This window comes from Geotrypetes seraphini, chromosome 1 (assembly GCF_902459505.1).
Source record: "Geotrypetes seraphini chromosome 1, aGeoSer1.1, whole genome shotgun sequence".
Lineage (NCBI taxonomy): Eukaryota > Metazoa > Chordata > Amphibia > Gymnophiona > Dermophiidae > Geotrypetes > Geotrypetes seraphini.
This window is the reverse complement of record NC_047084.1, coordinates 217,898,735-218,152,573: the sequence shown is the minus strand read 5'-3', so window position 1 is coordinate 218,152,573 and position 253,839 is coordinate 217,898,735. Positions and strand designations below refer to the sequence as shown.

The 253,839-nt window shown below is 41.8% G+C and overlaps 1 protein-coding gene across 2 annotated transcripts; it reads right to left on the bottom strand.

The window, feature by feature from the left end:
• Positions 1 to 80,228: 80,228 nt before the first annotated feature.
• GABRA2 (gamma-aminobutyric acid type A receptor subunit alpha2) lies at positions 80,229 to 220,918 on the bottom strand. 2 transcript variants are annotated; one of them, XM_033946165.1, is made up of 10 exons: positions 220,710 to 220,918; positions 219,944 to 220,045; positions 217,423 to 217,538; positions 156,185 to 156,252; positions 143,919 to 144,139; positions 136,721 to 136,803; positions 123,645 to 123,788; positions 122,015 to 122,167; positions 98,130 to 98,332; positions 80,229 to 81,230 (listed from the first exon to the last, which is right to left on the bottom strand). In XM_033946165.1, exons 2-10 carry the CDS (start codon positions 220,012 to 220,014, stop codon positions 80,925 to 80,927), a joined length of 1,365 nt encoding a protein of 454 aa, XP_033802056.1. In that variant the 5' UTR covers positions 220,015 to 220,045; positions 220,710 to 220,918; the 3' UTR covers positions 80,229 to 80,924. The 2 variants fall into 2 exon arrangements, with proteins under 2 accessions (XP_033802056.1, XP_033802047.1); XM_033946156.1 differs by having other exon boundaries at positions 219,944 to 220,100; positions 220,710 to 220,847.
• Between the last annotated feature and the right edge of the window lie 32,921 nt (positions 220,919 to 253,839).

Genomic DNA, 253,839 nt, shown 5'->3' with positions numbered 1-253,839 from the left:
CAATTGTATATTTTACCAAATATTCATCAATGTCTACAGAATCATCCTGGACTGGACTTCCAGGTCGCCAAAGAAAAGACGGTGGCTGGCAAGGGAGGAAATAACAGTGCCCCTGGCCCAGGGAGCTGACCCTGGTCTGGGAGAGTGCACTATTTTTACGCCAGTTGGTTTAATCTTTTTTTTTTAAACATATGTTTATTAACAGTGAAGCAGCACATACAGTCAGGCGGCAGCAACGCCAGAACCTACAAGCAAATATCACAAGAGATATAGAAACAACTGGGAAATGCAAAACAAACCAGAAATAGCAGGAATTCGGAAGGAATCCATAAACAAGAAATACAAGGAGAATCCCCGCCTTAAGGCAGTGCTAACTTCACCTATTTTTACTTACCCCCGAAAATAGCCATTCTTCCACTTTCCTTCTGTAGGCCTTTTTCTTCTTTTTCTTTATTCTTTGGCAGCTCTCCTATCTAGGACTGGGGGGAGGGGGGATGCTTGCTTTCTTGAGTGAGGGAGGGGGTGAGTTAGAATGGGGGTGTGCCTGTTGTTGCTATGTGTGCGCTTGGTGTGCATGGATTTTGAGTTGGGCTTGGGGAATGTCTACTCAGTTTGTTTAATCTTAATATGGTTCTTGTTCATGTGTGACTTCGAACATTCTGGACCCCTGAGGAAGGAGTGTTCCTTGAAACGCTGACTGTCGGGTCCTGTCTTCTTGCAAAGAAGAACCATTCTTTTGGCTCACTACAGTTTATTTACTTCAATAAAGTTCCTGTGCTTTGTACATCATTGCTGCAGTTTCTTTTTTTGTTTCTACAGATTCCTCCTGGACACCCCATTATTTCTATTTGATTTTGTACATCGCTTAGTGATTCTAATAGGCGATTTATCAAATTTATTAATAAACTTGAAACTTCTTCTAAAGGATCTTGGTTAGAATACTTATCCATATTTGTAGATGTCTTTTTGAAACCATTTGTACATTCTTCTTTACACATTAGAGATGTGGCTCATATAACCATTTTAGAACATCTACCTTTTTCATGCACTGGTTTAAACATTGGTAAAGTGTGACATTGAATCTCTATACGCATATGTACCTGAAGGATAGATAGATCATGCCACTGAGACCCAGATGCACTAAGAGGATCAGTAAGACCTTGTGGGGCTGCACTGATCTGATTTTTTGGCCGATTCAGAAAGAGCTATTGATGCACTAAAACATTTGCAATCCGATGGATCACTGTGAGAGTGCAAAGCCAGCAGGGAAAGACCGAACCACTGAGAGGCAGGGGAAAGCCTTCTGTCACTCAGCTGTTTAGGCAAGAAACCTTTTTTTTCATTTTTTTTTTTTAAATAATGGACACATGCTGTGTGTGTTTCACATGCACAATATGTATCTCATTAAAAAAATCCCCTCCCCCCACTGATGACAGCCCTCCCCAACGACCCCCAACAAATACAGCACTGGAAATCCTACCCCCCCCCCCCTTTGCTAGCAAAAATCGGCAGGAGAGATGGCCATTCTCTCCTGCCATTTGCCTACCCCCACATGAGACAAAAATTGCAGGAAGGATGCCCACTCCCTCCTGCCATGCCAACCACCTTCCTCATGCATGCGGAGGGGCCTAAGGCCCTGATTGGCTCAGATACCTAAGGGGTATTCTTTAGCACTCTCCAGACCAGTAGAGGTTAACTTTACGAATGGGTATATATCTAATCATGACCAGCAGGTGGAGACTGAAAACAAAACTTTGGGACAGTATATCCTAGCCCCTCCTCTCTATTTCCCTCAGTCTTCTTTCAGTCTCCAGCAGGTGTTGAGTGATCTGTACCCATCTCCCTTGGTAGGGCTGTTGGAATTTGTTTAGGGGGTTTATTGTCCCTGTTTTTAGCCGGACGGAGCTTGGGCGGACTCTGTTTGGGGGTTCGTCCGACCTCGGGGGTGTTAAACCCGGCGGGTCACGAGCGGGGTCCCTCCCCCCACTTCCTCCACCTCCCCACATTTTTTTAGAGGAGCCTCAGCAGTAAGCCTTGCCCCCTAAATCAAGCAAGGCATATTGCTTCGAGAGCCTGTGGAGTCTGTTCTGTAAAAAAAAAAAAAAATCCTGAGGTAGTGCTGGTCTGGAGGGTTGTATCCCTTTAAGAAAACTGTATTTTACTGTATTTTTTCAACTAACCGGCACTTTTTTGCAGCTAGGTCGCGTATGGAGCAATGAGCACTTCTAAAGGGAAAAAGTGCTCATTGTGCTCCAGACGCGAGGCACTCGCGGCCGGCCTGTGCAAGCGGTGTTCAGGCCGGTGCGGTGGAGGAGCTCCGTCGGCAGCAGCTGCAGGCGCCCAGAGCTCCCCGCCGATGGTGCCTCTCGAGTCGGCAGGGAACGGTGGGGAAGCCCGGTCTTCTCCGTCCGCCCACGGAGGGATTCCCCAAACCGCCGACGGTCGGGTGTTAGAGGATTCCCTCTCAGCTGATTTTTTAACAGCTGATGCCGGCTTGCCTGCTTTAGCGGCTGAGACTATTCAGGTTTCTCAGCCGCTTCAGGCTATGGAGGGAGCTTTTTTGGCGGGAAAACCGCCATCTTCTCTGTCTGGCCCCTCCATTTTGTCTTCCACCTCAGGTGACCTTCCCCCTGTTTTGACTATGCAGGGGCAAGGTTCTGCTGGGTCCCCTGCTGTGGCAGGGAGTCCCTTGGGACCCTCGGGGGGGTTTTCTCCTGAATTTTTCTTTTCTTTATGCAGAGCCTATTTTCAGGCGGCTGGGAGTCCCGGTTGCGCCCAGGGGGTTTCGGGGGGTGGGTTTTCCTCCGCGCTCCCTGCGGCTTTGCCTCTTTCGTCTGGCGTGACGTCCCCTCCGCCGCCTCCCTTGTCCAAGCGTCCGCGGGTGTCGTGGGACGAGAATTTGTGGTCGGAGGAATGGGTCGGTCTGGAGGAGGACCTGGACCCTTCTGAGGAGTTCCAGGACTCTCTGGAGGGGACGGAAGCTGGCGGCGGGTTGTCGGATTTCCCGTTCTCCAGTGACGAGGCGTCCGTGGTGCGCCTTTTTCAGAAAGATGAGCTGCCTGACCTTATTCAGCAGGTTTCTTCGGTTTTGCGTTTTGAGGACGCGCCGCCGGAGACTCCGCGTGTGGGGGACCCCCTGTTACGGGGGATCCGTTCCGTTTCCCGCTCTTTTCCTATGCATCAGGATATTCGGGATATTATTCTGGAGCAGTGGAAAACGCCGGAGACGCCGTTTCGGCTGGCGCGCAGCATGGCTCGCCTGTATCCCATTCCTGAAGGGGATCGGGCTACGTTAGCTTCGCCTGTCGTGGATGCGGTGGTCTCGGCAATTTCCAAGCGGCATACCGTGCCTGTTGAGGGCGGTTCGGCCTTGCGGGACCCTGAGGAGCGCAAATTGGAGAGCATCCTTAAGCAAAATTTTCAGGTCTCTGCCTTTGGGGTCCAGGCGGCTATTTGTGGGGGACTGGTCGCTCGCGCCGTGTTTCGGTGGGCGGAGCGGGTCTTGGATCGAGAGTCTGACGACTGGTCTCTGGTGGATCAGGAGGTAGCGAAGATTGAGATGGCGGCCTCATTCCTCTCAGATGCTCTATATGACTTGGTGCGGATCTCGGCTAAGTCTATGGCTTTTGGCGTGGCCGCAAGGCGTGTGTTGTGGCTGCGCGCTTGGGCGGCGGATGCTGCGTCCAAAGCTAAGCTTACTAAATTTCCCTTTCGGGGGTCGTTTTTGTTTGGAGAGGACTTGGATAAGTTGATTCAGACTCTGTCGGACTCGAAAGTTCCCCGTCTGCCGGAGGACCGTGCCCGCCCGGCGTCTCGGGGGGGTACGGCCCGGGGGCGTTTGCGGGACTTTCGCAAGTATCGCCCTGGGCGTGGGGCTGCTTCTTTCCAGTCTCCGGGATTTTCCCGGGGTCGGTTCTTCCAGCGCATGCAGCCCTTTCGGGGGGCCCGTCGGGGGGCAGGGAATCCCTCCGCCGGTTCCCCCGCTTCCCGTCCTGCACAATGACGCCTTGCCGGCGCCCCCTTTAGTTCCGGTGGGGGCCCGGCTGCGCGAATTTTTCCCCAAATGGGCCGAGATCACGTCCGATCAGTGGGTCCTGGAGGTGGTGCGGGACGGTTATGCCCTGGAGTTCGCCCGCTCTCTGCCGGATTTTTTCCTCGCTTCTCCATGTCAGACTCCGGGGAAGACGCAGGCTTTTCGCCAGACCCTTCAGCGCTTGCTAGATCTCAGGGCAGTTGTTCCGGTGCCCCCTTCGGAGTGGGGCACGGGCAGGTACTCCATTTACTTTGTGGTGCCCAAGAAGGAGGGGAGCTTTCGGCCCATCCTCGATTTGAAAGGGGTCAACAGGGCTCTCAAGATTCCCTCTTTCCGTATGGAAACTCTGCGGTCGGTCATTCTGGCGGTTCAGCCGGGGGAGTTTCTCACTTCTCTCGATCTGACGGAGGCCTACTTGCATGTTCCCATTCGGGCCTCTCATCAGCGTTTCCTGCGCTTTGCAATCTTGGGTCGGCACTTTCAGTTCTGTGCGCTTCCCTTTGGGCTGGCCACGGCTCCTCGGACGTTCACCAAGGTGATGGTGGTCGTCGCGGCGGCCTTGCGGTCGGAGGGCATCCTGGTACACCCCTACCTGGACGACTGGTTAATTCGGGCAAAGTCGTTGCAGGAAAGCTCCCGGGTTACTGCTCGGGTGGTGGAGTTTCTCCGGTCGCCGGGCTGGGTGGTCAACCTTTCCAAGAGTCGGTTGGTCCCGGCTCAGCGTCTGGAGTACCTAGGGGTGCTGTTCGACACCTCCTTGGGGAAGGTCTTCCTCCCAGAGGGCCGGGTGAGCAAATTGCAATCTCAGATTCGCCTGCTTTTGGCGTCCCGGTGTCCTCGGGCGCGAGATTTCCTCCAGGTCTTGGGGTCGATGGCGGCGTCCCTGGACGTGGTGAGGTGGGCGCGGGCCCACATGCGTCCTCTCCAGTATGCTCTGCTCCGGAGGTGGTCTCCCCAGAGGCACGGGATGGATGTTCCGGTTCCCCTGCGAGGCTTGGCGCGCTGCAGTCTGCGTTGGTGGCTCCAGACCCCTCACCTAGTTCAGGGGGTGGGTCTGGATCTCCCGCAGTGGACGGTGCTCTTGACGGAAGCGAGTCTCCTGGGTTGGGGGGCTCAGTGTTTGGGTCACTCAGCTCAGGGCACCTGGTCCGCGGAGGAGGCCGCCTGGTCGATCAACATGTTGGAGACCAGAGCGGTCCGTCTGGCGCTGTTGGCTTTCCACTCCCTGTTGCTGGGCAAGTCGGTCAGAGTGCTGTCGGACAATGCCACGGCGGTGGCTTATGTCAATCGTCAGGGGGGCACCAAGAGCACTCAGGTGGCGCAGGAGGCGGCTCTGCTCATGGTTTGGGCGGAATCCCATCTGCTGGACCTCTCGGCCTCTCATATAGCCGGAGTAGAAAATGTTCAGGCAGACTTCCTCAGTCGTCACTTCCTAGATCCAGGAGAGTGGTGTCTCGGCGCCGAGGCGTTTCAGTTGATAGTGCAGGCTTGGGGGCAGCCCCTGATGGACCTGATGGCCACGGGTGGCAACGCCAAAGTGCCCCGCTTCTTCAGTCGTCGCAGGGACGGTCTGGCCGAGGGTCTGGATGCTCTGGTCCAGCAGTGGCCAACGGAGGGGCTGTTGTATGTGTTCCCTCCTTGGCCGCTGGTGGGCAGAGTGCTTCTTCGCATTGTTCATCATCCGGGTTTGGTGGTGCTGGTGGCGCCGGATTGGCCTCGCCGTCCGTGGTATGCGGATCTGGTGAGGCACCTGGTAGCGGATCCTCTTCCTCTGCCTCTCTCGGACGACCTTCTGATGCAGGGTCCCATTCCCATGTTCGACCCGTCTCCCTTCTGTCTTACGGCGTGGCTCTTGAAAGGGGTCGCCTTAGCAAGAAGGGATATTCTGACAAGGTGATCTCTACACTGTTGGGGTCCCGGAGGCTTTCTACCTCTCGGGCTTATGTGCGGGTTTGGCGTCTCTTTGAGGAATGGTGTCGGGCGCGGGGGAGTGACCTCTTTTCGCGCTTCTCTGCCTAACATTCTGGAGTTCTTGCAGGATGGCCTGGATAGAGGCCTGGCTTGGTCTTCTCTCCGGGTTCATCTTGCGGCCCTGTCGGCTTTTCGAGGGTTGGTGTCAGGTCAGCGTTTATCGGCTCTTCCTGATGTGATTCGGTTTTTGCGGGCGGCCAAGTTGCTTAGGCCTCCCCTACGGCCCTCGGTTCCCTCTTGGGATCTTAATCTGGTTCTCTCTGTTTTGGTGCGTCCGCCTTTCGAGCCCTTGGACGACTGTTCTTTGAAGGACCTTACTTTGAAGGCGGTCTTTTTGGTGGCCATTACTTCTGCTAGGCGTGTTTCTGAGCTGCAGGCTTTCTCTTGTAGGGCTCCCTTCTTGGAGTTTTCTAGGGAGCGGGTCGTCTTGCGGCCTGTTCCTTCCTTTCTGCCGAAGGTTGTTTCTCCTTTTCATGTCAATCAATCGGTGGTTCTCCAGGTCTTGGGTGGTCGGGAGGGCTCTTCTGAGCAACGGCAGCTGCGCAAGTTGGATGTCGGTCGGGTCCTTCGCTCTTATGTGCAGCGGACCCAGGAATTCCGGAAGTCCGATCATCTCTTTGTCCTCCTAGCGGGTCCTCGTCGGGGAGCTGGCGCTTCTAAGGCTACTATTGCGCGCTGGATCAAGGAGACGATTGCTTCCGCTTATCTTCTGAAACAGCAGCCTGTTCCGGAGTTTCTCAAGGCTCATTCCACTCGGGGTCAGGCGGCTTCTTGGGCTGAGTCGTCGCTCGTGCCTCCAGTGGATATTTGTAAGGCTGCGGTTTGGTCCTCCTTGCATTCCTTTGTTCGTCATTATCGGGTTGATGTGCAGGCGCGTCGGGACGCGGTGTTCGGTGAGCGTGTACTGGTATCGGCCCTTCGGGGGTCCCCGCCCGTGAGAGGGACTGCTTTGGTACGTCCCATTCGTAAAGTTAACCTCTACTGGTCTGGAGAGTGCTAAAGAAGGAGAAATTAGGTTCTTACCTGCTAATTTACTTTCTTTTAGCTTCTCCAGACCAGTAGAGGTCCCCACCCTGTCTGTTGTTGTTGTTGTTGGGGCTGTTGCGCGGGCAGTTTTTGGTTTTTGCTGCGGGTTCTAGTATTTTTCTAGGGCCGGGGAGAATTGAAGAACAGCGGCTGTGGCTCGGCTGGCTTAGCTGGCGAGCTGTGGGGACATTCTTCCTTCGGGAATTTCTCCTCTGCATTTTCCAACAGCATTTTGGGTATGTTATTTGTTACTCCTTTCGGAGTATTGTTTTTTCTCTCTGTTGTTTTCCAGTTCTTGGTTCTGCTTGGCTATTCGGCAGACTGAGGGAAATAGAGAGGAGGGGCTAGGATATACTGTCCCAAAGTTTTGTTTTCAGTCTCCACCTGCTGGTCATGATTAGATATATACCCATTCGTAAAGTTAACCTCTACTGGTCTGGAGAAGCTAAAAGAAAGTAAATTAGCAGGTAAGAACCTAATTTCTCCTTAGGCATCTGAGCTAATCAGGGCCCTAGGCTCCTCCCTCTGTATTTCGAGATATAAGAAGGAGTCTAAGGCCCTGATTAGCTCAGTCAAGGGGCCTTAGGTGTCTGAGCCAATCAGAGCATTAGGCCCCTTCCTGTGCATCACATGATACATCGAGGAAGGAAAGGCCCGCCATTTTGATCTGGTGGGCCTATGAGCGAGACGGCCTGAACTACCCTCCCACTCAAACTTCTCTAAAAAGGTACGGGGGGTTGGGGTGTTTTTTTTGGGGGGACCTCTGGTGGTAGGATGGAGTGGGCATCCCTCTTGCCTTTTTTTGGGGAGGTGGGGAAGGGGATTGTAGGGGATGTTTAGGGGGGAGCCTGGTACGGTATTGGACCTTCGACATTTTGCTGCAGTGGGGGGGGGGAGGGGGTCGGTAGAAGGAAGCCGCCATGGCAGGAGGGAGTTTAGGGCAGTGGTTAAAGCTACAATCTCAGCACCCTGAGGTTGAGGGTTCAAACCCACTCTGCTCCTTGTGACCCTGGACAAGTTACCTAATCCCCCCATTGCCCCAGGTACATTGGATAGATTGTGAGTTTGCTGAGACAGACAGGGAAAAATGCTTGAGTACCTGAATAAATTCATAAGAACATGTAAACCGTTCTGAGCTCCCCTGGGAGAACGGGATAAAAAAATGAATAAATACCATATATGGTAGATTCTTTTTGAGCGCTCTGTTATGGCAGCTATTAAAATGTAACAATTTGTTAACATCAGTAGGTTTCCTGTGATATCAGTGATCCATGTGCCATTTTTAATAGTAATTAAAATATCTAAAAACTGTATCTTCTCCTTAAAGATATTTGAAATTGTTATCTAAATTATTAATCCATTCATAAAGGTTCACTAGTTCATCCTCTGAGCCTTTCCATAAGATAAAAATACTGTATTGTCATTATAATGTTTCCATACTATTAATTGTTTCTTAAATTGATGTTATGTCAAAAATTTCTTTTCAAATTCTGCCACATACAAATTGGCAATTGAAGATGCCATGGCTGTCCCTCTTATTTAATTAAAAAATATTTTATCAAAATAAAATTAATTTTCTTTTGAAACAATTTCAGATAATGTTAACAAAAATTCAACAGGTAAAAACTGAAAGTTATTTTTTCTTTTACAAGGCTTCCTTTATTACTCTTAAAGCATCATCTTGAGGGATGTTGGTATATAGCACCTCCACATCCAATGTGGCTAATATACATTCAGAATTGACTTGTACATTATTCAGTGACTCCCTCCCACCTATCTCAAACATGTGAAAGAAACAATATATACCTGTCTCTATAATATCAGTACCTGATATAGGAAATTCTAGTAGAGCAGCAAGCAGTTGTCTGGACTAATCCAATGGGCAATGTAGTGAACCATAGAGAGGGTGACTCAGTCCCATATCCCACCCTACACACTACATTTATGTTGGAAATTGTGACTCCACCAAAAACCTACTATACCATAAGGGCTATTGAGGTGGTAGACAGGTGAGTATAGTAGGTTTTGGAGGACTCACCATACATTATAAGGAGGTTATGGTGAGATGTGCATCTGGAATCTATGTGAAGTTCACAGCAGTGCCCCCCCTAAGGTGCCCCACTGCTCTGTTGGCATGTCTGTGTGGTCAGTGTAGTATAAATGATGGTCCCTGCTTATGTCCAAATAGCTGAGTTTTGGATGTTTTGAACTTGGACAAGCTGAAAAAGTTGGATGTTCTAAGGGCCAAGAAGTCTAGGTAGGTAATATTTGAGGGGGGGAGGGGGGAAAGATATATATCTAGCAGTTTCAAAAATGGATGTTTTTGGCTCCTGATTTATGAATGCATTTCTCAAAACTAGACATAGATGGACTATCGAAAATGGCCCTCTAACCCCCCTGTTTTATGAATCCGCGCTAGTGGTAATGGCTAGCGGTAATGGCCCCGAAGCCCATAGAGATTTAAAGGGCTTCGGGGCCGTTAACGCAGCGCAGCCGCTAGTGCGGCTTCGTAAAACAGGCCCTAAGTTATTATGTTACATTACGAATTTCTGCTTCTGTGGAAGTTTCTTTCTCAATTTTCTTTCTACCCACATTATCATTGACTGTGATCCTGTGGTTCCTTGAAGGTTTAAAGCTCTGCAACATTCTTTTACAAAAGTTGCTGACATAAGATTTATAAAACAATGTTTAAAACATTAATGAAACAAAAACTATTTTTAGAAACTTTTAAAGTGTTTAACCAAACTTTAAATTAGTTTGAATTGTTTGTTCTAAGGTTTACTAACAGTGTGATAGGATGCACTTTTAGGAGTAGCTTTTAGGGGATATTTTTCCATCTTTCCAATCGTCTCCTGAGGAGATAAACTAGATTTTCTAGCTCTGCAGGAGTTCTGCAGCAGAAACTGAAATATTGTGTTACAATTTGCTAAGAATATGACTTAATGGACTTTTATTCTATGTAACATTAGGCAATTGGTCAATTAAGTTCTAGCAAAAAGTTTTTATTGGGTAGCTTTTTTTACACCTTTTTTTTTTTCTCCTGCATTTCTCTAATGGTAAAAAGCTCTCTAACATTTTTTATGCAATATAGTTACCTTCAGTTTTATATTTAAAAAACAAACCAACAAACAAAAAGTTCTACAAATTACATTTTGAAAGTGATTGTGAAAACTACAGCTTTTGGAAGCTTTCAAAGTATTTGACAAGACTAAATGTTTCAACTGGTTGTTTTTCCCCATAATTTCTTAGTAGTTTCAGTGAGGTTTCTGTTCTTTTTAGTCTTAGCTAATTGGTCAATTAAGGCTTAGCAATAGCATTTCAAGGGTGACATTTACCCCTTTCAAATCTCTTGAAGAGAGTTTTTGTCTAGCTCTGCAGAGGGGACTGTTACTGGAATTTTGTGAGTATATAATCTCTCTCTACTACCCTGCTTCCTCTTCTTATATACTATATAGGCAGATATAATAAAATGTCATTAAAATATACTCAAATTTATATATAAAAATGTCATTAAAATATACTCAAATTTTTACTAAACTGCACTAAGAACTTGCCCCTGGATTCTATATATGACACCAAAATTTGGGCACACTTCCAAGATGTGTGTGCAATTTAATTGGCTAGCAAGCTATTAATGTTTATGTTTATTAAAAGTTTTAACTGCACTTCGATTTGTCAACAGCAAAATACAAAAAACAGGAAATGAAAAGAATGCCATAAAAATTAGGAACCACAAAAAGGCAGAATAGTCAAAAGGTTCAGGAGGGGGCCACTCAGGGACCAACTTGAACACCCCACGTAATACAACGCGACGATGGACAGGACAATACCCTATATTAGGTGCCTTCAGTGTGAGCGAGCAGCGACGGGAGACAAGCTCCAACGCTTCACAAGTCAGGTAGAGATAGCATACCCCCACCCGCACACCATCACAGGGCACCCGATGTGTGCAATAAATCAAAGGTGAAAATATCACAAATCAAATAATTAAATAAATAAATAAACTGCAGTGAAAACCAAAATTTATTTTTGTTGGGGAGTCGGCTGACTTGGTTCAGGCTGGGGCCACTCTGTGGTTTCACTTGGTTTTCACTGCAGTTTATTTATTTATTTAATTATTTGATTTGTGATATTTTTCACCTTTGATTTATTGCATACATCGGGTGCCCTGTGATGATGTGCGGGTGGGGGTATGTTATCTCTACCTGACTTGTGAAGCGTTGGAGCTTGTCTCCCGTCGCTGCTCGCTCACACTGAGGGCACCTAATATAGGGTATTGTCCTGTCCATCGTCACGTTGTATTACGTGGGGTGTTCAGGTTGGTCCCTGAGTGGCCCCCTCCTGAACCTTTTGACTATTCTGCCTTTTTGTGGTTTCTAGTTTAGGTTGTGGCAGTCCTTCACTGTTCAAACTTGTGTCTTCCAGGCCTGCTCCTGAAGAGGAAATAATGTAAGAGAGGACATGGCCAGCAACTGTGAATGTAAACAGTGTTTTTTGCATAAAAATTAGGAAAGCAAAAGAAAAAAAGTAAAGAAAGTAATAATTGTATGATAGCAATCAATTATTGTCATTAATTGGCACCAATTAGGATTTGTATGCATATCTGGTTGCACATTATACTGTAATGTTGGGCATCAAAATCCCATAGGCCTGATATTCAGCCTTGAATATCCAGTAAACTTAGCCTGCTAAGATGATATTCAGCACTGGACAGCTAAGTTTATAGCAGCCACAGATAGACTAGCTATTTAAGTGGCTTGATTTGGTCACTAAATCTAACTGGACAGCACTTTAAGGGTTCCTTTTCCTAAGCTGTGCTAGCATTTTTAGCACGCACTAAATGAAAAATACTAACACAAGCTCTATGGAGGCGTTAGCCTTTAACATGTGTGGCATTGTAGCGCGTGCTAAGCGTGAGCTAAAACCGCTAGCACACCTTAGTAAAAGGAGCCCTAAATGTCAAGGCTAGTTGTCTAATCACTAAGTGCTAATATTTAAGTACCCTCTCACAATGAATATTATGATTGATTAGACAGCAGTAGGATGCCTACCACCATATTCAATCAGGATGCCGTTTATGGAATATGGCTCTTAGTGCATAGTAAACTGTGTGTTAAGGGGGAGATCATGTTTACATCCCACCAGTGGTCATCTGGTCTGTTTTGGAACCTTTTTGGCATTTACAGTGTTTGTTATTAAAACAAGTCTAGCCTCAAACATCCAAATTGTGCCTTGGACATTTTCTGAAATGTTTGAATATAGCAGAAAAATGTCCAAGTCATAAGCCTGCACTGGTCTCACCCACACCACACCTCTAACTCGCCCTCTTGTGATTTAGGTCAGCGGACCCCAAACCAGGGACCAATTTCATACAAGATAATTTTTCCACAAACTGGAGGGGAAGAGGGGAAGGGGATTTAAGCACATAATCAATAAAGAGCATAATATATAATCTAAGACATATGCTGTGGAAGTCACTGCATTGAAGCTTTCTGAGGTGGGTATCATACCAGACAGCAGGATGCTATGGATTATTAACAAAGAAGCAAAGAAGAATTCTCCCACAGTGATTACCCTTGAAGAAGTCTGGAAAGTGTTGCAAAATTTGACATCTATTGTGACCAGATACACAGGTGAGGTAACTGCTTTGGTGAATAATGTGAATGAATTGGTTAAATCTGTGGAGATAGTTAAGCCCAATAATTAAGTAAAATTGAGCAGGTTTAGAGGGAGCTTAAAGATTTCCAGGACTTTAAGTCATATGTTGTGAAAGATCAACTTAAAAAAAATCTTTATTAATTTTTCAAAACTAATACAAAGTGCCAGGAATTATACATACATTAAAAAAACAAAATAAGCACTTAAATTCAATCAATAACAATGCAGAAGAAAAATATCCCTCCCCTCCCATCCAATACATTTAATCAAAGAATAAACCAACAAGATATCCACCCTCCACCCACCCTGTCCTGAATGTGTATGGAAATAAACAAAAATTAAAAACAAAAGATACCTATAATGAAGTTACAACGGGCCCCAAACCAATTTAAATAAATTGCTATGCCCCAACATATCAGCATTCACCTTTTCATATCTGTTTCCTAAACATAAACTGGCCCACCAAAAAGGAAAATTGAGGCGGTCACAATTTTTCCAATTGTGGGTTGCCATTTGCAGGGCTATCCCTGACATAATTAGAAAAAGCTTATATTTGTAGCGATCCATAGAGGGCTTAATATGCAGCAAAGGAATTGTTGATTCCAGTATAAGATTAATCTGTCCCCATATTGACTTCCAGAAGTTGAATATCAAAGGACAATAGAACAACAGATAGCCAGTGTCCCTATGTGAAAGATCAACTATTAATTCATAGAAAGATTGAGCAGATGGAAAATTTTAGTAGACAAATGAATTTACACTAGATATTTATTGAATTTTCTTAGATCTCCTGGGATACTTTGGATCTCTTTAAGAGATATTTGATAGAGATTTTACCTCTGATGCAATTCCCCCTTTAAACAAGCTCTACTATTTACCAGTTTCCTCAAGAAATTCCCAAGAGAATATGAAAGGAGAGCATGGTCATAATATACAATTGGATGTGAATAATATTTCAGCAATCCTGGAAGAATTCATAATAGAGTTGACTTATTTTGTATATGAACAAATGCAAATGCTATATTGAAACTATTTCTGTCTATCATAGGCTCTCTTTTGTGGACAGAAAGTTTGGGTTTACCCAGATGTGACTAAGATAACTCAAGAGACAAGATTTTTTTTTTCTTGCCATGAGACAAATATTGTAAGTGTAACAACCATTTGTATATGCCATATATATGAAATACTGAGTGGAATGTAGTGGAAAGGGTTGATGTGAATCGCTTGTTCACTCTTTCCAAAAAATACTAGGACTAGACGGCATGCAATGAATCTAGTAAGTTGTAGATTTACAACAGACTAGAGAAATATTTCTTCACACAACTTGTGATTAATTTCTTCCAATTTCCCCAATTTCTTCCAATTTCTCTGGAATTTGTTGCCTCAGAATGAGGTGAAATCAGTTAGCTTAGTGGCATTTAAAAAAGGTTTGGATACTTTCCTAAAAGAAAAGTACATAGGGCCTTATTGAGATGGCTTGGGGAAATCCTCTGCTTATTTCTATTCAGAAAAGTAAAGACGTGGAAGATTGTGAACATCTGCAACGTGACATAAACCCGCTCGAGAAATGGGCCGCGACATGGCAGAAGAGGTTCAATGTGGATATGTGTAAGGTGATGCATGTCGGTAACAAAAATCTTATACACGAATACAGGATGTCTGTGGTGGTACTTGGAGAGACCCCCCAGGAAAGAGACTTGGGAGTACTGGTCGTCAAATCGATGAAGCCATCCACGCAATGCGTGGCGGCAGTGAAAAGGGCAAACAGAATGCTAGGAATCATTAAGAAGGGGATCACGAACAGATTGGACAAGGTTATAATGCTGTTGTACCGGGCCATGGTATGCCCTCACCTGGAATACTGCATCTAGCACTGGTCGCTTTACATGAAGAAGGACACGGTACTCCTCAAAAAGGTCCAGAGAAGTGCGACTAAAATGGTTAAGGGGCTGGAGGAGTTGCCGTACAGTGAGAGATTAGAGAAATTGGGCCTCTTCTCCCTTGAAAAGAGGAGACTGAGAAGGGACATGATAGAAACATTCAAGATACTGAAGGGAATAGACTTAGTAGATAAAGACAAGGTGTCCACCACTCATTGCATGAAGCAGAACTTCCTGATATTTGTCCTGGACTTGTCCCTCCTTAGCTTCAGTCCATGTCCTCTTGTCCGTGTCACATTGGACATTGTAAATAATTTTTTTTCCTGCTCTATTTTGTCGATTCCTTTCAGTATTTTGAAAGTCTCGATCATATCCCCTCACAGTCTCCTTTTCTCAAGGGAGAACAATCCCAGTCTCTTAAGTCGTTCCTCGTATTCCAAGTTCTCCATACCTTTTATTAGCTTTGTTGCTCATCTCTGCACCCTCTCCAGCAGTTTTATATCCTTCTTTAGGTTGGGAGACCAATGTTGGACACAGTATTCCAAGTGTGGACTGACCATTGTCCTATAAAGCAGCATTATAACTTTCTCCGATCTACTCATGATTCCTTTCTTTATTATGCCTAACATTCTGTTTGCTTTCTTTGCCGCTGCCGTGCATTGTGCCAACGGTTTCAGGGTCCTATCTATCAGTACACCCAGGTCCTTTTCTTGTTTGCTCTTACCCAGAGTTGCACCTGACATTCTATACTCGTGTTCCTTGTTCTTTCTGCCTAAATGCATTACTTTGCACTTTTTCACATTAAACTTCATCTGCCATTTCTCCGTCTATTTCTCTAACTGACACAAGTCACTATGGAGTTCCTTGCTATCCTTCTGCGATCTGATTGCCTGGCACAGCTTTGTGTCGTCTGCAAACTTGATGATCTCACTGGATGTTCCTTCTTCTAAGTCAGGGGTAGGGAACTCCGGTCCTCGAGAGCCGTATTCCAGTTGGGTTTTCAGGATTTCCCCAATGAATATACATGAGATCTATTTGCATGCACTGCTTTCAATGCATATTCATTGGAGAAATCCTGAAAACCCGACTGGAATACAGTATCGAGGATGGAGTTTCCTACTCCTGTTCTAAGTCATTGATGAAAATATTAAATAAGATGGGCCCAAGTACCGAGCCCTTGGGCACACCGCTAGTCACTTTCGAACGCTTTCTGGAAGTCCAAGTATATTATGTCCACCGGTTCCCCACTATCGATTTGTTTGTTCACAGTCTCAAAAAAATTGAAGTAAATTTGTCAGACATGATTTCCCTTTCCTGAAGCCATGTTGACTGGCTCTCATCAGGTCATGTGTATCCAAGTGCCGGACTATGCTATCTTTAATCCGTGCTTCAACCATCTTTCCAGGGACAGACGTAAGACTCACAGGTCTGTAGTTACCCGGTTCTCCTCTTGATCCTTTTTTGAAAATTGGCGTGACGTTCGCTATCTTCTAATCGTCCGGTATCTGTCCAGTTCTAATTAACAGGTTGGCAAATTTTTTCAAAAGTTCTCTAATTTCAACCTTCAGTTCTTTTAAGACTCTCGGGTGAATTCCACCAGGTCCAGGGGATTTGTCGCTTTTAAGATTGTTGATCTGGTAGTATATCTGGTCCAAGTTCACTTCTACTGTGGTGAGGCTGTCCTCTATTACTCCTTTGAACACTTTCACTGCTTCTGGTATTGTTGCGGGGTCCTCCTTCGTAAAGATAGACGCAAAGAAATAATTTAGTCTGTCTGCAATTTGTTTGTCATCCTTGATGTACCCTTTTTTCCCTGGTCATCCAGCGGTCCCACCGCCTCTTTTGCAGGTTTTTTTCCTTTTACGTATCTAAAGAAAGGCTTGAAATTTTTGGCCTCTTGCGCTATTTTCTCCTCATAGTCCTTTTTGGCATCCCTCACCACCTTGTGACATTTCTTCTGATCATCTTTGTGTTTGTTCCAAGCTTCAGTTGTTTTCGTGCGTTTCCATTTTTTAAAGGAGTCCTTCTTTTTTTATGGCTTCGTTCACCTCTCTAGTAAGCCATGCCGGTTCTCCTTTGCCTTTAGTTTTCCTTTTCTTTTCTTTGGAAATCCGCGGAATGTAGAGATTTTGTGCTTCCGTGATAGTATTTTTTCAGTAGGTACCATGCCTGATCTACCATTTTAACTTTTTCCATCTTTTTCTTGAGCCATTGTTTCACCATGGCTCTCATGCTATTGTATCTTCCCTTTTAAGGTTTAAGGTCGTAGTTAAGGTTTTGGTACGTTTCCCTTTCCCGATGTCAAGTTTAAAGTTGATCATGTTGTGATCACTCGTCCCCAGCGGGACCGTGACTTCTACTTCTTTTGTTGGTCCTGTAATGCCATTTAGGACCAAGTCCAAGGTGGCGTTTCCTCTCATTGGCTCTCCCACCATTTGTTCCAGGAAGCAGTCTCCTAGCGCTTCCAGGAACTTGGCCTCCTTGCCACAGTTTGAGGTTCCCAGGTTCCAGTCTATCCCCGGGAAATTGAAGTCTCCCATGATTATTACATTACCTGTCTTACATTCTTTTTTTAATTTCCTCTATCATTTCTGAGTCTGTCTCCTCCATCTGTCCTGGGGGTCGATGGTAAAGGCCAATTTTTGTGTCTGCACCATTGCGTCTAGGAATCTTGATCCAGAGGGACTCCAGCTTCTCTGTTCTTTCTGTCGTAGCCTCTCTAACAGTTTCTACTCCATCCTGAACATATAGGGCAATACCTCCACCTTTCTGCCCTAATCTATCTCTTCTGTATAGTTTGTATCCCTCTCTTCTGTATAGTTTGTATCCCTCTAGTACTGTGTCCCATTTGTTTTCATCATTCCACAATGTTTCTGTTATGCCAATGATTTCCAGTTCATCGTGTCTTGCTATTGTCTCTAATTCTCCCATTTTGTTTCTCAGACTTCTAGCATTCATATACATACATTTGAGTTCCCTTTGTGTTACCTTCTTGGACTTTTTAAGCTTAGCAGTCTCTACTGTTTCTTTCACGGTATCCTTTTCTGCTCCTGCATTATCTCCCTTATTTGTTTTAACATTGTTTCAGATCATTAATTGAATCATGTCAATGAAAAGTGTGAAATTTTCAAGTGTGGAACTCTAAGCCATCATGAAGTTTATATTCCTGCAGAAAAATACTCCAAAGAAATCCATGAATGTATGATACAAATATTGATTGACAAATGCCCATCATACTCCACAGTGAACATAAGAACATAAGCAGTGCCTCTGCTGGGTCAGACCAGGGGTCCATCGTGCCCAGCAGTCCGCTCATGCGGCGGCCCAACAGGTCCAGGACCTGTGTAGCAATCCTTTATCTATACCCCTCTATCCCCTTTTCCTTCAGAAAATTGTCCAATCCCTTCTTGAACCCCAGTACTATACTTTGTCCTGTCATGCCCTCTGGAAGCGCATTCCAGGTGTCCATCATCTGTTGGGTGAAGAAGAACTTCCTAGCATTGGCTATTAATCTGTCCCCTTTCAACTTTTCCGAATGCCCTCTCGTTTTTGTAGTATTTGAGAGTTTGAAGAATCTGTCCCTCTCCACTTTCTCTATGCCCTTCATTATCTTATAGGTCTCAATCATATCCCCTCTAAGTCTCCTCTTCTCCAGGGAAAAGAGCCCCAGTTTCTCCAATCTTTCGGTGTATGAAAGGTTTTCCATACCTTTTATCAAACGTGTCGCTCTCTTCTGAACCCTCTCGAGTATCGCCACATCCTTTTTAAGGTATGGCGACCAATATTGGATGCAGTGAAGAAGTGGTGTGCAAACTTTCAGCATGGAGTTTTCAAGACTGAAGATGCAACAAGGTCTGGGAGACCCCAAATGGTGTCAGCTTCTGAAATTGTTGATCATGCCCATGATCTGATTTTGTCAGATTGGTGAAAATCAACTAAAACAATTGCTGAGACACTACAGATATTCATGAGCAACTCGGTTTTCCATACCTTTTATCAAACGTGTCGCTCTCTTCTGAACCCTCTCGAGTATCACCACATCCTTTTTAAGGTATGGCGACCAATATTGGATGCAGTGAAGAAGTGGTGTGCAAACTTTCAGCATGGAGTTTTCAAGACTGAAGATGCAACAAGGTCTGGGAGACCCCAAATGGTGTCAGCTTCTGAAATTGTTGATCATGCCCATGATCTGATTTTGTCAGATTGGTGAAAATCAACTAAAACAATTGCTGAGACACTACAGATATTCATGAGCAACTCGGTATGTAGAAGCTATCAGCCAAGTGGGTGCCCAAATGTTTGAATACTGATGAGAAACGACATTGAATAGACACTTCCAAGTTCATTTTGCAGCATTTTCAGTGAGATGGTGCCATCATTTTGGAAAGACTAGTTACTTCAATGGCAGCACTCAAGCTCTCCAAAGCCAAGAAAATTCAAGACCCAAAAGCTAGCAGGAAATGTCATGGCCCCAGTGTTATGGGATCAGTAAGGAGTTGTAATGACTGACTATCTTCCAAGGGTCAAATAGTTAATGCAAAATACTACTGTAACTTGTTCTGCCGATTAAAGGAGGCATTGAAAGAAAAAAAAAAAAAAAAGAGAGGGAAACTGCAGAAAGGAGTTCTCTTTTTGCAAGAAAATTTACCTGCTCACAAGACTGGCAAAATGATGGATGTTGTGATGCAGTTGAGATTTCAGTGCATAGACCATGCACTCTACTAGCCAGATCTCGTTCCATCTAATTTCTGTTTCCAGACTTTAAAAAGAGTTTGAATAGGTGACAATTTTCAAGTGATTTGGAGGTGATTGCTGCAGTGGAGCAGTACTTCAATGACCAGACAGAGTATTTTTTGGAAGGGTTACAGAAACTTCAGTCACGATGTGCCAAGTATATTAAACCTAGGAGTGAATATGTGGGATAACTTGTAAGTTTCTTGGCTCCATGTCATTCCCTTCTTGGTTGGGCTGAGAACCTTTCAGCACCCCTTGTATCTAGACCTAATTAAGGAAAAATAGAAAAATATATGTTGCCTGGGGTAGATTTATGTGCCAGAAGATAGGAGGTTTTGATGCATGAATAACGTGACCATTTATTTTTTTCATCAAAATGGGACATCTATTAATATTCAGTCCCACCCCCAATCCCACCCTAGCCCCGCCCCCAATTTCTTCCATTCATTTTTCATGTACACACAATATCTTATTATTTCATAATGGGAACCATAAAATTTAAAAAAACACAAAGCACCCTATACGCAGAGAAAATGTTAATTTTCATTTATATTTGGGGGGGTTTCAACGATGTCACCTCAGTAACTATAGAAAAATAGACAAATATAGTGCAAAATATAGGCAGCAGATACAAATTCTCAAAACTGACACATTTTTATCACTAAATTGAAAATAAAATCATTTTTCCTACCTTTGCTGTCTGGTGATTTCATGAGTCTCTGGTTGCGTTTCCTTCTGACTGTGCATCCTATCTTTCATTTCTTTCTGCACTCAGGCCCAACAATTGTCCCTTTCTAGTCCCTCCCTCCTTCCTTCCAATGTCCTTAGTGCCCCCAGTGCCTTCCTATGTCCTTAGTGTCTCCAGCGCCTCCTTCCTATGTCCTTAGTGCCCCCAGTGCCTCCTTCCTATGTCCTTAGTGCCCCCAGTGCCTCCTTCCTATGTCCTTAGTGCCCCCACATCCAGTGTCAGTTCTCCTTTGTACTTTTGTTCCAGGTCTCCCTCTCTCCCTCCTCTGCTAAGATCTTGCCTCTCTCTGCTCTTCCTCGGGGGCTCTCCCCCTCTGTCTGCATCTCCCAAAAGTCCTGCTTCTGCCTCCTGTCTTTCCCCTTTGGTCCAGGCCTTTATCTCTCTAGTCTTTCTTCTACTTACAACCCCCCCCCCTTCTCTGACGTTTTCTCTCCTTCCTTCCTATGTCCCCCTCACTGCCTTCTAGCCTTTGTCCCACCCCTTCCCCAAAAGCCTGCTGGCCTACCTCCCCCAAAGCCAGCCTGCCTGTCTCCCCCAGTCAGCCAGTCTGCCTGCCTACCTCCCCCAGAGCCAGCCTGCCTGCCTGCCTACCTCCCCCAGAGCCTGCCTGCCTCCCCCAAAGCCAGCCTGCCTGTCTCCCCCAAAGTCAGCCAGTCTGCCTGCCTACCTCTCCAAAAGCCAGCCAGCCTGCCTGCCTACCTCCACCAGAGCCTGCCTGCCTGCCTCCCCAAAGCCAGCCTGCCTGTCTCCCCCAGAGCCAGCCAGCCTGCCTGCCTATCTCCCCCAGAGCCTGCCTGCCTGCCTCCCCCAAAGTCAGCCAGCCTGCCTGTCTACCTACCCCAGAGCCAGCCAGCCAGCCTGCCTGCCTATCTCCCCCAAAGCCTGCCTACCTCCCTCCCTTCCCCAAAGCCAGCCAGCCTGCCTGCCTACCTCCTCCACCCCCCCCCCCCCCCCCGGAAAACAAAAATCTCCCTCCAGGCCCGATTTAAACTTCCTCCCCGGTCCACCGCCGCTGCTCATCTGCTGCCACTACTCGCACCTGGAAGCCTTCTTCCCGACGTCAATTCTGAACATCCTCTCCGCCATCAGAATTGACGTCAGGAAGAAGGCTTCCGGGTGCGAGTAGTGGCAGCAGAGGAGCAGTGGTGGTGGACCAGGGGAGAAGTTTAAATCGGGCCTGGAGGGAGGCTTTTTTTTTTTTTTGGTGCGGCAGGGGAGGGACAGGAAGCGATCGCCTGTCCCGTTGTCCCTGTGCACAGCTTTGGGACGCTGTCCCTGAAAATGGGACATTTTGGTGTCCCGAAGCTGTGTGTGGGGACAATGGGACAGGGGATCCGAAAACGGGACTGTCCCGTTCAAAACGGGACGTATGGTCACCTTATGCATGAATCTCCCTTGACTATGAGTCGTGTTAAAATCATATTTTGTGGGAGCATGTGTCCTTTGTCATGCTGCCTAAATTAACATCTGTGGTGCAAAGTGATTTAATGAAGCTGCAATCCCTAGGCTTAGGGCTGCCTATTAGAAAAAAAAATGTGATTGCATGAGAAAACCTGATCTGCACTAGTAATAAAGGGATGAAAGGCTAAACAAAGTGTAGCAGATGTGCAGACTGGGTTTCTCCAGCCTTTGGGTGCCAACAACTTCTGGAAGCTTGCAACGGAAGAGACCAAAGCAAGCAGTGTTTGGATATCTCTGAATGGTGGATTTCAAAAAAATGAGTGACAAAGGGTTCTTAAACTCAGGCTTTGGGCAGGAGATCTGTCTGTTGGGAAATCTCCACCATCGGATCAAGGTCCATCCAAACTGGAGGATCTTTTTCAGGAGACTGAATATTGGGAGATTTATTGGAAAAGAGACTTTAAATAATGATCAAGTTTCAAGTTTTATTTAAAATTTGATAAAAACGCTTATATAAAATATACATTTAAGACATATAAATGACAGACACACACCTCAACAAACTTGAGGAAAAAAGGTAGAACTACAATTTGTCAAGCAAAACACATGGATGGGGGGGGGGGAATTAAGAACTGCCTAAAGAAGTGTGTTATAACTAAATGTAACTGAGCAATGAATGTGAGAAGAAGAATAGGTCATGCAGAATAAACTCATTATTTTTCAAAAGCATCTATACAGAGAAAACTTTTGAGTGAACCTTTGAATCTCTATAATATAGTTTCTTCTCTGAGATGGATCGGTAAATAATTCCATAGCTGGGGAGCAGTAATCAAGAAGATTTCGGCACACATCGTGTTTATAATCTTTAGTGATGGAATAGATACATGTTCTGAAACCACATTGTCAAAGAGAGTGCCTCTGTACACATTGTAAAAGAAAAAAATAAAAGTTAAAGTTGAGTTTTCAGCTTTATCAGTCTGGCTTTATCAGTCTGGCTTTATCAGAGGCATGAAAGACAGGGTGAAGAGTGCTTGTGACAGCCTGCCAGCTTAACGCTGGTCCTGGCTCATGGCCCTACTCTAATGAAATACTTTATATGCCCCCTTCCCTACAGCCGTGTGGAGAAAGGGTTGTTACATATAAATGTAACCTAAATAAAGAAAAAGAAACACAGTGGCGTACCTAGGGTATGTGGCACCCGGGGCCCATCATTTTTTGACACCCCCCCATGTAAAAAAATATTTTTTGTAATGACCATGAAACGGAATAAATGGTCAGAATAGAAAAAGGCAGTGAAAATTTTCTTATATTCCAAACATAACATAACATAAATTATGTCTGAATTGTCATGACATCAGAAGTACATATGGAGTAGTTGCAGGTGATGCTTGGGACAGTTCTGATTGTGTTAGTTTGGCTTTATGTGTTTTTTGAATAGAAGGGTTTTTATTTCTTTTTGAAGGTTTTGCAGTCTGTGGTCGATGTCAATTGGTTGTAGAGTTGGGGGTCAAGTGTTGCAGCTCGAATGGCTAGGAGGTTGTCGAACAGTTTTTTTCTTTTGACGTTTTTGGTTGGAGGGTGTGTGAATGGTGCGTGAGTTCTCCTATGTCTGGTTGAAGTGGATTGAATTATTTAGCTGAAGAAATTAGTTACCCCCCTCATCCCACACACATTAATTCTCTTCCATTTTTGTTCCCATTATAAAAAACACTGATAAGTTCCCAGAAAAAAAATACATTAAAATAAGAAGTGAAAACAAAGGCCCCTACAGATGAGAACATAACATAAGAATAGCCTAACTGGGTCAGACCAATGGTCCATCATGCCCAGTAGCCCATTCTCATGGTAGCCAATCCAGGACACTAATACCTGGTCAAAACCCAAAGAGTAGCAACATTCCATGCTACCGATCCAAGGCAAGCAGACACTTCCCCCATGTCTTAATAACAGATTATGGACTTTTCCTCCAGGAATTTGTCCAAATCTTTCTTAAAACCAGCTACACTATCTGCTTTTACCATAACTTCTGGAGTTTTTAAGTCATTTTTAAGTTTAGATCTTTCCTTTCAAACAGAGACCTTGCTAGATGTCAAATACAGCACAAGGTAACTTCACATGGACTTAGCTGTGCAGGAAATGTGAATCTCCTCATACACCCACCATATAGTGCAAAAATGTGCAAAGGTCTGTTTTTTTTCTTTCGATCACTACATAGCCTAATGCCACACAAGCAGTGCTGTTACAAACATATTCTGTAGGTCAATGCTAAGGATAACAAAGTTTCCTTCCTTGGACAAGAAGGAGATACTGATAAACCACTGGAAGAGATCCCAAAACAACACCCAAAGACCCACTCAGTGTGTGAACCAGTTGAGTGGAGTGGACTAACTGGGGGGTGGAAATGGGCCCGGAGTTTGCTCAGCAGAATTTCCCAGACCACCTCTTCCTCTCAACACATTGACACGCTGCCACCATCACCACTAGGAACACCTCACTGGGTAGGCCAGCTATGCTATAAACTTTATAAAACACATTATTATATTTTCTTATAAAGCACATATTTTAACTGAACTCTCTGACATCCTCAGCCTTTCCAATCACAAAAATAGAAGGAAGAAAAGTTCCCATTTCCTGCTGTCTCATGTCCCCGGCCTATACAATATTTTTTTTCTGCAGACCCTTCAAAAGTCTGACCAAATCCTCGTTTCACTTGCATTATAAAGTACTAAAGATGCCATCTCTCCCCAATCCCAGGTCCTAAAGTCTAAGACAGTAGCGCAAACTAATGCTGCCAGATTCAGGAAAAAAAATTTCAATTCGATTCAGCCTATTGAATTGGTTTTTCAATTCGATTTTCCTGCCCAGTTGGGTGATTTTTTTCAAAACTCCTGGTGGGTTTTATAGCTTTTTCACCCCCTTTGGCTTCTCCTAACCACACTGGCGCTGTGGTGTAAATAAAATAAAGAAACAAAAAGGACTTTTCCTCTCTCTGTTAAATCCTAGCTCACGTTTGCAGTCCAACACCAGCTCTGGCAGGATACACATTTCAAATCTGACATATTATAATCACAAAACAGAAAATAAAATTAATTTTTCTACCTTTTGTTGTCTGGTTATATTTCAAATCTTGTTGGTCCAAGGCTCTGGTTTTCTTCTGATAACTTGCTTGCCAGGGTCTCCTTCTTTCTGCATGCTAACCATCCATCTGCCAACTCTGTCCTCCCTTTCCATTTCCCTTCCCTTCCCAGGAAGTCTGGTATCTTTCCTTTTTTTCATCTCCCTCCACAGAAACATCTTTTCTTAACTACCTTTTCATCCGGCATCTCTCCCTCCTTCCCCACCACCCCAGAGTCCACCATCTCTCCCTTTCTTTTCCTAAATACCCTCCTATCCAGTATCTCTATCCCTCCTCCACACCACCCCTTGTGTCCAATTTCTCTCCCTTTCTGTTCCTTCCCTCCCTAAATCCCATGGTCCATCATCTCTCTCTCTCTCCTCTATTTTCAGACCCATTATTTCTTCCCCCCAAAGTTTGCCATATTCACGTCTCTTTGAACACCCCCTTCCCTCCGTGTACTTCTAAACCAGGGTTCCCCCAAAGGCCTGTCCCCCCTTAAAGGTCTGCCTGTCCCCCCTTGAAGGCCTGCACCCCCCTTGAAGGCCTGTTCCCCCCTTGAAGGCCTGTCCCCCCCTTGTAGGCCTGTCCCCCCCTTGAAGGCCTGTCCCCCCCTTGAAGGCCTGCACCCCCTTGAAGGCCTGCACCCCCTTGAAGGTCTGCACCCCCCCAAAGGCCTGCACCCCCGAAGGCCTGTCCCCCCCTTGAAGATCTGCACCTCCCCGAAGGCCTGCACCCCCTCGAAGGCCTGTCCCCCCCTTGAAGGCCTGTCCCACCCCCTTGTAGCTTGTCCCTCCCTTGTAGGCCTGTCCCCCCTTGAAGGCCTGCCTGCCTGTCCCCCCTTGAAGGCCTTTCCCCCCCTTGAAGGCCTGCACCCCCTTGAAGGTCTGCACCCCCTGAAGGCCTGCACCCCCCTTGAAGGCCTGCACCCCCTTGAAGGTCGCACCCCCTGAAGGCCTGCACCCCCCCCCCCGAAGGCCTGTCCCCCCCTTGAAAGCCTGTCCCCCCTTGAAGGCCTGCACCCCTTGAAGATCTGCACCCCTCCCAAAGGCCTACACCCCCCCCGAAGGCCTGCACCCCCCCTAAGGCCTGAACCCCCCCGAAGGCCTGTCCCCCCCTTGAAGGCCTGTCCCCCCCTTGAAGGCCTGCCTGCCACCCCCCTTGAAGGCCTGCACCCCTTGAAGGTCTGCACCCCCCCCGAAGGCCTGTCCCCCCTTGAAGGCCTGTCCCCCCTTGAAGGCCTGCCTGCCTGCCTGCCTGTCACCTCCCTCCCCCTTGAAAGCCTGCCTGCCTGCCCTACCCTGAAGGCCTGATGCCCCGACCCACCCCGAAGGACAGCTCGCCCCCCTGGTCTCCCCGCACCACCTATGAAGCAGCCGCAGCAGGATCACGATGTCAGCGATCCCTGCGCTGCTTAGGCGCTGCTTCCTGCGCCGCGGTCCCGCCCCTCCTCTGACGTCAGAGGAGGGGCGGGACCGCGGCGCAGGAAGCAGCGCCCAAGCAGCTCAGGTATCACTGACGTCGCGATCCTGCTGCGGGCTGTTTCACAGGTGGTGCAAGAAGGTCAGTGGGGCGAGCGGTCCTTCGGGGGTGGGGGGGACTGAACGGCAAGGCCGGGTGCACCCCCTCAGGGCTGGCACCTGGGGCGCACCTCCCCCCCCTTGGTAGCCACTGAAGAAACATTACCTGCAAGAATATGGTGCACAGGAGTTTCTTTGTGTTAGCCTCCCAGTTCACTACTACAGTTTTCTGAGCTGTTATATTTTTTAAAGTGATGTTAGATCTTTAATCATGCTACCATTAAGCCAGTCACATTTTTTACAGAAGTATAATCAGGATTTTAAGAATTCTTACTAGAAACTGTTTTAACGATATAATGCACTTGAGGCCTAGGGAAATTTAGTGCTTTCAGTGTATTCCCTGCTGTTCTATTCACTGAACGGCATTTCCTATTCTCTTAGACATAGGTCCAATGATATCTTAAATTGCTGAAAGAGTGATTTCTTCAACTATAACAACCTGTAATGGACCATTTGGTTCCTGCTGATTCTATTTCTTTTGTCAAACATAAATGTTTTAGCAAGAAAGTAAAACTGTCTCAATTGTCTTGCAAGCAAAACTATATGAGCTTCTGTGTAGTAAAAAAAAAAATGTATTACTTGTAGAATAGCAAGTTGAATTTTCAGATATGTATTTAAATAGCATTATTGTGCTATAACATCCAAATTCAATACAATAATAACTAATAAAAATTCATTAGTAAATCTGGGTGCAACTTGTATTAAATATGAGGGTTCTTCAAAAATTTCCACACTCATATTTTTGTGAGAAATGGTTGGGGCGGGAGAAGTGGCGAGAGGGTATGTCGTAGAATGTCATTTGACTAGTCACTCACAAAACAAGGTGATTATGTGGAAACGTGATGTCATTTGTTTTTGAGATATTTAATAAATAGTGTTTAAAAAAAATAAAAGTGCGGGAACTTTTTGAAGATCCCTCTTATGTGTTGGGACTCAGTTACTGAAACCAATTCTGAAGTAGCAGAAAGAAGGCTGCATTCTTTGTGACCAGCTGTGCCTTTTAGTTTTAGAAGATTAATAATAATAATAATAATTTTATTTCTTATATACCGCTATACCCTAAGTTTGAAGCGGTTTACAGTGAAGTCGTGTCTAGAGAGAGTACAGTGTTAACAGTAGGATACAGGATAGTACAAAGTGAGCAGGTACTGGGGTGATTACAATAAGGTACGAGATATTAACACGGAAACAATTACAGGAAGTTTACAATAAGATACAGGGTACTGGGGGGTTTACAATAAGGTTCAAGATAATAACAAGAGAACAGTTACAGGATGTTTACAATAAGATACAGGATAATACAAAGTGAGCGGGTACTGGGGTGTTTACAGTAAGGTACAAGATATTAACAAGAGAACAGTTACAGGATGTTTACAATCAATATAGGATGTTATACTAAGTTATAGGATGATACAATATGAACAGTTACTGCTACCTGACTGATTGCTTCTGCTAGTAGTGTCAAATTTAGTGCACTGTACACTTCAGTGAGTGTGCGTGCGGGTGTGTGTGGGGGAGGGGGGTTATGCACCCACCAGCTGATATCTTCATAGCCATACTTTCTGTAATTCGTATTTAGAGTTCTATTCTCACAATGCAAAGCCACAAGTGCACTGATGATACAGTGCATCAAAAGGGTATGCCCTTTTTTGACAAATTGGGCGATTATTTGAGGTGACCAGGTATGGTCTATTCTGTCATTTTGTTGGATTGGTGCTGCTTGTGACAGTTGCTGTCAAATTCAGTATAAGTCAAATAAAAAGGACCTATAATCATGGTGTGTGTGTGTGTTTGTGTGTATAGTACAAATGAAGAGATAAATAAACATGATGGTTTGAAAAAAAAAAGGGAATATCTAGATTTAAGCGACTTTATTGTTTTAACAGTGTAATTTATGCAAATTTGGTTAATTTGTACCAAAATAAAGGTCAAACGATGCTGTGAATAACTGAACTCCAGAATTTGCTGCTAACTTAAGGCTGCTTTTACAAAGAAGTTTCTACCTTGGGTCGGCGAGGCAAATGCTCCGATGCTCATAGGTGTCCCACCTGAGCCTTTTATCATCACACAACTTCATACAATTTCATTTCATTTCATAGACATTGTCCCTCTTGTCTAAGGTCCTGCCAAGCTGCTATCCCCACCTCCTCTAACAACCCTACTCACACACCCAACATGCTCCTTCAAAATTCCCTGCCCAACATGAGCCATCATAGCCTCCCTCTCAGGGGGGGGGGACTTTTGGGGATATACACATTTTTAATTACCTAGCTCTATTCCCACACCCATTTTCCCCAACTCCCAAATACTCAGGATGCCTCAGCCTGCCAAAACTTCCTAACCCTATTACCTCCTTGCCACCTTCCTCCCAAGCCTTTTCTCTCCCCAGCAACACTCACTCCTAAACTCACATTAATCCTTACTTACCCTCATCTCATCTTTTTTATCCTAAACTATAACCTACCCAAACCTTTACTCTTCCACAAACCCCAAAATTTCCTTCTACGTGCAGTCTCCACCAAAGTTATCAGCCCCCCTTCTAAATCCAGGGGGCTATCAAATCGCTATTTTTGAAATCCATTTTGTAGACAGTTTTCTTTACTGTTCATCTGCAGTCCATCTAAATCTCAAGGGGACATGTTTTGGTTGTGACTAGGGTGGGCTTATGATTTGGGCATTTCTCTGCAATAATGGAACATTCTAGAAAACACCCAGGACATAATTTAGATGTTTGAGGTTAGACCTGTTTCAGTAACATATAAGTGCTAAAAAGATGTCCAAACTGACCAGATGACTACTGGAGGAGTTAAAGCATGACCCTACTTTACTCACTCAGTGGTCACTGACCCCCTTCCAACCCCCCAAAGATGTGAGAAACAGTACATACCAGCTTGTATGATAGCTTTGGATGTTATGGCCAGTCCCACTGGAGTAGCCTAGTGGTTGGTTCAGTGGTCTATAGAGACCCTATCTAGTACACTTGTGATGGAACATATGAGCCCTCCAAAAACCAAGTAAAATCTACTGTACTTACATATAGGTGACACCTGCAGACATAAGGGTTATTGTGGTATACAGTAGGTTTAGGTTGAGTTTTGTAGGCTCACCATACAAAATAAAGGGTTATGGTGAAATGTGTACCTGGAAATTTTTATGTGAAGTTCACTGCAGGGCCCTCTAGAGTGCCCCATTGCTTTGCCAATGTCATCATGCTCACATTACCCCTCTCCTTAAGCAACTTCATTGGCTCCCTATTCATTTCCACAAAGAGTTCAAACTCTTCTTATTGACTTAGAAATGCATTCACTCTGCAGTTCCTCAGTATCTCTCCTCTCTTATCTTTCCTTATACTCCTCTCCAGGAACTCCGCTCATCAGTTAAGTCTCTCTTGCCTGTTCCCTTCTCATCTACTGCCAACTCCAGACTCCCTCTCTTCTATCTTGATGTACTGTATGCCTGGAACAGATTGCTTGAGTCAGAATATCAAGCTCTGTCTCTGGCAGTATTCAAATTTAGGCTAAAAGTTCACTCTTTCATGCCTGCTTTTAACTCCTAACTCTCACTCACTTGTAAAGTACCCATGTCTGTTTTATTATTCCCTTTGAGAAATTCATTAACCCCTATTTGTCCTGTTTGTCTATTTTAATTAGATTATAAACTCAATTGAGCAGGGATTGTCTCTTACATGTTTAATAATGATAAATAGTACTGGTTGTAAGATAATAATAAGTTGTAATAATGATACGTTGTAAGATAATAATGATAAGTATTACTAGTTGTAAGAATGCTGACCCCCCCTACATCCCAACTGCTTATTTTATGTATTTGTCATTTGGACATTTCAAAAATGGTTCAAAAAGATAGATGCAGTGAGCACAAAAATGTCTAAGAAATAGCCATTTTTGAAACAAAAAGATAAGAGGTGTTCTTGTTTTGAAAATGGTCATGTTTGTTACTGGATTTTTGGATATTTTCTGGAAAATGTCCAATCAGATTTAGACATCCTATCAAGAATGCCCTCTATGTGAAACAACATACTGCTGAACTGCTGAAAAAGAATTTGACATTGGGGGGGCTTAAGCTTCTGAAAAAGACTGTTACTTAAGCATTCTTTTAATTGAAGATATGGGACTGAGACAATCAAAATTTTGTTGGAGGTGAGGAAATTCTAAGATATTCTGATTGACCGAGATATCACTCAAACACCTAATAGCTGTTTGCACCTATTCCCTCCAATAGAAGTGTTTCCCAACAATTGTATAAAACTTATGCCATAAAGATGCACTTAGCGATTCAGGAAAGGGACAAGTTAAAGAAATACAGTATCTAATTTATGTATCTCCTTCAAAGTTTCAGCAGGTATTGGAGATTGCTGAACCCATATAGAATTATTCATGCCAAAACATTCTGATACTGCAAAGGGGAAAGTCAGAGAATTCTCAATCCAATACCACACTGGAGCATCAGGAGAGTTCACATCTTGAAACCACCAACATGCACTCCTTAGTAGAGCTGCCAAAGCGTAAATGGAAAAATCTGGAACACTAACCCCTCCTGCCTCCTTTACTCACTTTAGAGTAGTCAGTGAGATCTGTGGGGGCTTGGCATTGCACAGAAATATAGATAGCAGGGAATCCAATTGTTGTAGGCCTAGATTCACTAAACTCACTGATTGTGTCCCGACCAGTTTGCGATCATTCCCCGATCCGATCCACTAACCTTCTGCCCGATCAATCTCCCACCCGATCCGATCTGCCTATGCAAATGAGGGGAAATGGCATGCATAAGTAGGAAGCCATCGATTCACTAAGCAGAAGAAGAAATACCAATTGGGTTTGCCGATCTGAAATGAAGCGACTGCTGAGGACCAGTCACTTACTGTCCTTGCCCACTCTCTTGCTCTCTGCTGCCCTGAAATCCAAGTATCGAGGTTACAACCCCAACCATCAAAATAAAAAAATATAAAACTGTAAAATATCTATACATATGCATACAAACTCCCTTTTTATATATTCTGCAAAAAGCGCAGTGCTAGCCTGTGGTTTTAACCCACGGGTTTAAAGCATGTTCTGTTCCAAAAATCTGGCTGCACAAAAATAATTCCTTAAAATGTCCACTCGTAGGGCCAGCAAGTAAACTGTAGCCACCCCTCCCACTTTATTTTGAGCTTGCTTGTGCAACGCACAAGCGCATGCGCAAATGGCATCTACAATCAACAAGGATAATCTGCGCATGCGTCTCAATCACTCTACAGTGGTCCATGGGATTGCTTGTGGGTGTGCATCCGATCAGATCATTTGCATGCTGAATCTGTAGTGAATTGGTCACTCGGCAAAACTCGGCCACAAATCGCCCAACAACGATCCAGATCGGAGAGTTTAGTGAATCTAGGTCTAAATCGGGAATGGAAATGGAATATCTGGATTACAAACAAAATCTGTGGAGTTATCATTTGTATTGTCTCTACATGTCCCCACCAAGATAGCCTTAATAGAGTCCAAGAAGTACATAAATCTTTAATTTTACCTTAGAGACTGTTTTCCCAGGTAGATCTAAATTTAATACCTAGGTGTTGAATCTCATCTGGACACCATTTGAGGGTGTAGGAGTCTACCATAGCTTTAATACAGTGAATATTAAGTACTTCTGTCTTATCCCAATTAATGCTATGCCCAGAGAGGGTCCCAAACTAAAGCAGAAGGGAAAATATATGATGTAAGGATGGTGAGGGATTTTTAATATGTAATAAGACATCATCCACAAATGTGGACACTTTAGTTTGTAAACCATTAATGTCCATCCCTTGTAGTTTGGAATCAATTCTTATGGCAAATTGCTTTGAATATTGGATATACACTAGAAAAATGGATATACACTAGTAAAATACTATTTCCTCTATTACCCTCTCATCTTTCCCTAGCTTGTCTTATATTTTTCCTCAGTTTTTGTGCCTTTTCTACACTGAAGATTTCTGAGCAAGAAAAAAATACATATTTAATTTCACCAGGAAAACCCCCCACATCAATAGTACCTTTTGAAATGAAAACATGGATAAGAACAGATTTTTTTGTTCAATAAAATAACCTCTAATTAACTGGAAAATAAACACCCACATTAACAATTTATAAACATCTAAGAATAGAAACTCTAATTATAACCTCCTACTGAATCTCTAATCCAGAGATGCCATTCCTACAGTTTGTTCTGCTATAGTATCTACTACCACTTATGTTTCTATATCCTTTATTCAAAGACATAATTCATAATAAATCATCCCTAAACAGGGAACACAGATTGAATTAAGCATCCCTCCTCGTTCCGGGGGATGGGGGGGGGGCAAGGGGGGAAGGAGGAGGGGTTTCTGGGCAGGAGGATCTGGGCATCCCTCCTGCCGCATTCGTTCGGGGGGTGGGGGGGTGGGACTGGCAGCCGCAGCTGCAGCTGCTAAACTTATCGCTGCAGGGAGATCCCTTGCCTCGATAAGCTTGGCGGCCACATCTACTTACAATGTAGGCCATCATTTTTCTGGCCTACATTGTACGCATCTCCCTCAGGCCTAGGAAGATGCGTATAGCCACCTAGGTCTGCCTAAAGCTACTTCCGGGCCAAACCACGCCTGCACCCGCGCTAAGCCTGGTTAGGCAGCAGTTGACTGCCTACAATTGGGATGCCGTTTGTAGAATCCGGGCCATCAAGTCTACAATAGTTTTGCTAGTCCTTTTCTATTATTATATATCCATTTCAACAAATACATGTACTGTTCTTTCATAAATATTAAAGCTCATCAAAATAAAATACTGTATATAAAAATTTTGATTGAACAAAGCCTGCAAGAGGATAAGGGCTGTATTTAATAAGGGCTCCTTTTACTAAATCACAATAGAGCTTCTTACTGCAGGCCAGCGAATGTGCATTCAATTTCTTTAAGTATTGGGACATTTACCTTGCAGGCCTATGATAGGAAGCTCTACTGTGGTTTAGCAAAAACTAGTGTAAGTCATAGAAACATGACGGCAAATAAAGGCCAAATGGCCCATCTAGTCTGCCCATCCATAGTAACCATTATTTCTTTCACTCTCTCTGAGAGATCCCATGTGCCTATCCCAGGCCCTCTTGAATTCAGACACAGTCTCTGTTTCCACCACCTCTCCCTGGTTTTCAAAACATGTTATAACTAGTCACCACCATATTTGGATAACTATCTAATATCTTATTCATCAATGTGTACACTTCGCTCATTACAGCAAAACCTCTTAGGGCTCCTTTTATCAAAACACACTAGCGGGGTTAATGCGCGAGACTTTTCATCATGCGTTAACCCCCGCGCTGGCTAAAAACTACTGCCCTTAGTGATTCCATCAATTAGGCAAATTGTATACTCATCCACTAGAAATCGTTCTTTCATAGTCATTGGTCCTCAACTCTGGAACACTCTCCCAAATTACATTCGAACAGAACATAATCTTGAACGCTTTAAAACACTATTAAAACCTTTCCTGTTTATAGATGTATTGAACAATGATCTGCAAAATGAAATAAGGAGCACAAAATCAGTTTTTAACTTTTTAATTCTTTATTTTCTTGTCTTAATTGTTGATATTGTAGTTCTACCTTTACTTATGTTAAATCATTTTTATTAAACAGTACTAGAATAACAACATTCACAGCAAAATGGTTTTCAAAACATACCATAAAGCCAATCCCCACCCATACCTTTACTTATATTATTTTAACTACTAGTTTTTATATGTAAACTGCATAGATGTTCTTCCGTTGCGGTGTATAAAATGTCAAATAAACTAAGAAACTTGCTACTCATGTTTGCAAACCATAGATCATGACACCATTATTTTACCATAAGAGTATAAAAACAAACTATCTGACATTGCGATCTCATCAAAGATTAATAATATATTTTTAAAAAACAGTGACATAAGTTGAAATGAAGGTCACCTAGAGCTGTTGCACTGGAGGAGGGGGGGATTTATTTATTTGATTTGATTTAGCCTTTTCTCCCAGTGGGTTACAAAGCAGGTTCTCAAGCATTTTTCCTATGTGCCCTGGCAGGCTCACAATCTACCTAATGTACCTGGAGCAGTGGAGAATTAATTGACTTGCTCAGGGTCACAAAGAGCAGTGTAGGATTTGAACCTACAACCTCAGGGTGCTGAGGCTGTAGCTCTAGCCACTACCCCACACTCTCCATCTTAGAAGATGCAGAAATGCTTACAAGCAGTCTTCTTCCTTTCCTATGAAAAAAATCCAGTTCCTAATTAATCTTTATTTTGAATTGCAAAATAGTATGCCACCTAAATGTCAGCGTACAGCATTCTAAGTTGAGCTGAATAGATTATGGGGCTCATAATCGAAACGGCAATACGTCTAAAAACCGGCCTAAATCGGCACTTGGACGATCAGTAAGACAAATCATCCAAGTGCCGATAATCAAACTGGGTTTTAGATGTAGCTAAAAACGACGTAGGCCTTTTCAGTGCTGCTGTATGACCAGAGCTAAAAGGGGTGTTTTAGGAGGAGTGGTGGCTGGATTTGGGTGGGATGTGGGCTGATCTAAACTTAGTTGTACTGCAAGTATAACCGAAAGTTTAACGAGACTGCTTGGATGGAACTTGTACGTTGTGACTTAAGCCATGTAAAACCTGGTCTAAGTGTCAAAAAGGTATCCAAACTGACCAGATAAGCATTGCAGACACAAAGTACAGACCCCCACAAACTGCCCCAGTGATCACTGACCCCCCCCCCCCATAACACCATAAAAATCAGAATAAAAACGTACATACCTGCCTCCAGAATATCAGCACCTAGCATAGCAAAACCTAGTAGAGCAGCAGAGAGGTGGCTTAAGTAGTGTGGGGGGTGGGCTAGTGAACCATAAAGAGGAGGACCCAGGCCCATAAGCCACTCTAACCACTACAATTTATGGTGGAACATGTGTACCCCCTCCAACCCTACTGTGCTGCCATTTAGGTGCCACCTGCAGCCGTGAGGACTATTGGGGTTGTAGACAGGTGGGTCTAGTAGGTTTTGAGGGTGTTATGGAGGGGCTCACCATGATCTAAAAGAGAGTTATGGTGAGATGTTTATGTGGCATCCTTTTTGTGAAGTTCACAGTAGTGCCCTGTAAGTTATCTCACTACTCTGTTGCCATGTCTAGGTGTCTAGTCCATTATGTTGCTGGCCACTCCCACGTCTAAAAGGTCCTTTTTTAGGCATTTTTGACTTGGATAAATTTTTGGATGAGAATGAGGTATAAAGATAGACGACTTAGCGGTCTGGATGATCAAACGGCTAGACGTACAGTTAGACAACTCTCGAAAACAAAATATTTTGGACGTATTTTTCGAGAATGGACTTTAGACACTGCCGACTTTGGGCAACTAGCGACTTAGGCCCAAAACGTACTTAGACGTTTCTTTTGATTATGCCCCTCCACCTGTTTTGAAGATGAATTGGTTTGTGGTCATGCTTTTATTAAATTACATATTGTTATTAGATATGTCGGTGCTTTTGTAATTTCAGTAGAAAACAACAAAATCCAATTTATGCTGTAAAAGTTATCCCCTAAGGGGCTCATTTTTCAAAACAGAAAGCCACCCAAAACACAGCATAAAGTGGCAATTTGGATGTTTTTCTTGCCAACACATCCAAGTCACCATTTTTAAAACCAACTTTCTAGACATTTTTGCTAGGCTTTGCAGTGCATCTAAATCTCAAAGGAACTTGTTGCAGGCATGTTATAAGTGGGATTTGTGCGAGTTTAGCACTTGGATGTTTTGCAGTGATAAACATTTTACAAAATGTCCAGGGCACAATTTGGACATTTGGGACTAGACCTGTTTTAAAAATGAATAAGAGTTAAAAAGTACCCACGCTGTCCAGATGACCACTGGAAGGATAAAGGCATGCCTCCCGACACTCCCCCAGTGGTCAATGACCACCTCCTACCTTCCAAAGATCTGAATGGAACAGATCATATCTGTCTCTTTGATAGCTGCAGATAGCATGGCCAGTCTTTGTACAGCAGCAAGCAGGTGTCTAGAGTAGCATTGTGGGCAGTACAGTAGACTCCAGAGAAGTAGACCCAGACCCTTATTATAATAATAATAATAATATATTTTTATTTTTATACCGCAGTACCTCTCAGTTCTATGCGGTTTACAATAATAAAAAAAGGTGGACAACACAGCGATAATACAACAGTAGCATAAAATTTAAGTGATTAATAACATTAGACAAATTTATCAAAAAGATAGGTTTTAACATTTTTCCTAACATCCTGGTAAGAATAAGAAGCTGCAATCAAACCACTTAAAGTTTTACTCCATTTATCAGCTTGGAAAGATAAAGTTCTTTCAAGAAATCTTTTATACATACATCCTTTTAAGGATGGAAAAGAGAATAAAGAACAGCCACATGTACATGTGGAGGGGCATAATCGAAAGGGACATCTATGTCCGTTTGCGTCCATCTCGCAAGTCATCCAAAGTTAAAAAGAGCGTAAGACACATTTTTGAAAGATCCGTCCAACTTTTTTTTACTTTTGAAAATTGTCTAATTATACGTCCTGCCGATCTGATCATCCAAGCTGCTAAATTGTCCATCTTTATACCACATTTCCATCCAACTTTCCGTCCAAGTCCAAAACACCTAGAACAAGCCCTGTTGGACGTGGGAGGGGTCTGCAAAGCGATGGACTGCACACCCAGACATGCCACCTAAATAGTGGGGTACCTTAGTGCTGTGAACTTCTCCTCACTACAGCTCCTTTATAGGTGACGGTGAGCCCCCCAAACCACCTCCAGAATCCCCTAGACCCATTTATCTACCACCCCAATAGCCCTTATGGCTGCAGAAGCCACTTATATGCCAGTCTAAAAGGGGTTTGGGGGTATATAGGGCAGTGCACATGTTTAAGTATCAATGCAGTGATTACAGGGGCTTATGGGCATGGGTCCTCCTCTCTTTGACTCCCTAACCCACCCCCAGACGACTTAAGTTGCCTCTGGGCTGGACGACTAGGCTTTCCTTTGCCAGGTGGCCAGGTCATGATGGTCTGGATGCTAAATTTAAAGTTGTGAATAAAATTTTTATGGGGGTTGGTGATCACTAGGGTAGTGTGTAGGGGGTCTGTGTTATGTGTTTGCAGTGCTTATCTGGTGAGTTCCGTCGATCCTGGGCTGTATAACTTTCGGTTAATCATGCTGTATGACTAAGTCTAAGCCAACTCACATCCCGCCCTCGACACACCTCCCGAAACGCCCCATTTAGCTTTGGACATTGAACGGCACTTTGAAGGCCTAGGTTGTTTAGAAATACATCCAAAACCCGTTTTTATTTTTGGCGCTTGGACGTTTTTGAGAAATGTTCGTCCAAGTGCCAATTTAGGCCGGTTTTTGGACGTTTTTCTCTTTCGATTATGAGCCCCTAAGTCTGTAATTTTTCAGCATGTAACATGATGCATTACCAAATAGCGTCATATAACTAATACAATCAAATCTGAGAAGTATTCTCGCTTCAGCTGGAAGCCAAAGCAATTTCCTAAAGTAAGGTATTATATGTTCAGATTTTTTCAAATTATAGATTAAACGAACCACCGTATTTTGAATAACTTTCATATTCCTAATGGCTTTCTTTTAGGAGCCTAGATAGATAATATTGCAATAATCAAGTAGGCCCACAACCAGAGACTGCATTAAGAGTCTAAAAGAGGTGAGATCAAAATACAATTTTATTGTACGAAGTTTCCAAAGAACAAGAAAGCTTTTTTTTTAACCAAGGCATCCACTTGAGCATCAAATGACAAAATACAGTCTAGAATGACTCCCAGTATTTTAATAGTAGGATTGATGGTATAATCCGTTCCATTTAACTTCAAAGAAGTTGCCTTAATTTTGTCCATTGGACTTCCTAAAATGATTAATCTAAATTCTTTAGCCCACTATTCTACTACTAGATGAAACAAAATATTGTGTTTCAGTTGATAAAGAGGTAATAGGAACAATTATAGTTATGTCATCGGCATAGCTATATAATCTCAGGTCTAACTTGGAGAATTTGTTAGCCAGAATAAGCCATATGATGTTAAAAAAAGAAGGGAATAGCGGGAAGCACTGTGGAACTCCACAAGCATTGTTCCATACCTGAGAGTAGACTTCCTCAAAATAAACCTGATATGTTCGAATTGTCAAAAAACCCTCAAACCACTTCAAAACATAACCTGAGATGCTGATGGCATCTAGGCATGTAAGCATAATAGTGTGATCGAGATTAAATGCACTACATAAATCAAATTGTAGAATCAGTGCACTTTTCGTCACACAGGAGAGATGGTGAAGGTTGTCGGTAATAGAAGCTAATAATGTTTCAGTACTGTGAAATGGACAAAACCTGGATTGGGATTCATGCAAGATGGAAACGTGTATGGATATTTCATTAACTCAATATTTAACAAGCCCTCCATCAATTTTTTTTTTTAATTAATATTTGCAATAGGTCTAAAGTTAGTAACAGAGGTCAAAGGTTCCTTATGGTAAAGTGTGAGCCTACCAAAATCCTACTGTACCTACATATAGGTGACACCTGCAGCCATAAGGGCTATTGGGGTGATAGACAGGTGGGTCCAGTAGGTTTTGGGGTGTTTGGGAAAGCACAGCATACAATGTAAGGAGTTTTTGGTGATATGTGTACCTGACACCCTTTATGTGAAGTTCTCAGCAGTGCCCCTTAAGGTGTTCCACTGCTCTGCTGGTATGTCTCTGTAGTCAGTCCAGGATAGATTGTGGCTCTATCCATGTCCAAATGGTTTGGTGTTGGATGTTTTGCGTTTAGACATTTTACATTTAGAAAATGGCCAAAGCATCTAGATATAAATTCCTCTACCTGATTTTTGGATGTTTTTCTCAAAAAGTCCAAAGTCGGACGTAGACATATTGAAAATGGCCCTCTAAGCATTCATTTTATGTAAAGAAAGGGAAGAATATATTCCCTTTGTAGGACTCTGAATGAAACCATTTCTTATTTCAAAGTTATACTGTAGTATTCAGTGCAGTTACATTTGTATATTAAAGGTATAATTTCTGATTTTTACCTGTGTGAGCATAGTGACAAGGCCAAGAATCAACGTGCTGAATTTTTCAGACCATCCACAGGAAATGCCATATATAGTTCTTTTCCCCATTTTCCTTTTCAGAAGGTTGTTCAACAGAAGGGTACCTTTTTTAGTCTTCTGATATATGGAGAAAATGTAAAATTCAGTCTATTAGGAAACAAAGTTGGTAATAGAGCAATTGGCCTTTTATTGTCTGAGCCACATTTGTGGCTACTTATCTTTATCTGTGTTTGATTGTATTATGTGGCTTAGATTGCAACCCATGGAATCCCCTGTAGAGACAAAGAAGTAGAATGAAGTAGCAAAGATATTAGTTGAATTAATCATGGCCATAAAACTGTGAGTATTTTAACTGAGTATTCAAAATAACTGAGTTGATGATTCCCAACACAGCTCAACTGTGGAGTATGAAGCTGAAAAAGACAAAGGGATTTTCAAAGGCTAAAAAGCAAAAGTGGAATATTTTGTTCTTGACTTTTAATAAGAGAATACTGCATTTGAACAGAGAAAAGACTCCCTACCAGAGAACATTGTATAGGATACAGAAAATGCACAGACAGGATTAATCACAGAAGAGGAAATGAAGAATAGAGGGTAAATATTTAGCTGGCTGCAGTCAGTATTTTATGGCCCCTACTAGTGTTATTCATGTGTGACCAACCCCCTTCCCCCACACACACACACACACCCTCACAGAAGATGTCTTTGTTGCGGAGCAGGAGTTGGGAGAATCTCCAGGGGTTCACTATAAGAATAAGAGCTGGATGCACGAGAGGCTAGGGGGGGAAGTTGGACACCAGCACTTCCTGACTGACCCTCTCCCCTCGTCCTCTAAAGTAGGAGTGGCAATGGCTGGCCAGCAAGAGGCAGCGTTGCCACTCCTACTTTAGGGGGCGAGGGGGGTGGGTCAGTCACCGAATCAGGAGGCCGATTTTTGTTTGTTTTAAATCGATTCACCCGAAGTGAATCGGTGAATTGATTTGAATCGTGAATCAGGCAGCATTGGGCACTGATATTGAATGTCCAGATTTGTCCAGCCATCTCTCCCTTATCTACTTAAATGTGATACTCAACCATTAAGTGAAAGCAGATAAAGATAGGACTGAGTTTTATGTGGTCCAATTTGTCTAGTTAACTTAGGTGATTAAGGGGGGAGTTCATCAAGGGGTGCTAACTGTTTTAGCATGCACTAACAATTAGCACACGCTAAATGCAAAGACATTCATAGGAATATAATAGGTATCTTAGCGTTTAGTGCACGCTAAGGTGGTTAGCGCACACTAAATCAGTTAGTACCCCTTGATGAACTCCTTCCTAAGTACTGAATATAAGCACTGCCCTCAAAATAACTGACTACAGCTTTACCAGTTAGTGCTAATATCCAGAAGCACTAATTAGTTAAGTGTCACTGAATATCAACGGATAGCCCTGCACAAGTGATTTAACTGGTCAGCAGCCTCTCCTAGCCAGTTAAGTCCCTTTGAATATTGACCACAGAAAATCAAATTAGAGGTCACAGAGCCAAGAGAACATTTTGGTAAATATTCAAAAATCTTTATGCACACAATATCAAGCATTAGCAACATAAGTACAGGCAGATTGATAGACTTAAAAATGATAAATCTCCTAGACCAGATGGCATCCATCAGAGGGCAATCAAGGAACTGAGAGGGGCTATAGCTGCACTATTTCAACTAATAGCCAATCTGTCGATCAAATCGGGGAGGATTCCAGAAGACTGGAAGGTGGCGAATGTTATGCCAATCTTCAAGAAAGGTTCGAGAAGTGGTCCGGGAAACTACACACTAGTGAGTCTGACCTCAGTACCGGGAAAGATGATAGAGGTGCTGATAAAGGACCGCATCATTGAGCACCTCAATAGACACAATCTGATGAGGACCAGCCAGCATGGCTTCAGCAAAGGAAGATCTTGCTTGATGAACTTGCTGCACTTCTTCGAGGGAGTAAACAGGTGGATAGACAAGGTTGACCCGGTCAACATTGTATATCTGGACTTTCAGAAGGCATTCGACAAGGTTCCGCATGAACGACTACTTTGAAAAATTGCGAGCCATGGAATCGAGGGTGAAATACTCACATGGATTAAAAACTGGCTGGTGGATAGGAAACAGATAGTGGGGGTAAATTGACAATACTCAGACTTGAAAAGCGTCACCAGTGGAGTGCCACAGGGTTTGGTGGTGGGACCCGTGCTCTTCAACATATTTATAAACAATCTGGAAATTGGTACGAAGAGTGAGGTGATTAAATTTGTGGACGATACAAAGTTATCCAGTGTAGTGAAGATGCAGGAGGACTGCAAAGATCTGCAACGTGACATAAACACGCTCGAGAAATGGGCCGCGACATGGCAAATGAGGTTCAAAGTGGATAAGTGTAAGGTGATGCATGTCGGTAACAAAAATCTTATACACAAATACAGGATATCTGGGGTGGTACTTGGAGAGACCCCCCAGGAAAGAGACTTGGGAGTACTAGTCGACAAGTCGATGAAGCCATCCACGCAATGTGTGGCGGCAGCGAAAAGGGCAAATAGAATGCTAGGAATGATTAAGAAGGGGATCACGAACAGATCAGAGAATGTTATTATACCACTGTACTGGGCCATGGTATGTCCTCACCTGGAATACTGCGTCCAGCACTTGTCGCCGTACATGAAGAATAACATGGTATTACTCAGAGAAGAGCAACTAAAATGGTAAAAGGGCTAGAGGAGTTGACATACAGCGAGAGATTAGAGAAATTGGGCCTCTTCTCCCTTGAAAAAAGGAGACTGAGAGGGGACATGATAGAAACATTTAAGATACTGAAATGAATAGGCTTAGTAGATAAAGACAGGTTGTTCACCCTCTCCAAGGTAGGGAGAACGAGAGGGAACTCTCTAAAATTAAAAGGGGATAGATTCCATACAAACGTAAGGAACTTCTTCTTCACCTAGACAGTGGTGGAAAACTGGAACGCTCTTCCGGAGGCTGTTATAGGGGAAAACACCCTCCAGGGATTCAAGACAAAGTTAGACAAGTTCCTGCTGAACTGGAGCGTACGCAGGTAGGACTGGTCTCAGTTAGGGCACTGGTCTTTGACCTGGGGGCTGCCGCGGGAGCGGACTGCTGGGCGCGATGGACCACTGGTCTGACCCAGCAGTGGCAATTCTTATGTTCTTATGCTTTGTTTTAAAAAAATTTCCACCCCAAAATAGGTGCTTTTTGTCTGTATAAGACGATATATGGCCAAAATGTATCAGTTTAATTTGAAGAAGAACCAGAGTTTTCTGGGGGCAGGACTAAAAGTAATTAAGATAATAGTAATATTCAACTGTTGTTCTAATAACTTTGGGCCTGATATTCAGTGCTATTTAGATGTCCAGGAACAGCTCCCAGCTGTCTAAATAGCACATCTCACGCTGGCTAGCTCACCTGAATATCCTAGTCTCCAGATTGGCTGGTGACTAGCTATGTCACATTACAAGGGGCTGCTGAAAAGTTCTCAGACCAACCAAGAAGAGAATGATGTGAAGCCATGAAACTTGCAAGTTATTCTACACTTTTCATTTCATTTCATAGTCAGTCACCGCCAATATTCAGTGACTTGCCGGCTAAGTTCAACGGCCAAAGACAACTAGCTAAAAGATTGACATATCTTTGGCTATTGAGACCTAGCTGGAGCCACTGAATATTAGCCTGTAAATTCAGTGCCATTCGTTGTATACAGCAGTGTTTTTCAACCTTTTTACACCCGTGGACCGGCAGAATTATTTTGTGGATCGGCAAACTACTAAGACTGAAATAAAAAAAACACATTTCCACCCCGTCTTCGCAAGCTCGGTCCCCACAAACCATCTGATCCCATCCGCACAAGCCTCAGTTATGATTTTATATTGAACGTATTTTATTAAAGTATAAAAAGAAACAATATTCTGTACAATTGCCATTTTATAAATATAAATATACAGAGCAAGAACCAACAAAACCCCTGTCTCCCCTCCCCTTCACATATATCCCCTCTACTATCAAGAAAACTGAACAAGCCAAATTATTACAGAATGCTATACAGAAATATCATGCTAACAGAATACTGCAGTCACACATGACAGGAATAGTGTTAGGGGAGTGCCCCCTGGTCAGAGAGAGCCCTAAGCCAGCTGGAAGCTAAAGATGCACTGCCTGGGCTTTGCAGTCCCCAATTATGTCTCTAGCAGGATATATATTTCAAATCTGATATATTCTAATGACAAAATAGAAATAAAATTATTTTTTCTACCTTTTGTGGTCTCTGCTTTCATCTTCTTTTCACTCTTTTCTTTCCAGCGTCTGCCCTGTCTCTTCAATCCAGCATCTCCCCATTCCATCCACTGTCTGCCCTCTCCCCCTTCCATATATATCTGACTTCTTTCTATGCCCCGGGCCCTCTCCCCTTTCCATCCAGCCTGTGCCTCCTCTCTCCTTTTTACATAATTCATTCCAGCTTCACTGCTTTCTTCATTTTTATCTCTCCTACACCAGATCTAGCATCTTTATCCCTCTCTCATTTCTCTGCTGACCCCCCTTTCCAGCATCAATCTCTCTCTACTTTCTCATTCCTCTTTCTCTCCCTTTTCCCTCATCTGATCTCTCCATTCCACCATAACTCCTGACCCCTTTCCCCTCCTGTAATCTCCTTGCCAGCTGTTTCCTTCTCACTTCCTCCTCCTCCCATCCAACATTAACTCTCTTCCCATTCCTTTCCCTCCTCCCTTCCCAGTAGCATCTCTCCTCGTACCTCCCTCCAGGTCCAGTAGCAGCTCTCCCTTTATCCAGCAGCTTCCCAGCCTTCAATAGTGGCTGCCTCTCCTTCCAGCAGCTCTCAGTACTTGCCTGCAGCAGTGATTTCCTTAGACCGCCTTGGGTCTGTTGCTGCCTCTGAGGAAAGGGGAAGTTGCCGAAGTGAATCACTGCCCTGGTAAGTATGAGAGTTGCTGGGAGGGGAGACAGCCACTGTCAATGGCTCCCCATGATCTTGCTCCTGCGCGCCCTGCTCATTCGTGGCCCCCCCCAAGCCAGCAAAAATAGCATTGCATTGCAGGCCCTGCCGCCCAAGACGAGCAGGAGGCCCCTACACGCCGCATCCTGCAGGTGGGCAGACTCTCAGCACAGACGCTGCCCAAGGCCCCTATCCACACGCTGACCATCTCCCTTCTACCTGCATCTTCCCCACGGTCCTCTTCGGAGACTTGGCAGGGGCAGCAATCAAGACAGGCTGCCGACGTCGGGCATTCCCTCTCTGAGTCCCGCCTATTTAGTTTCAATTCCTGTTTCCGCATAGGTGAGACTCAGAGAGGGAATGCCCGACATCGGCAGCCTATCTTAATCGCCCGAGGCTGAGAAGAACAGCAGATTTCCGCCAACACCAGCGGGGCAGGAAATTTAACGGCGTCGATCTCGCCGGCCCTGTGCGATCCGGCAGGAATTTTCTGCAGACCGACACCGGTTCGCGAACCGGCGGTTGAAGAACAGTGGTATACAGCACTGTTATTGAATTTCCAGTATTGTTAGAAACCGCAGGAGGTTGTCAATGATCTTCTATGGTCTAAATATATGCCAGTTTTTTTTATTTAAGAGGGCTACATAGCAGTCCTAACTTAAAACAGATGAGGTAGGTGTTCATCCAGTGATGGTCAGCTTCTTTTTTTTTTTTAACCACTGCTGGCTTAATCCCTGGAAATTCAATTCTACTACTACTACTATTAATTATTTCTATAGAGCTACCAGATGCACACAGCACTGCACAGAGTCACAAAGAATAAGAAAACAGTCCCTGCTCAAAAGAGTTTACAATCTAAATAGGCAAGACAGACAAACAGGATGTCATGGATACAATTAAGGGGAATGGTTAATCAGCAGGCTGGGTTGGAGGGCAGAGGAATAGGGTTAAGGATTGAAAGCTATATCAAAAAAGTGAGTTTTCAGTCTGCTTTTAAACAAGGGAAGGGAAAAGGCTTGACTTATTCCAAGCATGGGGGGCAGCTAGATGAACGGAACAAAATCTGGAATTGGCAGTGAAGGAGAAGGGTAACCCTAAGAGTGACTTAACTAAGGAACGGAGTTCACTGGAAGGAGTATAAGGAGAGAGAAGCGAGGAGAGATATTGATGGACAGCAGAATGAACACACTTGTAGGTCATCAATAAGATCTTGAACTGTATGCTATGGTAGATAGGGAGCCAGTGAAGTGACTTAAGGAGAGCGTAGCGAGGTTGGTATAAGATAAGTTGCGCGGCAGAGTTTTGCACAGATTGCAAGGGGGAGAGGCGACACTGCGGGATACCAGTTAGGAGTAGATTGCAGTAATCTAAGTGTGAGGTTACGAGAGCTTGGACAAGGGTCCGGGTAGTGTGCTTAGAGAGGAAGGGGCAAATTTTGGTGATATTGAAGAGATGAAAGCGACAGGTCTTAGCAGCTTGTTGGATATGCGTAGAAAATGAGAGGTCAGAATCGAAGACCACTTTAAGGTCTCCAGAGGAGACTAGAACAATGACGGTATTATTAACTGAGATGGAAAAAGTAGGAGGAGGAGCAGAGGGTTTAGAAGGAAAGAGGAGCAGCTCAGTCTTGGACATATTTAGTTTCAGATGACGGCAGGACATCCAGGCAGCAATGTCAGCCAAACAAGCAGAGACTTTTTCCTGAACTTTAAGTGAAATTTCAGGTGTAGAGAGGAAGATCTGGGAGTCATCAACATATAGGTGATACTGGAAACCATGGGAGGAGATCAGGGCACCAAGGGAAGAGGTGTAGAGAGAGAAGAGAAGAGGTCCTAAGACAGAACACCAAACACTAGCGAGGTAGCAGCAGAACAGGACCCACCAACACATACACTAAAGGTGCATTGGGAAAAATAGGAGGCAAACCAGGAGAGGACAGATAAATGGAATCCAAATGAGGACAGCATAACAAGGAGTAAGCTGTGATTTACAGTATCAAAGGTAGCAGACAGGTCAAGAAGGGTAAGGATAGAATAAAGGCCCTTAGATGAACAAGTTAATGCAGACCTTAGTGAGGGCAGTCTTTGTGAAGTGCTGGGGGCAAAAACCAGATTGTAGAGGATCAAGAATCTGTCGAGTTGAAAGGAAATCCAGGCAGCAATGGAGAATAGCACGCTCGAGTATCTTGGATAGGAATGGAAGAAGGGAGAGAGGGCGATAGTTGGACGGGCAGGAGGGGTTCAGCGAGGGGTTTTTTTTTTGAGAAGTGGCTTAACCACCACATGTTTGAAGGAAGCAGGGACAGTTGCAGTGGAAAGAGATAGATTGAGAATATGGCATATGGAAGGGATAACAGTATGTGAGATGGGGGTCAAGTAGAAGGGTGGGAATAGGGTCTGAGCGGCATGTAGTAGGCTTGGCTGTAGACAGAAGTTGTACAGGTACTGGAATTGAATATCTAGTCATATACGGATGGCTAGCACATATGCAGTTCAATGCAATATTCAGCACTTAACTGAATAATGTAAACTGCATAAAATTCTGACTGTGTTTTATGTGGTCCTATTTATTTAGTTGCCTTATGTGGTTAAGTGCTGTCTATTGTCATTTAACCGCAAAAGTGCCAACTTTGCCCTCAGACTGCCAACCAGTTAGGATTAGGTGCTATCGTGTATATTCAGTGGCACTCTCCAGTTAGGTGCAGGGCCACTTCTACCAATGGGCAAAAGAGGCAGCTGCCCCAGCCTTCTGCAAAAAGGGGGCCCAGCCACACAATTGCCCATTGGTGCATTTAGCCATATCTTTATTATTTTCTTTCCCTACTCCTCAGGTAGTTTCCTGCATCTTTCCCTCTCCTTTCCTCCCACTCTCTTATCTAATCTAATGAAATACAAAATTTCTGAATCATTCTAATACCATTTAGTTCAAGGCAATTTACATAAAAAAGAAGCTATCATAATTCTATGAGAAAATACAATTCCTTGGATAAAAAGATGTCCTTACAATTCTTTAACTAAAAGTACTAACTTTAACAGTCTATCATGTAAAAATGTTTTCAGCATTCTATGAAATTTCCAATACCTAACTAAGAGATAAGAACATAAGCAATGCATCCGCTGGGTCAGACCTGAGGTCCATCGCGCCCAGCAGTCCGCTCACGTGGCGGCCCAACAGGTCCAGGACCTCTGCAGTAAACCTCTATCAGTTTTCAGAAATACATATATGAAATCAAAGAAGCAAACAAAATATGCAGCCCTCCAGACGCATCCGTATCTTAAAGCTTTTCAAAACCCAGACAAAGTGTCAGGTTTTGAAATGCCGTCCGGATGCCTGGACAGTCCTCTAAAAAGGGTACTCGTATGGGTAAATCTGGACGTCTGGTAACCCTAATCTAACGTATAAACACTATCACAAATAAAAACATTCTAATAACATTTAATATGTTAGATTCAGAAACCACAATTTCCCCCATTACACACTGTCAAAGGCCTCCTGAAAATAGTAAGTGGCTCATAATCAAAACTTAAATATGTCTAAAAACCTGCCCAAGTTGGCACTTTGTTGTCCTAAAAGACAGATCGTCCAAGTGCCGGTATTCGAAACAGATTTTTGGACATATTCAGGGATATTTTAGGCCTCTGAATCCCGCTGGGCACCCAGAGCTGAAAGGGGCGTTTTTGGAAGAGTGGTTAGGGTGGGCTGTGAACCGACCTAGACTTAGTCATTCTGCAGGTTTCATGAGACTGCTTATACGACAGAACATATACGAAAGTTTGATGAGACTGCTTAGATAGAACTTATACGTTGTGAGTTAGACGATGTAAAGACACATATAAGTGCCCATAAGGTACCCAAAGTGACCAGATAACAACTTTAGGGACAAAGTAAAGACCTCCCTACACATACCCCGTATTCACTGACCCCATCGCACCCCCACAAATTCAGAATATAAACTTGCATATCTGTCTCCAGAACATTAGCATCTGCTATGAGAAAACCTAGTAGAGCTGCATACAGGTGTCTTAAGTAGCCTGGGGGGTGGGCTAGTGAACCATGGAGAGGAGGACCAAGGCCCATAAGCCACTCTAACCACTACATTCATGGTTAAACATGTGAGCCCATACTGCACCTACAGCCATAAGGGCTATTGGTGTTGTAGACAGGTAGGTATAGTGTGTTTTGGGGAGGCTCACTATAATCTACGAGGGAGTTCTGATGAGATGTTTATAGAAACATAGAAACATAGAAAAAGACGGCATATAAGGGCCACGGCCCATCTAGTCTGCCCACCCTAATGACCCTCCCCTATTTAGCTCTGTGCAGAGATCCCACGTGACGATCCCATTTCTTCTTAAAATCAGGCATGCTGCTTGCCTCGATTACCTGAAGTGGAAGTCTATTCCAGCGATCAACCACTCTTTCGGTGAAAAAGTATTTCCTGGTGTTGCAGTGCAATTTCCCGCCCCTGATTTTCCATGGATGTCCTCTTGTCGCCGTAGGACCTTTGAAAAAGAAGATATCTTCTTCTACCTCGATACGGCCCGTGAGGTATTTGAACGTCTCTATCATGTCTCCCCTCTCTCTGCGTTCCTCGAGTGAGTATAGCCGCAATTTATCCAGCCGTTCCTCGTACGGGAGATCCTTGAGTCCCGAGACCATCCGGGTGGCCATTCGCTGGACTGACTCAAGCCTCAGTACATCCTTGCGGTAATGATGCCTCCAGAATTGTACGCAGTATTCCAGATGGGACCTCACCATGGATCTATACAACGGCATAATGACTTCAGGCTTGCGGCTGACGAAACTCCTACGTATACATCCTATGATCTGCCTAGTCTTAGATGAAGCCCGCTCCACTTGATTGGCAGTCTTCATGTCTTCACTGATGATTACCCCTAAGTCCCGTTCTGCAACAGTCCTTTATGTGGCACTCTGTTTGTGAAGTTCACAGCAGTGCCCTGTAAGGTGTCCCACTGCTCTGTTGCAATATCTGGGTGGCCAGTCCATCACAATGCTGGCCCCTCCCACATCTAAAAAGACTTGTTTTGGGCGTTTGAGATTTGGATGAATTTTTGGTCGAGAATGTGATATAAAGATAGACGTAGTGGTGGTCTGTACGATGAAATGCCTGGACCTACAAATAGACAATTTTCAAAAAAATATATAGTTTGGACGTACTTTTTGAGAATGGACATTTTCTGCTGCCGACTTTGAGCAACTAGGGCCCTACATCCAAATCGGACTTAGACGTTCTTTTGATTATGCCTCTCCACATCTTCAAACACTTACAAACACATAAAAATAAAGGCATCTGATGAACATACTCAGGAAGTACATTCCAGAACCATGGGCCTGCAACCAGTGTTCCCTCTAAGCGGGCGGGTGTTGTGAGCAAACTTTTTTCACCGTGAGCCAAAAATATCGGGCGCCAGCAAGTTATGAGCCAACTCGCCCGATTCTCCTCTCGCCGCCCTGCCATCTGCCGTACGCCTCTTCCGATCGTGCGCTGTGACGAGAAACGTGTGCGCTGCGATGTAATATTTTGTGCGCCAGCGCACGCCAGCGCAGCTTAGCGGGAACACTGGTTCAAATGGTTTTATTTATTTCCCCAAATTTATTTTTGTTATACGCATTGAAAATATTTGATATTGCGTTTAAATCAAAATCTCAATAAACTTGAAACGAGTGCCCGTGAGATTGTGGGAGGGTTAAATACTCAAAACTTAGAAGTTTTTGCTACGCCAGCTTTCTGGTATCTTTACATACAGTGGCGTACCTAGCATATGTAACATCCGGGGCCCATCATTTTTTGGCACCCCCCCCCCATCTGTAAGAAAAACATGATTTTTAGTAACAAACCACACGTCACACATGAGTACCTAGGAAAAGGCAGCATCTTACATATTGCAGTGAGCAGTACATCAATACACCCATTGTAAAACTAAACAAGCCAGACCAGCACAGATCAATCCTACACCGTCAATCCTAACAGAAAACCATGTCTTTCGAACACACAGAACACAGAAAACACCTTCGCCTAGTAAGGAATATGTAATCACAAACTAACCCCTCCCTCTTTTACAAAACTGTAGTGTGGATTTTAGCTACGGAGGTAACAGCTCTGATGCTCATAAAATTCTGAGCATCAGAGCTGCTACCACCAAGGCTGGTGCTAAAAACGCTTCACAGTTTTGTAAAAGGGGGGATAAAATAAAAATACATAGACAAAGGTTAAATTGAACCAGCAAGAAGCTGGACTCTGCATACAATGCTTCACAGAAACAGTGACACATGTCTCCTAAAGCAATAAATAAATAGAAATTTTTTTCTACCTTTGTCTTCTGTGGTTTCTCCTTTCCTCATCTTCTTGTAACTCTCTTCCTTCCATCCACTGTCTGCCGTCTCTCTTCCCCTATATGGCATCTTCTCTCCTTCTATGCCCCTTCCAGAAACTGTATGCCTCCCCCTTCCATCTCTCCTTTCACCCCATTGGTCTGGCATCTCTCTCCTCGCCTTCCCTCTCCCACACCTCTCCTCATAGTCTGGTATCTCCCCTTCCCTGATTCTCTGGCATCTCTCTCCTTTCCTTTTCTTCCATCTTTCGCTCCCCCTCCATGCTCTCACATCTCCCCCTTCCTTTTCCCTTAGACTGGCATACCTTCCTCCTATGCTCCAAGCCCTGGCATCTCCTTTAATTCCCTCCCTCATCTTCCTTCTCCCTCCAGCTGGGTACCGCAACACTCTTCCCTGCAGCTCTGCACTTCCCCACAATTGCCATGCTTCGGTTCCTCTTCTTCCTTCCTTCCTCCCCCCCCCCCCCCGCGGGACCCTGCGGCACCATCAACTCTTACTCCCTCTAATGTCGGCCCTGCAGCTCCAGACTTCCTCGCACCTTCTCCCCTCCCCCTTTGGATCGCTATTATTTTAAATGTTATAGCCGCGGAGCTGTATCCATCAGTGGAGATGTCTAACCTCGGCCTGCCCCGGAACTCTTACTGCAGCAGACGCCCGTCTAGGCAGGAACAGGAAGTCACTGTTGCAGTAAGAGTTCCGGGGCAGGCCGAGGTTAGACATCTCCACTGATGGATACAGCTCCGCGGCTATAACATTTAAAATAATAGCGATCCAAAGGGGGAGGGGAGAAGGTGCGAGGAAGTCTGGAGCTGCAGGGCCGACATTAGAGGGAGTAAGAGTTGATGGTGCCGCAGGGTCCCGCGGGGGGGGGGGGGAGGAAGGAAGGAAGAAGAGGAACCGAAGCATGGCAATTGTGGGGAAGTGCAATCCCCCCAATGCGTCCCCTTACCTTACCGACGCGTGTGTGCGCTGTGAAGAGAAACTTTGCGCTGCGATGTAATATTTTGTGCGCGAGCGCAGGCCAACGCAGCTTAGCGGGAACACTGCAAGGCTGCAACACTAAAAACTCATGCAGGGGTTGTAGAAAAGGAATTGAATTAGTGTTGGAGCATTTACCTCACCAGCCCAAGGTAAAAGGTTCTACCTCTACTTGATAAAAGAAGCCCTAAAAGAAAAGTCCATAAGACATGATTATGATGGACTTGGGAAAATCCACTGTTTATTTCTAGGATAAGCAGCATAAAATCTGTTTTACTGTTTTGGATTGGCCACTGTTGAAAACAGGTTACAGGTTTGGTTCTGTCCTAGTATAGCAATACTTATGTTCTTATATTAATTTGCAAAATCAATACTTCCATATGTAAGTGCTGACACCTCCACATGGAATCTGCCAGTTTTATGCTCTTCATTTTTCCAACATACATCTTTGTAAAAGGCTGCATATCCTGGCAAATCTGCGTGCACTCTTTTCATGTACTGACAATTCCTTAATTTCTTGCAAGATTAATAAATAGGAGATTTCTGCCTCCATTTCTTCCTGTATTCCCAATGTCCCCTCCAAATAAGAGTCTACCTTCTCTTCCCAAATATTAAAATCTTTTGTTTATACTTTTAACATCAATTATTGATTGTTAACAGCTCATTTAACAAATTAGTTTGCGAGTGGATCTGGGTTCTGCACCAAAATTTGGCTGACCTAAAGAAAATTACATTACATTACATTTGTGATTTCTATTTCGCCTATGCCTTGCGGTTCTAAGCGGATTACAGTTAAAAGAGATCAGGACATTACCGAGAGAATTACATTACAACGATTTAAGTAAATTACATGTTGTGGTATAGAAATACAAGTATAAGATATCTGGATTTATCGATAGAATAGCTTGACAGGGTTCAAGTAGTTACAAGGTTCAGTGGGGAAAACAATATAGGCAACTGAAGAAAGATACCTAACTTTGAAGGAATCAGTTGAGTGCATACCTAAGGGAGATGCTTATTTAGGAGAAGGTTAAATGGATACCTAAGGGAGATGCTTATTTAGGAGTTTGGATATTTTTGGTAAATGAGGTTCAAGGGGATGACTAGTGTGTTATTTGCTGGGGAGAGTGCATGTGTGATTGAGGAGGGGGATATTAAGTAAGGACGTGTTTTTTGAAAAGAAATGTTTTGATTTCTTTCCGAAACACTTTGATGTCTGTTGTTTTGATCATCAGTTTGGTGATGGTGGGGTCAATTTTCGCTGCCTGAGTTGCTAGAAGGCTGTCGTAAAGTTTCTTACGTCGGGTACCATTATGAGGGGGGAAGGTGAAAAGATTCTGAGTTCTTCTTGATCTGGGTAGTCGGTAGCGGCAAAGACGGTTGTTCAGGTAATTGGAGGCCATACCATGGGTTACTTTGAAAAGTAAGCAGTAGAGTTTGAATTGAGTTCTTGCTTTTATCGGAAGCCAGTGAGAGTCTACATAGGCGGGTGTGACGTGGTCGAATTTGCTGGGGGTTAATGACTAGTGTACTACGCCGCAAACTTTTTGAAATGGTGGCACACTAAACAAGGGAACGTGGCCAGATGGCATCCAGAAATGTGCGGAAGAGGTGCAGAAAGGAGGAGAGGCACCGGCTGACGGCCTACTAGACGTGCCTCTCACTACGAGAGGCACATTCTTTAAGCAGTCAGCCAGCACCGGCATCTCTCCTTGCCGGCGTCTCACAGCACACTACACAGTTTGCGATACACTGGTCTAGTGCAGTGGTTCCCAATCCTCTCCTGGAGGACCACCAGGCCAGTCGGGTATTCAGGATAGCCCTAATGAATATGCATGAGAGAGATCTGCATATAATGGAGGTGCCAGGCATTCAAATCTGCTCCATGCATATTCATTAGGACTATTCTGAAAACCCGACTGGCCTAGTTTATGTCACATTAACTGTTAACCCAGAGCCATGTTAAGTATTGTTATTCCAGGTGTTAAGTGCTTTTTGTGTCAGGAAGTTTGACGTGGGCAGAGTGGATATGAAAGGCATTTGTTAGTTAATGTGCTACATTTACTGTGTGCTAACTACCTGACAGAATTAATGCAGGACCGCTTATTGATTTAGGGCCTCTTGTATGAAGCTGTTTAGTGTGGGACACTGTGATAACTCTCCCAAAGCCCATAGGGATTTAAAGGGCTTCGGGGCTATTGCCACGCAGCAGCCACTAGCACGGCTTTGTTAAGGTAGGAGTGGGGGGGCGGAGGGAATCAGGAGCTGCTACCATGTATTAATCTGCATGTTTACACACGACGTACAATTAAAAAAAAAAAAAAAATAGTGGGAACACTCCCAATAGGTGCTGCATTAAAATTTGTGACTGCTCTGTGGTGAAATTCCATGTTAAGACATGATTAACTGCTAATTATACCAAAGGACCCCCAAATTAACTTACCTAATAAAACAGCAAAGGTTGTATGAAAAGTTGTCAACCCAACCAACAAAGCTGGGGCAGTCTCCATTGAGGGCTACACAGTTAGTTCTGCAATTTTCCACTTTTTTCATTCTGTATTTTTCCAACAGAATGAAAAAAGTGGAAAATCACTGGACTAACTGCCGAATTCTCTATACAGTGATATCTGTGGCTGCCTCAAAAGTGGCCGCTAATCATGTGTCAATCACATGACGGCACCATATTGAGAATCGTGCCTTCCCAGAAAGGCACTGGAAATGTAGGCTAGGCTACATTATGCCATGAATCATATCTACGTAGGCAGTTTACAGCACCTAACGCCACTTCTGGCAGCTACACCCGTTGTGGCATTAGGCACCATAAAATGCCTTTTATGTAGGCCCCAGTAGGTGCTTTAATGTTGCTAATTCTGGCTGTTTTAAACAGCGTTTCTTAATTAACTTAGGCACCAGTAGGCCACCTACCGTCACCTAATTTTAGGTGATGTTTCTAGAATTTCCCCCTAAATGCATGGCCCTTAATGGAGGCTGCCCCAACTTTGTCGGTTAGGCTAAGAACTTTTCAGCAGTCCCTCATATAGGATGTTGTCAAAGAAAAAAAAACCAAAAGACATGGGTAGGATTCAGTATTTATTGAAACTGCCCTATTTATCTCTTTATAATCATTTGCTGAAAAGCTTCTACTTTCCGAGGCACTAATTTCCAGGCAAACTGAAAACAAAATTAGTCACAGATATGATTAAAAAAAAAAAAAAAAAAGTTTTTTTTGCACCAAAATACTTAAAAGGAAATGCAGTTGCAAGCAATAGTACTTATGGATTCATTCTGAACCTCCAAATTAATTTTTTTTAATAAAATAGGTTTTCCTGCAAAAAGCAACCTTTCCCACAGGGTACTATTACGTATATAAAATGTGATATAGGGGGCCTTTTACTACCAGGGCATAACATGGGACCTTACCATATGGTAAATATATAGGCCCTTTTAGTAAGTCCTTAACATGTGGTTAACACATGGAATAAGGCTACAATGTGACCATATTAAGGCGTTTTATGGTAGTTTGCATTTCTGCATGCAGAGTTTGCCCCCCAAGGGATGAGGTATGGGTGGAGAGTGGGCATGGAGGCAATACCAAGTCAGTGTTACACTTAGCATGTGTTAATTGGCAAACCCAGAGTTAAAGTGGGACCACTTACTGCCTCCTAAATAGGAGGTGGCAAGTTGCCCACATTAACTCAGTATGTACCACATAAATGGTTAATTTAACACATGACCTGAAACAAAGTTACTATAATAGGAGCATTCCCAAAAAGTGTTGCATAAAATTTTCAGCTACCATGTGGTAAAATCCAGCATTAAGCTGTGGTAACTGCAATTTGTAGGGCCTTTTAGTAAAAAAGGCCCCTTAATGCAACCACTGGGAGCATTCCCAACATTTGTCTTTACTAGTCCTGCGTTAAAAGTTCCATTAACATGCAGCACTCTGTCTGGAGTTAGTGCAGAAGCACTTAGGCCCTGATTAAATAAAAAAGACACCTACAGTTAAATGCCTAGATTGGCATGCCTACATTAATTTTAATTGGCTTAATTAGCGCTGATAATATTCAGCACAATTAAAAAATGATTTTAAAAAATGTAATTTGCCAGTAGACGCTTCCCTCTTCAAGATAGGCATCTACACAAGACACCTACTGATGCCTACCAGAATTTAGTTGTGGTCAGAGGCAGATTCAAGGTGGAGTTTGGGCATGGATTGAGTTAGAAGCCAGTAGGCGCTTACATTAAGCACATTCATTTAGGTTAAGAAAAACCTGGTCTAAATGACAGTGCGACCAAAGATGCAAGGAAATGTAATACAAGCGGATATGATTTGGAGCTCCTTTCATGATTTAGAATGGAATAATTATCTTAAATTATATAACAAATATGCTAAATCATATTGTGTTTTGGACTCTTGTCCACTGGAAATTATGAAATCAGCTCCATTAGATTTTAAACTGAATTTGTTGAATTATCTGACTGATAATTTAAAGAATGGAAAATTCCTCACTAATAATGGTCATATAATAATAACTCCAATCTCCCAAAACCCTAAAGAATCATTAGCATTAATCACTAATTATTTATTAGTAGCATCCATTCCAATTTTTTTGGGGTAAAAATTATGGAAGGATTGGTTCATTCTCAACTAATGGAATATCTTGATCAATTTTCTCTCTTGCATGAATCTCAATCTGGTTTTAGACCTTTATTTAGTACCAAGACAGTAATTGCGGCTATTTTGAACAATTTACGTTCTTTGTTTAGTAAAGGTCTTAATGCCTTGATCATGCAATTTGATATAATAATAATAATAATAACAGTTTATATACTGCAGTACCATGAAGTTCTATGCGGTTTACAAAAGATTAAGCAAAGGTACAAATTGATTGACTTTAAGAGGGGTGGAAGAAAGAAAATTAATAGGACAGGAAATCCATTGTTGAGGAGAAAGTGATCAATAGGACAAGTTAATTGCTATTGAGGGGAGAAAGATGAGTGGATCAGTTGTCTAGATGCTTTAGGAACAGGTGTGTTTTTAGACGTTTCCTAAATTCCTCATAAGTAGTGGGCGAAAGCAATTGTTCTAGGTCTTTACTCCACGCTGCTGCTTGGTGTGAGAGTAGGTGTTCATGGTGTTTTTTCAGTTTACAACCTCTTATTGGGGGGAAACGAAGTTGGAATGTGAGCTTCTCTTGGGTCTGTTGGCTGAGAAGGAGAAAAGGTCAGTTATGTATTTAGGGGCAAGTCCATGTAGTGCTTTAAAGCAGAAGCAGGCGAATTTAAACTTTACGCATGCCTCCATCGGCAGCCAGCAGAAATGTACCATGAGGTACTTCCAAGATTTGCAATTTGAGCTTTTACAGTCAAGTGAAGCTGAAGATATGACCATCCCAAAAAATATGGGGGGGGGGGGGAACAGTGTTCAACACGGCTATGAGTACAGGGCCATTCATAGCCCCATGGAGCGGTGAATGGCCCTGTCTCTGCAGTTAAGGGAAGGAACGCGTGCAGTCATCGATCACGCTCCCTCTTTCCTTAATAATAGCCACCGCCGCCCAAGCATCTCCCTCCCTCCCTCATTACTGATCACTGCTACCCGATTGCTGCCGCCTGAGCATCTCCCTCCCTGCCCCTCACCCTCACGGCAGGCAACCTCTCCAAATTTGCTTCCTATGAGCAGCCAGAGCATTGAAATCACATGTGGCTTCCATAAAGGTCATCACTGACGAAATTTAGAAATTGGCTGCCATGAAGGCAAGGGGCAGGGAGAGAGAACGGGAGGAAAGGTGGGGTGGAGAAGAACAGACGCCGAAGGGAACTGGGGAAGGTGGGCTGGAGAGGAACAGACGCTGAAGGGAAATGGAGAAGAGAGAGATTCCAGACTATATGGGGGAGTGGAGGGAAGAAGATGGGTGCCAGACCAAATAGGGGGGTGGAGGGAGAGATGGAAGGGAGAGGCACAGTAACAGAGCACATGGAAGAGACAGAAAAGGCAGACAGTGGAAGGAAATGAATGAGGAGAAGATGAGGAAAGCAGAAACCAGACAACAAAGGTAGAAAAAAATAAAAATTATATTGGGGTTTTTTGGATTTAGGATAAAGTAGTATATTAGCTGTGTTGATAAAAATTTATAAACAAAGCCCTGCCAGCTGAACATCTCTTTCTCCAGTTCAGCAGCCAGAACTTTAATCCATAAGGAAGGAACAAGATAAACATTGCAGTACCGAGGTCTGCATGGATGCTGTGGGGACAGTGGTCGCGGGGATGGGGCGGAGACAGTGGTGGGGACAAATTATTTCCCCATATAATTCTCTATACCCTGAGGAGCCTCACTATTTACCCATCTCCAATGAGAATATTGACCATTTAACCCTACTCTCAGTTTTCTTTTAACCAGTTCTTAATTCATGATAGGACATTATTACCTCTTATCCCATGACTTTCTAATTTTCTCACACATCTTTCATGAGCTATTTAATCAAATGCCTTTTGAAAATCCAGACACACAATATCAATCAGCTCATCTTTATTCACCCCTTCAAATAAATGTTGTAGACTGGTGAGGCAAAATTTCTCTCGATTAAATCCATGTTGGCTTTGTCTCATTAACCCATGCTTTTATATGAGAGACGGCAGCCATTTCCTATGATTGATCTGTAAGGGGCAGGTGTGTAGGAAGATCGCTCCTGCCCCGAAAACTTGCTAGACGACCAGGTAAGGCTTAAGGGATTCTGGGGGAAAGCGGGAGGGAGGTGGGGAAGGTCCAGAATGCAGCTTTAATTCCGGGGGAAAGCGGGGGTGGGTCAGAACTGGCCCGAATATTATTCGTGTTTTTTTTTTATATTCACAGGCCGGCTCTGCCTCTAACCCCCACGAATAATGAGGGAAAAGTGTACACACTGGCCACCTTCCAGTCTTCAGGTACCATGCTGGATTTTAAAGATAAATTACTAATTACTAATAGCTCTGCAAGTTCATTTTTCAATTCTATCAGTATTCTGAGATATATGCCATCCAGTCCAGGCAATTTGCTACTCTTCAATATATCAAATTGCACTGTTACATCTTCCAGTGAGAGATTTGTTTCAGTTTCTCTGACTCATCAGCATTGAAGACTATTTCTGGCACCAGTATCTCCCAGTGGGTTCATATTATTTGATCTTTTGATGAGGTTTTTAAGGAAAAAATGCCTATTTATTGGACTAACCCAATGTTGTTTATGATTAGCTTTCAAAGGCAACCCATTATTCCTCAGGGGTTACCTTCGAAAGCCAATGAAACCACACTAAGTTAGTCCAACATAAAGGCATTTTTTCCTTTATGTCTGTTTTATTTCTACATATTACCTTGAAGAGTGGACTAACATGGCCATCACACCTTTTCACTCAAGATTAAGGTTTTGAATTTATTTGCAGCAATTTTGAATTGTGGAGTTTTTTTCTGACCAATGATACAAGCTCGTATGGTATTATTACCGAGCAAGTGTATGCTTATATTGAAATATTTTTCTCCACAGCATGCTGTTGAAGGAGTTACCCAAGTCTTCTCACTTAGGGTGTTTGAGTTGGATATGTGTGAAGCATGTTCTTTTTTTTTGTTGTTTTGTACTGGAAGTTATTACCAGTACCTCTCCTACATCTTCCGCAATGAAGACCAAAGAATTCATTTAAATCTCTCTGCAATGGCCTTTTGTCTCCCCCAAGTTCCCCTTTTACCCTTTGGTCTTCTAGCAGTCTTATTTTTTTTACTGGCTTCTTGCTTCTAACACATCTAAAAAAGTTTATGGGAGGGAGGAAATGTCACCATCCAAGATGGTCGGTTGAACACGTGTTCAAACTTTAATCTAGCTCCATCATCCAAAACGTTTATAATTTGTGCTCAAAAGAAGCGTGTCTGAAAGGTGCCATGCGGTCAACAGTTTGGATAGCTTGGATGGCTTCAACCGCTTGTAAAGGGCTAAAAGATTTTGCTTTCATAATCGAGCAGTGCGGAAGCCTCCAAGATGCGCCTTCCCCAGCTTTAGAACAGCCCCGGAACTGGTGACTGCATCACCAGCCCAGCAGGAGCTGATGGCGGAGGTGAAACAGCTCCTGTATGGAATCAGAGCTGATATCAAATCTGTCCAGGCTGAGCTCTCTACCTTAGCTGATCTTCAGAGTGAGATTACGGAATTTGGCCACTGCGTTGGGGAGCTGGAACGCTGCTTAGATGAATATCAGGACCAGTTTCAAGAATTTGATATGTGTACAAAAGATATTCGTACACAACAAACTTACGTATTAGATAAGCTGGAAGGTTTGGAGAACTGGGGCCTTCACTTGAATCTTCGAGTGTGCGGTATCCCCAAAATGGCCAAATATTTGTACTGCAAGAGGGTGGTCTAACAGGTGAATAGCGTGCTACTCTCCACCGATACCTCTTCTGTTTCTCCTGATGTGATTGGCATTGAAAGGGTGATATGAGTTCTGCATTTGATTTAGTGGACCATGGGAAATTGCTGCAATGTTTGGATGCTATTGGTATTAGAGGAGAGGTGTTAAAATGGTTTTGGGGCTTTTTCATGTCTCGCACCTATCAAGTTTGTTTCAATAATGATCTTTCATTATTGATGGAATAATTCATCTGGCGTTCCGCAAGGTTCACTATTGTCCCCATTGCTCTTTAATGTTTATATGTCATCATTAGGTGCACAATTGTTCCAGCTGGAGATAAAGCTGTTTAGTTATGCAGATGATTTTACGATCATTATTCCATTTGCTATTTCTTTTTCTGAAGTTATTCCTAAAGCAACAGTATTAGGTCTAATAGAGCAATGGATGACTGAATTTAGACTGAAGCTTAACTCAGAAAAAATGAAGTTTTATGTAGCTTCACTGTGCCTGTTTGATACTAAAACATCATTGCGTATAAATAAATTCAGCTATCCTATTCAATCTACCATTAAGGTTTTGGGAATAATACAGGACCAGGGCTTGACTATGAAGAATCAGATCTTTGATCAGAAAGGGTTTCTTTACTCTTTGGAAGCTTCAGTCCGTTAGGGCATATTTTGATGTTTCATCATTTAGAGTTTTGGTAGTCTCTTATACTAAGCCAGCTTGATTACTGAAATATTGCTTATTTGGCAATTTCCCAGAAGAATATGCAACGATTGCGAATAGTACAAAATGTGGCGGTCAGGCTGAGTTTTAGGTTGAAGAAATATGATCACATAACACCCTCCTAAGCAGTACTGCATTGGCTGCCAATGGAGGCGCGGGTGAAGTTTAAGTTTGGTTTAGCTCCCAAATATATAATTGAACTTTTCTCTTTTGTAACCAACAGACATAAGAGAAACTCACATCTGAATTTTGGTTTTCTGCCTGTTAGAGGATGTAAACTTAAAAAACATCATCAAAATCTTTTTTCATATCAAGCAGCGTTATGGGGTAAGGATTTTAGAACAATTGCTTTTGCTTACTGACACTTATGGGGAATTTAGGAGACATCTAAAAACATATCTGTTTTCGAAGTATTTAGGCAGCTAATTCATAAAAATGTTATTATGCACTATTTTGATCATTTTAGTGTCTCTAATTATTGGCTTTTAACTTTTTTAGTTCTATTCAACTTCTTTTATTGTTTGTTTGTTTTTAAACTATTGTAAACTGCATAGAACTTTACGGCCTTGTGGTATATAAACTGATTATTATTATTACCTATCAATTGATTGACAACTGTGTCAAATAGCACCTAGGAGTTAGAAACATAGAAACATGATGGCAGATAAATGCCAAATGGCCCATCCATTTTGCCCATCTGCAGCATCCTCTATCTCCTCCTCTCCCTAAGAGATTCCATTTGCCTGTCCCATGCTTTCTTGAATTCAGACAGTCTTTGTCTTCACCATCTCTATTGGGAGACTATTCCATGCACCTACCACCCTTTCTATAAATAAAGCATTTCCTTAGATTATTCCTGAGTCTATCACCTCTTAACTTCATCCTATGCCTTCTCATTCCGGAGTTTCCTTTCAAATGAAAGACTCACCTCATGCAAATTTACCTAGGTATTTAAACATCTCTTTCATGTCTCCCTTCACCCTTCTTACAAATATACATATTGAGATCTTTAAGGGCTCCTTTTCCAAAGCTGCGATAGCGGTTTTAGTGTGTGCTAAATTGCCCCATGTGCTAGACGCTAATGCCAGCATTGAGCTGGCGTTAGTTCTAGCCGCATAGCGTGGGTTTAGCGCACGCTAAAATTCTCTGTGCGCTAAAAGCGCTATTGCAGCTTTGTAAAAGGAGCCCTAAGTCTATCCCCATATACCTTATGACAAAGACCACCAACCATTTTAGTAGCCTTCCCCTGGACTGACTCCATCCTATTTATATCTTTTTTAATGTGCAGTCTCCAGAATAGTATACAATATTTTAAATGAGCTCTCACTAGAGTCTTATACAGGGGCATCAAAACCTCCTTTTTTCCTATTGGCCATACCTCTCTTTATGCGCCCTAACATCCTTCTAGCTTTCACCATCACCTTTTCTACCTGTTTGGCCACCTTAAGATCATCACATACTATTACACTCAAGTGTCGCTCCTCTGTCATGCACAAAAGTTCTTCACCTCCTAAACTGTACCGTTCCCTCGGGTTTTGCAGCCCAAATGCATGACATTGCATTTCTTAGCATTAAATCATAGCTGCCAAATTTCAGAAGCTATTTATAGAATCAGGGCCTTAGCACTTCCTATTGAGCAGACAGAATATGGACTTCCGTTAACTGTGCATTAGTCAGTTAGCATATGGTATTTGCAGGATGCTAATCACAAAATATTTTACATGTCCATTTTCTGCTTAAGACATACCTTCTCACATAAAATGCACTTAATGCATAATGTTCTACATGCTAACCGTAAGAGTACTGCAATGCCCCTTATTGTGGATGGTAAACCAAACCTTAAATTTATATACCGCATCATCTCCACGGATGTTGCGGTAAACCACTCATTATATGCTTAACACAGTTTAGTAAAAAAGGGCTCCATAGAATGTAATTGTAGGTACAAATATTACTTTGTAAATGATGTAGTATTTGGAAATGTTGACTGTAATAAATGCGTAGAGCCAAGTTATAGTGCCATTTGAAATCAGGGAGCTTTTTCAGACTTTGGGGGAGAGTCAGGAAGGAAACAGATTGCTCCTCTGGTCTTTGGTGGGGCCATTTGGCTCCATCTATGATGCAATAAATTAGTGGTCTGCATGGTCTGTTTCTAGTCATTATCATGCACTAGGATTGAATGTCAGTGCCTCTGGACACTTCCAGGACTGTCATACATTGTAGCTCCAACACAAATATGACATTTTTCTAGTCATGTTGATGTCTTTTCTGCCCCCAATGCTGTCAATTGGTCAGCTGGGGAACATGAGAAAACAAGGATCCAGGGAGTTTAAAGCAGCTACAGGCTTTGGCTCATTCATTTCTTCCTGGTTAATGAAAGTAATAAAAAAATGAAAGGCAGACATAAAACCTAGTAAAGAAGAAGGTCATGTTTGGGTTTCTGTGGAATAATGACTGCAATAAATATTCACATTTTCAAACATGTAATCATAAGAAATCACATGGAAAACTTGTAAAAATCTAGAATAAATTATTTTAGCTGGTTACCTCTTTTTGTATTTCCAAACCCTTATCTTACTGTTAGATATATTAAAAGTACTGAGAGCTATAAATGTAAGCACAGAATCTTTCATGAGAAAGGGAGGAAAGCAATAAGAGATGTCTTCTGTAAATAGCAGGATTCAAAAGACACACAAATGGTGACATCTGACTGAACTTAGACAAAACTGATTTCTCAGAACTCAGAATTCTGTACGAAGGCCTGAGCATGAATGGCCAGGGTTACCATATGGCTTTAGAAAAAGGACGACGGATTGAGACATCCGAGTTTTACTTCCTTTGCTTTCAATGTAAGTAAAACCCAGATGTCTCGATCTGTCCTCCTTACTTCCATTGCATTCAGTGGAAGTAAAACCCGGAAGTCTCAATCTGTCCTCTTTTTTTTTCTGGAGCCATATGGTAATCATATGAATGGCCCTTTCCCATATGCAGTGATCTCCTGATTTCCTCTGTTACTTCTAATGTGATAGAAGGAAACAAAACTCTCAGTGAGATGGGTTAGGTTTTGTGCCTTATGAAGCCTGCTATGTAAAGAAAAAACCTGTTACATGCAAATTATATTGCTTTTTCCATCAATAAAAAGGAATGAATCGGGCACACAAGTGGGTGATTCTTAAGCATAGGGATACTTAGCTTTAAAATGTCCTAATGTAGCTCAGGTAGAGGGGCAATTTTGATATGACAAACAAATCTGAATTTGGACGTTTTGTGGAACATGCACAAAACTCTAGTAACAAACATCAACATTTTCAAAACAGAAAAATGTATTTTTTTTCCCCAAAATGACCATTTCTCAGATGTTCTTGTTCTCAGTGCATCTATCTTTTTGAGCCAATAAAAAAAAAGTCCAAAAGAAAAATGCACAAAATAAGCCATTGAGATGAAGGAGGGGCTGGCATTTTTAGTAGGCTGGCCACCCGGACATCCCAGCAGAGCAGTGGGTAACCCAAGGGGGCACCTCAGTGAACTTCACATTTCGCCATAACTCCCTTGTAGTGTATGGTGAGCTCTCCAAAACCCACCAAAAACCCACTTAGCCCAACTGTACACCACACCAATAGTTTTTATGCATGTAGATGCCATCTCACATGTAGGTACAGTGGAATTTGGGTGGATTTTGGAAGGCTCACATCTCACCATAACCTCCTTGTGTATGGTGAACCCACCCAAAACCTACTGGACCCAACAATATACCACATCAATAGCCCTTATACTTGCAGGTGTCACCTAACATGTGGTGTCACAGTGGGATTTGGGTGGATTTTGGAAGGCTCCATATTCTACCATAAGTATAGTAGTTAGACTAGGGTATGGGCCTGAGTCACTATCTCTATTTTTGACTACACCACCCACTAGGCTACTGCTTGTTGCACTAATAGGGCTACCCATAACATCTGAAGCGATCCTACAGGCAGGTATGTACTGTTTCATTCACATCTTTGGGGGGAGGAAAGGGATCAGTGACTACTGGAGGAGTGTGAGCAGGTTCATGCCTTCATCTTTCCAGTGGTCATCTAGTCAGTTTGGGTATGTTTTTGGCACTTATTTATTGTTAAAAAAGATCTAGCCCCAAATATCCAAATTGCGGCCTGGACATTTTGTAAAATTTTTGATTATTGCAGAAAAATGTCCAAATCATAAGCCTGCCCTAACCCCATCCAAACCATGCCTATGACATGCCAACTTAAGATTTAGATGCACTACATATAACTAACATAGAAATTCATCTAGAATGTGGGTTTCACAAACAGCGAATTGGAAGGGTTTGGCAAGAAGAAAATCTGTTTGCCCATTTATTTCCCTTTTTGGATGTTTTTCTTTTTTGAGAATGAGCCCCATAATCAGTTGTGACATTTGTTAATGAATAGGTACAGATTGGCCAGCATTACTAGAGTGAAATCAATGTCCTATGCTGAAGCTCGGCCCTGCAATAATATGCAATAGTATGAAGTGAAGACCACTAAATGTTTTGAAGATACGCTCAGCAAGCAAACCTTAAGAGGACTACTGTCACTGCAGTGGCCCTAATGCAAGGAACTTTGACTCTGAAGTTGAGAACAGCATCCATGTTTCATAATAGAATTGTATACAAGAAGTTTGCTGGTTTCCTGGGAGTCTTTATGATGCAGCCACTTCCCCTTAAGGATACTCCCTCACAGTGTCAGAACCACCTTAAAACCCATAGGAGTAGAGAAGTAGCCCAATGGTTAATGCCTGAGAATCAGGAAAATCAGGTGGGATGCCCACTGTAGCTTCTTGTATATCTGGACAAGCCACTTAACCCTCCATGCCCCAGATACAAGATAAGTACATCTACTGTATATAATATGTAAACCACTTTGTTTATAATCATATGGCAATCTATCAAATGCCATCCCATTTCCCTTCATAGATCCACCCAAAAGGGAAGTGACACAGGAAAGGTAGAGCCAGGAGGACATGGTCCAAAAAGTATAAAAGTTCAGGACATAGATAGGTTAAGGAGGCCCAGAGGGAAGCAGTGATGCTTGACTGCATATGTCTCCATCAATCACAACTGTTGGGTAGACCAAGTTTGATCTTTGACCAGGCTGGGTAAAGGCCAGACTGTGTAAACTGCTAATGATTGTACTGGAAGCTCTGGTAAACCAGATCAGAGCCCAGCAGTGAATGCTGAGAAACAGTAGTATATATCATGGCCCTGAAGGAGCAGGCCTTGAAGGAAACCCATATCTAAGGACTAGTTCTTGAATTTACTTTTGGGTCATTCCATATCAGAAGGACGAGGGATCTATGCTTGATTTCCTCTAAATTGTACAAAATTTTAGGTTGATGTTCCTTAGATATTCTTTGAAAAATATTGCCTTGACTATCTAAATTTGAGATAATTCGTAATCCGTCTCACTTCCAATGGAATGCTATTCCATATAACAACATATTGATATTGGAAAGCAGAAGTAAACATTTTCTTATATTTCACTCCTTTAACCGAGGGATAGTTTAACTTTAGACAATTCCTGCAAATAAAAGATGATTTCTTAAAAGACGAGACTACTAATTGAATCAAACAGGAAGGTAAAACCATGATATATCTTAAACTTTAAAATACTCACTTTAAAACTAATTCTGGCTTCTATTGGTAGCAACAGAGTGACATGATCATATTACTAGCAGAAAAGATAAGCTTTGCTGCAGTATTTTAAATAATTTGCATTTTTCTAATCAGGACCTTATTACAGCCAACATATACTGCATTGTAATAATCCAACTTGAATAAAATCAGTGCTTGTACTATCAATGATAATTTTGCAGGTTCAATATACTTTATTTGCCTCAATTTTCTATACTGTTCTCCCAAGGGAGCTCAGAACGGTTTACATTAATTTATTCAGGTACTCAAGCATTTTTCCCTGTCTGTTCCAACAGGCTCACAATCTACCTAATGTACCTGGGGCAATGGGGGATTAAGTGACTTGCCCAGGGTCACAAGGAGCAGCATGGGTTTGAACCCACAACCCCAGGGTGCTGAGGCTGTAGCTTTAACCACTGCACCACACACTCCCCATTACTATAAACAAGCTCTTAACCTCATAATTAACTTGTTGTTCCATTGTAAGTTGATTATCCAAGTAAACCCTCAATACTTTTGCAGAAGATTCAAACTGGTGTAAATTGTTCTCAACTAGGAATTTATCTATCCACGGATGATACTTTGGAGCCAACAGAAAAATCTTTGTTTTCTCCCTATTAATCTTTAATTTATGGGAGGTAATTCAATGATCAATCATATCCATACAAGGAATTATTTTATGTAAAAAAACTAAATAATTTTCTAATATTTTTCTTTCTGTTCTAAAACATTTCCTTCACACCTTTTATAAAATATTTTTTCTTCTTTTCCCTATCCTTTGCTGGTCAGAATTCTCTACATATACTTGATGTACAACTTTGCTCTGGAACCAGCATTCATCCTGGGTGTGTGCACTCTTCTTTTGTACCTGCATGCAATTTAAAAAAAAAAAAAAAATCTGGGTCTGTGGGCTCAAGGCATCTTTGAGGAAGAAGGCTTCCCTGGCCTCTCCACATTTCTTCAACCTTCCACGAGCCTTCTTTTTCTTTCTAGGCCTTCTGGCACAGCTTCTGTCCTGATGCCTCAGATAGGTTGCAGCCTCCCAACCGCCTCTATGCATGCATGCTATGATGCGGGTGATGTCCACACACTCTCGCATCATATACATACACCAGTATTAGGCCTCAACACAGCCAAGGCCTTTCTTGCTGCAGCTAGCCAGGCTCCTTACCTCCTAGTGACCTAGAATGTCCATGGATGTGCTAGAGAGAACAATGCTTAGAATGACAGCAGTGCCCCTCCCCCCCCAAGTTCAAACCAGCCTTAAACCTGGGAGTCTCAGGCATATACAAAAATAATTATTAACCCATTTGGGTTACAATAATAGAACTTAATTCATTGGGAGATCCTTGTCACATATTTGTTCCTCTGAGCTAAAGAAATAAAGCAGAGATCAGGAAACTAGGATGGGTGGGAAGGGCTGCACATTCTCAGAACTTTATACTTCATTCTGAGGTCTGTGACAGAAGTTCCATCCCGTAGGTTTCCTACATTCAACTATTTAATTATTCTAATTATAAACAACAGTGCTAGTGTTTTTAATGGATTTTATGTTTACATTATACAGTCCTATATTTATTTCCGAGAAACACTGCCATAATCAATACACAGTTCAATGCATTACTCAAAGTGACAAAATCAATATGGTTAGGGCGAACATTAAATTATGAACTTGCAGGCCTTGATCAAGAAACAAATATACAATGAAAGAGGTTTTTCAACAGAACTTGTATTTACAGTTATTTCACAAATATGTACATATATTAGAACACTTATTTACATATATATTTATAACCAAATACTTTTGTACTTAGAAAACAGTCAAAATGGAACATTTTAATGATGAAATCAAGTAAACACCATGGTAAACACTCTTTTATTGCTTACCTTTCATTATATACTATTGCACTCTCCTTTGTATCACATTGGAAGATCCAAATTAAACTAGCTGAGGTACACTTCTCACTTACTGTAAGAAAGGAAAGCTAATACTTTTCTGCTTTACTCATACTTGTGTTTTGCATATAAAGTGCTTATTCTCAGCTATGTTTACTCTGCTGAAATTGATAATTTATTTAGAGTGTATTTAGATAATTAGGCCCTCTTTTACTAAGCCGCAGTAGAGGTTTCTACTGAGGCCTGGAGCACTAAGAGGAAAATTCTATAAAGGATGCCTAAAGTTAGGTATCCACAATGTGGATGTCCAGCAAATTAGGCGGCCAAATAAATTGAATAAACACAATTAACAACTTTAATAAGCAATAATTGAAAGTTAGATGTCCAAAGGCTGTGCACAATTCACAAAATAAGCGTCCAGAATTCCATAGATGCCCATTGAAAAAAGCAGTACCTAAAGGGATAGGTGTGGATGTGGTTTTAAAATGGATATCCATTTACAGAATTGCATGCCACTCAGCATCCTAATGCAGCTACATTCTCACCTAAAACGTAGGTGTTGCAAAACCAGGTCTACTTTTGGACATGAGTTGAGTGCTAGATAGGCACGAGTTAGACGTGGGTTAGGTGTGCTGGAGGCATCTAGATGTAGTGTTATAGATTTTGATTTTTGGGGTCCACTCTTGTTTGATAATAAGATAAAAAGATATTTAATAATGCATTACTCAAGCAAAGCACATGAAAAAATATATGCATACCAAACCTCATTCACTAAAGGTTTTGTATTTTGTGGGTAAAGTGTACTCTTATTTTGATATTAAGGCAAAAAGATATTAACCCTGAGATGGCTATGATCTTCTAAGGTATCCTCTCACATGGCAGGGACCCCTACCTAAAAGGAAGCTCCTGTGGCTCATTGGTTAAAGGCAGTGCTTCCATTCTCCACAGGTCATGGATTCAAATCCACAGGAAGCTGAAATAGGGTCAAGTTCCACAGCACATAGTCCTATTTTTCTAGTGACATTCTGCCCTCTAGGTGCATATTGATGGTGTCACAATGATGTCAAGATTGTGCATCAAACATGTCCACTTGCTTTGAGCCATAGCCACTGTGAATATGATATCTCTTCTTATTTTCTTAAACTTTGGGAATGAGGTTTAGTATGCAATATATATTTTTTTCATGTGCTTTGAATGAGGAACTCAGAGGCCAAAAGGTGTGAGAGGTTTTTTTAATGGAAACAGCAGAGGAACTGTACAAATGTTGAAGGTGCATGTTTGATATGTATCCTAGAGAAATGACTCCTTGTGAATCAAGAAGATATAAGCTTGGCTTTTGAATTGACATGTGGTTTAATGCATGAGGTTGGGGTGTGGGGTGGAGGAAGGAGTGCAGGCAGGTGAACACATTTCTATTTTTCTTTTTCTTTGGGAGAATTCATTATAATATGTTCCCAATACAAATCAATTGTTGAGAGATAATTAAACATATTGAGTATTTTAGATTACTGTAATATTATATATTTAGGGGCTTATAAAAAAATACTCAAAAAAACTGAGATTGATTCAGAACACTGCGGTTCGCCTCATTTTTGGACTAAAAAAATGGGAGCACATTACCCCTTTTTATCAAAAACTTCACTGGTTGCCAGTAGAGTCCAGAGTTTTGTTCAAGTTTTCTTGTATTTGTTACAAAGCAGTCTTTGGGATGCTACCAGATTATCTTGCTTCTCGGCTTTCTTTGAACTATTCTAATAAGAGTACACGCAGAATAAATCTATTTAATTACCCTTCACTAAAATCATTCCAGGCCGCCAAATTGAATACTTGGTTTGGAAAACCTATATTAGAGCCTACTTCTTATTCTGATTTTAGAAAATCATTAAAGACACGCCTGTTTGACATGTTTACATTTTAGTTGCTGTACTGTTTAACTTCTCCTTGCTTTTTAACTTTTTATTGATGCACTTTTCACCGTTTTAATATATTTTATACATATTGATTGTATGTGTTTTTTACTTTTTGTGAACTGCTTTGAACTTCTGGTATAGCGGTATACAAAAAAATAAATTATTATTATTATTATTATATTGGTGGCACTAAACAATCTCCTTAACTTGCACCTCTATAGTGCAAGTGAGCAGTGGTTCAGTATTAAAGATGTAAGATCAAATCCAAGTAGTGCTTCGTGGGCAAGTGTTTATAAAAAGGATATCTGTGAACTATTTTATACACGTTTAAACAAGAAGGTATTTTAAACATTATTATTTGTAGCAGAAGAGCTACACTGATACTTACAGCATGAGGAAAGGAGGCATGACTGTTGTACCGCCTTGTAAGTCTCTCCCAGGCCATTCTGTACTGAATATATGTTCTCTGGCCTGGGAGGACAAATAAGTGATGTTCTTTGGGGAGGAAGAGCCTGGCCAGCAGCCTAGAGTCTGCCTCAGTGAAGTTAGGCTGGTGTTTGCATGCCATTTTGCAGGGAATGCAGAACATAAAATCACCATCATGATGCTAAAACGCGATTAAATCCTTAAATGCCATTAAATGCCATGCAACGCCTAAAGAGCGATTCTACAAAGCACGCCTAAATAGCACATAAAAACACTTGATACTGTAAAAGACGTCTAACAATATAGACACGCTTAAATTAACTGAGTGCCGCTGAGCGCGATTCTCTATTGTGCATCTATGCTTAATAGAATCATGCTGAGCATTGTGCTGCTGGACGTCTATGGGATGCCTAATTTTAGACATCCTTTATAGAATTTGCCCCTAAATGCTCTGACGCTGCTCCAACACTCATATGAATTCTATGAGCGTCAGAGCAGCATCGGAACATTTAGTGCTCTGGGCCATAGTAGAAACCTCTACCGCTGCTTAGTAAAAAAGGGGGGGAGGTTAATTCTTCCTTATTTGCTTTTATAGTGAACAATGCTTCAGTGTGTGTTTTGTTTGCCGCATACTCAAGTCTGTTTTTATAGTAAATTCTAATCAAATTAAAACATGTTGATCTATACTGTCATGCATAGCCCAAAAGAGAGCTATATTAGAACCTGCTAGGGCAGATATACTAAGGGGGGACAGGGAATTATTAATGTGAGCTACCATTATGATATGTTATTTTACCCAATTCATACTATTTTAGCACAGGTTAACAATAAAATAACTCCCTCCTTACTTGCACTATTTTAGCACAGATCCCAATTTTGTGCAATAAGATATACATTGATAATATCTCCCTAGGAGGCCTATTTATTAAAGAAAGGTAAGAGCCTTCAATTAATAACCTAATTTAAAACACATTGACAGATTTTAGATGGTATGTAGAAATGTGCCAAATATAGAGTCACTTATGAGATAGGTGGAGGTGTGTTAAAGTTCTTCCATGTATGGCAGGAGTACTAATTTCAAAAAGTTTGCATGTGGGAATAACAAATGTAGAAATTGCCACCCACATAGATGTAGGTGACAATTTCTAAACTTTACTGCTACCTCTGTAAAGATCTCTGATGCCAGTATCAATGGCCCCTCAAGGCATCCAATCCTCCTCCTCCCCCACCATTGCTACACTACCCTGATGCTGCAACTTCCTATTCCACCCCCCATCCCCCCCCACTCAGATTCAGAAAACTACTCACCTCAGTTACTTTCTCTGAAAAGCTAAAATCCCCTCATACGGAGGGTCTACAGTACTAAAATGATGTTTACCCCACCACCACCCCAATCCACTCCCAGAGATGCCAAGCGTGAACCATGCAAAAGAGTGAGATTGAAGGCCAAAGAGTGAGAATTTTCAGATGGTATATTCAGGGTATATATCTAGCAGGTTTAAAGTGCTTTGTAAATGAATCAAGACAATATTAAATGATACTGGGTTTTCTTTGGAGTCTCTGGAAGAATATAGACAAAGTGGGCAGCAATTTGTGTAAATTTTATGAGCTGAAAACTGTCTTCCACCCAGTAGTTAAAAGTGCATTGGTTTCAGAGTACATGTTCTTGAAGGAAAAGGAAAAGGGACAGGGCTTGGAGAAGCAGTAGGCAGGAAGATGTTCAGATTTCTTCCTACTGGTTGGACCACTCGGTTTACTTTTCCAAGACTTTCCGCTTGTGAAAACAGTGATCAAGATCAGTGCACTCAGGGCAGGATTAACCAATAGGCCAAGTAGGCACGTGCCTAGGGCCCGAAATGGTCAGGGGGGCCTGATGAAGGAGGGCATCAACATTGTTTTTTCCAAATGGCGATGGGCCCCTCCAGCATCGATTGGCAACGTGGGCCCCCTCCCCGATTGGCAACATGGGCCCCACCCCGATCGGCAATGCGGCCCCCCCCCATCGACGGAAAGTAAGACAAGCAAGCAATGCGGGTAAGAAAGGCAACGAGAACTGTAATTGTGTAAGTGGTGCTGCTTGCCCAAAGCTTCCCTCTGATGCAGCTTCCTGTTTCTGCCTGGGCGCATGGTGGGGTGAGGCGGGGCAGGGGACCCAGTGTACTTGTGTGCCTAGGGGCCCTCGATGAATTAATCCTGTCCTGAGTGCACTAGTACTGAAGAGGCTCAAAGAGTGTGAGTGAGAATGTTTTCAAATGAGTGTGACCCTCCCCCCCCCAATGGGTAAGACTTGACATCTCTGCACCTCACAAATTTATTGGGGGGGTTCCTGAAGTCTAGTGAGGCAGATGTGGTGCCCACCCATTCACACCTTGATGATTAGGTTTCTCAAAATGATCCTTGACACCTCTAGTGGGTAATATTGTGGTATTAGCACTAGATGTCATTTTGAGAAATCACTGATGTTGGAATGGATGGGCTTCAGTTCTGCCCCACTAGACCCTAGGAGCCCTATAACTCCAGGGAGCAGATCAGGAGTATCTGCAGGGGGGCTGCATCTTTGCTCTTTAGACTCATGGATGGTGTAGATCTCAGGGGGAGGGTGGCATATGATGAATGGCTGCCGACATATGGAGAGGGGGTTGCCGCAGGGAAGATGTGAATTGGTGACTGCTGTATTAGGAAGATTGTAGTTGCACAGAGGTTGTTGCTATGGGAGGTACTATGGATGTCTTGAGGGGAGCAGGAGAAATTGGATATCATAGGGTAATTGGGATACATAAATTGGGATTTACAACTGCTCTTTATAGCAGGCATTTAAATATGTGCTTCAGTGCAGCTGTAAATATTGTCTATCTTTTTCAGTTCAGACATGGATTCTATATTTCAAATGGGGAGTCCATATCTACGTATTTTGTAAGCTCCCCTTGACATCTATATATAGTTAGGATTCCCCTTTTGTGAATGACTCCTGCTTAGAAATGGCATTTATACACCTGGGTCTCTTTAGATGTTTAAATGTTGTCATTTACTTGTGGGGATCCATCTAAAATACAGGCTTTAACCTCAAAACCTTATTCCCAACATTTTTATATTTAGGGAATAATATTCAGCATGGTTTAAATGGGCAGGAAAGGCTGGATATTATAACATAAGAGCAAGTGGCCGTCATATGTCCAGTTATGTCTCACTCCTCTTAATTAGATGGCGGCAGTCGGTGTTTAAAAACATTTTGACTTCCATTGGCTGAATATTGACTGGTTAGTTAATACAGAGTATTGACATGCATTAACCAAATTGGAGATAACATGATGCAGTTAATGTCAGCTCTTGAGTTGGCGTTAACTGCTCCACATCTTCTCCATGTTAACAAGTAATAGCTACTTACATTCAAACTATAAGGTGTATTATATACCCATACCTTGCCCCCTTCCATGTTTTAGATCTTTAAAGCAGAAATGAATTGCATTCTCCTTTATTGTGCAGTAAATCTCACACTAACCCCCCCTTTTACGAAGTCACGATAGGATTTTTTTATCGCCACCTGCGGCAGCATTAGCTCCGATGCTCATAGGAATTCTATGAGCATCAGAGCTACCACCACCACGTCCGGCAATAAAAAAGTCTAATGTGGCTTTGTAAAGGGGGGGGGGGAATAAGTAAGACAGTTTAGGTCTCCTTTTATCAAGCAGCGGTAGAGTGTATTACTGCAGGCCGGTGAGGTAAATGCTCCTATAAGCATTGCAACACTTACTTCATTGAACCACAGTAAAACGCTCTACCGCTGCTTGATAAAAGGAGCCAAAAGTAGTTTCTCTTTCCCACTGGAAAAATGCTTAGTATGCCATGATTCAAATATAAAATAAACCAGAAAATGAAAGCTATATCTATATATTTTTTTTTTTGCTTGAGTCCACATATGAAGATATGTTTTCTTTCTTTATATTTTTTTAAAGATTTATACACCTTTCTTATATGTTTAATATACCTATTTAATGCATTATATTGAAATACTGTATAAAATTGTCATAAATAACATTATGCAACAACAAGTTTCTTTACAGTAATGACCATATGGTAAGGAAGCATTGCTAATAGAAAAAAAAAAAGAATAAATAAGTGTGTGTGTGTGTGGGGGGGGGGAGTCGTGTTCCAATAAAAGGTGCTAAGCTCCGTCTCTAGCAGTATTCAAATCCAAGCTAAAAGTCCACTTTTTGAAGGCTGCTTTCAAATCCTAACTTCGACTCACCATAAAATTATGTGTACATCCTATTATTCTCTCTGCAAGAAATGTCTCACCCCCCTATATGTCCTGTCTGTCTACATTAGATTGTAAGCTCTTCAGACCAGGGACTGTATATTACATGTCAAACATACAGTGCTGCGTACGCCTTTCAGCACAATAGAAATTATAAATAGTAGTGATGGTAAAATTAGCACACACTAACTTGATAGCGTGCACAATCATGTTAGCATATGCAAACTGCTAAAGATGCCCATAGGAATATAATGGGGGTCTTTAGTGGTTAGCTCGTGCTAATGCGCTTAGTGCCTTTTGTTGAATCACCCCCTAACTGCTTATGTATTTGTACATAAAATGATTTTTGTGGATTAGCCATCTCTATTGAAATTAAGTTGTTTGTATGACCCACTGAAAGCTGTGAGGCCTTCAGTTACCTAAGAAATATTTTCAGGCTAAAAGCTTCATTGGTTAATACTGAACATTTCTACAAAGTCATGGGCTCAACAATGGTAGCAAATATAACTGATTCTGTGTGCATGAAATAATCAGTCACACATGTCAATAAATTTAAGCAATTGTAAAAATAATGTTCACCTTCTAACAAGAACTCCCAACACATACAATTTTTTAAAAAATATATCAGCAAAAAATATAGTTACAGTTTCCAAAAGCAGTGTACAATAAAACTCTATATACCACTTCAAAGACTGATGATGAAAAGGCCTTCATGAACTGATGCTTCTTTTTACTAGTAAAGCAATTTGTACAGTGACCTCAGTCAAAAAATGGCCTCCACATAACAGTTGTAACAATTTCTGGAACTTTTTAAAATATTTGTTTGCATTTATCATTTTATCAGTCCATTTCAACACTTTTAATTATCCTGTATAACACAAATCAATAGACTAAGGGGCCTTTTTAATAAAATGTGATTTAAAAAAAAAAAGTGACCTTAGCATATGCCTATGTGAGTCATTCCTGTATGCTAAGGCCATTTTTACGACACCATATATAGAATTTGGTCTTTTATGTGTATGAGAGGCCGCTGAAAATTTCTCAGCCCAACCAATCTCCATCAACAGCTTTACACTTAGTCCTGCGATTTTCCACTTTTTTTTTCACTCTGTATTTCTCCAATGGAATGAAAAAAGTGGAAAATCACTGGTACCTATGGCATCTAAGTTTTATTCTTAAGCTTTCAAATCTGTTTCCATGTGGCAGCCCTTAAACTTCAAACACCGGGTTTAACCTCATTTTTTGGCACAATGTGATGTACAAAATGGCAGGGATTTTTTTTAAAAATTATCCCCCTCCTTTATATAAAGCCGCACTAGTGGCTGCCAATACAATAACTGCCCCAAAGCACATAGGGATTTGAAGGGCTTCGAGGCTTTTGCCACATGGTTTTGTAAAAGAGGGGGTATATTTCTTGAATAGATTTGACCCATCCACTCTTTATAATGCATTTTCATATTATTTGAATTGCATTCCCTTTATGGTTTGGAAATAAACACAGTGACATTAGAAAAAAATTTTCTCTAACATAAATTTGATGACAAAGTCCAGAAGTGTTAACTAATGACTTTTCCCTCCCCTCCCCAGTTGTATGATTAAATAAATAAACGTGCACCAGTTTTGTCCAATCCTCCATTGGCACTGTAAAAACAGAATCTGCATCAGATTTAAGTCTGGATCATACAAAGAAAAAATAATCTTTAGCTTTGCAAGTTTGCATAATTTTGAAGTTGTTAATTTTGCTTCAAACTCACTTTCTTTTTGGGAAGGACAACAACAACAACAAAAAAATACAAGAAAACACAGTTTCAGGAGAAAAATCCTGCAAAAAGTGTGAAGATTGGTATGACTTGAGGTTTGAGCAATAAGCAAGAAATTAAGATTCAAATCCAGTTGTTCCTTCTGATACTCCTTGTGGCATGGGTAAGTTGCTTTATCTTCTGTTTCCTCAAACACTTAGGGGGTCCTTTTATTAATGTGTGTTAACCAATTTAGCGGGCACTAAATGCTAAAGACATCCATTATATTCCTATGGGCATCTTAGAATTTAGTGCGCGCTAAATCGGTTAGCACACCTTAGTAAAAGGATCACTTATTTAGGGACCTGCTTGTTTAAAATACAGTACACAGCACATGAATTAGTGAACCCTATCAGTGCATGAGAATGAGGACCATTAACCCTTGGTATGACAGCACACACTAATTTTATGTGCTAATTGCATATTATGTTACAGGGCAAGAAATGGATGTGGACTGCATATTGTAGTTAGATTAAGTATTTTCTCACATGCGGTAAATGAAGGGGGTAAAAGCATCCATGTAAATTGTCACTACATTGACTGCATAATAACTATATGGGCAGATACTTGGATGCCCCAAATAATGCAGTTTTTGCACTTACTAATGTGCATTAATCTATGAATTTAAAGGTTAATTTTATAAATTGGCACCTAGATGAATGTGCCACTTACATGTATCATAGGCACCAATAATTGATATTTACACATAAATGTGCACTAAGGGGGGAATTCATCAGGCAGCATTAGGGGTTTAATGCAATTTCATGAGCATTAAGGGAATTAGCGTGTAATAAACACTAAGGCCCTGATTTTATAAGTGATGCCTAAAGTTAGGTGCCTAGATCGGTGCGGCTAGCCTATTTCGGCACCAAACTTGCCTCCCTTTTACTAAACCGCAATAGTGGTTATTAGTGCAGGGAGCCGTGCTGCTTCCAACGCTCATAGGAACTCTAAGAGCATTGGGGGCAGCGTGGAGCATTCAGCAAAGCTCCCTGCGCTAATAACCACTATCACAGTTTAGTAAAAGGAGAGATGAGGTTAATTATTTAAAAAACCTTAATTGGTGCTGTTAATTGAAAATTCCAACTAAATGAAATGAAATTACAATTAATTAGATGGTAGATGCCTACCATTTTGAGGTAGGTGTCTACTCCAAGTCACCTACCAGAAAGTAGGTGTGGTTATGGGGCAGATCATGGGCATAGTCTATGTTTAGAACATAAGCATCGCCTCTGCTGAGTCAGATCATAGGTCCATCATGCCCGGCAGTCTGCTCCCGTGGTGGCCCCCCAGGTCAATGACCTGTAAGTGATCTATTACTCTAAAGCATTTTGTACTGTATAGTAACCCTCTAATTGTACCCTTCAATCCCTTTCTCCTTCAGGAACTCGTCCAATCCCATTTTGAAACCCAAAATCGTACTCTGCTCTACCACCTCTTCTGGAAGCGCATTCAATTCCTATAAGTGTCGGAGCATTTACCTCGCCGGCCTGCGGTAAAAAGCTCTACTGCGGTTTGATAAAAGGGAGCCCACATGTTTAATAAAAGCTGTGCTCCAAAATATAGGCTCTTAAGTTAGGATTCAAAATTTGTACCCTATTTTCAGCCAAACTTAAGAACCAAAAGGGTCCTTTTTACTAAGCAACATTAAGGACTAACGTGTTTAACGCAGCAAAAATAGCCTAAAGCAGGTTGTACTAAAGTATTCCATGTTAGTTTCAGCATCAATATACGCTAAGCATATGGTAATTATTTTTTGTGACTTTTGGGGAAGTGGCCAGGTCAAGGCAGACATTAACTGGTTAGCATGTGCATAATGTAGGAGTCCTTGTCACCTCCTAAATAGTAACTGTACGTGCGCCCGTGATAATTTTTTTTCCAATGGCCATATGCTAATGCTAATAAAAGCACATGAAACAGAATAAAAAGAGCCCTCTTGAGGGCTGCACTAGAAATGAGCAGGCTCGGCAGGCTCAAGTATTCTACGAATGGGACGGATTTCTTAGCTGCTCAAAGCTGCTGTCGCTGTAGCAACCACGTCTGGAGAGAAGAAACACAGTTCATCAAAGGAATCAGGGTTGCTTTTTTATAGGTGCTCTTTATGCATTCATCTATATTTGAATGAGATTATTTCTGATATGGACTCCTGCTGAAGGCTTGTTAGCCGAAACACAGCTTTTTTCTACTCCCACTTGTTTGGACTTCTTGTTGACTTTTTCGTGGGTAGTTTATATCTTCTTTGCTTGCGCTACACACTATTCTATATCCCTTTTTTAGGGGTTTGTTTGTTTTTTGTTTCTCTTTTTTGTGTTCCCACCATATGTGTTCTTCCCTAAGTGTTTCTTTCTCTTTCTTTAAAGATTGTAGTTCTTCCCCCTCGCCTTCTGTATCAGTTATGTATTAGAACGTATATAATTTGTATTCAATTGTATAAAAAATGTTTTGTTTTGTCCCCTATTTTTTAAATGTTATACGCATTGAAGTATATGATATTGCGTATACAACAAACCTTAATAAAACTTGAAACTTGAAGTATGCCTAAATTTTATAGAGCCTGATTCTATTATAGAATTGTACTAAGCGCTGTGCTAGTCTGCGCCAGTTTTTTTTTTTCATTCTATAAAAAGGAACATGCTACAAATAGAATCGCATATAGCAGAGCTATGTAGCATAACATTTATAGTAGGTGCACCCAGTAGCATAGTAAGGGTGAGTGGTTCCCGGGGTGGTGGTGCCCCACCCCACCCTCTTCCCCACCCACCCCTGCTGTGCACTTGCCCCCTTCCCTTTCCCCATACCTTTTCAACTTCTCTGGTATGAGCAGCATGCCCACATCGGAATTGGCTCACCCGCTGATGTCATTTGCTAGGCGCAGGTCCCGGAAGTGACACCAGAGAAAGCACTGACGCAGACGCAGGCAGCAACCTCACGCCGGGAAAGTATGAAGGTATGGGGGGGGGGAGAAGGCAAGGGGCGAGCATGCATAGCAAGGAGAGGAGCGGGGGGAGGGTAAAGAAGAGGGTTCCCGCACCCTTAGGAAGACCACGCCCTGGAAGACCCCCCCACCCCCATACCCCTCTTACTATGGCACTGGGTGCACCTATTTAGGCCAAGTAAAGCCAGGCCTAAATACATGTGTCTAAGTTATGTGCAGATTAGAGGTCTGCACGGGAACGGAGATCGCGGGAATTCCGCGGGTGTCCCACGGGAATCCCCTCCTAACCCACGGGACTCCCACGGGGACACCCCTCTGGCCCACGGGTCTCCCACAGGGACCCCCCTCTAGCCAACGGGACTCCCACGGTGATGGAAGGCTTTGGAAGCAGGGTTCGTCCATATAATATAATGGACACGTCAGCCTTAGTAAAAGAGGGGGTTTATAAGTTAATTATCTGAACAGAAAACAAAAAAAAGGTTCCACCAAAGAGATTCCACAAGGAAAACAGCAGCGCAAACAGAAAAGAAACAGTGGAATTGATGATCCGGTCAAAAGTAATTGCTGCTTTTTATGGGGACGGGCGGAGATGGAGGTAATTCCTTGCGGGGATGGGTGGGGACAGAGAGGATCCTGACGGGGACGGGTGGGGACGGAGAGGATCCTGGCGGGGACGGGCGGGGATGGGTGGGATTTATGACCCACACAACTCTCTAGTGCAGATTGGACAGGCTCAAGTATTTTATAATGGGACGGATTTCTTAGCTCATCTTAGTAAAAGGACCCCTATGGTTTCAACCTGAATATTAATCTTAAATCATTTGCTTATAATTTGATCCTTCCATTCATTTGCCTAGATTTATAAGCCTACTGTTGAAAATCAGTGCTAGGTTGCTGGCTCTTTCACCACTTTAAATTCATCCCTTTTGCAACTTATTTTTAATGCTTCTACAGGTAGGAGCTTAGTAAAATCCTCAGTATAAATAAGACACTCAGCCCTAGTAAATGTTCAAAGCTGCCAGATTAGGAGAATAATTCTCAATCTTAGGAGCATGGTTCTTTTTAAATCAGGCTCATATGGTTTTAGAACTCTGTTTTATGGACAGAATATCATTTCTTGTATGGCGCTTTTTAAAATCCACTTTAACTGAATCCCTTTTTTAGGAAAAATCTGTTGTTTGTCATAGGTGCCACTTGCTCTCTGTCACTGCATCCTCTCCATGCATAAGAGAAATGTATGTTCTGTGCATATCAATTCACAGATTAGCAGTTAGCAGTCATACATAGCACAATAGCCTATCTGATTTAAAGATGCAATAATGTACAACTCCCACATGACATATTAGTTATTTTGATAGAACAAGCCCTTGGATGGCAGGTTCCCTGTTTAAGTAGGTAGCCCAGTACACTAGGTTAAATGTACCAAATAAGAGTGGAAAGACTATTCTAGACATTCTGTCAATTTTACTAACACTGTTAAATGTTTTCTTTGCTTCCTGTGGTTTAGTTTCTGGCTTTGCCTTGTTAGGATCTGCAGTAGCGCTCTTGGAAATCGTGGGTAGTGTTGAGTCCTTGGTAATATTAGGAGCATAATTGGCAACGGCCACCGCATAAGCATTGTTTTTCTTGATGACAGACGCTTTTTCTTTTTTCTGAGGAAAAGAGCACAGATTGAAATATGTATGTCCAATTTGTCAGATTCACAGCTTACAAATGTAATTTATTATCATGCATTAATTTAAGCAGTGCATTCTAGCAAAAGAAAAAATATCGGTACAAAATCTTGATGGTTTGCTTAACCATATCACAGGAAACCATGTTTAAACCCTTTAGGCATAATAGAGAATTAATTCTTTCAGGAAATACAAAGGGAGCAGTACAAATGTGACCATCCTATTCCATTAGATATATTAATACTAATCAGATTTTTTCAGGGGTTCTACTTTTCATGGAACAGCCCATATATTGATGCTTCTATATCTCTTCTATATATTCATCAAGTTGATATATTCAATATATTCATCAAGTTGATATATTCTATATATTCATCAAGTTGATATATTCTATATATTCATCAAGTTGAACATGAGTCAATGGCACCTAACTAATATCCCTACTTTTAAAAACAAAACATAGAAGAAATTAGGGTATGGTTATTTTTATAGCTCCATGGGTCATATATTTTTATAAGATAAATAGCATTGTACAGTAAGTTCAAAGCTTCTGTGGTAACAGTTGGAGATATTCTCATCACCTTCCCATATAGTAACTGCACAAAAAATACCCTTAAGGCAAGTACCCTGCCTACTATTAAAGGCACCCAAATTTGCTTTCAATCCTGAGATTTGCCCACAAATAAATTAGTTAACGAGCCATTAACAATCAGTATTTATCTGTAAACAATTGTTGTTATTAATTGAACCTAATTTGGATTTGCAAATAGATCTGACTGCATGTGATTCTATAACCATCCATGCCATGAATCCTCTTGTGTGTAACCCAAAAATAGACATGGCCATGGGAGGAGCATGGGTGATTCAAGAGCATTCCAATGAATTATGCGGAGTGTTATAGAATTTGGGGAACACTGTTGCTTACAATATTAATGTCAATGACAAGATTCCCTTATATGAAAAATGATGGATTGAGTAACAGAAGAAGAAAAAAAGAGAATAGTATTTCCTTAATACATCATTTTTCATATACTGTAATAGAATTTGGAGAATACATGTTCAAATTGTTCAGCAAGATTTGCACTAAGTTTCAGCTGGCATAAGTCCTTGCACCCAAAAGTCTGGCATGAGAATCCATGGCAGGCACTATACTTCTATAAAGCAGTATTTCTCAACTCGGTCCTGGAGTATACCCCTTGCTAGTCAGGTTTTCAGGATATTCACAATGAATATACATGAAAGAAATTTGCATATAATGGAGGCAATGTATGCAGATCAAGTTTATGCATATTCATTGTGAATATACTGAAAACCTGACTGGAAATGGGGGTACTCCAGGACTGAGTTAAGAAATATTGCTGTAAAGGGTAATCATCCTGGAGCACCTTTTGTAGAATACACTGAGCACTGATTTTTTTCTGGTGCCTTGTGGGAACGCAAGAGAGGGCTGACAGTGAGCCTTCAATGACACAGTCGGACAAGGTTGTAAAGGGCTAAGTAGACACTTTATCAACTCAAAAACTGAAATCTGTTATTTTACAGGGTCAGGAACAAAAGGAGCCAGGCCCAGGAGGATCAGCAGGCTGAAGCTGAGGTCAAGGGCAGGAGGGTTAGGAGTAGAGAGCTGCACGGGAACGGGGATGACGGGAATCCCGCGGGACCCGCGGGGATCCTGCGGGATCCCCCTTTGGGTCACGGGGATCCCGTGGGGATGCCTCTTAGGGTCGCGGGGATCCTGTGGGGATGCCCCCTAGGGTCGCGGGAATCCCGTGGGGACGCCTCCGAGGGTCGCGGGGTTCCTGCGGGGTTGGATCGCAGTGCACTCGAGCCGCGAGGGTAGTCTCCTCCTCCTTACCTGCCCTGTCGCAGCACACAGCCGAACGGAAGTCTTCCCGATGTCAGCGCTGACGTCGGAGGGAGGGCTTAAGCAAAGCCCTCCCTTCCTCCGACATCAGCGCTGACATTAGGAAGACTTCCGGTTGGCTGTGTGCGGCAGGGCAGGTAGGAAGAAGGGAATGGCGTACGAAAGAGGGGGGAGGGGGCGGTCCGCCCCGGAGAATGTGCACAGCTGGTCAGGTCCCCCGATCGACCGACAACAGGTCCGGCCGACAAATCTCCCTGCCCTGTTGCCGCGAATCTAAATTACCTCTTACAGCAGCTTCACTACTCCAGCTGCTGTAAGAAGGTAATTTAGATTTGCGGCTACAGGACAGGGAGATTTGTCCGACCAGGCCTGTTCTGTTGTCGGTCGGGTGCGAAAGCGCCACAAAGGGAGGGAGGAAAGGTGGAGTGGAGAAGAAAAGACGCTTAAGGGGGGAGAAGGCCGCTGAAAGTACTGGGGAAGACAAAGGGGTGGAGAAGAACGCTGAAAGGACATGGGGTAAACGGGAGGAGGGGGGGAAGGATGCTGAAAGCACATGGGGAAGACAGAGGGGGGGAGAAGGACCCTGAAAGCACTGGGGAAGACAAAGGGGTGGAGAATGCTACTGAAAGGACATGGGGAAAACAGGGGTGGAGAAGGCCGCTGAAAGGACATGGGGAAAATAGGGGGGGGGGAGAAGGCCGCTGAAAGGACATAGGGAAGACAGAGGGGGGAGAAGGATGCTGAAAGGACATGGGGAAGGCAGAGGGGGTAGAAGGATGCTGCCTGACAGGACATGGGGAAGATGGTGGGGGAGAAGGACACTGAAAGGAAATGGGGAAGAGGAAATGGGGAGAAGACGCTGGCAGGGAAGAAGACAGAGGTGCCAGACTATGGGGGGAGTGGAGGGAAAAAGATGGGTGCCAGACCAATTTGGGAGGGGGGAGAAAGGGAGAGGCACAGTAACAGAGCAAATGGAAGACACAGAGAGGAGAGGCAGTGGATGGAAGGAATTGAATGAGAACATGAAGAAAGCAGAAACCAGGCAACAAAGGTAGGAAAAAATTTTTTTTTTTTTTTTTTTGCTTAAGGATAAAGTAGTATATTAGTTGTGTTGATAAAAATTTATAAACATTAGAGGCTCTGGTAGAAACCCGTTTACAAAGTATGTATTCTTCCCAATTAATATTTCCAAATTAATAAAGTCTTTTTGCTTATTTTTAAATGGGTTTCTACCAGAGTCTTTAATTCAGTAGCATAATTAAATGAAATAACTATTTCTATAGTTTATAGGGACGGGTGGGGATGTAGGTGATTCCTCGCGGGGACGTAGGGGATTCCTCGCGGGGACGGGCGGGGACGGAGGGGATTCCTCGCGGGGACGGGTGGGGACGAAGGGATTCCTCGTGGGGACGGGTGGGAGTCCTCACGGGGACGGGTGGGGACGGGTGGGACTTTGGCAGGGACGGGTGGGGATGGGTGGGATTTCTGTCCCCGCGCAACTCTCTAGTTAGGAGGCCAGGGCCCAGGCGTAAGAGGTGGAAATTGACCAGGGGGCTTGGGAGGCGCCTTGCAAGAGCACATAGGCACGGGAAGACATCTGGGCAGACATGCCACCCCTGGAGGGTGAAAAGGGAGGAGGAAGAGGCAGAAAAGCCTCAGGTCCTGCCTGCCCAGTCCCAAGGACTTGCTGCTGTGGTAATGCCCCCTACAGGGCCCAACCCCCTGAGCCCCATATGCAGCTCCTGCAACAAGTCATGCACAAAGATTTGTTGCAAGAGCTGCAGGCATACAGGCTGGTCCTCAACTAGATGGTGTCAGCCCTAGCATTGTTAGCAGTCAGCAGTTTTGGTTGCCCTAACCAATGTCAGCAAAGGCCTATGGGAAATTATATCAATCTGACTCTGGAATGTTGATGCAGAATTCTGTGCTCCTGCACAGAATTCACATACATTAAGCATCCAGCCAGACTGGATTGTTTATCAAGAAGATAGGCTGCTTGAATGGGACAAAGAAGCCATAGACTAATCCCATCTACCACGCTTGCAAGTATCACACCTTCCTTATCAATTAAACTAACCATTGTGTCAAACAGTGTACAAATTCTAAACAGAAAGATACTGGGAAATACAATAGTTTCTATATTTAGAATAAGATTCCAAGCTATAAAAGGCTCCTCTCTACAACACCCCCTCTCTCTTGCTCCTCTGGCTCCTTTTGCCCTTCTTCCTCTTGCCTATCTCTGGAGCCCGAAGTTTAGACCATCACCCCCATCCTCCTTTCTCTCTCTCTCTCTGCCTCTCCCTGGAACTTCACACTTCTCTCTGGACTCTGTAAAGCAGGGAAACTGCTTTGCTCTCTCCATAATTGTATTGTTTATGAATATTACTTTTCTGTAAGCCTATTTCTATAATATATTCTTTATGCAATTACCTCTGGCTGTGCTTCTCATTTGAGTCTACTTCCTGGTGAATCTTCTGTGAAGGTATTGAACTCGGGACTGCGGATTGTAAGGCCACTTCAACCGTAACCCTACAACCTCACATTGTGGGGGCGCTTCAAACCTTACAGATGGTGGGATTTATTCAGCAACTGCTGGAGCCATTCCAACAGCCTAATTAAGATACTGGCCAGAGAGGCACAACAGTGGACAGACTGGACAGGCCAACAATCCATTAAAGGCCAGATCCAGTTTCCAACTCTGGCCAATCCAGCTCACAAGTAACTGACAACATGCTAATGACTGAAAAATACATTATGTGGCCTATCCTTCTCATATTCTGTGGATTTTACAAAATGCATTTCATCAGGACATATGGATATATCTAGCGGGACATTATCGTATCAGCCTACTTGATGTTACTGGGTATTATGCCAATAATTACAAGAGTAGATGTTTAAGGTTACTGTAGTTTGCAATTGTTTTTTGAAATATATGTGTCCCAATCCTGTGACTACAGTAGGGGAGATATGGATTTGCTAGGCCTATGTTCTCCGCAAAGGAAGTGTACACTCTCCTGAGCTATGAAATAGTGCTACATAGTACTGTAGGCTATCAGCAGGTCTGAAATCTCCCAGAAATAATAAAAACTATTGGAAAGGAATGTGCTGAGGACCAAGTAATTACTGACACTGAGAGAAAATGCTCACTGAATAGTGCCAAGGTAAGAGAAATAAACTATTTAAGGGTCAGAAAGGAAATTCTTCTTTCAACAGGTCACACACACACTGTTAAGAACATAAGAACATAAGAAGTTGCCTCCACTGGGTCAGACCAGAGGTCTATCGCGCCCAGCGGTCCGCTCCCGCGGCGGCCCATCAGGTCTATGACCTGTGAAGTGGTTCCTGACCACTTATATAACCCACCTCTGCTTCTATCTGTACCCCTCAATCCCCTTATCCTTCAGGAACCTATCCAAACCTTCCTTGAACCCCGGTACTGTGCTCTGGCCTATCACAACCTCCGGAAGCGCGTTCCATGTGTCCACCACTCTCTGGGTAAAAAAGAACTTCCTAGCATTTGTCCTAAACCTGTCCCCTTTCAATTTCTCCGAGTGACCCCTAGTACTTGTGGTTCCCCACAGTCTGAAGAATCTGTCCCTGTCTACCTTCTCTATGTCCTTCAGGATTTTGAAGGTTTCTATCATGTCTCCTCTAAGTCTCCTCTTTTCTAGGGAGAAAAGCCCCAGCATTTTCAACCTGTCAGCGTATGAAAAGTTTTCCATACCTTTTATCAATTTAGTCGCTCTTCTCTGGACCCCCTCAAGTACTGCCATGTCCTTCTTGAGGTACGGTGACCAGTACTGGACACAGTACTCCAGGTGCGGGCGCACCATTGCACGATACAGCGGCATGATGACTTCCTTCGTCCTGGTTGTGATACCCTTTTTAATAATACCCAACATTCTGTTCGCTTTCTTTGCTACTATCACACACTGTGACGATGCTTTTAATGTTGTGTCCACCATCACCCCCGGGTCTCTTTCAAGGTTGCTCACCCCTAACAATGATTCCCCCATTTTGTAGCTGAACATTGGGTTCTTTTTCCCTACATGCATGACCTTGCATTTCTCAATGTTAAAACTCATTTGCCACTTTTTTGCCCACTCTTCCAGTCTTGTTAGGTCCCTTTGTAGGTCTTCGCCGTCTTCCGTGGTTCTAACCCTGCCACAGAGTTTGGTGTCATCAGCAAATTTAATAATCTCACATTTTGTCCCCGTCTCCAGGTCATTAATAAATATATTGAACAGGAGCGGTCCCAGCACCGATCCTTGTGGAACTCCGCTCGTGACCCATTGCCAGTCTGTGTAATGTCCCTTTATTCCAACCCTCTGTTTCCTGCCTGCCAGCCAGTGTTTGATCCATCGGTGGACATCCCCTTGCACCCCGTGGTTCCACAGCTTCTTGAGTAGTCGTTCATGAGGTACCTTGTCAAAGGCTTTTTGGAAGTCAAGGTAAATGATGTCTATGGATTCCCCTTTATCCATCTGGCTGTTTATTCCCTCAAAGAAATACAGTAGGTTCGTGAGGCACAACCTTCCCTTGCAAAAGCCGTGCTGGTTCGCCTTCAGTTGTCCATTGTTTTCTATGTTTTTGCAGATTGTGTCCTTAACCAGTGCTTCCATCATCTTTCCAGGGACCGAGGTCAAGCTCACCGGCCTGTAGTTTCCCGGGTCACCTCTTGATCCCTTCTTAAAGATGGGCATGACGTTTGCTATTTTCCAGTCCTCTGGGATCACCCCAGTTTTTAAGGATAGGTTACATATTTGGCGAAGTGTTTCCGCTATTTCGTTTCTCAGTTCTTTTAGTACCCTTGGGTGGATGCCGTCTGGACCAGGTGATTTGTCGCTCTTCAGTCTGTCCACCTGTCGGAGGACATCCTCTCGGCTTACCTCTAGTTGGACCAGCTTTTCATCATGGTCTCCGCTTATGATCTCCTCGGGTTCTGGGATATTGGATGTGTCCTCTCTCGTGAAGACTGACGAGAAGAACTTATTTAACCTGTCAGCTATCTCTTTTTCCTCCTTTACCACTCCCTTCCTGTCTCCGTCATCCAATGGTCCCACTTCCTCCCTGGCTGGTTGCTTCCCCTTCACATACCTGAAGAATGGTTTAAAGTTTCTTGCTTCGCCCGCTAGTCTCTCCTCGTATTCTCTTTTTGCTCTCCTAACCACTCGGTGACAGTCTTTTTGTTGCCTTTTGTGCTCCTTCTGGTTGTCCTTTGTTGGGTCCTTTTTCCATTTTCGGAAAGATGCTTTCTTGTCCCTTATTGCCTTTTTCACTGCATTTGTTATCCACGCCGGGTTTTTTGCTCGATTTTTTTTGCGCCCTTTCCTAAACCCGGGGACGTACAGGTTTTGTGCTTCGTGCACCATGCCCTTGAATAGGGCCCATGTTTCCTCAACGGTCACCATCTTCCCTGAGCTGTTGCTAAGCTTCTTTCCCACCATTTTTCTCATGGCCTCGTAGTTTCCTTTTCTGAAATTGAGCGCTGTCGTTGTGGTTCTTTTCACCTTGGATGTTCCTGTTTTTAGCTTGCACTGGATCATGTTGTGATCACTGGTTCCTAGTGGTGCTAGTACTACCACCTCCTTTGCAGGTCCCTCTAGCCCTCTAGTATGTTGCTTTAATAGGGCAGACCTGTATTGCTCCAATTAGACTCATTTGATATCATTTTAGCTTTAAGAAGCAATTTTTTAATGCCTATTCTTGTATTACTCTTTTATTAACAAGTATTCTAGCATGACTTTATTAATTTGTATTTCCTCATAATGTGGAAGCATTATTATTATTATATATTTCAAAATGAAAGGCAAAAAATTCAATCATGTTTCGCCTCTCTTAAAGAAAGCCCATAGGCTTCCAATTGCTCACCAAATAACTTATAAAATATGTTTGCTAACTTTCAAAACACTTCTTTCAAAGGCCCCTGTATTCACTGACAGACTCCTTATCCCACATGCCATCACCAGATTACTCAGATCTAATAGTAATCAATATCTATTGACAATCCCCTCCCTTAAAATTATCAATACCTGTCGGCAATACAACTTTTCTTTCATGGCTCCACAAACCTGGAACTCTCTTCTTAATCATTAAAGAGAAGAGCGCTTTCTAGATAGATTCAAAAGTAATCTAAAATGCTTTCTTTTTAGAGATGTCTTTGATCTTTAAGCTTTTTAAGTCAGGATCTCAATTGTTTACTCGCATCTTCGCTTTTCCGCAAAGTTGCTTCCCTTCTTGTGTTTTCTGCCATTTTATCTTTCATCTATTTTCCTATTACTCCTCTCTTATTTCTATTTATCTTTCTCTTTATTTTTGCTTCTTCTCTACTTACCCATCATGATGTTTTTCCCTTTACTGTCTTTCTTTCCTATCCATTATTGTATTTCTTACTCTCCTCTCCCATTGGACATTGTAAGACCTGTACATCTTTTATAAGTCTGCCAGTTTCTTCCCCTTGAATATTGTAAATATTTTTTAATTATGTTAATCGCTTAGAATTTTGATTAAGTGATCAATCAAATTTTAAATAAAACTTGAAAACTCGAATGAAAACCATAAAATAAAAATTATTTTGAGGCTGGACTCATTTTAGAGCACTGGTCTTAGACTTGGGGGCCGCCGTGTGAGTGGACTGCTGGGCACGATGGACTACTGGTCTGACCCAGCAGTGGCAATTCTTATGTTCTTAAAATTCTTGACAGGAAGAAGCACCCCTGTATCTATTTTTATCCATTCATGTCATTTCAGTGACCTGGACCTGAAACTACAGAGCAGGTCCATGAAACAGCATAGTGGCCAAAGAGGAACAGCAGTAGCCATCAATGACCATGGCCATGCAGCCAGAATAATCATGTGTGGGACCTTGGAAAATGTGCAAACAGCTGTTTCCCCTATACATGTAACAAGGAAGGACATGTGACAGAAGGGACATGTTTATTAATCCAAACATTTCAATGTCTTGTTGTAGAAAAAAAAGGTTATCGACAGCAGTAAAATGGTACATCAAGATGACAATTGTCAGGAGATATACAACTGCTTCCAAGAATACAGATAGCTGAGAGTACTGTGACAGCACACGACATCATATGTGAAAGGTAATGCAAACATACCACTTTCAATTAAGCAATAAAGACATGAACTGCTAGCTCTCCAAATTGTTTGATAATTGCCTACATAGAAGTCTTGACCAGTCCACCCAATCACAGGATGTCTAACTTTTTAAGGCATTTCAGACCACAAAAACATCAAAGTTCAAAATGTCCAAACTCAAGCCATTTAGACATGGGAGGGCCAGAATTGTAATAGGCATCTTAGAGGACATTGCTGTGAACTTCACATAAAGAGTGCCAGATGCTCATCTCACTATAACCTCCTTACAATGTATGGTGAGCCCTCCAAAATTTCCTAATCCCACTATACCCACCAGTCTACCACCCCCATTAGCAGTTATTTCTCCAGGCACCATTTAAATGGCAGTATAGTAAAGTTTTGATGGGCTCACACTTTCTACCATAAATGTAGTGAATAGAGTAGGATATAAGTGTGGCTCTCTTTCTACGGTTCCCTACACCACCCACCAATAACTCCACACACCTGTTTGCAGCTCTTCTAGGCTTCCCTGTACCATATGCTGCTGCTCTAGAGGTAGGTATTATTCAGATCTTTTGGAAGTAGGAGGGGGTCAGCAACATCTGGAGGAGTGCGAGGACTCATATCTTCATACATCTAATAGTCATCTGGTCAGTTTGGGTACCTCTGTGGATGCTTCTAAAACAGGTCTGATTTCGGTTGTCTAAGTTCCATCCAGGATGACCTGGGAAAGGCTTGATTATTGCCACAAGATGTCCAAGTTTAAGCACACCCTGAGTTTGTCAATAACACACCTCCCAACACTGGATGCACAGCAGGTGAAATGTCTCGCTAGATGTCCAGAAAAGTGTTTTTGAAAATTGGCACTTGGACATCCTGACAAGTGCTGTCTTAAGTAATTTTTTTACATCTTAGCTTTTTGATTATGCCACTAACAGTCATCTAAATAGACAGCCACATAGTTACCATGTGGTTTAAGACAGTGAACAAAGTGTTGAAAGGTAGCTGGAGCTCCATGAAGGCCAAAAGATAACTTTATGAGCAGGAACAAACCTTGGGGTATGAAAAAGTCTGTCTTCTCCTTAACAGCTAATGTGAAAGGTATCTGCCAATATCCTTTGGTCAGGTACAAGGTCGAGATAAATTGGGCTCCTTGTAGCCACTCAATCAGCTCATCTACCTTTGGCAAAGGTTAAACTTCCAATTTGGAGAACGTATTTACTTTCATGAAATTAATACAAAACCAGATGACTAATTGCTGGTAGATTAATTGATGATATTGAGTTTTATCATCTCAGCATCTAAGAAATCTGTTAAAGCATTCCACCAGACTATCTATCTATGGATGATAAATGGACATCCACAAAGTCTATACTTGCTTCATTACTCTAGACATAAAAGTGGTGCCTTGGTCAGTCAGTATTTCCAACGGAATCCCCATCTGGGAGAAGGCTTTCTACAGGGCATTGGCCACCATGGTAATTTTCATTTTCCACAGGGCAATGGCTTCTGGTGAGTGAGTGGAATAGTCCAAAATAATCAAGATTATAGTTGTTGTTGTAGATGGAGTGTTCCAATGACCCCCCACAAAATTCATAGCCACTGTCTCAAATGAGGTATTGACAATGAGCATGGGCATGAAAGCAACAGGTGAAACCCTTTCAGGACTACTCAGCAGGCAGATCGGGCAGGACTGACAAAAGAGTGCTTGGACATACCCAGACCAAAAAATGGGCTACAATCCTTTCCTGTGTTTTCTCCATCTCCAAGTGACTTCCTAACAGGTGACTATGGGCTAATTGTATAACCTGCCTATAGTAGGGATGAAGGACCAATAGTTGTTCTACCTCTTCTTCCTTCAAGGTCCCTTTGGATACCCTATAAAACAAATCATTCTACATTGTGAAGTATGGGAGTGCTACCTTAGAGGGATTGTGATTGCCCATGGGATTCCCATCCACAGTCACAACCTAAATTCATGCTGCTCTAATGGTCTCATCCTCTGCCTGTACCTGTTTAAAATCTCCTGGGGTCCCACCCCCATTCTTCTCGGCAGACTATCTAAAGCAGGGGTGTCCAACCTGCGGCTCAAGGACCGCATACGGCCCTGTGAAGTATTTTGTGCGGCCCCGGTCGAGAGCGATGCAGTGTTTTCCTCTGCTACCCCCGGATGTTTACTGTCTTTCCGGCTCCTTCCTCTGTCTTGCTGCAGCGTTTGCACGTTTGTGCGGCCCCAGAAACATTTTTTTCAGCCAGTGCAGCCCAGTGAAGCTACAAGGTTGGACACCCCTGATCTAAAGCAGTGTTCTTCAACCTTTTTACACTATGGACCGGCGGAAATAAAATAATTATTTTGTGGACAGGCAAACTAATAAGACTGAAATTTTTAAAAACCCCATTGCTGCCCTGTCCCCGTGAGCTCGGTCCCATTAACTATCTGATCCCATCCGCACAAGCCTCAAATATTTATGATTTTATATTGAACATATTTTATTAAAGTATAAAAAGAAACAATATTCTGTATAATTGTCATTTTATAAATATAAATAATACAGGGCAAGGATCAACAAAACCCTCGTCTCCCCTCCCCTTCACATATATTCCCTATACTATCAAGAAAACTGAATAAGCCAAATTATTACAGAATGCTACACAAATATCATGCTAACAGAATACCGCAGTCACACATGGCAGGAATGGTGTTAGGGGGAGTGCAACTAGGGCAACTGCCTCCTGGTCAGAGAGAGCCCTAAGCCAGCTGGAAGCTAAAGACGCACTGCCTGGGCTTTGCACTCCCCAGTTATGTCTAACATCAGCTCTAGCAGGATACATATTTTAAATCTGATATATTCTAATCACAAGATAGAAATAAAATTATTTTTTTCTACCTTTTGTCGTCTCTGGTTTCTGCTTTCATCGTCTTTTCACTCTCTTCTATCCAGCATCTGCCCTCTGTCTCTTCAATCCAGCATCTGCCTCTTCCATCCACTGTCTGCCCTCACCCCTCCCCCTCCCATATGGTATCTGCGTTCTTTCTATGCCCCTCTCTCCTACACCAGATCTAGCATCTTTGTCCCTCTTTCCTTATTTTTCATCTGACCCCCCTTCCCAGCATCAATCTCTCTCTAACTTGTCATTCCTCTGTCTCTCCCCTTTCCCTCATCTGATCTCTCCATTCCATCCTGACTCCTTCCCCTTCTCTAATCTCCCTGCCAGCTGTTTCCTTCCAATGTTCCTCCTCCCCTGACCAGCAGTACCTTCTCCCTTTCTTCCTCCCCTTATCCAACAGTAATTCTCGTCCCTTCCTTTTCCCTTCTCCCCTGTCAGAAGTAGCCCTTTCCCCTCCCTTGTCCAGGAGTACCCCTTCTCCCTTTCCTCCTCCTATTATCCAACAGTAACTCTTGTCCCTTCCCTTTCCCTTCTCCCCTGTCAGCAGTAGCCCCTTCTCCTCCCTTGTCCAGGAGTACCTCTTCTCCCTTTCCTCCTCCCCTTATCCAACAGTAATTCTCATCCCTTCCCTTTCCCTTCTCCCCTGTCAGAAGTAGCCCCTTCCCTTCCCTTGTCCAGGAGTACCCCTTCTCCCTTTCCTCCTCCTATTATCCAACAGTAACTCTCGTCCCTTCCCTTTCCCTTCTCCCCTGTCAGCAGTAGCCCCTTCTCCTCCCTTGTCCAGGAGTACCCCTTCTCCTTTTCCTCCTCCCCTTACCCAACAGTAATTCTCATCCCTTCCCTTTCCCTTCTCCCCTGTCAGAAGTAGCCCCTTCCCCTCACTTGTCCAGGAGTACCCCTTCTCCCTTTCCTCCTCCGATTATCCAACAGTAACTCTCATCCCTTCCCTTTCCCTTCTCCCCTGTCAGCAGTAGCCCCTTCTCCTCCCTTGTCCAGGAGTACCCCTTCTCCCTTTCCTCCTCCCCTTATTCAACAGTAATTCTCATCCCTTCCCTTTCCCTTCTCCCCTGTCAGAAGTAGCCCCTTCCCCTCCCTTGTCCAGGAGTACCCCTTCTCCCTTTCCTCCTCCTATTATCCAACAGTAACTCTCGTCCCTTCCCTTTCCCTTCTCCCCTGTCAGCAGTAGCCCCTTCTCCTCCCTTGTCCAGGAGTACCCCTTCTCCCTTTCCTCCTCCCCTTATCCAACAGTAATTCTCATCCCTTCCCTTTCCCTTCTCCCCTGTCAGCAGTAGCCTCTTCCCCTCCCTTGTCCAGGAGTACCCCTTCTCCCTTCCCTCCTTCCCTCTCCAGAAAATGTTCCCTCTATGTAGGCTAGCAGCAGCTCTGTGTGCTTTTAACTTCGGCACACAGCTGCCCCTAAGCAGTATTTTAGCGCGGTTTCATGAGGCAGCCTCAGGGCCTTTGGTAGGCCGGCCCGCTTCGATGATGCGATGTGGGCCGGCCTACCAAAGGCCCCGAGGCTGCCTCATGAAACCGCGCTAAAATACTGCCTAGGGGCAGCTGTGTGCCGAAGTTAAAAGCACACAAAGCTGACTCTGCTTTTCTGGGGTGCGGAGACATACGCGGCAGGAGTCGGTGGTGGCAGGCAGGAGTGCCGGCATAGCGACGGCAACAGGAAGTTGCACGTCAGCTGATGCCAGCACCTTTTGCTGCGGCGGGGTCCTGAATCCTTTGTGGACTGGCAAGATTTTTTTGCGGACCGGCGGTTGAAGAACTGTGATCTAAAGGATCTGGGGTGTCCTGACTCTGGATCCTCATCAACTTCAGCCTGTAAGTTTAGAGGCCACTGTTGGTGAGGTTTAGGCAGATTTGGGTCCTCAGTATAGAGGTTGTGGTCATCTAGGAATGTATAAAGGGAACATCTCAGGAATAGACTCCTCCTTCTTTGAATCAGCAGTTAGCTGAGTCCAGATAGTTCCACATTTTGGGATATTCCGACCCAAGATAACTGGGTACGGAAGCCATGGCAAGACTGCCACCTCCAGCTGGACTTGTCCAACTGGGGTCTGAGCTGTAGTATATTGTCTTTGGTCCCCATGCATACAAGATAATGTCACAGTCTGATCATAGTTTACTTGCAGTCAGGTAACCATTTCTCTCTGAACAAGGGTGTTGATGCTATCAGAGTCTATCAGCACCTGGTAGGGGTTCCCATTTAGTTCAAATTCCATTACACAATTCCTACTTTCAGGCTGAAAGGTTGAAAGGCTTTTACAAACTGCAAGAATGTGACTACATTCACATCCATGGCCTCTTCATTAAGCTCTTGGCAGTCTCTGGCCATGTGGCCTCTCTTGCTACAAATGAAACATGTGAGCAAGGAATGTGCAAAGAGATGAAATTCTCCAGCATTCTGGCCCTCTTCTTGAGGACTCCGACATAAAAGGTAGATTTTGGTCCTTTAACTTCTCGAATCCTACATAGAAACAAAAACATGATGGCAGATAAAGAGGCCCTCCTATGGGGCTTGGAAGCAGGACATTTGGACCTGACTAAAAATTACGCCAGGAATATACCTGGCAGGGCCTCCGCATGTGCGGATCGCCAGACTTGATGGACTGAAGGTCTGATCTGGAGATGGCGCTTCTTATGTTCTTAATAGAGGAGAAGGAATATACAGCAAAGGCCTTATACTGTTATTGTCCTCCTAATAGTTGTGAGTGATGGCATCCAGGACTGGATCAAGGTAACTACAGCAATAATGAAGAAAAGTTTGCTTGCTCTCCTTGTAGGTTTCAGGTTCCAATTGGTAAAAAGCTTCAGCTTATTTTATGCAGTATTTATGATTTACCAATTGTATTGCACTATCAAAGTTTGAAAATCAATAAAGATATAAACACACACACAAAAAAGCTTCAGCTGCTTCCACTGCATCCTCCAATGTCAACTTAGGATGTAGCCTCATCCACTGTTTCATGGTAGACCCCTAAGAACTGTTTGAGAAGAGTTCTTGCTATCTCTAGGCCAGTCTTACCGGCTGCTGCTGCTGCTGCTGCTGCTGCTGGTGTTGCCATTGTTGTTTGCACTTAGTCTGCATAAATTGCTGCTGCTGTTGTTGCCCTTCAAACAGAACCTGGCTCAGTTTCTCCATGGTTTCTGTACAGCTGCAACACACACTATTTGAGAATCTAAAGTAAAAATATAAAGCTGCCTGTCTGGCTCTTACTAAACTATTTCAAGAGTTCCCTATCTGGAGGCAGAGCTAACCTCTTTATCCTCAAATATATGAGGATATTAATTATAGGCCCAGAGCCCCTGGAGACTTTGTGGTCCAGCTTCTTTTGGTGGGTTGAGTGTGAATCCCACCACTGGCACAATATGTGGGATTGTGAGTGAGAGCTGAAGGTGGGCCCTTCAATGACACATCCAGACAAGTTTGTATAGAATTAAAGTAGGCACTTTATTAACTAAAAAATCTGAAGCCTGTTATTTCACAGGGTGAGGAACAAAGGGAAGCACAGTATCTTAATTCTGAGAAAAAAAAAAGTCTTCAGATAGGCTTGTAGCTGACATAGCCCAAGACACCTGTGACTGCCACACCTTAGGTGCTTCCATAAGTGCAACATCAATACCTCAAATGTAGGCTTCTAAAATGCTGGCCTACATTTAATGCACCGGTGTAAAAAAAAAAAGCAAAATTTTATAATCAGTGCCATTTCTTGTCTGACACGCTATCGGCCCCGATTATGGAATTCCCCCCCTTAATTTTTTTTTATTGGCTTACTTGGCGTTGATACCATATTTTTTGCTCCATAAGACGCACTTTTTCCACCCCCAAAAAGGGGGTGGAAATGTAAATGCGTCTTATGAAGCGAAAATACAAACTTGTTTTAAATCCCCCACTGCTGCATATTTTAACCCCCCCCCCACCGCCGCATATTTTTAAACTGCTATATATATTTTTAACCCCCCACCCCCACAACCGCTGCATCTTTAAAACCCACTGTCGTACCTGGTGGTCCAGCGTATTTCCCGGCCAGCGGCATAAAAGCCAGAAGCACAGAGATCAGGAGCAAGCCCTCCACGCTCCCACCTGAGCCTGTGCCGATCTCCGAATGGCTGCAGCCACTGGCTGGGAAATAGATGAGACAGCAATCTGAGGGAGAAATTTAAAAAGGTACCGAGGGGATATGATTAATGGTATGGGGGAGATTAAAAAAGATACTGGGGGGCATGTGTGGGGATGGGGGATGATTTAAGGTACTGGGGGCACGTGGTTGAATGGAGGATGATTTAAGGCACATGGGAGTATGGGGGGATGATTTAAGGTACTGGGAAGGGTACGTGGAGTTTATGGGCCCTGTCTGCCTGTCACTGGGCCTGCTTGCCTACAACTAGGCCTGCCTGCTCTGTGCCCTGTCCCTGCCCACCCTGTGCCCTGTCCCGGCCACCAGAGGGGGGACAGGGTACAGAGTCTGGCAGGGAGGGGGGACAGGGTGCAGAGCTTGGCAGGGAGAATTTGGTTCAGAATGTTTTTTTGTTTTTTTCTCCTCCTCTCAATCTAGGGTGTGTCTTATGGTCAGGTGCATCTTATCGAGCGAAAAATACAGTAATTGAAATTGCCAATAAAAAATAATTAAAATGATTAAAAAACCTGGATTAATATACTGGTACCTAAATTATTCACGCCTACCTGCACCTATGTCTATTTAGGTGCCACTAGGTGTGATTCTAGAAATTGTGCCTTTAACCTGTGGTAGTTGCTGTTTTTCTAGGCGCCTATTAAGTTAGGCGCCATTTATAGAATATGGCCCCGAATGATCCCTGCTATAATTTTTTTTCAATGGTCTCACATGGTTGCTAACACTAAAGCATGATCATAAATGAAACATTTTTTTTTAACAAAGCCCTTATTGATGGCTGTGCTACAAATAAACATTGTTGTACATAAAGGTGTGCTGAGGCCAATTCTTAGCGTACCTTAGTAAAAGGCTCCTCAGTGATTAAGCATTGATGCTAATACAATAACTTACCTTATCATTTACAACACTTTTTCCATCCCAGGCCCATCCTCGCTTTGTGAAATAATTGACAGTGGCAAATTCTATCAAAGCTGAAAATACGAAGGCATAACAGACAGCAATAAACCAGTCCATGGCTGTTGCATAGGCGACTTTTGGAAGAGAGTTGCGAGCACTAATGCTCAGTGTTGTCATTGTCAGCACAGTTGTTACCCCTTTTAAGAAAAAAAAAATCAAATAATTACAAAATTACATATAATAATAATAATGGGATTTTTTTACCATCATTGCCAAGTTTCTAAAGTACAGTGAAATAGTTTAATAACATGATTTTTTTAACCAGTTTTACAATTATTTAAGTTTAAGAATAGTGACAGCTAATTTTTTTTGTTAAGAAGACTGTCTAAGCTCAATGAGTGAAATTTAAAATTTTGGGGCTACTGGGGCAAGAAAAATGTTTATGATTTCTTGTTCCCATTAGAGGTCGTCACCAGGGTTTGGCTTGGGAGGTGGCCCTGATGAAGGGCATACTTGGAAGATAAAGATTGGGACTCCTGAATGGATACTGTGGAGAGGTAATGGTGGGAGTAGAAGGGGTGTCTAGAAAGTAACATTCTAGTAAAGAAATAGGAGGATAATGCAACAACATAGCTGCATCTCAAGGTAGTTTACTAGTTAGTGTAGTGATCTGGGAACTGGGTTCAATTCCCAATGCAGCTCCTTGTGACTGAGCAAATCATTCAACTCACCATTGCGCCATGTTCAAAATAAGTACCCATAAATGATATGTAAACTGCTTTAATTGTAATCACAGAAAGGCATTACATTCTGACTTATATTCCACCAAAACCCTTATGAATTCATGGCAAATAATATATTTCTATTATAGGAACAAACCCAGTTAAACATAACACAATGACAAATATTCAAATAGACCATTAACAGTAGAAGATGATACATTTCAAGAATGGCTTTAAAAGTTTTCTAAAAACAGTATACTGACCTACTTATTAAAATAGGGAGATCATTCGAAATTAACCCCACCCACCCCTTTAGAAAATCATAGTGCAGTTTTTAGTGCCAGCTGTGGCGGTAACAGCTCCAATGCTCATAGGAATTCTATGAGCGTCAAAGCTGTTACCACTGCGACCAACCCTAAAAATGCAAGCATGATTTTGTAAAGGGGGTGGGGGTAAAGGATCCTGATAAAAGAAGGATGCCTTCCATTGAACAAATGATCTAATTGTTTTTGGTGAGGAAAACTGGAGATAGAATTTCTTCAGAACAATATGACCTGGGCTTCCTGCTAGTAATGAAATCAATTCCACTAAATAATATGGCACATGGTCATATAGAATATTAAAAATCATAATACAAAGCTTAAAATAAATCCTTGCATTTACATAATTTAATGAAATATGATGTAATTCTATCATATATAGACATGGAAAAAATTACTCTCACTGCAGTATTTTGCACAGGTGGTAATCATTTCAACAATTTTTTTTAGCACATCCTAAATAAACAATATTACAGTAGTCTGTAGGCAGTATATTAGATTTCATCCCCCTTTCCCTAATGCAAACCGCTTTGCTTTACTGTGACAGGGTGAAGATCCTGTCACTGGCCAGCAGAGGGAAGCCTCAGCAGTGATGTGTGAAACTCATTTGTATAGAGATTTTGCAAAGGCACATGGGAGCTGTCCTCTCACCCTGAGTGTAAAAGGGGGTTGAAAACAACAGCTCCTGAGCAGATAGATGGGGGAAAATAAAAGCTCTTTTGAGAGTTTTGGTAACCCTTGAAGGGAGAAATGCTGGCTTTGGTCCAACCCTTAGTAAGCTTGTAGAGTGGCCTGTCCGGTTGAGCTTGGAGTATAGAGAGAGTTCAAGCTTGATGACTGCCAGAGGGTCTGGTGGAGAGAAGGAGACTGAGCAGCTGTGAGAGTCCTCAGGGTGTGAAGACTGAGTGATTGGAGAGTACTCAGGGCATGTGTCCGGGAATAGACGACTGAGCAACTGGGAGCAGAGTGACCTTGGGGCACGTGTCTGGGAGAAGACAACTGAGCGACTGAGGAAAGTCCTCAGGGCATGTGTCCAGGAGAAGAGGAGTAGCCAGAGGACCCGGTAGAGGTTGGAGTAATTGGAGAGTACACAAGCTTAACAACCGGCGGAGGGACCAATGAAGAGTGTCCAAGACCTGCAGCTAGAAGAATTTGAGGTCCTATGCTGATGGAAACTGGTGGCGACCAGCAGAGAGACTAGTAATGGTACTCGGAGTGTCTGTATTTACCGAAGAGGATATACACAGCATACCAGAACCCATCAGGCTATATGCTGGAAACGAAGACGGGAAACTGACAGGGTTGACGGTCAGTCTAGAAGAGGTATGCAGGCAGATTGATAGGCTTAAGAACGATAAATCACCAGGACCGGATGGCATCCATCTGAGGGTCATCAAGGAACTGAAAGGGACTATAGCTGAACTGCTTCAACTAATAGCCAATCTGTCGATCAAATCGGGAAAGATTCCGGAAGACTGGAAGGTGGCAAATGTTACGCTGATCTTCAAAAAAGGTTTGAGGGGAGATCCGAGAAACTACAGACCAGTGAGTCTGACCTCGGTACCGGGAAAGATGGTAGAGGCGCTGATAAAGGACTGCATCATTGATCACCTTGACGGTCATGGTCTGATGAGGACCAGCCAGCACGGTTTCAGCAAAGGCAGATCTTGTTTGACGAACTTGCTGCACTTCTTCGAGGGAGTAAACAGGCAGATAGACAAGGGTGATCCAGTCGATATTGTATATCTGGATTTTCAGAAGGCGTTCAACAAGGTTCCACATGAACGACTACTTTGGAAAATTGCGAGCCATGGAATCCAGGGTGAAATACTCATGTGGATTAAAAACTGGCTGGATCATAGGAAACAGAGAGTGGGGGTAACTGGACAATACTCGGATTGGAAGAGTGTCATCAGTGGAGTGCCGCAGGGTTCGGTGCTTGGACCCATGCTCTTCAACATCTTTATAAATGATCTGGACATTGGTACAACGAGTGAGGTGATTAAATTTGTGGATGATACGAAGTTATTTAGAGTAGTGAAGACACAGGGGGATTGCGAAGATCTGCAATGTGACATAATCAAGCTTGAGAAATGGGCATCGACATGGCAAATAAGGTTCAAAGTGGATAAGTGTAAAGTGATGCATGTCGGTAACAAAAATCTCATGCACGAATACAGGACGTCCGGGGCAGTACTTGGAGAGACCTCCCAGGAAAGAGACTTGGGAGTTCTGATTGACAAGTCGATGAAGCCGTCCGCGCAATGCGGGGCGGCGGTGAAAAGGGTGAACAGAATGCTAGGAATGATTAAGAAGGGGATCATGAACAGATCGGAGAAGGCTATCATGCCGCTGTACCGGGACATGGTGCACCCTCACCTGGAGTACTGAGTCCAACACTGGTCGACATACATGAGGAAGGACTCGGTACTACTCAAAAGGGTCCAGAGAAGAGCAACTACAATGGTTAAGGGGCTAGAGGAGTTGCTGTACAGTGAGAGACTGGAGAAACTGGCCCTTTTCTGCCTTGAAAAGAGGAGACTGAGAGGGAACATGATCGAAATATTCAAAATACTGAAGGGAATAGACTTAGCAGATAAAGACAGATTGTTCACCCTCTCCAAGGTAGGGAGAACGAAAGGGCACTCTCTAAAGTTGAAAGGGGATAGATTCCGTACAAACGTAAAGAAGTTCTTCTTCACCCAGAGAGTGGTAGAAAACTGGAACACTCTTCCGGAGTCTGTAATAGGGGAAAACACCCTCCAGGGATTCAAGACAAAGTTGGACAAGTTCCTGCTAAACTGGAACGTATGCAGGTGAGGCTGGACTCATTTATAGCACTGGTCTTTGACCTGGGGCCGCTGCATGAGCGGACTGTTAGGCATGATGGACCACTGGTCTGACCCAGCAGCGGCAATTCTTATGTTCAAAAGACTTAGAAGGAAGTAGCCTGAAGAACCAGAGATCATTGGCCGAAGGTGACTGGCACGTGACTCATGGAGGAACCAACCAGGCGGGTGGGCATTAAACACTAAAGATACTCATTATATTCCTATGAGCATCTTTAGCTTTTAGCAGGCACTCATTATTAGCACGCACTAACACGGTAGTGCCCATTGATAAACTCCCCTGTAAATATTTTGTATAATTGCTTTTATGCATGAATGTGTACACTTACCTGCTAAGTGCTGGAATGGTGCCTAAATGTTATTCCGCAAATACCCAATTTACTTAGGTAGTGCATAATTATACAATTTTGTACCAGTCAAAAAGCTATCCTAAATTAAAATCTTTAATTTGATGGATAGTAGCTGAATATTGCCAGCTAAGGGGTTCATAATAAAAAAAAAAGGTCTAAAAAGTGTCCTAAATGTCTACTTGGACGATCAAAAAGCCTGATCGTCCAAGTACCCATAACCAAAGCTGTTTTTTAGACGCATCTAAAACCAGCTTAGGCCTTTCCCCTGCCTCTAAACGCACAGAGAGAAAAGAGGCGTATTTAGAGGAGGGGAAAGGGCGGGCCGTGGGCGGGAGGTGGGCCGACCTACACCTAGGCGTGCAGCAGGTATAACCAAAACCGTAGGCAGGTTGCCTATTTGGCACTTATACCTTTTTGATTTAGATGAAGTCAAGCCAGGTCTAAGTGACGAAAAGGGGCCACTGAGCTGATGGCCGCTGGCGCGATCAGTTCAGCAGCCCGGCAACCTACCCACCCACCCACCGCAACCATCGCAGCAGGAGAGATGCCTCATCTCCTCTGCCGCGATACATCACCCCCCCACACACAAACATCGGGGCAAGAGGGAGCCCAAGCCCTCTTGCCCCGGCGATCATGCCCCCCCCCCCCCCCCGCCGAGTACGATCGGGCCAGAAGGGAGCCCAAGCCCTCCTGGCCCCGGCCACCCCCCTCCCTGACTGGATCTGTCCAGGAAGGAGCCCAAGCCCTCCTGGCTCCGGCAACCCCCTACCCCCCACCCCCACTTCAATACAGGCAGGAGGGATCCCAGGCCCTCCTGTCCTCAACACAACCCCCCTCCCCCCAACGTACCTTTCTACGTTGGCCAGACAGACGGGTGTCAAGCCCGCCCGTCCGGCAGGCCAGCCGGCTCCAGAATGGGGCCAGATTGGCCCAGGCGACTGAAACCTGGGCCTGAGGCACCTGGGCCATGTAGATAAGTAGTAATAAGTATTATCTGCACAGCTGATTAAATCTATAGAAATGCATGTTAACATAAGAACATGAGAATAGCCTTACAGGGTCAAACCAATGGTCTATTTAGCCCAGTACTCCGTCTTCACGGTGACCAATCCAGGTCAAAAGTACCTGACCAAAATCCGAATATTAGCAACATTCCATGCTACTGATCCAGAGCAAGCAGTGGCTTCCCCCAAGACTATGTACTTTTCCTCCAAGAACTTGTCCAAACCATTTTTAAAACCAGATACGTTAACCACGCTTACCACAACCTCTGGCAATGTGTTCCAGGGCATAATTATTCTCTGAATAAAAAGATGTTTCCTCCTATTAGTTTTAAAGACATTTCCCTGTAACTTTGAGTGTTCACTAGTCTTTGTAATTTTTGAAGCAGCAAAAAAATCATTCCACTTGTACGGATTTTGTAGACTTCAATCATATTTCCCCTCAGCCATCTCTTTTCTGAGTTGAAGAGCCCTAACCTCTTTAGTCTTTCCTCATACTAGAGGAGCTCCATCGCTTTTTCCATCTTAGTGGCTCTTCTTTGAACCTTTTCTAGTTCCACTAAATAATAATAATAATAAATTTATATACTGCAGGACCGTAAAGTTCTATGCGGTTTACAATAATTGAAAATGCTACAGATTGAATAAAACTTACAAAGCTAAAAGCTCATAACTAAAACCTTAAAGATCAATCATTGTATAAAATTTTGAAATCAGCTACCTAAGTGCTTCAGGAACAAATATGTTTTTAGGAACAAATGTTTTTAGGAACAAATATGTTTTTAGGAACAAATATGTCTCCTAAATTCCTCATAAGTATTAGTAAGCAAAAGCTGGAGGCATTGGAACAGGAGGGACTGAGCACCCCTCCTGCTCACTTACAGGTACGGGGATGAGAACAGTTATGGGAAGGGGGTATCTGGTGGCAGGAGGGAGTCGGCATCCCTCCTGCCGTTAGTTTTTGATTGGGGGGAATCAGCACGATGGCAGGAGGAAATGGGAATCCCTCCTGCCATAATTTTTAAGCCGTGATTGCGGCGGGCATCGGCGGGGGGGGGGCTTTTTTTTTGTTCAGGGAGGGAGGGGAGGGGACACTGTCGGGGGGGAGGGCTTTGTTTTTCTTTTTTTTAATTGGGCTATTTTGTGTGCGTAATACACACAAAATATCAGTGCCATTAAAAAAAAGAAAAAAAAACCAGGCAAAACTATCGGTAACACAATTATCGAAAGGTCTGCAGCAGTCAGATTTGACAGTAGTAAAACCCGATGCAATTCTTAGTGAATCAATCGCTTGGCTATTTTGCATGGGGTTTTACTAATTTTCATGGGTGAATCGGAGAAGAGATTGATCGGGCAGAAGTTTAGTGAATCGGGTAAGAGTCAGGGAATGATTGTAAAACCAATAAAACTGGTTTTGCGATTGTCGATACAGGATCGGAAGGTTTAGTGAATCTAGCCCTTAGTCTTGTTTACATCCCTTTTTAAATAATTCCTAGCATCTTGTTTGCTTTTTTGACAGCCACCACAGATTGATTGGAAGATAGCGTATTGTCTACATTGGGAAGAATAACCTAAATCATAGTTACCAGATGCTAGAATCTATCTTGGGGAGTCAGCGACCCAGATATTTTTCTAGGGTGCTGACCCCCAAGATGAACCCTAGTATCTGGTAACTATGATTTGGGTTATTCTTTCCAATGTGTATCACTTTGCATTTATCCACATTAAATTTTATCTTTCATATGGACACCCAGTATTCCAATTTCCTAAGGATGTCTTTCATTAATGCTGTAATCCTATTTATCAGTTTTATTATTTTATATACTATGTTGTTCATTGCCTAGCACTATAGAGATGCTGTAAATAAATAAAATTAAAGTAATGAAGGAATGATGAATTACAAAATAAACAGATACAACCCCTCCCCCCAAAAAACCCCCCAAAACCCACAACCAAACAAGGATTCATAAGATTATAGATTAAAATATTCTTCCAGTATTTGTGAGATAATTCAAAGTCTGGCATGTATATTGGTTCCTAGACATGATTCTGACTTGGCTTAAGTCAGTGGTCTCAAACTCGCGGCCCGGGAGCCACATGCGGCCCGCCAGGTACTATTTTGAGGCCCTCGGTTTGTTTATCATAATCACAAAAATAAAATAAAACAGTTTCTTGATCATATGTCTCTTTAGCTATAAATGACAATATTATTATTATTAAGACTTAGCCAAAAGGAAAGATTTATAAACTATAAAGAGTTTTACCTCATGCAAAATTGTCATTTCTTTAATAAGACATTAACTATTTTTTCTGAGGCTCTCCAAGTACCTACAAATCCAAGATGTGGCCCTGCAAAAGGTTTGAGTTTGAGACCACTGGCTTAAGTGAAGAAGTGGCCTAGTGGTTAGAGCAGCTGTCTCATCCTGCTGAAGTTATGAGTTCAATTCCCACTGCAGCTCCTTGTAACCCTTGGCGAATCACTTAATCCTCCACTCCCAGGTACATTAGATACAATGTGAGACCACAGGACAGATAGGGAAAATGCTTGAAGTACCTGTATGTTAATTGCTTTAAGTGTGGTTGTAAAATTACAAAAAGGCAGTATACAAAATCCAATCCCTTTCCTTAAACTGCTTTGATTGTAACCACACAGAAAAAGCAGTGTATCAAATCGTATCCTCTTATCTATTGACCTGTAGGTTTGCTCTAATGCTAAGCTACCCAAACTGTGGGTTGAAATCCTAAATGAGGTCATAAACCTGATTTAGAGGTCATGACCTAGTTGGGTTCAACATAGGTACATCATTATTCGGAACCACCAGGGGGGTCACACAGTTTTATTTGACCACAATCATGGGGTCACAGGCACAAAAAGATTGGGAAGTACTGTTCCCTTTCAGCTCAGCGTTGGTGTTTTTTGACAAACTTTTTACTCTAGATGGTAAGATTTTCCGGCATTGTTTAATTTTACCTGCATAACTGGCTCATGCAAGTATTATGGGGTACCTTTACGTCTAAAGTGTGCCATGTATGTTTCAGGTATATATTTCTTCAACAATGGACCCCTGATAAAGGCATATCTATATGCCGAAACACGAACCGTGTAGGGTCCTTCCTACCTCTCAGTTCCTCAGCACTGCTACATAGCACTCCTGCATTTGGTTTTCTGCACCTCAGGACCATTTTGGCTAATACAGGTGTTATTGCCTCACTGACTAACACCAGTCTGGGACCTTATGATATCATCTGCTGGTGCAGCTGACTATATTGTACCCCAAGACCAGTTTGGGATAATATAGGCATTTTTGCCTTATGGACTAGTACTAACCAAAGACTATTTGACATCATTTAATGTATTTGTTTATATTATTTTATAAATTTTATGATTTGGTGTTTATAATAAACCAGACAGCATCCAGTTCATCTACTCCACTTATTTTTGCACCTGTGTGCACAAGAGGATTGTTTTTGTGGTTCTTCCTTTTTGAGTGGAGGCTCTTCTCTTGAAATACTGTTCTAGTGCAACAATTCTAGAGCCACAGTTGAACTATATAAGTTTTTTTTCTCTCTTATCACAAAATAGGTTTATATTCCATTCCAGGAATGATGAGATTATGTAAAAACTGTATGTTATTTAAGAAATTATTAAAAACACATTTACTCGTAGATGCCTTTCTTTAAGTTCAGTGGGCTTTTGATTGTTCCAGGTTTCAGTGGTTTTGGTCTTAAGAGAAGATTGGGAAAGATTGATTTGAATTTATTGTAGTATTTTATGATGTTTATAATTTGGGTTGATATTTGAATAACGCTTAGATTTAAGTGGCTTATAAATTTTAAAAATAAAGAAATAAATACGGTACATACATTCCCATTCTGTATGTTTACTCTGCTTACACTATTTTAAGCATTATGCTGTCACCTGCTGACCTTTCCAGAAAACTGCATTGACTTTTAAAAGATATATAATCTCTATTCTGATTGGACAAAATGCCACAAAGATTATGGGAATTATTTCCATGAAGCAGATTCATCTGCCTACTTCTTCACAGAAAGGTTTCAAGGAAGATGTAGGAAACTACAGATAATTCTCCACAAGCTAAGTTTATAATATTTTTAAAGCACGTTTAGAATAAGCATGATTAAATAGCAACCAAGTTTGTATCAGCAAAACTGTGTGATAATTGGGGCAGGAGCCTATTAACAGTGGGCTTTATGCTCTCTCAATGGTCTCATTTACCACAAAGTTCTGAGCACAGATGAAAATATATTTAAGTGTTTACACAAACTGAAAATATATGAGAGTAGCCAAAATTAACAGTCATTTTTCAAAATGGAACATTCATAACAACATGGAGGAAAAGTCCATAGTCTGTTATTGAGAAACATATGGAGGAAGCCACTGCTTGCCCTGGATCGGTAGCATGGAATATTGCTACTCCTTGGGTTTTGGGCAGGTACTAGTGACCTGGATTGGCCACCGTGAGAACGGGCTACTGGGCTTGATGGACCATTGGTCTGACCAGTAAGGCTATTCTTATGTTTTAGGTTTGGTCCATAGTGTATCTGGATTGTTAGAAAGCATTTAGCAAAGATGCCTTTAGAGAGACAATGTTCAATGCTTCTGGACCTACAATATGGAATGAATTTCCCGTGTTCCTGTGTTCAAAAACTTTGCACCAGAAGTACAAAATATCTCTTAACACCAATCTCTTCTAAAAAGTATTTGGCCACTAATATGCTTTCCTTCTATTGTTGGCCGTTCCTATGTTGAGATTTGTGAATGCAGCAATGGAATATTCTTTCTCTCTCTTCTTTCTTATCTGAATTTTCTATCATTTTCCTATCATTTCTTCTTGTCTATAAGGTGGTGTATCAAATAAAACAAAACTTGAAACAAGGTACATCATTAGAGACTCCTGATGAGGTGTTAAGTGCATCTGTCCTACTGTAATCGCAGCCTTAATTTTCTGTAAAGAACATTTCAATGTGGTATCTGCAGGGGAGATGCTGGGCATGCTGCCCAACAATTACTGCATAGCCTTTGTATTTGCTGCACATTAATTTTGGTTGTTAAAGTGCAGCAAGTGCAAAAACATACTGCAGTTTAATAAAAAGTCCCCTAATTGAGTCAAAGTCTGAACTAGAAGAGCTAGTCACTGCATAAACAACACACACTCCTAACTCCTGTATAAACAATACACACTCCTAACTCCTTTCAACTCTTTGATATGCACTCAGGGCCAGATTCTACAAACAGTGCTAGTATTGGTGGCTGCCTAAAAAATGGCCGCTGATCACATGTCAATCATGCAATGGCACCATTTGTAGAATCATGGCTACCTCAAACATATACATTTTCATTTACTGCAAGGTCGCGACACTACTACGTTTGCTTTATTTGGACACATACGGCATTTCAAGTGGTTTACATCATAGTTCATATACCCAAAGATCTTCAAGACTCCTGACGCAGGCCTTAGGGCCGAAACATGTACATGTCGGGTCGAGTGACTTTGGATGAATAAAGATCAATCAGATGAGTTGAAAGACACTTTTATTTGTGCACCTTTCTGATTGGACAATTCCACTCATTTTTTTGCTACCTCAAACATAAACACCAGAAATGTAGGCCAGGGTTTTTGAGGCCTACATTTTCATGTTTGACATGAATCGCTTCTATGGATGTACCTAAGAACACCTAAGGTCATTTCTGGCATTAGCCATACCTACTTTGACCTTAGGCATTCTAAGTTGCCCCTGTAAACCCAATATAGGCACTGGTTTTGTAGGTGACTCTAGTCACCTACATTTTTGTTTTTAAAAACTTTTGAAATTGTTTTTAAATGGCTTTTGCCACTTAAGTTAGGCACTGGTAGGGGATCTATTCGCACCTAACTTAAGCTGCCATTTATAGAATATGGACCCCAGAGCCTGGTTCTATATATGTTGCCTAAAAAAAAAGCTGGCACTAACTAGAATGGCACCACACACCTTACAGAATCGTGCTACACACTTTATATTGTGCATGCAAATCGATGCGCACAGCTGATTTGTGTGCACAATTTAATTGTTTAATTAGCTTAATTGATGCCAATAATTGGTAATTCACACCTTGCAATTGCACTAATTAATTAAGCGCATAACTTAGTAAATGTATTCTATAAACTTCTGTACGCTAGTTCTAGTGCGTGAATCTGAAAATTGGAGTAAGGCCAGGTGAGGAGCATAAGTGGATCATGGGTACCCTTAGAATTTATGTGCACTGTTACAGAATATGCCCAATACTTGCACAAGATATGTGCAGGGATTTAGGCCTGATTTTTCTTAGCCTAAATGGGTCTGCCTGAAAGTTGTGATGTGCACTATATAAAGTGACATATATAAAATTTGAGGATCAGTCTTGTCCAGTTGTATGGAGTCTACAACTGAGACTATCTTGTTTCCCTAAAAAAAATTATAGCAACACCCCCTCCCCAGTTGCCCACTCATGAAAAACTCTAAATCTATATATAACTGGGCTGATAAAGGTTATTTGTGTAACTAGAATCTATAAAACATGCATAAGTCCTGAAAAACATGCTGTTCTATAAGGCAGCGTGCAAGCACCTTAGCAGTTAACTGCCACAGGACATGCTTGTTTTTTAAATAAAATTTGTGAACCGACAGCTGACTAAAGAATATAAAATTAATTGTGAAAACTTGTTCTGATGATATTTGAATATTTTGACATTAGTTTTCCCTGTATAATGATCATAAGAACATAAGAATAGCCATACTAGGTCAGATTTTCCTATCCCCATCCATCTAGCCCTGTATCCTGTTTCCAACAGCAGCCAATCCAGGTCACAAGTGCCTGGCAGAAACCCAAATAGTAGCAACATTCCATGCTACTCATCCCAGGGCAAACACTGGCTTCCCCCATGCCTATCTCAGTAGAAGACTATGAACATTTCCTCGAACTTGTCCAAACTTTTTTTTTTCCAACCCACACATAATTGCTGTCAAGCACATCCTCTAGCAACAAGTTCCAGAGTTTAACAATTTGCTGAATACAAAAAAATATATATATTTCCTCCTGTTTGATTTTAAAATATTTCCATTTAATCCCCTGGTCTTTGTTTTTTTTAACCTTTCTAAACCACTCAGGAATTTGTAGACCTCAATCATATCTCCCCTCACCTGTCTCTTTTCCAAGCTGAAGATCCCTAACCTCTTTAGGCTTCCCTCATATGAAAGAAGTTCCATCCCTTTTATCATTTTGGTTGCTCTTCTTTGAACCTTTTCTAATTCCACAATAGCTTTTTTGAGATACAGCAACCAGAACTGAACACAATACTCAAGGTGAGATTGCACCATGGAACGATACAGAGGCATTATAATATTCTTAGTCTTATTTACCATCCCTTTTCTAATAATTCCTAGCATCCTGTTTACTTTTTTGCCTGCCACCATACACTGGGCAGAAGATACAGATCACTATTTTAAGCCATAACACACCTAGAAATATTATATGCAACTACAACATCTCATTTTTATATATATTTTTTTATTTTCAAATTAAATATTAAGGGACAAATTCTATAAATGGCGTCCCGATTGTAGGCAGTCGATCGGGACACATATTTTCTTAAAAAAAAAAACATAGACAGGCTACCTACACTGTAAGCATCTATCATGGGTGCAGGGAGATGTATAGGGACACTTAAGCTTGCCCAAGACTGGGTGTGGTTGTGGTTTCACCTGAAGTGGCCTTGGGCGAGCTTAAGCAGCCCTAGGCGTCTCTCCAGGGCTACGATAGATACCTGAAATATAATAATAATAATAATAATAACTTTATTCTTATATACCGCCAGCAATCTTGCGACTTCTAGGCGGTTTACAATAAGAGAAACTGTAAATACAATAAAGGGAAACTGTACATACGACGAATTAAAGAGTATAGCAGTGTACATCTGATAACATTAATAATGTTAACGACAGTTTGTGTGCTGCAAGGCCGGGAGGTGCCAAGCTATTTATACAGAAGTAGAAATAATCCGTAGATTGAATGGAGTGTTCATAATTAGTGATTAGGGGTTGGGGTTACCAATTTACAAGTTCAAGTATGTGATGATGTTACGAGGGGGGCTGATGTTCCGGTTCGTTACCTAGGTATTTCAAGAATAGGTAAGTTTTTAGGTGTTTCCTGAATTCTTCATAGTTGTTTGTGTGCGTAATTAGTTTTTCTAGGTCTTTACCCCATATGGCTGCTTGATACGATAGCAGTTGTTGATGGTGTCTCTTATATTTGCACCCTCTAGCCGGTGGGGAGACAAATTTCATGTGTGTTTTTCTTTCATGTCTGTTGGTTGGAAATGAGAAGAGGTCTGTAATGTATTTTGGGGCTAGACCATTTAATACTTTGAAGCAGAGACATCCTAGCTTGAACTTCGTGCGTGCCTCCATCGGCAGCCAGTGTAGGAGTCGGTAGGAAGGAGTCATGTGATCGGACTTCCTCAGCCCGAAAACCATTTCAAATAGACACAGCCACTGAGCTGATTGCGGCAAGGAAATCTCCCTGCAATGATCAGCAGAGCAGCCGCTACAGGGAAATCCTCCCCCCCTGCCATGAAATCAGGCAGCAAGAAGGATGCCCGATCCTTCCTGCTACCACCCCAACACTCCCCCCTCCACCGAGTTTCCGCATCAGGAGGGATGCCCACTCCCTCCTGCCACCACCACTGACCCCTCCCCCAGACTCTCCGTGAAGTATGCTTTTATCTGAGAAACTATCACTTTCACATATAAAAGACAACAGAAAACTGACCCGTTCAGATATGCAACCTAGAGAGGACTCAAGAAGTTTAGTTAAATCAAATGACTTTTTATTAAATAACACATTCAAGCTTCCCTCCTGCGGACTCACATGTGTTAGCTACAGTTTTAGTCCAATAATAACACAAAGAAATTGGAATCTTGTCAGACTCAGCTAACAACAAAACCTTCTCAAGCTATTGCACAAACAATCTTAGCTGGCAAAAGAGGACAAACTGGAAAATTCAAGGTCTGAATATTTTTACTTCTCATTTGATTTTCCATAGACTCTAAGGACCAGATTCTATACAGGTTGCCTACAAAATTGGTGCCGACTAGTGTAGCACTAAGCGGGATTCTATAAAAGTTAAGCAACCTAACTTTAGGTGAACCTGTGCCTAATTTAAAAAGAGAAGCCTAACCCAAGAGCATGCCCGCTATCCACCCCTAACCACGCCCAATTTTAGGTAAGAGCTTTGGACTAGGCATTTACTTTTTATAGAATCATGTTTTTTGAGTTAGGTGTCTAACTTTTAATTAAGTCAAATTAACTGCAATTATAAGGTGTAAAGTGCCAATTATCAATACCAATTAAGCTTATTAACCAACTAAGTTAAACACCTCCATTAGCTAGGTGTGCTGATGTTGGTGCCGAACATTTTAAGTGGACTATATAGTATTGCCAGTAATGGTCTTTGCAGGTACAAATAATCTTTACTTACTAGCAGATTTTAATGTAGATACTTGAGTCTCTTGCATTGTTAAATGAGGCTCTAATTTCTGGATCCTGGTTTCAGTTCCCTTAACATAGGAAACTGTACTTTGTTATAATAATAATAATAACAACTTTATTTTTGTATACCGCAATACCACAAAACAGTTCAGAGCGGTTTACAGGAGAAGAGACTGTACATATACAGCGAAGAAACAGAGAGTTAGTTAACAAGTGTATAATGTAACCAGTAGCAATTACAAAATAATCCAGTAACAATTACAAGGGGAGTGCAGAAAGGGGATAGGAAAAACCGGGGGAGATGAGGTATATAGGTGAGAAGGGAGAGGAAAGGGAAGGAAGGGAGGCGGGGTCGAGTTTAGTAGTTTGGGAGGGAGGGAGGGAGTTAGAGAAATTTATCAAAGAGGTATGATTTGAGAGATTTCCTGAAGGATAGGTAGGATGGGGCAAGAGAGATGAGGGTGGTCAAGCAGTCATTCCATTTGCCAGCTTGGAAAGAGAGGGTTTTGTCCAGGAATCTTTTGTAGGTACATCCCTTTGGAGAGGGATAGGCAAACAGGTGGGCATTGCGTGTACGGTTGGAGCCTGGGAACACAAAGTAGCGTGACAGGTATATCGGGGATGAGCCAGTTAAGGTTTTGAAGCAGAGGCACATAATTGGGATATTGTTTCTTTAAAGAGTTCTTCCAAACCACAAACAATCTTCCAAATATCTAGTATGTCACACATCACTAGTAGGCACAATGAGTTCTGGAATATAAAATTCTGCCCAAACCACAGGCTTCAATGAAGTACACAACAAAACAGTCGACGGCAACACCAATGGAGGGGGGTAGAAGATTCTCCTCTCAATGGAGACATGTCACTATTTATTTATTTTAAAAATTTCAAACCCACTTAAACCTAAGCGGTTTACATAAAACATACATAATCAGCATAGAACTAACACAAACATAGATAAACAAATACTTCTAAAACATTTACAATCAAAACTTCAATTCAATCAAGAGAATACCTCCACAAACAAAAGCTGTCTTCAGTAGTTTCTCAAGTTTTCAAATATCAGAAATCAGCCATATTGAGAAAGATGCTGATGAGTTAGAGAAGCTAAAACAAATCTCTCTAACCCTGGAAAACGTAATGGGCAATTTGACAAATTGAAGAGTAGCAAACTGTCTGGACTGGATAGTATATATCCCAGAGTGCTGAAGGAATTGAAAAATTAACTTCAGAGATATTGTTAATTTATCTTTAAAATCCAGCATGGTACAAGAAGACTGGAGGCGAGTTTTTAAAAAGGTTTCCAGGGGTGATTTGGGAAATTATAGACTAGTGAGTCTGATGTTGACGACAGGCAAAATTACAAAAACTATTATAAAGAACAAATTTACAGAGCATATAGATAAACATGGTGTGAGGGATTAAGGGGTTCTCCCTCACCAAGAATGCAGTTATACCATTGGGCAGCAGGTGGCAGCAGACAAATTGGGGAAATCGCCTGTCCCAAAATTCTCTGAGCTTTGCAGCTCAGTGCTGAGATCCATTAGAGAAGTGATACAGCCCTGCTGAGTCAGAAGGGTGGGATTCAGGCAGGGAAGAGTACTTCTGTCCAGACTGGAATCATTCGAAGAGGATCCCGAGAGAAGAGATCCTTAGGAAGAGACTTCCACTAGAGAACCCTTCCCTAGCTGTGGGTTGAGAAGAACCCTGGGAAGCAGAGTGATTCTTATCAGACTGTGAGAGAGAGGACCCATCCCTAGTCGTGGGCTGAAGAAAAGCCCTGGGAAGGCATGAAATCAGGCAAGAACTGTTAGAAGAACTGACAGTGTGAGACTTTTGGTACATGGCTGTAAGCCAACCTTATTATACTGAAAATTGTGGACTATGTATAGGTCTGACTGGGACCAGCCCTTGAACCTTGCTTAAGAAGAACTGGACCTATTGTTTTTAACATTTTTGTAAGTGATATTGCTGAAGGGTTGTCAGGTAAGATTTGCCTCTTTGCCTCTTTGTGAAAGACACCAAAATCTGCAATAGAGTAGAACCCCTGATGGTGTGGATAGCATTGGATGTTCAAAAATGAAAAAAACTTATTATACTGCTGCATGAAAAATGGGTTTAGCTTACAGAAAGTCCCACATTAAAATGTGCTAAGTCCATTTTTAAATTCATTTTAGTAAAAAGACCCCTTGAATAGCTTTATAGACATCAGGAAATGAAAATCATTCTGACCACCAAAATTAGCATCTTACTTGGAAAAACACATTTTAAGTACAGCTGTGTTATACAAATAAAGAAAACACTAAAGTTGTTCTAGTGGAAATCACATCCTGGGAAGATTCAATAAATCAGTCAGTTTAGCAATTGATTGGTTCTCCACAATCTGAGCAGCATCCAATTAGTTTGAAACTGGGGCAAAATCAGAAGAAATACTGTTTAATACAACTTAGAAATAAGAAATGACTCAAGTGACTCATGGCCATCTTGCATGCAAACACTGTTGCACTGTACTTTTTGGCGCTATAGAAAAGATAAATAGTAATGGTGGTACTGTAACCCCCCCCCCCTTTTTTTTTTTACTAAAGTGTAGCACGGTGGTAACAGCTCCCACGCTCAAAGAATTCCTATGAGCGTAGGAGCTGTTACTGCTGCAGCCAGCACTAAAAACTGTGATATGCTTTGGTAAAAGGGGGGTAAGTTAGCTGCATAATATCCTGAAAATTCCATAGGAGAAAGAAGGTATATTCTGGGAAAAATTTAAGTAACTCAGGTTCCGTACCAGTAGAAGACATGGTTTTTCAGATGAGTGCTTTTGAATGATTATTGCTTTGACATTTTATATATAATTTTCTTTTTTTTTATTAGACTTTTGGACATTTCATATGATGCCTATAGGAAAATAATGGGCACCTTAAGTATTTAGTGCATACTAATTGTTAGCATACGCTAATGCGATTAGCACATACCAACACAGCCCCTGTTGATGAATCCCCCCCTACATATCTGGCATGGTGAAGACTTGACAACCAACATTTAAGCATGGGGCTCGCATAGAGTAGAGGGTGCAGCTTGGCCACCTTGTTGGATAGACTAGACGGACCTTGTGGGTTTTAAACTGCCATTATTTACTATGGGGGTATTTTACTAAGGCGCGTTAGCTGATTTAGCATGCGTGAAATATTATTAATAATAATATTAGCGCACACTCGATACTTACACATCCATAGAATATAATGGGTGCATTAGCATTTAGGGCTCCTTTTACTAAGCTGCAATAGCGTTTTTAGCGCACACAGGATTTTAGCGCGTGCTAAACCCACACTATGCGGCTAGAACTAACACCAGCTCAATGCTGGTGTTAATATCTAGTGCGCGTGGCAATTCAGCTATCGCAGCTTAGTAAAAGGAGCCCTTAGTACGTGCTATTTAGCGTGCATTAAATCAGCTAGCGTGCCTTAGTAAAAGACCCCCTATGTTACTGTGTTACTGACCCAAAAGTTAACCAGGCACTGGCCAATGTTTAGACTAGAGTGTTGCGTGGGGTCAGAAAACCCACCCGTCCCCGCCAGAATCCCCTCTGTCCCCACCTATCCCCACCAGGATCCTTTCCATCCCCACTCGTCCCCGCCAGGATCCCCTCCATCCTCGCGAGGAATCCCCTCCATCCCAATAAAAAACAGCAATTACTTCTGACAGGATCATCAATTCCACAGTTTCTTTTGTGTTTGCGCTGCTGTTTTCCTAGTGGAATTTCTGGTAGAACCCTTTTTTTGTTTTCTGTTCAGGTAATTAAATTATAAATCCCCTCTTTTACTAAGGCGTACTAGCCGATTTAGCATGCGCTAAATGCTAACGCATCCATAGAATATAATGGACATGTCAGCCTTAGTAAAAGATGGGGTTTCTAAGTTAATTACCTGAACAGAAAACAAAAAAAGGGTTCTACCAGAGATTCCACTAGGAAAACAGCAGCGCAAACACAAAAGAAACTGTGGAATTGATAATCCTGATGAAATCTTTATTTGAAAAAGGTGCAGATGAATTCAAAAATAAAACACAATATGAAAATATAAAATACAGTAAAAGATTTCATCAAGATAATCAATTCCACCGTTTCTTTCAAGTTTAAGTTAATTACCTGACTGCCGGCTGCCGAATCCTCCTGCTTCTCTTAAGCACCTCCTCATGCCTGCTGTGCTCACTGCTGCTCCGTCCTTAGCTCGGGTTTGAAAAAAAAATTGCTCGGTTCCTTGTCTCCTGCCTCCTTGGGCCACTCTCTTCTAGTTAGAGACAAGTCTCACCAGTATCAGGGCCTTCAGGGTGCTGGGCAGATCACTAAATAAGTGTCTTCCCGCTCTAGCCTTGCCGACCAATCAGCAACCAAGGCTCTCAGCTGTGTACATGTTGAGCAGTTGAGAGCTTTGCTTGCTGTTCCTGCCCTGCCGCGCCGCCGGACCAATCAGCAAGGCTTTCAGCTGTGTGCATGCTGAGCTCACTGCTCAGCATGGCTGTTTCCACCATGGCGCCGGACTGGTCTCTCAGCTTCATTGGAATTGACCTCAGTAAGTCGAACCCTGCTTTCAAAGCCTTCCATCCCCTTGGGAGTCCCGTGGGCCAGAGTGGGTTCCCTGTGGGAGTCCTGTGGGCCAGAGGGGATCCCTGCGGGATTCCTGTGATCCCCGTTCCCATGCAGACCTTTAGTTTAGACCAGTGCTCAGTACACCTACCTACCGGCGCCTAACTTAAGTGCAAAATGCTGTTAAAAAAATAAGTGTTTAAAAAAATATAGGTGCCTGCATCGCGACTAGAGAGGCACTTTATGACACCTAAGGCCACTGCAGGCATGGCTAATGCCAGACGTGTTATTAGGTGTCATAAAGCGCCTTTCTAATCATGATTTATGTGAAAGGTAGGCAATGGAAAAGTAGGTCTTGAAGACCCTGGCCTATATCTCCAGCACCTACCTTTCCCCAAGCCGCAATTCTATAAATGGTGCCAGTGCATGATTAACATGCGATTGGTGTCCGTTTTTAAAATCTTTGCCAGTGCAAACAACTACTTTAAGCCTGCTACTCGAGGCCTGGCTCCCTCTGAAATCACTTCCGGTTCATGGGGCCAGGAAGTGATGTCACAGGGAAAGCCAGCAAAAGCAGCAGGCCAGAGAAGCTGCTTTCACTAGTAAAGATTAAAAATGGTATGGGGTAGGAAGGGAGGGTGCAAGTGTGGCATGGGGGCATGGAAAGAGTAGGCGGGAGGAGAGGAGGGAGTGGGGGGGGGAGGTGCCACCGCCCCGAGCACCTCCTACCCTCGTTATTCCACTGTATACTTTTGACTGACCACCTTTTTCAACAAATGGATCAAAGTGGTGTACATAAAATATAATTAAAACAAAGTAACTCTATAATAAAATGATAGATATAAGCAAAGATTTACTACACACATTTATACAAGACAGAACATGACATTGTGGTTGCTTCTCACATGTCTCCTTCAGAACTAGCATCAGAAGAGGTGTTGAATCGGTGGGCAATCTCAAATAGCTAAGTGATCAAATGCTTTACTAAATAGGTGACTTTTAAGCAGTGCCTTAAATTATGCAAATTTAGATTCTTGTCAAATTATAGGGTGAGAAGACAGCAGAACTTCTTGTAGATTTGTAAAATGCTTGTTTAGGTCTAGGAAGTACTAAATGATTAGGCCTGGATTATATAACTGGCACCATTATCAGAGGCTGAAGTGTCTGCTGATCTCATGTCAATCACGCAACGGCATCGTTTACAGAATCGTACCTTCAGGAAAGGTAGGAATCAGAAAAGTAGGCAAGGGTTTTCAAGTCTTACATTTCCAGAGCCTACCTTTTACATGAATCATGCATCTGGAGTCACTTTTTAGATGCCTAATTTCCACTTCTAGCATTAGCCACGCCTACAGTGGTGTTAGGTGATATAAAACGCCTCCAGAGATGTGATTCCGGTGCCATTTATTTTAGATGCCAGCAGGCATCTTTAATTTTGTTTTAAGTCCACTTTTAAACAGCATTTTGAACTTCACTTAGGACTCCTTTTACTAAGCTGCGGTAGTGTTTTTAGCGCGCAGTGCAGATTAGCGCACACTGCCCTCCGCGCTACGTGCCAAGAACTAATGCCAGCTCAATGGTGGCATTAGCGTCTAGCGTGTGCGGCAGTGCAGCGCATGCTAAGCGCGTGCTAAAACCACTAGCGCAGCTTAATAAAAGGAGCCCTTAGACACCATTAAGACGTCTACCGGCATCTAAATTAAGGCACCCTTTATAGAATATGGACCTTGGTGTCTAATGAATGGAGGGCATGTATAAGGGTATAAGAAATAATTAAAGAAGAAAGATAAGATGGTTGATCAGTATGGTAAGTGTTGTGTGCAAGAAACAAAACTTTAACAATTATGTGATAGTGCACTGGGAGCCAATGTAATCAACGGAATACAGGGGGACACATGATCAAATTTTCAAGCATGACATAGTAGACAGATGTCAGTATTTTGAAGTGTTTGTAAATGTTTTAATTGGATGTTTATGATTCCTGTGTAGGCTGAATTACACTAATCTAATTTTGAGATAAGGGCATGTATTAAAGTATGGAAACTTTTAAAGTCCAGAAATGAATGACCTGAGCGGAGTTGATGTAACATGAAAAAAACAGACTGAATTGTTCAAGAAATGTGTTCTTGAAATGATAAGTTGGAATCGTTACCCCAAGATACTTGAAGCTGGTAACTGTTTGAATAGGTCTCTGAAACAGCACTGGGGGCTGCACTGATTACGGTAATGAATCGTAAATCCAGCAAGCTACTGTTTTTCTGGATTCAGTACAAGCAAATGGCTCTGTAACCATTCTGATACTGCAGAGAGACATGCCTGCAGGGTAACTAGATTTGGATTAAAGGGAGACACGGAAAAAAGTAATAGGATGTTGTCTGCATAGATAAAGAATCTACACAGCTAATCAGCTGCAGTATTTTTACAGGGAAACTCGAAAGGGAGTTTCATTTGAGAATTTGCCTGTAGATTTTCTTTCTTGCCCTCCAAAACAACATATACAGTATTGTTAGTAATTTAAAACACAGTAGGAAATTAGCTTGAAATGCAGTCTTTTCAGAACTATACAGAGAACTAAACACAATTAAGGTTATCTCTAAAGTCTTTTCTTGTACTAGCTGACTAATCGAATCTTGAGACTCCCTGAAGATCAGATATGTCAAACTCTGGCCCGTGGGGTGTTCAAAATTGGCACGCCAGACATTTTAAACTTCTACACCAGGGCCTGTCCCTGTCCCGAAGGCCTGTATGTCCCCCGCCTTCTTCTTCCCGGTCTCACCTTCAGAATAGGCCTGCCATTCCTACCCTCCCTCCATCCCGGCTTCCTGGTATCTTCTGGCCCACCGGCACAAATCGCTGCCACCGCTGCTGCTCTTCATTCTCATCTGCCTTCACCTGGTCTCTTCTTCAAAGCAGCTTGCTGAGGATCGCCGGCTGGCTGTAGCAAACCTCGCAGGCCGCTCTCCACCTCGGTAGCACGTTCCCTCTGATGCGATCCCGTACATCAGAGGAGGGGCGGGATCGCATTAGAGGGAACGTGCTACCGAGGTGGAGAGCGGCCTGCGAGTTTGCTATAGCTGGCTGGCGATCTTCAGCGGCTGCTTTGAAGAGGAGACAAGGTGAAGGCAGACGCGACTGAAGAGCAGCAACGGCGGCAGCGGTTCGTGCTGGTGGGCCAGAAGATACCAGGAAGCCGGGATGGAGGGAGGGTAGGAATGGCAGGCCTATTCTGAAGGTGAGACCGGGAAGAAGAAGGCGGGGGACATACAGGCCTTCGGGACAGGGACAGGCTCTGGTGTAGAAGTATCCGGAGGGAGAGAAGAAGGGGTTCAGATGTGCATATGCCGGACTGAGTGGAGGGTGGGGTAAGGAAGAAATAAAACAGAGGAGAGGGAGAGAGGGAAGGAACAGAACAAGAAAGAAGTTTGACACAAGGAATGGTGTGGAGGGGAATAGAGATACTAGATAGGAGGGTAGTTGGGAAGAGAAACGGAGAGATGGTGGACTCTGGGGTGGTGGGGAAGGAGGGAGAGATGCTGGATGAAAGGGTAGTTGAGAAAAGGACAGATAGTGGATCTGGGGATGATGGGAGTCCGTTGCTGCAGCAGCGAATATGGACATGAAAAAAAGGAAAGATGCCAGACCTCCAGGGGGAGGGAAGGGAAATGGAAGGGGAGAACAGAGATGGAAGATGGATGGTTAGCACAGAGAAAGAAGAAAACGACAAATGGGCAAGAGACCCTGGTAAGCAAGTTATCAGAAGACAACCAGAGCCTGGGACCAACAAAATATAGAAAAAATAATTTTATTTTCTGTTTTGTGATTACAATATTTATTTTGTTTACACCACAGAGCTGGTGTGGGGTTGGAGACGTTATAACCCTATACTTCTACTAAGACTAAGCCTTATTCACTTAGGGGCCCTTTTATTAAGGTACGCATTTAGCGCGTGCTAAATTGGTTAGCGTACCTTAATTAAATGACCCCTGATTATCTTAATTAAAAATTCAGCCCACGGCTTAGCCTTTTTTTCAGATTTTGGCTCATTATGTGATTGAGTTTGACACCCCTGCTGTAGATAGTCTCAGTTTTTGCAGAATATGGATGATCTGTACAACATTTCATAATGTTCCCAAAGAAACTGCAGTCACAATGTATATTTCTACAAACAAAAGCTGTTCACATTATATGTACTATTATAAATGCCTTTGATTTGTCTGAGCTGCTGACTAAGGAGTAGAGAATGACATGGGGACAAATTTTCTCCGTCCCCGCAGGAACTCATTTTTCCGTTCCCGTGAGTTATTTTCCTGTCCCTGCCCTGTCCTTATCTGCACAAGTCTCAAACATTTTAAAATGATAAGTGTTCAAGACTTATGCAGTTAAGGCAGAGCTTACAGGAATGTGGCAGGAGCAGGGACAAAACTCACAGCGACGGGATGGTGAAATTGAATTCCTGCGGGGATGGTGAAAAATTTGTCCCCGTGTCATTCTCTACTAAGGAGCACACATCACAGCATAGATATCATATTACTCACCAAACACTGTCCTTGCAGGCACAGATTCTCTGTTTAACCAGAATGACACTTGGGACAGAATGACTGTCATAATGCAAGGGAGGTACGTTTGGATGACAAAATAACCAATTTTTCTCTTCAAATGGAAATGTGTTGTCATAACTGTGTATTCACCTGGCATGTGAAACAAATTGAAATGTTATTTGCTGGTGTGTTAAGAGGATTATTTTAAAGCTATCCTTACATTTAAATAGCAACATTTGCACATGTAGATTAGCATACAAGGCTGATATCAAATTATAGGAAACAGTGCGTAGCCAGACCTCAGGTTGTAGGTGTATGTGTGTGTGGGGGGGGGGGAGGGGGGCTGATATCAAATTATAGGAAACAGTGTGTAGCCAGACCTCAGGTTGTAGGTGTATGTGTGTGTGTGGGGGGGAGGGGGGCTGATATCAAATTATAAGAAACAGTGTGTAGCCAGACCTCAGGTTGTAGGTGTATGTGTGTGTGTGGGGGGGAGGGGGGCTGATATCAAATTATAGGAAACAGTGCGTAGCCAGACCTCAGGTTGTAGGTGTATGTGTGTGGGGGGGGGGGGGGGACTGATATCAAATTATAGGAAACAGTGCGTAGCCAGACCTCAGGTTGTAGGTGTATGTGTGTGTGGGGGGGGGGGGGGAGGAAGGGGGGCAGTGCTGAGCCCACAGAGAGAGGGCACACAGTTTTGCCCCCAACCCACTCTCCATCCCACCTGTATGACTCCTCATACCTGAGTTGGCAGGAGCTTCAAGTTCCACTTGCAGAAGCCCTCCTCCAGCCGAAGCTTGGCGCTTTCATCGGGCTGCCACCATGCACGGCTGCCACCCATAGGCATGCCCAGTTTTCATAAAACTGAGCATATACGAGAGAGGCCAACCTTTTGCACATGGGGGAGGGGGTCCTTCCTCATGCATGCTCAGTTTTAAAAAAATCAAGCATGAAGGGTGCTGGTGGCCCAGGAAACGAGGCAGGGTTCAGTTAGAGGAGGTTTCTGCTGGCAGGGCTTGGGGACCCACACCAGCTAAAGCAGAAGACAACACTTCAATTTTGGGGTGTGGTCTGAAACTGAATTGGGGAGCGCAGGCCCCCAAGCCCCCCCCCCTCCCCCATGATAGGAAGTGTTTGGTTGTAATTATTTCCACTGTAACTTATTTGCATACCCAAAGTTTTTAGGCTTTAAGTTTAGGTCTTTCTTAGGCAGGATGCTCGCATTTCAAACAAGCAAACAACAGTCCTGGTTGGGTAACTACAATATGCCATTTTAACTTGTGTCAGGCATGCATTAGCAAGACCAAAGCAAGCTATATGTGGGGGCTCCATAACTGTGTCCTGTCCCTTGTCTTCCCTGCTTGGCTGCAAAGCAGTGGGTGGTCTAGAAGCTCTAGGGGGCATGTCACAAGGGGCACATTTCTGGCTCGGAATGGTCCTGTGTGTTAGCTCATAAAGCAGCTTAGTAAAAAGACCTCCAAGAGAGTAAATAGCATTGCAACTTCTACTCCAGCATAGCTCTTGGAAACTACTCACTCATATTCAGTTAATCTTTTTATTAAAAGTTATCACCTACAATTTGTCCAAAATAAAACAGACTTTTATTCTCATGTACTTTACTAACCTGTGCTTGATGTAATTGTTTCTTTTCCAACCAGTTGACCTAAGAGGTCATATTGATTCAGCCTAGAACCATCTGACGCAACCTCTACTGAATCAGTAGCATTGTAAGTCCATATATATGTCACTTCTGATGTTGTATATGCATCTGCAACAGACATTGATATGAATGGCATCTTCCATTTGTATTGATTTGTCACGTCTTAGAAAATCTGCCCTTTCAAATTCTTCATTAAAGACTCATAGAAGAAACTATTATTTGACAGAAAGTTCTAAACTGGCTGGTATATATAAAAGTGTTAGTTGTTTCCAGGTTGCTCATTAAGGCACTTTTTAAATCAAGTGTTTTAGCGCAGGCCGGCGAAGTAAGTGCTCCAACACTCACAGGGACTGAATAATCATTGGAGCATTTACTTCACTGGCCTGCGCTAAAATGCTCTCCCACGGCTTGATAAAAGGGGGCCTAAATAATGTACGAGTGAAAATGTGTTTGTTTGTGTTGTACCACATTGAATTCTAATACATTTGGAACAAATTTTGCTTTAGAGCATAAAGCCAACAAATTATTAATATGTATATGATATGCATAGGCATATGATTATTGAAAATAGTTATTAAAGGGATTGGGACTTATATACCACCTTTTTTTTTTTTTTTTTTTTTGCAGTTATACAACCACACTCAAAGCGGTTTACATACAGGTACTTCAAGCATTTTCCTTATCTGTCCGGATTGGCTTACAATCTGTCTAATGTACCTTGGGCAGTGGAAGATTAAGCAATCAGAGCAGTGCAGAGCATTCAGCATGCTGGCTTGTGTTTCCCCAAGGCTCAAAATTGCTTGACCGGCTGCAAAAAGTATGCCACTTTGAAAGACGAGAGAACCAAGCTTATAATCTAATGAGATAGTATAGAAACCAGATCTGTGAGGATCTATAAAGAAGTTGGACTAATATCACATGGTTTTATGAACACACTCTGCTATGTGCAATTAAAACATTGGAAAAAACAAATCTTCATATATTTAACCAGCTGCATAAGAGTGCTGTGCATAATTAAAAAGCCAAGGGCACTGAGTGCTTGAGAAAGTATGGAATCCAGATCTGTGAAAATCTGCATATTTAAAATACAGTCAAAACTACATATATTTAACCAGCAGTGTAAAAAAGCTGTGCAAAATTAAAATACCAGGGACTCCGATTGCTATGCCGGCTGTAAAAAAGTTCACAGTTAAAGAAACCGAGAAAGCATAGCTGCTAAATTAAAGAAAAGGCGTAGAGCCCAGACCGAATCTATAAACTAGAAGAAAACGACGGAGCTGCTACTATTATCAAAGGAATATATTTACAATGTAGAAAGACAGCCAGGATTTACTTACCAAGTCGCCAAAATTACTGTTGTGCAGACGGAGCGGTGCAAAATTTGTTATGTTTCCATAGTACTTCCAGATGAAGTTCAGGATATTATCATTCACAGCAACATAGCTATTTTGGTGGCTGTGACCTGTCTCTGTTATTCTTTTTGTCTTCTTTCCCACAGATTTGGGGATGTGTCTTTGAGTTTTTTACCATCACATCGCGACCCCAACATTGCACATTTCAGTCCGTGCACCACAGTAATCCTCGTGTTCCTCAACTTTGTTGAATGCAAGCTCAAGCTCACAGTACTGACAATTTACACTCCAAAGTCTCATGTTTTCCTAAGTGATTTTTTTTTTCCAATTTCATACCGCATTTGCAAGTTATTTGAGCATGTTCAAATTCAATGTGGTCATCTGTTTCTGATTTAGGGACTGGTTCCATGCAGATCCGACACACAGTGATGTTTCCTTTACAATGAATCTCATGAATGGTAAAATTAGCCATGGAAATATCCTTTCTACAATTTGCACATAATTGTGTCTCTTTCTCAGGAGTTGTAGCCATCTTTAGGCACGTCTGTTAACTGGAAAGTTTCAATTCCGCTTTCCCTCGCCAAAGTAGCATTCTCCTCTTACTTCGGCCGGCACAGCTCCAACCGTCCTGAACAGCCTCCCCGGAGAGAAAGCTGCGGCAACATCCCTTTACACTCGTTTATACATTTTGGTGGTAATACACTTTTTAAGATATTGTCTTTACACATTTCTTAAGTCGGGTCTTGCAGCTAGCAACTCTTTACGATTGGTTTCTTCTACCATACTCCAGTCAGCCCAAGCCAACTATAGAGTAATGCCACGTCATCTGTTTAAATATTTTGTTTCAGCTTCACGCGGCCAGTGGCGTTCCTAGCATATGTGACACCCCGGGCCCATCATTTTTTGACACACACATCCCCCCTCCCATCTGTATGAAAAACATGATTTTTAGTAATGCAGTTACAAAAATTCTTAATACGAGTTTATTTTGCAAAACAAACTTCCAGTCCTTGAACTGGAAACAAACCATAAACAGGAAGAAAAGGGTTGATAAAAAAACAGGCTTATAATATTTAAATATATCACAGCACGCTGCCTAGCCTATTCAGCCTTATACATTCAACGGGAAATGGATATATGAATTAGAAAAAACCTAAGGAGGGCCTCCAAGGACACAGAAAAGGGTATAAAACCATGGAGATACATACAATAAAGGGGAAAAAAAGCCGTACAAGCCGAAAACCACAGCAATAAAAAACAGACAAAATCCTCAACAGTGCACAAGAAAATCCCATAGTCAGAAATAGACGAATTACTACAAAAAAACCACACACAACTTCAGAAATGCAGGGGGGAAAAAAATCAATCCTCCTGAACCGGCCCTTCGATGGAACACTCATTCCTGGATGGAATAGGCCCAAAGTCTGCGCACACCTCTGCACATGCGCAAGGCACATAGAGCCCACCAAGCAAGGCAGCATATTGCAGAAAACAAATGCGCACAACTTCATAAATGCAGAGGGAAAAAATTCAATCCTCCTGAACTGACCCTTTGTTGCAGTACTCACTCCCGTAAGGAACATGCCCGAAACCCGCATGCGCCCTAGGTCCGGAAGGCGGGAATGAACGAAAGAGCAAACATTCAAGCGCCCACATCGGCGAGAGTGTGCGCAGTCAGGCTCCCACCACCGATGAACACCTTACCATCTCCCCGTTTATCTCATCAGAGCACCGCACTGCCTCTACCACATCTTTCTCACCTGGCCATCGCGGGACCTTCCTGCACCTCAGCTCGGCTGCCGGTCCACCGTCTATGACATCAATTGTTCTGGAGCAGAGCCAGGAGATGCAGTCATCATAGGACCTTGTTACAGGATGTGCGGGACCTCTGCTCTGGAACAAGTACGTCGGCGGGGGTGAACAGGCAGCCGCGATAAGGTGAAGGTCCTGTGGCAGAGTAGGGCAGGAGGTTCCGTACCTGGCCAGCTGTGCACCCCCCCCGGGGCATGCACTCAGGGTGATCCGTCCCCCTCACCCTGCCTTTGGTACGCCACTGCATGCAGCGGGTAACATCGGCAATGCGGGGGTCACCCCATCAATGGAAAGTAAGATCAGCAAGCAACGCCGTTGCCGATCTTACCCGCGTTGCTGATCTTACTTTCCCATCGATGCTGGGGGAGAGAGGCCGTTTGGAAAAAAATAATAAAAAATTTTGAGTGGTCTGTTTGCCCTCCTTCAGCAGGCCTCCCTGACCATTTTGGGCCCTTGGCATGTGCCTTCTGGGCCTATCCTTTAATCTGGCTCTACATGATAGTTATAAGTAAGTATAAGTAAGTGGAATTCTAGAGTTAGGAAGCATTTTTATCAATTTATATATTTTTTATTGAATTTACATAATAATGTACAAGATAACTCTTGCCAAAGAAATACAGAAGAAAATGAAAATTAACAAAAATTTGACCATTAAGCAACAAAATATCTTCCTTAGATCATAACAGGTGCAACTTCAGGGAGAGGTATCAGAAAATTAGTGAATATAGCCCAATTAAAAGTAAAAGAATAGGAATTGGTTAACAGACAGTTCTGACTATTTATAATGCTGTTCTATAATTGCTAAACTCCCCCCGCTGACAATTTCTTCATATCCAGGAAGGCCCGCAACTGTTCAGGTAGAAAAAATACATATTTAACCCTCAAGTACTTAATCATGCATTTACAGGGATAAGCCAGTAGGAAATTTGTACCCAAAGTTACTGTTTCAACTCTCATGGCTAGAAATAATTTCCTGTGCTCCTGCGTTTGTCTAGTAACATCTGGGTAGATCCACACTTTTTTCCCTAGGAATAGGACTTGAGAATTACGAAAGTATTGTCTAAAAACTGCGGTCACATCTTACTAGAAAACAAACAAAAAAAAAAAAAAAAAACCATTAGTGTAGCTCGCTCTGAAGCCTCAGATATAGAAGTTTCAAGCAAGTCTATAAGGTTCAAAGGTTCTCCAGCAATTAAATTTTGAACACCTTCTTTTGGAGTGGCTCCTATTTCCTTTTTTGTAGGAATATACGTAGTATATACGGTTGACTGGCAGAATATTATCTGAGGAATATTTTAGAACTTCAATCAAGAATTTTCTCAGCATTTCTATAGGAGTCACTTCTAATGATTTTGAAAAGTTCAGGAGACACACGTTGAGCCTACAGTTATAATTTTCTAATTGTTCTCCTTTTCTATTAAGCTGTATTTTGTCTTTAATAATTCCGGTGGATAAAGATTGAAGGTTTTCCACCTTTATTTTAACTTGCAAATTGTTGTTTAGTCCCTTCAAGTTTTTTTGCCAAAGTATTCACAGTACTCACAAGTGTTGTAATCTCCCGGGAAGACTTGTCGTCGGAAGAATTAAGTTTTAAGAGAGCATTCTCTATGCTCTCTAAAGTTACCACCAGAGATATTCCTGCTGGTAGTCACCTTCCTCTTCATCAGTGGCGTATCTAGCATATGTGACACCCAGGACTCATCATTTTTTAACACCCCCCTCACCATCTATATGAAAAATATGATTTTTAGTAACAATCTACATATCACACAACAAGACTGTACCTAGGAAAAGGCAGCATCTTAAACACTGCAGTGAGTACTAGAACACCAACACATACATTGTAAAACTAAACAAACCAGATCCTGCACAGTCAATTGATCCTGTACAGTCGATGCTATCAGAAAGCCATGTCCCTTTCATACACACAGACAGATACACCCTCGCCCAATATGGAATAATCACAAACTAAAAATAGAAATATGTAGACAAAAGTTAAACTGAACTGCCAAGAAACCAGACTCTGCATACAATGCAACACCACAACACCACAAAAACAGTAATACATGTCCTATAAACCACCTGATTCCATCCACACAAGCCTTGAATTGTTTTATATTGAACTTATTATATTAAAGTATAAAAAGAAACAATATTCTGTACAATTGTCAATTTATAAATCAGCATCTTCTCCCCACTCTCTCTTCCCCATTTCCCTTCAGCGTCCTCAGCCCACTCTCCCTCCACTTTCCTTCAGCGCACGCACATAAAAACAAGCAAGTCATTTTATATCATTTCATTCTATTCATTCATAGAAATTAAAGTCTAAATAATGCCAGTCACATAACAAAACATGATTTTACAAAAATAATTCCCTGCACAGTCAAACCTGCAAGGATTACTAGATGTCTTTTAGCAGCTCCCCTCCCTCACTCCCCCTTACCTTCGTGGCCAAGTCAAAATGATCTACCAACAGTAAAATTTTAAAAACACAAAGCACACTGTACGCAGAGAAAATGTTAATTATCATTTATATTCCACGGGTTTTCAAAGAGGTCAAGGCAGATGACTTTATGCAATGTCACCTCAGTAACACATTTTGATCACTAAATTGAAAATAAAATCATTTTTCCTACCTTTGTTTGGTAATTTCATCAGTCTCTGGTTGCACTTTATTCTTCCGACTGTGCATCCAATATTTCTTCCCTTCTTTCAGCCTCCTGTATGCTTCCTCTCCTCCAGACCTCATTCCCTCCCCAAACTTTTTCTTTGTTTCATCCTGTCCCCCTTTATTCTTTCTCTCTCCATGCCCCCTTTCTTTCTGTATCTCTTTCTCTCTCTCCGTGCCCCATTTCTTTCTTTCACCCTGCCCCCTTTCTTTCTCTATATCTGTCTTTCTCTCTCTCTCCCAAAGCCCTATTTTTTTTCTTTCTTTCACCCTGCCCCCTTTCTTTCTTTTTGGCTCCGTCTCCTCCCCCCTTTCTTTCTTTCTCCCTGCTCTCCCCCATTCCACCGCCATTGGGAAACATACTGCTTCCACCACCACCGGGGAAAGGCTGCCACTGGCCATCGGAAACAGGCCGGCGCCGAATTCACCCTGCTTCTTTTCCCGCGGGCCAATCAACTCTGGCTGCCCAACGTCAATTATAACATTAGAGATGACGTTCCGGGCCATCCAGGCAGCGATTGGCTGGCCCAGAACGTCCTCTCCGATGTCAGAATTGACATCAGACAGCTAGAGTTGGTCGGCTCGCGGGGAAGAGAAGCAGGGAGGGAGAACTCGGCGCCGGCTTCTTTCTGAAGACGGCAAAGGCAGCCTTTCCCCAGCGGCAGCCTATTCCCTGGTGAGTGGCCAGCTGTGCACCCCTTTAGGCCGTGAACCCGGGGCGGACTGCCCCCCCCCTTGGTACGCCACTGCTCTCCATATCTCATTGTTCCACAGAGACTACTGCTGCTTCTGCCCCTGCAATTGGGGTCACCCTCACAAGAAGAATTTCGCAGGGAACTCCAGGCATGGTGGAGGAACAGCTGCCGGAGGGGAGAGAAAAATCTCCTAGTCCAATTCCTCTGCTCCATTTCCCTCTGAGGATATGCCAGACACCCCTCCGGTACCGATTTGGGAACTCCCAGGTATAGCTGCATACTCTAAAATAGAGCATTGTGCAGGTGTTGATGTCCGAACTTCAGGGGACTCAGTTCGGACCATTCCCTTGCGCTTTGAATGTGGTATGGCAGTTTTTAAGGAAACTTTGAGTTTCTCTGTTGATCGCTCTCAGAGATGCTGTCCCAGAGCTGCCACCATCTTGGATTCCCATCCCTTTATCGAGTTGAGAAGCATTTGAATGAGGTGTGACTGAGAGTGAGAGTGAGAAGTATATGAAGTAGTGGTCTGAGTGAGGATGCACTAGAAGTTAGTTGGTATAATTTTTTTTCCAAAAGTTAAGGAGGATTGTTAATTTGTATTTTTGGCATTACATGACACATGCAATGATGGCTGGATTGCATTATTGCCTGAGGTGAAAGTCAGATAAATTATGCTTTATTATTTTAATGTTTCTTCATGTTAGATATTATTTTAATTTTTCTTCATGTTAGATCATGATTATGTTTGTATTTATGTAAACCGCTTAGGTTTAAGCGGGTTAGAAAATTTTTAAATAAATAAATATAAATGATATGCTGGTTCTGTTAATTACTTATTTCTGCTACAGTGAGGCCTTTGGAACCTTGATGTATGGGATCTATAACAAATGTTTTGTTTTGGGTCTCGTCCAGGATACAAACTGTCTAGTTTTGCCCCACTGTATTTTGCCCATTCAAAATACTGGGATCCTTTCATTTCTAAATCTGAAACAATTTTTGCACTGGAGCAAATCTGGAAGAAATGCTTTGTGAATCTGCACACTTTGCAGATTGTCTGACTTAGGACACAGCTTTCCAAACTTTGGGTGCTCCATATGGCATCATTAACCCATACTGTCCGAGAGTTGGGCGCTTTATATGCCTGTGGGAACTGAGGTTGCGAGTACAGACTTGGAGGCAGATTCCAAGACTTGGGACATATCTCAAGGCTGTTATCATGATGCTGCATGCCAGAAATTTAGGATAAAATCCTCAGTAGGGACTGCATGTTCAGAGGAGCAGAGCTCAGACCCAGGGAAGGGGGTGATGCAATTGTATTCTGAATGGAGAAAAAAAAAAAAAAGGTTGGGTAAAAGTAAGCAACAGTAGCTGCTCCAGCTAATCAGTGAGGTCATGCCTCTTACGTACTCCATCAGACTCTCACCCCGACAATAATTCTCAGAATTGCGAGATATGCAGACTGTTGTTGGGACAGATTACTGATGGACAAATAAAAAGGGAAAAAGACAAAAGCAACTCAAAAGAAAATAAAAAGTTGAAAGTAAGCTACTGAAATTACTTTACAAATGTAAAAAAAAAATAAAAATACTGGAAGGCCACTGTGTAATCTGAGCACTCTGTTCTTTTGATTACTTGTCCTGTTGCCAATACTCGATACTCCACACTGTAATAGAAAGGCATCCAATGTGATGCTCCTGTGAGGTTTCTGACACTAAATTAATGTAATAATAGAGCTGAGTCTTATCAGTTAATTGAATTATTTGCAATGTTTCCAGAACTGAATGACAAGAAGTGCAGACTATTTTCTTATTTAAAGCTCCTTATGCATCTCTTTCAGGAACTGAATTAAACCTTGTTTGGTTTATGGAGGAGATAATATAAAATTGATATGATGTGAGGTTTGTTAGATTATTTCTCTTGCAGGGTTGAAGCATCAATATAAAAACACATTAAGTGTTACAGTTTCTAGACATGAAAAATAAGAGAGTCTGCATTTAACACAAAATAAGTGAGACGTGCAAAGGTCTTTTTCAATTGTGTGTGCATGAAGTCCAGCTATTCTGGGAGCTGCTTGTTGCAGATTTCTGGGTCTCGCCACATTTCAGCCATCATGTTGTGGCTTTCTTCAGTGTATGCTGTGAGGTCTGTAGTTTGCTTTATATATGTGGGTCCTCAAACCCAATTGGCTGGGGCTTGAAGTGAATGAAACAGGAAAGTCCCTTGGTCACCAATTTGATCCATTGCATCGAAGAACAACATGCAGTAGTGTGCTTTCTTTGGGCAGATGGAATGTGCTGCGGAGGCTACAGCAGCCTGCTAGGATCGCTACAGCTGACCGGTGATCCTCTGCAGGCTGCTTTGAAGGTGAGACCGGGAAGCCAGGAGAGAGATGGTGGACAATGGGATGGAGGAAGGGAAGGAACAGAGAGGGTATTTTTTCATGGGCCAAATCTGATTACACTGCGGGCCAGATTTTGCCCACGGGCCTGATTTGACACCCCTGATCTAGGGCTATATACTTAGTCCAGTGATTTTCCACTTTTTTTTGTACCATCAGAAAAATTTGGAATGAAAAAAGTGGAAAATCGCTACAGGTATATATCTCTCAATGCAGACTGCCCCAACTTTGTTAGATGAGCTGAGAACATCAGCGCCAGTAGCCTGGTTCCATCCAAATTAAGGTGGAGTCCTTCCTTTTTGAATAAGCTCTCCCTTTCCCAGAAGGTTGTCCAGTTCCTAACAAATCTAAATCCCTCATTCCTGTGCCATCATCTCAAAGATAAGTTGAGACTTCAGAGTTTTGACTTCCTCTTGGATCCTGCATGTGGAATTGGGAGCATTTCTGAAATTGCTACCTTGGAGGATCTGGAATACAGCTTTCTACCTAAGAGCCTGCATTTATTAATAGACTCCTGATCCCATATGAACCTCCTAGAACTCTAAGATCTGCTTCACAACATACTCTTTAAGTCTCTTCATTAAAAATTATTGGTACCCGCCATGCCTTTATTTTTTTCTGTCACAGCTCCTATTATCTAGAATTCCCTCCTATCACATATCAGAGCAGAAAAAATCTAGATAAATTTAAGGGCAGTTTAAAATGTTTTCTTTTCAAAGATGCCTATGAGTAATTTACCATTCTTGATATATTACCATTTTTATCTTACCCCTTTCCTTCCTTGATGTATTTTCCTTTTTTGTTCTTTTTCTTTAAAAAAAAATTTGTTCTCCCTCCTCTACTCCTGTTTTATTATCCTACCCTATGTTATGTTGGTTGGTCTGTGGTAAGTCATGTTTGGTTTTTTTATGTTAATTCCCCCTTTCTTTAATTGCCACATATTATTTTAATGTACAATGCTTCAAATTTTATGTTTAGCATTTAATCAAATTTTAATAAACTATGAAACTATTTCAAAGCTTCCTTTCAAATGAAAATGACTCATACACATTTACGCCATATAGGTATTTAAATGTCTTTATGATATCTACCCTCTCCTGCATTTTCTCCAAAGTATACATATTGAGATCTTTAAGTCTATCCTCAGCTCAGTTGAGCTTGGGCTACTTTTTGGCTTTCCAATACATCTCATTTGATTGGTAGTGTTATCATCTTTAAGTCTGTCCCCCACACTCCTTATGACAAAAACCATGCCCCATTTTAATAACCTTCCTCTGGACCGACTCCATCCTTTTAATATCTTTTTGATGGTGCGATCTCCAGAATTGTACACAATATTCTAAATGAGGTCTCACCAGAATCTTATACAGGGGCATCAATACCTCCTTTTTCCTACTGGCCATACCTCCTCAAATGCATCCTAGCATCCTTCCAGCTTTAGCCGTCACCTTTTCAACATGCTTGGCCATCTTAAGATCATTGCATACAATCACACCCAAGTCCCGCTCTTATGTTGTGCGAATAAGTTCTTCACCCCCTAAACTGTACTGTTTCCTTGGGTTTTTGCAGCCCAAATGCATTTATTCGCATTACATTTTAGCTGCCAAATTTCAGACCATTCTTCAAGCTTCGCAAGGTCTTTGTTCATGTTATTCATACCATCTGGAATGTCTATTCAATTGCAGATTTTGCTATCATCCGCAAAGAGGCAAATCTTACCCATCAGCCCTTCAGCAATATTGATTATAAAAATTTTAAAAAGAACAGGCCCAAGAACAGAACCTTGAGGCATTCCACTGGTAACATCCCTTTCCTCAGAGTGATCTACATGGACCACTACCCTCTGTCACCTTCTACTCAACTAGTTCCTGACCCAGCCCGTCACTTTGGGGACCATACCAAGGACACTCAGTTTATTTATTAGATGCCTCTGTGGAGCACTGTCAAAGGCTTTGCTAAAATCTGAATACACCAGATCCAGCTCATTCCCTCTATCCAATTCTCTGGTCACCCAATCAAAGAAATTGATCAGACTTGCCTGACAAGACCTACCTCTAGTAAATCCATGTTGCCTCTTGTCCTGTAATCCACTGGATTCTAGAAACTTCACCATTCTCTGTTTTAAAAGCACTTCCATTAATTTGCTTAAAAGAGAAGGCAGACTTGCTTGCCTGTAATTCTCTACTTCTTCCTTACTTCCATTTTTGTGGAGCAGGACCACATCTGCCCTTCTCCAGTCCTCCAGTACCTACTCTAGAGCAGCATTGTAAAGGTCAGTCAGCGGAGCCATCAGAATTTTCCTAAGTTCCTTCAGCACTTTTGGATGTATACCATCCGGCCCCATCACTGTCTACCTTTAATTTAGCTAGCTCCTCATGAACACAAACCTCTGAAAATCGATCAGAATCTACCACTCCTCCATCCCTATTCACATTTGTCTCCTGTGGTTTTGATCCTGGTGCTTGAGCTGTGAACACAAAACAATTTGTTAAGCAATTCAACTTTTTATTTATCAGCTTCTAAATAATTCTCCCCTTCATCTTTGAGTTTCACAGTGCCACTTTTGCACTTCTTCCTATCACTAATATATCTAAAAAAAGGTCTTGTCCCCCCATTTCACCATGTCAGCTATTTTTTTCTTCCATTTGCATCTTTGCTTTCTTGACTACTAGACCAGCCTCTCTTAATTTTTCCAAATATTTTTGCCTGTCTTCCTCTTTCTGCGATCTTTTGTAGCTTATGAAAGCTAACCTCTTATTCCTTACCTTCTCAGATACTACTTTTGAGAAACAAAGCGGCCTTCTTTTCTGCTTACTTTTATTTACTTGCCTCACAAAAAGGTCTGTCACCCTTACAATAACTCATTTCAGTTTTGCCCACTGCATTTCTATTCCTTCCAGACGTTCCCATCCAGAAAATTCCTTGATGCAATCCCCCATCCGAACAAAGTTTTTTTAAAGTCTAGAACCTTTACTTTTGAATGAGCCCTCTCTATACCCATCTTAATATTAAATTATACCATGCTTTGATCACTAGGATGCCAGATGATCACCCACTATAACATCAGAAGCACTTTCCCCATTTGTAAGCCTACCCTCTGTTTTCTGTCCAATATCCAATTCCTAATCCACAACTCCTATCCCATGACTCGTTAATTTTCTCATTAGCCTCTCATTAGGAATTTTGTCCAAAGGTTTCTGAAAATCTAGATACACTATATCAACTGGCTCACCTTTATCCACACGTTTATTCATACCTTCAAAGAAGTCAAGCAAATTGGTGAGGCAAGACCTCCTTTGGCTGAATCTATGCTGACTCTTTCCCATTAAATCATGTTTGTCTACATGTTCCACAATTTTATTGGCCACTCTCCAATCTTCAGTACTACAGATGATTTTAATGACAGGTTACAGTTCCCTAACAGCATATCAGTACCCTGGGATGTATACCATCTGATCCAGGTGATTTATCACTCTTTAACTTGTCAATTTGTCTTAGTACAGCTTCCAGGTTCTCCAGTTCCTCCACATCATCACCCTTGAAAACTATTTCCAATTCAGGTAGATCTCTTACATCTTTTTCTGTAAAGAGCAAAGCAAAGAATTCATTCAGTCTCTCCACTATGGCCTTATCCTCCCTGCACACCCCTTTTGCTCTTTGATCATCCATTTGTTCCATAGATTCCTTCACTGGTTTTCTGCTTCTGATGTACCTTAAATAATTGTTACTGTGAGGTTTTGCCTCTTGGGCATATTTCTCTTCATATTCTTTTTTAGCTTTCTTTATCAATGCTTTGCATCTAACTTGCTCAGCGCTTATGTATCTTGTTTCCTCCATTTCCATTTTTTTTAAGGGTTTTTTTTTAGCTCCAATAGACTCACTTCACCTTTTAATCAAGACAGCTCTTGTTTTCTCTTCTTTTAACCTTTGATAATATGTGGAATACACTTGGTCTGGCTTCCACACTGGTATTTTTAAATAGCATTCACACCTTTACTGCTCCAGTAAACAGGTCTCCTTATTGTATACTAAAACAAATAAAACAAAAGCAAAAAAATGCATGACAAAATAACAACATAAAATTAAATTGCTAAGACTGCACTCTGTATACTTACAGCTTCCAAATTTCAGTGGACAAGCATGAGCATCCATAGGGAAATCTTCCAAGTGCATTGGACATTCAGCTTGGACAGTTAGCCTAAAAGTTGAAACATAGGAAAGAGATACTATGACATAATAAATTATAACAAGTGAAAGGACTTACATCAAGATGTCATTTCAAAATGTTAAATTGCTATCAAAATCAGTTATTTTTCTCCCATTAAATAGCTGAAAACGGATAGTCACCCAGGAATAGGAATGATATAGTTGTTACAGGAATGGAACGGACAGTCAGAGAAACAAGGGTTCAACATCCACTCATATATTTTTTTATCAACGGACAAATCAATTTATCTCCCTTTGCCTCAAATTGTCCTTTACGGACCCTTTTACTAAACTGTACTAATAAATATATCAATATCTCTCCTCTCTTCTCTCTCCTTATACACCTCCCAGAGAACTCCGTTCCTCAGATCAGCTGCTCCTAGCTGTACCCTTCTCCTCCACTGCCAATTCCAGACTTTGTTTCTTTCATCTAGCTGCCCCCTATGCCTGGAATAAACTACCTCAGTTTGTTCACCACGTCCCTTCCCTTGCCTTATTTAAAAGCAGACCGAAAACCCACCTTTATTATATAGCCTTCAATCCATAACCCTACTCCCCACTGCCCACCAACTTAGCCAGCAGATTAACCGTTCCCCTTAACTGTATCCATGGCAACCTGTCTGTCTGGTCTGTAAGCTCCTTTAAGCAGAGACTGTCTTCTTCACGACTCCGTACAGTGCTGCCTAAGTCAGGTAGCACTATAGAAATAATTAATAAAAGTAGTAGTAAATGGTCTTTCCCTTGTGCTAAGTCCATTTCTAGTGCTGCCATAAAATAGCCTTTTTTCCCCTAATTGTGTGTGCCATGAGCATGCGGCCATTTATATAAATTAAAGTGGGAATATTCACTGTCTCCTATATTGGAAGCAGTAAAGGCTTCCATGCTTTATGTGTTATTCAGTTTAGCGTGTGCTAAAGTCAGTGTGTTAGCTGAATAGCACTTCTACACACATTCTACCCCTCACAGGCCCTCCCCACCCCACACACAATATATATAGTAGTGCTTAGAGCATGCAGATGACAAAACTAATACAGAATGCCTTTAGCACATCCTGTATTAGGATATTTTTGCTGTGTTAGGTACATGTTAGTACCTAATGCAGCGTAGCAAAAGGGCCCCTTAGAAAGGTAAACTTTTTGGAACAGAGACATACATGGAAAATAAAAACTACCTAGAGCTAAAATTGGAATAGGCTACCTAGAAATACAAAATATTTTACTATACTTTAACAATGTTTAAAGAAGTCTGCCATGCTAGATCAGTTGATATCTTGTTAGAATGCACTATCATGTACAGCAGTGTATCGCAAACTGTGTGCCTTGGCAGATTCCAGGTGTGCCGTATGACGCCAGCAAGGAGAAAAGCTGCCAGAGCCGGCTAACTGCTTACAGGATATGCCTCTCGCTGTGCGAGGCACGTCCTATAGGCAGTCAGCCCGTGACAGCGCCTCTCCTTTCCACACCTCTTCCTCTCCAATAACCCCTACCGGCGGTAATATGAGGCTCAGGGCCACGGTTGGAGGGCATCCACACATGCACAGACATCGACGTGATGACATCACATATGCATGTGATGTCATCACACTGACATCCATGCATTTCTAGATGCCCTCCAGCTGCTAATGCTTCAAAATGTTTGTGGCACACAGATGCACAATAAAAAAAAAGTTATTTTGAAGCACCCGCATATGCAAATAGCAACATTTGCCTGCACAGATAAGCTTCATATATAAATAGTGATTTCAGAAAGCTGCTACTTATACTGTATATGCAGATTGTTGGGACACAGATTTTGAAGGGGTGTATTTTGGGTTTGCAGAAAATGTATACATGTATTTCCCATCTTACAAAGGGTAAACACATATATTTAAATACATTTACATGTTCTATCTTCATCTATCCTGGCTTAACCCTGGGTTCAAAATGGTGGATCTAACTTCTAGCTGAAGTCTAGTAATACTACCAATAGGAGTCAATCTGCTAGTCTAATCTGTCATTTAAGGATCATGACAGTGAGCCCCTAGTGGTAGCAATGCAAAACTGCCACTAAGGGTCAGATTCATTATTTTGAACCTGGGCTCAGCTGGGACTAGGGTGGAGGGGACTGCTCCCTCGTTGTTCATAGGAACATAAGAGTTGTCATACTAACATAATATAATATTGTGCTTATTAACTGGGAGAGAATGAAGGTTCATCAAGTCCAGTATCCTGTTTCCAACAGTGGCAAACCAGGGTCACAAGTACCTGGCAAGATTCCAAAGAGTAAAACAGATTTTATGCTGCTTATCCTAGGAATAAGCAGTGGATTTCCCCAAGTCCATCTTAATAATGGCTTATGGACATTGGTTTTAATAAATTATCCAAATCTTTTTTAAACCCTGGTAAGCTGTCTGCCTTCACCACATTCTCTGGCAACCAATTACAAAGTTTAAAATTTACTTAGTAGTTCCATTGCATACCTCCTAGTCCTAGTATATTTGGAAAGAGTAAACAAGCAATTCCTATTCCACTCAGAATTTATGTTGCTCTTCTCTGTACCTTTTCTAATTCCGTTATGTCTTTTTGAGATGTGGCAACCAGAATTGCACACAGAACTCGAGGTGCAGCTGTACCATCTTTGTTTTCCATTCCTTTCATGATAATTCCTAACAATCAATTAGTTTTCTTAGATGCCTCTGCACACTGAGCTGAGGGTCTCAATGTATCCTCAAAGATGACACCTAGATCTTTTTCCTGGGCAGTGATTCCTTGCGTCATGTAATTACGATTTGGATTCCTCATTTCCACATGCATCACTTCATTTGCTCACATTAAATACCATCTGCCATTTTGATGCCCAGTCTCCTAGTCTTAAAAGGTCCTCTTGTGATTTAACAACTTTGATCAACTTTGTATCATCAGCAAATTTACCCCTTCCCCCTTTTCTTATAAAAGCGTGGAATAGGTTTTTAGCACTAGCTGGCATGTTGAATGCTCTGCGCTGCTCCGACACTCATAGGAACTCTGGCCATCAGAGCAGCGTATAGCATTCAGCCCACTAGGGACAACTAAAAACCTCTCCCGCGCTTTTATACAAAGGGGGATTAATTATATCACTAGTAATTCCTCTCTCTAAATCATTGATAAATATGTTAAAAAGCAGAGGACCCAGCACAGACCCCCTGGGAAACCCCATTATTTACCGTTCTCCATTAAGAATATTAACCATTTAACCCTACTCTCTGTTTTCTATCTTTCAACCAGTTCTTAATCCATAATAGGGCATGTCAGCCTATCTTATAACTTTCTAATTTATTCAGAAGTCTTTCATGAGGTACTTTGTCAAACGGCTTTTAAAAGTCCAGATACACAATATCAACCAGCTCACCTTTATCTACATGTTTGTTCACCGTTTCAAAGAAATGTAGTAGATTGGTATGGAAGATTTCCCTTGAATAAATCCATGCCCCATCACCATTACCTACCGTACCAATTCATGTGCTCCACTAAGGACTAACGGCCTCTTTTACAAAGCCACGTTAGCGGCTGCCACACGGCAACAGCCCCAAAGCCCTTTAAATCTCTATGGGCTTTGTGGCCATTAGCACAGCGCAGCCATTAGCGCGCCTTTGTAAAAGAGGCTGAAAGTCTAGAATTGCTTTTCTTCTTGACAGGTCTTGAACCAGCTGCTCCATAAAGTAATCCTTGATTTCATCAAGGAATATTACCTTCCTAGAATATTCCTTCCTGCCTTGATGTTACATTTATCCAGTCAATATTGGGGTAATTGAAATCACACATTATTATTGTGTTACCTAGTTTGTTAGCCTCCCTAATTTCTGATAACATTTCAGCATCTGTATGTTCATCTTGGCCAAGCGGATGGTAGTGCACTCCTATCACTATCTTTTTCCCCTTTATACATGGAATTTCTACCCATAGGGATTTCAAGGTATGTTTTGCTTCCTGTAAAATTTTTAGTCTATTCGATTCAAGATCTTTCTTAACTTATAATGTTATACCTCCACCAATTCGATCCATTCTATCACTGCAATATAATTTGTACCCTGGTATCACAATGTCCCAATGGTTATCTTCCTTCCACCAAGTCTTACAGATGTCTATTATATCTATATTTTCATTTAGTGTGACATATTCAAACAATGTTTTTCATTCCTATTTACAACTTGCTCAGCAGTTGACATGGATAATTTGCAATCTTTAAAATCTGTCTGTTCTGTATTTAAGGAATGTGTGGGAAGCTGACTAGGGTAAATTGGAGGGGCTGGGGTATATATTTGGGGTGGGCTCATTGGCTATGGGTTAAGGCTTGGCAAAAGTGTGATCTAGAATCTGGGGGTGTGCGATCAGAAGAGTATTATGATTGGTGAGGTGGGAGGTAAGCTGGGGACAAGGGGGTGTGTCAGGGTGGGGTGTTCAAGGGTGCAGTTGTTGCTGTTCAGTTGAGGAAGATGTAGGTATGTGCACTGCCATAACAGATAATTTTATTGTTTTACTTTTGGCCAGCACTGCGTTATATACATGGGCAGACAATGCATGTTTGAAAGCGTGCAATATGGCGTCTGCACAGCATCAGTCTGCCCTGTGTAGTAAATGCAAGGCAGATGATAGGCATACCCCCTGCATTTATCAAACAGGCTTTGCACTTTCCACATTTTAACGTTTACGCTTATGGTGTGATATGTGCAAAATTTATCAGAAAAGGACTTTTTAGTTTCCACAGCAGCAAGTGTGGAGCCAAAATCTTTGGGCCCGATATTCAGCCGGAGGTGATCAGCGTTTTGCTACCCGCTGCCATCATTAAACCTGGAAATTCAATGTCTGGCCATGTCTGCGCTTTGGCATTGAATTTACAGGTTTGTGAAGCTGATTAACTATAATACTCAGCACGTAACTGGCTATAGGTTACCATATAAAGACAGGACTGACTTTTCTGTGGCCCTATTTACGCAGCTAACCAGGCTGGTTAAGTTCTGAATATCAGCACTTAACTGGCTAAATGCTGACTCTGCCCTGGAACATCCTCAAAATAATCAGTTCTGAATATTAGCAGTAAGGGAGAAATTCATCAAGGGGCACTAACAATTAGTGCATACTAAATGCTAAGATGCCCATTATATTCCTATTGGCATCTTAACTTTTAGTGCATGCTAATCTTTAGTGCACGCTAAATCAGTTAGCGCCCCTTGATGAATTTCCTCCTAACTGGTTAACTGAGGATTTAGCATCATTAGTGCTACAAGCATATTGGTATTTTTTTTACTTTGGTATACCACTGTATTCCGGATATTGTTAGACCTCTGAGGTATGCCTTTGGCTGAAACACATTCCGTGACGGGTCTAATAAAACTATATGAATGGACATTGGTATTGCCTCCATTGCTTGTTTGTTTAAATTCGCCTGTGGAAAGTCATTTCTTTCTGTTGTTTTTTCATCCCTTCCAGACTACACCCATTTGTATGCTGTAGTTACACCCCTACTTAAAAAGCCCTCGCTTGACCCTATATCCCCCTCCAACTACCGCCCTATCTCCCTCCTCCCCTTCCTATCCAAACTACTCAAACGTACTGTTCACTGCCGTTGCCTGGACTTCCTTTCCTCTCATAATATTTTTGACCTGCTTCAATCGGGCTTTAGCCCTTTTCACTCTACTGAAACTGCCCTTGCTAAAGTCTCTAATGACCTGCTCCTGGCCAAATCCAATCCACTATCCTCATTCTTCTCGATCTGTCTGCTGCCTTCGACACTGTTGATCACCGCCTCCTCCTCGACGTGTTGTCCTCGCTGGGATTCCGGGTTTCTGCTCGCTCCTGGTTTTCTTCCTATCTCTCTCGTCGTACCTTCAGCGTGTGTTATGGTGGATCCTCCTCCGCTGCCATCCCGCTGTCTATCGGTGTATCCCAAGGCTCTGTCCTGGGCCCTATCCTCTTTTCCATATATACCCGCTCTCAGTACGCTGATCTCCTCTCATAGTTTTCAATATCACCTCTATGCTGATGACTCGCAGATCTACCTCTCCACGCCGGATATCTCTAGGCCCGAATTTCATCCTGCCTGTCTGACATTGCCGCTTGGATGTCTCGTGGCCATCTCAAACTGAATATGGCTACAACTGAACTCCTTATCTTTCCGCCTAAACTCCTCTCCCTCTGTGCTCTATTTCGGTGGATAATGCTATCCTCCTCCCTGTCTTATCGGCTCGCAACCTTGGAGTGATCTTTGACTCCTCTCTCTCCTTCTCTACTCAGATCCAACAGACCACAAAATCCTGCCGCTTCCTCCTCTATAATATTACCAAAATCCATCCTCTTCTCTCTGAACACATGACCAAAACCCTTGTCCATGCTCTTGTCACCTCGCGCTTAGACTACTGCAACGTACTTCTCTCAGGCCTCCCGTGTGTCCATCTCTCACCTCTTCAATCTGTTCAAAATGCTGTTGTGTGACTCATATTTCATGAGAGACACTATTCTCACATTACCCCTCTCCTCAAGTCACTTCATTGGCTCCCTGTCCATCTCCGAAAACAGTTTAAACTCCTCTTGCTGACTTACAAGTATGTATGCTCTGAAGCCCCCCTATAACTCTCTTCACTTATCTCCCCCTATGCTCCTCCCTGTGATCTCCATTCATCAAGCAAGCCCCTCTAATCTGTACCCTTCTCTTCCACTGCCAACTCCAGACTCTGTCCCTTCTGGAACAGGCTGCCTGAATCAATACATAATACTCCCTCTCTAGCAGCATTCAAATCCAAGCTAAAAGCCCACTTTGTGAATCTGTTTTCAACTCCCAACTCCCACTCACGGCTGTCACATACCTATATCTACTGTATCATTTCCTCTACCATAATCTCCCCAACCCCGAAATGTCCTGTCTAAATTAGATTGTTAAGCTCTTCTGAGCAGGGACCGTCTAATGTATGTTAAAATGTACAGCGCTGTGTACGCCTTTCAGCGCTTTAGAAATAATAAATAGTAGTAGTAGTCCCTTGTAGTTATATGCTATCACATTGCGAAGGTACCTTACAGATTAGTGCCTAATGCATATATGCACATTACTGATGATTACTGGCACTAATGGCATGCATAAGTGGTAAAATAAGCATACCTCATGGTGTACAACAAAGTCCCATCATCTTTGATTCGGAGCAGCTTGTTTGGCATTGTCATGTTGTGGGCTACAGACTTCTTCCCATTATGAAAGAATGTATCGGGGGTCCAGATCTTGCTTGCCATTAAGTTGTTTAATCGAAGAATGTTCATTGGGCCTTTGAATTTTAATCTCTCGTCCTCCCATTTTTGGCGAAAGAAAACATCTATTGTATACTCCTTTAGGAGAAAAAATATATGTTGAACTTCTATACTTAAAATCAACCTATATCTATCTTCAGAAAAATAGATTCGAGATGGTAAGCATTTTTATATCACAGAATTTAGATTCTACTGCTTGCTGTGTGATCCTGAGTAAGTAACCTCAATTTGCATAAATTTAGATTCACAACAATTATAAATATATTTTACAAACTTGCATTACTGCATCTCATCCAGTTGAAGATCATACAGAAGAAGGACATGGTACTACTTGAAAGGGTCCAGAGAAGTGACTGAAATGGTTAAGGGGCTGGAAAAGTTGCCATACTGCGAGAGGTTATAGAAACTAGTCCTCTTCTCCCTTGAAAAGAGGAGACTGAGAGGGGACATGATCAAAACATTCAAGATACTGAAATGAATAGGCTTAGTAGATAAAGATAGGTTGTTCACCCTCTCCAAAGTAGGGGAAACGAGAGGGCACTCTCTATAGTTAAAAGAGGATAGATTCCGTACAAATGTAAGGAAGTTCTTCTTCACCCAGAGAGTGGTGGAAAACTGGAATAGTCTTCCGGAGGCTGTTATAGGGGAAAACACCCTACAGGTATTCAAGACAAAGTTAGACAAGTTCCTGCTGAACCGGAACGTACGCAGGTAGGGCTGGTCTCAGTTAGGGCACTGGTCTTTGACTTAGGGGCCACCATGGAAGCAGACTGCTGGGCACGAAGGACCACTGGTCTGACACAGCAGCGACAATTCTTATGTTCTTAGAACTATGGAGTGAGGACACGGATAGGCTAGTGGTCATGGTCGCTCCATTGAAACACCACATCTTGTACTCTTCAACAAAAAGAGACCATGGTATTGAACTTTTATTAATCTGACGACAATTGTGTTCTCTAAAGAGGCGATGGAGATGCCAACGTTCTCCCTTAATATTAAACCTTTTTAAAGAAAAAGCTATGTCCTATAAAATTGCTATTCAAGAAGAAAAAAAGATATTATGCAAAACGGATTGCTCCAGCTAACAATTCCTCTGCCCTTTATGCAATAGTAAAATCAATTACATCTCAAGATAATAAAAAATTAATTAGTCCATCTATTCCTTCTATGCTTAGGATTTGGCAAATTTTTTTGAGAATAAAATAAATGCAGTACGAAACAATCTTGTACAATTACTGAAAACAAACACCCAAGTTCACCAAACAAAGTCACACATCTCCCATATAGCTCGTTCTCAAACTTTTCTATACCTTCCCTACTGGAGATTCAACGGATTTTGCAAATCCTAAAAATGTCAAATAGCTCTTCGGATCAAATACCCCCAATTATTTTGAAATGTTATTACATCATTTTGGCCCTTTTATTCAGAACATGATTTTCCAAAGTCTATTCACTGGTATGGCCGAAACCTGGAAGAAGGCTTCTATTAGACCAATCCTTAAACAGCCAACTAGTTGTCCTGACTCCCTTTTTAAAAAAGACAAATGCTTTGCATCCCAATCAAACATGTGTTAGGCCTTACAACTTCTATTATATACTTCCTAGATCAGTGGTTCCCAACCCTGTCCTGGAGGACCACCAGGCCAGTCGGGTTTTTGGAATAGCCCTAATGAATATGCATGGAGCAGATTTGCATGTCTGTCACCTCCATTATATGCAAATCTCTCTCATGCATATTCATTAGGGCTATCACAAAAACCTGACTGGTCTGGTGGTCCTCCAGGACAGGGTTGGAAACCACTGTCCTAGATCACAGAAAATCAGTTCTTCGAATTTCATTAGACTTAACAGCAGTATTTGATATTATCAACCACTCCTTGCTATGAAAGAGGTAATTTTATGGTGAGTGAGAGTTAGGGAGTTGAAAGCAGCATCAAAAAAGTGGGCCTTTAGCTTCGATTTGAATACTGCTAGAGATGGCATCTGATGTAATGACTTAAACAGTTTCCACGCTTACGATGTAGCAAGATAGAAGGGACAGAATCTGGAGGTAACAGTGGAGGAGAAGGGAACAGATAGGAGGGACTTAGCCGATGAACAGAGTTCATGGGGGGAGGGGGAGGAGCAGAGGGGAGAGAAATGTGGAGAGATATTGAGGGGCTGTAGAGCGAGTGCACTTGTGGGTCAGTAAGAAGCATTTGAACTATTCAGAAATAAATGGGGAGCCAATGAAGTGACTTGAGGAGAAGGGTAATGTGAGCATGGAGGCTCTCATGGAATATAAGTTGTGCAGCAGAATTTTGCATGGATTGAAGTGAAGAGAGATTGTTGAGCAGAAGACCTGAGAGAATATCACTGAAATTAAATAGTTAAAGGGGGGGGGGTCTGGTCACCACTTCCATTGGCAACTGGGATGGGGTGTTCTTATCCATACTATATAAGAGAGAAGGCAAAAAATAGAGGGCAAATGAGCCACTCTTAGCTTCATTGACTGGAGTAGGTCTCGTTACATAACATTTGGCACTTGTACCACTGCCATCGTAAACATACATTAAATCATATGAACCACCACAAAAAAATAGCCCTTCATATAACTTTTTGGGAACAGAATTTCTTGGCTGCAGCTTTATTTAACACTTTAACATGTAACAAATAAGAATAACACTTTAATCATGTAACAAATGAGAATTACATTTAACCCTTCCTCCAGAGTGGCCTCATACTACCCCTTTTTTCCTGTCGGCCAGTTGGTAATGACCTAGTTGGCCTGTGAAATACAGTAAATGTATTCATGTTTATACAGATTTCCCCCCTGCAAAATCTGTGGCATCGCCTGGCCTTACCTGTGGTGGCACTGCATACAAGTAAGCCACATCAATAATTCCTTTAAACTTCTTTGCTCCCATACTGATGGCCACCTGGAAGAACCCTTCTTTCCTGCAGCTGTGACACCCCACCCCCAGCAACCCCAACAAGAAACTCAATATTTTCTCGCTCACTTGACAACAGTCACACTCCTCCACACTCCAAATCATAAAGTCTGAGAAATGAATAGAGGTGGAAGGGAAGGGCAGGCAAGTAAAAATAAAATTATCCAACTGCTCCCCTAAACTCGGCCTAATCCCCACAATTTCTCCTCACTGATCTGACAGACTTCCACCACCTAAACAAATCAAAACCTCCCTTTCCTCAGAACTCATCTTCCTGCTTTGTTCCGAACTAATAACCTTCCTTCTCACAATCTCCAATCCCCAGCCTTCTTTATCCTTAATCAGTGTAAAACATTTATCCTAATCATTTTAATCCTGCCCCCTCATTACCAACAACCCTTATTTTTCTTCTCCTTCATCCCACACCCCCATCTCCCCCACAACCCAACACTCGAAAACAAGCTTCTGTCATGTCAGTGGCTCGGCCAATGTTATTAGCCCACTACTCAAGTTAGTGGACCTTTCTAAATATAATTTTAAGAAAATGGCAAAACCCCAAGTAACTGAAGGTCACACCTCTCCTGCTTTTAAATATATGAGACAGCAAATTCCACAAAATTCTATTCTATCTAGGGGTAGAATACCATGGTTGAATCCCCTTAAGATTGGCACAATTGGAATTTAACAATAAAACTGTAGACATGTGGTTATCCAAACAGTGGACTTTTGAAATGTTTTTGATATGCAAACAAGAAGGAGATTTTAAAAAAGGATACTGGGGGGGGGGGAGGGCTTGGGCAACAAGTACAATTTCATAGAATTATACAAGTTATCTTTTAATTTCTCTTATCTCCTTAAGCTATATTAAAAAACAGATTTCTCCTGCAGAGAAACAAAAGGGGATTTCAGTGTCTGGAGAAAGTGTTAAAAGATAAATGTTAAAGAACAGATGTACTCTACTAGTGATGTGTATTTGTCAGCTTACATTTGAATCAATTTAAAGTGCATGAACCTACCAATCAACTCATGTATAATCAATTAGTGTGTATTAAAAAGTTCTAGAGCATGTTAAAACATGTTTATTAAACCTAATGAACAGAAAAAATGTCTGAATATCACAGAAAAAGTCCAAAACTTGCAATAATCAAACCAAATATTTGTTCTATCCATATCCCTTCTATCAGTTCACTAAAGAAACATAGAAACATTATGGCAGATAAAGGCTAAATGGCCCATCTAGTCTACACATCTGCAGTAACCATTTTCTCTTTCCCTCTCTGAGAAATCCCACATGCCTATCCGAGGCCCTTTGAATTCAGACACAGTCTCTGTCTCCACCACCTCATCTAGGAGACTGTTCCATGCATCTACCACCCTTTCTGAAAATAAGTATTTCCATTGATTACTCCGGAGCCTATTACCTTTTAATTCATCCCAAGCCCTCTCATTGCAGAGTTTCCTTTCAAATTAAAAAGACTTGACTCATGTGCATTTAAATTACGCAGGTATTTAAACGTCTCTATCATATCTCCCCTCTCCCGTCTTTCCTCCAAAGTACACAGATTGAGATCTTTAAGTTTGTCCCCATACGACTTATGATGAAGACCACATACCGTTTTAGTAGCCTTCTTCTGGACCAAATCCATCCTTTTTATATCTCCAGAATTGTACCCAATATTCTAAATGAGGTCCCACCAAAGTCTTATGCAGGGGCATCAATACCGCCTTTTTCCTACTAGCCATACCTCTCCCTTTGCAACCTAGCATCCTTCTAGCTTTCACCATCACCTTTTCAACCTGTTTTGCCATCTTAAGATCATCACATACAATCACACCCAAGTCCTGCTTTTCTGTCGTGCACATAAGCTCTTCACTCTCTAATCTGTACCGTTCCCTCGGGTTTTTGCAGCCCAAATGCATGACCTTGCATTTCTTAGCATTAAATTTTAGCTGCCAAATTTCAGACCATTCTTCAAGCTTTTCCAGGTCTTTCTTTATGTTATTCACACCATCCAGCGTGTCTTCTCTATTGCAGATTTTCGTATCATCCGCAAAGAGGCAAATCTTACCCAACAACCCTTCAGCAATATCAGTAATAAAAATGTTAAAAAGAACAGGCCCAAGAACAGAACCTTGAGAACCACCACTGGTAACATCCCTTTCCTCAGAGCGATCTCCATTGATCACTACCCTCTGTCGCCTTCCACTCAACCAGTTCTTGACCCAGGCTGTCACTTTGGGACCCATCCTGAGGGCACTCAGTTTATTTATTAGACGTCTGTGTGGAACACTGTCAAAGGCTTTGCTAAAATCTAAATACACCACATCCAGTGCACATCCTTTATCCAATTCTCTGGTCACCCAGTCAAAGAAATTGATGAGATTTGTCTGACAGGACCTATCTCTAGTGAATCCATGTTTCCTCCGGTCCTGTAATCCACAGGATTCCAGAAACTTCACCATTTTCTGTTTTAAAAGTGTTTCCATTAATTTGCTTACCACAGAAGTCAGACTTACCGGCCTGTAATTCCCTGCTTCTTCCTTACTTCCACTTTTATGGAGAGGGACCACATCCGCCCTTCTCCAGTCCTCCAGTACCACTCCTGATTAGAGACTCGTTGAAAAGGTCAGTCAGCGGAGCTACCAGAACTTCCCTAAGTTCCTTCAGCACCCTAGGATGTACACCATCTGGCCCCTTTGCTTTGTCTACCTTTATTTTAGCTAGTTCCTAATGAACACAACCCTCTGAAAATCAGTCAGGGTCTATTACTCCTCCATCCCTATTCACATTTGTCTTCTGCGGTCTGGCGCTTCAGCCATGAACACAGAACAAAAATATCTGTTAAGAAATTTGGCCTTTTCTTTATCAGCTTCTACATATTCCTCCCATTCACCTTTGAGTCTCACAATGCCACTTTTGCACTTCTTCCTATCACTAATATATCAAAAAAAATGTCTTGTCTCTGTTTTACCATGTGAGCTATTTTTTTCATCTATTTGAATCTTTGCTTTCCTTTGCAATTGTTTTTTGTAGGCATGAAGATACGCATATAGAGGGATTTCTGCAAGCAAAACAGTACCTGCAGAAAATGGCTCTTTGAAAACAGGTTATACATGTACCCACAATCTTCATGTGCACAATTTTGCAAGTATAGAAGAGAGTCATCGAGTAGAGGGGGTTATGGATGGGGCTAAAGTTAACATACATACATTTTCTTAAAGAAATACCGTGCATAAGGCAGCAGATATACAGTGGCATTTTAGAAAGGACATATATATCTTGACGGGCCATTCAATCTCATGGTTAAGTCCGAGAGGGTCCACTGTGTGCCAATTGTAGATTAGTCTACAACAGAATCTGGGACAAATGAACACCATGTGGCAACAGCACCTTCATTAACACCACAAATCTTAACTGTTTTAATTTGTGCCCTGCTTGTCCCCAATGTCTAGTGAGCGGAGCCTCCATTTTGCTAGTACGAATTGTTCTATAATTCTTGATTTTATAGTTCATTGTGTCTGGCCGATGTAATAAAGTCCACATGTGTCAAGATGAGATAAGCATTATTGGTTGATTCCCTCATTAAGGGATTTGTCCATGGCAACCCCTTTAAATCGTCTTGCCCTGCTGACATTCTCAGTCGTGGAAGAGATCAAAAAAGCTTTTATTTAAGTAACGTTGATTGTTGTTGTTATCAAAACTGTTAAAAAGATCCATATAGTACTCATACGTTGTAGAATAATGAGTGCTTTTTACAACAGTGTCTCTGTATGAGAACTGTAATCCTCCCTGACGACGAAAAACTCAAAACTCAGCTTGAGTTGGAGGTGTTGGAAATGATATAACATGGAGCAGTAGATGGATTGCAACAATAGAATTTGGATGAACTGATTTTAATCACAAGCGTTTTGAAGCATAAACACTATTCTCACTGGACTCGGCCCCACTGATTGAGGACCTAATTCTAATGGTGTTCCTGTTCTGATTGACAGCAACATTAATTGAGTCAGATTAGAACTGGAACCCAAGTAATCACATGTTCTTCAATCTTTAAAGTATTTTCAAAGCATTTTCAAGGTTATATTAACCACATAGGAATATACACTAGGAGGGTTGGATAAGTAGGGAACATGTGAGTGCCTTGATGGTTCCCTTGATAGTCGTGATCTAATTATCTGTGGATATGACTGTGATGAAGGTATACTGAGCACTTCACTTTCACATCAATAATGTTTTAAGCATTATTTTATGTAATTTAAAGGTTGATTTATATAATTTAAGGGCATTACAGTGGGACATTAAAATATTTATTTATTCAATTTTCTATAGCATTCTCCCCAGGGAGCTCAGGACAGTTTTACATGAATTTGTTCAAGTACTCAAGCATTTTTCCCTGTCTGTCCCAGTGGGCTCATAATCTATCTAATGTACCTGGGGCACTGGGGGGATTACATGACTTGCCTAGGGTCACAAGGAGCAGCATGGATTTGAACCCACAACCTCAGGGTGCTGAGGCTGTAGCTTTAACCACTGCACCACACTCTCAAAATAGGCACAATCATTTATGGCATGAAATAGCAATATAAACATTTATGTTAGTCATTCTAGACTCATAGGACTCCTTTTACAAAGTCATGCTAGCGATTCCAGTGAGATAAATGTGGGAAAGCCCTTTCAGTTCCTATGGGCTTCATCACATTTGCCACACTTGAATTGCTAATGTGGTTTTGTAAAAGGAGCTTATAAATGGTTAGTTTTCCCAAAGTTGTCACTGAGCTTAGTATCCAGTTCTAGTTTTGCTTACTGGGGAGGGGGATGAGAGTGGACATCAACACCGAGAGATGAAAAGAATGACCTCCCTTAATAGGAGCATGTTTCTGAAACCTAGACATCCTGAGTAGTAGGTGGAAATCCTGATGTCACTTTTTTTGGACATAGATGTACATATGTTTTTGTTGCAGGTTTCTGTGTCTTGCTGTGTCACGCCAGATATAAACTGACGTTACAGCCATCATGCTGTGACTTTCTTCAGGGTGTACTGCAGTTTGTCTTTGTAATTAGTGGGTCCACTGACCTGATTGGGAACAGGGCAGTCCATTGGTCACCAATTTGAATGTTGGTGGGAAACCTGCAACAAGCACGATGCCAGCTGCAGAAACCCTGAAAGAACATACCGTATAATTATCTTCATAGGGAGAACATCTTTAAACTTTTCCATTTTATGAAAAAAAAAAAAAAAAAAAAGACAAACCGATTTTCCCACCAACATTCAAATTGGTTCAAGTTTCAAGTTTATTTAAAGCTTGATATACCGACCATCACATGTATCTGGACGGTTTACAATGTTAAGAATTAAAAAAATTGGTGACCAATGAACTGTCCTGTTCCCAATCAGGTCAGTGGACCCACTATTTACAAAGACTATTTACAAAGGTGAACTGCAGACCTCACAGTATACCCTGAAGAAAGCCACAACATGATGGCTAAAACATTGGTTTCTACCTGACAATACACAGTGAGACCCAGAAACCTGCAACAAGTATGATGCCAGCTGCGAAAAAACCTGATAGAACACAGATGTATATTCACATTTATTTTTCAGGTCTGTGCTAGTCCACTCAGAACAAACCCAGACATACAAGTTTTCAGTTTTAGATGTTTATATCTCAGCTTTGTAAAATTGAGTTTTAGGTGCACAGTTATCAACATGGGCTACTGTTAATACATGCTAGTTTACCACAAACTTGTGCTATTTTAGTACAGGTTGCATTTTATGCAATCAGACCTAGTTACTAATAACCGCGGTTAACAATGAAACAGCCAGTCTTAATAAAACATAGAAAAAACCCCAACACAAAATATCCTTAAAAGACACCAAAATATAAGTTGGGCATGCCCTAGGACATTGCAGGAAAGTTAACTCCCTAGATTCCACCAAAAATATATAAATCTCAAATCTAAATTTGTAAGATAAGGAGCACCCTCAGCGTGAGTTTGAAAGCTTTAAAGAGCGAATCAAAGAGCAGCTCTAGTGCTTAGAATAGCAAAGCCAGCAAACACCAAGCAGAGATTAGCACTCATTGCCCAGCCGCACACTATCATCTGGGTGTTCCTGTGTGCTTTAAAGTGCAAGTCAAGTGCAAACAATGTACAATAAATAAATATATATAAAAGTGGAAGACATAAAAAGTTCACTGTCCTGCAATGCCCCGAATGCCTAACCCACTGACCTGAACAGAGTTACTTAGCTGAATAAAGGTGCTGTAGTCAAATAGTAGCAAGGAGAGTCCAGCTTTTCTTTGGATCAAAGACCAAAGTTAAGGTGCAGTCCTCTTTCAATACGACTCGACCTAGCAGGGTTTCAGGGCAATAGCCCCTTCATCAGGAACTGAACAAGCCAACACAAATGTAGGTCAGAGTGATTCCAGGCAGGCAAGGCAAAAAGGGGGAGGAACCGGGGACACAGCAACAGCTTTAAATTACAGATCCTGCGAAGCCTCAAAAACTGGCTGATGTGTAAGGCATGCTTCAATTTAGTAGGATGACAACTGGAAAAATGAAGAAACATATTCCGATCAGTGTCCTTACGGAATACCGTGGTTACTAGCCCCGTGTTACTAGCCCCGTGCAATGTCCTAGGGCACGCCCAACTTAATAAAACATAGAAACATGATGGCAGATAAAGGCCAAATGGCACATCCAGTCTGATCATCTGCAGCAACCATTATCTCTTCCTCTCTCTAAGAGATCCCACGTGCCTATCCCAGGCTTTCTTGAAATCAGACACAGTCTCTGTCTCCACCACATCTAATGGAAGACTGCTCCATGCGTCTTCCACCCTTTCTGTAAAAAAGTATTTCCTTAGATTACTCCTGGGCCTATCATCCCATGCCCTCTCTTTCCAGAACCTGCCCTCAAACAAAAGAGATTCAACTCAGGCGCATTTACACTACGTAGGTACTTAAACGGCTCTATCATATCTCCCCTCTTTCCTCCAAAGTAAACAGATTGAGATCTTTAAGTATGTCCCCCATACACCTTATGATGAAGACCATGTACCATTTTAGTAGCCTTCATCTGAACTGACTCCATCCTTTTTAAATATTTTTGAAGGTGCAGCCTCCAGAATTATACACAATATTCTAAATGAGGTCTCACCAAACTCTTATACAGGGGCATCAATACCTTCTTTTTCCTACTGGCCATGGCTCTCCTTATGCAACCTGGCATCCTTTTGCCGTCACTTTTTCAACCTGTTTGGCCACCTTAAGATCACCAACATACAATCACATCAGTTCTTCACCCCTAAACTGTACCGTTTCTTCAAGTTTTTGCAGCCTAAATGCATGACCTTGCATTTCTTAGCATTAAATTTTAGCTACCAAATTTCAGACCATTTTTCCAACCTTCGCCAGGTCTTTCTTCATTTTATTCACACCTTCCTGGGTGTCTACTCTATTGCAGATTTTGGTATCATCTGCAAAAAGGCAAATCTTACCCTACAGCCCTGCAGCAATATCGTTTATACAAATGTTAAAAAGAACAGGCACACCACTGGTAACATCCCTTTCCTCAGAGCAATCTCCATTGATCACTACCCTATGTCGCCTTCCACTCAACCAGTTCTTGACCCACTACTCCTCACCCAGCCGGTCACTTTAGAACCCATCCCGAGGGCTCACATTGATGGCTTCTCCCCTTAAAGCCCTAATGTAGTTCAACAACTTCTCCCCAGGCAGTGGAGTAGCGAGGGTGAGCGTCGCCTACCCCCTCTACCAAACGCGTGCACCCCTTCCCCGTACCTTTTAACTTTGGTGCAAGCAGCCACCAACTTACTGCCCGGTTTGCCTTTGACGCTCTCTCTGACGTCATTCTTAGGCGAGAGTTCCAGAAGTGATCTCAGGTAGAGCACTGAAGCCGACATGGACAGCAAGTTGGTGGCTGCTTGTGCCGAAGTTAAAACGGTATGGGGGAAGCGGCACACATGCGGTAGTGGGAGGAGTGGGGGAGTTGGAGAGCAAGAGGGGATGCTGGTGCCCCGAGCAAGTTGGCGCCCGGAGCAGACCGCCCCCTGCCCCCCTTACTACGCCATTGCTCCCAGGTCCTATTGTATTGTAAAATAGCATGAGTATGTGGTAAAATAGCATCTTTCAGTGGTAGTTCATGTTGATAATTATGTCCGTAAGAGGTGATGCTATCATCAAGAGATACCATTACGATGTGTTATTTTACCACTAACTCATGCTATTTTAGCACAGGTCCCATTCACTCCCCTTTTACAAAACTGTAGCGTGGTTTTTAATGCCGGCCGCGGCAGTAACAGCTCCGACGCTCATAGGAATTCTATGAGCTTCAGAGCTGTTACCACTGCTGCTGGCGCTAAAAACTGTGCTACAGTTTTGTAAAAATGGAGGGTGGGGTTAATGCAATGAAACTTACCCCCTCTTCTATTAAACTGCGCTAGCAGTTTCTAGCACAGAGATCCGCGCTGAATGGCCCACGCTGCTCCTGATGCTCATAGGAACTCTATGAGCATCGGGAGCAGCGTGGGCCATTCAGCGCGGCTTCTCGCGCTAGAAGCTGCTAGCACAGTTTAATAGAAGAGGGGCTTAGTTACCAATAACTGGGATTAACAGTAAAATAACGTATTTTAATAGTAGCCCATATTAATAATTCCCTTCCCCCCCCTTAATGCTGTCCTAATAGTGTTTCTAAAATAAGCAAAATAAATTTGAACAGGTAGATTTTGCTGGAAATATTTTTCAGCAAATGCTCTGTAAAGTTAATAAGTTAAGCATATTACTATGAGTTCTTATAAAATTAACCCTATTTCAATTTGTGGATTTATATTTTATAGCTTATAATAAATGAAAACAACAGACTGGCAATATCATCTTTTATTTTCTATCCTTTATTTGTAAATGCAACTTATACATTTACTCATTTGACTAGATTCAATGTTCCAATATTCTGATGGTTTTTTCCCCCTTTATCTTGTATTCAAATAATGTTTTCTCCTAAGCAATTTAGTTAGATTCTGAGCCTGTTTGGGACAGTTAGGGAAGTTAATGTGCCTAATGTTTTAATTTTTGTAAACCGCTGAATACTCATGTACAAGCAGTATATCAAATACAATATAATATAATATTGCTAAGGTGAATTTAAAAAAAAAAAAATCATTTTAATACTTACCATGTCTGTATCAGAAACAGGGCCAAAGCTAGTCACATAAATATCTGTGTGGACTTCTGTTACCCTGTCTGATACAAGAAGCACATATTTAACAAAACATAAATAAAATCATTAAATCATTATTTAAACAGAACAAAGAAACAACTCAAGGGCTTCCTTTATGAAAACACAGTACTCCATAACAAAGTGGTGTTTCTACCATTAGAAAATCCCAAGAACTATGAAAACAAGTAAATATATTTTGCAATTATTGATAACACCTTAGGATTTTAATCACTTGCACTGGCTTTTATGAAATCGCAGTAGAGGGTTTTACCACGGGCCTGCCAGGTAAGTGCTCCAATGCTCATAGAAACTGAATGAGCGCTAGAGCTTTTACTTCACTGGCTCGCAGTAAAACCCCCTACTGCGATTTCATAAAAGCCAGTGCAAGTGATATGTTATCGATAATTACAAAATATATTTACTTGTTTTCATAGTTCTTGGGATTTTCTAATGGTAGAAACACCACATTGTTATGGAGTAAGTTTCAACCCATGTGGTTAGGTTGCAAGCTAACCTGTGCTATATATCCAGAAACGTATTTTCAAAGGAACTACCATTGAGTTTTCCATTGAAAATTTGAAACCAGCCTGCTGGAATCACTGGTATTTCAGTACCTGTTCTTTAGCCCCAGTTGTTGCACATGCTTTACACAGATGCACAATCCACACATTATATCACTTGCAGAGATTTCTAAACTTACCTGGCTCCCTCTCATGCTCTAAAGAGAATACTAGGTGATTGCCTAGAGTGATCCCATAGTGGCCAGAGCATTTAACTAGCTTGGATCAGAAACAGATTCCACAAAGAATGAAAGCCAGCTGATGCAAAGGAACAGCTGATTCCAAATATGCAATAAAGGACTGATTCTGTATAGCAATGGTCCCCAACCCTGTCCTGGAGGACCACCAGGCCAATCAGGTATTCAGGCTAGCCCTAATGAATATGCATGCAGCAGATTTGCATGCCTGTCACTTCTATTATATGCAAATCTCTCTCATGCATATTCATTTTAGCCTGAAAACCCAACTGGCCTGGTGGTCCTCTAGGAGAGGGTTGGGGACTACTGCTGTCTCAGCCTAAATGGTTTTCACATGGGCGTCTTATATAGAATTGTGTCTGTCCTAATGGACAGATGCCTAACCTTGCCTAACCATCCTGATTCTCTAACCGGCATCCATATCACAGGTGCTGCTTAGAGAATCGCATTGCCGCTGAGCTGAGGGAATTTCCCTGCCTCGATCAGCTGAGCAGCAGTGGCAGGAAACATCCAACCCCTCCACACATACACTGTCCACGGCAGGAGGGATGCCCACTCCCTCCTGCTGCAAACTGTGAAACAATCCCTGGCAGCCATCCCTCCACAACATCCCTGGATGCCCACTCCCTCCTGCCGGCACCTCCTTCCCCCCTTCTCCCGTCCATGGGAATAGCCTTAGGGATCTGGCCAATCATAGTCTTAAGCCACTCCCAGTGCATCCTAGAATGCACTGGGAAAGAGGCCTAAGATTCCGGTTGGCCCATGTGCCTAAAGCCCCTCTTATGGGAGGGGCCTTAGGCACCCTGGCCAATCAGGTAGATCATTTTGACTTGGTCATTTTAAAGTAGCTCACAAGCCCAAAAAGTTTGGGCACCCCTGAGCTAGAGCGTTGAAGCTGTGTATTTCTATTTTATCCCCCCTTTTACAAAACTGTGGAGCGTTTTTTAGCGCCAGCCATGGTGGTAGCAACTCTGATGCTCAGAATTCTATGAGCGTCAGAGCTGTTACCACCGTGGCTAAAATCCACACTACAGTTTTGTAAAAGGGGGAGGGGTTAGTTTGTGATGACATATTCCATACTAGGCGAAGGTGTTTTCTGTGTTCTGTGTGCTCGAAAGACATGATTTTCTGTTAGGATTGACGGTGTAGGATTGATCTGTGCTGGTCTGACTTGTTTAGTTTTACAATGGGTGTATTGATGTACTGCTCACTGCAATATGTAAGATGCTGCCTTTTCCTAGGTACTCATGTGTGACGGGTGGCTTATTACTAAAAATCATGTTTTTCGTACAGATGGGGGGGGTGCCAAAAAATGATGGGCCCCGGGTGTTACATATGCTACGTACGCCACTGTATGTAAAGATACCAGAAAGCTGGTGAAGCAAAAACTTTAAGTAAATTGTTATTCTTCTAGGTTTTGAGTATTTAACCCTCCCACAATCTCACGGGCACTCGTTTCAAGTTTATTGAGATTTTGATTTAAACGCAATATCAAATATTTTCAATGCGTATAACAAAAATAAATTTGTGGAAATAAATAAAACCATTTGAACAATAAACATACAAACATATCCATAGATGATTAAAAATACATAAGGAGTACAAGGATAAACTACATTTGTTTAAAATGCGTCCTCCGCGCCTGCTCATAAATTTGTGGAGTATGTAACTTGTTGCTCATGCATATTTTTTTTTTGCACACACCTCATCAATCCTTAGAGGGAACATTGGTCCAGACATTCACTACCCTTTTTTAAAAAAAAGTATTTTCTGAGGTTACTTCTGAATCTACCCCCTTTTACCTTCATCATATGCCTCCTCATTCCAAAGTTTCTTTTCAATTGAAATAGACTTGCCTCATGCATATCCATGCCATGCAGGTATTTCTTATCATATAGCCCTTATCCTGCATTTCCTCCAAATACTAAGATCTTTAAGTCTGTCCTCAAAAGCTTTATGTCAAAGACCACGAACCATTTTAGTAGCCTTCCTCTGGATTGACTGTGTTCTGTTTATATCTTTTTGAAGATGCAGTCTCCAGAATTGTACAGAATATTCTAAATAAGGTCTCACCAAAGTCTTATATAGGAGCATCATTACCTCCTTTTCCTACTGGCCATTATTCTCCCTCTGCACCCAATCATCCTTCTAGCTTTCACTATAACCTTTTTTACCTGTTTGGCTACCTTAAGATCTACAAAAATAATTTGCTAATGTTAAATACTATAACAAAAAACTATTTTATAAATATATAATATTACTCAATGTAAACCAGTGCAAACTACAAACTATACAAGCACAGGACATTTCCAATTTATCAAACATAAATCTTCAATGCACTCCTCTATGAATAAATATAATAATAAAAACAACAGTCAATGAAAGTAGAGGAGTACTTATCTTTATTGGAATAATCGCGTTGTCCTGAGCTCAGCTGCAGATCCAAAAGTGCTTTGTGCTCCCAAATCATAAACAAATATCCAAAAAATTCATAAAAATTCAAAACATTCAAAAAATCACAGTCAACTATTTTATAGTCAAAACTATTTTATAAATACATAATATTACTCAGTGTAAACCAGTGCAAACTATAAAACATACAAACACAGGATATTTCCAATTCATCAATCATAAATCTTCAATGCACTCCTCTACCAATAAATATAATGATAAAAACAACAGTCCATGAAAGTAGAGGAGTACTTATCTCTACTGGAATAATCAGGTTGTCCTGGGCTCAGCTGCAGAGCCAAAAGTGCTTCGTGCTCCCAAATCACAAACAAAAACAAAAATCCAAAATATTCAAAAAAATCACAAAGTTCAAGTTCATTAATCCAGCTAATTCATACTCGATTCATCAGTTCAAACAATCCGTATTTATCGAACTCCACAGACTTCCTCGACACAGTATATAGGCTCTGGTATTTGTTTGACACCATATGTGTTATTGCATTTAGAGTGTTTGCTAACGGTTATGCCGCCATGAAGCCCTGCAAGGGATTCTGTTCCAATGTGAGGCTGTATGCTGTTTAAAAAGATAATGCTGCAAACATCTTCTTGACAAAGCAAAAGGGGAAACACGTATGGTGTCAAACAAATACCAGAGACTAAATACTGTGTCAAGGAAGTCTATGGAGTTCGATAAACACGGATGGTTTGAACTGTTGAATTGAGTATGGATTAGCTGGATTAATGAACTTGAACTTTGTGATTTTTTTGAATATTTTGGATTTTTGTTTTTGTTTGTGATTTGGGAGCACGAAGCACTTTTGGCTCTGCAGCTGAGCCCAGGTCAACCTGATTATTCCAGTAGAGATAAGTACTCCTCTACTTTCATGGACTGTTGTTTTTATCATTATATTTATTGGTAGAGGAGTGCATTGAAGATTTATGATTGATGAATTGGAAATATCCTGTGTTTGTATGTTTTATAGTTTGCACTGGTTTACACTGAGTAATATTATGTATTCATAAAATAGTTTTTTGTTATAGTATTTAAGATTAGCAATTTTTTTTGTAGAAGTTTTAATTAAAATACTAAAGAATTGGATATAATTATTTGATACTCTAACTAAACTAAACTAAACTAAACCTTAGGTTTGTATACCGCGCCATCTCCGCAAGCGCAGAGCTCGGCACGGTTTACAGAATTAAGAGGAAAGGAACTACAATGAAGGATAAAGGAGAGGGACTAAGAGGATGGAGAGGGACAGAATACTGGAGAATGGGAGGTGATTAGATTTTTGCAAAGAGCCAAGTTTTCAAGTGTTTGTGGAAGGATTGGAAGGAGCTTGAGTTTCTGAGTGGGGATGAGAGGTTGTTCCAGAGTTCTATGGTTCTAAAGGGGAGAGATGTTCCAAGTTTTCCTGCGCGGGATATACCTTTTATAAAGGGGAATGATAGTTTCAGTTTTTGGGAGGGTCTGGTGAAGTGTGGTTTTGAGGAATTCCAAAAGAGTGGGATAACGGAAGGAAGGACGCCATGTAGGATCTTGAAGGCTAAGCAGGCACATTTAAAGAGGACTCTGGAGTATACTGGCAGCCAGTGAAGCTTGGATCGAACTTGCCTTTTGCGAAAATAAGCTTAGCCGCAGCGTTCTGAATTAGCTGAAGTCTATGGAGGTTTTTCTTAGTTAGGCTTATATAGATGGAGTTGCAGTAGTCCAGTCTAGAGAGGACAGTAGATTGAACGAGGATGGTAAAGTGAGAGTGATGAAAGCAGGATCTCACCTTCCTCAACATATGAAGGCAAAAGAAGCATTTTTTTATCAAAGAGTTGAGGTGATCATTGAAGGAGAGAGAGGAGTCTATGACGATGCCTAGGACTTTGCTTGAAAACTCAAGCTGAAGAGTGGGGCTAGAAGGTAATGGGATGGAGGTGGGTAAATGATCTAATGTTGGGCCGAGCCAAAGTAGTTTTGTTTTGGACTCATTCAGTTTCATTTGTACAGATTGGGCCCAGGATTGGAGATTCGTTATACAAGTGGATATGTTCTCAGCGAGGTTAGAGAGGTTTGAGTCGGTCTCGAGGAGGATGAAGATGTCATTGGCATAGGTGTAGAGAGTTTCTAGGGGGGATAGATGAAGGAGTTTCAGAGAGGACATGTAGATGTTGAAAAGGATAGGAGAGAGGGGGGAGCCTTGTGGGACTCCACATTTCGGTTTCCAGGGGGGGGATGAGGTACCATTTAAGTTAACGGTGTAGGAGTGGAAGCGTAGGAATTTCGAGAACCAATCTAGGACTGTGGAGCTTATGCCTATTTCGGAGAGTTGGAAGATTAGGATATCGTGATGGACGACGTCGAAAGCTGCGGAGAGGTCGAATTGTAGGAGAACAGCGAATTTGTTGTGAGAATGCAGTTGTTGCACCTTAGAGATTAGTGAGGCCAGAAGGGATTCGGTGCTGAAGTTGGGTCTGAAGCTGAATTGGTGGGGTAGGAGAATAGAGAATCTTTCTAGGTAAGATGAGAGTTGAGTGGATATGATGGATTCTAATAACTTGGTTAGGAGGGGGATATTTGCTTAGTTGGGCGGTAGTTTGATGGTATGGAGGGGTCAAGGTCGGCCTTTTTCAATAGAGGGGCCAATGAAATATGTCACATGTCGGAGGAGAAGAGGCCCGATGTTAGGGCTGAGTTTATAAGTTCGGTGAGGGAAGTGATGGCCTGTGTAGAGGTGTTCTCGAATAGGTAGGAGGGGAAAGGGTCCAAGGTGCACTTGCAAGTTTTTAGTTTGAGGCAAAGTTTGGAGACTTGCGATTCGGAAACAAGTTCGAAGACGGTCCAGGATCTGTCAGCTGGAATGGGGGTGGAGACAGGTAAGGTAGGGTTGGGGTCAGTAGAGACCAGGGAGTTGTAGGAGACTGTGGGTGGGAAGGAGCGTCTTAGGGTGGTAACCTTTTCATTAAAGAAGATTGCAAGAACATCGGCTGATATGGACGGTGGGAGCAAGGATGGGTCTTTTTTTGTAGTTAAGGAGCGCCAGATGTTAAACAGTGCACTGATCTGGTTGTTGGATCTAGAGATCTTGTCTCCGAAGAAGTTCTTCCTGGCTTTTTTTAGTGTTGAATTGTAAAGCTTAATATTGGCCCTCCAGGTCTGTCTATCAGAGGGGGATTTAGATTTTTTCCATTTGCGCTCCAGAGCGCGACATTTCTGTTTCAATTCTCTGTGGAGAGTTAAGTACCAGGGGGCCTTTCGGGGGTAGGAGATGGTTTTAGTGGATATTGGAGCAAGGGAGTGGTAGGTGGACTCTGAGAGGGCGGTCCAGTTGCGCCAATGGGATTCGGAGTCTGTAGGTCTAGGGTTGGAGGAGAGTTGGTTGAGGAATTTGGACCAGAATAGATTGCTCGAGATTTTTTTGCGGAAGATTATGGAATGAGAGGAGTGGGGTGGGGATTCAAGATGTGACATGAAAATGGGGAGGCAGGTAGTCCCTAGGAAGTGGTCAGATCAAGGGACTTGTTCCCAGCGAGTGTCGTCGTTTGAAGTTTTGAAGGCGGTAAGATCGAGGAAAGTGGTGAAATCTAGTGTGTGCCCTTTTTCGTGGGTTGGAGATGGGGTGGGTGAGGGGAAACCTAGAGAAGTAAGGAAGTTGTTGAAATCAGTCGTGTCCTTGCTGTTGGAGTCGTCAAGGTGGAGATTGATATCACCAACGATCAGAGTGTGTTGGTACCTTAAGATCATAACATATGATCACATAAGAACATAAGAATTGCCACTGCTGGGTCAAACCAGTGGTCTATCGTGCCCAGTAGTCCGCTCACGCGGCGGCCCCAAGGTCAAAGACCAGTGCTCTAAATGAGTCCAGTTTAGCTTGAACTTGTCTAACTTTGTCTTGAATCCCTGGAGAGTGTTTTCCCATATAACAGACTCCGGAAGGGCGTGCCAGTTTTCTACTACTCTCTGGGTGAAGAACTTCCTTACGTTCGTACGGAATCTATCCCCTTTCAAGTTTAGAGAGTGCCCTCTTGTTCTCTCTACCTTGGAGAGGGTGAACAACCTGTCTTTATCTACTAAGTCTATTCCCTTCAGTATTTTGAACGTTTTGATCATGTCCCCTCTCAGTCTCCTCTTTTCAAGGGAGAAGAGGCCCAGTTTCTCCAATCTCTCACTGTACGGCAACTCCTCCAGCCCCTTAACCATTTTAGTCGCTCTTCTCTGGACCCTTTTGAGTAGTACCATGTCCTTCTTCATGTATGGCGACCAAATCCCGCTCCTTTTTCATGCACAAAAGTTCTCCACACCCTAAACTATACCATTCCCTCAGGTTTTTGCAGCTCAAATACCTTATCCTGCATTTCTTAGCATTAAATTGTAGCTGCCAAATTCTGGACCTTTCTTCAAGCTTTGCCAGGTCCTTCCTCATGTTATCCACATCATCAGTGGTGTCTACCCTATTGCAGATTTTGGAATCATCTGCAAAGAGTCAAACCTTACCAGACAGCCCTTCAGCACCCATGCATTCTACTTCTAGCCCAGCTTGAATCTCTGGCTCCATTTTTACCTGTAGCAGCTTCTGATTCAGTCCCTTCTAGTCCTCTGGAATCTCCACTCAAGTTTACTCTTGGGCTCTAAGAACTACAAATCCCTACACAATTCTCCCTCCATCTTCTTCTACAATGTTTACAGCTGTTACAGCCCAGTTTCCTAGACAATGACAATCTATATTATTTGTCCAATAATTAACAATTCATTTGTTTCTTGATTCTGTTATACTTATTGGGGCCTGATTTTGCAAACCACCTGCATTGACTATGCAACAACAATCCTCTTAAACCACTAAACTCCCTATCAATCCCAATTCAACCAACACCAAAGGCCAGAGTCTGAACCTAACTTCAAGCGACAGCTTCACAAGCAACTTACCAATCCTTCAACTCAATGAACATGGCACTACTCTCCACAGTCATTCATTACTATATTAATATGTTTGACAATCTGAAATTCATACTGCACTCTGCACACTTTCTAATGTCTAACAGACTTTAGTCAACTACTGCAAAGGTCCTGTTACTACATATGCATACTTGTACTGCTTAACTTATTGTATTGTATAACTGATTGTGTTGTATATTATATTGTATTGTATAACTTTTATTCTATAACTCAAAGTCATACCATACACTGCTGACTTCACTACAAAATAATTAATGTATAGCTGACTTCAACCCCTTGTTAATATACTGTATGTGCACCCATGCATTGTATAGCTGATTCTAGGTTACATGGACTCTTTGCATTGTAAATCTCATAGAACCTACATATGCACAGTATGATCCATAAATTTTAGATTTGATTAAATTAGATTTTACTAAATGTATTAGGACTTCTATTGACTATTATTATATGGCTTTGACATAACAAAAGGACTTCTAAATTCAGCCTAGAATGTCATAGCAAATGTAAGGAAAAATTTAGATTGCTATTGCTCCTGCTATTCCCAAATTCTAAGCAAAGGTTACCACAAACTTTACATAAACTTTCATAATTAATGAGATGTGGGAATCAGCAAACATACTTGTGGCTCACATTAGATTAATTAGGTAACATGTGCTCCAGTGAGTACAAGTTAGCCTAATGGCCCAGAACAAATCCTGTGAGGAATTTGAGTATGTAATAGCATCAATAATTTCTTAAATTCCTCCTTTTCCGTCTTCTACAGCAACATCCCCTTTGATTTATTTAAGCTGACTTTATGTTTGTGGTTTACCTTTATTGTTTGATTTTATGTGCTGGAATTTTTAATGTGCTGTGTACAGATACAGCGCCAGATTTCTGTATCTACGGGGAGAAGAGCAAATGATAAGTAAAGCTCCAAGCAGTCTAACCATTCTAAACATGAACCTTGTGGCCATTAAGCTTACCAAACTTGTATTTATTCATTATTTATTTATTTATTTACAATTTATTAAATATTTTTTCATGAAAAGATTCACCTAAAGCTGTTTACAATTCATTGAATAATAATCAGGTACTCTTAAGTTTAAAAGGATGCAGTTAAAATTTTAGGATGATATTCCACTTATAGTAGGTGTGCTATGCACTACTCCCCTCATCTGTCAAAAAAACCCCAAAGAAACAAACAGGGAAATCTATTGATTTTACTATTTCAGTTTTGCTAAAATTCTAAGCAGATCGCCATAGAAACATACATATAAGGATGACACAAAACCATATTGGAAAAACACCAACTCTCGTTCTGGGAACAACTCCGTCGTTGTGCAAGTTGCTGAAAGAGAGAACAACGGAATTTCAGGAAGATGCAAGGTGGCACTTTTAACACTAAAGTGAACAAAGGGGTCCTTTTATCAAGCCACACTAGCGGGGTTAGCGCGTCGGACATTTCATCACGCGCTAACCCCCGTGGCTGGCTAAAAAAATAACGCCTGCTCAATGCAGGTGTTAGCGGCTAGCGTGGCAGGCGGTTTAATGCGCGGTATTACGCACGTTGAACCCCTACCGCAGCAGAGTCCACAGCTCGTTCTTCTTAAATTATGGAGAATAAAGTAAGTGGAGGAAGGGACAATAATAAAGTAATTATAGCAAGGACACGTGGAGAGGCATTTTCCAGTTTTTTATTTATTTATTTTTTATATTTATATTACACTATCCTAAGTTCTAGGCAGATTACAACAGATGTACACAGCACTAAAAGAAACAGACAATGAATAGTTAGTGATAATTAACAAAAACACCGAACCAAGACAGTTAGACAGGGGTACACTCATGAAGACCCCACAGGCACGAAAGAAAAGAATAGTCAAGCTTTTTCTTGAAAGATCCAAAGCTGGATGGAGAGTAGAAGGCGTAGTGTTCCAAAGTTTAGGTTCCATGACACTGAAGAAAGATCTTATTTCGTTCAACGTTCATGTCCTCTGAACAATAATCTAAACAATAATAATGATATAGAAGAAAAATGTTTGGTATGGTATGGTATTACAGTTCAACTGCACAAGGAAATTGTGATTTTACATGTGTTGATGACATTCTGAAACTGCATTACATGTGTATTCTATTTCCATGTGTAGATTTTCTGGGATGCAGATTTTTTTTTTTTTAGGGCACGATTCAGGCAGGAACAAAAATTGTATATCTAGTTCCTATTTCATAATGGGAATATATTTCTATTTAAGAAAAATGTTCACGCTTCCATGTGCACCTACTCCAATGCATATGTGAGTGCCAGCTATCTATTTATTTGAAGCAGGAGTCTCCATTATCAATGATTTAGGGGCAATTTTGCTAACATCTGTGGTTTCTATAGCTACCTCAAATATTCACATAAAAGAGTTACTTCGCTGGGCTCCTTAATTGGCTCGTCTTGTTCATGGAACTTTGTAAAATACTGGTACATGTTTAAGCATCAGCAAATACACCTGCATTTTCCAAGATACCCACCTACATATGTATTTGCTAGTACTTATATGTCAAAAGCACTGTGTGATGCTGCTCTTTTTCTACGCATGTACATTTCTAAGATGGCTGCTTCTATGTGATGTCCCCTGCAAAACCTTATGTATTTACTAACCTATGTTTTACAAAAGGCTTCACATTTGGGGGCACTATTCCCTAAGCTGAACAGGACTCTTCCACCTTCAATTCTGTGTGTGTGGGGATGGGGGGGAGGGGTGCTGTCTCACATTTTCAATAGTGAGGAACAGGCAAGCTCTGCAGCACTCCAGGGATCCTGCCTCTCCTTAGCAATTGAAAACATGATATTGAATCATCACCCCCTACAGTTGGAGGACTCCTGCTCAGCTTAAAGAGAAATTTGAGGAAATTGAAGGCATGCCCCAACTTGAATATTTCCATTCTTAATAATCTATGCCAAACTGAACTTCACACTAAATTGTTTTTATTATGAAACAGATTGAAAAATGTAAATTGCCTTCAAAGAAACAGATGTTAAATTATAACAGTTATAAGAGAGAAAAAAAATCTCAGTTTTTGACAAAGGCTGCAGCTAAAATTACAGGGATTTAAAAGAAAAGAAAGGTTCCTTTAAATTTGATAAAGATCTTAGAGCTTTAGTTCTTTGTATATTTTTAATTTTTTGCTATGAATCAGCAGTGCGGATTTGCATTTATTTGGAAACGAACAATGCAATGTTCAAGTGAAATGAAACACATTAAATGGGATATCTGTTTTATTTGTTTAATTTGCTATTTGTATCTATGAGAACAGGACTGGCATTAGGGTGCTGCAAACAGGGCAGTTGTCCTTGGCCCCTATTCTACAGGAGGCCTCAAACCTACCTAAATCTGAAGTACCCTTCTTTCCTATCAGCATTGTAGGTCTCCCCTCTTACCTGTATTTTGTCCTGTCAATATATTTCAATTTTCCTCTCTCTAATCTCTATATGGTCGATTGTAAACTGCCCTGGGCAGGATAGTAAATCTAAAACGCAAAACTTAAATTTGAAACATGAATTCAGCCTATTGGTGGACTAAATATTTGCAGAGTCCCAGCATGGTCAACACCAGCCCAGATTGGGAAAGAGAAGCACTGCTTGTTTACTTTTCAACTGATGTAATCTTTTCCCTTTCTTTCCTTCCACCTCAAGTTTGTCCTGTCTTAAACTTATGTTATTGAGTTTTAATTTTGTATTCCTATATTTTATGTTTTATTTTGTACATCGCTTTGTATACAGATTTAGCGATAAATCAAATGTTAATAAACCTTGAACCTTGAACCTTACATAACCTAAAACCAGTTCCATTGCTCCAGGCAGAGGTGTCAGAACGGGGGAGGCCACAGGGGCCATAGCTTCCCCAAAATTGTTAGTGAAAGTCAGTTATGGCTCTACACCCCCACCCACCTCCTCTCGGTCACTGTAATTTTAAATCTGGCAGCCACCATGCAGCGTCACTGCAGAATGAGGACTTCTGGAGCAGGCCTGCTCGTTGATGCTGCGTGATAGCTGCCAGAAGATTTAAAATTACAGCGGCTGGGGAAGGTAGGTGGGGGAAGTCGGGAGGTATCACAAGATCCTGCTCGGGCTAGGGCAGAGCCTTTGGAGCCCCCCTAAGGAAAAAGCGTTCTGCTGCCTATGGCTCCAAGAACCCTTTCTCTTAGGGTTTTTTGAAAAAATTGAATCACAATAAAAACATTAGAGAAAACCAGTGTAAAGCAACACAAAACAGTAGACAAAATAGGGATGTATATTTATTTGAGGTGCTATGGGAAATCTGAACAATGTTCCTTCTCACGTTGCTTCATCTCTATTTTAGTCAAAAATGACAGGAAGTGCAGGCTTTTTTTTCTGTGGCATGAATAGAACAGACTATCTGCAAAGAGTGTGCACTATTTCAGAAGTATTTACACTTCAGTGTTCATACTCTTTACAAAGGGCACACATTATTGATAAATAGTACATACTCTTCATGAAGAATGGGCACTGTTGAAAAAGAGTGCAGTTTCTTCAGGGCTATTGTACACTATTAAAATGCACCTAACTCAGGGGTGTCAAAGTCCCTCCTCGAGGGCCACAATCCAGTCGGATTTTCAGGATTTCCCCAATTAATATGCATGAGATCTATTTGCATGCACTGCTTTCATTGTATGCTAATAGAGCTCATGTATATTCATTGGGGAAATCCTGAAAACCTGACTGGATTGCGGCCCCCGAGGACCAACTTTGACACCCCTGACCTAAATGAAAACAACTTTGAGAAGAAAATAAGAAATTTGTATAAATGATAACATGGGAAAATAAAGAATATTTTTAACTTGCATACCCCATGACAAAACACACAGCAGAAATACCTACTTCAAATAACTCAAAACAAACTTCTCTACATAAATTCCATTCTGAAAAAGGAACATCTTCAACTTTTATGAGAACTGCAGATAATACCTTTCTTCTCTAAGCAAAAATGGCAAGTTATTTCACCCTTTAGGCCCAACCACAGCACCTTCAACCAGTGGCATAGTGAGGTGAGAGGCACCCAGGGTGGTGGCACCTTCCCCCACCCTCATCTCTGCCCCTTACCCAACACCCCTGCCGCATGCGCCCCCGTCCATTCCCCCATACCTCTAGTTGTTCACCACGGTGACCAACTTCAACATGCTCCTAGTGACCACATCCGCTCCCTCTAACGTCATTTTCTATGTACAGCACCCAGAAATGATGTCAGCAGAAGCCGACGCAGTGGCGAGGAGCACATTGAAGTTGGTTCTCGTGGCAGTGAACAACTAGAGGTCCAGGGGAAGGGAAGGGGAGCACGTATGCAGCGGTGGAGTAGAGAGGAGGAAGGGTGCCAGCGTCCCCATCTTGATAGCGCCCGGGGCGTACCGCCCCCTACTATGCTACTGCCTTCAACAACTTAGCAAACAGATTGGAGAGAACATTTTAGTTTGCAGATGCTGATGACACATAACTCAGTAACCTCACATGTAAGAAAGGAGCACCCCTTCCTCCCATATATAATATGATGAACTAAGTTTAAAATTTTGAACTTTTGATCCATTGTTTCATCCATTGGAGTGCTTCTTCGTACTGGTAGATGAAGTTAGAGCTAGGTATGTGCCTCATCAGTCTCTGCAGCCCTAAGTTATGAACTGAGTCTCCATACAGCCAGAAACCATAGAAATTACAACCTTCAAATTCAAACCCTAAAGACGATCCCTAATTTAGAAAGGCCCAGATTCTCTATATGGCATCAGCATTGGCAGCCACCTAAAAAGTGTCTGCCGATTGTGTGTCAATCCCACAATGACAATCCAATCTACTTAGTGGAAAAGTCTAATTTGTTCAATCAGAGAATTGCAAAACTTGCAGAGAACAAACTTGTATTGAACCAAGCCAATCCCTTCACAAGACCTCAAACACCCAAGGCACTACTTAGATATTGCTTCGTACCCTTACTGGGATGATGTGTTCATCATCGATCTTTGTTGAAGACATAAACATCAAGTGATATTATCTTTAATTCTTTTTAAACAGGCTCAAGAAAATTAGTGTTACTCAATTATTAGCAGAAGAGCACTTAGCTTTTGCCCGACGGCTGCCCAACCGTTTGACTCAGCAGTTTCATCAGGAGCTGTGCCTCCTCAAGTCTCTACACTTTGACCCAGATTAAACTAGCTTTGCTCTTAAAAGCCAGCTCATTCAAAAATAGCAGATGCTGAATATTGACTTATACAGTTATTTGTTATCCTGCTTAAAAATAACTAGATATTCAAAGCCAAAGTCCACACAGGTCCCAGCCAGTGGCATAATAAGGGGGGTGGGGTCAGCGATCCACCCTGGGAGCCATGTCAGTGGGGCACCTCTCTGCCATGCCATGCCACACTTGTACCATTCCTCCTCCCACCCCGTACCTCTGTAGATCTTCACTAGCATGAACAACTTCGCCAGCCTGGTTCTTCTCTGAATCACTTCTGAGTCATGGGGTCAGAAATTGATGTCAGAGGAAAATTCAATGCTGGCACGAGGAGCATACTGGAGAAGGTAAAAGGTACCAATACTCCTAAATTGGGAGAGCCAGTGGCCAAGTATTTTCAATCCAAGATATCATCTGCCGTTATTGATGAACTCTAACTCTGGAACCTTGATGAATGAAGGAGGATGTTCCATTCCCACCCCTTCCTCTACTCTTTTTCCTTCTAAAGGGGCTTTTTTCCGAAATGGTGTGGTTCCTATAAGAAGGATATCCACAGATCTAAAAATACTTTCTTCAACAAATACACTAGCTATCTCTATTGTGATATCTGTAGAGCGTCCTAACTTAGCATAAGTGGCAGAGCAGCCACATGAGATAACTTTGAAAGATATCGGGAATGTGTTTTTAGGACAGAAGAGTGTATTAAACAGACAAACCCACAGTTATATTCTTTTTCTCAGCAAAAAGTAGACAAATTTTTTGATTTGGATTCCAATGTAACATCATCAGATTCCAAACTAATCCAGATGTCTTCTTCAATGATGAATATTCAGTCAGCTTCCTCAGATTTTATTAAGGATAGCTTGGTTATTCATTAAGAATTGAAACTTTTTGAAAATCAAATTTGTTCTAGAACTTTACATAGTAACATAGTAACATAAAAGCAGATAAAGACCCAAATAGTCCATCCAATCTGCCCATCTGTACATGCTCTATAAATTAATAATTTTTGTTTTTCTTAGATAATTCAGGGCCAGAAAACCAGAGCTCTGTTCGATAGTGTGCTTAGGTTCTATCTATTGGAGTCTCTGTCAAAGCTCACTCCAGCCCATCTAAATCATCCCAGCCATCAAAGCCCTCCCCAGCCCATCCTTAACTGAATGGCCATATATAAGACTCAGACCATGCAAGTCTGCCTAGTTCTGGCCTTAATTCTTCAATATACTGTACAGTGTTCCCCCGGTCGTTCGCAGTCAGCGGTTCTCAGTCCCAGTCATTCGCGGTATTTTCCGACCGCGAACCGCTGACAAGGAGAGGGCAGCGGGAGAGGCAGGAGAGAGCAGCCATAGTGCCGCGAGTGCAGGAAATCACTCACGGTACGCTCCGACCACCTCTTCCTGCACTAAGTCGGGCCTTATCCAATCAGGAGCTGCTTTGACATGTTGCCTCGGATCCTGTAACTCATTAGATTCTAGGAATTTCACTATTCTTTCAGCAATATTTCCATTATTTTTCCAATACCTGAAGTGATGCTTACTGGCCTGTAGTTTCCCGCTTCATCTATGCGGCCACTTTTGTGAATAGGGACCACATCTGCTCTTCTCCAGTCCCCAGGAACCACTCCCGTCTCCAAAGATTTGTTAAACAAATGTTTAATAGGATTTGTCAGAACCTCTCTGTGCTCCCTCAATATCCTGGGATGAATCCCATCCAGTCCCATTGCTTTGGCCACCTTCAGTTTTTCAAGATGTTCATACACACTTTCTTCCATAAATGGCATGGTATCTACTCCATTTTTGTGTGTTATTTTGCTAGACAATCTCACTCCTTCTCCAGGATCTTCTTTGAACACAGAACAGAAGTATTTGTTTAGTACATTTGCTTCTTCCTCATCACTCTCCACATATCAATACATATCATTTTTTTGTGTTGCAATTCCATTTTTCATCTTCTTTTCACTAATATATCTGAAAAAAATGCTGTCTCCCTTTTTTACATTTCTAGCCATTTACTCTTCTGCTTATGCTTTCGCCAGACATATCTCTCTCTTGGCTTCTTTCAGTTTCACCTGGTAGTCCTTTCTGTACTCCAATTTTTGAAGCTTTTTATATTTCACGAACACCAATTCTTTTGCCTTTATTTTACTCTGCCACTAGTTTAGACAATCATATTGGTTTCCTTTTTCTCTTGTTTTTATTTATTTTCCTCACATAAAGGTCAGTAGCCATTTTTATTACTCCTTTCAGTTTGACCACTGTTTTCCCACTTCTCTTACGTCCTCCCATCCTAACAGCTCTTTCTTCAGGTATGTTCACATTTTACTTAAGTCCTTACATTTGAAATCTAGGACTTTGAGTTTTGTGTAGCTACCCTCCACTTTAGCTGTTATATCAAACCAAACTGTTTGATGATCGCTATTTCCCAAGTGGGCATCCACTCGAACATTAGAGATGCTTTCCCCATTTGTGAGGACCAGATCTAGTATTGCTTTTACCCTCGTGGGTTCTATCACCATTTGTCTGAGCAGAGCTTCTTGAAAGGCATTGATGGAACTTTTCAGCAGCACCTCCTCTTTCTTTCTGAACTTTTGGATATCTGCAATCAGATCTTTATCAATTTGCTGCGATTGAGTCGGAGGTATGTAGTAGAGAATGACACGGTGGTTGTTAACCGCGGGTAACCCGCCAAAACGGTGACCAAAAAAAAAGGTCACCGCGAGTTCGGGGACAAGGCCATTCACCGCCCCGTAGAGCGGTGAATGGTAGCACGGGGTGGTGAACAAGTAGTGAACGCGCGGTGAACGAGGGTTCGATCCGGCAGCCCACTCTCTCCCGCCGGCCGTGCATTTCCCTCCCTCCCTCCTTTTCCCTTACCTTTTCTTCTTGAAACTGGCGATTTCTATAAGGCTACGAGCTGTATTACAGCCGGAGCCTTGAAGTCGCATCGCGTTGCCTGCTGGAAAAAGTCTCCTCTGACGCAACTTCCTGTTTCCGGTTTTATCGGAGGAGACTTTTCCAGCAGGCAACCCGACGCGACTTCAAGGCTCCAGCTGTAATACAGCTCGTAGCCTTATAGAAATCGCCAGTTTCAAGAAGAAAAGGTGAGGGAAATGGAGGGAGGGAGGGAAATGCACGGCTGGCCGACGGGAGGGAGATGCTGGACCGCGTGAAGGGTGCTGGGGATGGGGGGATGGAGAGGAGAAGACGCTGAAGACGGGGACAGTGACGGGGCTGTGAAAGGACCAGCGGGGATGGGGCGGTGCAGAGGATGGTGGTCCGGGGACGGGGACAGAATTTCTCTCCGTGTCATTCTTTAGTCTGTAGACTAGATAGAAGTTTCATCTTTTCTTTTCAGAGTGACCCATATCGTTTCTTCCTCTCCCCAGGTTCCTACATTTCAGTTGCTTGGATATCGATCTTTACATAGAGAGCTACTCCTCCATCTTTTTGACCGTATTTTGAATTTTCCAATTTGTCATCTCTGGTCACCTGAGATATTATTGCATAGATATTGTAAGGATATATTACTTTTTTATAAAGTGGAAGATATGAATATTAGTGAATGTTGTTATGCATTACTATTACCTTTAACTGGAGCAGTTGGTGGAATTGAAGTTAAATAGGCCAATTTGGATTCCCTTGATTTAACGAAATTTTTTAGAAACCTCTCAGGATGAGATTATAACCAGGCCACTCTACCAACTGAACAGAAGAAAATAAAAATTCTTAAGATGTATTTTTATAAGAAGGACATTTGGTTTTGTGGTCATCCAATCTGGATGTTTCCAGATTTGGCTATCTCCACTTACATTAAAAGACAGGGTGACTGCAATAGGAGGGGTTTTCTTCCTGCAGTTCCCATGCAAATGCTTGGTAACAATTAACAATTGATTCTACTCATTATAGGGTCCTTTTACTAAGGCGTGCTAACCATTTTAGCACACGCTACATATTAGCGTACGCTAACGCATCCATAGACTATAATGGGCACTTTAGCGTTTAGCGCGCTATAAAATGGCTAGTGCGCCTTAATAAAAGGACCCCTTTGTTTACTTTGATCTGACTCAGCAAGAAATATTACTAATTGAAAGAGAAGGTTCTACTGAAGGGTGATTATGTGAACTAATTGAATTATCACAAGATAAAGATGGATGGATTTAGTGTTATATCACATAATCTATTTTACTTTCCTAATTATATCACTCCCCATTGATGTGGATTATAATGCCTTTGTATTTCATACTGTGTGAAATACAGTACAGTAAAACCTTGGATTGCAAGTAACTTGGTTTGAAAGTGTTTTGCAAGACAAGCAAAACATTTTATTACATTTTAACTTGATATACAAGCAATGTCTTGCAATAAAAGTATATATAGTATACACACATCACAACTGAGCCAATGGTTCTTCTCTCTCTGACGCTATAAGAATGTAGTGACTGTTCTAAACAAGCAAAGTCTTGCAATACGAGTACATACAATATACACACGTTACATCATCACAACTGAGCCGATGGTTCTTCTTTCTCTGACACTGCAAGAGTGTAGTGACTGTTCTAAACGAGTGAGGTCTTCCAATATGAGTACGTACAGTATTCTGTATTAATGTTTTGGGGTTGTGGAACGAATCGTCTGAGTTTCCATTATTTCCTATGGGGCAATTCGCTTTGATATACGAGTGCTTTGGATTACAAGCATGCTTCTGGAACGAATTATGCTCGCAAACCAAGGTTTGACTGTATACTGCATGTAAAATGAACTTAGGGGTCCTTTCACAAAGGCGCGGTAGAGGTTTAACACGCGGAATATCGCGCATTAAACCGCCTGCCGCGCTAATACCTAACGCCTCCATTGACGAGGCGTTAGGATTTTAGGCTGCTGCGGTAGTTAGCGCGTGATGAAATGTCCGACGCGCTAACCCCCGTAGCGCACCTTGATAAAAGGAGCCCTTAATTAAATTTAAAAAAAACATAATTAAGGAACATTTTTGATTATTGTAGGGGCAGAAATTTGAAAGATATACTGTGCAGGTCATAAAAATGTACCTGCAATTTATATTGTAAGCACTATAAAGTATTTATTCTAAACAGCAGATCTAAAGATTTGCTGAATTGTGCTAAGAAGTTTAATATTAAATAATTTAACCAAAATGAGCCTCAGAGTCCAAAGCAGGACACAACTGTCCCTGCAATTTGCAAACCACTATAGTCAGCTCTTTTGCGCTCATAAGCTTATCATAACATAGAAACATAGAAGATGACGGCAGATAAGAGCCATAGCCCATCAGGTCTGCCCACTCTACTGACCCACCCTCAAGTCTATCCTAGGGATCCCACTCCTGGTGACAGGTTCCCTTGGCTTAACCCTCTAAGGGATCCCACATGGGCATCCCATTTGCTCTTAAATTCTTGCACGCTGTTTGCCTCGATCACCTGCACCGGGAGCTCGTTCCAAGGATCAACCACTCTCTTGGTGAAGAAATATTTCCTGGTGTCGCCATGAAATTTCCCATCCCTGAGTTTGAGCGGATGCCCTCTTGTGGCTGAGGGTCCTTTGAGAAAGAGAATCTCTTCTTCCATCTCGACACGGCCGGTAATATACTTAAACGTCTCGATCATGTCTCCTCTCTCCCTACGTTCCTCGAGTGAGTACAGCTGCAAATTTTTCAGCCTTTCCTCATAGGTTCCTGTTACAGGCAGGGGAAAACAGCCCAGTAAAAAACTCATAAGAACACTCTTTGAGAAAAATCTGTGCTTCAAAACCCCCCACACCACAGAACTAATAGAGTCTTAAATCTTCATACAGCACAAACAGCAAAACTGGACGTAGTCCTCTGACATACAATTCTGGCACATTCCTTTAATTACTTAGCTTTACACAAAGATCTCTTGAGCATTGTCCACACATTTCCATGCTGTCCTCGGACTGTACTGTATATGTAACCTAATTTTTTGCTATAAACAAGCGGCCAGCAAGTCCACAACCTCCCAACAAGAACCTTGTTTCATGGGAAATCCGCTGCTTCAGGAGAGGAAAAGTCTTTAGCACTCAACTATGACCTGAAGCAGCGAATTTCCCGCTGTTTTAGGTCATAGGATTTTCCTTAATGAACCTACCTCTATACCATTTTAATAGCTATAACTGTGCAAGATAATGTGTCACTGTCTAACAAATTTATAGAGGGAGCTTCTGCTAAATTCACTGAACAAGGTACAAGGATAACTTATATTGAGCAGAATCTTGGAAAGGTTGAATTACAGGTTAAACATGTCAGTCAGTAATGGCAGCTTCAATGAAGGACAATCTGATAAATCATATTCAAATGGAGGCTTTGAAGAACCTTACGTCAAACACTAAACTGACTATGATGAAGTGGGTACTACTAATTTGCAATGTCCTGAAAGCCATCAAGAACCCCTTAGGTCTAGAATTAAGCACAGAATTTAAAAACAGGATCCCAGTCAATATAACTCATTTCAGAAAACTTTGGCCAACTGCATGGGAAAATACATCACACAGACAACTGACAAATTGCGCTGACTGGATGCCACACAGAGTACAAATCACTCCAACTAGTAGAACAAAAAAAGAACAGAAACCTCACAAATAATGCCAAGAGAAACTTAAAAACCACCACTTGTGATAAGATTCGAATCCCACCCAACTGTAATACCCATACAATGCTGCTACATATAGTAAATGCAAGATGCATATGCAACAAAGTTGACTTGATTAAAGACATGATAGTGGAGTCTGAACAAATAATAATGTTTATTACAGAGGCATGACTAAAAATAAATATGATCCTACAACACTAGAGATAAAAGATGTTACAGAGAGAGCAAAAAGGGTGGAGGGGTAGCAATGATATATGAAAGTTTTCTGGAAATCAATAGACAGCTCTCTATGTGAACCAGAAATAGAGATTTTATTCTGTCAACTTAAAAATGACCCCACACAGCAACCTATAAGTTTCATACTCTGATACAGACCTCCAGGTCCATGGTCAAATGTGCACCGAAAGTACAGGAATATATATCAAATGTGGCATTAACATGTTCCTCATTTGCACTGCTCAGTGACTTCAACCTACCATTAGAAAACATTCTAAATGAGGATGTTAAAGAACTATTCCACCACCTTGACAATTTATCATTTCCATATACACTTCCCCCTCCCCATTTGCGGTTTCTGCACTCGCGATTTCACATAATCGCGATTTTTTTTGGGGAGAGGGGGAAAAAAAACAATTTTTGCCTTCCCCCCAGCATCCCGGCCTTGCCTGATGGTCTAGCGGGCTTTTGGGGCAGGAGCTCCTGCCCCGTGCAGATCGCCAGTAGGAAATGGCTGCCATGAGCTCCCGCCGTAGTCTATACCGAGACATGCCAGAAGAAGTGCTGGTTTGACTAGCTAAGATGATTAATTCCACTCTAAAGCAAGGATGGTTCTCAGAGGAATTTGGGGAGGTTCTATTTACACCTATCCCAAAGGAGAAGATTTAGACACATCCCAACCAGAAGCAAGTATATTATTCATGATGAGGCTGATAGTTTGCAGTTGCCTTCTAGCTAACAGATTACATTACCAAGTGTAATTATCTACTGCTACTGCTCTTCCAACATAGATTCAGAGACCAACATAGTACAGAAACATGTTTGATAGATCTGACTTTGAGTGTTAGAGCAGTATTAATTATGGGACAACAAATGCTACTGTTACAATTTGATGTCTCAGCAGCATTCAACACAGTTAACCACTTTCAGTTGCTGAACAGACAAGCTGAAATAGGAATTTCAAAAAAGGTTTTACAATGGTTTCAGGGCTTCATGATGAAAAGATGCTACAGAGTATTAAAAGATGGATCCTTCTCTGATTATTGGTCTCCATCATGGAGTGTACCACAAGGATCTCCTATCTCACCACTATTATTACATTACATTAGAGATTTCTATTCTGCCATTACCTTGCGGATTACAAAAGGCGGATTACAAAAGAATTACAAAAGGCAGGTTACAAAAGAAAATATCTGGTCATTTCCAGGGGAGATAAAGAGTAGATCAGGTTGATGACTACACTGAATTCAATAGTCCTCAGATCCAGGGAATGGCTATTCTCATATGCAGATGATGTTTTTCTACTCATAATTTCTGCAAGTCTTAATAAATTAAGTATAGCAAACCTACTGTCCAGAATGATAACTAAAGTGCAGGAATGGGCAAAACTAGACAGACAAATCACCAATCTGCTATCTTCAACCACAGACTACAAAACCTTCAAGAAAGAAACTAAAACACTACTCTTCAAAAAATACATAAAACCTATATAATTAAACTAAACCTTAAGTTTATATACCACATCATTTCCACGGAAGTACAGCTCGGCACGGTTTACAAGAACTTAAAAATGAGAAAGGGTAGGGAAAGGTTTACATAAGTTTATAAGACCAGTTCCTTCCCAAACTCCACCACCTCACTCTCTAGCCCCTTTCAAATCTAAAAAGTTTTTAACTACTCAACATGTATCACCTCAAGCTCCCGACAATTTCTTAGGTAATTTATATGTAATCCCTATGACAATTCTCTTGTAAAGCTACAGTTCTTGTAACCTATGACAATTCTTATGTAAAGTTACAATTCTTGTAACCTCCTGGTAAATCTTATGTAATCCACCTTGAACCGCAAGGTAATGGCAGAATAGAAATCACTAATGTAATGTAATGTAATGTAATCTCAAGCTAAATACCGAAAAAAACAAACTATTATGGTTCAGACATCATACATATCTAATTCCAGCATCCATTGACCTGGTGAATACCAGCTTCAACACTAAAAAATCCTCAAAAGTACTGAGAGTCACATTCGACAGCTTGCTAAATCTTAGAACTCATGTAAACAATTTAGTTCAGAAATCTTTCCTTACTTTACAAAACCTAAGAAGGCTAAGATCCTATTTCTTCAGAATACTAGTACAAGTAATGATTTTAACTCAGTTAGATTACTGAAATGTACTACACTCAAGTATCTCCATGAAACTAACAAAAACAAACAAACCTCTTAATGATACAAAACACAGCAGCAAAACTCATATATTACATACCAAGATTCAACCATGTCACACCGCTACTCATGAAACTGCACTGGCTACCAACAGAAAAGCAAAAAGAATTCAAATTGTGCTGCTTAGAATTCAAAATGCTATATGGTGATGTCCCAGATAGCTTCCACAGAATTAGAAGGCCATTGGGAAGATCTGTTGACCAACATAAGTCTAACAACTTAATCCTATCATTCCCAAATCTGAAAGATATAAAATATAACACATTCCACTGCAAATCATTCAATTACCAAATAGTAAAAGTATGGAACTCACTTCCTATTGAAATTCACACAATCACCATATAAAAACTGTTTCACAAAAACTTGAAAACATGGTTTGTTTGTTTTTTTAGAAATCCTTACCAGGGACTCAAATAAATTCAAATGAATAATAAAAGCTAATAGGAATAAAAACAATGTTATAAACCAGGTCCTATTTTTGATGTATTATCCTATACAAATTGTAGATGTTGATAACTCTATGTAATATGTACATGTAATATGTTGATATCTCTATGTAATAAGTATAACTCTATGTAACATGTTCACCCTACACAGTACTCTTTGTAGTAATATGCTGCTTGTAACCCACCTAGAACTCTGATTTGTGAGGATTTGGCAGAATATAAGACTGAACATAACATAACATAATCCAAATCATAATTACTAGATGCTAGTGTCCACTTTAGGGGTCAGCATCCAAGAAAAAGATGTAGGTATCATCATAATCATGGGATAGGAGGCAATGTTCAATTGAGGATTAAAAACTGGTTACCATATTTATTTATTTTATTTATTACCTGACTATTCCTAGGCAGTTTACGAAATACAATCATAAAATGGATACAGACAAAAAGGCACATGCAATAGTGTCATACAAACAAGCGACATATCCACTAGTTTCTTCAAAGAGACAGTTATCTAGCATTGCCATCTACATATATCAGTAGCAATTACCTCATAAATCTTGTTTAAATAATCATTTAAATGCTTCCATGAATAGAGTAGTTTTTAATACTTTCTTAAATTTTTGAAGATCCTACAGTGCTCTCAATGGTCCTGTTAAATTGTTCCATAAAGTCACTCCAGCTACAGAAATTGCAGATGTTCTTGTACTTTTATAATATGATTTTGAAAAATCTGTCAATGATAGTCATCTTACCCCCTCAGACCTCAAGGTCCTGAATGGCCAATAGAGTGTCATTACCTGTGTTACATACCAAGGAATGCCTTGATGAATAACCTTGAACATAAACACTCGTCCTTTTTTTTTTTTTTTTAATAATTCTTTATTCATTTTATAACTTACATCAAGTACATCAACATTGGTATTAACATTTTAACATAGATATATCACTTGAAATTCTACAATTAATCTTATCAAATTAAATTTATCCCCTTCCCTCCCATCCTTTTATATTTCATAAAAAACATTTTCCAATAATAAATATCCCCCTCCCCCACCCAATTTCCATTTGTACTAATCGTGCTTTGAAGATGATCTGAAATCTTACAGGCAGCCAATGAAACATTTTTAACCATGGTGTTTATATGATCAAATTTTCTCACACCACAGATTAGACATGGGATAGGAGGCAATGTTCAATTGTGGATTAAGAACTGGTTATCAGATAGAAAACAGAGGGTAGGGTTGGATGGCCATTTTTCTCAATGGAGGAGGGTAAATAATGGTGTGCCGAAGGGATCTGTGCTGGAAATGGTGCTATTTAACTTATTTATAAATGATCTAGAAATTGGAACTACGAACGAGGTGATTAAATTTGAAGATGACACTAAACTATTCAAAACTGTTAAAATGCATGCAGACATTTTGCTCTGAAAATATTTTAAGGAGATATTGGATCTTCTAAACTCAGACAACTTAGTAATTTCTAATTGCTATTATATCCCACAAAAAAAAAGAAAATAAGCCTTGAAAAATGAGTAGACCAGTTAGTATCTAGATTTAAATCTTACTGAATTCTTAGAAGATTCCTTAGATACTACACAGAGTAAGTCTACCCTGTTATTGATGTGTGCAAATGAGGTGGATAAAGGCTTAATAATGAAAACCTATTTTAAAAAGAAACAAGCTAAATTTTGTGGAGATATGGTGTTAATGTTCCCAGACATGGCCAGAGCTACCCAGTTGAAAAGGAAGGCTTTTCTTAGTTTGAAATCTAGAGTTTTGGCTCTAGAAGCCACGTTTTATCTTAAGTTTCCTTGCAAATGCTTAGTTCAGCTACAAGATATAAGAATATATTTTCTGGGACTCAGTTCAATTAGAAAGGTTCCTGAATTTGCATGAACAGAAGAAATAAATATTGACTGGTAAGTGAGGAGTGATAAATAGAATTCACCTTGTTATAGAGGATTTTAAACTATTGAATGTATAGATTACAAAAATGGTGTTGTAACATTTTTGTTTTATTTAGGGAAACTTCCTCATATATTTTCTTGGCTTACTTGGGCTCCTTTTATCAAGCCACGCTAGCGGTTTAACGCACGTAATAGCGCATGTTAAACCGCCAGCCGCGCTAGCTTCTACCGCCTCCTCTTGAGCAGGCGGTAGTTTTTGGCCAGCGCGGGGGTTAGCGCTTGATGAAAAGTCATGCGTGTTAACCCCGCTAGCCTGGCTTGATAGAAGGAGCCCTTGATTTAGTGGAGGTATGGCCTCTCATAATGTGGGCTAGTTGAAAGTTATTGATGCAAAGATTTTTGATTTCCTTTGCTTTTGTAAATAATGTTTCATTTCTTGCTGTTCTCTAAATTGAACTGTTATGAAAATTATAAATAATAATTAAAAAAATGCATGCGGACTATGAAAAACTGCAGGAAGACCTTAGGAAATTGGAAGACTGGGTGTCCAAGTGGCAGATGAAATTCAATGTGGACAAATGAAAAGTGATGCACATTGGGAAGAATAATCCAAATCATAGTTATCGGATCCTAGGGACTATCTTGTGGGTCAGCTCTCAAGAAAAGGATCTGGGTGTCTTCATAGACAATACACTGAAGCCTCCCACCCAATGTGTGGCGGCGGCGGTGGCCACGAAGGCAAACAGGATGTTAGAAATTATTAGAAAAGAAATAGTTAACATGACTAAGGGCTCCTTTTACAAAGGTGCATTAGGGCCTTAACGTGCGGAATAGTGTGCGCTAAATTGCTGCTAGATCTTAACGCCAGCATTAAGTTGGCATTAGTTCTAGAAGCGTAGCATGGGTTTAGCGCACGCTAAAATCCTGCGTGAGCTAAAAACGCTAGCGCACCTTAGTAAAAGGAGTCCTAAGAATGTTATAATGCCTCTGTATTGCTCAATAGTGCGACCTCACCTTGAGTACTGCAGTCAGTTCTGGTCTCCTTATCTCAAAAAAGATATAGCGACACTGGGGAAAAAAGTTCAAAAAAGAGCGACCAAGATAATAAAGGGGATGAACTCCTCCCGTATGAGGAGAGACTAAAAAGGTTAGGGCTCTTCAGCTTGGAAAATAGATGGGTAAGGGGAGATATGACTGAACTTTACAAATTCCTGAGTGGTGTAGAGCAAGTGGATCAATTTTTTACTGCATCAAGATTTACAGACTAGGGCAGTGATTCCCAACCCTGTCCTGGAGGAACACCAGGCCAATCGGGTTTTCAGGCTAGCCCTAATGAATATGCATGAGAGAGATTTGCATATGATGGAAGTGATAGGCATGCAAATTTGCTTCATGCATATTCATTAGGGCTAGCCTGAAAACCCAATTGGCCTGGTGTTCCTCCAGGACAGGGTTGGGAACCACTGGACTAGGGGACACTCGAAGTTACAGAATAATACTTTTAAAACCAATAGGAGGAAATATTTTTCGCTCAGAGAATAGTTAAGCTCTGGAATGTGTTGCCAGAGGATGTGGTAAGAGCAGTTAATGTAGCTGGTTTTAAAAAATTTTTGGACAAATTCCTGGAGGAAAAGTTCTTAGTCTGTTGTTGAGATAGACATGGGATGGTAGCATGGAATGCTGCTACTATTTGGGTTTTTGCTAGGTACTTGTGACTTGGATTGGCCTCCGCAAACATGGGATACTGGGCTAGATGGACCATTGGTCTGACCCTGTAAAGCTATTCTTATGTTCTTATGTTCCATCCAATGTGTAGTAATGACCAAAAAGACAAGCAGGATGCTAGGAATTATTAGGAAAGGAATGGTAAATAAGAACAAGAATATTATAATTTCTCTCTATCGCTCCATGGTGTGACCTCATCTTGAGTTATTGTATCTCAAAAAAATGTATAGCGGAATTAGAAAAAGTCCGTAGAATAGTATCCAGAATGATAGCGGAGATGGAACTCCTCTCATATGAGGAAAGGCTAAAGAGGTTAGGTCTCTTCAGCTTAAAAAATAGATGGCTGATATGATAGAAGTCTACAAAATCCTAAATGGTATAGAACAGATTGATTATTCTTTCAAAAAGTACAAAGACTGGGGACACTCTATGAAGTTATATGGCAATACTTTCTTTCTTTTTTTTAAATAATCTTTATTCATTTTTAAAATTTTCAATAAGTATAACATAACATACAATCATTTTATACTTTAACATCACTTAATATACCATCAAATTCTAACTCACATCAAATATCCCCCATCCCTTATACCCAACAATTGTTCATAAGCATAAGAAATCATAAAACATTCCCATCCCCCCTCCCCACCCTGGACGTGTATGAACAAAAGGGAAAAAATAATATTTATTCTGTGCAGTATTTTGTTAATGGCTCCCAAACATCCCTAAATTTCTTAAAATGCCCCTGCTGTATGGCTATTGACCACTTCATTTTAAAGATTTGGCATAACAAATTCCACCAAAAATTATAATTCATGAATAGAAGGAAATATTTTTCACTCAAAGAATAGTTAAGCTTTGGAATTCATTACCAGAGGATATGGTAACAGCAATTTGCATATCTATCTTTTAAAAATGGTTGGTCAAGTTACTCAAGAAGATAGAAATGGCAAAAGTCACTGCTGTCCCTTAGATTGGTAGCATTGAATCTTTCTACTGTTTGGGATTCTGCCAGGTACTTGTGACCTGGATTTGCCACTGTTGGAATCAGGATACTAGGCTAGCTGGACCATCAGTCTGACCAAGTATAGTTACGTATTTTTATGTTCCTATGTTCTAGTATAGTTAGTGAATAGGCCCCATAGAGAATAATGAGTCTGGCATTATGGAATGTGTGTTAAATTACATTAACACATTAGCAAAACTAGCGCTAAGTGTTTGGCCAAAACCTATATATATTGGAAAAATAGGTGGGAGAGATTGCTGCACTTTTTAAATGCAAAAATATCACACTTTCAAAGGAAGCCAAATTCTATAAAATTTAAACCAAACCTTTTAGGCTCTACTTTCCAGCTTCACTGCCAGGCTTCTTGAAAGCCAATCACTAAGGTCAGCTTTTGAATATTAGGCTTCAAAAAACTTTATAATATTTCACTTGGGTTCATATGTTTACCCGATTAGATTGCTATGATATTTGTCCTTCCTGGGTTAACGTTGTTTGTTTGGTTTTTTTTATTCTAGATTCTACATTCTTATTTATCTATTGCATCTTTGGCACCCTACTGAATATAAAAACCTTCCAGTCTGAAAATATGACATGCAGAAGAGAAGCAAGCTACACAGGTAATAAGTGTCAGAAACAATGAAGGTCATATATATGAAGGCCTTCTTCAATTCCTCCCATAGAACTGATTGGATAGTACCCCGGGTCTATTTTAATCACTTTAATGCCTCAAGTGTCCCAGGTACATTAGATAGAGTGTGAGCCTGCCGGAACAGATAGGAAAAAATGCTTGAGTACCTAAATAATTTGTAATCTGCATAGAATATAAATAAAAAAAATAAATAAATAGGTAAAAATGTTTATTTTTGTAAATAATAACAGAAACATGATATAGAAAAGCACAGCTGTAAAACAGCTTTGTAAATGAGCAAGGTTGTGTGCTCGTATATCACAAATGTGACTAAATTAATTGATTTGATTTGATTTAAATATAAAACAGAAATATTTTTAGCAGTTAACTAAGATGCTAAATAGTGCATCCAAAAACACAATCATCCTTTTGCCATTGTTTTCCCACTTGCTGATTGCATTTTGAAGCATTATCTAATATATTTATTGAAAAATATGCATGATTAAATACAAATTTTCTGAGATCTTTTGCAGAAATGTCTGAGAATGAGCTCAAACCTTATTTGACTCTTTGACATTGTTTAACCTGACTTAATAAATCCATCCATGTGAAGGCTAATTAGAGAGATCAGTTTTTGAATATTAGGCTTCAAAAAACTTTATAATATTTCACTTGAGTTCATATGTTTACCCGATTAGATTGCTTTGATATGGGTTAATCCTATAATCTAGGTGTCAGCATGTAAACTTGCATGCTTAAATGTAGAGAATACTAGCACTTACACATATAAGTATACATTTATCAGCTTAACTCACCTGCATTTGTAGGGGAGATGTATTAGGGTGACCAACTGTTGGCCATGAATTTAAGGGAGATTTGGTATCAATAAATTTTGTGTATTTTTAGCAACAAATTTTGCAGTGTCACTTCAGCAAATGTTCATGGATTAGATAATATTAAACAAAATAATATTATTGTGCATCTTTGGGAAAATAAAATAAAAAGCATGGATGTATTAAGTCAGATAAAACAATGTCAAAAGAGTCCAATAAGTTTTGAGCTCATTCTCAGCCATTTCTGCAAAGGAACTCTATAAATTTGTATTTAAATGTACATATTTTCATACCCCAAAAGTGCATGCTTCCATTTAAGAACTGCACATTTGCTTCCTTCCCCCTGTAAACTTCCAGGAGCAACATCTCCATAAATGAGCCCCTCACCCAGGAAGTGGCAAAGCCTTTCAAGCGCTCCCTTTTTTGACTAGCAGGTAACCTAGCAACCATCAACATGCAGGCACAGCAGGTGCACAAGTATGCCACTCTGCTTCCCCCTGCCAGTACTGTGCCTTACCGCTTCAGCAGAGCTCCAGCCTTCCTCCTCCTCAATCTCCGCATCCTCCCTTTTTGGCAGGTTCACGCTCATTGGAGCTCAATCTTTTCCTCATGTGTCAGTTCACCCTCCAGAGTTTTCCAAGGGCTTTAATGAGGGGGGCAGGGGTGAAGAGTAGGGTTAATGAATATAGGAGAAATAGAATTTATATCCCACCACATCCACAGTTCTGAGCCAGTTACATAAAAACATACATAATGAAATAGTGACAAACAATAAATAAGGAGGAATAGCCCTATACAATTTACTTTCACCTGTCATAAACCCACTGGTTTTGCGCTCCTGAAAAATGGTACCATTTTTCAGAAGCGCAAAACCAGTGGGTTTATATTTTTGTCCAGTGAGTTACAGGGTCTAGTTAAGCTGATATATCATGATCAACCATTTATTGATTGCCTTTGTGAATAGTGCCTTGGACATCTGATCCCCTGATGAAGCAGGATGTGAAACAGGTCCTGTCAGGTTCAGGATTCTTCAGTTAAGTTGTGCTGTTCTACATTTACTTATATATTTATACTGGAGATATATTTACTGTATATCAAGGCTAAGGAGGTTTTTTCTGACCAATAATTAATATTACCCTGTGTAACAGGTATATTGTTTCATTTGCCTGTCAAGGGAACCTGAGGTCTTTTCTCCTCCTTACACGAAATATGCAGTCAGCATTTAATTGATATTTATATTTAATTCTTGATGTTATATTTTTATATATTGGCATCCTCCACTTTTGTAGTTTGTGTTTCAAAAAGGTGTGTATGTGTGTGTAGGCCAGTCTTCTTGTCAAAATCTATATGGAAGTCGAGGAAAGCTGAAGTTTTCCTCATGATATCTGTTCAATCTTCCAATATCACTAGTAGGAAAGGGAATACCTAAACTTCACAAAGATGAGGCCAATGGCCCTGGTAACCTGAGAACCTTGAAATGTTTTGCTTCTTGGGGAAGAAGGACATCTCCTGAACAAGTGACCATGGATGGATTGTTCTTTATCAGGCACAGACACTGGAAAACCCTAGAATTCTGAAGATAGGTGTAATGCCATGAAAAAGGGGGATGGATAGCCAGTGTTGCATTGAAGGCACTTTTTGATACAGGTTATAATCATGTCAGGAACTCTTGCCAGGAAACTAAAAGCTGGGTGAAGGGTGGTTATTTTAAAGAGATTATGCAAGTGAGATGCATGCATGGAAATATGAGAACACATCTATGTTGTAGGGCTAACCTGGGAGAAGACTCACCTACTGAGGATTGTAGAAGTCAAGAAGTTACCATTTCCCTTGATCTTGGGGAGATATTGAAAAGGCATGAAGGGAATCCTAGCCCCAAAGGAAGCCCAAAGGGGGTAGGATAGAGGCAAGGAGTGATTGGTGATTTTGGCCTTGGATAACATCTGTCTCGGCTAAATATATACTTGCATTTTCATCCAGAACCAAAACATGGCTGAAATCACATTTCGGACTGGTTTTGGTGCTGAAACTGAAGTCAAAACCAAAACTGAAATTTGTTTGGCATCTAAACCACTTACACTTCTTTGATTTCTTGTTCACTCTACTTTTCTGACTCTTTCCTAGACTTTCTGTAACATCCTGAATGGCAAAGGGAAATCTTTCACCCAAACTAACTTCCTCAAAATCAGGACTGGAGTAATCTTTTGTACCTTTGTATGAAAAACTTTAATAAAGAATATTGAACTTAAAAAAAATTTATCTGCGTACCATGTGCTTTGTGTTTCTTTAAAAAATTTTGTAGTTACCATTATGTATTAATAAGATTATATTGTGTGTATATGAAAAATGGATGGAAGAAATTGCATTACAATTAGTACTATTATTATGGGGGTAGGGTCTGGGGCAGAGCTTAGGTGGGGGTACTCAGTTGATATTTGTTAGACTTGGCTTGAAGAAGTTGATAAACACTGCTATAGATGGTTTATTATTTTTAACATAGTTTGAAATGATTGTTTTCTCAGAGCCCATTTTAATAAGTAATGTTTTTCTTGCATATTTAACAATGTTATACCTATTGTTTTGTGTTAAATTTTAACAAATTTTAGGATGCATTTTATGTTTTGTTTGAATTTACAAGATATTTTAAATGCAGTTGGGTAAGGGGATTGGAAACAAAACTGTGGGGATAGTGAGGGAATGGTACAGGAATGGAAAATAATTTATTGGAATGGTGTGGGGATGTAGCAATATGATGAGGATGGAGTGGGGATGGAATAGAATTGACTGGGGATAGGTGGGGATGGAGACCAGATTATGCCCCTGTGTAAACCTCTACCTGAGAGTAAAGGAACTCCTAAAGGTGCCTCCTAAAGACAGCAGACTGGCTCACCAGGAAGAACATAAGAACATAAGAGGTCCATCCTGCTCAGCGGTCCGCTCCCGCAGTGGCCCATCAAGCCCATTGCCTGAGCAGTGGTATATATCTATCTATACCCTTCAATCCCTTTTTCTTCTAGGAATCTATCCAAACCTTCTTTGAAACCATTTAATGTGTTCCTGTCTACCACAGCCTCTGGAAGCGCGTTCCATGTATCCACCACCCTCTGAGTGAAGAAGAACTTCCTAGCATTTGTTCTAAACCTATCCCCTTTCAGTTTCTCCGAGTGCCCCCTTGTACTTGTGGTGCCCCTTAATTTGAAAAATCTGACCCTGTCTACTTTTACTATGCCTTTCAGGATCTTGAAGGTTTCTATCATGTCTCCTCTAAGTCTCCGCTTTTCCAGGGAGAAAAGTCCTAGCTGCTTTAATCTGTCGGTATATGGGAGATTTTCCATTCCCTTTATCAGTTTAGTCGCTCTTCTCTGTACTCCCTCTAGTACCGCCATGTCCTTCTTGAGGTGCGGCGACTAGTACTGGACACAGTACTCCAGATGCGGCCGCACCATTGCATGATACAGCGGCATGATGACTTCCCTCGTCCTGGTCGTGATACCCTTCTTAATGATACCCAACATTCTGTTAGCTTTCCTTGAGGCCGTGGCACACTGCGCCGATGCCTTCAGTGTTGCGTCTACCATCACTCCCAGGTCTCTCTCCAGGTTACTGACCCCTAGTGGTGTTCCCCTCATTTTGTAAGTGAACATCGGGTTCTTTTTCCCCACGTGCATGACCTTGCATTTCCCTACGTTGAAGCTCATTTGCCATTTTTCGGCCCACTTTTCCAGCTGCGTTAGATCCTTTTGGAGATCTTCGCAGTCTTCCCTCGTTTGAGCCCTGCTGTATAGTTTGGTGTCATCTGCAAATTTTATGACCTCACACTTGGTTCCCGCTTCTAGGTTGTTTATGTAGATATTGAACAGGAGTGGTCCCAGCACTGACCCCTGTGGAACTCCGCTCGTGACCCCTTTCGAGTCCGAGTAGTGGCCCTTTATGCCAACCCTCTGTTTCCTGTTTGCCAGCCAGTTTTTGATCCATCGGTGGACCTCCCCTTGCACCCCGTGGTTCCATATCTTTTTGAGCAGTCTCTCGTGTGGTACCTTGTCGAAGGCTTTTTGGAAGTCGAGGTACCCTTTTTGGAAGTAGATTCCCCTTTATCCACCTGGCTGTTCACCCCCTCAAAGAAGTACAATAAGTTTGTGAGGCAAGACCTACCCTTGCAGAAGCCATGCTGACTTGGTTTTAGCTGCACATTGTTTTCGATATATTCACAGATGCTGTCCTTAATCAGTGCCTCCATCATCTTTCCCGGGACTGAGGTCAGGCTCACCGGCCTGTAGTTTCCTGGGTCGCCCCTTGAGCCCTTCTTGAAGATGGGTGTGACATTTGCTATTTTCCAGTCCTCCGGGATCTCTCCGGTTTTTAGGGATAGGTTGCATATTTGTCGGAGTGGCTCCGCTATTTCATTTTTTAGTTCCTTGAGTACCCTTGGGTGAATGCCGTCCGGACCTGGTGATTTGTCGCTTTTTAGTCTGTCTATCTGCTTGAGTACATCCTCTTGGCTTACCTTTAAATTGACCAGCTTATCATTTTGGTCTCCTATTACGATTTCCTCGGGTTCCGGAATGTTGGTTGTATTCTCCCTCGTGAAGACTGACGTGAAGAACTCATTTAACTTGTCAGCTATCTCTTTCTCTTCTTTTACTACTCCCTTTCTATCTCCATCATCCAATGGTCCCACCTCTTCTCTTGCCGTATCTGAAGAAAGACTTGAAGTTTGTTGCTTCCTCTGCCAGTCTCTCTTCATATTCCCTTTTTGCTTTTCTAACCAGTCGGTGACACTCCTTCTGGTGTTCTTTGTGCACTTTTTGGTTCTCCTCTGATTGGTCTTTTTTCCATTTTCTGAATGATGCTTTTTTGTCGCTTATCGCCTTCCTCACTGCATTTGTTATCCACACTGGGTTTTTTGTTCTATTTTTTTTGCACCCTTTCCTGAACTTGGGGATGTACAGGTTTTGTGCTTCGTGCACAGACCCCTTGAGTAAGGTCCAGGCTTTTTCTACGGATTCCATCTTTCCTATGTTGCCTTTGAGTTTCTTTCTCACCATTTCCCTCATGGCATCATAATTTCCTTTTTTGAAGTTGAGTGCCGTCGTTGTGGTTCTTTTCCCCTTTGATGATCCAATTTCTAGCCTGCACTGGATCGTGTTGTGATCGCTGTTACCTAGCGGGGCTAATACCGCCACCTCCTTTGCTTGCCCCCCTAGTCCGTTGAAGATTAGGTCAAGAGTGGCATTGCCCCGTGTTGGTTCCGTGACCAGTTGCTCCATGAAACAGTCCCTCGTGACCTCTAGGAATTTGGTCTCCCTTGCGCAGTTTGAGTGTCCAATACTCCAGTCTATCCCAGGATAGTTGAAGTCCCCCATCACCACCACATTTCCGCTTCTGCATACCTGCCTCAGTTCAGCCTCCATGTACTGGTCGATTTCTTCCGGTTGTCCAGGTGGGCGGTAGTACAGACCCAATTTAATGTCTGCCCCAGTTCCTCCCTGTAGCTTAACCCATAGTGATTCCAAGCCATCTGCCCGTACTGTTGTTTCCATCCTGGCTGAGGGTATGGAGTCTTTTATGTACAGTGCTATTCCTCCACCCTTTTTATGTGTCCTGTCTCTCCTGTATAGTTTGTACCCTGGTATGGCCACATCCCACTGATTGTCCTCAGTCCACCACGTTTCTGTAATTCCAATTATGTCCAGGTCCTTTTTGCTGGCAATGATTTCTAGTTCACCCATTTTGGCTCTTAGGCTCCTAGCATTTGTGTATAGGCAGTTTAAGACCCAGGTTTTTGCCCTCTCTTTTGGTTTTCTTCGTGTTTTGGGTCTCCTGCAGTCGCAGTCCAGTGATAGAACAACCCTTGGGAGTATGTTCGGGGCAGAGGAGGCCCTTGAGAGCACGCTCAGGGCAAGACCTGTGGAGACACAATTGATGCTCAAGGCCCAGTAGTAGAAAGGCTCCTGGGAGCACAATCAGCACTCAGACATCTAACGGAGGCTCCTGAGAGTGCAAGCAGCATCTGGAGGAGGCAGAGGCCCCTGGGAATATAATTGGCATATGGAGACCAGCAACATAGATTAGTCAAGCCAGACGGACTTAGCTCTCAGTGGACAGCTAGCAGCCACTGGTCCAGAGTGAGATCTGGAGATCTGGTGTGTATGGACAGGGAAAAGACTCAGTAAAGGAGAAAAGGATCTCATAAAAAGACTTTAGGATCTCACAAAAACAAACAAACATCAAGACACTAAGATTACTCCAAAACACAGCGGTATGGTTAATCTTTGGCCTGAAAAAATGTGACCACATCACCCCATATTTCAAGAAACTGCACAGGCTACCGATCGAGGCCAGAATAATTTTCAAATTTGATTGCCTCTGCTTCAAGACACTATTCGGCACCGCACCCACCTACTTCCTGAAACACTTTGTCCTACAGGACAAACTCTGCTTTTCACCCAGAACATTACTGTTTACGTTTCCAACTCCCAAGGGATGCCAATTCAAAAGATTTCTCGACAGGGCACTTTCCTTTCAAGCAGGAATCTGGAATAATACCTTAAGTGATCTACTCCTGAATTCACTGTCATACCATACCTTCAGAAAATCACTAAAAACCAACTTATTCAACAAATTTGTTCAAACTTCCAAGCCTGACTAACTCTTACCTCTTCTTACACGCTCCTTCCTCTTATCCCCTATATAATCTTGCTGCACAGCTGTTTGTATGCTTCTATCCAAAACTAATGATGTAATTTTGCTATACACCATACAGCTTCTCTTATTGTATACCATCTTGAACTGACGGGATATAAATAAAGCTATTATTATTATTAATAAAGGCCAGGGAGATGTGTTTAAAGCTGTCACACTGGCAAAGAGATTAACAACTGGGTTCAAAAGCACTGTTGTTTAGTAGTTTGCTTAGTGAACACCATTCTCTCAGAAGTCTTAATAAGTTTATTATCACAAATACTTCTAATTAGTAAATGTCTTAGTGCTTTCAAATAATATAAATTGTAAAATAGTTCTTTTTTAAAAATATCTATTCATTTTAAAGCTAACAATAAGTGCAACATATTATACAGACATTTTACACTTTAACAGCACTTAAATTCAATCAAATTATATTTCATAACAAATACATGTCTCTTCCCCCCCTTCTATATACCCAACAATTGCACTCAACCATAATTAAATTAAAAATATTTCCCCAACCTGTACGTGTATAATCAAAGGGCAAAATCAATAATCACTCCTTACAGAATTTTGTCAATGGTTCCCAAACATCCTTAAATTTCCTATAATGTCCCTGTTGTATGGCAATGATACGTTCCAGTTTAAAAGTGTGGCATAAAGACTCCCACTAGAAATTATAATTTAACCGGTCCCAGTTTTTCCCAGTTCTTCAAAATAAGTTGTATGGCAACTCCTGTCATGATGAAAAGTAATTTGTTGTTATGGGAAGTTATTGGACTCTTGGCCCTCATTAACGTGCCAAACAGCATATCTCAATGCCACTGGATTTTCCAGTATTCTATTGATTTGACTCCAAATGGATTGCCAAAATCTAAGTATGAAGGGACAAAAGAAGAGCAGATGATCCAGTGTCCTTATATCGAGATGACAGTGCCAGCATCTATTAGACTATAAAATAGTTCCATAAACTGTTTAGCATTTCAGCCAGCCATTCTTCACAGTAGTTGTTTTGAATTTCTTGGAGGGAAAGGAAGAAAATCCTACCTGTCCCAGTCCCAGACCCCTGAATGTCCACAAGGGGGGGCATTACAGAGGTTTGCAAACAGAGCAGCTGCCCTGCGTCGTATTGCATAGGAGCTCCAAGCCTATCTGATTCTGAATGAGATACAGCATGGTGGTGGAATTTAGGGGGCCTAGCATATTAAACACTGGCCCTGTATCTACCTACACTATCACTTCTCATAATCATTTTATTCCCACCCACAAGCACAGTCACTTGTTCCTTCCTTGTTGCTCACTGTGATCTTTTAAGACCCTTACAGACTAAGATTGAAGGGGAAAATGTGAACTCAAGCACTTGCCCTTTCAAGCACAGACACAAAATAATGAACAAACAAATTAAAGGTCAGACACAAATAACATACCAAACAAGCCACACAGATGTCTGTTTTTCTCTATCCTGGATCCATCCTTCTGTATAATCCTCTATTTGCTCATTTGTTTACCCCGTCTTCCTAAGGGAGCCCAGAACGGGTTACAATAAGGGCCAAGGTATGACATAGATGGCATAATGACAATATCTACCCTAATTTACATAGATGACAATGTAGACCTGACAAGATCTAACCTAATTTACAATGTAGCATCTGAGTAACAGTAGGTAGCACAGTTTTGTTTTAGTGGGAATGGCATTTGTTTACAGTAACTAAGATTTGGGTGCAGGTCATTCAGGCGCTGGGTTTGTAAAAAGGAAGGTTTTCACAGCCTTCCTGAAGTTCCATAGTCCATCTAGCATTCTTACAGATGCGAGGATCATAACATAACATAAGAATTTATTTCTAGACTGCCATTACCATAAATTTCAATGCGGTTTACAAAAGACTAGCTATGATACATAAATCAACGTGAAGAATATGTTAGTATTAAGAGCTAAGAAATTTAATAAACAAGAAAGTTGTTTCCTGTAATGGATGATGTTGAATGCCGCTTGAAATCCTTGTCTCATAAAACAATTTGAAAAGAGAGGGTTTTATCATGATATCTTTTGTGCCTACAGCCCTTAGATGGAGGAAATGCAAAAAAGGCTTTGGCAATACGCGAGTGTTGCGTAGAAGGATAATATAATAACTCAGTTAGGTAGGATGGAACCAAACCCATTAATACCTTAAAATAGACACATCCCAATTTAAAAAGAATTCGTGCCTCCACAGGTAACCTATGATGTGCCATAGTCTAGGTATGAACTGCGAGTAGGAGCGTTTACGGGCTGTTTCGGTCTTGAGAGAGCGGCCAGGCGGCAGGGTCAGTCGTCTCTCTCCTTGGGATCTCAACGGTCACTTTGGGAGATAGATTTGTAGTTTTGTTGTCATATAGTTCGGGATCATCTCGTGGAAGGTTTTGAAGGCAAGGACCGGGGCCTTGAAGGCACAGCATTTTTGAATGGGCAGCCAGTGCATGGATGCAAGTGCAGAGGGTAACGTGGTCGTGGATGCCCAGGTTTTTCAGGAGGTGGATTGCAGCATGTTGCACATGTTGGACGCGGGGGAGGGTTTTGGCAAGTAGACCCAATAGTAGTGCTCTTCTACTTTCTCCCTCAGAACTGACAAGCAAGTCCCATGCATTCTTTTTGTAGGAATTTGAAGCAAGGAAATAAAGCCATGAAGGGAGCATGCTCAGTTTAGTTTAGGGCACATACACTGTTTTTTATAGTGGTTGCTTGCTATTTTGTGGTCCATTACAGGGTTTAACTTCAGGGGAGCAGCATGGAATACAGTTTCATCACTCTTTTACAGGCTCCAGAGCAGCAGCAAGGGTATTTTGCTCCAGACAGCTGTAGGGAAGAGCCTGTGGTAGCACTGAGAACACTCATTATACTTCACAATCTATTCTCTCTTTTTCTGTTATTCCTGCCCCTGGGCACCCCTTCACCCAGCTCTACTTCCTTTATGTCTACAAATTAAGCACTGCTCAGACACACTTTTCAAGCTGAAGTACTAAAAAATGTCATGCATCACCCATTAACTTCTATTTAGCAGACACATTATTATTATTATTATTAACTGCATGCATGCTAAACAAAATTCCAATGACAGTTTTGATGCATAGGACCCAATGTGCATAATGCAGAACAAGTCCACACTAATCTATTCAGATCTATTGCTTTTATGAAATCTGTTTGCAGATGCTTTTATTCTGCAAAGAACAGTGTGGCAAAGGTAGTGAGCTGGAGAGACTGCAGGAAGAGAGAATACAGAGCACTGTTTTTTTTAACTCAGTCCTCAGGTACCATCTAGTCAATTGGATTTTCAGGATATTCACGATTTGTATTCCAAGAAGACTGTGCATGTAAATCTATCTCTTGCATACCTCATATTCATTATGGATATTGGGAAAAACCTGACTGGCCAGGGGTGTCCCGTAGACTGGTTTGAGAACCCTTGTTTTAGAACAATGTCCTCAGTTCAACATTTCCCCATCATTAAGAATAAGAGCAGGTTTATGAAATCTGAGCCCAAACCCTGAAGGGCAGTACTGTAACTCAGCAGTTAGTTGGGAGAGGGGCACAGAGAATGAGCCTGGATGGTTTCTCTGAAACACAAGCAGTTTATGTTAGAACCAGGCAGGAAGGAAGGGGGTGTGGAAAACCTGTCTCTCTCTAACCCAGTGGTCTCAAACTTGCAGCCCAGGGGCCACATGCAGCCCACAAGGAACTATTTTGAGGCCCTCAATATGTTTATCATAATCACAAAAGTAAAATAAAACAGTTTCTTGATCATATGTCTCTTTAGCTATAAATTACAATAGTATTATTAAGACTTAGCCAAAAGGAAAGATTTATAAACTATAAAGAGTTTTGCCTCATGCAAAATTGTCATTTTTTAAATAAGACATTAATCCCCTCTTCTATTAAACTGTGCTAGCTGTTTTTAGCACAGATCCGCGCTGAAAGGCCCGCGCTGCTCCTAACACTCATATGAACTCAGCTCCCCACGCTAGAAACTGCTAGAGCAGTTTATTAGAAGAGGCCCTAATTATTTTTTCTGAGTCCTCCAAGTACCTACAAATCCAAACTGTGGCCCTGCAAAGGGTTTGAGTTTGAGACCACTGCTCTAACCTGTATGATCCAAGGAAACAGAAGGAAGATAAGAAGACAAAACCTGCAGAGGACTCACAATGGGACAGGAATAAGAGAAGATGAAATGGAATTTGAGTTCCTAGTAGATAGAGAGAAAGATTGTTTTCCCCTTTTTAAAGGAGGTCTAAGCAGGAGGCTTGTAACAGATTTCATAAACCTGCTCTTATTCTTAATGATGGGGAAATGTTGAACTGAGGACATTGTTCTAAAACAAGGGTTCTCAAACCAGTCTACGGGACACCCCTTGCCAGTCAGGTTTTTCCCAATATCCATAATGAATAATGAATCCATTGTTACGAGTTGCAGTGGGTGGAGTAGCTTCCTTCTCTTGTCCTCTCCTGGAATTTAATGGAGAGAAAAGACAAGGTTTAAAACCAACCTGAGGGAAACATGAATTCATGTCTGCAGGGCCGATATTAGAGGGGAACAAAAAGGGCAGCTGCCCTGGGCCCCTTGGCTCTAGGGGCCCCCATGAGCTGGCATATCCTCCCCCTTGAAGGACCTGCACCTCAGCGTAGCTGCCGGTCCATCCCCCTCTGATGTACTTATTCCAGAGAAGAGTCGGCAGCGGCGCGGAAATACAGGAAGGTCCCGTGATGACTGCGTCTGCCGGCTCTGCTCCGGAAGAAGTGACATTAGAGGGGATGGACTGGCAGCTGTATTCATCACAGGACCTTCCTGCACGGCATTGGTTTGGAGGGAGAAAGGAGCATAGAAGGGCGGTGGAGGGAGAGAAAGAGGGCAGGGTGGTATGGAAGAGTGATGAAAGGAAGAGAAAGGGGCAGATGCTAATGGAACTGGTGTGCAGGGATAGGGGTGAGAGACATAAGGGGGAAGGATACTGGATGAAATTGGGTTGGAGGGAAAGAAAGGGGGCAGATGATGATGGAAGTGGGGGAAAGGGGGTTGGAGAGAGTGAAATGCCAGACCATAGGGGTGTGGGAGAGGGAAGGGGAGGAGAGAGATGACAGACCATTGGAGGAGGGAAGGAAAGAAGATGGATGCCAGACCAATGGGGGTGAAGGGAGAGATGGAAGGGGGAGGCATACAGTTTCTGGAAGGGGCATAGAAGGATGAAAGGAAGAGGGTGATAAGAAGATGAGGAGAGCAGAAACCAGAGAAGACAAAGGTAGAAAAAAAATTTCTTTTTTTTTTTTTTTTTTGCTTTAGGGGACACGCATCGCTGTTTCTGTGGTATTGCATTGTATGCAGAGTCCAGCTTCTTGGTGGTTCAATTTAATCTTTGTCTATGTATTTCTATTTTATCCCCCTTTTACAAAACTGTAGAGTGTTTTTTAGCACCGGCAGTGGTGGTAACAGCTCTGATGCTCAGAATTCTATGAGCATCTGAGCTGTTACCACTGAGGCTAAAATCAACACTACAATTTGTAAAAGGGGGAGGGGTTAGTTTGTGATTACATATTCCATACTAGGCTAAGGTGTCTTCTGTGTTTTGTGTGTTTGAAAGATATGGTTTTCTGTTAGGACAGACTGTGCAGGATTGATCTTTACTAGACTGGCTTGTTTAGCTTTACAATGGGTGTATTGATTTTGTACTGTTCACTGCAGTAAGATGCTGCCTTTTCCTAGGTACAATCTTGTGTGACGTGTGGATTGTTACTAAAAATCATGTTTTTCATACAGAGGGGAGTTGTCAAAAAAATGATGGGCTCCGGGTGTCACATATGTGTGAAGAAGCCATTTAAAATTGTTTTATGTGTGTATATAGTAATAATGGTAGGTATGGAAATTGGGAGAGGGGGGCCCCCTCCTTAATTTCTGCCCTAGGCCCCAGCATGTCTAAAACCGGCCCTCATGTCTGTGCCATTGGAGACTTTGAGGAGCCGAGGACATAGACACCAAGGGTGGCCCATACCAAAGATGGAGATTTGCCACTGCTATGCTGGAGATTGAAGGCCAATAAGTGAAGTTTTTCTCTTGAACCCTAGTCATGTCTAAAACTAGTTCTGCCAGTTTCTCAATAAATAGAAAATAAAATTCATTTTTCTACCTTTGGCATCTGACCATTTTATTCTTCTAATGGTGTTGGTCCCAGTCTGTGGTTTCTAGTTTCTGCTTTCCTCTGTCTTCTCTTGACTATCTTGCTAGAGTCTCCTTGTCTATTTGGCACTTCTTTTCTTTCTAGGTCTCAGAAATGCCAAGAGTGAACCATCCCAAAAAGTAAGATTTACCAAGCCAAAGAGTGAGAGTTTTCAGATGGGGCATCTAGGGTATAAACCTTGAATGATGTAAGCATAGTATCGCTTTGCAAATGAATCAAGACAGCATTAAATGAGATTGGCTTTTCTTTGAAGTTTCTGAAAGGATACAGACAAAGTGGGGAACATTTGGGGTAATTTTTTTTTTAGCTGAAAATTGCCTTCTACTCGGTAGCTAAAAAGATGTACATTGGTTTCAGAGCACATGTACTTGCAGTAAAAAGAAAAGGGTTAGGGCAAGGGGAAGCAGTGGCATAGTAAGGGAAGGGTGGCATTCTGCCCCGGATGCCATGTTGATGGGGGCACCGGTACCCCTCCTCTTCTGCCCCCCACCTCTTCCCACTCCTCCCTTCACTACATGCGCAGCCCCCCTTCCCTTCCCACAAACCTGTATTCACCGCCTCAACAACTTCAACGTGCTCCTCGCATCCTTGTCATCTCTCCCGCTGATGTCACTTCCAGGTGCCACGCATAGGAAGTGACATCAGAGGGAGAACTGATGGGATCATGAGGAGCATGCTGAAGTTCTTGTTGCTCACAGCAATGAACAACTAGAGGTACGAGGAAGGGAAGGGGATGTGCGCACGCCAGGGGGGAGTGGGGAAGGAGCTACTGAACCCCAAAGGTACATCAGACTTATTTTTCCTCTTACACTTTTCTGAATGTTCGCTGAACACATTTTTATTCACTGATGCGTAGACAAGGGCAGGGGATGGGTACCACCACCCCAGGTGCCTCTCACCCTCGCTATGCCACTGAAGGGAAGTAGTAGGCAGGAATATGTGCTCAGATTTCTTTCTCCTGTGGAAGACTTGGTTAACTTCTTAAGACTTCTCTCTTATGAAAGCAGGGATCAAGATCAGTGCACTGGCAATGAAGCTCTGATGAGAGAGAAATAGGGCTCAAAGTGTTTGAGAATGAGAAAGCTTTCGAATGAATGTGATACACTCCTAGTGAGTGAGACCTGGCATCTTTATGAAGGGCTGGGGATCTAGGTCGGAGACTGTGGGCCGATTCACTACTGAGAGGCTAACATATAAACTTATTGGTTAGAATGCTGAAACAGCCAGATTTTGCTGCCTGGAGATAAAGGAAATTAGGCCTTAATTAAAAATGTGGGTTTTTTTTTTTTCCTTGTTTCTTTTGTGGTGGATTTTTGTAGCAGAGATCCCTATGGACTGACTGAAATCAAGGAACATACTTGCAGTAAGATTCTTTAAGGTAGAACCTCTTTTGTTTTTTCTTTGTTTGCACTACTGAGAAGGCGAATGGAGAAGAAGCGCAGCAATGCTCTGTGTTTCAAGTTTATTAAAAATTGATATTCTGCAAATCAAAGAATGCCTAAGCAGTATACAATAACTATCCAAAATGGATAGGTCCAGGTGCACCGGCTAATAACATTGAATTATCTATAACATAGGAAGGGTTTAAAAAAAAAAAAAAAATACTAAGGGCTCCTTTTACGAAGCCACGTTAGTGGCTTTATTGCATGCAACTTTTTAGTGTGCGCTAACCTCCTTGCTAGCCGAAAAACTACCGCCTGCCCAAGAGGAGGCGGTAGTGGCTAGCGCGGCTGGCATATTAGCACGTGCTATTATGTGCGTTAAACTGCTAACGCAGCTTCATAAAAGGAGCCTTAAGAGTAAGCATCAGTGAATAAAAATGTGTTCAGTGAACATTCATAAAGGTGTAAGAGGCCTTGAGGCCTGAGGGAAAGAAGATGAACATACCTTTGGGGTTCAGAAACTTGCAAACTGAGGACCCCTTCCAACTGAAATAAATCTTTGAAGAGTGCTGTCTCATGGCTACAAAGTATATGTCAAATCACTTCACTCCAAAAAAAAAAAATAAAAAATCCCTTACAGGAGTAATTATCAAATATTAAATAAGCAACCTCCTATATATATCACACTAGATATTAAAAGAGAAGAGACACTGAGCAAGAAACCACTAAATAAATATTTTTAATTTCAGCCGTACGCACTGCTCAGACAACTGCATGCGGGGAAAATTTCTAGTAAGCAAGTGCTGCGATGCTCTCTCCCTGTTTTATGCACTCTTATTTCTGTGAAAATTATGTGTCAACAAAGCAAAAATACAAAATAGTGTCCTGTTTTATATTTGAGGATTTTGATCCCAATGCTGTATATGAACTTTCAACCAGTTTCCGAAGCAGATTTCCAAAACGAGTTGCTCGTCGGACTCATTAACTACAAACCAGCATTCAGACAAGTTATTTAGTCTAAATAATAGATACAAGTAAATGCTGAACACCAGGCCTGAGAGGGGGGGGTGCAGCCGGTACATCGCTCCAGTACCTATGAAGTTCAAGCGTGCCCAATGAAGCCCAAAAAACATCACGATTGTTAGAAATAAATAATAATATACACACATACATGTGTGTAGAATTTTGTTATAAGGTCCCACACACCTTCTTTGTACCAGGGCTGAATTAATAGGTAGGCCCACTAGGCATGTGCCTAGGGCCCAAAATAGTCAGGGGGCCCTGCTGAAGGGCGACTTATCATGCCATTTTTTTTTTCAGATGGCAACAGGGCTCCCCGGCATTGATGACAACACCGCCCCCCCCCTCCCATCGATGGACAGCAATGAGGTTTCCCGCCGGCATCAACAGCAATGCGGCTGGCTCAGCTCCAAGAAGGTTCCGCAATGAATGCGTCTGCCAGTCCATCCCCCTCCAACGTCACTTACTTCTTCCAGCAGACACAGTCATCGTGGGATCTTCCTGGAGCTGAGCCGGCCATGTTGCCGTTGATGCCAGGGGGAGGCCGCGTTGCCTTCTGTCGATGGTGGGGGGAAGTGTTGTCGTCGATACTGGGGGGGGAGCTCGTTGATGTGGGAGGGGGCCGTTGCCGTTGCTGAGGGGGCATTGCCATGTGGAAAGGGTGGTAGAGGAAGAGAAAGGGGGCAGATGCTGATGGAATTGGTGTGCAGGGAAAGGGGGAAGACATAAGGGGAAAGGATACTGGAGGGAATTGGGTTGGAAGGAAAGAAAGGGGGCAGATGTTGATGGAATTGGTGTGCAGGGAAAGGGGTGAGGATCCTGGAGGGAATTGGGTTGGAGGTAAAGAAAGGGGGCAGATGCTGATGGAATTGGTGTGCAGGGAAAGGGGGAAGAATACTGGAACTTTCTGTATCACAGTCTTCGGATATCCCTTGGCCAACAGTTTATTTTGCAAAATCTTGGCACAGAACAATTACTTATAATCCTTATAAATTGAGAAAAAGGAAAACTGTCACACTGCTTCTTTGGATGACAGCTGCAATAATTTAATAAGGCATTTTTATCAGTCAGTTTTACATATAAACTAGTTGTAAAATTAGAAGATCTTTGTATGACACTCAAATCCAAAAAATTAATGTGATGCCTGGAATAACTCATTGTAAATCTGAAGTGTTCATCACAAGTGTCTAACCAAGAGGTGAAGGCTTTCAACTGATCTATTGTGCCATGCCACAGGAGATGTACATCATCAATGTACCTATACCATTTATAGATGCATTGAGAGAACAGGGAACAATAAATCCATACTTCCTCAAAATAGTATACTCTGTCATATAAAAAAAATATTTTTTTCATGGCCAGCCAGGCCAACTGCATAAGAAAGTCTGTAGGAATAACATGAGGTCTGACTCTTATGGTACATTACATAGATTTTGAGCTCACTGGAACAAATAAGGAAAATGCTTGAAGTACATGTATGTAAACTGCTTTGAGTGTGGTTGTAAACTACAAAAAGATGGTATACAAGTCTCAATCCCTTCCTTTCCCTTATGAAATTTAAGGCATCATCTTGTAGGATCGAGATTTATAGGGAGGCAACATCAAAAGTTACCAAAACAAAAGGAAATGCATCTTCTGGAATATCTGAAAATAAAGTGATTAAATGACCAGAGTCTCTGACATGAGGAAGCTTTGGATGCCACTGAACTTAAAAAAAATTATCTACAAAACAAGACAAAGGTTCAAGCAATGAATTTTGAGAAGACATAATAGGGCATCCTAGTGGATCAACTGGATCTTTATGAAACTTAGACAGTACATATAGTTCTGGCATAGTAGGATTCAAATTAGTCAGGAATCGTAATCTTTATAAATTAAAAAAAACAAACCTTTATCCAATCCAGCCTTAGTAATTTTCATAATTTTGGGCTCCTTTTACTAAGCCATGTTAGGGCATTGACGCGCGGAATAGCATGCACTAAATTGCCACGCGCGCTAGACGCCAACACCAGCACTGAGCTGGTGTAAGTTCTAGCCGCATAGCGTGGACTTAGCATGCGTTAAAAACGCTAACGCAGCTTAGTAAAAGGAGCCCTTTGTTCTGTAAATGTTTAGTTGGATTTAAGGTTTATTTTTTATACACTGTTGTGTCATTTAATTGTCTACAAATCTCCAAGTGGTATTTTGTCTTATCTAATACCACCACTGTTCTTCCTTTGTAAGCCTTCTTTATGATTATAGAATCATCTTTCTTCAGAGAATTAATAGCTCTCCATTGAGCATGTGTTAAATTGTAGAAGACTTTCTCAGTTGATGAATTAATTTCTTGTACTTCACTGATGACACAACAATTGAACACACTCAAAACACTGTCCCAAGGACCAGGAGGATACCAAGTAGATGAAGGTCCAATGACAGTGCGGTCATTACTACTTGTTTTAACACCAAAAAAGATTTTAATCTGTAATTTTCTTATATATTTTTCAAGTTCAACTATGAACTGAAATGAATGAAATTAAGTAGCTGGAACAAACGAAAGTCCATGTGTTAATATGGAGATCTTATCTTGAGTAAGGACCCTGATGAATAAATTGATTACCAGTGACTCTGTTGGGACTGTGACCTGATATTGGAACATGTTCTTGGTGATCCTCATCCTACTGTATGTAACATCACATCAATGGATTTATAACGGGAGCATGAGTATTTGATTAAGTATTATAGTAATATCTAAAGTGCATGTGCATTGTTTCTCGACATTTGGCACCACTACCCTGTTTCCCCCCAAATAAGACCTATTCTGAAAATAAGCCTTAGCATGATTTTTAAAGATGTTTCTAATATAAGCCCTACTTCAAAAATAAGCCCTAGTTAAGATCAACCCCCAAAGCCCCTCCCCCCCCGAATGTCCCACACACTAGTGTGGCTGATTCACTGAAAAAATCAGACTCATCAATTCAGCGATCCCTACCTGAGTGAGACCTGACATACCTCCGCTCTGAGTCCTTAAAAAACAGCTGCCGTCGCTGCTGTTTTTGAAGGCTTTGGAGCAAAGGTATGTCAGTCTCACGGTGGGAAGGTCACTGGGGTTCTGCTGCACAAAGGAATGGGAGGGAGAGATAGAAAGGTGCTGTACAAGGGGATGGGTGACAGGGGAGGAAAAAGGAAGAATTGGGGTGGAGGAGAGGAAGGAAGAGATGATTGAAAATAAGCCCTAATGTGTTTTTTGGACCCAAAATTAATATGACTGTCTTATTTTCAGGGAAACACGGTAGTAAGTCTACTGAGCTGGGAGCTGCAAACTGTGTTATTGTAGCAGGTGTTATATGTCACATTGCTAAAAAGAGCAAACAAACCAAAACTGCAGACTTGTACACGGTGCAGGCAAATTTTATTTTGACAAATAAATCTTAACTAAAAACCTTTTACCAGACAGGGGACCCAACACGGTCCGTGTTTCGGACAACCTTCATCAGGGGTCCTAATAGGTACAAATACAATATTAAAACAACCATATAAAAATTAAGATAATAAAAGTGCTATATATGAATATTGTATGTTTTGATGATCCTACTTATATTTAAGATAGGTGTTTAGGAAAAAGAATTATAGATGTGTTGAAAGAAAAAATGGGTAAGAAAGAAAGGAAGAGAGGAAATTCATGCATAGTAAAAATGTATACATAAATATAAAAATATTTGAATTTAAATATGCATAAACATGTTGAATGTGAAAAGCAAATAAATATAGAGTAAGACCAAGATTAACCAAGTGTGAGAGAAAGGGTGAAATGTAGAACAATATAGGAGAAGGTAAATATCCTTGAAATGTGATAAAGACAGAGAACAAGAATTAGAAAAAGAGAAAAATAGAATTATATTTTAAATAATCAATACATACCATGGTAATAAAGGTAAAAAGAAAAATATCACAAAAAAGAAGCCTGGAAAAATAGCTATATGATATAATTCTTGTTCTCTGTCTTTATCACATTTCAAGGATATTTACCTTCTCCTATATTGTTCTACATTTCACCCTTTCTCTCACACTTGGTTAATCTTGGTCTTACTCTATATTTATTTGCTTTTCACATTCAACATGTTTATGCATATTTAAATTCAAATATTTTTATATTTATGTATACATTTTTACTATGCATGAATTTCCTCTCTTCCTTTCTTTCTTACCCATTTTTTCTTTCAACACATCTATAATTCTTTTTCCTAAACACCTATCTTAAATATAAGTAGGATCATCAAAACATACAATATTCATATATAGCACTTTTATTATCTTAATTTTTATATGGTTGTTTTAATATTGTATTTGTACCTATTAGGACCCCTGATGAAGGTTGTCCGAAACACAGACCGTGTTGGGTCCCCCGTCTGGTAAAAGGTTTTTAGTTAAGATTTATTTGTCAAAATAAAATTTGCCTGCACCGTGTACAAGTCTGCAGTTTTGGTTTGTTTGCTCTGGTCTGTTTTTTCACTGCAGACGAAGTTGGACCTCTGGTTCTTTTGTTGTTTTGTTACATTGCTAAAAAGAACAGTTTGAACACTTGTTCATAATTCTACCATATAGTTTAAGTAGTGAATTCAGAGCAAGCGCATACGTATTTGGATAGTGTCCTGGTAGTATTTATGGTGCATGTGTGGCATTTTTTTATGTTCTGCACCATTAGTAAGATGCCAAGATGTAAGCTACAAACAGTGTTATTGCAGTAAGTGTATCATATTATAATTATAAAGAAAATATCAGGCAGCAATTTTGAGAGTACAGTGGTACCTTGGTTTACGAGCATAATTTGTTCCAGAAGCATGCTCGTAATCCAAAGTACTTGTATATCAAAGCAAAGTTCCCCCTTAGAAAAAAATGGCAACACTGACAATTTGTTCCACAACCTGAAAGGTGCTAAGGAATGGGAGGAAGTGGCGTGGGGTGGCCCAGGGGTGTGTACCTGTTGGGTGCCAGGTGCTGCAGTTTGTAGGTGGCCCGCAGAGCGCAACCATCAGGGTCCCTGTACAGCTTCAGGCAGCGCCGCTTCAAGGAGATGCCTCTTCCATCCGCCAGCCACCACGTTGGAGAACCCTGAGTCCATGTAGCTGAGCGCCATCCCACATGTGCATTACGTATAAACACGCACATCGATGATTGACATTGTGTGTGATTATACATAATGTGCATATGGGATGGCACTCGGCTACGTGGGCTCGGGGGTTCTCCAATATGGTGCAGAAGGCACTTGGTGCGGAAGGCTGGCTGGCGGACGGAAGAGGCGTCTCCTTGAAGCGGTGCTGCCTGCAGCTGTAAGTGCTCGTTTATCGGGGTGGCACTCGGTTTGTGAGACAAACGTTTGCTGAATGTTTTGTTCCTCTTGCAAAACACTCGCAAACCGTGTTACTCGCAAACCGAGGTTTGACTGTATATTGGTTTTTTTAATGGAATATGAAGCAGCCCTAGTACTAAGACCCCCGAAGAAGCCAGTACATATGGCGAAACAAGTCCTGTCGAGCAAAGGCTGCATTTTTGAGATAAGTGCTGGCAGATTTGTTCTTTTTAAATATTCAGTATTTGAGATTGTTCATGTATATTACTGCATACTATATGAATTTACATGCATTTATGTGCTTTGATATTTTCACACTTTATTGAATTTTTATAGTTAATGTAATACATTGTGAGGTGGATTGGGAGGAGATGAGAGGTTTTTTCAGGATCGATGATTGAAATCTGGAACTGATAAGTCTCAGTATATTTCAATTCCACATACACTGAGCAGATTTCTATCTTTGACTGGGTAGAATGCCTATTAAATCTACCTCATCATTCACTGCTATATACTCTAACTCTCCTAGTTTATTTTTTAGACTTCTTGCATTTGTATGCAGACACTTCAAATGGTGTTTTTCCTTGTATGTATAAGCTGCTGAGAAGATAACAGGGATACTATGGCCCTCTTTTACTAAGGTGCGCTAACTGATTAGCGCGTGCTAAACGCTAACACGTGCATGTTAGTTTATGGGCGCGTTAGTGTTTAGCACGCGCTAATTCGATTAGCACACCTTAGTAAAACAGGGGATATGAGTCCTTTACTCTGGCTTTACTCTGGTTTCCTCTTAAACACTCCAGATTTTCTTTCACTATTATTGAAACCTGTCCATTTAGACTCCCTAAATATCTTGCTTTCAATAGTATCCTTCAAGGATACTCTATACTGAACTATCCGCTCCTGGGTGACTGTTGGCTTTTACCCCCATCTTAGTTTAAAAGTCCATAATGAATATTCCTACCCCCTCCCCCCCCAAGACACACAAACTGGATGAACATTCCTGTACATAATATGGAAAACAATATGATGTGAAGATTTTAAGCTCCGCATCCCTAGTTTAAACTCTTTGCTCCTTCAGGAGTTGAGACACTTATGATGAGGCAGACAGGAGGATGGACCAGCAATATGATATTGATATGGTCTGTGTCAAGCTGAGAAATAAAAAAAGAGTAATTACGATTTGACTAACTTTCACGACAAAGTCAAAGTTATAGCAAACTTAATAACTACTTACTGCTCTTCTGCACAGTTGCAGAACGTATTGGACCCATCAGCAAACCACAGCCCTAAATGTCACACTCACACAGTGATATCTGAATACAGAAATACTTACTAGAGTTGGCAGGAGAACACTCCATGTGTACTATGGTAGTCCAAGCACTGGATGAGAAGATCAGTTGCACAAAGAGGGAGATGGTCTAGTGGCCCTGAAGGTGGGGCTACCTATGGTTGTGGTTTTAGTGAACACTCAGCTGGTGAGCAGCGCCATGCCATCACTCTAGTTTATACCACCACTAGGACAATGCAGAAGAGTTCAAATACAGCTTGTGTTCATTTCTCAACAGAGCTGTTGGTGATCACCCTAGGTGAAGCATAAGCCTTCCTCCACTCCCAATTTACCTTCAGGCCTTTACCCTGGAACCCTAAAAGATTTTGATAACTCATAAAAATCATCATCATTACACCGTCATCCTATAAAAATGCAGGTTAACTAAGAACTAATGGTTCTCTGAGTCTGTGTGACATCAGGATCTGTTATTCTATTTTGACTGCTGCTGTTCTTTGCTCCCCCTCACAATGCTGCTGCCCTAGGTGACTGCTTAGTCCTGCCTAATAGTTGAGCCAGTCTTATTTATCAGAACACACAAACTAAGTGGTACAAAAATGCTTTTTTTACATTGTGGAAATTAAGAAACATAAAAAAAATATTTTGATCCTTTATCGTTCAGACTATTGGTGCAGGCATTAATTTTATCTATTTTAGACTATTGTAACATCATCTATTTAGGAGCACCCAAAAAAAATTCTAAGGAAATTCAAGATAATTCAGAATACAGCTGTTCGATTGATTTTTGGTTTAAAAAAGAATGACCATATTAGTCCATATTATCATTTACTTCATTGGCTGCCTTTGGAGGAAAGAGTATTATTCAAATTTTCCTGTTATCTGCTTTAAGCTGATATCGGGATTGTCTCCAGCTTACCTTTTTCCTCATTTTGTGTTGCATAGACCATCAAGAGAAACTAGAAACTTCTACTTATTTGCTTATCCAAAAATTAATGGGTACAGATATAAGATCTTCTTAGATAGGACCCTAGCATTTCAATCTGGCAGGCAACAATCTTGGTTAGGTAAACATATTCAGCAAGCTATGTTATCCTATTGCAGTTTTTGGAAATTAATTAAGACCACTTTGTTCAATAGTTTATTACTTAGTGAGTTTTTATTATTGAAATTCTATTTTACAAATATTTATATTTTTTTACTGTATTATTGTATTTCGCTGATTGTCCAGCTCTTTTTAGTGTAAACCGCCTAGAACTTTTGGTTATGGCGGTATAAAAGAATAAAGTTATTATTATTATTATTGTGATTGCCATGTACAACTAGACACCTGATATTTGGTATCATATAGTTCACTTTCCTGATAGATAAGGGAAGAAAAGAGGATGAGATTTGGTATACCGGCTTTCTGTGGTTACAATCATACACGGGTATTTATTTTGTACTAGATGATCATCCAGCGTTGCCTGGATATTTATTTATCCCAATGGCCCTCTCTATGGGGCTGAACTTGTACTTAAACAGCATCATGAGTGTCAGTATTCATCTCAGCGAGCCCAAAAACTATGGGTTAGACACTAATATCTGTTGTTTTTGAATATTTTTACTTGTCCCCCTTTCCCACCCCACAGCATTTTTCCCAGATAGTAAGTTATACGTATATCAAGTTTGGTTGAAATCTGTCCATGTGTTTCAGAGTTATGCTGGAAAATCATCTGAGCGAGGCTGAAACTATGCGGTAGACAGTAATATCTGTCATTTTCGAGAATTTTTACATGTCACCCCCTTCCTACCCACACAGTATTTTTTTCCCAGATAGTAAGTGATATGTATACCAAGTTTGGTTGAAATCTCTCCATGCATTTCAGAGTTATGCTGGAACATACATACAATTTATCCAAACGGCACTCAATTTTTATATATAAATATTCTTGTATGAATCACCAATCAAACTCTCACCAGGATATATACCCAGCTCAGTATATATCTCAAACTCCTCACCTCCAATTTATAATCCCCAGCTCCTCAAAAGTACCACCTGGGCTCAAAAGTTTTCACTGCTCTAGGCTTTATGTACTACCTCCTCACTGGAGCCACTATCAATTTTTGCTCACAAACTTTACTTTTAAATTTATATTTAACAACCCTTCTAGCCTCAACATCCAGTGGTCTGATATGTCGGTATAAAGCTTGCTAAGGGATGATAAGCCTTGAAAAAAACCTTCTGTAGGTGAAAAGCTTTGAAAAAACCTTCTGTAGGTGAAACATGTTGGCTCCTATTTCCCTGAAAAGAAGACCACAATTAAAAGCTAAGTACCCTAGAAATATGCTAGAAGGGTTGTTAAATAAAAATTTAAAAGTAAAGTTTGTTAGTAAAAATTGATAGCGGCTCCAGTGAGGAGGTAGTACATAAAGCCTAGGGCAGTGAAAACTTTTGAGCCCAGGTGGTACTTCTGAGGAGCTGGGGATTATATATTGGAGGTGAGGAGTTTGAGATATATACAGAGCTTGGTATACAGTATATCTTGGTGAGAGGAACATACATACATCCACACACAGACAGATACATCTGATTTTATATATATAGATCTGAGGTAATGGAGGGTTAAGGCTCAAATTCTGTAACCAGCGCCTAAAGTTAGGCACCTATTTCGGAGACGCTCAACTAGATAGGCGCCTATCTAAATTGAATAACAAGCTCAATTAAGCTTTTTAATCAGCACTGATTGAAACCTAGGCGCCTATCAAGAAAACGCGATTCTGTAACAAGGCGCCTCTAAAAATTTAGGTGGCCATCAAAAAAATAGGTGCTATGCATGTTAGGCATGGGCGTGGCTATGTGTTAGGCACCTTTTTACTGAATCACTGTTCTTAAGCGTGCTTAAGCGCTCGAATGGGCGCCTAACTTTTAGTTGTGCCTGGAGCTGGCCAATTTAATTGGTGCCTCCAAAATAGGTGCCGCTTAGCGTGATTCACTAAACAGCACCCAATTTTACTTAAATCATGCTGAACAGTGCCTATATAGGCGCCTAATTTTTGGGCGCTTTTTATAAAATTTGCCCTTAAGTGACTCACCCAGAGTCACAAGGAGCTGCAGGGGGAATCAAATTCAGTTCTCTAGGTAGTGTGCAAGTTCCCTGGGTTCTATCAAAATAGCATATATTAACACAGTGTGTGAGAGTAGGTATAGTATAGAGTTCTTCAATGCAACTACTGCAAAGATGGATTTTCATCTGTCCCTCAAAAAAGGTCAATTATTTACTGCCCCTATCCTTCTTGTACTGTGTTTAATACTACTGTTAGTGTTTAATATACAGTTCAACGTGCATCTGGTAGTGCTACAGAAATACTAAATAGTAGGAGTAGTTGTCAGGATATGTAAGTACTGTAGGACTTTATTATTGGATGTTCTAAGTAAGAAAACATGTTTGTCTTGTGAGGAGTCAGTGTTACATCTTTGTTTGCTGAAGAACCGTTTCTCAATTAACGAGACCGTAATTCTGTAAAATACAGAATTCAGAGTAGGTCTGTGTCCCCTTCAATACCACAAATCATTATGCTTTGTACAATGCTATGTCACATCCATTTTTGTTTCCAGTAAGAACTTCCCATTTCTTTCTCTCCCCTGGTCATTCCCTGTGGCACTGGTCTGTGTAAGTTTATCTTTAGATGAAGATTGTTGGTTTCTTGGTGATAGTTTGGAATATGCTAAAGCATCAGTGCAAACACTGATGCCATCTAATTTCAAATGTTTATATCAGTAGTCTGATTATCTGTGTCTGAAAGGGGATAATGAGCTGTGTGTACATTATAATACAGATGAATAAGCTAGTATGCACCAGAGCATGGAGGAAAAACCTAAAATTCAGCATATTTAATTGGGGTTGCTAAGATGTGCAGACCTCTTGGAACATTTTTCAAAGTCAAGTGATGATTTATTTTTATCCAGGCAAGCAGCAGAAGAAATGTTTCAAAAAATGTCGGCAAGCCCCATACCTAAGAAGAATCTTTTAGGGAGTATAGCCCAATGATAATTCAGACTTGAATGAACGACAGTATAACATGATGATGCAACAGCAGAGGAAATAACTGTTCAACTAATAATATTAAGCCTGATGTTGATAAGGGTTTGCATGCTGAGTGGCAGCTTCTAAATCTATAAAAAATATCACTGAATTTTCAGAAGCATTTTATGGACTGTGCCACTAAAAAAAGTCTTACAGACCTAAGTCTGTAGATAGCAAGTGATATTTGGCTGGTATTTCTATAGTTTAGTGGTTCTCAATCTACTCTTGGAACACACCTAACTAGTCAGATCTTCAGGATACCCACAATTAATATGAGTAAGATAGATTGGTATATAAAGGAGGTAAAGCATGCATATTTACTGTATCTTATGTATATTGAATATGGGTATCCTGAAAACCTGACTGGCTTGGTATATCCCAAGGACTGGTTGAGAACACCTGATATAGCTGCAGATAAATTTTGGCTAGCATAAAGGATCTCAAACAGTGGTGTAGCAAGGGTAGGAGGTGTCCGAGGTGGTGGTGGACTTCACACCCTCCTCTATGCCCCCCCCGCTTCTTCCCGCCAGCCCCCCCAAACCCCACTTGTGCCCGCCTTTCCCCCTCCCATCCCTCTTTAAATTTTTGCCAGCATGAACAGTTTCTCTGGCCTGCAATTCGCGCCGGCATTGGCTTTTCTTCTGATGTCACTTCCTGACCCCGCAAACCTGGAAGTGATTTCAGAGGAGAGCCAGGCTGGCGTGAGCAGCAGGCCAGAGAAGTTGCTCATGCTGGTGAAGATTTAGAGATACGGAGGGTGGGGGTGGGGTGGTAGGGAAGGAAAGGCATGAATGTGGCATGGGGGGGCTAAGAGGTGCCAGCAACCCCAACAGGACAGCGCTCGGGCTGGTCTGCCCCCCTTACTACGCCACTGATTTCAGATATATTGATATAGCTACAGTATATAGACAGTGGCTGAATATTATCAGTTATCTGCATAGTGGCAGTGGTCACCACTATATTTGTAAATTCAGTACCACTGCTTCTGCAGATTGTGGCATTACAAATATATAAGCCAGCAGGCAAAAGCAGGACTGCTATTTATGCAGTACAATTTGCCTGCTAAATGTAGCCGGCCAGCACTGAATATTCATAGCCAGCTAGTTAGGGCCGGATTCTACAAACGGTGCCAGTATCGACGGCTGCTAAAAAATAGTAGCCAATCATGTGTCAATCACGCACCAGTCGATTGGAGATACCATACCAGTCTCTATGTACACAAACAGCTGTCTCACATTGAATATTAGGGGTTAGCCAGCTAAATGCTATTTAACTGGTCAGGAGCCATTCCTGGCTGATTAAATAGTGCTAAATATCAGAGGAGGGGGGGTGTATTTAATTGTTATGAAGTTCATAATCAAAATGGAAACGCGTCTAAAAACCTACCTAAATCAGAACTTGGATGATCAAAAAGATAGGTCGTCCAAGTGCCTACATCTAAAAATCCGCCTAAATCAGCACTTGGATGACCTGTCTTTTGATTGTTCAAGTGCCAATAATCGAAACAGTTTTTAGATGTATCTAAAAACAGCTTAGGCTTTTTCAATGCTGCTGTATGCCCAGAGCGAAAAGGGGCATTTTTGAAGGAGTGGTTAGGGCAGGTATGCAGGATGTGGGCCGACCTAGACTTAGTCATCCTACAGCGATAACCAAAAAGTTCAACAAGACTTCCTAGACGGAGCTTATACGTTATGACTTAGGCGATTTAAAAACAGGTCTAAGTGCCTAGAAGGTATCCAAAGTGACCAGATAACCACTGCAGGGACAAAGTAAAGACCCACACACATTCCCCAAGTGATCACTGACCCCCCCACCCCACTATAAAAACTGGAATAGACGATTCCAAGATGGCTGCTTCAAGTCAGACGCGCTGAGCTGCTCGCGTCAGGCTTGCTTACAAACTGGAATAAAAACGTACATACCTACCTCCAGAACATCAGCACCTGGCATAGGAAAGCCTAGTAGAACTGCACAGAGGTGTCTTATGTACTCTAGGGGGTGGGCTAGTGAACCATAGAGAGGAGGACCCAGGCCCATAAGCCACATTAACCACTGCATTCAATGTGCACCCACCAAAACCCTACTGTACTGCCATATAGGTTGCACCTGCAGCCATAAGGGCTAATGGGGTGATAGACAGGTGGGTAAAGTAGGTTTTGAGGGTGTTTTGTGGGGCTCACCATGACCTATAAGGGAATTGTGATGAGAGGTTTATGTGGCATCCTTTTTGTGAAGTTCACAGAAGAGCCCTGTAAGGTTCCCCACTACTGTGTTGCCCTGTCTGGGTGTCCAGTCCATCATTTTGTGGGCCTTCCCACGTCCAAAAGGTCTTGTTCTATGCATTTTTGACTTGGATGAGTTTTTGGATGAGAATGTGGTATAAAGATAGATGATTTAGCGGTCTGGACGATCAAACGGCTAGACATAAAAGTAGACGATTCTCAGAAAAAAATATATATATTAGATGTATTTTCGAGAATGGACTTTGGACATTTCCGACTTTGGGCAAGTAGCAACTTAGGCCCAAAATGGACTTAGATGTTGTTGTTTTTTTTTTTTTTAAATTATGCCGCTCTATGGCTGTGGCCTGTATTTAAATAAAAATGCTAACCATGGCATCTGAAAATTAACCCAGCAGTTATTTAATACTTTCCCTATTCAAACATGAAAATAAACTAAATTCAGTAGAAAAAGTAATAGCCTAAGGGACAACTTTGAGAAAGACCAGTGACTACAGGAATATTTTTCTAAAGGGAAAATCCCTGCAAAATTTCTAATTGAAAATGGAACAAAAATATCTATAAATTTACATCAATATAGATTTATAGTAGGTTACTACTCTACCTTTTCAGTACATAGTATATTAAGATCCTTCCTTTTTCATTTCCTGTCTTAACCACGCCCATCCCTGCCTTACTAGCTGAAGACAAAAGGATGCATGCTATAAGACACCACTCAAAGTTTCTGTTCACCTAGAGCAGTGGTCTCAAACTTGTGGCCCGCCAAGTACTATTTTGAGGCCCTCGGTATGTTTATCATAATCACAAAAGTAAAATAAAACAGTTTCTTGATCATATGTCTCTTTTTCTATAAATTACAATACTGTATTATTATTAAGACTTAGCCAAAAGGAAAGATTTATAAACTATAAAGAGTTTTACCTCATGCAAAATTGTAATTTCTTTAATAAGACATTAACTATTTTTTCTGAGGCCCTCCAAATATCTACAATCCAAAATGTGGCCCTGCAAAGGGTTTCCTTTGAGACCACTGACCTAGAGGGGCCATTTTCAAATAGTCCCATCTAGCCTTTACAACATTTTAACACCACTAGATATTTCTGAAGAGGGTAATCTATTTAAAATTAATTAAGTCCCATGATTCCATCCAAAATCTATCCTTGCCGTGCGGAACTTTAACAGAAAGCATTCTGGCAGTCAAGCAAAGCCAAGAATCTTTTGTCTGTTTTCCAAATAGGTTTTCAATGCATTTTGCTTGAAAAGTAAGTCTGGAGATAAATGGATATAAAAGTGGACAGATGCATTACTCCAAAAACAATGATCATCCTTAAAACTATTTCTATATTTGTTTTCAATAAATGTACAAACAGAATTTTGAATCCAGTGGCTACAAACATGTCGAGTTTTCAGAGTAATCAAAATAATTAAAAATAGCCCCTATTCTTGGACCAAATGTGTGCAGGTGCAGCTGATGAATACTCTTTGTGGATATCCTGACAATAAAACCCGCACATGGATCTCAAGGGCAAAAGCTAAGACCCCCATCCAATAGGTTAATTCATCCACAGGCTTATGGCTCTTATTTGATCTTTCAAATCTGTCACCTGATTAGTGTAGACGGGCTGTCATTTGCAACAACACACAAAGGCCCGGTGCTGTTGTTGGCGGCCATTTCAAAAGCGGCCTCTGATCGCGTGTCAATCGCACGATGGCACTGGGTATAGAATCACGCCTCCGGCAAAAGTAGGTGCCAGAAATGTAAGCCAGGCTTTTCCAGGCCTACATTTCTGGTGCCTACCTTTGATATGAATCACACCTCCTTAGGTACCCTGTTTCCCTGAAAATAAGACCTATCTCGAAAATAAGCCCTTAGCATGATTTTTAAAGATACTCCTAATATAAGCTCTACCCCAAAAATAAGCCCTAGTTAAGATAGACCCCCCAAAAGCCCCCTCCCTAAATGCACCCGACACTCCCTGACTCCATCCCTGACACTAGTGCTGCCTGATTTGTTGAAAAAATTGGACTTGTCGATTCAGCAACCCCCCACCCCTGCTGCTTTAGGAGGCCTCAGAGTGGTGGTATGTCTGTCTCATGGTGGGAAGTTCGGTGGGGTTCTGCTGCATAGGGGGATGGGAGGGAGGGATAGAAAGATGCTGCACAAGGGGATAGGTGAGAGGGGCGGATAGCTGCTGCACATGGGGAGGGGAGAGGAAAGAAAAGAGGAAGAACTGGGGTAGAGGACAGGATGGGAGAGATAATTGTTTTACATGAAAAAATAAGACATCCCCAAAAGTAAGCCCTAGTGCATTTTTTGGACCCAAAATTAATATAAAACACTGTCTTATTTTCGGGGAAACATGGTAGTATCAGCCATGCTCACAGCGGTGTTAGGTGGTCTAAAGCGCCTATGAAAGTACGATTCCAGTCATTTTTATGGTGCAGGCAAGGCGTCTTGAAACTCAGTTAAAAAAGTTGTTTAAACTGTGATTTTTTTATTGAGCTAGGGCACCTACCGGTGCCTAAAAAAAAAAATCAGCGTTGATTACAGAATCCAGGCCCAAATATCAGCAATGTATCCTATGTCATTGCATGTCATTACCAAATAAAAGCAAACAGAAAAACAAAACATGTTTTGCCAATACTAGTGTGCCCTATGGAGAAAGAGGATGAACTCTTTTCCAATGGTGGAACAACCACGCATGCACAAAATAATATGCATGTGCAAACTTGTGTGTGTACATGCACCCTATTGGGAAAAAGAGTGTGGTGTCTTTATGACACAGTGTACTCTCTTTCCAAGCACATTATCGGTGAATGAGAAAACGGGCAATCAAAAGTGAAAATTCCTACAAACAACATGGAAAACAACAGAAAAAAAACTGCTGGCTGTCAATTCATACCTGGTAGCCTTGTATCAGGAAATGGACAAACACAAATCTACACTCCATTTTGTTTTAAAAGAGGAATATGTTCATACTTAAACAAAAAAATAGAAAATCAGTGCTTTTGTTACCTCCTAATCCAGGCCTAAGACGATTATCATACCCATCCAGAAGCCTGTCGAGGATTCTTGTAAAGATTGTGGTGTTATTCTTAGCTTCATCCTCAACGGAGTCAGCCAGCACGAAACTAAACAGATATTGTACAAATTGAAATATAATTTAACATACACAGTAACACTGACTGCATATTAGGTGTAATTGAGTGTAACAACTGAAATTTATGACTAGCATATTCCATCTATGCTGTCACCTTAATCCTAGTGATTCCTGAAAAACAAGTTCATAAATTCATGGAGGATCAAAAGCTCTGAATGTGACAAAAACAATCCCCAGAAAACAAAACATACAGTTTTAATCTACTGTATATTTTGAGGTCAGAAATCTAAAGTATAGGATGTCCCTCATGTTAGTACTTACTGTATAAGTGGATTAAATATTCCATGCAATAGAAAGACATAAATAACCCACAAAATGATACATATTCATAGATTCCACCCCCCCATGTCATTGTTATGGAGAAATCTAGGGTCGCCCCTCCAAAAAAAAAAAAAAGAATTCTATCTTTCTGTGGATTTATCACACAAAAAGAGATATGTGAAAGTTTTTAGTATTGTTATCTGTGCTATAATTATAAGCTTAAAATTTCCCTTCACTTTGTCCACAATTGCACCATCCATTGAACTAAATAAATACTAAACTGTGAATCTGATTGATTAGAGATCATCGATTTTAAGAAAATTTTTAAAAATATATGGCTCCTTTTACGAAGGTGCGCTAGCAGTTTTAGTGCATGCTACATTGCCATGTGCTCTACACGCTAACGCCTCCATAGAGCTGGCATTAGTATTTTTGGTGTAGCGCGGGGTTAGCGCACGGGGCATTGTAGCGTGTGCTAAAAACCCTAGTGCACCTTCGTAAAAGGAGCCCATACTGTATATCTATTTGATGCTCTCGGCAAGCATATGATTTGTAAAGATTATTTCCAAATATAAAATAACACTATATAATTTACATATACACACACAAAAAGAATCACCAAAAACTGCAACAGAAATGCTGGGGGAATAGACAAAAGTTGCTTCAATTTAAACTGTTCCATCCAATCACTTCCAAGAAGCATTCTAGCCATCTGACTTTACATACTTTGTTTAATTACCTGGAAATAGGAACACTGTCAAAAAGAAAGCTCTTAGTCCAAAAGGGAACATGACCAGGACTATAAAGAATAAACTCAAAATGTAAATATTTGATCTTACTTAATTAACGCTAGTTTTTACAAAGCTGCGGTAGAGATTTCTACCATGGGCCAGAAAGGTAAATGCTCTGACACTCAAGAATTCCTGAGAGCATTGGAACATTTACCTCACTGGTAAAAACCTCTACCGCAGCTTTATAAAAGGGGCCCTAAAAACAAGATGTATATGCAGCCTCATTTAATATTTAAAAATAGTTATAAAGGTCTTAGAAATCACCAGGATCACCCCCCCCCACCCCCACCCCTCCCCACCACTGGTCTCCACTTAAAAATAAGAGAATTAACGGAAGGATCTCTATCAGAGGTAATACCCCAAACTCATTATGAAGGGATCAATTTAAACACATCTAAAAGATACCTAGTCCTTGTAAACCCCATGTATCATGTTAATATTATATGGTCCATGTGGCCTGTGGAACTCAAAATTTAGATCTGCAAAAAAAAAAAAATTTTAATAAATCTCAATACATCCGAAATGCATTCAGGGACACTGTCAATTGATTCAATGTTTAGGAGCTGTGCGGACTATAACACTAATTATTAGATTTAAGAGAATTTATTAGGGATGGGCAGTCATTTAAAACACATATTCCCAGTTAAGATTGTGTACTATGCACACTTTTCTTGAAAGGGCAAACTATTGGCCCTTTTTCCTGAGGGGTGCGCATATGTGCCAGCTCAGGAAAATGTGTGTTATATATAAATACTGCTAACCTTTTCAACAAATGTGCACTGTGTATAATGCACATATGTAAGGACATTAGTTTGAAAAAAAATAAACCAACCCACAAAGAAGTAAATTTTGGGAGTACCTATCCCCAGTACTGATATTTCAGGGAAATGGGTATGCACGCGTGCTTGCACACACACACACACACAGAGTACAAAAAGTTGAGTAATAAACCAAGCTATTGTTTTATTCAATTGTGGAGTTGTATACTATCTCCACCTAGAGGTTTAAATCCTAACTATCCTTTGGAATATTGCTAAAAAGTGCATACTCAAAGGATGCTTTTACTTTGGGCTCTATTGTGCCTTAATTTCCACGATTCCAGTTGCCTGCTAGCTTGTATCTTACCAGGCAAATCATGATTTCCCTTGATTTCCAAAGCTAGTTAGAAAGTACATGGGATGGGCATTTCTTTTCGTGTAAGGATAGTAAGAGAGACAGACATATGTTCTATGCTGTTTTTTTTTACCTACTACAGCACTAGACAATGAAGATCAGAGGGAATATATATTTCTGGCTCCCCCAAAGGAAGCAGAATTCGGCTCACCTTTCTGGCTCCCACGCCAGGAAGATGAAAAGAAGCAAGTGCACGCCGAGCAGACTCAGTTTCTTCTTCATCCCTGCAGCCCCACACTCGCCACCGCACGACCTGAGGCGAAATAAATGCAATTTACGTTCCCACCAAACAGGGCCATCAACTTCTCCTAAAAAAAAAAAAAAAAAGGCGTTCAACTTCAAGGAGCCGGCCTAAGTTGACGGGCAGCTGCTGCTGCTGCTCCCCTGTCGTTTCTACAGCGTTAGGAGTCAAAAGACTTTCACTGTGCCCAGCACCGGACTCGGTCTGCGTGATCCTGCCGGGGGAAACCACGGAACACGACCCACAGTCAAAAAGTAGTAGGAGAAGGAGAGGAAAGCCGAGCAGCAGCCATCCCAGTCACAGATTGCGAATCAGAGCTTGCTCTCTGTGTAGCTATTCCCGTAATAGAATTGCTCGAGGTGCCACTAGTACCGATTAGGCGGACAATTAAACGCCACCCCAAAGCCCCGTTAAAGTTGAACCAGTCTAAATAAGATCGGCTTTGCACGTCGAAATGCTTTCCACTTCCCAGCATATAGGATCCAGTTCTGTAGGTACCTGGGGGGTTCCGATCGCCCCTCATGTTGAGCAAGCTTGTTCAATGAGAGGGGGGGGGGCATTTAATATTGTCAGCGGCACCCCAAGCTTCCCGGAGCAAGAAAGTGTGAGTTTTCTGCCCCGGCAGTAACAATCTAGGCGAGGGAGGAGGAGGAGGAGGAGGAATCGGTTCTCTTACCTGGCGTGGAAGACGGCGGGCGCCGACGAGGAAGGATCTAGCCTGGAAGGATGGCGCTGAGGACGGGGGGGGAAACTTGTGGCTGACGAGAGACTGCAGCAGCGCGCGAGCGGGGACCGAGCTACAGGCGCCGGCGAGGTGGGGGCGGAGGAAAGGCACAGGCGCGCGCCAGCCACAGCGCGAGCGGCCGGAGCGGGGGAGCGTGCAGGGGGCGGGGGCGCGCGCCGCTGCTGCAACCGCTGCCGCAGCTGTAGGAAGGGAGTCTCCTTTTCAGGCAGGGATCCAAGCTGGAGGGGGGGAGGGGGAGTCAGCTCTTTGCCGCCGGATCTAACCAGAGAAGAAGCCAAGGCGTACGGCGTGTTTACTGTTTTAACGTCATGCTTTTTTTTTTTTTTTTTTTTTTTTGCGTGTGTGGTCTAAGATCTGTACATTTGAGTGTTAATTCCCTTTCATTTGAGTGTTAATTCCCATTTTGACAGATATTCCCAAAATCTTACACTATATATTGTAGCTCACTTACTACGAGCTCAGTGGATGCGAAGTGTTAGTTTTGTGACATCCGGGGGATATGATAACGCTACCCTGGATTGAATTTCTTCATTTTCGGTGTGAATAGAAACGGGGAAGGTAAATGAATTGAAAGGTATTTGCCAGTAGGATATACAAAACAACTTTCCTTCTCACAAATGCTCTCACGAAATTGTATCCGACTGCAATGAACGCATACCGCACAAACGAGACAGAAAAATTCAGGCTTTAATAAGTCTGCCTTACAAGTTTTGCATGCCTTAAGTAGATGCTTAAATTGCTTGCATAAACTTGGTTAAATGCTACTCATTCACAATACAACATCGGATTGGAGATTCTTTTAGTGCAAATTGAGGTTTTAAACAATTGAACTAAATAAGGTTGGTTTTTATTCTTAAGCACCATTTTCTTAAACGTGTTTAATGTGTTCTAACTTAATTTAGGAGGTTTTGCTCCCCTCGAGAGTAATTGAATCTGTTCTGTTTCCACCCGTGGTTTTATTCTCTGTCATTAATATTCTGTCCCTCAGCTTTCCCTTTCATCTGGTGACAGAATCCAGTTGAAATTCAGAGAAGTGAAAAGCCTCTTACTAAGGATCCAAGCAACCGGGAGGGAAAAAGTGTCATCTTTTTGTCTGAGCTGAGTGCCTGCACTGTCTGTTCTCTATTTCTAGTCATGTGTCTGATTCACTAAATGCTTTGCCTTATTTCTGCTCAACTGGACATAAATCCTTAATGAATCAGACCCTGAATCTCCTTCCCTTTGAGTTTACCTGTATATTGATCACTGAGCATTAGTGCTTAAACTGAAGTAGAGATTTATTTTCACCCAAGGCTTAGGTGTTAGACGGCTGTCTGCTTGACACTGTCAAATGCAGTGCATGTCATACTAGAATCACTCTGCTTTTTATCACGTTTCAGACATGAAATGTTTTATACAAGCAGCTATTGATTTCTGTTGGGAACAATATGAGGATTTTGAGGGGGGGGATATTGATCAAACTCTTGATGTTTAAGTTTGGAAGTATTTTCATGACACTTTACGTTAGGAGGAAAGATAATGAAAGCTTTCAGAAGTCAGCTTGTCAGAAGAAATAGGCTTCAGCTAGGCAAGACTATTCTGGCAGAACAATTCAGTTATTTAAAATCCGGTTGCTTAGCTACAATTATTACAGCATGTATGTTTGAGACAAACCACATCCCTCTCATTCAATACATGCAAGGCCAGCCTTAACCCAAGGACCAAGTGAGGCTCTGTCCCGGGGCACCAAATACCCAGGGCCGTGATGTCATCGACTCATAAGTTAAGCTACCATGCAGCTTAAACACCTCCCCCCCTCCCCCCTCCGACGCTGCTGCTCAGTCCCAGCAAGGTGCAGCTTCATAGGCCAGCTGCTGCAAGGGGAGAGGGCTAGCATCAGCGTGAGAGAAGTGCAGCACGTTCCTCCTCCCTCCTCCGATGCTACTGCTCGACACCGATGCTGGTCCTTCCTCCTTGTGGCAGCTGGCCTATGAAGCAACATCCTGCCGGAAATGAGCAGTAGCATCAGAGGAGGGAACTGGCTAGGCCGCAGGGGATGGACCAGGGCACTGTAATCTCTTGAGCCTGCCCTGAATACACGTCGCATAAAAAGAAAGCACTCATAAATTTGTTTTTGTAAACTTCACAAAATATTCAGAACAAGGTCTCATATTTTGAATGGTTTACCTGCGCTATTATCACACATTTGTTTCCAGTGCTGAAATGTTCAGTAGCAATGAGCCTCTCCCACTAATCTAGAACCAGGACTGATGTTAAAGACATGCTAGGGTGCAAAACAGAAACTGGCAGAGGCCCCAGAGGCTACATATTTAGCTAGGCTTGCTGCTCATTTTAGTATAGTGGTCCAGGGCAATTGTGCTGGGTTGTTCCCTTCTCCCCAACACTAGCCAAGCCCCCACCCCCCTCCGCAGAAGCTAGTTTGGCAGGGCTGGCTTACAAAGAATCTGGTGGCTCTTCCCCTCTTACTTCCTTGGTGCTGCAATTATATTTTATTTCAGCTGCCAGCAACGTTGGCCTGCCCCGGAACCTGCCTCTCTGCAGGTCCCACCTCCGTGGAAGCAGGAAGTTGCTGCAGAGAGGCGGCTTTCAGGGCAGACTGATGGCAGCAGGTTCACGTCGCTGAGCTGCCAGCGGCCCCCCCAAAAAAAATTAGAATTGCAGCTCCAAAGAGATAAGAGGGGAAGAGCCACCGGATTCTTTATAAGCCAGCCCTGCCAAACCCAGAGAGATTCTACAATTTTAAAAACCTGTATGGACACCTGAACAGTCCTCTAAAAAGAGGACATGTCTAGGTTTTCTCGGATGTATGGTAACCCTACCACCCTTCAGGCAGCAGGAATGGTAGCATCTTGAGCTTCCCCTGAAAGAGACACATGCCTGAAGGTTTGCCTAGGGCAGGGGTGGGCAATGAGGGCCACAATCCAGCTGGGATTTCCCCCAAATGAATATGCAAGAGATCTATTTGCAAACAAGAAGAAAGAAGCACACATGTCCATGCGTCGGGAGATTATTAAATAGTCAGCGCTGGAGTCTGTGAAGACCGTTAAAATGAGTGGTGCCAGTGCTTGATAATTTCATTTTTATGATTGACCTGTTTGGGGTTAAAAAAAAATAAAATAGAGCACTTTGGGTTTGCAGTATTTGCACATTGACTTCACCTGTAGGTGATTGGAGGATTCCGACAGATGATTAGAAACTGTTTGTCAGGATAGGGATCTGGAATGGCTTGAGTCATAAGCGATTCCATGATCTGATCCTTATGTCCTTTTCCTCCTATATCATTATTATTTTATGTCTAAGTGGGAAATTTTTTTTTTTTTGCAGCTATATTTAATTTGATATTTGATGATATTTGGTTGATTATCACCCCCTTTTTTCTTGTTTGTTAAGTTATTGTGGGTAATATTTTGTTTGAGATCGTTTTCTTTAATTCTATTTAGAGATCTATTTGCATGCACTGCCTCCATTGTATGCAAATAGATATCTTGCATATTTATTGGAGAAATCCTGAATTGTGGCCCTTGAGGACTGAGGTTGCTCACCCATGGACTGGGGTGTATATTTTTGGGTCATCCATGCCTCCTTCCCAGTGTGCTTTGAGGTTTTTGCTGATTCACTGCTCTGTGAGTCCTATAGTTCTATCTCTGTTAGTTCCCCTGAGCTTACTCTTCGCTCTCCTCTTAAAGGAATCCTTTTCAGGGAACTTAGAGATCTATACACAGTTTTTATTCTTCTGGCAAGGACAAGGATAGTGTCCTGCTCATGGAGGTTTATTTTTGCTCTCCTCATTAACACAGAACACATTAACCACTATCAGCAGACAGGGTATTTTTTGGTATTACATTGTCTGTGGAAAAACCGCAATAAAGGTAACAATGTGCAATCATAAATGTTTAGGGAAAGGCAGCTAGAAATTTTTCATTTCATGTTGCTTCCTGTGTCATTTATGAGAATTTTCTTTTTTTTTTTCCTTTTCTGGCCATTTTGACAGTTTCGGATAATAGTGGAGTGGAGGAGTAGCCTAGTACTTAATGCAGTGGTTTGAAATCCTGAGGCTACTGAGTTCATTTCCCCCAGTTACTTAACCCCCCCTACCCCATTGCCCAGAAGAGCAACTAAGATGATAAAAAGGATGGAACTCCTCTTGTATAAGGAAAGACTTCAGCTTGGAAAAGAGATGGCTAAGGGGAAATATGATTGAAGTCTACAAAATCCTGGGTGATATAGAACAAGTGGATCAATTTTTTACTCCATCAAAAATGACAAAGACTAAGGACACTCAATGAAGTTACAGGGAGATACTTTTAAAACCAATAGGAGGAAATAGTTTTTCACTCAGTTAAGCTCTGGAACGCATTGCCAGAGGTTGTGGTAAGAGTGGTTAACATAGCTAGTTTTAAGAAAGGTTTGGATAATTTCCTGGAGGAAAAGTCCATAGTCTGTTATTGAGACAGACATGGGGGAAACCACTGCTTGCCCTGGATCGGTAGCATGGAATGTTGCTACTCTTTGGGTTTTGGCCAGGTACTAGTGATCTGGATTGGCCACTGTGAAGATGAGTTACTGGGCTAGATGGACCATTGGTCTGACCTAGTGAGGCTATTCTTTTAATATGTAAACCGATTTGATTCTAACCACAGAAAGGCAGTATATCTAGTCCCATCCCCTTTCCCTGTGGACATAGTTTACACCCAATTTGCATGTGCAACTTAATTGATTAGCAAGCCAATCAGCACTGATAATTGGCAATTATGGGCATTAATTAGAATTTGCACGTAAATTCCAGCACATGGAATGGAAAAGAGGTTGTGGCCATGGGAGGTACATGGGCAGGTTGTTGGTGCTTAGAAAATTTAAGTGCACTGTTATAGAATATGCCCAATCTGTGCCAAACTTAGGTGTGGAGATTTATACCAGCTTGTAGGTGCAAATGGTCATGCCTAAGTTTAGACAGACAAACAGAAAGGCAAGGGAGGCGTCTTTTCAACCAATGATCGAGTCTTTATTGAAATCAAGTTGTCCCAACAAGGATCCCAGTTTCGGCGTATGACAACGCCTTCCTCAGGGGACACACTGATGATATGGCACCATGCTTAGCTAGTAGTCGCAGCACTCAGAGCAACCCAAAATGCCGAAACTGGGATCCTTGTTGGCACTACTTGATTTCAATAAAGACTCGATCATTGATTGAAAAGATGCCTCCCTTGCCTTTCTGTTTGTCTGTATATATCCCAAGGCGAGGTGTTCTATTTGCCTGCATGCCTATGTTTAGACACAGGTCCCAGTGCTAAGTGATATTTTATAAACTACACCTAACTTTAGACATAGTTCTATAGTTCTATAGTTTGCACAAGTTGTTTGGGTGCCATATATGTCTCAGGGGTAGGTCTCAAGGCCTATTGTGTTTAATATACTTATGAGAGACATTGCTGAAGGGTTATAAGAAAATGTCTGTGAAAAATAGTCAAAGAGTGGATACTCCGGAGGGAGTAGAATCCATGAGATCTCCAAAAATGAGAAGAATGGCCAAATGTATGGTAGTTAAAATTTAATGCACTGAAGTGCAGAGTTATGTACTTGGAGTGTAGAAATCCAAAGGAGATGTACAAGATAGGAGGTTAAAGACTGATAAGCACAGCACAGGAGAGGTACCTTGGGGTGATGGTGTCCTGAGGAGCTCAAAGTGACGAAACAATGCGGCAAAGCAGTAGCCCTGCTGGGCTGCATAGAGAGGGATAAAACCAATAGAAGAAAGGGGGTGTTGATGCACCTGTACAAGTTGTCGGTGAGGTCCCACATGGAGTATTGTGTTCAGTTTTGGAGGCCGTATCTTGCTAAGGATGTAAAAAGAAGTGGTTTAGAGAAAAGCAATAAAAATTGCTTGAGGGTTTATGCCACAAGATGTATGAGAATAGGCATTCTGAAGATGCATACCCTAGTGGAAAGGAGAAACAGTGGTGATATGATACAGACACACACATTTTTGAGAGGTATTAATAATTGTATATAAACAAACCTTTTCCAGGGGTGGGAAGGTGGTAGAACTAGAGGACATGAATTTTGGATCGGAAACAGTTAATCCCACGACATAGTCCTGCAACAGTTAATCATAGACACTTCAACCCTTGTCACTTAATCCCACAGACATTTAATCCCATGTCTGTTTGATTAATTTATTTTCTGCACATATATTCTGTGATTTATTCTTTAAGTTTTTGTATGCGTTTTGAAGTAGGCATTCATAAACATAATATATGTGCAGCATGTGTGTAAATCAGTATATAATATCAGAAATGCAGTATATGCCATATAAAAGGTGCAGCTATGTTTCCCTCATATGTGTGTTGCGGATTCAACACTTTCAAAATTCGGTTGAAGTGTCTGTGATTAACTGTCTCAGGACTTAGTGTCGTGGGATTAACTGTCTGAATACCTGAATTTTGATTGCAGTGGGGCCAACTCAGGAATAATGTCAAGAAGTACTTTATCATGGAGTGGGTGGTAGATGCCTGGAATGCCCTCCTGCAGGAAGTGGTGGAGATGAAAACAATAACGGAGTTTAAAAATGCATGGGATAAACATAAAGGAATCCTGTATGGAAGGCATGGAACCAAGCGGTGATTAGATTGCAACACTAGTTATTGTGAAGCAAAAGCTGTGCTTGGCAGACTTCTGCAGCCTCTGCTCTGAAAATGGCAAGGAAAAATCAAGTATGCATATGTAGTATCACATTTTACCGTATAAAACTGCCATCTTAACACTCAAACCCCAAAAGTCTAATGAACCTGCTTTCATAGATAGACTTCTGATTCCACATGATCCACCCAGAACCCTCCAGATCCACCTAGAACCCCAGATCTACCTAGAACCTCTCAACACCTACTCTATGTACCCTCCCTAAAAATTATCAGTACCCATAAGGTTCTATCTTTTCCGTAACAGCTCCCATGATCTGGAATTCTCTTCCAACTCACATTAGGGCAGAAGAAAGCATTGATAAATTCAAAAGTGGGCTAAATTATTTTATTTTTAAAGATGCCTACGAATAAAGTAACTTTATTTTACTTTTTTAATTCTCTCCCCTGCTGGATTCCCGCTTACCATCTTTTGTGTTTTCCCTTTATGTCTACTTTTCCTATGAATATTGTAGTTCCCCCATATTTATCTTTGTAAAACACGTGGGCTCCTTTTACTAAGCTGCGCTAGCGGTTTTAGCGCATGCTTAGCGTGTGCTGCATTGCCACGCGAGCTGCATTGTCATGCGCGCTAGATGCTAATGCCACCATTGAGCTGGCGTTAGTTCTTGGCGCATAGCACGGGGTTAGCGCTAGCACACCTTAGTAAAAAGAGCCCTGCATTGCCACGCGAGCTGCATTGTCATGCGCGCTAGATGCTAATGCCACCATTGAGCTGGCGTTAGTTCTTGGCGCATAGCACGGGGTTAGCGCTAGCACACCTTAGTAAAAAGAGCCCTTAGAATATGGTAAGCGTTTAATCAAATTTTTAAAATAAACTTGTATTGTCCATCATCTACTATGCTACTATGTTATTTGTACAAAAATGGCCACATAGATGTTCCTGCTGAACAGACGGTCAGCCTAGTGGTCAGTGCAGTGGATTTTAAACAATTCCTTTATATGTTATTATGAGCCCTATGGGAACAGAAAAAAACTTATTATACCTAAAGATACACCACTATAATAGCCATCACACTTGCACTAGAGCCTTTCCAGATGTGCCATGTCTATGGAAAATAAAATAACAGTGAAGATTATGTAATAAATTAGCTTAGGTATATGCATCAGAGAATAGAAATATTTTTAGGTCTTAAATATGTTTATTGAAGTCTGAGATGGGTTGGAAGAAGGTTTCATTGTTCTGACCCCTGAGCAGAGAAGATGGAGCTGCCATTGGTGTCTGAGATAATTTGCCCGAAGGTTGAAACTACTAACCGATTTTGATTAATGGATCTGAGCAATCTAGAGGGACAGTAAGGTGTTAAGTATCTGTTTAGATAAAGAGGCATGTCGGTAAAACAAATTTTGAAAATAATTAATAGAATTTTCTAAGTGAAGCAGTAGGAAATGAGAAGCCAATGAGCAGATTTAGGTGTCTTATAAATTCAGGTACAGTAGGTATTTCTATTTTCCAGGAGGGCTCATATAGTTGTACAGAAATAAAAGAATTACAGTAGGAGTTACACCTGGGTCCAGTGGCATAGTAAGCAGGGTGGGTGGTGAATGGGTGGTCTGCCTCGGGTGCCATCTTGAGGGTGTGCCGGCACCCCTCCTCTCTGCCCCCCGCTCCTCCCCATGCTGTTCCTGCGCGCCTTCACTTCCCCTTCCAAACCTCTAGCTCTTCGCCGACATGAGCAGCAACGCCAACTTGCTGGTCGCGACAGTGTTACTCTCCCACTGATGTCACTTCTGGGTCCCACACCTAGGAAGTGACATTAGAAGGTGAGCCAACGCTGACATGGGCAGCAAGTTGGTGTTGCTGCTCGCGCTGGGAAAGTTAAAGAGGAAGGGAAAAAGAAGGGGATGGAAAAGAAGGCAGGTAAGGGGCGCCACGACCCCGGTGCCTGGATCCCATTGTTTAAAGTCCATTGCATTGACCACTAGGCCACCCTTATACTTTCCTGCTGCTCTGTTAGGAATGGCCAAATACTTAAAACTGTAACAGAGCCTGGTAATCCAGTGTGCCACACTCACTTCTTAGGTGGGTGGGCGGGGTAGTCAGTAGCAACTGGAGGATTAAAGAGTGGTCAGATGCTCAATCAGGGCATCTTTTTTGTATTCTGCATGTGAGTGAAACAGGTCTAGTTAAAAATGTCCTTTTTGTCCTCGGGCATTTCTACCCATTCCATTATCGCTGAAAGACGTCCTCATTTTGGGACTGCCCTAGTCCCACCTATTGCATTTTGGATGAACTGAGGGTACACCAAATTCTGCCTTTCAAAATTCACATTATGTATGTTTTAGGCGGTTCATAGTCAAAAGTGCGTGCCGACAAAGGCGCGCCGACAACCCAGCGCAGACAACTGAGCGCAAGGCGGAAGCGTGCCGAAGAAAAACAGTATTTTAAGGGGCTCCGACGGGGAGTGTTGGTGGGGAAACCCCCCCCCCCACACTTTACTTAATAGAGATCGTGCCGGTGTTGTGGGGGGTTTGGGGGTTGTAACCCCCCTCATTTACTTGAAACCTAACTTTTTCCCTCTTTTTTAGGGAAAAAGTGAAGTTTTCAGTATAATGTGGGGAGTTACAACCTCCCAAATCCCCCACAATGCCGGTGCAATCTCTATTTCCCCCCCATACACCCTGTCGGAGCCCTTTAAAATACTGTTTTTCTTCGGCGCGCTTCCGCCTTGCGTTCAGTTGTCTGCGCTGGGTTGTCGGCCCGCCTTTGTCGTCGCACGCTTTTGACCTGCCACCGTTTTAGGCAGATGGATGTTTTGTTGGCCATGTCTGAGATGTCCATCTACTTCAAAAATGAGTATCAGTACTGTATGTATAGGAAACCTATCAAAGGATGCTCGGAAATAGCTTTTGATCAGGTCTGTGACACATAAATAATGGGAATTAAATCAAGATTTTCGGCCACATTTTCTTGGTCTCTGGCTGCATTGCTTGGTACTTGAAGCTCTTTTCTCACCACAGGATTCACAGAATAATCACTCAGCATGGAAATCTCTATTACTGCCATTCTCAAGTTTTTCTTCTTTGTTACTATGTCTGGCTCCTTTAGATAGAGCTTCTTATTAGTTAGCATGGGAATGTCCCAAGGGACATACAGTTTTGCTCTATGTGATAACTGATGTTGCTGTTCTTATTATGGAAAAATATAATTGTATCTTATTCAAACTGTATTTTATATTGATCATGAGGTTTGTGCGAATGGTTGGGTTTGTTGTTCACTGTTCTGTATTATTGTGTGACTATCTATGAGTATTGTAAGCCAAGTGCACTTTTGTAAGATGTTTTGGCACATACATTTTAATAAGTTAAATGAAATATTTTTGTTTGTTTTTTTTTAATCTATATTGAACTTTGTGAGGGCTAAGTGGACTAGAAAAAAACAAATTAACCCCCTCCCCCTTTTATGAAACCATGTTAGGCTTTTTTATTGCTGGCCGTGGCAGTAAAAACTATGATGTTCAGAGGAATTCTATGAGCAGCAGTTTTTACTGCCACGGCAGGCGATAAAAAATGCCTAATGCGGCTTCATAAAGGGAGGGAGTGGGTAAATTATTTATGTATTTAATTAATGTATTTTTTTTAAAAACACCCTAAACTGTGTTCATGGGAGCCAAGCTATTCAATGCAGTTTAGAAACATAGAAATAGAGAACAATGAAGGTACATAAAGACCACTGACCTGATTCTATAAATAGCACCTAACTGTGGATACCTAGTGACACCTAACTAAAATCCACACATAAATAAATTGTCTTTTAGGAGTCCTTTTATTAAGGTGTGCTAACCAATTCAGCGTGCTAAATGTTAAGGCACCCATAGAATATAATGAATGGCGTAGCATTTAGCGTGCACTAATCTTTAGCACGTGCTATATTGCTTAGTGTGCCTTAATCAAAGGACCCCTTAATTGGTTAAGCCCCCTTTTATAAAACCATAGCACAGTTTTTGATGCCAGCCACGGCAGTAACAGCTCCGATGCTCATAGGAATTCTATAAGTGTCAGAGCTGTTACTGAAGTGGCTGGCACTAAAAAACGTGCAATGGTTTTGTAAAAAAAAAAAAAAAAAGATGGGGAGGATAAATGAAATGTGGCCATGCCACTAAAAAAAACAATTTTTAAAATTATTAACTAAAGTGTGCAGATAGATGCATGAAACCCAGTGACACATAAGTCCAGAAATCCTCTGATACCAACCAATGCTTATCTGAAAAGTAGGCATACTTAGGGATGGAGAATAGATGAAGTAAATTTAGGTGTCACTAGACATGCAAAATAGGTGCAGGTAAATTAGACCAGGTGAAATTTGGCCTAATACACCAGCGCCTACCTCAATGGTACCTAGAAATGCCTAGGTACTGCTAGGCATGATTCTATAAAGGATACCTAGCGGTTGATTGACAACCACGCAGACCAGCACCTACAAGTTAGGCACTATTAGGCTCCATTTGTAGAATCAATCCCCATATGCCTAATCCATGCCATCTCCCCATATGCCTAATCCATGCCATCTCCCTCAAAGTTCCAATGTACTCTTCCCAGGCTTTCTTAAATTCAGATACATTTTTCATCTCTACCACCTCCACTGCGAGGCCATTCCACGCATTCTCAGTTTAAATATTTTTTTGAGGTTATTTCTGTGTCTGTTTCCTTTCACCTTCATCCTATGCTCCCTCATTCCAGAATTTCCTTTCAATTGTAAAGATCTCTATCATATATCTTTTCTTCTGCCTTTCTTCTAAGTATATGAGATCTATAAGTCATGCCCCATACACTTTATAGTGAATACTATTGGCCATTTTAGTAGCCATCCTCTGGACCAACTTCTCCAGAACTGTAGACAATATTCTAAATGAGGTCTCACCAGAGTCTTATAAAGGGGCATCATTATCTCCTTTATCCTACTGGCCATTCCTTTTCCTATGCACCCTTCTAACTTTTACCATTGCCTTTTCTACAGTACCGGGTAGAGTTTTGGATTCTTGCCCATAAATAGCTAAGAAGAAAAAATTTAAAAAATTTAAATTGAATCAGGTTGGGCAGACTGGATGGACCATTTGTGTCTTTATCTGCTGTCATCTACTATGTTATTATGTTACTATCTGTTTGGCAACACTAGGATCATCACATAGGATCACACCCAAGTTTCACTCCTCTTTAGTGCACAAAAGATCGTCATCCCCTAAACTGTGCTGTTCCCTCAGGGTTTTGCAGCCCAGATGTATGACCTCTGCATTTTTTAGCATTAAATCTTAGCTGCCAAATTATATAGGGGTCTAGGACAGTTCTGCGCAGCTAGCTCATTATGGTTTTTTCAGCTCATGATGTTTCAGTGCAGTGTGCTGTACCTGGCACAACCCGATGATGGAGGAGTCCATGGCAGTGCCTTCAGGCAAAACGGAGAAAAGTCTCACAGCCAGCTGGGGGGAGGGGGGAGGGCAATATCCCCTCATCTCCAGTCATGCTGACACCCTACCCCCCCCCCCCCCCCCCCCCATCCTCATGACATTGCCTTCCTGGGCAAAGCGGATAAAAGTCTCAGAACTCTGATCTAGTCTGAAGAAGGGCGAATTCTCAGTGGCACAAAAGCAAAGCAAAAAAGTCTCACAGCAAGCTTGGGGGGGAGGGAGGGCAATGCCGCCCCTCGACTTCTCCATCACGATGATGCCCATCCCCCTTGTGACAATGTCTTCCCGGGCAAAGCAGAGAAAAGTCTCAACAGTGCTATCTACTGTAACTCAAATGCCATTCCTAGTATAAATTAAATAAGCTACCTATCTTAATGGGCACTCCTAGTATAACTTAAATATACTACCTACTATAACTTGCTCTAGGAGTTTAGAACTTGGACAATTTTTTGGATGAGAATGTGGTATAAAGACAGATGTACTAGCGGTCTGGATGATCAAACGGCTGGACGTAGAAGTAGATGATTTTTGAAAAAAAATATTTTGGACGTACTTTTTGAGAATGGGCATTTTGCCGCTGCCAAGTTTGGGCAACTAGCGCCCTATGTCCAAATCGGACTTAGACATTTCTTTTGATTATGCCCATCCACGAGTATATGAGAATATTACGAAGAAATTTTTCTTTTCATTTAAATGTTCTCTTTTCAGATGCTTTTATTATGTTGTACAGGCTTTATGCATTGCAAGAACTGCTGGGAAATTTTATATATACAGTATACTGTATATATGAGACACCAAGTTATTTTGGAGTAACTGTTCACGGATCACGTCTTTTAGAAACAAATTAATCTGTATATTCAGAAAACTTAAAATCATTGCTTTCAATGCTAACAGAGATAGTGATATCATAAACCATGAGTGTTCTTTCATAAATGACTTATAAGGTCATAAATTAAAAGGTACTGAAACTAATAACATAGGTTGTTATTGACTTTCTAATGGTGCTGCAATGACCAAAGATTTATCAGCTGGCTGTCTTATGTGAATAATGCTTTTCAGTGTCATTTGCAGCTCAAGGTTTATATAAATTAATAAATATTCACATGCAGGAGCCTGAAAAATCCTGCAGTGAGGACTGTCATCCTTACATTGCTGAATGCTAGCTGTCAGCATTTTCTGTTGGCCTTAACCAATGTCAGCAAAGGCTTAAGGGATATTAAACAGATCTGACCCTGGGAATGTCAGTGCAGATAGACACTAAGGCCCGGATTCTGTATAGGATGCCTGGTCTCAGAAGCCGCTTAAGCGGCTTTTGAGAATCTCACATGGGCGTCAAGTTAATCAAACTAAGCAATGAACATAAATAAAATTTACAACATTCAACGGGTACAATATGTCAGATGTACGATAGATCTACAAGACTTACAGTGCCAAAGGGAAGGAGGGCAGGGCGTCCTATACAAAATCATGCCTAAACCCGATTCTCTAACCAACATCCATGTTATAGACTACGGTTAGAGAATCAGGTTGCTGCTGGGCTTATCACAACAAAGGATCTTCCTGCCGTGATAAGTTTAGTGGCAACCTGTTCCCCCTTCCGTGAAGACTACTGGCAGGAGGGACGCCATACCCCCTCCCCGAACGATTGCGACAAGAGGGATACCAGTCCCTCCTGCCCAGCAACCCCCCATGTAGATTGCACAATAGGAGGGATTCCCAATCCCTCCTGCCAGAACACCCCCCCAAAAAAAAAGATTGTACTGCAGGAGGGATGCCTAATCCTTCTGTAACCCCTTAAAAGTTCGACCAACCCCCCCAGGACCCCCCTTAACAAGATCCCCTAACTTTTGTTGTTGGTTGGCTCCTGCCTGCATTCGGCTGCAGGCCCATCTCCACTGCAATGGCAGGCCTGCCCCTTCCTGGTGCATCATGGGATGCACCTGGGAGGGGCCTAAGGGGCCTGATTGGCCCAGGAGCTTAAGCCCTCTCCTGTAGGAGGGCCTTAGGTATCTGGGCCAACCGGAATGTTAGGCCCAACTCCCAGTACATTCTGGGTTGCACTGGGAGTGATCTAAGATTCCGATTGGCCAGATCTTGATAGGTACTTTGGATCTGGGTTGACTACTGTTGGAAACAGGACACTGGGCTTGGTGGACCTTCGGTCTATCCCAGTATGGCAATTCTTATGTTCTTATCTAATCTAATCTTCTATTTGTGCGTCACTAATACCTATACAGGCTCAAGGCGATTTAAAGAGAGGAGAGAGGGGCGAGGAAGGAGAGGGAAGGGAGGAGAGGGAAGAGAGTAGCGAGGTGGATAGGAAGAAGGGGAGAGAGGAAGTGAGGGGGAAAGATTGCCTATGTTTGATAAGAATTGCTTCTACAGAGGCACCTAAGGTCATTTCCAACGTAAACCATTCCTACTTTGATCTTAGGCACCATTAGATGCCTCTGAAGATACAATTACAACATTCTTTTTTGGAGGCGCCAAAGGGCGCTTACATTTTAAAAAATTATATTTTAATCAGTTTTTATTGAGTTTTAAAAATAAAATATACATAACAAAAATCTTACAAAGAATATCATCTCAACTCAATTAATACATTGTAGATATATAAATTTAAAAAATCAACAATAAATTATCATCACAATACAGACCCGATAAAGTACCTCCCAACACTCCCTCCTCCATACCCATCCCCCCTTGCCTCCCTCCACCCATCCCATTCCCAAATATTACTAATAAATAGTGTTTCACTTTCTGATTACAAATGTAATGAGTTCACTAGAAAACTGCGTGCTCTGACTGGTAATTACTGTATATAAGGTTCCCAGGTCATCCAAAATTTACTCTGTTTTTTATAAGATGGGGAGGTTGCCCTAGCTTCCATAATCATAAGAGCATGAAATGCTGCCCTCCAATGCAAAATGAGGGTGGACTTTCTTCCAACCAATGTTGTAAAATACAATTTTGACCTATAATAAAGGATTTCCGAAATAATTCCCTAGCCCCTTTCTTAAAAATCTTGCCCCATTGAATAAATAATACTATCTGGGGGGAAGGAACCACAATTCTAGAAATAATTGATCCAAGAAAAACACAAAAAGCATTCCAAAATTTCTGAATTTTGGGACATAACCAAAAAGCATGACCCAAGGTATTATCCATTTTTTTTACATTTTATGCATGTTCTTGTCTCAGCACAACAAAAATGTAAAGCCTGAACTTGAGAAACATAAGCTCTCACAACCATTCGAAATAGACTCTCTCTATAATAAGTGCAAGAAATTGAGGACATGCCTAATTGAAGTGCCTTTTCTATTATTATCTCACTAATTTCCACTCTGCAATCTGTTTATAGCTCATATGTGGATATACAAAATCAAGGGTCTTTTTAAAGTATGAAATTGAGGGTAGAGCTTCCAGATGTTCAAATAAAGTTCCCAATCTATATCCCATTCCCATTGTCAAACCTTCCTTTTTCAGTGTGGTAATATAATGAACTAATTGCATATAAGCATATATGTCTATGTGCCTCACACCTGAATTAGTTAATAATACATCAAATGAAATTATATTGTCCTCTCCCACAAGAGAAAATATATGTTCCAACAAAGAATCTGCCCATCTGCGAATAGGACCCTGTTCCATACCACTATTGGAAGAGAGTCAGTATGGGGTCCTTTGATTTTCCAAACCTACATCAAAGCAGTCCATATCATCCTCGTATATTTCAATATCGGATGATCCCTATAATCAATGGGTATATTACAAAGAGATGTTTGTAGAAGAAAATGAAGGCTCAAAGGCCGAAAAAGAGAATGGTCTATCTCACACCATGTATATTCCGAAGATCCAAGAAACCAATCTCTAAGATGTCGAAGGCCACAAGCCAAATTATACAAATAAAGATTAGGCACCCCCATCCCTCCCCTCTTCCAACTCCCCATCATATAATCCAACCTCAATTTAGGTTTCTTTCCCTTCCAAAAAAGCCTTGTAAAACAGAAGCCAAAGCAACAAGATCTGTCTTCTTAATCCACACTGGTAACTGTTGGAGAGTATATAGCCAACGTGGAAAAATGATCATCCCATAAAGTGCTATTCTCCCACTCAATTGCAATGGCAACGAAGCCCATATTTCTAGCCAACGCTTAGTATCCTCCAAAAGATGAGTAATATAACATTCATAAAGTCTACTCGGATCTACTGGCAAACAAATACCTAGATACTTAAAATCAGTACCTGCCCATCGTAAAGGAAAAGACCCTGGTCACACTTTAGTCTGAGATGTTGTTGCCATTGCTTCTGATTTAGAGTTGTTTAAAGCAAATCCTGAAAAATCCCCATATTCACGTATACTTTCTAACAAAATCGGGAGTGAGGAAACCGGATCAGTGAGATGTACCAATAAATCATCAGCAAATGCTGATATTTTAAAATGTTCTGACCCTCAAACGTACCCCAGTGATTTCCGGATTTCCAAGAATTTCACGTATAAGAGGATCCAAGGTAAGAACAAACAACAATGGGGAGAGGGGGCATCCCTGTCTAGTCCCTCTTCTTATATCAAAAGGATCCGTAAGTTTTCCATTCACCCACATCTGAGCCAGAGGCCTATCATATAGTACTCTAATAGCATCTCCCATTCTGCCTGTTATACCATATTTTCCCAGTACCGCATACAAAATCTCCCATCTCACTTTATCAAATGATTTTAATCAGTTTTAAATGACGTGGTCAATTACCACGCTAATTAACACCAATTAAAATGATTAAGTTATGGGCGCTAACTTATGCATACATATATATTGACATAATTTTACTTTGTATGTTTTACTCTGATTTATCAGGACCCCTGATGAAGGTGTGTTTTCTGAAACACGGACCGTGTCAGGTCCATTGGTTCGTTTGCCTTTAGATGATGTTTTTAACCGCATTTTAACCATTGTCACAATAAATTTTGCCTGCATCATTGTATGCCTGTCTGCAGTTTTCTTTTGTTTTGGTTTGCACTTGTATTTCTGACTGCAGACCCTGTTGGTTCCCCCCTTTTTGTTGTTTGATAGGGCACTTACTTCCACTTAACTCACGGCACCATTTAGAGAATTTGGTCCTAAGTGTATAGCCCTTGATGGAGACTACATTGTTTAACTTGCTATTTTACCACACTTTTCAAAACACCCTCATATTTATTATAAAAGTCCAAAGAAGTCCAGTAAAATCCAGGCAATCTGCGATGAAATAATAGGTCCTAGCACGTTTCATGTTTTGGCTATATTAGCATCCTGCAGGAGTTCATATTTCCTGATGACACACCAACTATGTGTACAGTAGTCAGGATTTACAGCAAAATCCACAGTCGTTCATGGAACAACAAAATTCACAGTGGTTTATGGTGAAAATGAGAGGAAATTTGAATGTGCTTTGTTTCATCCTATTTAGACATGTATGTGAGATACAATATATCTAATATAATAAAATGCTAGGCCACGCATGCGCACTTGCCTCGCGTGTTCCCTGATCCCTTTTCTGTCAGGATGTGGCAGGACAAGTGCGCATGCACGCTTATTACCTCACTGACGGAGAGCAGCAAATGCAGGAAGAAGTGGCCAGGTAAACAAAAAAAAAAAAAACAACCGAGCGAGCCGGGCCGCTGAGAAAGCGCGAGAGGCCTGGCCTGGCTGCGGACCGGTAAGGAGCTGGAGCAGTGAGCCTTCCCTGCGGCTGAAATGGAGTCGGGCCGCAACAGACCACAGGAGTCCTAGTCCTTTTCCGCTCACCACCCTTCCCGCGGACCCGACTACCTTGGCGATTCAAGCAGCGCGTGCAGCAGTCTTCACACGCTGCTTCAGGCCCTTCTACTTCCCTGATTTGCTCTGCCGCGTCTCTGATGATGTCATCAGGGACGTGCCAGAGTAAATCAGGGCAGTAGAAGGACCCGAAGCAGCGTGTGAAGACTGCTGCACGCGCTGCTTGAATCGCCGGGTAGGTAGTCAGGTCCAAGGGAAGGGAAGGGGGGGGGGGGGCGCAAGGACTCTGAGGAGAATGGCAGACACCGGCCCTTTACTAACTCCCGTGGACAGGGGGAGCAGGAAGGGGTGCTGATGGACAGGGGGGGGGGAGAAATGAAGGGAGGCCTATTGCTGGACAGAGGGACCAGGAAGAGGTGATGATGGACAGGGGGGGGGGAAGGAAGGGAGGCCTACTGCTGGACAGGGGGAGCAGGAAGAGGTGCTGATGGACAGGGGGGGGGAAATGAAGGGAGGCCTACTGCTGGACAGAGGGAGCAGGAAGAGGTGATGATGGACGGGGGAAAGGAATGGAGGCCTATTGTTGGACAGGGGGGCAGGAAGAGGTGCTGATGGACAGGGGGGAAAATGGAGGGAGGCCTACTGCTGGACAGAGGGAGCAGGAAGAGGTGATGATGGACATGGGGGAAAAATGAAGGGAGGCTTACTGATGGACAGGGGGAGCAGGAAGAGGTGCTGATGCACAGGGGGGAGGTAAAACAAAGGGAGAAGGGCTGCTACTGGATAAGGGGAGCAGTGAAGGGGTGGTGGTGGACACAGGGGAGGTAAAAATAAGGGAGAATGGACAGGAAAAAGCGGCTAAGGAGACAGAGAGAAAGAAATAAAGACAGACACACATATATTCTAGCACCCGTGTATATATACTTCTCCCTCTGTATTTGTGGGGGATGTGGGTGGATCATAGGCGCAAATACGGAAAAAACCGTGAATAACTTTTTAAATGTTATTCGCAGTTTTTAGAAAAAGCCTTCCGTTTTTATTATTGGAACCGCAAATAACTTTTCTACAGCGATTTCTAGGCAGGCAAGCAGCGATTTCTGGGCAGGCAGGCAGCGATTTCTGGGCAGGCAAGCAGCGATTTCAGGGCAGGCAACCAGTGATTTCTGGGCAGGCAACCAGCGATTTCTGGGCAGGCAAGCAGTGATTTCAGGGCAGGCATGCTGGGAAGAAGTTTTTCTCTCTATAGATGCTGGGAAGCAGCGTTTTTCTCAGTGCACACTGGGAAGCATGGAAGCAGCGAATTTGTGGGAGAAAACATGGTAGCAGCGATTTTCAGAGTGAATGGTAAGCGATACACTTTTTTATCGGTAAGTAAAAGGAAAAATAACTTTAATGATGATGTAATTTGGGGGGCGGAGTCAGCTTCCGAAAAATCACGAATAAGCGAATCCGCAGATACGGAAAACACGGATATGGAGGGAGAAGTTTATATATATGTAGATAGATAGATATAGATATAGATAGATAAAATGTTGCTGTTTACATGTGGAGATGCTTTAAAATAAGAACCTATATTTTGTTTTGATACACCTTGAATATAAAAAAACAGATGTGACAGATTTGTATCAGACAGATGTGTATCAGTACTCTACTACCTTAACAGACAATTTACAATTTTTAGCCTGTAAACTTAAAAATTAGATATCTTCATTTTTTTTAACTTTCTTCAAGAGCATGCCTATGTTCAGTGCTATTGTACTTTTCTATTGAAATGTGTTTGCTTTCATGTGAAACTTAGACGCAATTCAAAAGAAGCCGTCACATACATAAATATGTAGCTGGTTCAACAGAATATAGGATGAAAGACAATGAACACTTGCTGCCAGCAATTCCTGATGTGAAAGCATTGGGCATTATTTTCCCCGTGGAGAAAACGGTGACCTTCTTGACACCCTCAAGCCTCCAGATTGCAGAAATGATAGAAAATGCAGAAGAAAGAGAACCAAATTCTTTTTATATCAGAATCTTGAAAGAGCTTTTCTCAGATGAAAAATGAGAGGCAGCCCATTAGCTGAACCATTGTATACAACACTGAATCTTAGGGGCAGTGGGACAGTGTGGGCCGGATAATGTACAGGATGTCTGGTCTCAGAAGCCACCTAAGCAGCTTTTGAGAATTGCATATGGGTGTCCTATATGGAATCATGTCTGTTCTCATGGACAGATGCCTAAACCTGTCTAACATCACAATTCTCTAACTGGCATCCATGTTACAAACGCTGGTTAGAGAATCGGGTTGCCGCTGAGCTGATCACGGCAATGAAATCTCCCTGCTGTGATCAGTATAGCAGATATAGCAGGTAAATTCCCCCCCCCCCTTTGAAATCTACCGGCAAGATGGATGCCCAGTCCCTTCTTCCAGAATCCCCAAATGTTCACCCTCTCCCACTCCTGAATGTCCACAGAAGGAGTGCCCAATTCTTCCTGTCCCCCCCACCCCCCCCAAGATATTCTCTGGATGCCACTCACTCCTGCCAGAACCCCTCTGAAGAACATGCCCCCTGACCCCCTAAGCCCCCCCAGACCACATAGTACCTTTTTTAAGTTGATCAGCCAGATGAATGCTTCCCCCCTCCGACAGGCAGGCCCACCTCCACTGAATGGCAGGCCTGCCCCTTCCCAGAGCATTGTGGGATGCACTAGGGAGGGGCCTAAGGCCCTAATTGGCCTAGGAGCTTAAGGCCTCTCCCATAGGAGAGGCCTTAGATACCTAGGCTAACCAGAATCTTAGGCCTCTCTCCCAATGCATTCTGGGATGTGCTGGGAGTGGACTAAGATTCTGATAGGTCAGCTCCCTTAGGACACTCCCATAAGGAAGGGGCAGGCCCGAAATTCAGTGGAGGCTGGCCTGCGAGCTGGAGGGAGGAAACATCCCTCTAGCTGGCCAACTTAAAAAAGGTACTGTGGTATCTGGGTTGGCTTGGGGGGAGGTCGGGGGGGCATGCCCTTTGTGTGTGTGTGTGTGGGGGGGGTTCGGGCAGGAGGGACTAGGCATCTTTCTTGCTGATTATCTTTGGGAGGGGTTTTCTCCAGCAGGAGGGAATGGGAATCCCTCCTGCTGATGATCTTAGGAGGGTATAAGGGGTTCTGGCAGGAGGAAGTGGGCATCCCTCCTGCCGGGAGATGTCATGAGGGTGGCAGCAGGAGGGAGTGGGCATCTCTCCTGCTAGGGGATGTCTTGGTGGTAGTGGCAGGAGGAACTGGACACTCCTCCTGCCGCGGACATTCAGGGGTGGGGGGTGAGGGAACATTCAGGGTTTCTGGCAGGAGGGATTGGGCATCCCACCTGTCGGTAGTCTTCACGGGTGGGGGAGGATGGGTTCCCTGCCATGATCAGTTTAGCAGCTGCATCTATTTGAAATGTAGGCCAGCATTATGCTGGCCTACATTTCAGGTGCCTATCGTGGCCCTAGGGAGATGCCTAGGTCTGCCTAAGCTCACCTAAGGCCACTTCCAGGCAAAACCACGCCCATGCCTTAGCCCTAGGCTCGCAAAGACACCTACAATTTAGGTAGCCTGCCTCGGGATGTTTTGGGGTTTTTTTTTTTCAAACGTGCGTCCTGATTAGCAAGTTAGGATGCATACCACTGCCTACAGTTGGGACACCGTTTATAGAATTTGCCCTATGTGCATACTCTCTCTCTCTCTCTTGCTCCCTCTCCCTCCCCAAACTGCTCTATCATAATTTATCCTGGAGAAAATCCTGGAGGAATTGATCTATGTCAGCAAAGTGCATGTTATTCTTAAACAACCTTCTAAGGTCAAGATGAAAAGAACTGGCAGTTGTACTCTGTATTCCATTAGTCTTGACATCTACTACCCTGTTACTGTGTTAATCATGGAAAGATATCACGATGTTTATTGGTGATTAGAGACTTTTCTTGGGGATAGGGGGGTTTGTAAGCATGATGGAAAATGCCAGATTCAGATAGAATGCACATAGGTAGGTTAATCAGACATCTGGATTTACCTGGACATGTCCTCTTTTTAGAGGACTGTCCAGGCATCCAGACGACTTTGGGTTTTGAAAAGGTTGAGATCGGAGCTGCATTCTGGAAGGCATCTGCGCATGCGTGGATGTGATGCAGTGATATCACATGTATGTTTGTGATGTCATCAAATCACACCCGCGCATGCGCAGATGCCCTCCAGATGCGGCCTATTCCAGAGTGGTCACTGACCCCCTCCTCTCACCCACCCCAAATATGTGAATCAAACAGTACATAAATGCCTGTATGAGAGCTTCAAATGGTAAGGACAGTCCTATTAGAGTATCAAGCAGGTCTCTGGTGGGTAGTTACAATAAACTACATCTAAATACTGTGGTGAATAGAAACGAAGAGCAAAGTGGATCTTGGTGAGCAAACGGGGGAGTGGCAGAGTGATGGCAGAACAGTGGGGAAGCTTTAGCTGATCCCCCCAACGGCTGTTGCCAATGGAGGAGGAGATAGAGATGGCACATAGTAAAGGGATGCAAGGGAACCAGTGGAGATTGGAGAAACCTATCTGTGTCGGATAACGAGCAACACTTTGCACTCTGCAGAAGTGCTTAAGTCCCGTATGAATAAAGAAAATTGTGAGAAGTTTTATGTGCACTAAGTTGGACTTAACCATAGTCAGAATGAGTGGATTGACAAATCTCACCTAATGTGAGATGTGAATGACCTGGCAGAGAAGAAGCGGGGAGCCCAGAATCAGAAGCATGATGATGATGAAATGGAGTTCAAGAAAATTAAAACATATCATGCAACGTTTCAAATGGCGATCAGGCTTCTAAAAGTCCTCTGTGCCTGTGACCCTATCTCCCAGGCTCTAGTGTTGGCTCACTGGCTGCCCAAAGCCAAATGTGTCTTCAAGGGCCTGATACTAGCATTCAAATCCTTCTACAACATGGTGCCGGGCTACGTGATGGCTAAGCTTCCTCCGTACGTGTCGAACAGGTCCCTCTGCTCCCAGGATGAAATACACCTCAAAACGCCCCCTTGTCCTATCCTTCAATTGCAAACCACCAAACAATGTTCCTACTCCCACTTCATACCGAGCCACTGGAATCAACTGCCCCTGCAGATCAGATCCCTTGAAGGACTCCTCAACTTTAGGAAAGCAATAAAAACTTACCTTTTCACTTTACTCCCCTTCCCTTGACCAATGGATTACAAATAAATGTATACTGGTACCAGATCCTGGTATATGTCACATAAAGAAAACTTGTAGTGAAAAATCTTGCTCTGTAACTATTGGAAATCTAACCTGTAAACTGCCTGTGTGTCAAGTTAGGATGAAACTTGTACTGGAAAACTTGCATTGTAAGGATAACTATGGCTTATTGTAATCTGTAAACTATATTTTATGTATATTAGTATTAGACCCCTAGTATGTGTCATGTTAGGAAGAAAACTTGTATTGTAAATATGTACTGAAATTATAGCAAATCCAGTGCAAATCGTAACCTGTTAATTTTATATTATGTGGATTTAACCTGTAACCCATTCTGAGCTCTTTGGAGACAACAGGATAGAAATCAAATTAAATAATTAAATGAATCTTGAGCACTTGTTTAAATGAGGCAATGGAAGGTTGATTTTTAATGTAGCATGGAAGTGAATTCCAGAGGTAAGAACCTAAATAGCTCAATGTGGTGGCTGTAGAAATGATAAGATGAAGAGCTGTGGGTGAGGGAAGAGCCAGAAGATTGGAGGTAGGGAAGTGAAGTTGACGAGGGAGAGTGTAAGGGATGAGAAGGTGATTGAAGTAAAGGGGTGCATTGGGAAGACAACATTTGAAAACCATTGACAAAAGCCTGAACTGGATTCAGTATGAGATAGGTAGCTGATTATCCAAGTGAAGAAGGGGGGTAAAATGGTTAAAATGGTGTGCATTATAAATGGCACTGAGCTGTATAAGCTGAAGACATTTAAGAGAGGAAAGAGGAAGACCAGTGGCAGGATAAGAGTGTGGAAGAAGGAGGGAGTGAGCCCTGGTGAACTGAGGGCATCTGGTAAAAAGTGAAAAATAAGGCATAACGACATGAGTAAAAATGAGTCTAGTGTCAAAAGTAAATGCTAAAATTTTGACAGTGTCCTTTATAGGAAGTGTAGTACCATCTAGTGAGAGGAGTGGAGGCAGGGAGGAATATGGTGTGAAGAACAACATGGATTCATATTTAGTAGAACTGAGAAAAAAGCAGGTTTTGTTGAAGTCAAGAAGATACCTGCGAGAGATAACACTTTTAGGAAGTTCAACAGGGCAGGGGGATCTGTAACATGGTAGAGAATCTGAATGTTATCAGCCTAGCAAACTGGACTGCAGCTGTGATCTTGAATGGCAGTACCAGGTCAGTGCCAATCTTGTGGTACAGTAGACCGCATTGGTAAGTCTCCCGCTTACCAATGAAAGTTGAAAAGTGTGATGCAGAAGATAACTAGAGAACCAAGCTCAAACTGTGTCCAAAAGGCCTATAAGACTGTAAACAGCTGAGTAAAGGAGTTTGATCAACTAGATGAAAGGCAGAAGAGAAGTCTAAGGAGACTAAGATAACAGAGTAATGATCATGAGCAATACAAATGGTTGTCATAAAGAGCAAGAAGGAGTGTTTTAGTGCTATGATTGGTGTGAAAACCAGCTTTGTTGGAATGAAGAATGTTAGTGTTCAATGTGTTGGTTGAGCTGTAGGTCACTTGGACACACAATGTCAGAGGCGTGAAGAAAGTACAAGAAATTTTATTCACAGCATGCCGGGACTCTAGTGCAGTTAATAGCCTGCCTACTAGAGTGTCAGAAACAGGAAATACATGGACTTTTATGCCCTTTTCGCAAACTAATATATGCAAAAACTACAATTTTCATTTGTTACTTCTATAACTTTCTACAATTATTATTGGTCCTAAGCTCACACTAGCAGGTCACTTATCTAACTCTTACAGGTCTAAATGTTAAATGTACAGAAGGGCAGGGCACATCATGGCTCAAACTCTTATCTATTCAGCTTACAATGTGGTAAGGTAGGGACATACATTTCAGGCAGATGCAGTCAATAGATTATACACTGTTTTCAGCTATGTAGGCCAGAGCAATATTTTAAACAACAGTTAACTATTTCATGACCCTACAATAAGACAATCTTTTCTAGGATTTTGGAAGGGAAAGGAAGGGATGGGGACTTGTATACTGCCTTCTTGTGGCTTTGGCATTCAAAGCAGTGGGCACTGGAGGATTAAGTGACTTGCCCAGGTTCACAAGGAGCAGCACTGGGATTTGATCTCACAATCTCTGGGTGCAGAGGCAGCAGCTCTATCAATGAGCCACACATTCCCAAAATAAAGGGGAGATTATAGAGGATGGAAACTAGAGGGTAAAGAAAGGTCAAGATGTTTTTTTAGAAGGGGGTCTGATAAGGGCATGTTTCCAAACTGAGGGGACAGTACCTGAAAGAGAGACTCTGTTGTGACAATTGTAACAGTGAAACTGGCAATCTCCCTGAGGATCCCAGTCAATTAAACTCTTTAACCCTGTAACCTTAGGGCTCCTTTTACGAAGGTGCGCTAGTGTTTTTAGCGCACACTACAATGCCGCGTGCTAGACGCTAACGCCTCCATAGAGCTGGCATTAGTATTTTCCGTGTAGCCCGGGGTTAGCCAGTGCACCTTCGTATCAAACTGAACTCTGTAGTTCTTTGATGCGGAATAAGACAGCCAGATAATTGATTAACAAGGTATGAGGCCAGGGGTAAAGGGAAGAAGAAGACAGGTTGAGGGATGAGATAATATTGGAGACTGAGTGAGAGGAGGCATATTGAAAAAGAACCAGGAGGGAAGTGGAAAGGTTGGAGAGCTAGGGGTAGAGAAGGAAAGGGAGGGCAGGAATTGATGTAGAGGAATTGATGGGATATAATAAAGAAGTAAGGCACGTAAAGAGATCACCATAGTATGCTATAGGCATCCACTCATTTTAGAAGGATAAGAGTTGGGGAGATTACAGGCAGGGGTGATTGAAGAGACTGGAGCCAGGTGATAAATAGGGGGGCAATTACTGACAGAGAGCCATATGATACTCACGATTTTGCGTATGAAAGAAAGGAAGAGTACTTGGGGAGGAGTGTTAACTGTCCTGGGTTGGGGGAGAACCAGTGGGCTGAATTGAGTTGAGTGGATACAGTATGAAGAGGACCATGCTGATTAAAAATATCAAAAAGGGAATCATTAAGGTTGATTGCTTTGTCATCAAGAGAGGAGAGCTAGTCTCAAATTTCATTAAGGAGTCAATGTATTTCTAGCCATTATTTACAATTTTCCTAAATAATAAGGCTTGCCCGGCTCGTGGTCTGGGGGCTTCTCCCTCGGGATCCCAGCGTCCATCGGCCTGGTTTTTCTCGGGGATTGCTTGGCGTTGTTGGGGGTCCGTGCACGGTGGGGAAGGTGGCGGCGGCGGGTCGGGGGTTCGCTGGTCGGTTCCGGCTCCGGCAGCGCCAGCGCGTGCCAGAGTCGGCACCGAATGGCTTTCTCACAGAGGAAAGGATTGCATTGAGGAGACCATCGCAGAGGAGACAAGGACAGCATAGAACTATCAACCAAATCTCTTACCTGTAGAAGTCCTTTATCTGGAAGCTGAAATTGTGGATTGAAGTCAATATTTTTTACTTTTAATTTTTTTCCAGTTTTATGAATTATTTGTAATCTTATTCATTGCTTTACCATTTTGTTCTATTTCTATCTTTTAAATTTCTCCAGAATTCTTTTTTCAACAGTTCCTCCTCTATATCTCTTCTCTTCTATCTTTCAAAGCACATAGTTCTGTTAGATTGTTTATTTTCTCATTTTTTCTCTTTCCTTACTTTGCACTTCCTTACTACTCTCTAGGTACTTTAGTTAGATTGTGAGCCTTCGGAACAGATAGGGAACTTCTAAGTACCTTTCTTACTTATAATTTTAATGTATATTTTCTGAAAACCGCTTAGAACCTAACGGATGTAGCGGTATATAAGAAATAAATTACATTACATTACATTACATTAATATAAAAACATTAGTAACACAGAATTATTCATCACAATCCCTCCCCCCCCCGCAGACTCAACATTCCAGCTACGTGAATTTATTTTATTTAACAAACATCCAAATTGCCACAAAAACATGTTTAAATCACCCCTTCCAATTTCTACCTCAGTCTGTTATGACACCCTACCCCCCCTAAAAAAAACACCCAAAAAAACCAAAATGTGACTGAGAGGTTTTTTTGTGGGTTTTTTTGTTAATGTTGTATTAAGGGAGCCTGACAGGTGTCTCATATGAATATTTCTTCAATGTTCTATAATTGTTCACTAAGGTTTGCCTACCCTACTATAGCAAGTAAGGGCATATTATAAATCACTTCACTAGTCTCACAGTAGTAACAGATGTCAGCTCATTTCTTTTTTTCCAGTTCTCTGCTGATTGAAAATATTCAAGTTGATGGTCTTATTTGCAGTAAGTGTCTTTTATCATCAGAAGCCAATTTTAACTGCAAACAGCATGTATTTTTATGGACCGTTTTACCAAAAAGTAGTAAAATGTGGCCTTATCTTACCCTTAAGTGAGCTATTCCTGCACACAAAGGCCATTTTTACCTCTGGATAAAATGGCCGCTTTTCTGATTCTTTCGATAATTGACACGTAAGATAATATTAGGTAGCTGTATGGATTACCATGAAGTTTGTGGCAAAATAAAACATCCTCACTGTTATTGTTTCAGAGAATTTTTTTTGTTTCATTTTTCCTTTTCTATAAGGTTTATCACCCTTTCCATTCAATGCTGTAATTGGTTACAGGTACTAAATTCAAGCCATGTTTTTCACACAGAGTGAAAAGTGTCAGCTCTGAAGAATTTCAGAATGATTCAGACTTCTGTATTTTTTCTTTTGAATTGGAGCCATTTAAAAAAAGGAGTAGGATATCCCTTGCAGATTGTAAACCTGTGTCTTGTCACATAGAAACATAGAAACATGATGGCAGATAAAGGCCAAATGGCCCATCCAGTCTGCTTGTCCACAGCATCCACTATCTCCTCTTCCTAAGAGATCCCATGTGCCTGTCCCACGTTTTCTTGAATTCAGACATAGTCTTCATGTCTCCACCACCTCCACCAGGAGATTGTTCCATGCATCTACCATCCTTTCCATAAAAAAAGTATTTTCTTAGATTGCTCCTGAGCATATCACCTCTTAACTTTATCCTATGCCCTCTCATTCCAGAGCTTCCTTTCAAATGAGACTTGACTCATGCACATTTATGCCACATAGGTATTTAAATGTCTCTATCATATCTCCCTTCTCCCTCCTTTCCTCCAAAGTATACATATTGAGATCTTTAAGTCTGTCCCTATATGCCTTATGTGAAGACCACACACCTATTTTGTAGCCTTCCTGGACTGACCCCATCCTTTTTATATGTTTTTGAAGATGTGATCTCTAGAACTGTATACAATATTCTAAATGAGGCCTCATCAGAATCTTATATAGGGATATCAATACTTCCTTTATCCTACTGGCCATACTCCCTAAGCACCCTAGCATCCTTCTAGCTTTCGCTGTCACCTTTTAAACCTGTTTGGCCACCTTAAAATCATCACATACAATCACACCCATGATTGAATAAGGTCTGTTGCAGCAGAGATAATGACTGTCCTTCTCTGCTAGCAATCTATCCTCCCCTTTTACAAAGCTACACTACCGGCGGTCGCATGGCAAAAGTCTCAAAGCCCTTTAAATCCCTATGGGCTTCGGGGCAGTTCCCACACAATCGGGCTTTGTAATAGGGGATACGAGAGAGTTCAATCAATGATCTGAAACAATGTGAGAAAATATAATTTTGTTTCTGTAAATTTTGTAATTTTGTAATTTTGTAATTTTGTTTCTGATAATCTTTTCAGCTACAGTGGCAAAATAATGCTCAGAATTTAGGAAGTTGGTTGGTTGGGCTAAGAACTTTTCAAACCACCACCCCCCATATGTTTTTGTCAAAATACAGTTAATTGTAAATACAAGTCGAACTCAGAAAAAAAAAACACACAACAAAATCATTGGCAAGAATGTTTTCCCAATAACAGTGGCCAATTTTGAGAGTTAGAAGCCTAAATTGATTTTAAAAAATGAATAGGGCACAGTTCCTAAATGTTTGTGTCTCATTTCACCAAAGAGCCTAAATTTAGGGCTAAATGTGGGAATCTATGGGATTGGATATAGATGGGCAAATGATTTGCTTTATTTTTAGTATGAAGAACCTAAGACAGATGTTTACTAAGGTATGGTAAGCAGTTAACATAGGTTTTAGTGCACGTTAACCATTAGCACTAGTCCACACTAACGCTTAGCACAGGGGTGGGTAACTCCGTTCCTCGAGGGCTGGAATCCAGTTGGGTTTTCAGGATTTCCTCAATGAATATACATGAGATCTATTTGCATGCACTGCTTTCAATGCATATTCATTGGGGAAATCCTGAAAACCTGACTGGATTCCAGCCCTCGAGGACCGGAGTTGCCCACCCCTGGCTTAGCACATGCTAAAACAGCCTGAGAAATAAGAGTCTGGTGCTAACTGCTTAGTGAGGAATGGGGCAGGGACTAGGCAGGGTACTGATGGAGATTGGACAAGCCTGCACATTGGAGTAGGTAATGTATACTGTTAAATGTGCAGTTAATGCAGATTCTCCTAACACTGCATCAATAGGTATTGTTAGGTGCATCCATCTCACAGTGCCTGAATCGTATAGTTATAGTTTAATATTTATATTATGTCTTTATCCAAGGTGAAGGACAAAATATCATACTAGATCTGACAATTAAGTTCATGAACTCATTCTAGAAAAAGTGTTACATTGCTGAATATCACTTTGATCACCTTCGAAATACTTCCCTTGGGAAGCTATGCACCGATGCCAGCACCTAGTCCACCCTTCAAAGCAATTTTGGAACTCTTTATCTGGAATGGCCATCAGAGCTGACGTCGTATTACCCTTGATGTCTTGAATGTCATCAAAATTTCTTCCTTTCAGCATTTCCTTTATCTTTGGGTAAAGAAAAAAGTCATTGGGGGCCAGATCAGGTGAGTAGGGAAGGTGTTCCAATACAGTTATTTGTTTACTGGCTAAAAACTCCCTCACCATGCCATGTGAGCTGGTGCTTTGTCGTGATGAAAGAGCCATGAGGGACCATTTTTGCACACACGTTTCTCAATGTAGGCATGCTTAGGTGCTGTTTATAGAATCTGGCCCTTAGTAAACATACTTCTAAGACTCTAAACCTAATCAAATGATATCCTAAATGAAGGGAATTTTCTTCTGAGAACTTGGGATTCTATGTTTGACCAAAAAGAGTTCCTAGGCTATGGGCTCCTTTTACTAAGGTGTGTTAGGGCATTAACGCGCGGAGTAGCGTGTGCTACAATGCCACATGCGCTAGACGCTAATGTCAGCATTGAGATGTTATTAGTTCTTGGTGCATAGCGTGGGGTCAGTGTGCACGGCTGAGTCCCTTTTTCTTCAAGATTGATCTTAAAAACTATTTGTACATTACCAAGGAACAATTTTTCAAACCATATTGGGGTTTATTCTATAAGAAATCACCTAGTTTTAGGTGGCAAGAATGCCCATAAATGCTGGTATTCTAGTCATTTACATACATACGTGAATAGATTCTGTCTAGGGTTACCATATGGCTCTAGAAAAAGGAGGATGGATTGAGACATCCGGGTTTTACTTCCATTGCTTTAAATGGGTCAGAGGCCTAAAACCATATCTGAACTATCAAGCAATGTCCAATGTAATAATATCCCTGGTACTCTCAATTTTGGACTACTGCAATGCAATCCTGTTAGGTATGCCTAAGTACAAGATCAAACAGATACAGATAGTACAGAATGAAGCAACAAGATTTCTGCTGGGAAAATCGAAACATACAAGTGCCACTCAGATTATGAAAGAATTATACTGGCTCCTTATTGAAAGTAGAGTGAAATTCAAGATCATGTTGTTGACATACAAAATCATTCATCTTTCAGAACCACATTACTTAGCAACCAGACTACATAACCATACTACAACATGCACACCACTCAAGACAAGAACACTTGTTGGAAATACCATCTTTCAAAGACATCAAATACAAAAGTGTCAGGAAAAGAATGTTCTCAGTGGTGGCTCCAATGTGGTGGAACTCCCTACCAAAGGAATTAAAACTATAAAAAGATATCAATAAGAATATACTGAATAGCTGAAGAAATGGACATCCCAGCAGGTACAATTTGGAAAATAATTCATGAAAAGTTGGGCATGCCAAGGTTAGTGCAAGATGGGTTCCAAGAATGCTGATGCCATGTTGGAAGGCCACGAGGCTCCAGTGCTGTCACTGGGTCTATCACAAAGATCCTGAGTCCAAAACAGAGTAAGTGCAATGGAAGCACAACTCATCCCTCACCCCCCAAAAAAGTTCAAGACAGAAAAATCTTCAGGCAAAGTCATGGCAACTGTCTTCTAGGATGATAAAGGGCTTTTGTCTCTGGAGTTCATGCCACACAAGACAACCATAACCAGGTAGAGTTACACCAACACAATGATTACTTTACGGGAGTCAAATAAGAAAAAGACAAGGAAAACTCACAGCAGGTGTACTGCTTCTTTTTGACAATGCACCGGTGCACATGTCTTGACAAACACAGGCTGCCATTTGAGAATGTGGGTTTCAGCAGCTGAACCATCCACCCTACAATCCTGACCTGGCTCCCTCAGATTATTTCCTGTTCTGAGTTTTGAAGAAATCTCCCCATGGACAGCGGTTTTCAAGTGACGAAGATGTCAAAGAACCTGTGATGTCCTGATCTGAAGGTCAAACAGAAAAATTGATTTCAAAGGCGTTAAGGTCATTGTAGGAAAAGTGGATGAAGTATATGGAGCTATCAGGGTACTATATTGAAAAATAAAACAAACAAAAATTTTTTTTAACTCTTTTCTATCTTCCAAGGTAGATAAATTACTGAATGCCCCTCATGACCATTATTCTGTTTTTAACTTTAATAAGATTACCTAAATAATTTGTAATACATTAACTACATGTTGCCATTGAAGCATTTGTTCTAAAACCCAGGGGATTTTTATTTCTTCTGGAGTCGTCAGTGTAGCTCGAGAGGACAAACAGCTGGAAATGTGATACTTTGTCTTCTCTACGTTCTCAATGATGTCATCAATTTTGAGCTAGCTTGGCTGAATATCTAAAATAGATGTCTTTGCAAAGAGAAACACTGTGCAATTACTTCTGTGTCCTTATGCCCTTAGTCTGTGCTTTGTTCAGTGGAATCCATTTCTCATTTTTTTTAGCACTGGATAAAATTATAGATTTGTGCCTGTTCCCACAAAAATTTATTTACTTTTTTGCTACAGAGAAAGAATAAGAACATAAGAATAGCCTTACTGGGTCAGACCAATGGTCCGAAATCCAGGTCCTTAGTACCTGGCCAGAACCCAAGGAATAGCCATATTCCAGTCTACCAATCCAGGGCACAGATTTTAGAATGTGTTAACTGCAAAGCTAATGCTTTACCTTTTTTTATGTAGGTCATGTGCTAAAGTCGTCATTAGCACAGGGTAATTGCTAGATTTTAACATGAGAACACTTAGGGCCATATTCTATAAATGGTGACGCAATTTAGGCAGCAGTAGGTGCTTTACTGCTGCCTAATTTAATTGTTTTAATTGGCATTAATTGGCATGGTACTTAATCGTGTTGTTTAAAACTAATTAAAACTCATTTTAATAAAACAGGTACCAGGAGGCGTCTATAGTAAAGATGCTGGAATCACATCTGCAGCAGGACACCTAATGGCACCTTATGCCTAAGTGGGTATGGCTGGGGGTGGATCGGGACTTAGGTGCCATTAGGTGTGATTCACTAGTGAACTTAGGCATATGCAACGTAGGCTAGTAAAACCCTGGCCTACATTGCAGATGCCTACATTTTCTGGTAGGCGCTGTTAGCTGTGATTCTTTAAATGGCACCTAAGCGTGATTGACACTTATGGTCGGCAAAATTTTTGTAGGCGGCTGCCAATTTAGGCGCTGTTCACTGAACCTGTCCCTTTGCATCTTCTATGTAGGAGGCGCTAAGTGATCCTGTGTTAATTCAGCT

Excerpts from the sequence above, each read along its gene's own strand:
- GABRA2 (XM_033946165.1), bottom strand. The coding sequence starts at position 220,014 with ATGAAGAAGAAACTGAGTCTGCTCGGCGTGCACTTGCTTCTTTTCATC. Across the intron at positions 123,789-136,720 it reads TCCACTGAAATTTGGAAGCT|ATGCATATACAACATCAGAA; the intron begins GTAAGTATACAG and ends TGTCTGTTGCAG. Across the intron at positions 81,231-98,129 it reads AAAGTGTTGTAAATGATAAG|AAAAAAGAAAAAGCGTCTGT; the intron begins GTAAGTTATTGT and ends TCTTTTCCTCAG.